Below are 241493 nucleotides of genomic sequence, written 5' to 3' on the forward strand. Positions count from 1 at the left end.
CTATACGTATATCTATTCCCCCCCCGGTCACCCTGGCCATCGGTGAGACCCCCCCGGGGCCCCCCCGGAACCCCCCCAGCCCCCCCAAACCCCCCCGCCTGACCCCCCCGGTCACCCTGGCCATCGGTGAGACCCCCCCCGGGCCCAGCTTACCCCCCCAGAGCCCCCCCGGAACCCCCCCCGCCCCACCGGTCACCCTGGCCATCGGTGAGACCCCCCGCCTGGCCCCCCCGGCCACCCCAAACCCCCCCGCCCTGACCCCCCCCGGTCACCCTGGCCATCGGTGAGACCCCCCTGGGCCCGGCTTACCCCCCCCCGGGCCCCCCCGGAACCCCCCCGCCCCACCGGTCACCCTGACCATCGGTGAGACCCCCCCCGGGCCCGGATTACCCCCCCGGCCCCCCCGCCTGGCCCCCCCGGTCACCCTGGCCATCGGTGAGACCCCCCCCAGGCCCGGCTTACCCCCCCCCCCGGGCCCATCCGGAACCCCCCCTGCCCCACCGGTCACCCTGGCCATCGGTGAGACCCCCCCCGGGCCCGGCTTACCCCCCCCCGGGCCCCCCCGGAACCCCCCCGCCCCACCGGTCACCCTGGCCATCGGTGAGACCCCCCCCGGCCGCGCCCGCCTGACCCCCCCCCCCCCCGAACCGTCCCATCCCCTCCACCTGCGGGATCGACCTGCCCTGCCCGTTCCTCGCCCACCCGCTACGCCCCTGCCTCCCCATCTTAACTGGCGGGCTCCGCGGGAGGGCTGTGCAATGGGGGGCCGCAGAGATGGGGGCGAGTCGGGGATGCACGGGGGGGGGGCTGTAGATGTCCTTGTTTTGGGGTGGGCTGCTGGAAAGGCTCCCGGTGCTGGGGTGGGGATGGTGGACCAGGCTGGTCGCGGGGGGTCGCGGGGGGTCCCCTGCAGGTGGTCAGGGCAGCGACTGACCCGGTTCCAGGTCGCCTGCGCTGTGCCGTGCTCTTGGGGCTATTGCTCCTGTTCCGCGAGGGCAGCTCCCCCATCACGACCCCCTCTGCCTCTGGCCGCACCCCTCTGAGCAGCCCCTTCGTCCTGAGGTGCGGAGTCAACGCCCTCTCGCCCGCTGGGTGGTTCCCCGTGCCAGCCACGAGGCAGGTTGGCACACAGTGTAATGGGTCACCTGCGCTATGTTTGCTGTACGGGTACTGCACCCGCGCCTGTGTCTAGGGCTTGGCACGTTCGCCCTGCTCACATGAAACCCAAGGTGGCAACTCCGAGCGAATTCCAGGGAGCCACAGTGTTAGAACAAAAAGAAAAGGAGTACTTGTGGCCGCCCGGAGACGGGAACAATCATGCTTCCCATGTCCGAGGGCCCCGGGATGTGCTTTTCTCCCGGCTGCAGCTCTGTCTGCAAACCACTGCCTGGTTCAAAGGGGAGCTGAAAAATACCAACAGGCCACAGGGTGGCTAAAGGAACCACCGAAAATATAGGAGGCAGAAGACTAGACAAAGCAACAGGGATTTTATTGTAGGGACCAGCCCTGCCCTGGTCGGGGTGGAACTGGCTGCTATAACAGGCCGTTTCCATCTCTCATCTCTGTGATTATCTGGTGTGTTGGCCCCATGTTTTGCTATATTTGCAGCAGTTTTGTTCCTCATAGAGTGTAAGCTCTCTGGAGCAGGGACCTTTTCTGCTTATGTGTTTGTCCTGTGCCTGCCGTAAGTGGGCCCCACTCTGATTGCGCCCAATGATTGCGACTATACTAAATAATGACACTAATTGCTCTCTATAACCTCTCATCTGAAAGCGTTTAGGGATCATGCCTGGGTGGATTTGATTTAAATCACGAGTCAGGAAGACTCTATTTAATCATGGATTTCTACATAAAAGTGCATTCTGGTTGGTTGTTATACCCTTCATACATATTCCTCACAACTCAGAGACAGACGCAGGTTTCATTTTTAGAAGGTACACGCTATACATTTTTTAAGTGATTTATTCTGAAAACTTTTCAGATGAGTTTTACAGCTATATCCGAAAATGAATTATTGTTTGGTTATTTCATTTACCAAAGGTAATTGAAGCAGATAGTTCACCTCCCAATGACTTCATAAATATCTCCAATTCAAGAGGTTAATCATTAATAGTTGGAGGATTTTCTTGCCGACAGATATTTAAATTGTTTTATTTAACTAAAACAACAGCATTATGTATTCTGGATTTTTTTCTTCAACAGCAAATTGACAATATATTAACAAAACAAGCATATGCATTTCTGAATTGACATTAAAGTTTTTTAAAATCAGGTTTGTTTTTGTTAAAACTGTTTTTAACTAAAATAATTAAATGAAATATTTAAAAAAATAAATAAATTGGCTCTGTCAGCCAGGTCAACATGAATATTAACTTAAACTATTGTCTTATGCAGCTAACTCAGTCGTCTTCACCTTCTTTTTCCTGTTTGTTCATAATCTGGAAAAATAAAACTAGCTTCCCTGCTTTTTCAGGTCCCAAACGATTTCTCAATTTGGAATGAATTAGTCCAAAGGAAGAAAGTATTCTTTCTACACTGGCAGAAGAAGCTACTGCTGTTACTGTTGAAGTGATAATCTCACTTTTTTTCTGAATCCAAGTGCTTAAGTGACTTCCAGCAGTTCACTAGTGTGACTTTCTTTAAAACATCATCAGCAAATATAAATTTCTTCAATGGTTCTTATTCCCAAATTGGATCTCTTTTACAGCCTGCTGCTATTATAGGTTTTTCCCTTCTAGTGAGAGAATGGTATGGTAGATCTCAAATCAATGAAGGCTACACTCAGAAAGACTTCAAGAATTCTGGAATATGCTGCTCAAACAGTTTCACTTTTGTTTCTACTGCTTGTCCCTCCCTTCTCGCATTTGTCTCCAGACTTCTTCTCCTTGTACAGATCTATTCTGCCCCCAACAATCTTCTATTCATTGAACTTTCTGAAACTTTGCACTTTTAGAGAGGTATAAGGGATTGACTCTGTGTACACAAATTTGCAGAGGGACAATAGGGTTGAGGTCTGTTAAAGTTATTTCTCACCTATATTTTATTTATTTATTTAAAAACATTTTTGCTGTTAACAAGCATGTTGTCTCTGGAGACATAAATACACAGTCTGAGAACTGCAAAACTAAGCATCTCTGATGGTATCATCTAGACTGAGCACAGAGTCCCATTGAGTAGATAGAAAGATTAACCTGAATAATCTACACAGAAGCCCCTGAAACCCCATAAGATCAGGTCCCTAATCCATGAACTATTGGAACTCATTTACAAAACTTTTGTAAAATATTACGTGAATATATTGTCTCATATTATAGAATTAGAATTTATAATCCCTATTCCGTGATGAGATATCTTTGAGCTATAATGTATCTTAAAATGACCTTTAGATAGGTTTTTTCTTCAAAAAGCATTTTATCAAAAAAATCCAATTTAAATTAAAAACATATGATTTTTTGGGGGATTTAAAAAAATAATAATTGATTTTTATCTACCCTGGATCATGCTTCCCCCATCATTGAAATGAATCCACCTCTGGAGTGGAAGGCAAGCAGCTGTTTAACAGTGCCCAATGACATCGCTCAACAGTTTAGATGGGGTCTGAAGAAACTGCAAGGTAGCTGTAACTATGATCATTGGTATTGATTGGCTGCAAATTGCAGGCACGCCTAGTCTATGCTTAAAATCCTATTTGGGTTGCTCTGTCCTTATTTCCCCACCTGCTTGTAAATTGTTCCACCCATCTGGTGCGTCTTGCCTTTAGGTTGTAAACTCTTAGGGCAGGGATTGTCATCTGTGCAGTACCTCACAACGGGCTGATCACTACCGACTTCAAGCCCATCAGGTCCAAGTCACCCCGCAGTAACGTTGTAGCTGTTTTTCCTGGGTGCGCAGCTCCAGCTTTTCAAATGAAGTCAACTGCCCAGCACCCGTGAAAACCAGGCCAATGTGACTCAAGTTGGGGAGCCAAAAATGGAGCCCCTCGAATTGGAGCCTGGCTCTGAAAGTCCAGGCCGCTGCATCTTGGAAACGGCTGCAAGGCTTCCAGTGCTTTTGGAGTTTGTGAATGTGAATCTGTGCAGCCAAAATCCACTTGAAATGACCAGTCTAATTTGCATGAGCACTTTCTGGCTGTGAGCTGCAGTGAGAGTCTGAGCCTGAAATAACCCCTTTGCTTCCCTTCTAGCCGCTGGCCTCTACTATCTGGCGGAGCTAATAGAAGAATACACTGTAGCTACTAGCAGAATAATCAAATACATGATCTGGGTAAGTCTCTGGCTGTTTGTGTTCATAACAGTCCTGCGGTGGCGGGGAGGTAGATTAGATGATCTTTGATGACCACTTAGACACGTACTAGCCCATGAACCTTTACTAGTACAAGTCTCCTCTCAGTTAGCCTGTGAAAGCCAGGCAGGAAAGTCAGTTAGCCTGTGAAAGCCGATGGCTCTTGGAAGCACCAGCCCACAAAACAAACTGTTCCCAGTGAGTGCCTAGAATGGGTAAGCAAAGAGGATCATGAATGTACAGAAACTCCTCACTTAACGTCCTCCCGCTTAACATTGTTTCGTTGTTACATTGCTGCTCAATTAGGGAACATGCTCGTTTAAAGTTGTGCAATGCTCCCTTATAACGTCGTTTGGCTGCCTGCTCTGTCCACTGCATGTAAGATTTTGTGGACGAGCAGCGACTTTACAAGGGAGCATTGCACAAGTTCCTCTTCTCCACCTCCTCCCCCTCCCTCCCAGCGCTTCCCCCATCGCTGTTTGGCGGCGCTTAGGACTTTCTGGGAAGGAGGGGTAGGATTGGGGAAGTGTCCCCACTCCTCCCCCTCCCTCCCAGAAAGTCCTAAGCCTGCCAAACAGCTGTTTGGTGGCAGGGAAGTGCTGGGAGGGAAGGGGAAGGAGTGGGGAAGCGCTGCGTCTCTGCTCCTCCCCCTCCCTCCCAGAAAGTCCTAAGCGTGAAGCACTGGGAGGGAGGGGGAGAAGTGGGAAACCACCATGTCTCCACTCCTCCCCCTCCTTCCCAAAAGTCCTAAGCCTGCCAAACAGCTGTTTGGCGGCGCTTAGGACTTTCTGGGGGCGGGGAAGGAGCAGGGATGTGGCGTGCTCCTGAGAGGAGGCGGAGTGGAGGTGGGAAGAGGTGGGCCTGGGGTGGAGCGAGGACGGGAAGAGGCGGGTGTGGAGCATTCTCGGCGCCTGTTCTTCTCCGGATAAGCTGCCACTGCTGCTGCGAAGGTGCTTCTTAGCGTCCTTGCCTGCAGCGGGCTGTGCCTGGGTGGGGTAAGCCAGGGGCACTTCCCAACCACAGTACATTACTGTACAGTATATAATGCCTTTTGTCTGCCCCGCAAAAATTTCTTTGGAACCTAACCCCCCGCATTTACATTCAATCTTATGGGAAAATTGGATTTGTTTAACATCGTTTCACTTAAAGTTGCATTTTTCAGGAACTCAACTGCAACGTTAAGTGAGGAGTTACTGTAAAAAACAAGGGGCGCTGGATGGTCAGGGATTTGCCTGCCACAAAACGTCAGCTTGCGGAACGGCCAGCTGTGGAGTGCAGCCAACCTCCTCATGGAGAGAACTGCACAACACTGCCTTCCTCTCTCCTCCTGGGGTTGCTGAGGTGGTTGGAAGGGAGGGGCCATGCTCCCTGCTTTCCAGGCTGCCTGTGGAGGGAACAGAAACTTGGGGACTCTCTGCATCAGGCTAGCCGTGGGGAGAAAATAGCAATGGCTCGTGGCAGCTCCCTGAGCAGACAGCCTCCAGCTCCACTCCTCCTGGAGAGATGGAGGGCATTAACACTCCCAAACCCCCTGCAAGACAGCTTTTATCCCCAGATGGGGAAACTGAGGCAAAGATACCAAGTGACTCATCCAAGTGTCACAAGGAGCTGGGATTAGAATTTGGTAATTCCTGGCTCCCAGTCCCATGATAGTGCCGCTAGGCTGGGATGGAAGGTACTAGGGTGGGTTGCAATGGATGTATGTGTTTTAAATGGTTAAGCAACCCAGTTGCTGAGCCTGTTTCAGACATCTCAGCAAAGGCTGAAGGAACTGGGTATGTTTGGTTTGGAAAAGAGACTACGGGGGGACATGACAGCAGTCTTCAAACATCTGAAAGGCTGCCGTAAAAAAGATGGAGAAAAGTTGTTCTCTCTTGCCACAGATGGCTGGACAAGAGGCGATGGGTTCAAACTACAGCACAGCAGATTCAGATTAAATCTCAGGACAAACTTCCCAACTGTAAGAGCAGTAGGACAATGGAACAGATGCCTAGGGGGGTTGTGGAAGCTCCTTCACTGGAGGCTGGAGCCATCTGTCTGGGATGGGTCAGACACAACAAATCCTGCATCTTGCCAGGGGCTAGGCTAGATGACCCTTGTGGTCCCTTCTGACCCTGTGGTTGTATGATTCTATGAAAAATCACACCTCTTATACAGCCCTTTTCATCCGTAGATCTCAAAGCACTTTACAAAGGAGGTCAGTCATTAGCCCCATTTTACAGATGGGGAATCTGAGTCACAGAGTGGGCAAAGGACTTGCCTAAAGTCACCCATAGACCAGCGGCAGAGTCAGAACTAGAACACAGGTCTCCTGAGGTCCCGATCCTGTGCTCTATCCATTAGACCATGCTGCTCAGCAGATGCTGCCTTACAGATGAGTGGCGGAGGGCTTCTGCCTCCTGCCTCCAGGGAAGGTGCTTCTGAGGCACTGTGCCCCTAGAGAAACTCCCTTTGCTTGGCTGATCCCCTGGGGCAGGACTGAAAGGGACCTCTGAGTCCATGCATTCTGACCTCTTAAGTGGAGGAGCAGAGCCTGCATGTCAGAGGGGAGAGGGGCGATTTAGAGAGCCGCTCCAAAAGGCCTTCAAGGTGGGGATCAGTGAGGGCGGGAACATCACAAGTCCCCTCGGCAGTGTAAGATCACTGATACTTGCAGCAGTAAAAACTTAGTGTGATCTGAAGATGCCGTGAGACATACTGGAGACAGATTCATAGTCCAATAGGGTTTAAGGCCAGAACGGACCATTAGCTCTGGCCTGATCTGTAAGTAATAGGCCATCAAATGTCACCCAGATATCCACAGGCATGCTGTAGAGCAACCACAGGTCTCACCGCTGTCTCTGGGCCTGGCCTCGGATGAACTGAGCACTTGCAACTCCCCCTGCTTGCCGGGGGGGGTGGGCGGGGGGGCACAGAGCCTGTTGGTGTACGTGATAGAGAGGCTGGATTAACTGTGGGCTGGGGTGTTTCTCTCTTTCAGTTCTCTACAGCGGTGCTCATAGGCCTGTACCTCTTTGAACGCTTTCCTGGCTTCATGGTGGGTGTGGGCCTCTTCACCAACCTGGTCTATTTCGGCCTGCTGCAGACGTTCCCTTTCATCATGCTGACATCGCCAAACTTCATACTGTCGTGTGGTGAGTTGCTGCCTTTGGGGAGCAGGGGGATTGCACCTCAGTCCATTCATCTCAGTGTGCCGCTGGGGTTTGCCGCAGAGGGGACAGGCATTTGAGAGGGCAGCGGGAGACCACCTCAAGAGCTTCTGCCACCTCCACCACAGGTTCAGCTGTGACTCTGGGCCAGCTAGTCCCAGACGTTTGAGTCTCTTGCAACATCCTGCGGCATTAGCAAGTACGGCACTAATCGAGTGTGTTGAACTTGGTTCATCACCGAGCATCTGGGGATTATGAAGCACAGGCAGAGGTGGATAGCCAGTGGCAAAGCCGGGAACAGAACACAGATCTACTGGCTTTCAGTCCTGTGTCTTACCCTCAAGTCCCATCTCTTTCAGTCCTGTGTCTTACCCTCAAGTCCCATCTCTTTCAGTCCCGTGTCTTACCCTCAGTGGGCAGTGGCCGTCAAAAAAACGAACAGAATGTTGGGAATCATTAAGAAAGGGATAGAGAATAAGACAGAAAATATCATCTTGCCTCTATATAAATCCATGGTACACCCACATCTGGAACACTGTGTGCAGATCTGTCTGCCCCATCTCAAAAAAGATCTATTGGAATTGGAAAAGGTCAGAAAAGGGCAACAAAAATGATTGGGGGTATGGAACGGCTGCCGTATGAGGAGAGATTAATAAGACTGGGACTTTTCAGCTTGGAAAAGAGGCGACTAAGGTGGGAGATGATTGAGGTCTATATGTTCATGAGTGGTGTGGAGAAAGTAAATAAGGAAGTGTTGTTTACTCCTCATAACACAAGAACTAGGTGGTCACCAAATGAAATTAATAGGCATCAGGTTTAAAACACACAAAAGGAAGTGTTTCTTCACACAACGCACAATCTGCCTGTGGAACTCTTTGCCAGAGGATGTTGTGAAGGCCAAGACTATAACAGGGTTCAAAAAAGAACTAGATAAGTTCATGGAGGATAGGTCCATCAATGGCTATTATCCAGGATGGGCAGGGATGGTGTCCCTAGCCTCTGTTTGCCAGAAGCTGGGAATGGGCGACAGGGGAAGGATCACTTGATGATTCCCTGTTCTGTTCATTCCCTCTGGGGCACCTGGCATTGGCAGCTGACAGGAGACTGGGCTAGATGGACCTTTGGTCTGACCCAGTCTGGCCGTTCCTATGTTCAAGTTTGTTCTTCCTTCCTGGAGTAACTTGCCCAGAGTTACACAGTACTGCACTTATAGGAGATGCTGTTTTATACTTAAGGATCAAAATTCCTGGTGCTCATCAGGTGCTCTGTGGGAGGTATATTTGATAAAAGGCAAATATATTTTTAAAAGCAGACTGGAAAAGTTTTGGAAGAGAATGTGGACTAGGATAGTGCGCGTGCTTTTATAGCCGTGCCAGGAGAGACTGTATAAACCCCATCACTCCTGAATTTTTCCTACTCTGTAAAATACACCCCATGTGGTTGTTAGGGGCCGACGATAAAAAGGAAAGGAATATGGAGAAGTCTCTTAGGCCCGGGATTAGGATTCTATGTGGGAATTTAAAAGAAATCATTTGAGAGAATCGTACAGGAAAAGAAATGGCTCACTGAATTTAAATCAGGGGGTGTTAATGTTTAGATTTCAACATTCCTTGTGCTGTGGGCTACCCCAGCTTTATAGCCTCCTGGGATCTATTCCCAGCACTGCTACAGGCTTCCTGAGTGATCTTGGGCAAGTCCTTTGCCATCTGTTCCTCAGGCTCCCCATCTGGGCATGGGAACATTTCTTTGCCTCCTGGAGGGCTGGTTAGAAGATTCTTTGAGATGCTCAGGTGGAAGATGCTGTTGATGGGCCAAGTTGTATGATTAATAAGTGTCCTGCTAGCGCGGGAGAAAGCAAAACTGACCAGTTAGTTTCCTGTCCAGTCTGAGTGAAATACAAGGAAAGGGAAACAGGCAGCCTCACTGAGGAATGATAAATTCAGATGGTTAAAATGAATTTAGTCTAATAATCCAAGCTGTTAGTAATGCAGGTAAAGGATTTTTAACCTGACTTTGTTCTTGAACTAAAAAGAAAGTTAAGCAAATTCTCATTATTAATATTTATTATTTGCATTACTATTGCATCTAGGTATGGACTGGCCTGGTGTGGGTCACAGCTGAGAGTGCCAAATTCAGGACAGACTGATAAAGATAGGGCAGATGCACCCCAAACTGGTGGCGAATCTAACATTAGATTCACCAAACCAGTAACAAAATGAGCTTCTATATCACCATGCTGGTTAACAAGAAGCTAAAACACAGTCCCCTAGGCAATCCAGCCCTTATCCCCACCCAGACATCTGGTCTTTATGATGAGAGGTTATTGAAAACCAGATTCATTGTACGTAAAGTTCTTCCAATCCGAAAGGATCAGCCACTTCTCCTGGTCAATATCTAACTCAGATCTTACCCCAAAATCACACTGATGCCAATCCTTTTGTAACTAAAAACTAAAGGTTTAATAACATAAAAAGAAAAGAAGAGAGCTGTTAAATGGTTAAGAGTCATATACATTACAGGTGATTTCCAGTGTCTGTAACTCAGGATCATAGCGGTGATGTTCAATCTGCTGGCTTGTAATAAATCTCTCTGGTTCACCCAAGCAGGTAGAGGGTCATTCGGTCCTTTGTTCCAAGCTTCCCTAGAAAAATCACACTACAGAGATGGGAAACAGGCAGGAAAACAAAGCAGTGATTGCGCAGCTTCCAATTGCTAGCTCGGCTCATGTGCATGGGAAGTTACTGGCCAGTATGGAGCACAGGCTCACGTGGGCATGGAAAGTCACTGTAAAAGATGGAGTCTTAGATCACATGTCCTCCTCACGTGTCCTTACACGCTTTGCTGAATCAGAGGGGTAGCCATCGGCTCCACACTGAGGCATCCCCAGGAAGGGCTCTCTGAAGAGCTGAGGCCTTTCCATGACCGACCAACCACCGATGGCTAGTCTGAATGTAAATTGGGCTGGGGGTATCACCCACAAGCACAACATATGTCTGAGATACAAATACACAGCAAACATTCATAACGTCCGATGCAAAGATGATACATGCATATAAACAGGATCGTCATACTTAGCAGATTGCAGCTTTTCCATTGATACCTTACATGTTGTACTTGGTATCGGATTTATTGCCGTTGTGCAACAGTAGTGATACATTAGTGATTGTAATAGTAGTGTGCCCCTGGTTATCGTTCTGTCTACACAACATCACACTAGGAACCCCCAGTCATGGACCCAGGGCCCCATTGTGCCAGGTGCTGTACAGACACAACAAAAAGGCAGTCCTTGTCCTAGGGAGCTTACCACAACCTATAAGAGACATTAGACAGAGATGGGATTGGAAACAATGGGGCAGTGCTGAGCTGTGGTCTTAGCACATCAGCTCCCTGGTTTGACCCTTTACTTCATACACTGTGCTTCCTAGAAGCTATACAGGTATGAAGCTGCAGCTATGGTGTTGCCTTACTGCACTTGTCTGATATGCTGGGACAAGCTTCATCTAGGTAAGGTACTGCACTAGCTGGACCATTGGTGTCTTGGCAGCTGTGTAGTTTTAAATGATTTCAGTCGCACTGAATTATTTAAATGACTCCTGACATGACCTCTCGGAGTGCCTGTGTATGCTCTGGAGAGCTCTGTGTAGAGGACTTAAAAAAAACCCTTTAGTTCTAAATGATTTTTAGTGACGCTTTATGTGTCTAATGTGAGTCTGTTTGCTTCCTGAACAGGAGAGTAGCTCTCCACTGGCATGTCATCCGGAGCTTGGCATTCCCGGTGTCCTGCAAGCCAAACCACCTCGTGGTTGGATCCGCTCAGATCTCTGTGTGTGTGCAGGATGGGGTCGGGTCTGTTCTTGCCTAGGAGATATCCACGGGACTGTAGGAAGTGGCGTTGGTGCTCCAGAAGGTGGAGTTGCTACTCTCTCAGTTCTTGTGGCACCTTAGAGACTAACCAATTTATTTGAGCATGAGCTTTCGTGAGCTACAGCTCACTTCATCGGATGCACACCGTGGAAACTGCAGAAGACATTATATACACACAGAGACCATGAAACAATACCCCCTCCCACCCCACTGTCCTGCTGGTAATAGCTTATCTAAAGTGATCATCAAGTTGGGCCATTTCCAGCACAAATCCAGGTTTTCTCACCCTCCGCCCCCCCCCCCCACAAACTCACTCTCCTGCTGGTAGTAGCCCATCCAAAGTGACCACTCTCTTCACAATGTGTATGATAATCAAGGTGGGCCATTTCCTGCACAAATCCAGGTTCTCTCACTCCCTCACCCCCCTCCAAAAACCACACACACAAACTCACTCTCCTGCTGGTAATAGCTTATCCAAAGTGACCTACATTGTAGGGAGAGTGGTCACTTTGGATAAGCTATTACCAGCAGGAGAGATGTGATCACGAAAACTCATGCTCAAATAAATTGGTTAGTCTCTAAGGTGCCAGGAGTACTCCTTTTCTTTTTGTGAATACAGACTAACACGGCTGTTACTCTGAAATCTCTCAGTTCTGGAGCAGTGCTCAGGCGTGGCACTAGGGGGCGCTGTGCTGTTGGCAGTGCTCTCTTTTGAACAGGACATAAAACCAAGTTCTGACCCCGCTTCTTGCAAGAGCTAGAGGTGTTAAAGCCTCTTTCCTAGCCACCCTCCAACTTGGGCTGCTATCTGCCCCACTTAAAACTCCCCTTGTGCAGCAGCAGTAGTTGGACATGAGGTTCTTCGCTTCCTGTCTTCAACTGTTGTGTGGCCTAGAGCCTTATGGGCACTAGACTCCTCCTCCTGGCATTCCCCAACAGAGAAGTGTGCCTGTTGTCACATGCAATAAGGGCAAAGAACTCAGGAGTCCTAGCTCACTGCACTCCCTTTGTCATCAGAGAGATTTGTGTTGTGACGAGAGGGGTTATTCTGGCGGTAGTAAGATACTGACTTTGTGTTGGATCCGTTGCTGGGGGCAAAGTAAGGGTATGATTGTATTTCAGATGGCTTTTATACTGCCGTTTTCCAGGGCCCTACGGTGAGGGAAGGTGCCTCACTTCAGTGAGCCTGCAAAATAGACGGGGTGATGGGTATTGCTTTAAATCTGGCAATTCACTCTCTCCTTTCCTTTGGCAGTGCTGGTTATATTGAACCACTACTTAGCGTTCCAGTACTTTGCTGAAGAGTATTACCCATTCTCAGAGGTAAGAGAGAAGCATCCATTTGGGAGAAGCATCTCTTTAAGTCTCTTTATAGACTTTTGAGCTGAGTGGAGTGGAGTGGAGTGCTGGTGGGAGGAGAGGAGAAGATGAGGGAGTTCAGAGGTCACCTGCCAAAGAAAAATAGCTGTCCCCAATTTGGGGGCTTCCCCTCCTTAGTTAAAGATGCCCTGACAGTGTTTTCTCTCAGGACTTCTCCCAAGTATTTTTTTCTGCTTGTTTTTTCCATATCAAGAATGTCGAGTCTTCTCTTTCAGGTTTTTGCAAGAGGACTCTCTGGAGGATCCAAAAATGTGGATTTTGTGCTTTCTCAGCCTAAATAAAGGGGCGAGGTGTTGAATCCTTCACAGAGCCTTTCTCCCAAGTGTTTTGAGTCAAATAGGGGTTAACAAAAGACAAACCGAAGAGTTTTAAACAGTCAGAATAAAAATCCCTTCCCCTCTGGTGCAATCTGGTTTCACTATCTTGGTGTCTCCGGCACGAAACCTCCTGGTTCACCAGACATCCTAGAATATTCTGGGGTAGAGAAGACCTGAATTTAACCTAGTGGTTTCTACACAGCTAAATAAAGATGTGTGCATGCTAGTTATGGCCAGAGGGTTATTGTGGAGATCTAGTGGAGAGCCAGGCTCCATGTGGTTCTGAGCACCTCGGAGAGCTGTTACCTTCTCGTCTGGTCTGTCTTCAGCTTTCTCCATATTTGAAATGCCATTTTTGCCATCCTTGGATTTGACTACCAAGACGCTGCTAGTTTGTGGGCTTCTGCCCCAGGAGAAATGTCAGTCTGGAAACATAGTGGTTGGGTAACTGACGTTCCTGGATTGTTAGCTGCAGCAGTGAGTCTGTTGTGATTTGATGGTAGCTTGGTCTCTCACTGCCTCTCATATTTCACCTGCAGGTTCTTGCCTACTTCACGTTCTGCCTGTGGTTAATTCCCTTTGCATTTTTTGTGTCCTTGTCGGCTGGAGAGAACGTCCTGCCTTCTACGGTGCAGCCTGGAGGTGCGTGGCTTTGATGTTCTGGGAACCAGCAGGAGCACATGCTCAGCTCTTACAGCAGCAGTGTTTTACACTGCTCCCCCTCCCCCCGGCCCCAGAGGGCCTGGCTTGTGGAGACCACAGATCCCACTTGATCTGATGGGCTAGACAGTGGGGTGGAAGGCAGTTAAAACCGGGCCGGATGTATACTTAGAAAACCTGCTAAGGAGCGGCCTTGCAGTGCCAGCAGTCCTGCGTCTGGTCTTTGAGCACTAGTCTAGGGCTTGGGAGACCTGGGTTCACTTGTGTGTTCACAAACTTCCTGTGTGACCTTGTCCAGCCATTTAGCTTCTCTTGTGCCTGGGTGCCCCATCTGTAAAATGGGGATATTTCCCCGCCTCACGGGGGCGTTGTGAGGATAAATACACGAAAGACTGTGGAGCACTTTGAGATCTGCTGATGAAGAGCTCTGTAAGAGCCAGGTATTCTTATTCCATCTTCTGAAATGTAGCTGTATTAGATACCCCTGGGTATCTAACAAGTAGCTGTTGTTGCTTCCAGTTGGGCAAAACTTGGGCATCCAGCAGAAGCGATCTAAAGCCTTTAAAGGGGACTCTTCTTTTCCCAAGCCTGAATGCTGCTTCATAGAGCTAGTGGTGCAATATTTGGTGGTTTTGATCTTATTGGCCTGCGCTCCCTGTCTCCACAGATGACGTGGTATCGAACTACTTCACCAAGGGGAAGAGGGGTAAGCGCTCTGGCATCCTCATCATCTTCTCCTTCATCAAGGAGGCCATCCTGCCCAGTCGACAAAAGATGTATTGACCCCCCGCGGACGGCATGAACTGTGACAAAGCCGAAGGGAAGACCCCAGCTGGATGTGAACGGCAGCGCTGTCCCTGGGTCTCCAGTGAACCCCGCTCCTCCACTTCTCTCCAAGGGATTTTGTCAGGAATGTATAATCTGTGCAACGGCCAGAGGCAGCTGCCATGTCCAACATGTGCGCTTAATGCCTCAGGTAGTGCAAATGCAGGAGGTTGCCTTTTTATACCTCTCCGATTATCCCCTGGGACTTGCTGACAAGGAGGCGGTTCTGTTCAAATTGCGTTTAAGGAGGGCGGCAGCCTCCGCGAACCATGGATTGTGTTCAGAGACCATGATGTGAGGCAATGCCATCTGTTCTTATTTAAAGCCAAAAGCCGTTGTAGGATGCAGTTTGTCCGAGAGCAGGAGGAACACACGCAGTGTCTACCTGAGGTTTGCATACAGCCATGATTTCAGAAAATAACCGAACTCTTGAATTCCCAAACATTTCTGTCTGGAAACTTGCCAGGGATGGAGAATAGCAGGTGACGCAGCTCGCTCGCTCGTTACAAAATGCATATCCGTGATCCGGGCACAGAGGCCGAGACCACAGTGTGTCTGTGAGCCTGGCGAGCACTGATGCACTCTGCTCCTGCGGCTTTTAAAGGTGACTTGCCAGGGATAAAAATGGGACAGGTTCCTCTTTTGCTGCTTTATGATGGTGATTAAAGATGGCCTAAGGGGGTGTTTTATATCATTTTTTTTTCTGTTTGTTTTAACCTAAGACATTTCAACTTTTGTTTTCCCTGGGTTTGCTAGAAGTCTTGTTGGAGGCCTCAGAAGTGGCTTGTAGGCTTCCTCAACTTTTAATTTAAGGTTGTTGACTCTTTCACAAAAAGAGCTCTTCTCACTGTGTTAGCCAGTTGAGCTAAATTGGTGTTGACAAAACCAGAGAGCCCAGCGTTCAGAACTGTGAATAACAATCGCTTCACTTCTTCTTCCGGTTTCACTTGCTCGGCATCTCCAATGCCGTACAGTTCTCCAGCCATCCATAGAGTCTTCTGGTGGGGAAAAAAAGAGTTTGACAAACCCTGAATGTTCAATGAGAGCAAGGGGAAAAACTTGTAGGTGTTTTTCATGTATAATAAAGAAGCAAAACCAGGGCCCAACCCATTTTTGCCCCTTTGCTGGTCACCTTTAACCGTTCTGCCAGGAATAGAGATGTTTTCATTAAGGTGGTGCCACATTTGGAATTGGGAGTTCTGCCACCAGGCAGCGTCTACTCATCATTTGGAAAGGGTTTATGAAGATTCCAGGAGGCATGTATCTATCCTCTCGTGGGCCAGCTCTGGGTGAGGGCCACTGAGAGCTGTTGAAATCTATCCTGTGTATTGGGAAGAGCCTGGAAACCGCAGGCTTTGACTGTGGGATCCTATGATAATATCTGTCATTCTCATGCTTAATTTAATGGCAGTGTGATTTCTGTTCAAGTACCAATTCTCTCTTTTAATAAAGGTTCTAGATGCAGTTTGCCTTATGATCAAAGGAGCTGAAATTTGCTGTCTCCCTCTTGGCACTTCACCAAAACCATAATTTACTGGTTAAAGGGGAGGCTTTTCAAGCCGTGAAGCAGTCCCATGCTCCTAGTTTTAAGAGGGCTACAGGTCATGTCTGTATGATTTGTATAGCACTAAATATGATCTATACAGCACTTGGCTAACCCTGCATCAAAGAGCTAAACATGTACAGCCCAGATTCTATAACACTTTAAAAAGCATGTTGAAGAACTGGAGAGGGTGCAGGGAAGAGCCACACATGATTCGAGGGCTGGAGAGAATGCCGCACGATAAGAGATTTAAGGAACACCTCCGTTGGGTGTATCAAAGAGATTGAGGAGACTTGGTTACAGTTATTTAGTACCGTAGCACCGAGGAGCACTAGCCGCAGCCCAGGACCCTGCCGTGTATCAGGACCCTGCCGTGTATCAGTACCTTCACGGGGAGAGAATACTGGGAACTAACAGGCTCTTTAATCTAGCAGAGAAAGACAGAACAAGAACCAATGCCTGGAAGTTAAAGCCTGACAAATTCCAGTGGGAAATAAGGTGCAAACTGGGGGAGGGAAAGTGATTAACTTTCAGTATAAACTCTCAGGGGAAGTGGTGCTCTTGATGGCTAAATCCAGCTTGGCGGGTTTTCTGGAAGATGCTTCAGCCAAGCACAAGTTATTAGGAGGTCAGATTAGGTGATCTAATGGTTCCTTCTGGCCTTAAAATCTGTTAACTGGATCCAAGCAGGTGAACTCACATGGTGTGTCCATTGACTTCAGCTGGGCTTATGTGGGCACAGGGTCTATCCACATGGATCCACCTGCAAAGCCTGGCCCTAAACAGCTAAAATGCAGGGGGAAAGGTGCTGAGGTTCTTAATTAATGCTGATCTAGACAGGTCTTGGGCTGACTTAACTATTGGTTTAGAAACTGATACAGTTTCATCAGCACAAGCCCTAAGGGTGGATGGATTTATACCACTATAAAGGTGCTGGTCTACTCACAAGAATCTGCTATACTGATAAACGCCGTTATTCTGCATCCATACTTGGGAGTTGCATTGATTCAATTGTTTCTGTCTCTTATCTGGTGATATGGTTAAATCTGCACAAAAGATGCATGAATTAGCCCTGCCACCCGAATGCAGAGCTTAAACACTGAAGAGCAAAATGAGGAAGCACCTCTACAGGACAGGGTGTGAAGAACTCCTGGGTTCTGACTTTGACTCTGGGGGCTTGAGCAAGGCATGTGCTCTTTGCCTCAGTTTACCCATCTCAAATTTGCAGACTGTTCTTTCATATTTATTCAATAACCTCCATGTTTAATTTGGATGAAGCTGCTGTAGGGATCTTATTGCAGAAGCTAGGTTCAGCTTGCAGTGAAGTACATGGTGGGGGAAAGATGGGACTCTGGTCTACTTTTTTGACAAGCAAAGAACTGGCTAGTGTGTTTGCCCAACTGTCCAGGCTACCCTGTGTGAGGACCTGGTTATATCATTACAGTTACCAGGATAGTCATGAGCATAGTCCTGTAGGATCTCCCTCTTTCCCCCTCCCCTCTGTGGGGCAGGGGCTGATATAACATATTTTGGGAGGCACAGTGGTGCTTGAATTTTATTCTCCACCTTGGCGTCCTGGAATAAATTGCCCAGGGAGGTTGTGGAATCTCTGTCGTTGGAGGTTTTAAAGAGCAGGTTGGACAAACCCCTGTCAAGGATGATCTATATCAGTGGTGGGTAACTTTACCCTGCAGGCTGCACGCAGCCCATCAGGGTAATCTGCTGGCGAGCTGTGAGATAGTTTGTTCACATTGACCACAGGCCTGGCCACCCGCAGCTCCCAGTGGTCACAGTTCGCTGTTCCTGGCCAATGGGAGCTGCGGGAAGTGGCGGCCAGAACGTCCCTGCATACCATAGTACTTCGTCCTGCCATGAGTGCAGGGGACTGGACTAGACCCCTCAAAGTCCCTTCCAGTCCTACAATCCTATGATTGTCCCCCTGATATCTGCCACTGTATTAAAAAACAAAACAAAACTGGATTAGGCAATTTTGCATATGACTATGTTTGACTCGAAGATTAACAGTTCCCAGACGTGAGTGGTAGGCTTCAGAGTTAACACTGCAGCTTCCAGCTCTGCTTCACACTGTTTGCCACCTCTGGCAGGCAGTACTGCGTCAGGTCGCAGCTGGCAACCAGAAGGGCTAGAGACTATGTTTGAAAATGAAACCTGAAGGCAGAAATGCAGAGAAAGCAGGGCCCAGGTCTGCGTGGGTGCTCTCTAATCCCTGGGCACAATGGGTACTCCCAAGGAAGGCAGCCTAGACTTTGCCTGCCACATTTGCAGTTCAATTCAGCCTGATCTTTTACCCCCTGCTGGGGACTGCATCTGAGCATATCTTTTTATGGCAGTTTGCCTTCCTGGAGGGAGGGAAAGCTTAGCCAGGGCCCATGCCCCGCTGCCAACGTGGTGCCAAGAAGCAGAGAGAGCATGTGGGTCTTGGGCTCTGTAGGAGAGCTCAGAATTTGTTGGGCAGCAAATCGCTGGCACTCTCTGGCCTGTCTTCTCCATCAAGTTCCGTTCTGTGGTGGAATTACTGGTCTGGTGGAAGAAGTGAGGTTCTGGAGACATCAGCCCAGTAATACCAAAACGCCCTGAATTGGGTTGTGTTAGTGAGCAAGGACACAAGGCCTTAGCACAGAAGAGCAGTAGGTTTAATGCACTTCCTAGTTTAAAGGGCAAGGCTGATGTCTTTGAGCTAGTTTTTCCTGGCTAGTTCTCTTATGATCATAAGGCACGTCAGGTGTTAGTGATGCCGACTCTTTATCTGCTCCAGCTCAGCAAGTCACATAGCTGGGTTATGCCAATCGAAGTCATTCTAAGCGGAATATTAAAAAGTCAAGAGTCAGAAAAAGGCAGCATGGAAGTGGGGGGAGGGTATCCGCATAAGGGCTGATCCATTGAGGTGCTGAGCACCCTCCGCTCTTCACTGGCGTCAGTGGGAGTTGGAAGGTGCTGAGCGCCTTGCAGGATGAAGCCCTGGTTTTGCAGATGGAAGTTCTAACTGCTGTCGTTGATTGCAGAGAGGTGAGCCTTTAGCATAGCTCTGAGTGCTGGGTCCAGAGTTTCCCGCAAGCTCACAGCCATTTCGTCCGTCCACCTGTGCTCCAGGCTTGGGCGGCGCTTCCTTGTCACATCGAAGATGTGTGTGGGTTTAAATTCTTGCGGCATCTTTAATCTGAGGGGCCGAGCGTGGGGATACAGGCTTTTCTCGATCACTTCATAGGGCAGGTTGGGGACGGGGGAGAGTCTGCCTTTGTAAGCCATGTTGATCACCGGCTGTCCGCGCGAGTCCTTGGAGAGAAACAAGAAGGAGCTGAAGTCATGATCCCCACAGGCCTCGGGGTTGGTGCCCAGCCGGACTGTTGTAGGTCGGAATATGTCTGTCACCTGAGGGGAGGATGGATTGACGCTGGCATTCCAAGCTCTCTGTGATTTCCCAGTGCGGGGCTGAGCAGTGGCAGATAAACGAGGTTCCCCTTTAATCTTAGCCCTCCGCTTGGTGTGCATGCTGGTTTTTTTTTCTCCAGGAGGTATTTTAGCCACTTCCTTCTTGGGGACAGCATCCAGCTTCGCTCTGTCCTCCGGAAAATGCCACCGTTTAGCAGAGTCAGGCAACCCCTGTTGCTGCTTCGTTGCAAGCCAGTTAGAGAATGCCACTGCATTCAACAAGTCCTGCTCCCTCTGCAACAAACACACACACAACCAAGTCAGGCCTGGGTCATTAGATCGAACGTTTGTCACCCAGGCCAGGCCATACTCGCTTAAAACGTGTTAAGGAGCCAGAAAGCCTGGCAGGTGTTTTCTAAATGTGATTTGGTGGGGCGGGAGGGGCGAGGGTGGTCTTTCCTCTGAATCACTGCTGAATGACCCGCTACTGGACACTATGCTGCTACAGTGCCTTTTTCCTTGGACGGAACGTTAATTCAGTGTCCTGGGTTCTGGCTACATTCCAGCTCACGTTAATATTTTGCCTACCTACAAGTTCCCCCTCTGGTTTCCTGGGGGCACAGTGCTCAATTCCTATCCTGCACTCTCGGGTCGGAAGCAGCTTCTGCGTTCCACCCTCGGGGCGCTTCGTTGCAGGGGGGCGAACTGAGTAGTGAGTCTAAAAAGGCAAGTTCAGCCCAGGTGAAAGGAGGCAAATATCTCAGCAGTATCTGGTCTAAGGGCTTCCCTGCACCAATGAGGCGAGAACAAGTCCTGATCTGGAGGATTTTAACAACAGGGGAGTCACGCTCATGAACAGACCTGAGCAGTCCAGAGAAAGGACTGGGCTGTCACTAGGTGCAGGGCTGGGCTGTGGGCTTTGTGATTTGCTGATTCGTATTTATATTTTCACAGGTTTTTAATGTCTCAGAACTAGGTCCAAAGTGCCATGAGACAAGGTACCCCATGCTATTCAAACCGAAGTTCATGGCTTGGGTCTTTCTCCTGTCTGGTGGAAATACCATGAGGAGATGAGATCTTAGCATTATTGTGGTCCCTCAAACAGCTTAAAACATTAAAAAGCCATTGACAATATAAACATAACCCCTATTTCTTATATAGATCAAAGCGCTGCATCATTTTTCATGTATTTATCCTCACAACCCTAAGCAGGATTATCCCCTGATGGAGAACTGAGGCAGAGGGGGGGCTAAGTGACTTGTCCAAGGTCACACAGGAAGTTCATGGCAGAGCAGGAAATTGAACCCTGGTCTCCTACGTCCAGGTCTGTGCCCTGCCACTGGGCCATCCTCTCTGTGGAAACACAGCATCTGACCCGAACGCTACCATTCTGCAGCCCTGCTCGCAATGCATGCTCTTGCTGATGGTATTCTTGTAGAATCATAGACAGGTAGGGCTGGAAGGGGTCATTAAGTCCAGCCCCTGTGTGCTGAGCCAGGGCCAAGTAAACCTAGATCATCCCTGACCGGTGTTTGTCCTACCTATTCTTCCAAACCTCCAGTGACAGGGATTCCACAAGCTCCCTTGGAAGCCTGTTCCAGAGCTGACCTCCCCGAAGAGTTAGAAAGCTTTTCCTGCAACCTAACCAAAGTCTCCCTTGCTGCAGATGAAGCCCATGACTTCTTGTCCTACCTTCAGTGGCCATGGAGAACCATTGATCCCCGTCCGCTTTGTAACAGCTCTGAACGTGACGACTGTTACGCGGTTCCCCCCGTTCCTCCCACTCTTTGTTTCTCAAGCCTCTACCTGCTCAGTCTTTTTAACCTTTCCCCATCAGTCAGGGTTTTGAAACCTTTCTCTCATTTTTCTTGCTCTCCTCTGGACTCCCTCCAATTTATCCACCTCTTTCCTCAAGCATGACACCCAGAACTGGACACGCTGCTCCAAGTGAGGCCTCACCAGTGCCGAGTAGAGTGGGACAATTACCTCCTATGGCTTACATACAATATTCCTGTGAACACCCCCAGAATGACATTAGCCTTTTTTGCAACTGCATCACACCGCTGGCTGGCTCATATTCAATTTACGATCCACTCTAACCTCCAGACCCTTGTCGGCAGCGCTGCCTCCTAGCCCATTATTCCCCAGTTTGCAGTTGTGCATTTGATTTTTCCTTCCCAAATCAATTCCTCTGTGCTTGTCTTCACTGAATTTCAGCATGTTGATTTCAGTCCAATTTTCTAATTTGTCCAGGTCGTTTTGAACTCTAATCCTGTCCTCCAAAGTGCTTGCAACCTTCCCATCTTGGTGTTATCCACAAATTTTATAAGCATACTCGCCACTCAATTAACCAAGTCATTAATGAAATTATGCCACTAAATATGCCTTCTAGTGTGACAGCGAACCATTGATAACTACTCTTTGAGTCGGTCTTTCAACCAGTTATGCACCCACCTTACAGTAATTTAATCTAGACCACATTTCCCTTGTTTGCATATGAGACTATCATGTGGGACTGTGTGAAAAGTCTTACTAAAATCAAGCTATATCACATCTACTGCTTCTCCCATCCCCTAGGCCAGTAACCCCGTCAAAGGAGGAAATTAGGGTTGTTTGGCATGATTTGTTCTTGACAAATCCCTATTGGCTATTCCTTATAACCCTATTATCTGCTAGGTGTGTACAGAATGAATGTTTAATAATTTGTTTAGAATTGTTCCAGGTATTGAATTTAGACTGACTGGTCTACAGTCCCTCTGGGTCTTCTTTGTTCCCACTTTTAATAAGTACTATGTTTGCCCTTGTCCAGTTCTCTGGGTCTTCACCTGTCCTCTATGAGTTCTCAAAGGTCATTGCTAATGATTCTGAGATTGCTTCGGTTAGTTCCTTAAGTACCCTAGGACAAATTTCTTCAGGCCCTGCTGACTTTCATACATCTAATTTATCTAAATATTCTTTAACCTCTTCTTTCCCTGTTTTGACTTGGGTTCCTTCCCCCTTGTTAGTCAACACAATTAATATTATCTGGTCACCATTTACCCTTTTAGTGAAGACTCAAGCAAAACAAGCATTAAACACCTCTGCCTTCTTGATATCATCAACTAGTTCTGCTGCCCCACTAAGGAGAAATCTAGGGCCAGCAGAGTTAAGGACAATCAGTACGTTTTAAAAATATACTAGGAACAAAAAGAATCCTGACAATGGAACTGGTGGACAGGGTAGAGTTATCAATAATAATGCAGAAAAGGCAGAAGCCATTCAATAAATATTTCTGTTCTGTGTTTGGAGGGAAAACATATGGTGTAGTCTCATCATATGGCGATGTTAATACTCTTTCCACTCCATCTGGAGGATGTTAAACAGGAGCTACTCAAGCTAGACACTTTTAAATCAGCAGGTCCAGATAACTTGCATCCAAGAGTTTTAAAAGAGCTGGTTGGTGAGCTTGCCAGACCGTTAATGTAGATTTTCAGTAAGTATTGGAGCACAGGGGAAGACTGGAAGAAAGTGAATGTTGTGCCCATATTTAGAAAGAGTAAATGGGACTACTCAAGTAATTTTAGGCCTGTCAGCCTGACCTCAATCCTGAGCAAGATAATGGAGTGGCCGATACAGGACTTGATTAATAAAGAATTCAAGGAGAGTAATGTAATTAATGCAACTCAGCATGGGTTTATAGAATACAGATCCTATCTAACTAACTTGATTCTCTTTATGAGATTACAAGTTGTTTGATAAAAGTAACAGTGCTGATATACTAGACTTAGACTTCTGTAAAACCTTTGACTTGACACTGCATGCCATTTTGATTAAAAAACCATAATTCTATAAAATTAACATGGCACACGTTAAATGGATTAAAAACTGGCTAAGTGGCAGATCTCAAAATGTAACTGTAAATGGGGAATTATCATTGAGTGGGGCCATATGCTATTTAACATTTTTATCAATGACTTGGAAGAAAACATGAAATCATCATATTAATAAAGTTTGCAGATGATACAAATTGAGGGAGTGGTAAATAGAGAGGACAGATCACTGATTTAGTGCGATCTGGATCATTTGGTAAACTGGGCGCAAGCAAACAAAACACATTTTCATGCAGCTAAATGTAAGCGTATATATCTAGGACCAAAGAATGTAGGCCATATTTACAGGATGAGGGACTGTAACCTGGGAAGCAGTGACACTGAAAAAGATTTGGGGGTTGCGGTGGATTCTCCATCACTGACCATGTCTAAATCAAGATGGGATGTTTTTCTAAAAAGCTCTGCTCTAGGAATTATTTTGGGGAAGTTCTCTGACTTGTGTTACATAGTAGGTCTGACTAGGTCTGTCTACCACAGTGGTACCTTCTGGCCTTGGAATCTATGACTCTATAATGGGAGGACCTACGCTTTGTGCTGGGTGCTGTACAGGGTAAATGACAGTCCTGAGAAGCTGCAGAAAAGCTAGACAGACTTCTGCAGCCATGGTGGAACAGGCCTGTTAGGTCACTGAGTCCATCAGCTTCCTGACAGGCCCAGCATCCCCTCGACAGAAGATCTCTCTGATATTAAGCTGACTGGACAGATTTAGACAGTATATTCCTATAATCAGGCTAGCCTGTAGTCAGCAAACAGCAGCTGCAGCTTTGCTCATGGGTTGTGGCCCCTGAGGCATGATTCACTCATAACGCAATTAAGCCCACAACTAACTTTCATCCTCAGATCTGACTCTCGGCTAGGCCAGGTGACATCTGTCTGCAGATTGATTTGGCATGGTTTCTTACAGCGCAGGGGCAGCCAAAGTGCAGCTCTCCCCTGACCGCTATGGAGAGCTGACGGGGAATTTTTTGACTCCATGTTTTTTTCATTGGAAAGGGCCCCTTGGCTGACACCAAACCTGTGTGTGGAAATAGCGGTTGGCTGTTCTGGGGTGGGTTTGGCGCGTGGCACACAGCTCCCCTCTTGCATTACTGCTCACACCCTAGGGCTTCAAGGAGTCCTGGGCTAGTGGATGGGACGGAGTGGGTGCTTCTGCGTAACAGGGACTGAGGCATCCCGGCTGAATGCCGCAGGCTACGTCCTCCCTCCGGAGGCGGAGTGCACCACCTGGGGCCTCAGGAGAAGCCCACCCGGCGAGCGAGGGGCGTGCACGCTCTCTCGGTAGCTCTCATCAAGCTCGCACAAGGAGCGGTGGTGGAGAGACAGCTCAGTCGCGCTGAGCACGAACCCACCTGGGGGGACTGAGCACGGCTACCCTGCTGTTCCGCTCGCGGCGGCAGGGAAATCATGCCCCTAGCTGCAGGGCAGATGTAGCCTCGGATACATAGGAACACCTAGACAAGCATATCTGCACAGCTCTCATGTGCCTTCTGGCCCTCGGGCATAAGATTCAGGGGGGAGCAGGCAACGCTGTTTCTGTGAGTCTTTGGCGTGTGTAATGAACAAGGGGGAAGAATTATTCCGGTCGTGAACGGGTAAAATGAGGAGCAGTGGAATGAGATCAGGAAAGGGGAAACTTAAACTGAGTAACAGGAAATGGTTCCAGATGATGAGATTTGTTAGGCAGCAGAAGGGCAGGAAAAACACTTATAAATGGACATGGTAAAACAGGGAACAACCCTACCCTGGCTGTGACCTAAGAAGTCTCTTCCAGCTCAGGCCTGGTCTACACTACACTGTTAGGTTGACATACGGCAGCTTATGTGGACGTAACTCCGAAAGCGTCTGCACTAAAATGTCGCTCCCACTGATTTAACTCGCACACTACACCACCTTAATAACTCCACCTCCGTGAGAGGCGTAGCGCTTAGGTCGATGTAGTTAGATCGACGCAGCGTCCGTGTAGACACTGGGTTGCTTACAGCGGCTGTTGCTGCCTTTCAGAAGACATCCCACAATGCCCCACACTGAGTTCAATCGGTGCAAGCGCTCCTGGTGAGGACACGCACCGCTGACACCAGGAGCGTAGTGTGGACGTGCAAAAGGAACTTCATTACTGTGGTGGCTGTACGCCGACATAACTGAGATAGGCTTCATTTTGCAGTGTAGACTTGCCCTCAGATTCAGTGGGCTTGGGCACAGTTTGCCAAGGGGTAGGGGCCTCGCAGTTGAGTGCTTTAAAACCTGGAGCACTGGAGAAGTTCTCACAGGGACCAGTGCTGCTGAGGGGCTGAACTAGCTGGGCATTAATCATCTTTTCCACCCCTAACTGCCTTATAGGTTGCTAGTTGGCAACAAGGCCAGCAAAAGACCTTTTATTCGAACTAGAAACCAAAACCAGTCAGGAAAGCCCCTGGCTCTTCTGGTGCTACAGCCGTGGTGATCTTACCTTCTCTATCTTCAGGAAGTTTTGTTCCGAGTGCTGACATTCACTTTTGATTTGATTCAGCTTGTGCATTTCACGAGCAAAATTGCGCTTGCCTGTTTTCCACATGGCATCATTCAGGTACCTGGAGAATCACAGACCAGTCAGCTTGACTTCAGCACCCAGAAAGCTAATGGAGCAAATAATCAAGCAATCAATTTGCAAAGACTTAGAAGACAATAAGGTGATAAGTAACAGTCAGCATGGGTTTGTCAAGAACAAAATGTGTCAAACTAACCTGATAGCTTTCTTTGACAGGGTAACAAGCCTTATGGATGGGGGGAAGTGGTAGATGTGGTATATCTTCACTTTAGTAAGGCTTTTGATACTGTCTCACATGACCTTGTCATAAACAACCAAAGCTAGATGGAGCTACTATAAGGTGGGTGCATAACTGGTTGGAAAACAGTTCCCAGAGAGTAGTTATCAGTGGTTCACAGACAAGCTGGAAGGGCATAAGGAGTGGGCCAATTTATTAAGTGATCCATCCCTTGTCACCCAGTCCCAGCTTCTGACATTCAGAGGTTTAGGGACACCCAGTGCATGGGGTTGCATCCCTGACCATCTTGGCTAATAGACATTGATGGACCTGTCCTCAATGAATTTATCTAATTCATATTTGAACCCAGTTATACTTTTGGCCTTCACATCATCCCCTGGCAATGAGTTCCACAGGTTAATGGCACATTGCATGAAGAAGTACTTTTTGTTTGTCTTAATCCTGCTGCCTGTTAATTTCATTGGATGATCCCTAGTTCTCATGTTATGTGCAGGGGTAAATAAAACTTTCCTATTCACTTTCCCCAGAACATTCATGATTGTATAGACCTCTGTCATCTCCCCCTTTAGTCATCTCTCTTCTAAAATGAGCAGTCCCAGTCTTATTAATCTCGCCACATATGGAAATTGTTGCATATCCCTCATCATTTTTATTGCCCTTCTCTGTATAATTCTAATAGACCAAATATATCTTTTTTGAGATGGAGCAACCAGAACTGCATGCAATATTCGAAATACCATGGATTTATACAGTGGCATTATGATAGTTTCTGGTTTACTATCTATCCCTTTCCTAATGGTTTCTAACATTGTTCGCTTTTTTGACTGCTGCACATTGAGTGGATGTTTTCAGAGAACTATCCACCATGACGCCAAGATCTCTTTCTTGAGTGGTAACAGCTAATTTAGACCCCATCATTTTGAATGTATAGCTGGAATTATTCTTTCCAATGTGCATCACTTTGCACTTATCAACACTGAATTTTATCTGCCATTTTGTTGCCCAGTCACCTAGTTTAGTGAGATCCCTTTGTAACCCTTCATGGTCAGTCTTGGACTTAACTATCTTGAGTATGTTTTTATTGTCTGCAAATATCCCCAAACATTTCACTCCACCATTCACAGATGACCTTCTGTTATGCAACTGATTTGTCTGCTCTTGAATTGGTGACTTCAGACTGGTTTTACTATAACTGGAGCGAGAGCTGGCAAAACTGGACCAGCAGGAAGCGGGGCAGGTCAGGATGAAACATACACGGGCAGAGCCAAGCGAAGGCCCCACACGGGAGCAATAGGAGCTACTGCAGATCTGACATATTGTTCACTGAAATTGCTGCAGGGGGCAGCTTGCACAGCACACGTCTGTGATAGGGGGACTCTGCATTGCATGCATGGGGTTTAGTGTCCACACAGAGCGTAATCCCCCAGCACGGATATAGACAGCCGTGTAGACCACGTGCCATGGCTCAGGTGAATAGAGTAAAGACAGGTCTGAAAGGGTGTGGGGATGTACCTAAGTGCAGACCCTACACGGCTCTCTGCGGCCCAGTCCATGCCTGCATGTTTACACTGCTATAGTCAGCCTTGCCCCTGCGGCAGGGAAAGACTCTGGCAATCTCCGGCCGCAGGGAAAGGCTGAGCTGGGAGCTGCTGAAGCCTTTCCCCACTGCATCCCCCCTGCCAGAGCCTTTCACTGCCAGGTGCAGCTACACACTGCAGGGCGGCTGCAGCCTGCATTTCGCTGTGCCAGGTAGCTACACTACGTGACACTGCCGTTGGGTCTGAGTGCAGATGTAGCCTCTGTGGGGCTCTAGCCAGTGGTTTTACTCCATTGTCACCACCAGATTTCCCCCAGTTTTAAAGTACTAGTGAGCATGATTCTGTGGCATGGAGAGCTGCGGGGGGGACTGTTGATTTCCCCGACAGATGTGTTTATTTCCCCACTGCTAGTTATCAGTTCATATCATTAAACCCACAGCTGGTTGCACCTTAGCTATTTTTTAAAGGTTTTTAAGGCCCGGCGTGACTGATTTAGTTGGGGATTGGTCCTGCTTTGAGCAGGGGGTGGGACTAGATGGCCTCCTGAGGTCCCTTCCAACCCCGATCTTCTCTGATTCTATTAACCAGTATTGTAGCTGGCAACTCTGAACCAGTCATCATTTGGTGTGCAACGCTTACCTAGCGCAGCTCCTGTGGGCCCATATCCTGCAGAGGTCAATGGGCTGCTGCCCCTCTGCGTCCTTGGCGTGGACATCAGCTCCAGCCTCAACCAGTTCAATGATGCAGTCGAGGCGTCCTTCACTGGCTGCCTTGTGAAGTGGCGACGTTCCGCCCTGGTTCTGACTGAAAAACAGACTGTCATTCCGAATTCTAGTCCAGATTTCCGAGAGACTGCCCCTGAGTTCTTCAGAGAGTATCTCCTTCCATTTGGCATTACAGAACAAACCAGTTATGGTGGTCGGAGATGAAAGACGACTACAGGTCCCCTCCAGTCCATGCCCTCCGCCACTACAGGATCATGTTCTATTGGTTTCTGGAGCTTTGTTTGGCCTAGATTTCAAGGTCCCCAGTGATGGGCTTCCACCACTTCTTTTGGAAGACTCTTCCCCAGCCTCTGAAGACAAGAAAATCCTCAACCCCCTTATTTTTTTGAACAGAGCTTGGGTAGGGAGAATTTTGGCCAGGCCAGCAAGTGAATCTCTTCTAATTACAACCAAACTCTTTGCAAGTTGGTGGCTCCAAGTCTCAACTCAGTCCAGGTGGATGGCTGGGTCAGGACTTTGGTCATGAGGCAGGGTGCCTTTCAGGCAGAGGCTCTGGTTTTAATGCGGGTCACATTGTTAGTGACTGGAAATCACTTTTTGGGTGGCCTGTGTGACATGGGTGGATGGGATGGGAAGTGACTGAATGTTCCTAGCGGAGAGAAGTCCCCACCAGAATAGGCCTCCCCAGGGGCAGACGCAGCAGAGAGACCAAAGGAAGAATGGATCATGGAGACAACTTTTCGTTCATCCCTTCAGGTCAGGATTGAGATACCTTATGTTGGAGTGGTGGAAATTTACACTACAGCTTTCTGTGCTATGCCTATTCTGAGAATCAACACAGGACTTCAGCCTCCAGGTTCTGCCAAGCCAGTATCTTTAAAGTGCCGTAAAGTCACACAAATTAAAAGGGAAAAAAACCATTAAGATGAGGTAAAAAGTTATGAAGTCTCAAGCCATCACTCACACATTGATGTCTGCCCCCTTTCCAATGAGGTACTGCAAACACTCCAGTGCCCTGGGGCCACTCTCCTTGTTCATCACCAGGTGAATGGGTGTCCATCCTGTCAGACTGGCCAAGTTCACATCAACCTCAAACTTTTCGACTATCAGTTTCAGGCACTCCAGCCGGCCGTATAGAGCTGCTAGATGGATGGCTGAGAAGCCCTAACAGGGAGGAGGAGGCAAAGGACAGTTCTAAATGTTTCTTGTCAGACTGTCCGCTAACTAATCCACTCTAATGGGGACGCTTTTCATACCAGAGAAGTGTGGGCTAGTGTTCTGAGAATAAAAGCTCCTCCTGGAGTCTAATTTTGGCTCCGATAGTAACGCCTTCTGTGACATTGGGAGAGTCACATTGCCTTTCTGTGACACAGTTTTCCCCTCTGCAAAATGGGGCTAAACCTTCTTGGTGTGGTCGGGTATGTTTTTTATTTATTTATTTTGAGGACTAGTGATTGGAAGTGATTGAGAATGGAGGGTTACAACAGAAACGGGATCTGAAATGTAACAAGTGTCTGTACCCCAATGTTTTATCGACATACAAGATGGAGTGTGTGTGTGTGTGCGTGTGTACATCTTTATACTTTGCAATGGCCACACACATACAGGGATAAGACTTTCAACACTGACACACACATCTTGACCACCTGCACCAAACTGCTTCTAATTGTGAAGATGTAGAAGGTTATTATAATTACTCAGGACAACCACTAGAGGGCGTGATGATCACATGTACTGGGCCAAGGTGTACATGATCTGTGTAGAGGCATAATTTCATTACAGGTGTGACACTACATATGGGGTATTAACCCTAGAAATCAGTAGTTTACAAATATAGTCCTAAAATAACCCAATTTTCCTCTTGCTTTTGAAGCACCCAGAAATGTTGCCAAGTTTGGGGGACAGGTGTGTGGAGAAAACACACATTCAGAAAAGACGTCAGTTTACTAAAGAATTAAAGGTAGATACTCAGCATGAAACTATACGTTGTTTAAAATGCCTGTCTTTTCAGGTGTTACTTTACATACCTTAGCTGACTGAAACTGAAAGAACTACAAAATAAAAATCCGGATTTACTTTTCATCTTTCTGAGCCAGTGAAAGTAGACCCATCAGTTCCGCTTGTGTCCAGTCAATTTCACTTCACTGCCTATTTGTTTACTTGCAGGACACACTGCAGGGACAGGTTTAAATATCCCTCACTGTATTTGTTTGTTTCCTGAAACATTTCTATTCTCCATAGGTTTTTTTAAACCCACCCACTCCCCCTCATTTGCATTACCACAAGCTCATGTCCCAGTTTCACTATCAGGCCCGTGTGGGGGAGAACACTGCCCTCACGTGGATCCCCACTTGGGCTTCAGGCAGGTGTAGAGATCCATCTGCGTGGATCCAGTTGCAGGATTGGGGACCGAAGGGTCTGGTCCTGAGTGAAACAGAGCCCCTGCACTTCCCACTGATTTCAATGGGAATTGCAGGTGCCTAGCATTTCTCAGGATCAGGCCCCACGCTGACAGTGTCTTTTAAAAAGTTTGACATGCAGCCAGCTAGGCGGGGGGATGGGTGTTGATTCCTGAGCATGACCCTGAAAGGCATGATCCTGATCTTCTGAAGGCGATTGGAATCTTTCCAATATCTTCAGCAGAAGCAGGGGCAGGCCCTACCAAACTACCTCTGTCCTCTCATGATAGGGCCCAGTCCCGTACGGTCTGAACACCGGCCAGTCAATGGACATTGAGGATACTCGGCATCTCAGAGGAAGCACTTGGCCGGCTCAGGCCCTTTAATGAAGCAGTCATTTTTTGGTCTGGTTTCTGCTGACAAGCAAAGATCCCAAGAGTGAAGCGGAATTGTTTTATTTGTCACCAGAGGCTCAGTACAAACACAGCCTTGGGCTGAGTGCAGTTTATTCACGCTATAATGTCACAATTGCCCCTGTGCTGTAAAAGCCCTAATTTTCACAGTGGGAACATTTGGTGGCAAAGGAGGAAGCACTTAATAGGACTGTGCTCTCAGCTAAATGACTCTGCATTTATTCTGCATGAGAGCGGATCAGAAAGGCTGCTAACTCCCAGCTCCTTCCATTCAGCACTGCTGTCAGTGAGGCTCATTCCTAAGCAAGCCTGTGACCTGTAGATCAAGCTCCAAGCAGTTTGCTTCGAAGAGTCACGCTCAGATAGCCAGGTCTCTCAATGAAATTACGTTACACACTAGGGGCCTGATCCGAAGCCCAGGGAAGTCAATGCAAAGCTTTCCAGTGACTTCAGTGGGCTTTCGATCAGGCCCTGGCTAGACCCATTGCTAGAAGTGCAGTGTCTGAATTGTACACTGCAAGCAAGCCTGGCATGAAACAAACCAGAGAATCTTTCTGGCTAATTCAATGTGACTGCCGTGAAGCCTAGAACTCCTTCAGTTACGTTCTCCTTTGCAGGCAGCAGCACGGGGGGAAGAATACTTCCCACAGCAAGAAGGTTCAATTGTTCTTTGGGAAAAAAGACCACAGCACTTTCATATGGAAACACCCCGCTATTAAATCTTATTGTCCATCTCAAGGGGCAGTATCGTGCCATTGATTTTCAAGCACAAATCCCACTGAAATCCATAAAAAGAAAAGGAGGGCTTGTGGCACCTTAGAGACTAACCCATTTATTTGAGCATGAGCTTTCGTGAGCTACAGCTCACTTCATCGGATGCATACTGTGGAAAGTGTAGAAGATCTTTTTATACACACAAAGCATGAAAAAATGGGTGTTTACCACTACAAAAGGTTTTTTCTCCCCCCACCCCACTCTCCTGCTGGTAATAGCTTATCTAAAGTGATCACTCTCCTTACAATGTGTATGATAATCAAGTTGGGCCATTTCCAGCACAAATCCAGGTTTTCTCACCCCCCCAACTCCCCCCCCCCACACACAAACCCACTCTCCTGTTGGTAATAGCTTATCTAAAGTGATCACTTTATCAACAGGAGAGTGGGTTTGTGTAGGTTGGTGAGAAAACCTTTTGTAGTGGTAAAAACCCATGCTCAAATAAATTGGTTAGTCTCTAAGGTGACACAAGTACTCCTTTTCTTTTTGCGAATACAGACTAACACGGCTGTTACTCTGAAAACTGAAATCCATGTTAAACTCATGGCAAACTGGACAATGCTGGATTGTTCCTTACAGTTTATTCTCTAGTATTTCTCATCTAATCTAGTGTTTAGAGCAGGGATAGTCAATAGGTGGACCACGGCCCAAATCCAGACCACCAGACACTTTTGAATGAACCCCGAAATCTTTGTATTTACTTATTATCATCATCATTGTTATTTTTAAAATATTATTGACTCTGGAGTCTGGACCTTGACTATATCTTTTGACCAAGAAATGTGAGCCTTGAAAAAAAAAAAATTGACTATCGCTGGTTTATGTCTCAAATGCTGAGGCTTCTCTTGGGAGATTTCATTCAATGTCTACAGGTCTGACTGTTAGGAAGTCCTCCCCGATGGGTAAATTTAGGCTGGCTTTCTCAATGCCATTCCGTCACTCCTATTTAGAGCCCCTGAGTTACCTAAACAATTCCTCTGCCTCTTTGGTAATTACACCCTTCAAATATGGACCCACAGTTATGTTCCCCGCTGAGCTGTCTCTTAGCTGCCCTATACAGTCAGTTATTTACATTTCCTCGATCCATCTAGCCCATTAATCATCGAGGTTGCTTTTTCTCTTAATTCCCTACAATTTACATAACATTTTTTCTGGCAATAAAGAGCCCAGAGCTGAATGCGGCATTCTATGAGCTGGCCATCTCCCTTCAGCTGGCTAGAAGAGTCTATCACCTCCCTACTCTCTGCCCTGCTGACTGTGTAAACATAGTAGAAAAGAATTCATCTGCACAGATAGAGAATTTCTGAGCCGGTATGGCAGGGTTCAGGTTGGCAGGCTCTGGAGGAATACAATTTTCAAATTTGGATAACTACCATTAGACACCAAGGGACAGATTTTTAAAGGTATTTAGGTGCCTTTCAAAGGTGCACGGTAGGATTTTCAAAAGCACCAAGACACCTAAGCGTCCCTCTGCCATGTACATTGGTCAAACTGGACAGTCTCTACATAAAAAAATATATGGACACAAATCAGACGTCAAGAATTATAACATTCAAAAACCAGTCGGAGAACACTTCAACCTCCCTGGACGCTCAATTACAAACCTAAAAGTGGCAATTCTTCAACAAAAAAACTTCAAAAACAGACTCCAACGAGAGACTGCTGAATTGGAATTAATTTGCAAACTGGATACAATTAATTTAGGCTTGAATAAAGACTGGGAGTGGATGGGTCATTACATAAAGTAAAACTATTTCCCCATGTTTATCCCCCACCCCCACCCCCACCCCCACCCCCCATTGTTCCTCAGATGTTCTTGTCGACTGCTGGAAATGGCCAACCTAGATTATCACTACAAAAGGTCCCCTATTCCCCCTCCCCCCTCCCCCGTTCTCCTGCTGGTAATACCTCACCTTAAGTGATCACTCTGATTACAGTGTGTATGGTAACACCCATTGTTTCATGTTCTCTGTGTATATAAATCTCCCCACTGTATTTTCCACTGAATGCATCTGATGCAGTGAGCTGTAGCTCACGAAAGCTTATGCTCAAAGAAATTTGTGAGTGCCTGAAGTAAAGGTGCCACAAGTCCTCCTTTTCTTTTTGCGAATACAGACTAACACGGCTGCTCCTCTGAGATCTAAGTCTCACTGAGTCTCATGGGCATGAGGCACCGAGGGGCTTTAGAAAACCCCATGCAGCACCCATCTCCATCTGGAGGTGCCTAAATACCTTTAAAAACCTGGCCCTGATTTTTCCGAGGTGCTGAGCACCCAGATGCCACTGAATAAATTCCCATTAGATAACAGGTCCTTGATGTAACTGGAAGCAGGATAAAAGATGAGACTGAGGCCTGGGTGGCTCACAGCAAGTGTCTTAAAATGTTTCAAAGGGCAGATCAGAGACTTAACAGAGACTATTTTGAGAATACCACCCCTCTCACTCATCGCTGTACGGACCATCTCCGCTCCTACCGGATCCCATAACATCCCTGTAGCAGCTATATAGCAGTCGTTCACATGGGAAAACAAAGGATTTTATGCATTTTTGAACCATCTTAAAGAAAATGAACCACTGGAAGCAAGGGGCTTCAGTGGGAATGCTTTGCTTTGCTAGATCAGAGCCCCAGTGAGCAGCCAACTCTCTGCGGCATACAAGTGGAGAACCCTTGATTCGGAGGATTAGTACACAGAGCCTATCGCCTCCAGGTTGCTAGTTCAAAGCTGAAAGCTCTCTTTTGAAGTGTGCCTGGTGGCCTTGTAATAACGGTGATGGAGCTTACACACAGGTGGTAGAATCAGGAGACCTTGGTTCTAGTCCCAACTCTGCTGCTGACTTACTAGACTCACTTGGGCAAGATACTTCACCTGATTGTGCCTCATTTTCCCATCTGTAAAATGTGGATAATTATTCTAATCTTTATAAAGGGGTTTGAGATCACTGGGTTATAAACACTGTTTTTAGTTATATCTTCCAAGTGCTGTGCAAACGTTAATTGCAACAACTCTGTGAGGTAGGTATGCATTATTCCAATTCTACAGACGGAGGAACTGAGATACAAAGAAGGCAAATGTTTTGTCTAGGATCACAGAGAGTATTAATGGGGAAATAGAAATCAGGAGTTTCCGGCTCTCCTTCCCATGCTTAGTCCCCTATGCCACACTGCAATGAGTTTGGGTCTCAGACCAGTTGCTAAGAGACAAGTGTCCAGCTCACAAAACCAGCATCACAATTGTCCATCACAATGGGCCCCAGGTTGTCACTCCTAGCAGAGAAGCCAAGGACTGAATGGGCCAGGGGAGTCTGAACTCCTTTCTCCCCAGTTTCCTGGTTTTCTTTCACCAATATTACATTCACTTAACAAATGGGATTTACATTGATATCGGCTTGGGTAGGTGACTCAGCTTTTTGCAGACATTCCTGGAGCCAGTGCAGGTTTCCCACGGTGGCTGCCATATGCTCATACTTTCCTCCATTCAACTTCTTACAGACTCTGGTCGATTTGGGAGTGCCTCTAAAGGAAAACACAGACACATCACTCCGTCTGTCCCATAGTCTTCTTCACTTCTGCCCAAGGCCTCGAGTTGTAGTCACTGAGCTAAGCGGGGACTATGTTGCAGCCTGGTTTAATGAGTAGGGGCAGGTCATCATCCTTTATACGTTCCATGTCAATCTCCACACAAGCTGGCTTCGGCCCTCCAGTTCCTGTGGCCAGCAAGGTCAGCTATCCTCCATATTGGATGCAAACAAAACAACCGAGGTTTTCTTCTAACCTCAAAGTGCCCTGCGTCAATTACATTGAATTTAAAAGGTGCCAAGTGACTAGAAATCAATAATTTTTAAAAATAACCAAGTGGAGGGGCACATTGTCTCCTCCCCAGTGAAAAACCACAGCTCTGGGCTCCAGTGATTCTCCAGTTACTTGGGATTCACACTCTGATTGCCACAGCTTCCAGAGACCCTGGGGGAAAACCACCTGGGGCTCTATTAACTTTTTGGGACCTCTTCCAGGGAGCTAAAGGGCAGATGCTGATGTGCTTCCACTTGGCCCCTTTCCCCTGAGGGGACCTTTTATCTGGAGAGTGGAGGGGGGAATGCAGCCGTCTCGGAAAGGCAGCAGCTGATCTAACAATGTACAACAACGCTACCCGATTTGGGGCAGGAAGGGAAGACCCCGCATAGATATCGACAGGGCTCTGCACTGTGAAGCCAAAAGACTTGAGGTCTTTCCCTGCTGCACACCTGTGTGGTCTGAAGGGAAATGAACGGTACGTTGTCACCCGACACAGCCCATACTGAACGGCTGAAGCTCCACAGGAGTGGGCTTAGCTGACCTGACTGTTGGGTCTTGTCTTTTAGGTTTTAAGCTCCTTGGCGGAGGGCCTGTCATTTGCTATCTGTGCAGCACCCAGCGCCCGGGGCCAGACATGACTGAGGGGTGTGTGAGCCCAATATAAATAACGACATGAAAAAATACAGTGGTTTGGCGTCGCCCGACCCCCCGACACCTGACGCACAGAGGGTGAAATGTCTCACAGCTGGAATGGCTATTTTTGGGAAGTGGGTGGCGGGCAAACTTTATTCGGGACCTATGTGATATGTCAACACACAAACCCCGCAGACGCACTTCCACAGCCACAGTCCCCAGACCCACCCACAGAATAAGCCCACATATCTCAGACCCATCCACCAGCTCTGACACACATCCAGCCCTCTTGCCATCCATCCCTGACTCACTGAAAACCCCAGCTTCCTCACAGTGCCTGTCCCCCAGCTCCCCAACCAACCCCCACCGCACGCAACCCCCCCATCCGCTCCCGTCCCAAACACAACCCCCAACTCCCCCCATTCCCAACTCCCCCCAACCCACAGCTGCTCCCCAACTCACCCCCCAGCTGCCCCCAGCTCACACCCCCAGCCGCTCCCCAACTCACTCCCCCAGCCGCCCCCAACTCACACACCCAAACCCACAGCCACTACCCAACTCACACCCCCAGCTGCCCCCCCAGCTCACACCCCCAACTGCCCCATCCCCAACCTACAATCCCTCAGTCACCCCATCCCCAACCCACACCCCCAAACTCAGCCACTAACCAACTCACACCACCAACCGCCCCCCATCAAACACCTCCCAACTCTCTAGCCACCTTTATCCCCAACATACAATCCCCCAGTCACCCCATCCCCAAATCACATCCACAAACACACATCCACTAACCAACCCCCACCCACCCCCATCCCCAACACTCCCCAAACCCCCCAGCCACCCCCACCCCAACTCACCCCCCACACCCATACCCCCAGCTGACCTTTACCCCTACTCATGATCCCTGAATCCCCCAGCCGTCTCCCCAACTCACACCCCCAGTCCCCCAGCTACCCCAATCCCCAAACACACAACTCCCAACCCCCCAGCCACCCCATCTCCAACTCACCCCCTCAATCCCCCCAACTGCCCTCAACCCCCTACTCAGGACCCCCCCAATCCCACTTCCACCCCATCCTCAACTCAACCCTGCACTCCCCACTTGCCCCACATGAAAACTCACCCCCAACCCCGTATTTATGATGCTGCCAATCTCAACTCACCCCACAAACCCACAGCCACCCCCCAACCCACACCCCCTAGCTGCCCTCAACCCCTCCTCTCAACCCTCCAGCCCCACAGCCTCCCCCAACACCCCACCCCCAAGCCCACCAGTTGCCAGGTGTCCAGTTTTTGACTGGAATGCCCAGTCGAAAAGGGACCCTGACGGCTCCGCTGACCGGGCAGTTAAAAGTCCAGTTGGCGATGGAGGCAGGCTCCCTACCCGGCTCCGCGTGACTCCCGGAAACCTACTGGCGCCACCCTCCGGCTCCTAGGCACAGGGGTGGCCATGGGGGCTCTGCACTCTGCCCCCACCCCCAGCTCAGCTCAGCTGCTCCCATTGGCCAGGAACCACAGCCAATGAGAGCTGAGGGGGCGGTGCCTGTGGGCGCAGGCAGCGTGCAGAGCCATGTGGCTGCCCCTGTGCCTAGGAGCCAGAGGGAGATGCCCTCACCCCCTCCGGTGCCCAACCCCCTGCCCAAGCCTCCTTCTGCACCCCAAACCTCTCATCCCCAGTCTCACCCCAGAGGCCGCACCCCAAGCTGGAGCCCTCACCCCATCCTGCACCCCAACCCTCTGCCCCAGCCCCGATTCCCATCCCACACCCTGAACCCCTCATTTCTGCCCCCCACGAGCCACACCCCTAGCCGTAGCCCTCACCCCCCCCCCCCTTGGGCCCCAACCCGCTGCCTCAGCCTGGAGCCCTCTCTGTACCCCAAACCCTTCATCTCCGGCCCCACCCCAGTGCCTGCACCCCAATCCAGAGCCCTCACCCTGCCTTGCACCCCAACCCTCTGCCCCAGTCCGGTGAAAATGAGCTAGTGAGCAAGGATGGGGGAGAGCGAGCGACGGAGGGAGGGCGTGAATGGGGGGCGTGGCCTCATAGAAGGGGGCGTGGCCGGGGGGGCGGGACGAGGGTGTTTGGTTTTCTGCTAATAGACAATTGGCCCCCCTAAACCTCCCCGCCCCGCTCACTGCCCCCACGCCCCCGCCCTTGCCGCCATGGCAACAGCACCACGCTCCACAGGAGTGCTGCCCGCTGCTCCCCCAAACCCGGGGCGCTCCCCGGCACTGACCTGAGGGCGGCGTGAGTCCCGTGCGCAGGGCCGCCCGGAGGATTCGGGGGGGGGGGGGGGCTGGGGCAAAGCAATTTCAGGGGCCCTTTAATTAACGAAGGGGCTTTTTAATTTTCACTCACCCAGCAGCGCTCCGGGTTTTCGGCGGCAAGACCCGGAGCGAGGGAAGGCCCCGCGGCCGAAGGGCTGCCGAAAACCCGGCGCGCCGCCCCGTCTGTGAACGCGCCGCCCGGTGAGGGAAAGCACCTCAGCGGGTGGCAGGTTTTTTGTGCTCGCCCCCCCCCCCACTATATAGTTGCAATACTATATTCTCGTGGGGGCCCCTGTGGGGCCCAGGGCAAATTGCCCCACTTGCCCCCCACTCTGGGCAGCCCTGCCAGTGCGCCATGGCCGGGGGCCGCCCCGCGGTTAAAGGGGCTGGGGGCTGCGCCCTGTTTGGCTGACGGTAACAGTCCAGCAGCCCCGCCCTGATGCAGGCCACACTCTCCCCCCAAACCCCGCCTATCCCTTGGGGGGGCCGGTCTGTGGGGGGTCCACACTCCCCCCCGGCCCCCTCCTCTCCCTTGGGTGCTGGTCTGTGGGGTCCACATTCTCCCAGGCCCCCTCCTCTCCCTTGGGTGCTGGTCTGTGGGGGTCCACACTCCCTGTGGCCCCCTCCTCTGCCATGTGGGGGGCCAGGCCGTGGGGGTCCGCACTCCCCGCGGTCCCCTCCTCTCCCATGGGGGCCAGTCTGTGGGGGTCCACATACCCTGGGGCCCCCTCCTCCGCCATGGGGGCCGGTCTGTGGGGGTTCACACTCCCCATGGCCCCCTCCTCTGCCATGGGGGGCTGGTCTGTGGGGGTCCACACTCCCCACGGCCCCCTCCTCTGCCACGTGGGGGGCTGGTCCATGGGTGGCCGTGCTCCCCACTGGGCTTGTGACCATACAGTCTAAGTGCATTGGGATCCTTGCTCTCATGCTAGTGCAGAGGGACAGGAAATTGTATAGCCCTCGGGGCAGGATCATTGCTCTTGGTTGGGATGTTCCACAGTTTGGGGCAGTGTCCTCAACCTTTCCAGACCACTGTACCCCGTTTCAGGAGTCTGAGCACCCCCAAATTTCACCTCACTTAAAAGCGACTTGCTTAACAAAATCAGACATAAACATACCAAAGTGTCCCAGCCCACCAGTACTGAAAAATTGCTGACTTTCTCATTTTTACCATCGAATTATAAAATACATCACTTGGAATATAAATCTTGTACTTACAGGTCAGTGTATCCTATATAGAGCAGGATAAACAAGTCATTGTATGAAATTTTAGTTTGTACTGACCGCGCTAATGCTGTTTATGTAGCCTGTGGTAAAACTAGGCAAATCTCTGGAGGCGATGATGTAGCCCTTGGAAGACCCCCGCATCGCCCCAGGGGTACCCGTAACCCTGGTTGAGACCCACTGGCTTCGGGTAAGGCTCATGTGGGCCAGTCTGGTTTAAGGTCTGGAGTAGCATGGCCCATGCTCTTTGCATTGCCCATGCTCCTGCGCGCTTGCTCTAAGGAGAGCTTCGGCTGGCAGATTTTTCTTATCTGCTTTCAAAACCCACCAGCTTTCACTGACCCAAAGACCCATTCCTGGATTCCAAGGCCAGAAGGGACCTGTGATGTTGCACTCTGTATGATTTTATGAAAATATGCTGATGAGTATGAGTATGATGTAACTGGAATATGCTTCATGCAAAAGGTCTCTTGTAAGGTATCATTACAAAGCTTATAATCTACTAAGTGTGGTCATCCTATTTGTGTAAATGTATCACACTTGTATCTGAAACTAGAAATATGAAATATAACTCTGCGGGCCTATTGTAATTATGCAAAGTGTGGGCCATTAATGGTGGTTGGGAATCTTGATGGCTCCCATCAACGAGGACAACAGACTGTGGATGGCTCTGTTTGTAGACAAGCCTTCTGTGAGACAGGTAGGAAGGAATGCCGGCTTGGAGTCTCACAGGAAATGTGACCATGTCACCTGGTACTGAAATCCATCTTAAACCCAGTGCTTTTCCATTTAGAAGGGGTGGAGAGACCCAGAGAGACAAAAGATTCCCGTCTTGTGCCAAAGCCATATAAGTGGGTGGAACAGAACAAAGTGGGAGGCCATCATGAGGAATCCCCTAGCTACCAACTGAGCTGGAACAAGGGCTGTACTAGGGGAAAGGATTGTTCCCAGACTAGGAAGGTGTCCAGTCTGTGAAAGAAACTTATTGAAACATCGCTGAGGGTGAGATTTTATCTGTATTCAGTTTTATTAGTGTACTAGACTTAGACTTGTGTGTTTTATTTTATTTTGCTTGGTAATTCACTTTTTTCTGTCTGTTACTACTTGGAACCACTTAAATCCTACTTTCTGTATTTAATAAAATCACTTTTTACTGATTAATTAACCCAGAGTATGTATTAATATCTGGGGGGAGGGGGGCAAACAGCGGTGCATATCTCTCTATCAGTGTTATAGAGGGCGAACAATTTATGAGTTTACCCTGTATAAGCTTTATAGAGGGTACTTGTATAAGCTTTATACAGGATAAAACAAATTTATTTGGGGTTTAGACCCCATTGAGAGTTGGGCATCTGAGTGTTAAAGACAGGAACACTTCTTAAGCTGCTTTCAGTTAAGTATGCAGCTTTGGGGCCCGTGGTTCAGACCCTGGGTCTATGTTGGAGCAGACTGGCGTGTCTGGCTCAACAAGACAGGGTGCTGGAGTCCCAGGCTGGCAGGGAAAGCAGGGGCAGAAGTAGTCTTTGGCACATCAGTTGGCAGCCCCAAGGGGGTTTCTGTGATCCAATCTTTCACAGGACCATTGTGATAATCTAGTCTGACCTCCTGTGTAACACCTGTCAGAGACCTGCCCCACAATAATTCTTAGAGTAGATGTTTTAGTAAAACATCCAATCTTGATTTAAAAATTGTCAGTGTTGGAGAATCCCTGGTAAATTATTGCAATGGTTAATTACTCTCACCTTTAAAAATTTACCCCTTATTTCCAGTCTCAATTTGTCTAGCCTCAACTTCCAGCCATTGGAGCGTGTTATAAATTTATCTGCTTGATTGAAGAGCCCATTATTAAATATTTGTTTCCTCTGTAGGTACTTACAGGAAGTGATCATGTCACCCCGCCCCCCCGAACTGTCTCTGTGTTAAGGTAAATAGAGTGAGCTCTTTGAGTCGATTGTAGCCTATAGTTATAGGTATTTTCTCGGTGAGGCATCGGTGGAAGCTAAGGCAGTAATGGAATGAGCCTACAAGCCTCAAGGCCTGTAAGAGGATAGTTAAGCTAAATTAAGGCCAAAAAAGCCTCAGCAGAAGTAATTAACCAAGAGTAACCCTCGACCATAAGCTATGAGGAGACAGAACGCTGTAACGACTAAACTGCTGATAGGTAACTGAGATGCTAGTTTATAGCAGCTTTTGATATTTTTAGTCTGGGATATCGGACTACAAGATTGCCATGGTAACTAATTGATATACATGCTAATAAGCTGAAAGTAAAAGGATTAAACTGTATGGGGGAAGGGCACCCCAGCATTAGTAGGATGATGAACTACAAATAAAGGGGTTGAAACCCCTAGTGAATATGCATGAGGCATACTGGCACCAATCTGTATCCCAGCCTGTGCGCCTTGGACGATGCCAAAATGATGCCTACCAGTGATGATGGTGACTATGAAGGGGAAGGAGAGGGGGAGGAGGGTGATAATGACAAACATTTTAGGTTGTTTTGCAAGGAACGGTGTGAGTATATGGATATTCAGCTCTACATTCTGTAGTCTGGCTGTCTACCTTGCTGGATGAGAGTGTCTGTGACCTTGCTAACTGTATTAAGACGTACTATTATAAATATCGTGTGATTTCCTACGTGTGAGTGTTGCAACCATGCACAGTGGGGTTCCCAAATGAACAGTAATTTTAATAATACTGTGCCTAATTTTGAGACAAGAACCTGTCAAACCTCAGAGTGTTAACCAGGAATTCTTAATCAATAGATCCAGCAACTCTATCACTATAAGGCTAGTTTTCTAATCCTTTAATCATTCTCATGGCTATTCTCTGAACCCTCTCCAATTTATCACCATCCTTCTTGAATTATGGGCACCAGAACTGGACTGGGCTCTTTCATGGTAGTCATGTTGATTTTCTCTAGTGGTTTGAAGCATTCTGGTGTATTTTGCTAAGTGTAGTGACATGAAACTTCTCACAAGCGGATGGTCTGAGGGCCCCCTCCTTCGACACCTCTCAAAGAGTGGGAGATATACACATCTTTCATGTCTTTAGAACATACAAATACATAGTCTAGCATATGCCATTGTTTTGACCTGGGATGCATCCTCGTTGCCTTACATTTGTTGGCCTGTTGGAAGACTGTGTTGGTAATAGTGATATTGAACTGGACAGAAGTAGTTGACTATTGGAGTTTGACCTTCCAATGCCTTAACGTCCTAGTACCCAGCTCCCCGTGTCAGAATCATCTCTCACAGGAGCATTAAAGTCTCCAAGGACAATGAGTTTGTCCTGGTATGGCACCCCTTTGATGACCTTGCTGAGATCTTTATCAAATGCCTCCTTGATCTCGGCTGTATGAGTCATTGTTGGCTCATAGGCGCTGACGATGGTGGTATACTAGTCTCTGGACACGTTTTTGCGGAGCACCATAAATCGGTCGGCTTATGTGGCGCACTGTAAGCCAATCATTGACTCCCTTGGGGAGTGAGTCAAGCTTCCAGGCAATGTCAGACCATATGGGGAACCCTACCCCTGGCTATCTTAGGTCCTCCTTGCCCTTGCCAATCCAGTAAGTGAAGTAAATTAAGTCTGCTCCTCCTCCTCAAGGTGGGACCCATCACAGTGTCCTGTGTAAACATTTAAATATTAATGTCCTTCTTCCCACTCACCAGTACTGTTTCTAAACAATGCATTGAACAGGCTGTGGAAGCATCAACCGCAACAAAACACATTTTCCTTTCCCAGCAACCAAACATGCCTACCTAGGACTGGAAGGGACCTCCTGGGCCATAGAGTCTCTGTTATCACAAACAATCCTGTCAAATCATCCTGTATAAGAACTGGTTTGGAATTAGAATCCTCCTACCCCATAGTGCCAGGCTTACATCCTGTCTTCATTTGAATCCCACCCGGCGCTCCACTTCTATGAGGGCCAGAAATATTAGCCCATATCAGTATTACAGCATCACCACATCCCGGAAACAAAACGAGAGCTCTCCTAGGTTACCCCTGCTCTGCCCCTCTCTGTGCATCCTGTCTGTCTGCAGCTCCAATGGGCCTGCTTCTCCTCTCACAGTGCTGTGAATTCAGAGCAACCCCTTGAGATCCCCATTCTCCCTTGCTCCTTCCACTCTGCCTCCATGATTTCCTCTCTCTATTCCCCACCGCTATTCCTCTCCATTCTCTGGGTCCACCTCCCCTCGGCCTCCTCTTCTCTTTGAAACTCAACTCAGAATCCACAACTTCTACATTGCCTACAACCTCTGAGCTTTCCTTCAGGTCCTCTCCTTGCTACCAACCCTTCCTGCCTCCCCTGTCTAACCCCAACACACCCCGCTGCCTGTCACGAGAGAGCTGTACTCAATTTAATAACCTTGCATCTTGCATGCCAAGCGTCCAACATCTTGCAATACCCAGAGCAGGCAAATCTTACCAGAGGCACACATCAGCCATTCTCTTCCTACCGCTAGCTTACAAGAAGCAGAAGCCTGCACAAGGCTCCAGCCTTTCACAAATGGGGCCCTTGGGAGGAGGCGTTCCCACAGCTGTTGGATCCACTCCACTTTGGTTTGTTAGAGGTGATAGTGAAGGTTCTTGAGCTGCCAGGCCTCAATATTAATTTGTTTCAAATTTAAATACCCTCCCACTGAGATGTGCCGTGAGGTTCTCCGGCCAAGCAGCCCTCAGAATTGTTTCAACATGGCATGCACTGGTGGAAAACGTCAGGCCTGAAATGCTCCCAAGACCTATACAATTTGTGGGGCTTAGTCATTTTTTTCTGTGTTGACGTGACCCTACTCATTAATTGCTTTGATGTTCAGGTGCTATCACAAACTCATTCAGGTCAATGTATGCCTAGTGCCTGTCCTTGGACAGCTGAATCAAGTTATGTCATTCCTTAACACACTGAGGGGTCTTTCATGGCCCAAAATGAGATCCTCCCATTCCAGATTCAGCAGAGAAGGTTATTGCCTACCTTCTGGTGGATACACCTGCTTGCTGTACTAGAGGGTATGAACGCTCAAAGCCCTCACAGAAGAAGTGTGTTTTCAGGGGCTGGGGTGATGGGTGTGTTTGAATGATGAGAGGAAGGGAGGTACAGGGAGCATGGAAAGGGGGCAAAGACAAGAGCCAAACATTTCAGAAGGGAGGCATGAGAAGCAAGAACCAAGACAGGAGCAGACATGGGACAACTCCTGAGTGTGAGGCTGAGGGGTGTGAACTTGATGGGGAAGCCAGGAAAGGGACCCAGAGCAGAGATTAACTTGAGCAGAGCAGTGGGAGAAGACAGTTTCTTGTCTGCATTGTTTTATAGGCTGCAGGAAAGTGAGATGGGAGGCAAGGGGGCTGAAGTGACCCAGGTGAAATAGGACTCCGGGATGACTTCCAGGCCATGATGGTTTAGGACGCAGTGGGACCACCCCTGAAACTTTAGGGATGTCTCGCAATGTACCTTTTTATTCACGGTCTAACAAGAGATCTCTGTGATGCTGGCAGACCAGATGCCAGCTCATGCCAAGGCCCCTAGGCCTCACTGAACACTGACAAATGCACAGCTTGAAGCCAGTCTGACTCACCTATGGGTTAGTATTGTTAAAATAGGTTTTAGATTTGTAAAAAAAAATGTGTTTAGACTTTATGAAATGCTTGTAGGATGCTGCATGTATTAATCTGACTTATAACAGCTGTACCCCATGTTGTAAGGCAATACATAAGTATTTGCTCTGTAACTATAAATGCGTTTGCTCTAAAACTGTTACCCCCCCCAGTCAGTACAGAGGCGTTACCAAGGGTGAAATACTGGTTTACCACAAGAGGCGTCATCTTCTGCCCAACGAAAGAAGGCCCAGGGACCAGACAAGCCATTGTGGAACATCAGTGGACAAAAGACTCCATTGATTGCTCCCTCAGCACCCATGAGGAAGAGACGTGCACAAGCACTTGTCCCATCACCTTGAACTCTGGGGGAAGAGAATAAAAATCCTGGACAAGAAAGAACTGTATCTCTATGCTGCTTGAACTCTGACGGGTGAATATTTCTAAGCATAAGCGAGGGATCCCCAACTGTTTGGCCTAGGATGGCCCTAAAGGACATATAGAGCTTGAATATTACAGCTGCTTCTATTACCTTTTGGAGTCTAAGATTGTAACACGTTTGTGTGTATATGTTTATCTGCTTTAGCCTTGTACATAACTCTCTTTTCTTAGTTAATAATTTTTTAATTAATTATAGGATTGGCTACAAGCACTGTCTTTGGCATAGGATCTGAGGTGCAATTGATCTGGGGTAAGTGACTGGTCCTTTTGGACTGGGAGTAATCTGAATATCATTGTGATTTTTGGTGTAAGGGATCATCTATCACAAAGGTAAGCTTGCCCGGGTGGCAAGATAGACCGGCATGCCCAAGGAGACTGTCTGTGACTCTATGTTAAGGCTGTCATAATCCTTGAGGAGTTCAGACTGGATACTTGGTTGGTGAAATATGAACACAGAACTCTGAGCCAGCTTGGGGTTTGTGCCCTGCTTCTTCACAATCTGCTCTGAGGTGGGTACTCACACTTGCGAGCCACTCTAGGCAGCTTGACAAGCTCCTCAACATGTGAAGTGCCGTGTGATCTGAGCTTAGTACATCCAAATTCAATTTTTGTCTCTTTAGCCCTTTTCTCTAACAGGTTGTCTAATTAAAAGGTACAGAGATCAAATTTCAAATGTGGGGCTTCTTAGAAGGACACTCAGATCCTCAGATCCCTGATCAATGGCTCCATGTCTAGTTGGCAGCCGGTATCAAGTAGAGTGCCCCAAGGGTCGGTCCTGGGGCCGGTTTTGTTCAATATCTTCATAAATGATCTGGAGGATGGTGTGGATTGCACTCTCAGCAAATTTGCGGATGATACTAAACTAGGAGGAGTGGTAGATACGCTGGAGGGCAGGGATAGGATACAGAGGGACCTAGACAAATTGGAGGATTGGGCCAAAAGAAATCTGATGAGGTTCAATAAGGATAAGTGCAGGGTCCTGCACTTAGGATGGAAGAATCCCATGCACCGCTACAGACTAGGGACCGAAAGGCTCGGCAGCAGTTCTGCGGAAAAGGACTTAGGGGTGACAGTGGACGAGAAGCTGGATATGAGTCAGCAGTGTGCCCTTGTTGCCAAGAAGGCCAATGGCATTTTGGGATGTATAAGTAGGGGCACAGCCAGCAGATCGAGGGACGTGATCGTTCCCCTCTATTCGACGTTGGTGAGGCCTCATCTGGAGTACTGTGTCCAGTTTTGGGCCCCGCACTACAAGAAGGATGTGGATAAATTGGAGGGAGTCCAGCGAAGGGCAACAAAAATGATTAGGGGTCTGGAACACATGACTTATGAGGAGAGGCTGAGGGAACTGGGATTGTTTAGTCTTCAGAAGAGAAGAATGAGGGGGGATTTGATAGCTGCTTTCAACTACCTGAGAGGTGGTTCCAAAGAGGATGGATCTAGACTGTTCTTAGTGGTAGTGGATGACAGAACAAGGAGTAATGGTCTCAAGTTGCAGTGGGGGAGGTTTAGATTGGATATTAGGAAAAACTTTTTCACTAGGAGGGTGGTGAAACACTGGAATGCGTTACCTAGGGAGGTGGTGGAATCTCCTTCCTTAGAAGTTTTTAAGGTCAGGCTTGACAAAGCCCTGGCTGGGATGATTTAATTGGGGATTGGTCCTGCTTTGAGCAGGGGGTTGGACTAGATGACCTCCTGTGGTCCCTTCTAACCCTGATATTCTATGATCCCCCAAGATGCTCAGCTCAGCAGCTAAACAAGTAAATGCCCATTCATCAAATCCACCATCCAGGCACTTTCACTGCAACTTAGGGCTGATTTGAGCATGACAGATAGATGTCCTGCTAAGGTCCCCAGTGAAATTCTCTTCTAAAGGACTGATCTGGAGCTCCCAACTCCACTTCTGATCATTAGATCTAGAGATGTGCCAGAGCGCTAATGCATGGCTCCAGATCTGAGCTTCTCCAAATTTTGAAGGTGCCTGTTACCAAGGTTTTATTGTGAACCACATGATATTTTGGCGCAATCTGTGTGTGGATGCATCAAAACAATTTGCTTCCCACATTAACCTTCTGCATAGAAAGAAAAACAAATTGCCACCTTGCCAGTGGGGAGGATAAAGACAGGACACCTTGCCAGGGCTGAATGTTGTTATTGATGGATCTGTTATTGTCACAGCAGCTCAGTTAGAAAAGAATGGACTCGAACGGATGCTCCCATAAGCTGCAGCCTTCTTATCTGCAGCCCATCAGTCCTCAGGAAGAGTGTGAAATTACGTTTGGCCGTTGAAAGAGGAGCTAGCTAATGGGATAATCTGATCCACAGGGATGGATGATCTTTACAAACCACTGTCAACAAAACCACGTTCCACTGGCCAATGACAATGTATCTCTCAGCAACCACCGAGGCAAGTGGAGCAAGCTAGTATGTGCAAGCAAGCAGGCTGTGCATCTGGCTGCACTTTGCGCTAACAAGCCCAATTCGAGAATTGCATCCTCAGGCCGAGCTCATGCTCTGAATGTTTGCGTGACTGAAAGATACGCGGGTGGGGCAGGTACTGCAAGGAGCATCGGCAGGGTGCGAGACCAGGCGGCCATGCAGTGTATTGTGGTGCAGCCTGAAAGAGATGCAGGTTTAGAACGTTAGAACAAAAACATGATAGTCTAGTTGCAATGTGGTCGTGCCTGGTGGCTGAGATTGGGACCCCCCTGTACTGTACCAACATGTCATAAGAAACAGACCCTGCCCCAAAAACCTTGGAATTACAGACAAAGGAAGGACTTTTATCCCCATTTTATGGATGGGAAATTGAGGCACAGAGAGACCCACGCACTCAATGCCAGAGCCTAGCACTCCAGAGTCCCACGCTAGAGCCTTACCCACACACCCACCCTCCCTTTCAGAGATGTAGCTTATTCACAGTAACTTCACCAAACTCCCAACTAAAGTCCCAACTAAATCCCCTGGACGAAACTCTGGCCTCAGTGGCACAATTCCCACTGACTTCGCTAGGGCCGGGATTCCACCCCCCTGCGGACACCAGCAGCAGTCTGTGGCAGGGATACCCATGGAGTCCCAGACGGCAGCCTACAGCTTCCCTCTAGTCTGTAATGGTAGGGGAAAGGCAAGGCTGAGCGATAGCAGGCTGTCACTCTGCAGTGTGTGCTAGTCAACACTCAGGGCTGATACAGAGCCAAAGAAAAGTCCTGGGGCCTGATCCTGGCCCATTGAAGCCCAGGAGAGCATTGGCATTGCCTTCAGCAGGCAGAGGGTCAGGACTCGGGGTGGCAGCCTTTCCCCCCACAACCAAAGAGATGTGACCACAACATCATCTTGACTCACGATCTTCTGCTGTAGCAACCAACCCTTGTCCGCTCATGACCCCTCCTTCTCCCCTTTGTATGATGTCATCCTTTTTGGTGTCATAGCCAATAAATGGCCAAATTCAGGAGCACTAGCATCTCCCAACACCTATCATGAGGTTGTGGGGGCTTAGCCCTTTCTGGATTGTATCCACAGCCTGTGATCTGCGCCCACTGGAGTCTGTGGCAAAGCTCTCACTGAATTCCATGGGAGCTGATGGTTAGACTGGAAGCATTTGGGGGCAGAGCTCTGCCATGCTCCTGGAGCCTGGGGTGCTGCAGACAGCCCTACCTGGCCTCCCTGTCTTTGGATTCCCCAGTGCTTTGCAGCCCCATTATCGAGGCCAGCTGCCCTTCCCCCACACAGAAACAGTCATGGTTTGGTGTAACAGGCACATGCTAGCCTCTGGGGAAAATACTGAAACAAACCAGAACGAAATGCACAGACAATGACCATTGTAACAAACTTGTGCAGCATGTCTGGCATCTCCCACCTTGAGTGGCTGGTCTACCTGGAGGATAATTGCCTACTACTGCTGCCTGCTAGTGGAGTTACTCCTTTAGCTCAAGTGGGAGGTGTCTGTGCTTTAGCACTGAAGGTCCCAGATCCAACCCTTCCTAATGCCCCAATGAGGTAGGTTGTCATGGATGTTTCTTACAGGATGGCTGGTTTTCAGGTAGACTCTCTCTGTGCCGGCTTGTCCTCTGCTTCATTCAGGAGAGCCATTCGCCTGCTATTCTGAAGGTGCACTGATCTTGCTCTTAACTGGACAACAGCTGCATTCTCCTCTGAGCATGGGCTGGACACAGCTTTGCAAATTTCACTGTCACCTTAGAAAATAAGAAAGCCACATAGACATTGTGTGACAAGACCGTGATTCACAGAATGCTGCTATTCTGACCGGGTGCTGGAACAAGTTGTATAGTCGGGGTTCTGAGAGCCATTGAACCAAAACGGTAAACCCTGTATATAATGGAAACCCCTTCAAGCCCGAGGCTGCTGCAGCACCCCCCTTCACTCCTAGCTCCAGCACTTATGTATTCTGAGATTCCACAGCTGTCAAACCTGCCCCCGCAACAGTGGCTAAAATCAACAGCCACTCAAATATCAATATCTTGGCCTGATTTGTTCTGCTGAATCATCCCTGTTAGGACAGACTGACCACAGAAATAGGACTTGACTCATCCCTCATCTGAAACTTACAGTGTTAAGCAAACCTAACAAATAATGAACTGATGAGAATATTCTGCATCAGTAGATCTCCAAGCACTATATAAAGGTTGGTCAGTATCATCCCATTTTATGGATGGACAAAGAGATGCAAAGCGACATGCCCAGGACTGCCCAGCATGTAAGTGGCAGAGCTGCAAATAGAACCCAGGAGTCCTGTCTCCCAACCCTATGCTCAGTGTACTACTGTTTCTGCAACCAATAGAGTCTTCTATAAAACACAAAGCTTTTCAGGGATTTTGAAGCTGGGCTAGCTCAAAGGGAATGGCCCAAAGGGTAGATCTACACAGCATTTAAACACCTGCAGCTGGCCCGGGGCAGCTGACTCAGGCTCCTGGGGGTTCAGGCTGTGAAGCTGTACAAATGCTGTGTAGACATTTGAGCTCTGGGAAGCCCCTTGAGGGGTCCCAGAGCCTGGGCTCCAGCCTGAGCCAAAATGTCTACACCACAATTAAAGAGCCCCTTAGCTTGAGCCAGCTGACATGGGCTGGCTGCCGGGTTTAATTGCTGTGTAGACATTACCCATAGAGCCCTACAATGTGGCTTCTGTCAACTACCTCTCAAACAGCAAGGTGTGGCCTGCCCCAACCCTGGCTGCCAGCATGCAGTGCTCCACTAAGCAGAAGGCTGCTCTGGCCGTGAAAGCATGCTGGGACCTGGTATTGCGGCAGGACGGCTTCCTGAATAGGATCGGAGAGACCCGAGGAGGAGTCACTGCACCTTGATTCTGCACCTCTTTTCTGAGCTCTGCCTGCAGCGGCAAGGGCTGGGCGGGAGTGGAGGAGTCCAGCATCTTGCGCCGTCTCTGCAGGATGGACTGCAGCTGGGCGTCGTTGATCTTTCGGCTGTGTTTACGCCAGCTCTGTTTTCTGACCGGCCTTTTCATTGTGCCCTGACAAGAGGAACCGGTGCACGTCAGTGGGCGGCTCAGAAAGTGAGAAGCACAGTTCCCACCCACCCAGGGGCTGCGCGCGCAGGCCTTTCAGCTCACTCTCAGAGATGCTCTGGGGCTGAGCCCCCAGTTGCCTAAAGGGGCAAATCAGAAATGCCTGTTTCAGGTTTGTGGCAGAGAGGGGACTTGAACCTGTGTCGTGCCCCACATCCTAGGCGAGTTTTCTAACCACTAAGTTAAAGGTTGTGTCTACATGTGTGTGTGGGGGCTGCGTGACTGCCTCCTCCTTCTCTGGCTGTTTTGGGAATGGCTGAAACCATTTATGTCAAATTTGTGACTAGCTTCCAGTCACCCGAAGCTACATTTTTCTTCGAATTAACTATTTGTCCGAAAAAAATGTCCCCTGCTCAGACCTCAACCCCTTGAGCTGATGGAGAAGCTCCACTGGGGGTCATGTCTACACTACAATCTTAAGTTGACCTAGGTCAACGTACAGCCTAATTACTCTGGTGGCCAATGTCCACATTACCCTCCTTCTGGTGGTGGTGCGTGTCCTCACCAGGAGCACGTCCACCGACTTAGGAGAGGAAGTGTGGGGGGCTGAGTGCCAGGGCTCTCTGCTCCATGCAGATCCCCTCTAGGAGCCCAGCAGCCGCCTGGGGCTTCTCGCAGCTGGTGGAGAAATCCGCCCCCGCAGTCTGGTCAGCTGCTGTATCCCCAGCGGGAGCCTGCACCCTGGGCATCAGCAGGGTTCCCAGCAGGGAGCCCAGGTGGCAGCCTGGCTTGGAGAAGAGACCCAGCAGCAGCCCAGCTGGGGAGCCAAGAGCTGGCTTTCTTATCAATTTTGGAGCCATGAAATTGTCAAGACAGCTAATAGTGATATAAGTAACGCAGAGTCTACACAGACACTGCGTCACCCTAACTACACCAGCATAAGCCCTACACTGCTCCTCGAGGTGGAGTTACTATGGGCTTGGCTACACTTGCGAGTTAGAGCGCATTAAAGCAGCCCTGGGCGCCCTAACTCCTAACGTGTCCACACTGGCAAGGCACGTGGAGTGCCTGGACTCTGCAGCTGGAGCGCTCCTGGTAATCCACCTCCACGAGAAGCATAATGCTTGCTGCACCCCAGCTGAAACGCTCGGGCGTCAGTGTGGACGAGGTGTTGCATTACTGTGCTCTGATCGGCCTCCGGAAACGTCCCATAATCCCCTGAAGTCAAGTGGCCACTCTTCTCATGATTTTGGAATCGCCGCAGGCATGCGGATATGCCCTTTCAAAGCTCCGTTCTGACAGCCGGCTGCTTATCTGCTCCAGGACAAAGCAACCATCGCTGTGGGATGTTGCTGCTGTGAGTGTGAGAGAGAGGCGGAGGGAGGAAGGGGGTCTGCTGCTGTCTGAACTTACAAGACAGCATGCTGACACTCTCAGCCCCCCAAAACACACCGTCTCTCCCCGCACATACACACAACACACCCCCTGTCACACTCCACTCCCCCCAATCTGAAAAGCACGCTGCAGCCACTTGCCCACTGGGATAGCTACCACAATGCCCTGTTCTTAGTGGCATTGCAAGAGCGGTTAATGTGGCCATGCCAGGGCGCTTGCAGCTGACAGTGTAAACACACAGCGGCGTTTTCCCTGCTGCGCTCTACATCTGCGAGTGTTGCCAAGCCCTGTGTCGGTGCAGTGGGGCACTTACATTGGCGGCAGCAAGGGCAGACACTGCCTAGACACGGACGCAGTTAGATTGACATAAGCTGCTTTATGTCGACCTAACTCTGTAGTGTAGACCAACTTAGCAGTAGCAGGCTATTATCCAGCCGCAAGAGAGGTAAGCGACACACGTAACTGTGAGAGGCATTCAAGCCAGAAAACACCCCCACATACCACTCTCCACACGCCTAGTGAGACAGGTTCACAGAGTGTCGTGAAGGTCAAGACCCAGTGGGCAGCACCACAGACTCTGCTGTCAACCTGATTCTGTGGATTTTCCAAACCCAGAAAAATGAAGTGGTGGCAAAATTGTCAAGCTTGCTTTCTTTCCCCGCTCCCAACATGCGAGCAGGGCAGAGATCAGGCAGTCAACAGCTGGATGTTTCAGGTCCTCCCAGCATGAGCTGTTCAATATCCAGTCAGACATCGTACAGGGGAAATGCGGAACCTTCCAAAGCGGAGAGCAGGTTTTATTTTTAATTTAAATTTTTTTTTAAAAAAAGGAGAGTGGGGGGGAATTGAAACTCACATCAAGAGTTTCCAAGGGCCAAAAAAAAAAAAAAAAAAAAAAAATGTTCATTTACAACAGAAAAAGCCTCCCCAATTTGCAAAATTTTGAAACTTTCACATGCTGGGAGCACAGCTCCAAGGCCCTGCGGTGAGCAGCCGAGGTAGGAGGGTCAAGGCACGTGAGTCAAGTTAAAGATCAGGCTCCCTGCACGGAGTGAGCGGATTATAAGGACCCAGAGGAAAACGGGGCAGGAAAGGGGTGTGAAGGAGGAGGTGCTTAAGCCTGATACGCATCCTGCTACTCAGCTATGGAAGGGCTCTGTCCTGGAGTAGCTTGATGAAGGCACGTTCCTGCAGGACAGGGGACTCCCCTGCACGCCCCACCTTGCTCAGCTTTCTGCACCTGTCGTGAGCAGGACCACGCCTGGGTGGAAATGTACAGGGTTCTCCCAGGCACCGGTGCCTTTCTGCACAGCAATGCTTACCAGGATCCCTTGCAGCTCCATCACGGTGCTCTTGCGTTTGCTGGCTGCTGTTGAGTGATCCTGAGAGGGGAGATCCCTTGAGAGAGGATTCTGCTGTCCCTCCTCAGAGCTTTACCCCCACACCCCAGCACAGACACACCCGGTGCTCATATCCCAGTGGCCCGGGGTCCTTGGCCTTTCTCCTGAGGCTGCCAAACAAGCCGGCCAACAAGGGCTGGGTGTAGACTGGCATTCAGTGACATTAACCCCCCTCCCCTGGGAAACCACCCATTCACCTCACATTGGGCATTTATGAGCTGGTAAAGAGCCTTGGCATCTATCTGCCCCATGCCAGAGTCAGACTGGTGTGCGAGAAGGGAAGGGCTCCACAGCCCATTCCCCAGGGCTGGCTGGATCTGGGGCCCTACAGAGGAAAGGCCCTGTCCAATCCTCCTATTTCCCTCCTGGAGCCAGCCAACTGCCCGTCGAACCCACGGCTGAATTGGAACCCCGGCAAAAGGCCCAATATCCCACTCCTGGACTCCCCTGCCGGAGCCAGGCCCATGAAATCGGTTTTCTACATCCCACGACGCTGGCTATTACAAGTGCCATTGATAATGGGTCTGCACTCCCAGGTGGATGTCAGGGACCAAAGCCTCCCTTCCTACACCCTGGTGCCACCGTTTACCTGGGACAATGCAGCCCTGTCCTTCTTTGCTGGTCTCAGGGCAACCCCGCTCTTGATCCTGGCCATCATTTCCTCCACTGCTTGAGCTTTTACGTCATCGGTAGCAGGTTTGCCTGCAGCCATAGGAAGAATGAAGCTTATTATTCATATTTCCGCAGTACCTGGGAGCCCCAGTCAGGACCCAGGCTCCCGGTGTGCTAGGCACTGTACAAACACGGAACAAAAAGATGGTCCCTGCCCCAAACAGCTGACAAACTAAGTATAAGACAAGAGACGACAAACGGAGACAGACATGGGGAGCACAAGGAAACCGTGGGACAGCACTGGTCAGCATGACAGGTAGTGGTCTCTGCACTTCAGCGGCCTGGGCCCTGGCCATCGTCCAGTGTTTTGTAGACATCATGGCAAAGGAGAGTTCTGACAGTGGATGGCGAGGTGACTTTATGGAGGTTTATGGGGAGTGCATCCCAAGAGTGTGAAGAGTGAAGGATCAAGAAAAATAAAACAGAGCCCATGTTTAAATCTCCCTCTATGTCCAACAGCAATGGAGGTGGTTCAGAGCCCCACTAGGTCTGCGATCCTGTGGAGAGGCACGGACTGGCCACATGACATCACAGGAACCAAAGGGACAATGGATGAAACTGGGAGGTGGCGGTAGCAAAGGAAATATTTGTTCACAGTGTGTAATTAACACGTGGAACTCACTGCCACAGGATGCTGTTGAGGTCAAGAACTTAGTAAAATTCAAAGAGGGGGTTGGACGGTTCCTTGGATAACAAAGTTTGGAAGGGATCTTAAACCTTATATTTCAGGACTTGTGGCAATCTGTTAGAGACCAGGATGAGACCTAGTGTGTGTGGGGGGAAGGCAAGCAGATTATCCCACATCTGTACGGTGGGGTTTTTGCACCTTCCTCTGAAGCATTTGGTGCTGGCCCAGTCAGAGACAGGATCCTGAGCGAGACGGGCCATAGAGCTGATCCACTCTGGCAGTTCCAGTGTAACGCTTTGTCCTTCTAGCATGTCTCTCATCTGAGGATCTCCAAGCACGCCACACACACCAGCCTCACAACCCTCCGCCAGAATGACGCAGGTATCATCAACCCTCTTTTACCTCGGGGAAGCCGAGAGTGGGAGAAACTTGTCCAAGGACACACAGCGAGCCAGTGGCAGACCTCCTGGATGTGTGCTTCAAGCACAAGCCCAGCCACTCTCCTGTATAGCTGCATATTCTGGTAGCATCCTCTGCACTTGAGCAGGGAAACTTGAAGAATCCCTTCCACACTGGTTTAATCCCCCCGTGGATCTGTATCTATCTCTGGGACTTATCTGCCCCTCCCCCAAGTATCTGAGCACCTCACAATCTTAATGTACTTATTCTCAAAGCCCATATTACAGGTAGGAAAACTAAGGCACAAAGAGACTCAGGCCCAATGGTTAAAATCAATGAGAGTGAGGTGCCTAAACACCTTGGAGGATCTGGGCCTCCGTGACATGGCCAAGGCCACAGATGGACTCAAACCTGAGTCTCAGGCTAGCACTGTAACCACTAGACCACCTTGCCCATTCAGCAGCTGTGACCATCTGGGCCCTGTTCAATACATTCACTGCAGCACCCAAGCACCACGGAAATGCCGCCCAGCCAGTAACGCGCCGTAGCCCTGCAGCAGCGGGCTGGTTTCAGCCAAGAGTCCCATGGCCCTCCAGAGAGACAGACGGGATGATACACTGCCTCCACCCCATCCCCTCCCCCTCAATGCGGAGAGGTCAGCGCCCAGGGGAAGGAGAGCACTTGAGTGCGCCGTGGCCCCATGCCACCGGAGTGCCAGGGGATTTGGCTTTAGTGCCGTGAGGGATGCCTCTCGAGTCGGAGTCGGGTGGCTGTCAGGGCTGGCTTACTGGGTTTCTGTTGCCGCGTCCCCTTCCTTTGTTTGATCATCAAAAGGGGACTGAAAAGGAGAGAGACGTATCAATGCATTGTCATGGATAGCACTCAGGGCCCCACCTGGCCCCACTTCTCTGCTCTCTGCCTCCAGCCCGACCCCACCATTCTCTCCCAGACTGCCACACCCTCAATGCCCCCCCAGCTCCCTGGAGCCCCCACAATGCTCCCCTTGCCCCAGATCTCTGCACCCCACCTCCCAGACAGCTGATGCCCCCACCAGAACTCCACCCTTTGCCCTCTCACCCAGTAACTCCATGTCTCCCCTGTCGGCAGGCACAGAATCGGGCAGGGTGAGGAGCATGAATGTATAGGGAAGCAGTGTGGGACCCGAGGCTGGGAGAGCAGTAGACAGGGCAGGGAGCTGATGTAAATTGCATTTAATGCTGGTTACAGCCCCAGAGGAAGACCCCCCACAGCGACCTGTAGCAGGGCAGACTCCCCCACTACTCCTTGCTGACGTACGAGGGGTCTGGGGGTCCCTGGATCAACCAACGGGGAGACTCGTCTCTGTGGTCCGTTCTATCCTTGGACTACGCACTGAGCCAGGCAGCATGAAGGGAAAAGGCTGCATGATTCATGCCCCTCCTGTGGCTCCAATGGGCTGGCTGGGCTCTGCTGCCTGCTCCGGACACTGCAACCCGGCGCACGGGGTCACCGCAGGGCTCAGGTTTGGCCCAGTCGCCCCTCCGCCATGATGATGCAGGCTGGCCGGGCCAAACCGGAGTGAGTGGCGCTGCGACCCCATGCGCCGGGTTGCAATGCCACCGCACTAATTTGGCCTGGCTGGTCCTCGGCAGGGCGGCTGGGCCAAACCTGCAGCACCCGGAGGTCGCAAGGCCCGGAGGGGGGAGTCACGCCCAGCGAGCCCTGCAGGACAGGAGCCGCTGCTATGGGGTGCATAGGGTACTTATTTAGCACTTTACATGAACATGTATGCTGTATGTCATGGGTAAGAAGTATTTACTAACCCAGATGGCTTCTGCACTAAAGCTGTGGACTGGCTCATGAAAGGCCATTGAGGGCTACCTATGGGTCCTGAAAGGCTGAGAACCGCTGGTCTGCAGAAACCATGGGCACGGGCATACGCAAGGCACGGACTAGGAGTGTGCCATGTCCCCGTCTGGTGGCTGGGCTCTGACCGACAGCCAGCTGCTGAGGCCCCGCGAGAGGAGCGACTCCCTCAGGGCCAGCGGTCTCTGTAGGGGAAGGTCTGGGTGTGGGTGGCACTTACTCCACGGGGGCGGAAGATGCTGGCGGTGGCAGAGGAGGTGGAGGTGGCGGGGGTGGGGGCGGAGCCACTTCTGGCGAATCAGGTTCAGAAGGCGGGGCTTCAGCCGTCTCCAATTTCTCTTCTAGTAACGTCACTGAAACGGAATGCAGCCAGGAATAGGTTCAGAGCTCCTGGGGCCACAGACACCGGGCTAGAAGGACCCTCGGTCTGACCCAGTAGGGCCGTTCTTATGTCTCCCTCCCAGCCCCCCCGAGATGCTGGCCCGTGGAGAACTGGCCTTGGACAGCTGGCTGGTCACACGGTGCTGGCTCCTCCCTTCTGTTTCCAGCTGCTAATTAGCATTAAGAAATACACCACGTCAGTTCAGGGCCGAGAGTGAGGGCTGGACAGAGGCTATGTGATTGTACATGAGAAGGGAGGCAGGGGGGCGGTGGAATAGCGGGTGGGGAAGCAGGGCTGGGTGATGGGGGAAAACAGGAGGGGAGGCAGGACCTGGTGATGGGACGGGAGGTGAGGCTGTGGGGGGTCGAGCTAGTAAAGAGATCAGCCTAAGTCAAACCCTCCCCCACGCCAATTGGATCCGCTTGCCCCCAAAGCTCGGAGAGGTTTGAAATCCAGCTCCAGTGCTGGGGTCTCATCCGCACGAGGGGCTGAAGCCCCAGCTCTGGGCTCCGCACAGCCTTAGACGTGGGGGCCGGTCTGAGGCTCTGAACCGCACCGCTGGAGTCTAGCAGCTGTAACATCCCCTTTAATACCAGGCCCACTCACGAGAGGGTGGAGAGACCCTTGGCACGGATGGCTCTCAGACAGACAGCCCGCTCACCAGGAGTGTCCATCAGATCCCAGCTGGGCCTGCCTAGCCCCTGGGCCCGCCTTGGGGGCCCAGAGCAGGGAGCGAGGGCTGGGTGCTCATCGCCAGGTGGAGGGGCCAGCACAGGAACAGTGAGGAGAGCACGTACCTTTCCCCTCCAACTCCATGTTCCTCTCCTCCGCCTGGTGCAGCTGCTTCCCCAGCTCCAGCTTCTCTGCTTCGGCTGCAGCCAGGGCCGCTCGCACTGCGCCCAGCTCCTCCTGGCTCTCCCCTAGCTGCTCTTCCAGACCCTTCACCTGAAGGCAGAAGAGAAGAGGCGTGCAGGGGGCAGGAGAGTTTGGAAGAGGTGGCCTCGTCCCAGCCCAGGAGGCCCCCAGTCATTCACCTGAGAGACACATGGTGCTCCCCGGCCATCCACCCAGGGAGCCACTCCAGCACCAGGGCGTGTGCCTGCGGCCAAGGCCTGGCTGCTTGGAGAGAGGTCACTTAGGACACCCGTGGGCTGCCTGCGACATACAATATTACATGGTCCATCTGTCTGTGTGGTTTGCTCTAGGACCACATGGGGCGGGGTGGGGGGTGGGACACTCAAGCAAGAGTGACCTAGGCATATGCAGGAGTGGGGCCCTTAGCCCAGATCGCCCCATTTAGCAGGACATATGGGACCACTCCAGCGTCATTCACTTGGCAGTTTTCCCTGCAACCAGGCTGAGCTCGAGAGTCCGGCTTGGCCCAGGGGTGCCAGCTTGTGAGCCCAGGGAGGATCCGAGTGGGAAAGACTGGACCAAAGAACTTTGCAGGGTGTGGGGGATAAACAGCCAGTCTCCAGTCGCCATGGCAGAGGGGGAGGCAGGGACTGCTGGGGAGTAGGCTGAACCCCAATGCCCACAGCTGAGGGTGTCCGGGATAAGCTAGGCCTCCCTGGGTATGTCTATGCTGCACACTAAGCCGGGCTCTGACTCAGGTTTGAGCCCAAGCCCCACTTCTGTCCACACACACATCAGTCTGATTTGGGCCAGCGAGCACTCAGGACCCAGGTTCTAGGACCTTGCTAGGGGGGTGGGTCAGAGCCCAAGTCCTGCTGTGACTTGGATCCAGGCCCTGTCATTTTGCAGTGTGGACGCAGCTCAAGCCGCAGCCCTGAGTCAGGAGGCCTGTGCAGTGCAGTGTGGATGCGTTAGCACGGCTGTGAGGCCTGGGTCTGGCCATGGTACACCCAGGTTTACAATGCAGGGTGGACGTTCAGCAACGCCGAGTCGCAAGCCCGTGTCCCCATGCCTGGATTTACCATGCAGTGCAGACATCCCCCCGCGTCTCTCGATGACAGAGACGTGGGCTAACCCTTCTGCTGGGCCGTGTCCTTACTGCGGCTATTCGGCAGCACTTGGGGGAAGAGGCTGTCGGGTCTCCGTATTCCCTGCTGGTGGCAGCTCCCAAAGGGCAGACTCACAGGGCAGGAGCCCTGGGACCCGGCCTGAGCGTGGGAGAAGGGCAGGATTCCACCCTGGGGCAGGTGGAGGCCCGGGGCCCAACCCTGGGGGGAGCACTCAGAGAGAAGGGTTTGAAGTGCAGCTAGCCCTGAACCTTGACAATCCAATTCCCCGAGCCCCGGAGCTCAGGGCTCCAGAAGAGAAGAGGGAGGGGCTGACAACCAGTCCTACTCCTGGGTGCCGGGACCTCCCAAGCTGCAGCAGGATACTCCTGATGGCCTAGGCCTTTCAGAGAGCAGCTGGGGTCTCCAGGGAGGGGGCAGCTCATGGCCCAACACCCCCCCATGCCATCACCACTATGGAGCAGAAGGCAGCTGGGTCTCATGGGCCCATACAAAGGTCCCTGCTGCTCTATAGGGAGGGGCCATGGGCGGCACTCCCTGGAGAGCCCCACAGCTCAGTAAGCAGATACTGGAGGGGAGGGGGTTGATGATCCAGGCGAATGCCAGGGTTAGCCCAGGCCGTCCCTGGTTACAGATACAGTCCCTGACTTTTTTCTGCTGCTCCTGCTTGGCTTCCTCCAGCATCCCAGTCAGGCTAGCCACCTCCTCCAGGGCCTGGAGCAGCTGGGCGTTGGGTCCCACGTTCTGGAGCAGGATCATGCTCTGCCTGTTGGCTTCCTTCTGCTTCACCAGCATCTGCGCCCAAGAGATTGGGGAGGATTCAATGGAGGGCTCGTGGGCACCGTATCCGCCGCTGAACTCAGCCCGCTGGCAGCATGACCCAGCCGCCCTTTAACGCCGGCTTTGAAGCAGCAAAGCCGCTGGTCCCACGGCCCCACCCGGCTCTGCTCCCCAGAGGCATCCAGTGTCACAGCTGGGCGACGCAGCACGTGACGCGACTCTCTGCTGCTTTTGGAACAGAGCAGTCACCAGGCTCTGTTCCCCGCTCTGCCACTGACCAGCCGGGTGACCCTGGGCAAGTCTCTTCTCTCTGGGGCTTGCTCTGCATCTGTTAAATGCTTGGAGAGTAACGCGTGGAATGTGTTCAGCCTTGTGGCCCATTCAAGGCAATAGGAGGCTTCCACTAACTTCAGTGTGCCCTGGGCCAGGCACTTGGAGAGGCAGGAATTTGTATTTTTACTCCTGTTCGCCCTGCCGGGCCAGCCTGGCTGTGGGGCAGGGAGCCAGGGCCTGTCTCCATCAGAGGCACCCCATACCCACGAGGTATCCAAGGCAGGCAGTGCGGGAGCTGCAGCTGCCAACAGGAGAAGCAGGCCAGGCCGGTGTCCAGCGAAGGGAAGGTGTTTAAGGAGAGCAGCAGGGTCACCGTGGCTGGGGTGTGGGACAGGCCTGGGGCACCGTGGGAGGAAGTGGGCAGCTCTTGGCTTGGCTTCAGGGACAGCCCTAGGCAGAGCGGAGCAGAGACGTCAGCATCGCCCCTCTGTCCTGCTCAGGTGTTCTGCCCCGGCCCATTAAGACCCACCGCTGCTAGCAGGGGAGAGAGGAAGGCAGAGCTGAGGAGCGTTACCCCAGGGCCAAGCAGCTCTTCCCATGCACAGACCATCCACTGTCCCCTGACCTCCTGGGCCCTGGCACTCCCCAGTGACCCTCCTGATTCCTAGCATCAGGCCCAGCGTTTGCTGGTCCTCGCAGCACCCCTGGATGGGAGATCGCCGCCCCCGCGCCACCCTGTACCTCGTGGGCAAAGGTCTCTGCATGCTGCCTCAGGTCCTGCTCCAGCTCCAGCTGCTGCACGGCCTCGCTGTACTCCTGAGCGGCCATCTGGGACACTGCCCGGGGGAGAAGAGCCGTCAGCCAGCCTCTCCCCACGTGCGTCCCCAGGGCACCAGCCATGGCACCGACTACCCAATCTCCAGCTCCGTGCCACACCGGGGGCAAATTCAACCCTTGGTTTCGACAGGGGCTGCACCCGCATGGGCTGGGGCAGCGATAAGGGTCTGATCCTGCCCTCCTCCCTCGGGACAAATTCCACCGATGCCAATGGGAGGTTTGCCCGAGTAAGAACTGCAGGATCAGTAATACACCAGCAGCTCTTAGACCTGGTCCAACTGCCCGGCCCTCACTGGATTGACAGTGACTTGCTCCAAGGCTCTACCCCACAGTAAGCACCCTCCTCCCCTTTGACCAGTGCCCCCGCACCCCTCCAGCCATGGCCAGGCCAATTCCAAGGGTGTGTCCCTTGCGTGGCTGCAATAAACACAATGCGGGGTGAACGTAACAGGGAGCGATAGCTCAGACCAGCTCAGTTGATGCCCCTCAGCCCTGATCTGCAGCCCCCCACTGCTGCAGGGCTGCCAGCTCTCATGCTTGCACCCCGATTCTCAGGATATTTGGGGGAGGGTGTGCAGCCCCAGCTCCTGGAGTCAGGTGAGACTATCAGCTATCAGAACTAGCATGGGTATGTCTACCTGAGCTGGAGAGTACACCTCCAGCTGCCATGTAGCCATTGCTTGAGTCTCTCTATGCCTGACCAATGGGGTAACAACACTGCCCTACCTCTCAGGGGCCGTGGGAAGAAGATAAACACATGAAAGATGGGGAGGAGGGACAGTAATGGGGGCCAGATAACTCCCATAGGTGGGTTCCTTGATGGGCTCAGACAGGAGTTCTAGCAACGGATTTTCCTCAGGTGCTCGATGGGACGTGTGGTTCACAGTCACAAAGGTGCTTTGGAGCACAACCGCTAAACATCTAGGTACTCATCAAAATAAACTCTTTGATCCCACCCCTCCGCCCCCCAAGTTCCAGCCGAGCTCTGGGAATGAACCAGCCGGGGAACGGGAAACGAGGAGCAAGCAGAAGGGACAGGATGCAGAAAGGGAAAAAAAACCATGGGAGCAGGTTCCCAGGAAATTCCACCCACAGAGGCAGAGATACAGCTGGGATGGACCTGGCCCAAGCTGTGCTCAATGACCTGGGCTTGGAAAAGCGGGAGGCGGGGCGGGGGGAATATATCTGTGAAACATTTCGAACATTCGGAACTGGATTTCCATTCCACAAGTTTCCAGAAGGCCCAGTTCCCACTTACCAGGAGGGCTTTTTCCCCTTGAGAAAACCTTGTACTGAAAATATTCATTTTTGAAAATGTTCTGAGTCACATTTTGTGTGTGTGTGTGTGTGTGTGTGTGTGTGTGTGTGTGTGTGTGTGTGTGTTTCTTATTTATCTGATTTTTCTCCTCCCCCCCTTTGCCATGGAAAAAAGGGAAAATGCTAAACTGAAAAACAAAGGAAAAAACAAACAAACAAAAAAGGGCTAAAGTTTTCATTCGGAGGTTTCACTGGACAACACTTTTCAGAGTGGCAGGCAGGCCAGTGTTTCACTGGAAACACGGCACCGGAGAAGTTTGGAGAGTTCTGCCATGACCGTGCGGTGGACTCACCTCTCTTGTACTTCTTCAGGGCCTTGTGACTCCTGTCCATCGCGGCCTGCAGGGACCCCCTCTCTGCTCGCTCCTCTTCCACCTGCAGTGGGACACCGGGTGTTTGTAGCCGGTTCTTTATTTGCACCAAACTCAGCCCCACTGACTTCAGTGGCCCGTTGGCTTGAGCCGATCCCGGGCTTGATCCAACCCCTGCACCTATGGGGGGGGGGGCAGTGTTCACCCCAGGGAGGGCAGGGGGCTGTGCACAGAGAAGCCTTTGGATCTGGCAGGCTTCCCGCTCCCTCCCTCCGACGTCCAGCAAATCCACGCCCAAGCAGCAGCAAAGAGCTGCAAGGACAGTCAGGCACCGGGAAGGCCTGTAACTGCACTAGGGGGTCTCCAGCTTCCTAAGGCAAGTTGAAGGCTGAGAGTGGCACCAAGCGAGCTCTGGACTGGGCTCCGGGGAGCTGAGTTTATACTGGAGCTCAGGTAGGGTCTGTGTGAAACCCTCTGCCGTTAGCGGTGATACTGAAGCCATCAGTCCGCCCCTAGGAGAAAAGTTCTCGCTGTGAACGGCTTCTGCTGTTGGGTTGTGCTGTCCAAAGCCAGTGGCTTAGACTGGGCAACTGCCAGCACCAAGGGCCCTTCAGCCAGCTCGACCGGGCCTATGGGGAACAGCCCTGGCGGAGGGGGGTCCCCAGCAGGTATGGAGCCAGCGTAGGTGGCATGCTGCGGGCATTCCAGGGGTGAGCCGGAGCTCAGCTGCAGTCTGGCAATTCCCAAATGCAGCAGCAGCAGGGGTCAGCAAGGGGAGCAGTGGTCTTAGCACAGCAGTCGCCGAGCTCAGCGAGCATCACGGCCGAGCAGAGCGTCAAGGAGGGGCCGGCATCAGCACCGTACCTGCTCCCCGAGGTCTCTGATCTGGCTCTGCAGCTCCTGCACTTGGATGGTGAGTTCCTTCTTCTCCCCCAGCAGCCTGGAAACCTTTTCCTGCAAATCTGGAGCCAGAGGAAGGGAAATAAAACGAGGCGCCTTCTCTCTCCCTGCTTCGTGCAACAGATCCTGGTCCTATGGCAGCCAGGCCTGAGTGGAGGGCCACATCCGCTCTGTGTCTACAGGCCTCCCTCTCTGTCTAGGGCACGGTGTGTGCTTCAGACTGATAGCTCTCCTAGACTGCTTGTCATCCACCGCTCTCATAGCATCTCCTCAAGGTGGGTCACTAGCACCCTCCCCATTGGACAGATGGGAAACTGAGGCACAGAGCGGGGAGGTGACTTGCCTGAGCTCACTGAGCACCCAGGTCCCTGCTCTATCCACTAGAGAATGCTGCCTCTAAAGCAAAGTCGTCTTAGCTGTCTCTGAACTTTGTGAAGGGAGAGGACGTGTGGGGTCAGACAGGGCTTAAGGGGGCAGGGCTGTGAGGGGAAGAGAGCGGCATATGAACGATGCCCAGTAGGGAGCTAGGCCTTTGGCTCCTCCAAGCATTTCCATGCCACAGAATGAAGTTGTTCCGGGGGAAAGGTGCCACCCTGGCAGCTCTGGAAACTGCAGGCCATGCCCAGCAGGCAATGGAAACCACAACCATGGACGGACAACCATCGCGGACCTGGAGAAAACCCCCCTCGGACAGGAAGGGAAGTCAGTGTCCATGGCCTAGGCTGTCCTCAGCCTCTTTAAGCAGTGCCCCAGCACCAGGGAGGGTTTTGGGATGTGGCTGCCTGTCTGCTAGGAGCTGGAATGAGACCCACCAACTCAGCGCACGTAAGCCACCTAATAGCCAGCAGCTGCTTATAGCTCCTACCTTCCTGGGGTTGGATTTCAGCCTGGTCTTTCTTGGTACCTTGTACCCTATTCTGTCTGTGGCGGGCACATTCAGTGCCCCCCGCCTGGGGTCAGACTGGCATGGACGCCCTTAGCCCAACCGCATCCCCAGCTGTGGTTTTCAGTCACCTCTACCCTTGGAATTTCACCCCTTGGGTTCCTTGAAGTGCACCAATGGAGTCTGATTTAGCAACTGGGCCACTGGCGTCAGGGCCCAGTGCACAAGTCCCCCTGCATGTCGTAAACAATTTTATGTAAGTCAGCAAAAGCTGGAGACACAGAGCCTGGGTCAAACTGGATTGTTCACATTGAAAAAGCTGGACTTAGGGGTCTGCTGAGCTCCAGGTAAACTCATAAGAACGGCAAGACTGGATCAAACCAAAGGTTCATCTAACTCAGTCTCCTGTCTTCCAACAGTGGCCAGTGCCAGGTGCCCCAGAGGGAATGAACAGAACAGGTCATCATCAAGTGATCCTTCCCCTGTTGCCCATTCCCAGCCTCTGGCAAACAGAGGCTAGGGTCACCATCCCTGCCCATCCTGGCTAATAGTCATTGATGGACCTATCGGCCATGAACTTATCTAATTCTTTTTTGAACCTTGTTATAATCTTGGCCTTCATAACATCCTCTGGCGAGGAGTTCCACCGGTTGACTGTGCATTGCATGAAGAACTCACAGGTTGGTATGGCAACAAGCTGAATAATCCCCAAGCTGGTGAAACATGTGCCTAGCTGAAATCTGACGTGTTTCGATTGATTCCTGTTAGTGGGGTGAGGCTGTGTCCCTCCCGGGCCATTGTTCATCACGGGTGGGGGGGTCACTCGGGTGGAAGCAAGGGGACATGGACTGGAAGGAGCCAGCTTTGTCATCATGGCTTCCACCTCCACCATCTCCCAGGATGCACCACGACACCACTGGGCTTTCATTGTCCTGGTCCTGCAAGGCCTCCTGTCCAGATCGGGCCAGAGAGAGGGAATCAGACGTGATCGCCTCCTCCGCCGGCTTTGGCTAAATCCTCAACAGCTCCTGGGATGGTAGACGAGGTTCCTGCTCTCATCCCCTTCTTCATGTGTCATCTCTTATTCCTTCTCTTTCCTCACACTCTCCAGTTGCCTTTGACCAATAAGGGTCTGGCTGAGCCACTCAGGCAGTCCCACCCTGCGATCCGAGAGGTGGCTAAAAGCAACCCCTTCCACAGCCCAATGTTGCTAACAGTTTGCCAGGTCTTGAGTGGCTGATAAGGCCACGTGTCAGGGCTGTGTGTTCTCTAGTCGGGAACGTCAGCACCAGAGAGAGATGTGGCATCTTCTCTCTGTGCTGTTCTTTCCCTTCCCCTTTTGCGTGTCTTTTGTTTAAGGAAAACAGGAGCGATTCCAATAGCAGTTACAACAAAACACTCCAGGTCATCTCAACTAAACTTTGCTTTTATCCCCGCAACAAGGACAGTGTAACAAAATGGGTCCTCCTGGAGCACTCCCTCCTGGCTGGAGATAGCCCCGCAGGACCTCGCCTACATTTCCCCCCCATCATAAAATTCCTCAAAGTCCATATTTGCTCTTTAATTCAAGAATGTCCTTGCTACAGGCTAGTTTATTAACACAAATGCTTCAAACTAACCCCTCAAAAGTCAAAGTTTGGAGTCCATCACCATAATACCAAGCCGGGCTCTTCTTCCGCGTCCCTCTTCAGCTGGAGTGGTGGGTTCTCAGACGGCCCCTCCCCAAATCCAAAGCCCAAATGAAACGCACAGAGTAAACAGCATCCACCCACCCAGGGCTTAACAAAAATGCAAAGTAACCAAGCTCTGCCCACTCTGGGTTATGTTCTTAGCCCCTCCTGGGCTCTTTCCAACCATTGGATTATTCCCTTATTGGACCTTCTGTCTCCCTGGGTTCAAAGACATCAGCAGGCAGATCTCCCTCTGCTGATCTCTTGGCCCTGAGCTTTCCCAGCTCTCTCCACCCAGCTGCTCCCCATAACTCCTCTCTGGGGGCACCTAGCTTGCCTGCTCTCTGGCCTTTCTGCCAGCCCCCATCTACTCCTTCCTGTCTCCTTTCCCAGCTGCCGCCTGACCCTTTATATAGGCCAGGTGTCTTCTCTCCAGTCCCATTAGAAAGCAATTAACCAGGCACTGGTGGACTGGGTCTGCTCCCTCTTCATGGGGCCAGTCCGTCTGTGCCATAGAAAAGGCTGTCAAACCGGATGTTCCCGCTATAAAAACCTCTCTAGACAGGGAATAAGGGAAATTGTTACAATGATAATCTTACACGAGACTTTACATTTCAAAGGCTTTAACTGTTGTCCTCTCTCTTTCTGTGACTTCAGTAAAAGGGTAAAAAGGAGTCACCAGCCATAACATGACACTAAAATCCAAACCTGACTGAAGGGTTGATTGTTATAAAAGTGAACATGGGTGTCATAAACTTATCCTGTGTCGGGCCCGAGACACCCCCTTCTTCCCCTCCCCCCACTTCTCAACACAACAGCACCAGGGTCTGGCCCATGCCAAGGTCTCCTCGGCCAGTGGTTCTCAGCCAGGGTGTGCATCCCCCCAGAGGTACGCAGAGCTCTTCCGGGGGGGACATCAACTCATTTAGAGATTTGCCTAGTTGTACAACGGGCTACATAAAAAGCACGAGCGAAGTCAGTACAAACTAAAATTTCATACAATGCCTTGTTTATCCTGCTCTATATACGATACACTGACCTGTAAGTACAAGATTTATATTCCAAGTGATGTATGTTATAACTATATGGTAAAAATGAGAAAGTAAAAGCAATTTTTCCGTACTAGTGTGGCTGGGACACTTGTATTTTTAGGTCTGATTTTGTAAGCAAGTCATTTTTAAGTGAGGTGAAATTTGGGGGTATGCAAGACAAATCAGCCTCCTGAATGGGGGTACAGTTATCTGGAAAGATTGAGAGCCACTGTCCTAGGCACTACGGGAATACAAACAATAAATTATAACAATAATAGGCTTCTGAATTGGCATCTGGGTATTTCAACAGCAAAGTGAAAGACCTTATATTAGCGTCCAAGTTTAAAAACTGGATTCAGTTTAATTAAGTCCTGGAAAACCCCTCACACCACTCCTTAGGCAAGGATCTCCAGCTGTCAGCGCTGTTATGTCCAAAGTCAGGTAAACCATGACGTTTCTGCTCTGCCCCACAGCCCTAGCTAAATGCCCAAACCCCATCCCAGCACTGGCTCAGTGTAAACACCTGGACTGGATTCCCAGGGGAGAGCCTCTTCTCTGGTTGTTCCCAAGCCTCGGTCTGGGACCCTGGGGCGGATGCGTGCAACTCACCTTTGATCTGCTGCAGGTACGGATATGCTGGATCTCGACTTGGGTCCGCGGGGGAGTCTACTTCAGTGGCCAGACTCAGCACATCCTCAGGAAGCTGGTTCAACATGGGCAACAGTGCCACGCTGATCCGCTTCAGCTTTTTGTTCTCCCTGTTCACCTACACACCGGGGTGCAAGAACAGACAAGAGCCCTTTGTACTGAAGCAGAGTGCAGGGAGGCTGCAGGAAATAGAACTCAGAGTATCTTTTACAACCAGAGGAAATGGGAACATAGGCCGGACTGGATCAGAACCAAGGACCATCTAACCCAGGAATCTGTCTCTGACAGTGGCCAGCACCAGCTGCTTCACAGGAAAGGAAAGTTTCCTCTTAGCACATTATAGTTAGTGTCCCCTCATACCCTAAAACCCCCTTCTGAAACCCATGGTTATATTTTTAGGGTTTATTATGACAACTCTGGATGTTCTCTTTATCCACATAGCTGACCAGTCCCCTTCTGAATCCTGCTAAGCTCTTGGCCTCAATAATTTCTTGTGGCAATGAGTTCCACAAGCCAACTGTGCATTTTGTGACAACATAGTTCCCCCTCTCACTTTTGAACTGGCTGCATTTCAATTCCAACAGTTTTTCTCTCATCTGTGTCCCTTTATCCCAGCCCCAGGTGTCAGATGCTGTTTGGCTTTTCCCTGCTTGCACTGCAGACAGCGATAATAATTGCATCATAAAGTACAGCTAGTTGTAAAATTCCCCCAAGGAAAACCCATGAAAATTAAGAAAATTTCATTTTCTTGATGAGGATTTTAATTAACTTTTCAGCAGAAATTTGAATTCCAGAAAGATCTCAGCCAAAGGAAAGTATGTAGATTGGGCAATGCTGCCACAGTGCCTCATGGGAGCTGTAGTCCAGGCGCCTCATGCTCACATTTGCCTCTATCGGCCAGGCTCCCTGGTCAGACTACATCTCCCATAATACAACATAATCTCCCCTCTCCAGGAGTCCCAGGACATGGTGCATCATGGGAGACGTAGTCCAGCTGAGGAGTCCAGCCTATGGGCAAGAATGACCGCATGAGGTACTTGAGCTACAACTCCCATGGGGCGCCATGGCAACATTTCCAAATAAATTGGTGGGGGTGCTTGGTTTTTCAGCAAAAAATTTCTCTGTTTTCCACTCTTTTCAAGCCATTTCATGTTGTGGAAACGCCCGTTTTCCACCAAAGAGCAGTTTAGCTGGACAGTTTCCAAGCAGCCCCAGCACTGGGTCTGACAGCCCCGGGAGGCGGGCTGGTCCTCACCTGGGCTGCGTAGACTTCGGCTTGTTTGCGACACGATATTTCAATTTCATACTCCACCTCCAGCGCCGAGAGCTCGGCCAGCAGCCTCTGGGATGCTGTGAATGAGAAGGGGAAGCTGGCAGAGGCGGGATTCAAGCACCCAGCTCCACCCCCAACACAGGGCTCCTAACAGAGCGCTCCATCCACACAGCCTGCCTCCGGCTCTAGTCCCATCACAGCCGCCCCATGCTCCTTCATGGAATTTGCCCAGTTCATAAGAAGATAAGAACTGGCCAGACTGGGACAGACCAAAGGTCCATCTAGCCCAGTCTCCTGTCTTCCAACAGTGGCCAGGGCCAGGTGCCCCAGAGGGAATGAACGGAACAGGGAATCAAGTGATCCATCCCCTTTTCATCAGTCCGTTCATCAGGCCACCACTCCAGTGGCAAATGGGTGGACCCTGCAGATGGCAACCACATGCTACATCCCCTCCAACTGCTCACTACATTTCCCCAGGCCACTTCACCGCAGCCCCAGCACCTTCTTCACCCTCACCTCAGGGCCTCAGCATATCAGTTCTGGCAGCCAGTCAGGAGCTCCCTCTGGCTCCCCCAGTCCCCGCCAGCAACTGCTCTGTCCATGGTGATAGATTCCATCCATCCGCTAGGAATCCAGTCCTCCCTCCTTGACCTCCAGGCCATGACTGACTAACTCTGGTCCAGCAGCTTCTTTTATGTGAGACCGCTGGGCCCTGATTGGTTGCTCCCTGCAGCCCTTCCCTGATTGGTTGCACCCAACGCACTCTGAGGACTCACCTTCATGGCTCACTCCTAGGGTTAACCCCTTCTACACCTATGTGGGGTAGACACCCCACCACAGTGCCTCAACAAGCTGCCTTGTTACCAGAATTGTTACTAGTTTATCCCCCTCCCCGGGCATCACTTTATAAGGGCCTTGCTGTGGTAACCACTGCTTGGTGAGGCCATGGCAGGATTGTAGCCCTTAAGGCCGGTTCAGAACTTGGTGACATATATTTGGAATTGTTGAGATGTTAAAAGTTTCAGCATTAGCTTTGATGTTGTGTGAGACCTGAGAAAAAGAGAATTTCCATTCAGATATCAAGAAGAGAGACGTTCAAGCAATAAGGAAGGCAAAATAACACCAGCACTGGCGGTTTTGAAGAAAGATGGGAAAAGAATGTGGCAATTTCAGACATCTGGTGCTGCCTCCAGAAATGGTTAACAGGCAGTGCTGGGAGTAACATAGTATATTGTTGCTTCTTATATTTGCTTCTTTCAGCTAAAGTAACCATTTGGGCTAATGAAGGCTCCTGTGACTTGAAAAATCTGTCACGAAATGCGTCTCTACACGGCTCATCACAAGAGCACATGACAGGTGACGTTTACCTTGAAATGCTTAAAGCAGGAAAGCACTTGTATGGATGTGCTGCTTAGTGGCAAAGGTGTCCTGCTGCCTTGGAGCATAACCAGAAAGTCAGGAAGAACAGAGAGATTTTGAAGCAAGTAGCTGATATTTCAGTGGTTTTATCTTGTCAAGAACTTGCATTATGTGGCCAATGTGAGACGGAGGAATCTGTCAGCTAGGGTAAGTTCAAGGTACATTTGGTTATTGCTTTTCGTCACGAAAAGGGATTGAAGGCTTATTGGCAGAAAAATGAATTTGTTTTTTCCAGCCTAAGAAAGACAATTCAGAATTAATTGATCGAATGCATGGCTGAAGAAATAACACCCTATATTGACCAGGAGATTGAAGAGCGCAGCTTGTTCACTTGCGAGGTAGACAAAACACCCGAGCTGTCTCACTTAAACCAGCTTTCACTTGTGTTGCACCACACAGACAAGAAGAGGCAAACACAAGAGAGGCTCATGGGTTTTAAGGCTGTCCGCTCAGATCGAAATGCAGTTGATTTGAAGCAGGTTGCGGATTCAGGGATATTAGAACACGCCGACAAAACTTGTGTCTCCGTCGTGTGATGGGGCTGGAGTGCTGGCCGGTGAGCTGGGGGGTCTGAAAGCCCTGATTAAGAAGAAAAGGTTCCTCAGGCATTGTTTGTGCACTGTTTTGTGCACAGATGAAGTCTAGTTCTCCAGTAAGGGGCACAGCGTATGAAAGAAACCTGTGGCTTTTTTGAAACCTTGCAAGGCTTCTCCACAATTTTTACATGCTCCAGGAACCACAGTGAACTGCTGGACCAAACTGTCGCAGAAGGACCTTCCCTGGGTGCAGTTCAACAGCAGAGTCTACATGCCATTGTCTTGGAAAGTGAGACACCGGGCAAGGTGTTTCAGGAGCTGTTCAGTGCCTGTGGCTGGGATGGAGAATCTCAGCGACACACTATAGGGTGCCTTGGAAAATTAAACAACTTTGTTTCTTTTCTTGGCATACTCCTACAGTAACATCTTCAGCATCACCGACATTCTCTATGATCAGACAAGGCGGGGGAGGGAATATCGTTAATTGCACCAACTTCTGTTGGTGAGAGAGACAAGCTATCGAGCTACGCCGAGCTCTTCCTCGGGTCTGGGAAATGTATGTAGCTGTGATGCTCTGAGTACAAGGTTGCACCGGCTCGAGTGACGTTATTGCATGCTTTGTCTCAAATAGAGAAAGGCAGACTGAGCTTCGCTATCAATGAGATAAGCTTCCGTCTCTCTTATTGGATGTATAACTGTCCATTTCTGGCCACGCCAGGACAAACTGCCTTGTTTGTTTTGAAATTTTTGAATTAATGATTTTTTTTATACCGTATTTGTGTCTTTATAGCGAATATTCCACTAAACAATACATGATTTTGAGGTTCTGATTTGCTAATAAATTATACGTGCACTTTTTTTAGTGCTAATGTTGCTTTTTTTTAATTGATGGGGTATATTAGAGTGACCATAGCAACCGCAGTCTGTTATTTGAATGCACACTCCATTTAAGCAGAGGCATGTACAGTAGCTGAGCACGGTCAATTTATGTTTAGGACTTTAGCCTAAGCCGATATTTAAATTAATATGAAAATGTTGTGGGACTTTTAAACTATTTTTGTTTACTTGGAATTGCTCTTTTTTTTTCTCTGTAAAGAGGTTAATTGGGGATGGCTCACTCAACGATTCCCTGTTCTGTTCATTCCCTCTGGGGCACCTGGCATTGGCCACTGAAGGAAGACAGGAGACTGGCCTAGGTGAACCATTGATCTGACCCAGTCTGGCCATTCTTATGATTCTTTTCTGTGTATTGAAAAATCGTCTTATAATAATAGCTATCCAATTATAAATTGGGTGGGGGTGGAAATGACTATTTTGTGAGGTGTGCCTCGTCTGTCAAAAATGTCCCAGGCCACCACTGGACCCCAGGTCTGTAGAATCCTAATGCAGCACCCTACCCACTAGCCATCCCGGAGCATCTCTAGCTGTTTTGCTAGCCAGGTGGAAAATATCTTCAGCATCCCAGTAGCTGAGCAAAAAAGGCCAGCCAATCAGTGGAGCAAAACCAGCCAGCCAATCAGAGCCGAGCCAAAAAAATAAGGTGAGTGCTATGCCCCCACCACCACCCCAGGAAGTTGGTACCCAGGGAAAATGCCCTGCTTGCCTGCCCCTAGAACCAGCCCAGATCCTTCCTGGCCTGGTATCCTGCAGCCGAATGCCAGTGCAGCTGTGTCTTACACTTGGCAGTTACAGATGGGCCCAAAGCAAAATGCGCCCAATCTCTGGGGCATGTCCAGAGCTTGACCTGCCGCTTGCGGCTTGGTCTGGTTCTGCTCACCAGTGTGAGTGTGTGTGATTGGGGCTCCAGACCCTAGGGCCGCCCCGAGAACAATCCTGCTGTCCTCACCAGCTAGTCACTGCCCCGCACTCCCCACCAACAACTGATTCAATCCCTGTCTCTACCACTGCCTTTTCACTCCATACATCGCTCAACATGCCGGGAGGTGACCAGGACCCCGGGTCTCCGACGTGAGCTACAAAGCAGCTTTGTCAGCTGCTGCCGATAGTGGGTTTATCGCCCTCCCCGTGGTCCCAGTCACCGGGGGCAGCATCCCTCACTCACGCACAAGAAGTCAGCTCGTGACATGTATGGTGCCTGCTTATTTTATCTATCTCTGGGAGTGAGCAGGACGATGGGGGATCCCTACTGGCCGGGGAGGGCTGTTTGCCCACCCAGGGGGAGGTACCAGCATGACCACGGATGCTTTCTCCTTTAAAATAAGGGTGGTTGATATCCATATGCTCCTGCGAAGAGGGGATGGGCGTTGGGCTGAGCTCTCCCCCAGCTGTCCAGGTAAGGACCCGTCTGCAGCTCCTGGTTATTCAAGAAGAGGGTGCGGGAGGTCAGAGCAAAGGTGGGTGAGGTCGGAAAGCCACTGGGGACACTCAGTATTGTGCAATGAGCCATTCCAGAGTAGAGAAAGGGGGTGATGGAGCAGCACAGATCCCACGTATCTGGGCAGGGAACCTGATTAGAACATAGTCCAGCTCCTAGCACCATGGGGTTGCTTGTCTGTGCAGCCGTAGGGGGCACGTGTTCACAGCTCAGCAGATGGGCCCCTCCCCTCCCTGTGATGCAGAAGGGCCCCTGATTCTGTAGCCGCAGAGTGCACAGAGTGGGCCGTGCATTGCTCCCAAAGGGCAGGGTGGGAGGAGGCTGGCTGGCTGGTCCATTAATGTATGTCTACACTGACGCCAGGGGTGTCATTTTCAGCTTGAGCAGACATACCCAGGCTAGTTCTGATTGAGTTAGAGTGCTAAAAATAGCCACGTCGATGGGGCGGCGTGAGCAGTGGGACGGGTTAGCCACCCCAAGTATGATCCCGGTTATTTTTAGCATATGAGCTTGAACAAAGGTAGCGCCCATATGTCAGCCTGAGCTGGAAATGACAGCTCCGGCACTGGAGTAGACGTACCCTGGGATTGCCAGCTCTACGGGGCTGGGCCCTTGATGTCAGGGTGTTTGTGCAGTGCCTGGCACAATGGGGCCCCCTCTCCTGGTTGGCCCGGTGTCCTTGCTGTAATAAACTTGAGTCATAATAGTGAGCAGCAGGAGGAATGGAATGGCTCCGCCAGCCAGGCAAACAGCGCCTTTTCCCAGGTGTCCCCCGTGGCCACAAGGAACTGCAGGCAGAAAGTCAGATTTCATGGTCATCCTCAGGGCAGATACACTGAGCAGTCAGTACATACCGTGGCTTTAATCCACAGCTTGTCTGGTAGGAGGAAAAAATGGATTCGCCAGACCAGGATTTTGCTCATTCCAGGCTGCCCAATGAGAGGAACAGGTCTGGACAGCATGGGGGTTAGAATCTCCCGTGACCTGGCTTAACCAGTACTCTGTCCATGGTACAACAGCACAAGAGGCCTCGACTGAGTTCAGAGCCCTGTTGTGCTGGGTGTGGTACAGACACGTAGCTGAGGAAAGCTAACGCACAGAGAGGGGATATGACTTGTTTAAAGGCACCCAGCGGGTCGGTGGCAGAGCTAGGGAGAGAACCAGGTCTCCTGGTGCCCAGCTTGCTGCCCTATTGCCTGCACAGGTGGGAGGATGGCTTTAGGAGACCAGGCCCCACTATCTACCTCCCAGCCTCCATATCCTGCCATCTTTAATGAGCCTGGAGACTACACGCCTCATAAATGTCCTCGTCTCGCTCCCATGAATTTTGGGGGGAAGGAGAGGAAGAAGAGGGAGGCCAAGGAACAGGACTCACCTTGCTCAAACTCAGACAGCTTCTCTTTAGCTTCATCCCTCTCCTGGAGGAGGGCCTCATGCTGCAGGCAAAAGCAAGGAGACAACACTTCATTTACACATCCTTTTGTCCCAAAGGATCCCAAAGCACTTCACCCACCACTCAAAAGCAGCCACCTTTGGGGTGATGCATGGCACCTTTGTTTAACACCAGGCCATGGTTTGGGGACAGGAAGCAAAGGATCCTATATCCAATAAAAACTGCAGGGGATTTGAGGAAGGAAACGTAGTCACCTGTGTTAGGATTTGGTCAAGGCTAGTGGGCTACCTGCTGCTCTGGGGCTTAGTCATTTTCACTGACCTTGACTAATCAGGATGTTGGTTTTGTGTTTCGTCCAATGCCCCCCATGGCACAGGGCCATGAGAGAGGGACTATTGCCCCATAATCAGTCCCCTTGGCTGTACCGTCTCTGTGCCAGGCTGGGTTAGTTATTTTGGTCCTGGTGGAGGGCTTTGTGAGTGGAAGGGAGGCCTCTGGGGGAGATGTAGACGTCTTTCAGAGCACAAAATTCTATTCAGTGATGAAAAAAGAACGGTCAGCTGTCGCTGTTGTGACTGGGAGCAGCAAGAGATGAATTCCTACTTCTTCCAGCCCAGGAAAAAGAGCACAAAGATCTGTCCGAGCCACTAGCGATGTTGAAAAAGAAGTTGAAGTCAAATCTTCATCCATTCGTCGTATGATATTCCACTCTGTGTTCAAATTCTCTGTTCTGTCCTGAGCACACGGCAGCCCCGTTGCTGGCAGTGCCTCACTCCACTCAGCTGTCGATGTTTTATAGGACAGGGATCCGTAAAAGCTACTTAGAGGGTGAGTAGAATCTAGAAGTCACTGTTGTCGATTTTTAAGAATCAAGTCTGTGGACTTTTCCAGTTGTCTTAACAAACACTTCTTGTCCTCTTCACTTAAGGATTCGATATAAATGCCTTCATTAGTCAACTTCTGGACTGAAGTCTTTGCTTCTTCCAGTACGTTTTCAGTGGATAGCTCTCTGATTGATCCAAATGTAGCTTCTCTTGCTGGACAAAGATCTGCTACTGTTGTAGCAGATGCCTGGACGGCATTGTTTAATGACCCAAGTGGTTTCAAGAATAGACTTGCAAGAGAGAGAATGGCAATAGTCTTCTCTGAACGTAGTAGCAAAAGTAATCCACCAGCCTCACTACTTAGATCCATCCCATCTTGGTAGATACTTTCCAAAGCCAGTAATAATGGCTGGAGTAATTTTAAGACAACAGCCAAGGATTGCTCACGAGAAAGCCAGAGGGTTTTCCCAGGTTGGACTAATTTGAACTTCAGTCCCAGTGTATCTTCTATATTTTCCAAGATAGTCTTTTTGGACTCTTGCTGAAAAAAGAATAGAAGGAAGACATTCCATTTATAGCTTTTGTAACGTCTTTTGAAGAGTCTGCAGCTCGTACTAGCGCTAGTTGGAGTAGATGGCCTCTGCAGGGTGGATAGGAGAGACCAGGGTTACACTTTTCTCTGAGCAACGCTTGTGCTCCACCACGTCTTCCAGAGAAGTCTGCAGCTCCATCAATTGCACAAGCAGCCATCTCTTTGGGATCCAGTTGACAAGCATTTAACTCTTCTAAGACGTGGGTTGTCACAGATGCAGCCGATGTGTCTTCTATAACTTGAACATCTAGAAATGCATCTACTGGCCTACCCCTGACATCAAGATAACGTACACAGTGACTTAATGCTTGATGCCCATTTGCAACGGTGCATTCATCAGCCAGGTATGCACACTTTTCGAATGTGGTGAGAGAGCTCTTCACTTTTTCAGCTGCTGAGTCTTTCACTGTTTCACCGCATGCGTCCAGCCAGTCAGCTGAGTTCTTTGCAGAAAGGCAGCGAGCATTTGCTGGTCGTCTTCGGAACCAGCGTTCAACTTCAGGGTGAACAAGCGACCATGCCCTTCGCACCGGCCTCCGGTCTGCAGCGTGCGGCGTCTCGTACTGAAATAGACAGGACGAGGCCGCGGCCACATGTGTTCGCATGAACGGCATTGTGTCTCCAGCATTCTTAACAGCCTCCTGAGCACGCACCGGCGTTGTCCTGGGTCAGCGGGGACGCGGCGTTCGGAGGCGCTTTCGCGTGAGGTCACCTCCCAGGTGGGCGGCAAGAAGGCGCCTCGCTCGTTCCTCCAGCTGCTCCCGGTTCGCTCTGGCCACTGCTGTTCATTGTGGCACCGTTCACTCCTTCGCTCTGTTGGAGCAATGGTCTCAAGTTGCCGTGGGGGAGGTCTAGGTTGGATAGTAGGAAAAACTTTTCCACTAGGAGGGTGGTGAAGCCCTGGAATGCGTTGCCTAGGGAGGTGGTAGAATCTCCTTCCTTAGAAGTTTTTAAGGTCAGGCTTGACAAAGCCCTGGCTGGGATGATTTAGTCGGGGATTGGTCCTGCTTTGAGCAGGGGGTTGGACTAGATGACCGCCTGAGGTCCCTTCCAACCCTGATATTCTATGATTCTATGATTCTGTTGCCAATGGCCCTGCGCCATCACCTTCTGCTGCCACCTGCCACTGTGACCTCTGCCAGTGGGTCTCTTGAGATTCCACCAGCTCTCAGTGATTTCAGCTGAGCTCTCAGTGGGGGAACCTCGCTGCTGGTGCAGACTGGGCCGTCTCTGCCACAGAAACACTGTCCCACCGCAGGTCTAAGCTCTTAGACCTGATTTCAGCTATAGTAGTGGTCACTTAACAGAACAAAAGACTCTCTATGGAGCCTAATCAGCTCTGTCTTTAAACCGTGGAGCGGGGCAGGTCAAATCGTACTTGTGACTCAGGCAGACCATCAAGCAAAACACCTGTCCCCACCCTCCCTCCCTCTCGATGCCCTCAGTCAGCAGAGGCTACGTCCAGTTCTACTGCCCTTTACTCCTGCAATAAGAACAACCACATTTCATCCCCCCTCATACCCCGCATCCAAGTGATTTGTAACCCAACCCCAGCCCAAATCTATCACTTGGGCAACGCAGCTCTGTTTGCTGGATACCTGGGTAGATTAGGTGTGAATGTAAATACAATCTGGTCCTGGAACCTTTCCCCCCAGCCCCAGCTCATCACTAGCTGTTAGGGAGAGCTCCTTTCGACTTTGCTTACAAATCATCATCTGAAATTGTGAGGTTGGCCAACATCACCGAAATGAAGGCAGTGGCGTGGTCATAAAAACAACAGCTGTGTAAGGAAGCTGGTCTCTGTTCATACTTTTCAAATCTATTACACCTCTTCAGATACACGTATTTTATCATACACTGTGTATGCTTTTAAAGTGTGTATTAATGTTTCAATTTCAATTCAAATGTCCAAACAATCAGTAAACTGGCAACACTGCATGTAACGAGTTCCCCAAACTGCGTGGTGTGGGGGAGAGGGAAAGGGGGGGGAATTCAGGGTGGGTGTAGGGAAATCCCTGCTTGGGGAATAAAAACAAAACAGAAGACAACTCTGTACCGTAGCCACTTCTTCATCCTCCGATGACTCGCTGTCAGATTCCAGGATGGCTGCAGGGAACAGAAAGCACACAGCAGGAAGTTACCACACTCAGCAAGAAGCATGAAACCTTTGCAGGAGTGCTCAGCATTCAAGCTGTGGGTCATCACGTCTTACCTGCCTGCAGCGCCTTCAGCCGAAGCATTTCCATGTGTGTTCCAACCCCCCGGGAGGGACCCTGCACCCTCAAATACCCCAACATCTATGGGAGTCGAGAGTGCCTTGTGCCTTCTAGGGCCGCGTCCCGGGTCTAAGTTACCTGCTCCAGAAAAGCAGCCACCACTGGTAGCTTCATGCATTTACACCACAGTATTGCCAACTCCTGCGATTGTACTGCAAGTTTCATGTGAATTAGTATTCTTCTTCAAGCCCCAGCTCCTGGAGTCATGTGAGGATGTGAGAATCCACCGTTTGTTGTTTTTTAAAAAAGTCTCTTGATTTTTAAGCCATGCGATCCTGGCCGAGCAGGTGCCAGCTCATGCCAAGGCCCCTAGGTCTCAACTGAACACAGACATAGCTGGAAACCAGTCTGGCTTAGCTGTGTGTTACTATTGTTTAGATAGGTATTAGAATGATAAGAATGAGTTTGGTGTTCAGACTTTATGGAATGCTTGTCAGTAGCTGCCCACATTAATCTCACCTATAATACCTGTAGCCCATGTGATAAGGTAATATTTAAGTATTTGCTCTGTAACTGCAAATCACCAGACAGGAGAGGAGCATTAACGAGCGTGAAATACTAGGGGCCAACAGGAGGTGTGATCTCCTGTCCCTCAAAGGAGGCCCATCAACGCCAGACGAGCTATTATGAAACATCAGGGGATGAAAGTCTTTGTTGTTTGCTCTCCACCCCACGGAGAGGAGAAGTGCAAGTGAATTCCGCGCAACAGCTGAATTTGCAACTGGAAGCAGAAGCAGGGAAGCAATAAAAAGCCCTGACAAGGAGGAACTGTATCTTTCATGCTGCTTGGATGCTGAGGGGCAAGGATTACTAAGCATAAGCAAAAGATCCCCAGTGTTTGGCCTGGGTTAGCCCCAAAAGACACACAGAGCTTGCTTATTATAGAAACGTCTATGACTTTTTGAAACTTAAGATTGGAACTCATTTGTGTATCTGTGTTTACCTGCTTTAACTTTGTAAATAACTCTAATTTCTTTTTCCCGCTAAACTAATCTTTAGACAGTTTATTGTAGGATTGGCTACAAGCGTTGTCTTTGGTGTGAGCTCTAAGGTGCAACTGACCTGAGGTAAGTGACTGGTCCTTTGGGAGTGGGAGTAACCTGGATATTGTTGTGATCTTTGGTGTAAGGGACCATCTGTCACAAAGGCAGGCTCACCTGGTTGGCAAGAGAGATCTGAGCACCCAAAAGGACTGTCTGTGATTCCATATTCAGGCTGTTATAGCATCTGAGAAGTTTACACTTGATAATTGGTTAGTGAAATTCAACGATAAAACTCACAACCAGTTTGGGGTTTGTGCCCTGCTTCTTTGCAGCCTGCCCTGAGGCTGGTCCTCACACCCCTGAGTCCCTGCAGGACAGCTTGCCAAGCCAATCTCATGAGCATTTAGGGGCCTGACTCAGGACTGTGGCATGGTTGGGGCTGGCGATGCTGATTGCTTTGCATCGCTTTCCCCACCTTTCCCCATTGCAAGGATTTCACCCCATCGCTCAAACAGGCATGCAAGGAAGTGAAGCCCTGGGAGCCATGCTGGCCACTGGAAGCAGCTGGGAGCCCAAGAAAGAAGGGTCCATGTACGGTGTTATCTGGGCTTAGCAGGAAACTATCCGACATGGGCTGGAGGAGTGCCCGGGGGAGACAGACCGCGTGTGACCTTTCCATCTCTTAACATCTCTGATTGATGCAACGCAGGAAGCTGGGGGCACCGGTGGTGGTGTTTGGAATGGGGATTGCAGCAGCCGAGGCCCCCAGGGATAGAATTCTGGGGTGAACCCCCATTCACAAAAAACTCTCCCCCACTCTATGAGAAAGAGCAGACCCACTGACTCTGACCAGACCTGGAGAGGGTGAAAAGTGCTCCCATTCATAGGCCACTCCTGCCTACCCAGGCCATATGTGTAGGAGCAAAGAATGTGGGTCCCACTTACAAGACGGGGGACTGCATCCTGGAGTGCAGTGATTCTGAAAAGGACTTAGGGGCCATGGCAGACGACCCCTGGAACATGGCCTCCCAGGGGCATGCCGTAGCTAAGAGGGAGGACACAATCACTGGATGCATAAGCAGAGGAATATCAAGTAGGAGTAGGGAGGTGGCATTGCCTCAATATATAGTATTAGTGAGACCGTTACTGGAACACTGTGTCCCGTTCTGGTTATCTCCACTTCTAAAAGGTTACTGAAAAATTGGAAAGCAGCTTTCGGAACATTACTGGGTAGCCCGGATATGCTGGATTCCCAGTGTCCTCCTGTTCAGACTATAAAGTACAAATCCTGGGCCATTCAAGGCTGCCATGTTGCTTCATACCACAGCCAGGCCAAACTTCAGAGCAAGAGCAGAGACAGAGCTCTGATCCTCCAAGACCCCAACTATCTGGGTGAAATGGCAATCTCCACTAGCTACTAGCAGTATAGGGCCCATGACACACAGTGAAGCAGTTCAGCTTCCATCCTGCAGAGGGCAGTGGTATGCACACACCAGCAAGGTCATTACAGTTGTATAACATAGAATCATAGAACTGGAAGGGACCTCGAGAGGTCATCTAGTCCAGTCCCCTGCACTCATAGAAGGACTAAATATTATCTAGACCATCCCTGACAGGTGTTTGTCCAACCTGCTCTTAAAAATCTCTAATGATGGAGATTCTACAACCTCCCTAGGCAATTTATTTCAGTGCTTGTCCACCCTGACAGTTAGGAATTTTTTCCTAATGTCCAACCTAAACCTCCCTTGCCGCAATTTAAGCCCATTGCTTCTTGTCCTCTCCTCAGAGGTTAAGAAGAATAACTTCTCTCTCCCTCCTCCTTGTAATAACCTTTTATGTACTTGAAAACTGTTCTCATGTCCCCTCTCAGTCTTCTCTTCTCCAGACTAAAAAACCCATTTTTTCAATCTTCCTCGGTCATGTTTTCTAGACCTTTCATCATTTTTGTTGCTCTTCTCTGGACTTTCTCCACATCTTTCCTGAAATGTGGCGCCCAGAACTGGACACAGTACTCCAGCTAAGGCCTAAGCAGCGTGAAGTAGAGCGGAAAAATTACTTCTCGTGTCTTGCTTACAACACTCCAGCTAATACAGCCCAGAACGATGTTTGCTTTTTTTGCAACAGTGTTACACAGTTGACTCATATTTAGCTTGTGATCCACTATGACCCCCAGATCCCTTTCGGCATTACTCCTTCCTAGGCCGTCATTTCCCATTGTGTATGAGTGCAACTGATTGTTCCTTCCTAAGTGGAGAACTTTGCATTTGTCCTTATTGTCTGGATTCTACAGGTATGGTCACTTTAGCAATGCAGACAGACCTAGATGGATGGGTCAGACTCCTCCAGCCTCATCCCTTCGCCTGACATCAATGAGACTGCAGTGGGGTTATGATCCCCTTACAACCAGCAGCTCCTGCACTGGACCAGACCAGTAGCCAGCCCAATCTGCCAGGGGCCAATGCCAGATGTCTCTAGGAAGAGAGACATTTCCAGTAGACCGCTCCTTGGCTCAGCTGATGATCAGCTGATACCCTGGAGCATGGGATCACCCTTGTAACTTGCAAGTGCAACTGTACATGTGTATTCTCATTACCAAACACTCTCATCCTTTTCTAAGAACCTGCTCAGCTGTTCGCAGCTCATGTTATCCCATGCACTCGGAGGTGGGGGGGCCTTACCTGGCAGTTGGTAATCCATTCTGACCCGAGCTGACGGAGCTGTGTCTCCACGCTGGTGCTGCCTGTTGCCTCTGATGCGAGTTGACTGGTCTCCTTCCCCGTTTGCACAGAGGCTGGGCGGTTTCCATTCCTCAGCCACACGGGAACCGAAACCATCCCTCTTCCTGTGAGCTGGCAGCTGCAGTGTTGCATGCAGCCGGGGGAGCCTTAGCAACCGTATCAAGGAAGGGACCCAGCAGCTGTGACAGGACAGGGCTGTTCACCAGCAATTTGCAGGAACGATGAGGGTCTAAAGGGGCCCTGAACCTTGTGATCTCATTGGCACTGGTGCAAAGGGGGCACAAAATACTATGGGAGAGATTCTGTCTTATACAAGGGCCTTGTCTGCATGGGGAAGCTAGTCCAGTGTAAGGCAGGGAGTGAATTTAAACGGCTAGAGCAACGAGGAGTCCTTGTGGCACCTCAGAGACTCACACATCTAACGAACAAACCCCTCTGTAAACTGCTAGCTCGTCCAGAGTGAGACCATCCACCCGCGCGGCTACTGTGGAATAATTTACCTGGCAATAGCTACTCGGGTCAACTGCGCAGACAAGCCCCTCGACCGCTTACGCCTCTAGCCTTAAAGTGGCTTTCAAGTGAATACACCTGCTTTACGGCCCCTTTAATCTGCCAGTGCACTGGGATGGGGCCTTTGTATAAATGAGACCCGGGCCCTACCAATCTGATCGGATAGCGTTTTACACCAATACCAAATGGGGGTAAAGGGGCTGGACAACAAATAATAAATGACCATAATAATGAATCAGGCCCCAAATGGCTCCGAGTTAGTCCCTTAGCCAGCCCCTCATCATTCCCCACGATACTTTCTCCAAAGCTTTGCTCGATCTAAATGTAAACGTCCCAAGCACTGGGGTTTTCTTCACCTCCTTGGGACAACTCCTCAACAGCCCGGAGCACCTCACTGTCGGGAATGTTGCCTGACATTCAGCCTACATGCCCCTTCCTTAATCCCACCTCAGTGCTCCTCATTAAACCTGCTCTGTGCCACCCCAGGACACCTGTTTCCCTCCAGGGGGGTTTACACATTTCAAATACCTGTAGCCGGCAGTTACGTCCCCTCCCTGAGCCAAGCTGAGCAGATCTAGGTCTTGCCTTAGGAGCTGATCCCTTACCATTTTTGTGGCCCTTCTCTGAATGCTTTCTGGGGAGGAGGTGCCCAGAATAATATTCCAGGCAGCAGAGCTGTATCTAGAGGGGCTATTCCCTCCCTTGTCCATGATGCCCTGTGGAGGCAGCCCATCATTGCATGGGCCTTTTTTCCTGCAGTCTCATGGTGGAATCTTCCCATGAAACTCAGCACGGAGATTTGAACCAGCTGTCCTTCCTGCTGCCAGCGCCGTCATCATCTCTCTCCCCCCGCCCCATACTTCTAACTCCTAAAATACCTATTTCCTCTTGACTTGCCTCTTTGGGCATCTCCCGCAAGAGAACAACTTTGGAGGAAAGTCTGTGTTTTTTCAAGCAAGGAGTTTCAGAGATATAGGGGGTTGGAGGGGGAACACACAATGCAGTTGAAAACGGATAGAAGTTTTTCACACAGTGAGTAACTAGCCTGTGGAACTCCCTGCCACATGATGATATTGCGGCCAAGGAATTAACAAAGTTCAAAGGAAGACTGGACATTTCTATGGATAACAAGACCATCCAGAGTTAGAATAGTTAATGCTAACTAAAATAACGGTAGAGATATGAAACCTCCTGCTTCAGGGCTTAAGCCAATATCTGATTATTACAGAACAGGATGAGTCCTCTGTGGGGTCAGATTATCCCACATCTACTGCTGTGGGGTTCTTCCTCTGCGGCATCTGGGTCTGATCCAGTCTGGCAATTCCTAGGAGAGTTTAGAAACCATTAGGGCTTCTCTTACTCGCCGAAAGTATCTTCCATCCGTCTGACAATTCACATTCAAGTGATTGGCTACAGTTTTGTTTAACCCATTTGATGGCTACAGCAGCCCCTGGCCAGCTTTATCATATTCTTTATAGTTCAGTAGCACCTGGAGGCTCCAGCCAAGATCAGGACCCTGTTACGCCAGGCGCTGCACAGACCCAAGGACAGTCCAGAGCTGACAAGCCCTCACTGGGTTTATGGACCCTGAAAGGTCCCTGTAGAGTATATCAAGCTGACAGCGGCCCTTGGTTGGAGGCAGCCGGCCATACCCCTCACTGTTTGTACTGTCGCTTGCAGCGCCTGGGGCTGCCAGCGCCAGGAAGAGCTCAAGCAGCGCCAAGGTGGCTCCTTTCTTCTGCAGCTACTCCCCCCTTCCCTCCCTAACCGTGGAAATCCTCCGAACTCAGAGTTCATGCTAGTTAATCAGCAGGGGATGCAGTAACATAGGACTCCCGGGGGCGCACGGTGCATTTGGAGAGCTAGGATTTCCAGGGAACAGGAATTGGGGTAAGTGGAATTCACATTGAATCTAGTTGTAACAGCGATCACATCTCTCCCTCTGCCCCCTCTGGCTGGTGGCACAATCACTCCTCTCTCAGGATCAAACTCATCCGTGGGGCAACTGTGCTGACTTTAGTGAGTTACATCAAGGATAAATGTGGCCCTCAGTTGGTACATCTCCAGGGGGTTCTTCATACCAGGCAGCCTCCCACCTGTGGTTTTCTTGAGCCAAGCTGGTTCCCCACGTCTAAGGCTCTTGACTAGAATAGGGGAGCCAGCGCTGGAATACCTCCAGGGACCTTTACATCAGATGAAAGGAACTAAAAAGAAACACTTTGTCATGTAACAGCCAGTTAGCCTGTGGAACTCACTGCCACGGGATGTCATTGAAACCTAGAATTTAGCAAGATTCAAAAAGGGATTGGATTTTGCATATAACGAATAGCCAGTTGTAACAGCTAATGCAAACTCATTTCGCAGGGTTATAAAACCTCCTGCTTCAGGGCGTAAGCCAGTTTCTAACATTAGGGATCAGGACAGGAAACTTCCATGGCGTGGGGCAGATTATCCCTCAGCTGCTACTGCCGGGCTCTTACACCTTCCTCTGCAAGCCCTGACGCTAGCCACTGGCACGGGGGTTACTCGGATTAGCGCCACTCTGCTGCTTCCTATGTTGCTGGTTTTGTGGAAGTGAAGGTCAGTGCTCAATACCTGCTAAGCTACTGATAGCGATGTGCTCTGCAAAACTCCACATTATGCGTTTGATACGTGGGCCAATCGCTCTCCCATGGAAAAGCTTTGGTGTCAGAGCCCAGGACTGGGGCAGGAATCAGGACTAGGAGCCCGTGGTCAGAGGCAGGGCCAGAGCAAAGGGTCGCAGCCGGAGTCAGGAATCGGGGCAGACGGCCAGAGCCAGGTTAACTACAGGGAAACAAGGCGGGGCAGGGTTGGAACAGGGCAGGCACAGGCTCTGGGCGAGTGCTTTGAGCAGCCACTGACCTACCGCTGCTGGGCTCAAGAGCCGGTCTGCTGCCTCTTCCTACCAGGCGGGAGGTGAACCCGTCAGGCAGCCGACGCCAGGCCAGCTGTGCTCGTCAGGTAGCCCGGAGGCTGGCTCTGCCGCAGGCCCTGGCGATGGGCACCTCACTCATTAGTGCTGGGCTTGATTTCATCAGAAGTCCACAGCAGGCGAGCGGCCTGCGGAGACCATGCTCCATCCAGCCCCTGAGCCGGCTCCCCTGGAAGTAGTCTGTGTGCCGATGCCTCCCTGCATCAGGTTATAGGTGCTGAGTTATTTGCAGAGCATAAAGTCTTAGGCCAACCCGTCAGGAGCTGTACGGTGCCCGCGTCCTCCTCCGGGCCAGGTGGCGTGGGCTTCTCCGCCACTCAGCTCCCAGGCCCACAGGCCCCCCGAATCGCAGCAGCCCAGACAGCATCTGCAAGCCCTGCATGGACCGACAGTGATCTCAGAAGCATCCCAGTCTAAGCACTGAACTGTCCTTGGGCTGGGACACATCGTGTGGTGCTGCAAGGGCAGGTGGGCCAGGGAGTATCTGGTCCCGGCTGTGTCTGGGGAGAGGCCAGCAGTGGGAAATTTGCTGATGGTTTTGTGCTGAAGAAGTCCAGTGTTTATAGGAAAGTCTCCCCCACTCAGATCCAGGGCCCTGCAAAGTTCTCTTGGTGGAAGGGGCTCGGGTCTGAGATGTTCCCTCATGTACTGCTCACACCGCCAGCTTCCCACGGGAGCAGGACTCCACATGGAAAGGGCCCACACAGTGGCATGTTGCCTCAGGCAATGATCCTATCACCCATCGGCAGTAGGTGTTCTCCCCCCACGTGCCACACCATGCTTCTCTAACACCACAGCATTCGTTCCTTTGCCCAGGAACCGGCCAGTGCGCCAGGTCAGGGTGGACACAATTGGCCAGGGCATCCCCAAGTTCAAGTGTGACTCCAGAGCAGCCAGCGCCAGCAGCTTTTGGAGCCCGGTTTCCTCTCCTTCGCTTCTGCTGTCACTCGGCAGGACTCTAGAGAGCAGGACAGGCTGGTGCGGCCTTGTTCCGACCCACTCCCGCTGCCAGGCCGTGGCTCTGCCCAGCAATTGCTGAGGCATCATGGCCTTCAGGCTAGGACCTGATGTGGTTAACCCTGGGCGGACGCGCTGCGGTCAGTTGGAAAGTGGTGTTGTGGGGTTAGCTGGTGAGAGCTGACCACCCGGGCGGGACGGCGCTTTTTGAAGACCCCCTAATGGCTGGGGGCCTCTCACGTCCCACAATTAAAGAGCCAGAGACGGATTTTTCCCCCTCGCATTTTTTTTACTGAAGGTTAATTATCCGCTCACCGTTGCGGGTCCTGGCCCATGGTCCATTGTAAATAGCGATGTCTAGTCAGGCCTGGAGCCGGTGAGGCCAGGGGGAGCGAACCGGGATTCCTGGCCTGGGGCACGGGGTGGGAAGCGATCTCGTTCCATGAGGAGGACACCTGGCAGGACTGTGCGGTACAACGGGCTGCTTTGCTACGGCTTAAGGCCAAGTGGGGACAGGGGCTGTGGCCACGTGGGGAAGACTGGAGCCAGAAGCGCAGGGAGGAAAGCCCAGGAGGGAGGGACCCAGGCACCCCAGGGCAGGGATGGGAGGCACTCTAGGGCTCTTTTTGGGTATTGATTTGGACCTCGTTGCCCGAAAAGACCTTTGGTTTCCAATAAAAACAACCCCCCAGAGGAAGTGGAATTTTGAGGGGTGTTCTCCCTCCTTCTCTAATGTGGGATCCCCCCTCTTTTAACCCATTCCCTTCCCCAAAGAGCCCAGGCTGCTCCAGCCACCAGGCAGCCTGGGGGGGCAGTAAAACGACTATCCCAGATGGGAGTGGGGGGCGCTTGGCCTGCCTGGGTTTGGGGGGAGCAGCGCAATCAGCCTGCTGCCCTGACACACACCTCACCCCAGGTTCTGTGGGAGAAAGGCTTGGATCTCTGCCTCTGGCAAGAGAGGGCTGGATGGGGGCAGGGAACCGACACACGGGGGGTTGGGGGCGGATGGATAGTGGTGAAGAGGCATCAGTGCTGGGCTTAATCTGCTTCAGGGAAGGGGCTGCAAAGGTGGGACTGGTCTGGCCAATGCGCTCTCCTAGCCCTGCCTTCCTGGCGAAACATAAGCCAGAGGGATGCAGCCCAGAGCTCCCTCCATCCCATCATCCCCAGTGCCTCCTCCCCACTGCCCTGGCTAGCTACGGATCAGAGGCTGCGGTGTGAAGCAGAGGGTCTCCAGGAGTTGGCAGAGCTTCCTTTGCACCACTCAGCCTCCTGCCGTCCCCGAGCAGAGGGAGCACCGCTGGGCAGGCAGCTAAGTTCCCAGCCTCTCTATCTCCGCGGCCGCTCCTGGGAGAGGGGACCTGGGACATGGCTTTGTTGTTAGCATAGGGACTGGTCATCTCACAGGGCCTCTGTTCCCCAGCAGCAGCTGCTGCTCTGTGCACTTGCTGTGGCTGATGTGACGAGGCAGACAAACCCTGCCCCAGACAGGAAGGGGTTAAAGAGGGAATCTTTCATTTGCCGCATTTTTTGGCTTTGGCTTAAGGGACCCTGTCACCCCACAAAGGGTTGAAGGCTTTCCAGTCGCTGGGCCAGAGGACCAGTCACCTTTACAGCCAGAGCAGGCCGAAAATTGCCGTGGGGAAACTGAGGCAGAGCTGTAGCATCACTACCTCCAGCCACAAGGGGGCGCGCTGGGACAGCACCTCTGGGACAGCATCACAGAAGCATGACAGAGCACAGAGCACACTAGCTGCCGGCTGTGTAAATATCACGCAGCCCCCCCCAGCCGCAGAGCCACCCGGGAACTGCCTGGGAAAGTGCCATCTCAGCAGTACTAGGGGCTGTTCCGTTCCATAAATATACCCGCCGAGGGGCCCAAAGGGGGTGACAGGAGCTGGTAACTAGGCTCCGAGCGAGGGGCTGGCCCGGAGCGGAGCAGGTGGTTACAGGGCGGTGTCGTGGTGCTGCGGGCCTGGTGCTTTGGCCTCCCGTGGGTAGTACTCGGCCAGGATGCTCTCGGGGATCCGCTTTAGCAGCTCCTTCGGGAAGATGCGGAGCAGCTGCCAGCCGATGTCCAGCGATTCGAAGATGGTTCTGTTCTCGTAGGGGCCTGGCGAGCGGGACAGAGGCGCGTTGGGAGACAGTGGAGACGGGCTGCAGACACCTGGGGCCCAAGGGTGGACACCTACACCACGCCCCCGGTGTCTGCACCCCAGCACCCTACGCTGGTCTGGAGAACGGCTAGAGATACGTGAACCCCAGGACAGTCTAAAGGGCTAAAGAGCCTCACACCCCACCAAATCCTAGAAAATGGCCAGGGACACCCATGGCCCAGGAGAGACTTGAGAACAGGCAGGGCTCCTGGGAGGGGCTGGAGAACGTCAAGGAGACCCTGGGAGAGGCTGGAGAACGGTCAGGGGCCCCCAGAAGGGGCTGGAGAACAGCCAGAGGGCCCCAGGAGAGACTGGAGAATGGCCAGGAGGCCTTGGGGCGGGCTGGAGAATGGGATTCTGGAGACTAGGGCTACAAAGTTTTTTGTGATAGGAGCTTTCAGCCCCTTCTGTCCTGAACTGGCTGTAGGCTGTGCCCTCAAAGCCCGACGTTGGCTCCACAGAGGGTACTTAGCACCACTCGTTTGCTGGCTCTCTGCGGAATGAGGGCACCGGGCCACCCACAACGCCTGCCTGCGAGCCGCTAGCCTGTCCTCTGTAGCGAACAGAGTGGCTTGCTTCAGCCGTGCCCTTCCCCGCCCTGCTGCAGACGTGTGGGCGCTGCGGGCCCACTGGGCGCGTGGATCTGGACGCTGGGCTCCTTACCCTGGGCGATGAACTGCTTCTCAAACTTCTGCAGGAACTCCAGGTACAGCAGGTCGTCTGCCGACAGCGCCTCCTCCCCGACCACAGCCTTCATGGCCTGCACGTCCTTGCCTATGGCGTAGCAGGCGTACTGGGGGTGCGACCGAAAGGATGGGCCGGTGAATGGGGTGCTGGAGACCTTGCAACAGGGGCGCGTGGGGAGAAATCCACTGAAGCCTGTGTGGTGCCCAGATACTACGGAGCTGGGCACCACGTAAGATAGATTATCCCCCAGGCAGGGCTGTTATCTTCAATTTGCATGTAAAGGAACCGAGGCAGAGAGTAGGTGACCGGTCCCAGGACACAGGGAGTCTGGGGCAGAGCAGGGAATTGATCTGAGTGTCCCAAGCTATCACCCTAACCACTGGGCCATGCTTCCTCTGGGGACGTCAGCACACTTAGCCCGGTTTACACCACTGGTGTAAGTGAGGGCAGCCTCCAGCTCTCCGTATGAAGGGGAAGGAGAGAGGGGTAGGGATGGAGAATCCCTCAGCAGGTGGGACTGACGTAGCAAATTATTCCTACCCCCGAAATTATTCCTACCATTGCAGCACTTACCAGCTGGTTGGACACGTCACCATGGTCTTTCCGGGTCATGCCCTCCCCGATGGCCGACTTCATCAGGCGGGACAGGGAGGGCAGCACGTTTATCGGGGGGTAGATCTGTGGCGGCAGAAAGCACACGAACACAACAGCCTTAGCATGCCCTGCGTGGAAGGCGTGTTAAGTGCCAGAGGGACACCCACTAGTGAACCCCCACAAGAAACCTCAGCAGGAGATGGGGATTGTGAGCCCCGTTTTACACACAGCGGCTAAGCGATTGGCCCAGGCTCACAGGAGCGGCCAGTGGCCCAGCTGGCATTAGACCGGTGGAGTTCCTGGCACCCAGGTCTGTGCCCTGGGCAGTAGATCTCGCCTGTCTGTATTATGTGCCCCCTCACTAGCCAGTCAGCACCCCAAATTCCCCAAAGCCACGGCTCCGTGAGCCCCTGCGGTTCCAGACTTGGGGTCATCTCCTTTGGCAGTGGCTTTCCCTCGCTGTGATCAGAGCCTGAGCCCTCTGCTCCACCGCGAGACACGGAGAGGGAAGGAAGGGCTCTCGGATTCAGGGGGTGGCGAACCTGTCTGTTATGGAGCTGTCTGTCCACATAGACCTGCCCCTCCGTGATGAAGCCCGTCAAGTCGGGGATGGGGTGGGTGATGTCTGGGAAGGAAAAGACAGAGCCAATGGTAGCCTGGGAGGTCTGCAAACCAGCCAAGGGCCTTGGGCCAAATGAGCCCCCTCCGCAATGACCCCACCCTCTGACAGCTGGCATGGGACTTCACCTGGCCCAGGATGCCAGCCTATGCCCGGCCTGAGGAGCCAAAGGAATGGCTCATCATACAGAGGGAATTGCCATGGGCAGACCCTCACCCGCTCCCCCCAGAAGAGGGCAGACCCATCCTCCCCTAACGAGTCTCCGCCTGGAGCAGAGGGAGCGCTCCACTTTCTGACAGCTCCCCCAGGGCGCTCCCCCATGCCACATTCGGGGACCATCCCCTCCCTCCCATGGGATGCTGATGGCTGGGGAGGGGGGTGCAGGCCGCAGCCTGCGTGATTCTGGCAGGCGAACAGGGGAACTTGTGGGACCTCAGGTAAGGAATTGGGAGGCAGGGACGGAGGTCATGCATGGGCGGCAGCTTCCCTCTTTCCATTTCCTGCTTCTCATGCGCCCAAGGGCCAGACGCTGCAAGGAGAGAAACAGCCGCAGTCTGGGTCCCCCAAAGGGCCCTGGGAGACCCGTGTGCGGCGTGCAGGAGCCAGTGAGCGGTGCTGCCCCCTGGTGGCTGGGCCACAGAGAGGATAAAGGATCTACCACTGCTAGCTGAAGAGAAGGGTGGCGTCCATTAGCCCACAGCTGGTGTGTTGGGTGCTGAAGGAGGCCAGTTCTAGCCCTGCTCCCTGGGGGCCCAGCTGATTCCGACACCCCCACCTCTCTGCAGGGATCAAAACCAGCGTGGGGGAGAGCGTGGTTGGGTGTGGGCACACCAGCTTGCTGGGATCCCCCCCCAAACCCCGTCCCCATCGGGTGTACGGGCACAGCCGCCTGCTGAGATCCCTCCCCCCACCAGGTGTGGGTCATGGCCACCGGTTGGGATCCTGGCTGCTAATGCAGCATCAGCAAATCTCCGAGCAACGTGCTGATGCCCCCAGCAACCTCTGTGCCCTGACTGCCGTGGGGGCCATGGGCTGGCCCGCCGTGCGCCCTTTGCCCCACGCTGCTCACCGTCGTTGGGCATGGTTAGAATGGGGATCTGCGTGATGGAGCCGTTCCTCCCCTCCACGCGCCCGGCGCGCTCATAGATGGTGGCCAGGTCGGTGTACATGTAGCCAGGGAAGCCCCTGCGGCCTGGCACCTCCTCCCTGGCTGCCGACACCTAAGGGGAAGAGCCAAGAGTGAGAGTTACTGCTGCAGGAGAGCTGCCATGGGGCCCACCCTCCTGGGATCCTCCAAGGGGCCCCGTGGGGAGGACCTGTCCCAGTTTTGGCCCCACCACCACACTTTGGGTTTGTGATACGGAGCCGGATGCTCCCCCTGCCCGGCTGTCCTGTAGCTGCAGCGCCCCCCTCTGGTGGATCCCGGCTGAGGGAGCAGCGCCCCTCCTGTGCGATTCCGCCCCCAGGGCTGGTGAGCCTGCCCCCTCCAGCTCTCTGCCCAGTGGCACACTCCTGCTACACCTCGGATTGCATACCTGCCCCGCCTTTGGGTTCCCCCTGCGCTTAGTTCATCCCAGTTTCTTTCCACCCTCTCCCTTCTTCGGAGGGGACAACCCCTGCTGCCCTCCTCCCACTGCGATCCAGTGGGCTGGCCCCTTCCCCCAGCACCGGGTTCGCTCAGAACAGGGCAGAGCCCAGTGCTGGCCATTGTGTTTCTCCACGGCCAGCTCAGCCTGCGCTGGTCACCGTGAGCCCCCGCCAGCGCTCGCTGGGGCTGGGTGCATGTGAATCGCTGGGTGCTCTGTTTTACAGGGTCAGATGAACGGCTCTGGGGTGAGAAGATGCCCTGGCAAAATAAAACCCAGCCCTTGAAGCTCAGCTCTGCCCCCGGGGAAGGGACACTGCCCTCACAGTGGAAACGGACGTTTCAAAGGACAGCAGGTCGCACCTTTGCCAGAAAGCTGCACTCTGCCCGAGCTTTGAAAAGCCTCCAGTCCCATCCATTCAGCGTGAGGATCCTGGTTGTGGGGCCCATGGAGCCCGCTGACCCGGAGCCACGGTGTAACCCACATGCATGCCATTCCATTGGTGGGATGCCCCCTGGCAGGGTCACTGTGTGGGGACTGAACCCAGGGCCTCTGGTTGTAAAAGGATGGGGCCCGACTGCTTAAGCTATATGGCAAATTCCACCTTTTCTGTATGTTTATAATCTTCTTACTATAAGTTCCATTCTATGCATCCGATGAAGTGGGCTGTAGCCCTCGAAAGCTCATGCTCTAATAAATTTGTTAGTCTCTAAGGTGCCACAAGTCCTCCTCTTCTTTTTGCAGATAAACCCTGCTGATTCTGCATCTCACTCTGCCCCTCCTGCAGCCACATAGTAAAACTCCCCCAGGCTCTCCCCACCTGCAGCATCCTTCTCACCGGCCTCGACAAACGCTATCTTGTCCTGCTCAGGCCCATTCGGTGTCTGAGGCAAAGATCAGTCTCCCGGCCTGTCGCTTTGAGCCCCCCCTTCCGCTTTGCTCCCCAGGCCCATTCGCATCACACACAAACTGCTTGTCTTCGCTTTTGAGGCTCCACTACCTCTCCTTTGCCATCATGCTGTCAGCGCTCAGCTCCGACGGGCGCACGACACCATCACCCGCCCCTCAAGTCCTCACCCCGGCCCCTTTGCGTTTCCCCCCGGCCGCCCCCCGTGCTTGGGAGGAGCTCCCCAGGAACACCCGCAGAGCGACCTGTTCTCCTTCAAACCCCGCCTGAAAACTCCCCTTTGCCACGATGCCTCCAAAAAACCTTGGCACTGCCTAGGACCCTTCGCTGCCAGCCAGGTGGTTTGCTCAGATTAGTGATCTCAAGGTTCAGGGCTCGAGGGGGGACACCCGACGGGAAACACAAATGTGGCCCCAGGACAGAGGCAAGCGTGAACTGGAGTCACTTTCCCCTTCCCCAACCCTCTGCAATGCACGTTACCCTGCGGCCATTGGATGCCGGGTGCAGCTGGGGGGTGAGGCCCAAGGAGCCAGAAGGAAGGAGCGTAGTGAGGAAAGCGAGTCCCAGAAGGTTGTGGGAGAGAGTTGGCCACGTTCACCCCAACCTGCCAGCCCCCTGGGGCGTACGTGACACCAGCCGAGCCTCCCGTGCATGCCAGGAGGTGGATGGGAGTGGCTCTAAGGGAGTGGACGGGAGCCTGACGCAGGCAAGGGAACGGGATCACGTCACCCCTGAAGTTTCCCGTTTGGGCCAGAGTCTCCACAGCATTTGTCTCCCATTTAGGAGGCCAAAGGAAGCAACTGGGTTTGATGAGGGCCTCAGCTCCCGGCAGCTCCCACTGCTTGTTCACCTGCTTCAGTGGGAGCTGCTGTGGGCTGATCGCCTGGGGACAATCTGGCCCTCCCCGGGCAGTGGGACCCAGTCCGGCCCGTTCACAGGTGCCTCCAGCTCTTGGGAAGGCTGTGGCCTGAGTCCAGCTGCGGCGTCAGGGTGGGAAGCATTGCCGTACTGACCTCCCGCAGGGCCTCGGCGTAGGAGCTCATGTCGGTCAGGATCACCAGGACATGCTTCTCGCACTGGTAGGCCAGGAACTCGGCGGTGGTCAGCGCCAGGCGTGGGGTGATGATGCGCTCGATCCTGCGGGAGGAGATGGCCGTTAGCGGAGGCTGGTCTCGGACAGCTTCCTGCAGTGTCCCCTCAAAGCACGTACTCCGCAGCCATGCCGTTCCCCCGAGAGACCAGGTTACAAGGGGGCCAATCCCCGCTGGGCATCAGATGGCCCCGCTCCCGCTGACCTCGGAGTTCCCCATTCTCCAATGGCAAGCACCCCAACCCCGCGGATAGCATCGGCACACACCCACGGGGAGCTGGAACGTCCCGGCTGCACCCCTGGGCCATGCAGATCGAGCCCAGAACCTCCTGTCCCCCAAAACCAGCCCCTCCCAACTGAGCTAGGAGACAACGCTCCCCTTGCTGGGAGCAGCAGCTGGCCTAGGATGTGTGGGGGAGCAGTTCTGAGTCTATCTAGCAGGGTGCAGCCGTCTGCACACACCAGCCCTTACGTTACACTCTCAGTTTGAACTGGGCCATCCCCTGGCCTGTGCACAGACATAGCAGGGGAACCTGCTCTGGGGTGAGCCATCCCTTGGACGCTTTCCCTCTCCTCCACTGGCCACCAAGCCGGATTGCAGAGTGTCCTGACCGCCCTACCCAGCAAAGGGCCGGGGGGCATTGTGAAAGGGCTTGAAATCTGCAAGGGGCTGGGCAGCATCCACTCGAGCTGAAGTCAAGGGGAGCTGAGGTTGCTCCGCGCCTTGCAGGATTGGGCCCAAGGCTCTGCTCCTGCTCCCACTGGAGTCAATGCTAGATTGGCCCCTGAGCAGGACTGTGCCCCCGGCAGGAGGGGAGGCACCTTCTAGTTGTCAGTGGTTTCCTCCTGATGCAGGAGGAGGGCTGCCCAATGTGTAGCATCCACGTGGCATGCACCCAATGGAAAAGGAGTGTGAGCACCGCCCAAAGAGACGAGCTCCTCCCCAGAGTGGCATTTGGGCCCGTAATGCAATGGGGGATTGGGCCTATTGACCTCTGTAGAATTACTCCAGAGATAACTAGGCCCAGTGGATCTGACCCTCCTCTCACTTACACCGGAGCAATTCCATCGACTTCCACAGAGTTACTCCAGCTTTACACCACCGTGAGGGAGATCAGAGCCAAGACAAGAATGTCTGTAGCCTCCCAGGTCGCAGGTTTATTAATTGTTTGTATTACCATAGGGCCCAGGCGCCCCTGCCATAGACCAGAACCCTGTTGTGCTTGGCGCTGTATGGTTTAATTGCTATTCGGTGTATTACGGTAGTGCCCAGGAGTCCCAGCCATAGACAGAACCCCGTTGCGCTAGGTGCTGTACAGTTTTATTGCTATTAGGTGTATTACGATAGTGCCCAGGAGCCTAGCCATGGACTGCACCCTGGTGCGCTAGGCGCTGCACACGTGCAGAACAAAAGGCAAGGGGCCGGGCGTGATATGGTTAATGGGTCCTGATCTGGCGCAGTTCCCTTGATGACAGGCAGGGGCTGCACTCACGTGGGGTCATTGGCGAGGTTCAGGAAGAGGCACACGTTCTCCATGGAGCCGTTCTCCTCGAAGTCCGACTTGAAGAACCGGGCGGTTTCCATGTTCACCTGCCAATCACATCCAGCATGGGGTGGGGCTGAGCAACACAACAGTCCCCATTGTACAGATGGGGAAACTGAGGCCAGGGGAGGGCACTGACTCGCCCACAGTCCCACAGGGAGTCAGTGGCAGAGCGGGGACTAGAACCCAGGTGTCCTGAGTCCCAGTCTCCGGTTCCCACCCCAGCCTCTTCAGTGTAACTTGGCTCTTTTAACTTCTTTAAAGTTCTTTTAAGTTCTTAAAGGGCCCGGGAGCAGAGCAGGTTGCAAGGACACAGCTGTCCACCAGGGGGGAGCACAGTGCTGCTGATCTCGACCACCTGGCTCTTTACAGGGGGATTCTCCCTGTACCCCGGCCCAGCCCGAGGGGGCTGGGAGGCGGTTCCAGGGCTTAGCAAGTTTCCCCACCAACCACTCGCTCTGCCTCGCCCTTCCAGCTGCCTCCAAGGAGCAGTTCCCTGGGACCAAAGCAGAACGTCGGATCCTCCCACGCTCGTGCTAATCCCCCAGTGCCTGGGCTGTCCCTGAACCCGCTGGCTTGGGCTCAGCCCCAAACTCTGGTCTGCAGGGATGCCCCTGCCCGAGGGCCCTGGTTCATCCCAACGCTCAGCCCCGGGGCCGTTCTGAAACCCAGACTCAGCCCCAAGCCTGAGCTCCCCAGATTTGTCCCCGAACCCAGCCCCAGCACCATGACTCTGACCCCCAGGTCCCGAGGCAAGGTCTGGACACCTTGCTCTGGGTTTGAGCCAAAGCCCTAGTCCAGGCTGCGCTCAGAACCTTGCTGCACGGGGCTGCAAGGGGCTCAGCTGGTGTCTCGGCAATCTCCAGCCCTCCGCCCCGGGACCTGCTGCCTGAGGCAAGGCCCTGCACGGAGCTGGGAGGCCTGCGCTGCCCCCGCCAGCAGCCTCCCCAGCTCCTGGCCGGACTCACCCCCATGGCTGCGAAGACGATGGCGAAGTTCTCTTCATGATAGTCCATCACATCCTTGGACTTTTTCACCAGGCCGGCCTGTCTACAGATCTGAGCGGCGATCTGCGGAGGGGAGAGACGCAGGGCTCAGACCCAGAGACGGGCACCTCAGCCCGGCCTCAGAGCCCGACGCCCGAGCCGCCAGCTCACTTGGGCTCTGGGTCCAGTTCTGCGGCCTGAGCCCCGTCTCAGATCCGGGGGGAGGAGGGGGGGTGCGTGCGAACTGCACGCTGGGGTAACTTCACTGAAGCCAACGCGTGACGCCGGTGAAGAATTTAGCTGACGGAGACTGGAGCTTGGTCAAACCACAGCAAATGCGGAGCCAGGGGGAACATGGGAACTGCCTCTGGGAGTATTTGAGGGATGTAACAGAAGAGGACCGAGTCACGGGATGTTGCTAAGCAGAGGAAAATGGAGGCTGAATCCTAATCTCCTCCCAACCACTGCCGTTCTCCATCACCGTGCATCCTGCCTGTCACTCAGGTGCAGAACCTGGGCCCCCTCTTTGGCTCGGCCGTCTCTCTGGGTCCCCCCTTCCAGCTACGTCTAACCCTGGCTGGTTCTTCCTGTGCCCCGTCTCTATGATGCGGCCGTTCCTGTCCCTCCGCTCAGCCAGAACTCCCATCACCGGGCGCCTTTTGATTGCTGCAACAGCCTTCTCGCTGGCCTGGCAACGGCAGCCGGCCCTGCTCAGCTCCACGCAGAGGCAAAGGGGGTTTGCCTAGCCTGGCACTGTGACCATGTCACCCCTCCCTTTGCCTCCCTCCACTGCCTCCCCCTTCTCTAGCTCAAACACCAGCTACTTGTTTTCACCGTCAAGGCCCCACATGGCCAATCCCCACCCTCCCTATCACCTCTCGCTCACTACTGAGATGTCGACGCTCGTCTCCAAACGGCCCTTGATGCCCATCACCAGCACTCACTTGCTATCTTTTCAGACAAGCCCCTTGGTGCTTCCTCCCCTGCTGCCCCATGTGCTGGGGAGGAGTTCCCCGTAAACAGCCCCGAACACCTCACCATCCTCCTTCTCTCCCCCGGCCCTGAAACTCTCCTTTGCAGCGATGCCTACAAAAAACAGGACGATGGCTCCGCTGCTGGTGCCTCTGAGGACAGGACAAGAGGCAATGGGCTTAAATTGCAGCCAGGGCGGTTTAGGTTGGCCATTAGGAAAAACTTCCTGAATGTCAGGGTGGTGAAGCACTGGGTTAAATTGCCCAGGGAGGTTGTGGAATCTCCATCATTGGGGATTTTTAAGAGCAGGTCAGACAAACACCTGTCAGGGAGGGTCTAGATAATACTTAGTCCTGCCTTGAGTGCAGGGGATGGGACTAGATGACCTCTCGAGGGCCTTTCCAGTCCTACGATTCTATGATTGTATGCCACCATCTCTCTGTATCTGTCTGCTGTCTCTTGTCTTACACTGTGAGCTCTTCGGGGCAGGGACTGTGTTTCTCCAGCACCTGGCGCAGCGAGGGCCTGGCCCGTGACGAGGGTTTGCAGGCAGTACAAATAATAAATAACAGCAATAATAAAAATAATAATTATCCACAGGCCTGTGGGTGTCATGTGTCCTTCCCTGTGCCTGATCCACAAAGGGGACGAGTCACTGCCCCCTGCCTTCCCCTTCACCCCCCCATCCACCATCACTGCCCCCTGCCTTCCTCTCCACCCCCTGCATCCACCATCACTGCCCCCTGCCTTCCCCCCACTCCCATCCTCCATATTCCCTAGTGAGATCTAGTAAGCCGCAGAAGAGGGATAGATGGGTGGGCTATTGAAACCGATGCTGGATGAAGCCCTGGAGAATGGAGGCCCCTAGAAGAGTATATTAACGTGGCCTGTCCCATCTCTAAAGCCTTGCTCCCTGTATTTAAACAGGTGTTACCAAAAAGGCAGGAACTCCAGCTAGAAACGCAGCTGAAAAGCTTTGGGAGCTGGTGCTGCAGAAGATGAGAGCCCTGCTCAGACCTGGCTGTGCTGTCTTCCCAACACTCCCTACCAGGTGGAACTGCGCTCCCCACCAAGCCGGCCCGGCTGACCTGACCTCGTTCAGGCCAGGGCTCAGGGTGCTGCTTACCCATGAGATAGCCGGCAGCTTCGCCGATGCCCTACCCTGGGTTAATAATAATCATTCTATTAACAGGGTGGGACCTTGCTGGGAACTGGTTGGTGTGTGAGGGGAAGGCAGGGGGCAGTGATGGAGAATGAGGGAAAGCAGTGGACGTGTTATTCCTTGACTTTAGCAAAGCTTTTGACACGGTCTCCCACAGTATTCTTGCCAGCAAGTTAAAGAAGTATGGGCTGGATGAATGGACTATAAGGTGGATAGAAAGATGGCTAGATCGTTGGGCTCAACGGGTAGTGATCAATGGCTCCATGTCTAGTTGGCAGCCGGTATCAAGCGGAGTGCCCCGAGGGTCGGTCCTGGGGCCGGTTTTGTGCAATATCTTCATTAATGATCTGGAGGATGGCGTGGATTGCACCCTCAGCACGTTTGCAGAGGACACTAAACTGGGAGGAGAGGTAGATACGCTGGAGGGTAGGGATAGGATACAGAGGGCCCTAGACAAATTAGAGGATTGGGCCAAAAGAAATCTGATGAGGTTCAACAAGGACAAGTGCAGAGTCCTGCACTAAGGACGGAAGAACCCCATGAACCGCTACAGACTAGGGACCAAATGGTTCGGCAGCAGTTCTGCAGAAAAGGATCTAGGGGTTACAGTGGACGAGCAGCTGGATATGAGTCAGCAGTGTGCCCTTGTTGCCAAGAAGGCTAAGGGCATTTTAGGATGTATAAGTAGGGGCATTGCCAACAGATCGAGGGACGTGATCGTTCCCCTCTATTCGACATTGGTGAGGCCACATCTGGAGTACTGTGTCCAGTTTGGGGCCCCACGCTACAAGGAGGATGTGGAAAAATTGAAAAGCATCCAGTGGAGGGCAACGAAAATAATTAGGGGACTGGAACACATGACTTATGAGGAGAGGCTGAGGGAACTGGGATTGTTTAGTCTGCAGAAGAGAAGAATGAGGGGGGATTTGATAGCTGCTTTCAACTACCTGAAAGGGGGTTCCAAAGAGGATGGATCTAGACTGTTCCCAGTGGTAGCAGATGACAGAACGAGGAGTAGTGGTCTCAAGTTGCAGTGGGGGAGGTTTAGGTTGGATAGTAGGAAAAACGTTTTCACACGGAGGGTGGTGAAGTCGGTTACCTAGGGAGGTGGTTGAATCTCCTTCCTTAGAAGTTTTTAAGGTCAGGCTTGACAAAGCCCTGACTGGGATTATTTAGTTGGGGATTGGTCCTGCTTTGAGCAGGGTGTTGGACTAGATGACCTCCTGAGGTCCCTTCCAACCCTGATAGTCTATATTCTAGGATGGGCGAAGAGGGGCAGTGACGGTGGGTGAGGAAGGACCTATAACTCGCCCTGTGATGAGAGTCCATGCTCTAACCTGATCCTTCCTGTAAGTACCTACCATGGGCATCCGCTCCCCTAACAGCCTTTAAATCCACTTCAAAATCACGGCAGGACCAGTTGGAGGCCTGGCTCTAACACAGGCACCCAGGCCTACCCGCGCCCCTTGGTCCCCCAAAAAGAGGGGCCGAGGAGGAGGCTATTTCCCTGCCCTCCTTTATCAGCCGGCTGTGCTCCTGGATCCCTCCCCACCTCTGGCTTGTGCTGCCGCAGCATCCATTGCACTGGACCCTGACTTTATTATATTAACTTTCGTCTGTCACTCCCGATCTGTCAGGCCGGGTTTTCCGTCCGATTGCCTCACTGTCTTGCTCTCTGGTGTGGCATGCGCTGCTGTTGTCAGAGGAGGAAGCGGATTGATTGCCTCTTGGGCCGCGGATCTCCGTTTCGTTGCCAAAGCGGCTGCACCTGTTGCATTTATAGATCGACCGGATATTTCGAGTTCATCAAAGTTCACGACCGAGCGGTTATGATCAGGGCTGATGCAGCTTGGCGTTGCGGCGCAAACTTCACTTGGCGTTTCTAGCTCAGCCCGGCTTCGCCGCTCACCGGCTTTCATGGTCTTGCTTGGTTCAGCACACAGGGCTGAGGAGTCAGCCCAGCCGCCACCCTGCCCTTCCAAACCCGGGGCTGGATTTGAGAGATTGGCCGATGAGTCCGGGCACCGGCGCCGGAGGTGCAGAGAGATACAAACAAAAATAACCACATCTTCCATCTTCCATGCGGACTCGCATAGATCCCAAGGCCAGAAGGGATGATCGTGATCATCTAGTCTGACCTCCTGTTTAGCCCAGGCCAGAGACCTGCCCCCCAGTAATCCCTAGAGCCGAGCTTTTAGACAAACCTTCTATCTTGATTTAAAATTTGTCAGCGACGGATAGTTCACCATGACACCTGGTAAATTGTTCCAATGGTTAATGACTCTCACTGCTAAAAATGCACACCTTATTTCCTGTCTGAATTTGCCTAGCTTCAGCTTCCAGCCACTGGATCATATCAGACCTTTGTTGGCGAGACTGAAGAGACAATTATCAAATATTTGTTCCCCATGTAGGTACTTATAGACTGTGATCAAGTCACCTTTAACCTTCTCTTTGTTCCATTAAATAGATTGAGCTCCTTGGGCCCATCACGAGAAGGCAGGTTTTCTAATCCTTTCTTCATTCTCGTGACTCTTCTTTGAACCCTCTCCAATTCATCAACATCCTTCTTGAACTGTGGGCACCAGATCTGGACCCAGCATTCCAGCAGTGGTTACATTAGTGCCAAATACAGAGGTCAAATAACCTCTTTCACTCGAGATTCCCCTGTTTCTGCATCCCAGGATCACATTAGCCCCTTTGGCCTCAGCATCACACAGGGAGCTCCTGTTCAGCTGATTATCCACCACGATCCCCAAATCTTGTTCAGAGTCCCTGCTTCCCAGGATAGAGTCCCCCATCATGTAAGTACAGCCTAAATTATTTGCTCCTAGAGGTATATATTTGTATGAACCAGGGGTCACCCAATTAAATTAACAGTCAACAGGTTTAAAAGCAATGTAAGGACGTACATCTTCACACAATGCACAGTCACCTCGCGGAACTCCTTGCCAGGGGATGTTGTGAAGGCCAAGGCTATAACTGGGCTCAAAAAGAATTAGATAAATTCCTGGAGGATAGGTCTAATGAAAGGCAGTTCCTTTTACCCAAGAGTTGACAATCTAGACAGACAGGAGAGACAAGGGTGGAAGGGGAAGCCACTTGCTGGACGTCACCCAGCAGGTCGGAGCTGGGCCTAGAACCGAGGTCTCCTGAGTGCCAGGCCAGCGCCCTGCCTGCAGAACCAGAATGGCTGGCTGGTAGAAAGTGTTGCACTCCCAGGCTGTCGCCCTGACAAGGTGCCACACAGAACAGGCACCGCACTGGGCAGAGCCAGGGCAGGCTTCTCACCCGCACGGCTCTGCCTGGGTGTCCCGGCTCCGACTCAGGGGGACCTTCTCTAAGGTCTGGTTCGCTCTTCAGGGCTCACCCAGTTTTTGGCATCCCTGCTGAGGCTGCCAGAGGGGTGGGGGATTCCGTGGTGCTGGGGGGTTCTTGGGCCGGCCTGCTGGCAAAGGAGGCCTTGAGGTGCACCTCACCCGGACACCGCACAGCCAGTCAATGAGGGACAGCTGTTGGGAACAGCGAACTGGGCTAGCTAGGAACAGGGGAATCAAACTCCGGCCACCATTACCAATCTCCCGGGCCAGGCACCCCTCCCTGCAGGAAACGTCCATGGTTACCGGGGGCCCAGTGGTCCCAGCGCTTGCAATGCCACGAGAGCCCAACTTCCAGCCCCTCTGATGTTAGCATAAAGCAGCGATGCATCCACCCTCGCCCCATGTGCCCTGGCCGCCCCTGCTGCAGAAGGGGACGGGGAGGGATGGGCAGAGAGGTGAGGGCCTACCTCGTTGTGGGGGAGCCCGGCGGCAGAGAAGATGGGGATTTTCTGCCCCCTGGCGATGCTGTTCATGACGTCGATGGGCGAGATGCCAGTCTGGATCATCTCCTCGGGGTATATGCGACCATGAGGGTTGATAGGCTGACCTGAAACAAGAAGGCAGGAAGCGGTTGTTGCAGGGGTGCTCATGGACCTGGTTTGTTATTGTCGGGTCACTTAAAAGACCTGGATGGTTTCGTGGGGATAGGGAAATGAACGGTTAGATATGAAAAATACAAAAACCTCACACAGAGGGGGAAAATAGTCTAAACAGGGAGAGAGAGAGAAGAGCCCAGAAAGATGGGTGTCGTTCTGGGCCTGCTGACCTGGGCAATGCCCCTTTAAAATCTATAGGGCAGGGGTTGCATGGGGGTGATCAGGTGACTGAGCAGTCATCTCAGGTGTGCAGGAATCCAGATTCTTGTGGGGCAGCCTGCGTGTTATTACACAGGCATCACTTAGACACCCGTGTGTGAAAATGTGCCCCCTGGAGGTTGACATTGCTCCCCCTCAGACACATCCATGCAAATGTAACCACAGCTGGCAGAACACAGGTTCGGAGCTCCCCAGTGGCTGGGCCATATAGAAGTTTATGAGTCTGCTACCGCCTCTGAACTAACAGACTGGGCCCTTTAGATCAAGCAGTAGAGGCTTGTTCTTTTAGATCCAGGTTCAGTCCCCAGAGATGACCCACACAGTGGTGTCATTTCGACTGGGGGCCCATTGGGGGCTGTTCCACTGTGGGTTATGCTAGTGAAGTCAGTGGGAGCTGCAAGCACATAGCTGAGGGCAGTAAAGAGCTGGTTGTTGTTAGAGGGACATCGGCACAGTACAAATACATTGGCCAAGCCGTGTAGACCTCACTCAGCTTCACAGAGGGAGCTTTTGCCTGAATAAAAGCTACGTAAGGGCTTCTGGATCTAACACCACCTTAGATTACGACAGCTGAAAGTAATGGAGAAACCTGACATACTGTTATGTTGAAATGTGCCAATGGTCACGGTCAGGGAGTCTATGCCCTGGTCTACACCAGGAAATTAGGTCGATGTAACTACACTTAGAGGTGTGAAAAATCCACACCCTAGAGCGACGTGGTTACACCAACCTACCCCCTGTTGTAGACAGCGCTAGGTCGACGAGAGAACTCTCCTGTGGACCTAGCTACCGTCTCTCAGGGAGGTGGAGCACCCGCCAGTGGGAGACCCTCTCCCATTGGCATCGGTAGCAGCTTCCCTGAAGGGCTACAGCAGCGCAGCTGCTGCATTTAAGCGCAGACAAGCCCCTAGATCCAAAGACAATCACGTACCTTTTTAAAGCCTGTGGTGCCGGGCTCTCCTTCTGACTCAATGGACGGAACAATCAAGCCCCTTTATATGTAGTAAAAACAGCTGCAACCGTGCAAGGCAACAGGCCGCATGGCAACATAGAGCTAACCCAGTTAGCTTCAAAGAGGTTTCGCTGATTGCAAAGGCAGAGGCTGGATATTCATAGAATCATAGGACTGGAAGGAACCTCGAGTGGTCTTCTAGTTCAGTCCCCTGCACTCAGGGCAGGACGAAGGATTATCTAGAGTCAGACCATCCCTGACAGGTGTTTGTCTAACTTGCTCTTTAAAACCTCCAATGACTGAGATTCCACAACCTCCCTAGGCTGACTCTTTGATGAACTATTGATTGCGGGCTGTGGGTGCTGGAGACAGAGGGAGGAGCTGTGAGTGTCATGCAGAGAGGAAACAGAGGGACAAAGCTTCTTGGGCACAGAGCTGGCTGGAGGGGCAGACTTGGGGATTTCTGAGCAGGGGACCTGTTCCTGTTTGTTCCCACAGTGCTCTAAGAAGCAGGACTCTGCGTTCATTTTTTGTAAACAAACAACCCTTCACCGAAGAATATACCTGAGTCCAAGCTTCAATTTCTCATCGTCACTGAAACAGCCCAGGAGGACCCCGGATGTTGGCTAATCCCTGGGACTAAAGAGGCGACAGTATTCTTTGGAGCCTCATCTAACTCACACTGGCCAGGAAGATCTCCCCACTGACTTCAGTTCCCTTCTTACCCTTCACTTGGCTTGGGCACTTAAAACAGCTTGGTCCATTTCATTGGTCCTTCTTGTCAGTCCCTAGTCAATTTCACCTGCAGAGTCTCATGCACAATCCCAGTGCTGCAATGTTTGTATTGCAAACACCAAAGAACAATGGTTATTTGTTCACAAAAATAACTGTTCACATTAGAATTTATTACTTATTAACAAAAAAACCTTGGTAACTTGGTCAAATTCAAGCCCAGCAGCCTCTTGCTAACGTGATCTGAAACCTTTAGTGCTGGCTCACGTGGTCCAGGGACTAGGGCCTGGCCCTTGGTAGCCAGGAGACCTGGGTTCTTTGGATCTGCCACTGACTTGCTCTGTAATCTTGGTCGAGTCATTGCCCGTCTCTGTCTCAGTTTCCCCACCTGTAAAATTGGGATCTGCCTGCCCCCCTTTGCAAAGTGCAAACATAAGAACAGCCAGACTGGGCCAGATCAAAGGTCCATCTAGACCAGTATCCTATCTTCTGACACCAGCTGATGCCAGGTGCCCCAGAGGGAATGAACAGAACAGGGCAATTATTGAGTGATCCGTCCCCTGTCGTCCACTCCCAGCTTCTGGCAGTCAGAGGTTTAGGGACACCAGAGCATTGGGTTGCATCCCTGCCCATCTAATGTCTAATAGCCATTGACGAACTTATCCTCCTTGGCCTCTCTGCTATGGCTGACAGCAAAAGGGCTGTCATCCCAACACACAGGAAGACATGGTCTCTGCCCCTTAGATCATGCGCTCAACATCTCTTGCCATCTTAATTTCTTGTAATGGGCTTACCATTAATATCGAGAAAATCCTCGGCCATAACAGCTGGGCCTTTGTCGATGGGTTTTGCAGAACCGTTAAAAACCCGACCTGCAAAGGGAAATAAACGTTATTTAACATTTTCACCAATGGTCTCGAGGATAACAAAAAGAAAAGGAGTACTTGTGGCACCTTAGAGACTAACCCATTTATTTGAGCATAAGCTTTCGTGAGCTACAGCTCACTTCATCAGATGCATTCCAATGAAGTGAGCTGTAGCTCACGAAAGCTTATGCTCAAATAAATTGGTTAGTCTCTAAGATGCCACAAGTACTCCATTTCTTTTTGAGGATAACAAAGCCATCACTGACAGAGTTTGCAGATGACACAAAGATTCGGGAAGTGGTAAATAATGCAGAGGACAGGTCAGTAATACAGAGAGAGCCGGACTGCTTGGTAACCTTGGCACAAGCTTGCCGGGGACACCCCCTCGGCCCTCTTGGGCTATGCACCCTTCATCGGAGAACTGCGCAGGTTCCAGCTCTTGTTTCCTAGGCTCAGAAAAGCATTGAAACTTCAAGCTGCAGACCCAGCTAGTACACTTAACGTGGCTCCCATCCCCAGGGGGACTTGCCCAGGGTCACACCAGAAGACCATAGCAGAGCAAAGAATCAAAGCGAGGTTTTCAGAGTCCCTAGCCCGCATCCTAACCACTGAGCCATCCTCCCTCTCACCCAGAGCCTGGGCTCTCCCCAGGGCTGGCTGAAAATGGAAGCCATTTTGCATGCAACACCTGCCCATCCTATGGACAGCGGTCAGCTGGTTGCTCAATGCCTGACCCACAACCCATTGAAATCAATGGGGGTCTTTCCTCCTATGTCGAAGGGCCCTAATGACCCAGGTGCTTTGTCTTACTTGAGGTTTCCTTCAGCAGCTCACCCCTCCTCCCGCCTCTGCTTTTGCTTCGGTGATAAATTAAACAGCTGTGTGTCTAAGACAAATCGAGGCGCAGTGAATACCAAGGTTACTGACCTTTCATGGTCAGTGGCTCCCTCTTCCCAGCCCCATCTCAGTATTGATCTTTATCTGCTGTGACAAGGACAATGCTTTCCCTGGCCCTCTTAAAGGGCCGGAAGAGAGTCCTATAGGGCAACTGCTGGTGTACGGGGGAGAAAGGGCTGAAGTGGGGGGAGCAGTAACGCAGAGCTATCGATTCCCCAGTGCGGCAGGGGCTGATAACAGCTCTCTAATGGGGCTTCAGCTTGGGAGCGCCGGGAGAGTGTGCTCAGGAGAAAGAGGCGCAGAGTGCGAACGTTCACTCGCTACCTCGGGAGAGCACCTGGGGTTTAACCCCTGCATGCTGCGGGCACCTCGGGGCTGATGGGGCTTAGCTAGAGCGCCTCGTTCACTGGTCTAGAACTTAACGAGGGTCATGGAAGCCCAGGGGAAGGATGAGGAGGGTCACCCAACCTGACCCCTTGCTGGACTCCTCCCTGCGCACCAACATGTAGCCCCCAGCAAGATGGTTCTCCCCCCGCCAATCCAGGTCTCCCTCCCCTCCCTTGAATCTCTTCAGTCAAGCTGCTCCCACCACCATCTGCACCTTCTGGGAGGCTAAGCTTTTCCTGCCTTAGCCACAGCTCCTTGCCCCTTGGGTAGCTGTCTCTGGGGAGTGTACCCCTGCACCATGTCGTTTCCCTGGCGGTGTGCATCCAAGGGGACAGCACAGGCCGTGGTCGTGTCTCAGTCTACACAGAGCCCTTCCTTCCCTAGAGTCCACAGCCTGAGCCCCCTGCCTCATCCCCCGGCCTTTGTGTCCCTTCTTTGTCCGGTCTCTCATTTTCCTCTCTCCTTCCTGGACTCTCAGGATGAGTGAGGCCCTGTCCTGAGGCACTGACCTTGGCCCGGATCCTGGACTCTGCTGAGGCTGCCCTGCTCTGGTAGCGCAAAGCCACTGGAAACTTGGATCATCCAGTTCCCTGAGGACTTCCCCTCCGTATGGGAATCTCTGGGTGGCCAACGGCCAGTGCAGTGGCTGCTACACTGTTTCCCCTCCTGTCCCCCCACCCAGAATATGGGGGAGTGGCTTGGACACAGGGGGCATGTCTAGGATATCTCTTCATCAGATTGTCTATTGGAAGGGGGCCACTGGCAGCTGGAATAAGCTAGAGCAGCCTCGCAGCCAGGGGCTGGGTTTGGCACTCACTTACTGCAGGATCACGGAGCCACTCACGTTGCTTAATACCCCCCCAACCCTGACATGTGCCTAATCCAGCTCAGCCTTTCCAGAGAATCCAGACCCGAGAGCCCCAAATGGGCTGGCTCTGAGCTTCAGAGCAGCCCTGTAATGACCTTGGATTTACGTACAATTCCCCTGATCAGTATGTCCCAGCAGAGCAGATTAGGGCTGAACCGGGTCCGTGTGGACCGCCTGGAGAGGTACACTGCCTGGACATACTTCACACTCTTTGCAGCACTCACAGGGACACCATCAGGATAAAAATAGTGGCCTACATTTTCAAAAGGGGCTAAGGGTTCTGGGTGCCCAGCTCCATGCACCTCAAAGAGGCCTGATTAGCAGAAAGGGCCACGCGCCCATCCACTGGAAATCAGGGTCCTTTAAGGTGTCTCAACCTGGGCACCCAAAAGTTGAAGTCACTTTTGAAAATGGAGGTCAATACACAGCAGTAAAAGACACTTTCCTGTGTTACTAATAACAACCTGAGTCATCAATCCAGAAAGATATTTGGACAAATCACATTCACCTTTCAGCAAGGAGGCTGCTTGGCCGCTTTTTATCCTTCACTTCCGGTGAACAATGAAACCCACTTTCACTTTCTCTGTCTGATCACTTTCACGTCCTGATTTTCAGGTCTTGGCCCAAGGCTGTTGCACTTGGGTCTATCACATGGCAGGGGAAGGTTTGCATTTTTTAAACGAACCCCTCTCTCATTGAAAATGGTCGAGCTAATCCTTACTCCTGCCGTGAGTGCAGGGGATGGGACTCGATGGCCTCTCGAGGGCCCTTCCAGGCCTACGATTCTAGGATTCTATGAAAACCCTTGTAGCTCAGGCGATACGGGCTGGTGTTTATGGAACAGAATTAATGCAACTGTTTCAAATGAAAGAAAAACATGGCCAGTCATCAGTAGCAATGCTGCAGTTAACACCGAGAGGCACTAAATGGAGCTCGGGGGCCCACTGTGCTAGGCACTGTACATACAGAGGCAGATTAAGATTTATTGGGGTCCTGGGCACAAACAACATTTGGGCCAATCACACTCCCCTCACCACGGAGACCCGTCCCCTGCTCCTTCTTTTCCTAGGGTTGCCAACTTTCTAATTGCACAAAATAGAACACCCCTGCCCCGCCCCTTCTCTGAGTCCCCGCCCCCGCTCGCTCCATCCCCCCTCCCTGTCTCTTGCTCTCCCCCACCCTCACTCACTTTCACTGGGCTGGGGCAGGGAGTTGGAGTGTGGGAGGGGGTGAGGGCTCTGGCTGGGGGTGCGAGCTCTGGGGTGGGGCTGGGGATGAGGGGTTTGGGAGGGGGCTCCGGGCTGGGGCAGAAGGTTGGGGTACAGGGGAGGTGGTGCTGGCTTCGGGTGGGGGTGTGGACTCTGAGGTGGGGCAGGGGATGAGGGTTTGGCGTGTGGGAGGGGACTCTGGGCTGGGCAAGGGGGTTGGGGGGCGGGGTCCCAGCGGCGCTTACCGCAGTTCCCGGAAGTGGCCGCCAGGTCGCTGCAGCCCCTAGACACATAGGCGGCCAGGGAGGCTCTGTGCACTGCCCTCGTGCCCACAGGCACCGCCCCAGCAGCTCCCATTGGTCACGGTTCCCGGCCAATGGAAACTGCGGAGCCAGCCCTCAGGGTGGGGGCAGTGCACGGAGCCTCCCTAGCCGCCCATGCACCTAGGGGCCGCAAGTACCTGGCAGCCACTTCCGGGAGCCGTGTAGAGCTAGGGCAGGCAGGGAGCCTGCCTTAGCCTTGGGCCCGCACTGCACCACCAGCCGGAGCTGCCAGGGTCCCTTTTCGACTGGGCGGATGCCTGGCAGCCCTACCTCTTCCCCCTGAGGTCCCACCCCTGGCCAGGCTGGAAGCTGGAGCTGAGCCCTGGGAAGAGCCACCCAGGGAGCCTGGGCTGCTGTGGGAAGCCCCGGACCTTCCACCTGCCATGGGCGGCGCACCCCAGGGGGCAGGGGCTGCTCTTGGGCACCCCGAACGGCTCTGGCTTCCAGCCTGGTCCGGGGGCAGGGCCTTGAGGGGCAAAGGAGGAGTGGGGGCGGGGCCTTGGGGGAAGAGGAGGAGCAGGGGCAGGGCCCCAAGGGAGGAGGTGGAGCAGGGGACGGGGCCGCAGTTCTGGCACCAGTCGCCCCGCCACTTCTACACAGGTTCCAATGCTCCTGCGAGGAACCCCAAATTGGCTGGGACCCCAGGCACGGGCCCCGTGTGTTAATCCGCCACTCTGTCATAGAATCATAGAATATAAGGGTTGGAAGGGACCCCAGAAGGTCATCTAGTCCAACCCCCTGCTCAAAGCAGGACCAATTCCCAGTTAAATCATCCCAGCCAGGGCTTTGTCAAGCCTGACCTTAAAAACCTCTAAGGAAGGAGATTCTACCACCTCCCTAGGTAACGCATTCCAGTGTTTCACCACCCTCTTAGTGAAAAAGTTTTTCCTAATATCCAATCTAAACCTCCCCCACTGCAGCTTGAGACCATTACTCCTCGTTCTGTCATCTGCTACCATTGAGAACAGTCTAGAGCCATCCTCTTTGGAACCCCCTTTCAGGTAGTTGAAAGCAGCTATCAAATCCCCCCTCATTCTTCTCTTCTGCAGGCTAAACAATCCCAGCTCCCTCAGCCTCTCCTCATAACTCATGTGTTCCAGACCCCTAATTATTTTCGTTGCCCTCCACTGGATGCTTTTCAATTTTTCCACATCCTCCTTGTAGCGTGGGGCCCAAAACTGGACACAGTACTCCAGATGAGGCCTCACCAATGTCGAATAGAGGGGAACGATCACGTCCCTCGATCTGCTCGCTATGCCCCTACTTATACATCCCAAAATGCCATTGGCCTTCTTGGCAACAAGGGCACACTGCTGACTCATATCCAGCTTCTCATCCACTGTCACCCCTAGGTCCTTTTCCGCAGAACTGCTGCCTAGCCATTCGGTCCCTAGTCTGTAGCTGTGCATTGGATTCTTCCGTCCTAAGTGCAGGACCCTGCACTTATCCTTATTGAACCTCATCAGATTTCTTTTGGCCCAATCCTCCAATTTGTCTAGGTCCTTCTGTATCCTATCCCTCCCCTCCAGCGTATCTACCACTCCTCCCACTGTCCATACCATAGGTGCTGGAAGTAGGGGTGCTGCCACACCCCCTGGCTTGAAGTGGTTTCCATTATATACAGCATTTACAGATTGGCTCTCGGCACCCCCCGCTATACAAATTGTTCCAGCACCTCTGGTCCATACACGTTCTATGAGACAGTCTCTGCTCTGAAAAGTTGACATCTAGACAAGAAGAGAGAGGATTATTATGCCCAGTTTACAGATGGGGGGCTGAGGCATAGAAAAATTTTACCAGAGGTCACCCAGATAGTCTGTGACAAACCGGGAAGTTGAATTCACAGTTCCTGAGTCCCAGCCCAGTGTATTAACCATAAGACCAAGGGGGGCCTGGACTAACTCTAGGTACAGTCATGAAACATGCATAATAACCACAAGGCCAAATCTGCCCAGAATGCCCGTCTGCAATTGCACAGATTCTAAGGCCCGAAGGCACCACTGTTTTAGTCTGACCTCCTGCAGAGCACAGGCCCGAGAACTAATTCCTGTTTGAACCAGAGCAGAGCATTTAGAAAAAAAATCCCACCTGGATTTAAAAATTGACAGTGATGGAGAATCCACCACGGCCCTTGGGAAGTTGATCCAGTGGTTAATTAACCTCAATGTTAAATCTCTGCACCTTATTTCCAGTCTGAATTTGTCTAGCTTCAATTTCCAGCCAATGGATCATGTTAGACCTTCCGCTGCTAGACTGAAGAGCCCATTTGCGAATTCTGTTCCCCCTGTAGGTACTTACGGACTGTGACCAAGTCACCCTTTCACCTTCTCTTTGTTAAACTAAATAGATTGAGCTCCTTGAATCTATCGCTATAAAGCAGGTTTTCTAATCCTCTAATCATTCTCGTGGCTCTTCTCTGAGCCCTCCCCAATATATCAACATTGTTCTTGAATTGTGGGCACCAGAACCGGACACAGGATTCCAGAAGCGGTCGCACCAGTGCCAAATACAGAGGTGAAATAACCTCCCCACTCCTACTCAATAATTCTGTTTAGTCATCCAAGGTTTGCATTAGCTCTTTTGGCACTGGGTGCTCATGTTCAGTTGATTAGCTAGCATGATCCCCAAGTCTATTTCAGAGTCACTGCTGGCCGGGATAGAGTCCCCCAGCCTGGAAGCACGGACCATCAAGTGCTAGAAAACGAATGGAAGGGAACACACCTGTATAAGGAGTTGGAGTGACTTAATAGCTCCCCCCGCCCCATCTCTATATTCTATGGATGGGACCCTAAATAAGGCAAAAACAGCTTTTCCTCATGGCACTGTGGGAATTCAGCTCCCAGCCGGAACCCCTAAGAGCAGAATAATTGGCCAAAAAAAAAATCACATTGTGAGGGAGATAAAAGTAATTTTTAGACCCATGCAAACAGCCCAGTTCTCACTGTGCACCTTCATAGAATATCAGGGTTGGAAGGAACCTCAGGAGATCATCTAGTCTAACCCCCTGCTCAAAGGAAGACTAATCCCCGGTTTTTGCCCTAGATCCCTAAATGGCCCCCTCAAGGATTGAACTCACAACCCTGGATTTAGCAGGCCAATGCTCAAACCACTGAGCTATCCCTCCCTGCTTGCCTTGTCTGGCTTCCTATGGGGCAGCCCCAGTGTGCATGGTTCTGGCCTGCGTCATGCCAATTTGGCCAGTGGGCTGCTGAAGGTATCCCCAATATGTTGGTGTTGGCTGGTGGCCTAGCCATGAACACGCACAGCAGACCTCAGTGCACCTCCAGGGGAAGGCTTTGCCCATCAGGCTAGGAAGGCGCTGGCCTGGGGTGGCCACCGCACATGGGCTTAGATGACTTTGGTGTCAGCTCTTGATCCTGCGAGTCCCTAAGTGGTGTGCAGCAGGGAGTAGGTGTGGGCATCAATTAGGTTAAGCAGTGGGTGTAGCCTGCTGCAAGGAGCAGCAGGAAGCCTCCTGCACTCCTGTTCACGTCTTCACAAGGGACAAGTCAGGGGTGGAGAATGGGGGTGTCGGATCCCCACCATGCTAAGGAGATACTTAGCTGCACATTCCAGTGTCACAGCAAGGCAGGGTCAGGTTTCCCCACCTACCCAGGACCTTCTGTGCACCAAAGCTCTGCACCTGGGCTGGGCACGATTAACTCTTTAGCGTCTCACTCTTTTCCCCTTCTTCCCACCTCACCAAAACCAAACCAAACCAAACCAAAGCCCAAACTCCCAGCTAGTATGAAAATATGACCTCCCCTCTGTGTCTCTGGGTAGCAGACACATCCTGGAAAGTGGCAAATATCCCAGCGCTGCCCCAGTGGGCAGGGAGAGGGGAGACAGAAGGTCTCCTAAAGTTTTCCAGCGAGATGAGAACAGATCCCTTAAGGAACCATCCACTGTCCAGTGATCACGTTACCCCAAGTTGCTGCACTGAAACCTGCCCCCTGCGTGGTGCTTTGCCCTTGACCATTGCCCTTTGAATACAGGTCAGTGGCCAGTTTTCCTATTGCAAGTCGACAGGAGAGTAAGATTGCATGAGACACTCTAGCAAATACTTAACTGATGTCCAGACAATGACACATCACATCTACTGAGTTCCCGACCCCTACTGATTTTGTCCCTGGGATTGGGTCTGCCCAGATCCATTCTTTACAACTCCCCAGTGCTGTTCTCACTGCTCACGCCTCCATCGTTAGCCTCCAGGCGGTTACAGTATTGTTTTCCTCTTCACGTTTATTTTATTCCGTTACTAAGGATCAAAGTTAGATTCGCTGGACTGTCATTGCTCGGGCTCCTCTCTTGTGTAGCCAGTTTCATGCCAGTGAAAGGTGCTGCACTGGCAGAAGTTCTCGGGTTAGCCACAGACTGTGTACAGCAACGTACGCTTCCCCCCCACGGACCCTGTCCTACCCTAAAAAAGGCCCCGTCTACACTGGAGCTGGAGGTGTAAACTGCAACTCGGGCAGACGTACACGCAGCAAGGCCTCCCCAGCACAGACAGCGGCTCAGGGACACCCCTTCCGAGCTCCTAGGTATGCATTCAGGCAGCTAGCTCGAGGCTCTGTGGCCACACTTCTACGTTAGTAGGCTAGCTCAAGCTGGGTGGGAGGTGGGAATCACCTCTCCCAGCTGCAGTGTAGATGTCTCCAAAGAGGCCTGTGGCCAAGGGGATAGAGAACTGCAGTGGGAATCAGGTAGCTTTGGGCAAATTCCCCTTCCTGTACCTCTGTTTCCCTACCTTTATTTCTATTACGAGCTCTTTGGGGCAGAAGCGGTCTCTTACTATATTTATATACAGCGCCTTGCACAATGGGGCCCGGATCTCACCTAGATTCACTGCTGCTGGTTCATTCACAGGAAAGGAGTTCAGGTTCTATATTTATTGCATCCTTGGTCACTCCTCTGAGAGAAAGGGGCCAATTATTTCCAACAAGGATGGTGCTATTTTATATATTTTTAAGATGCAGCCACCTATCATCCAGTAGGAACTAGACTGAGACCCAACAAACTCATTTGAAATAGGAGACAGGCCAATCATCAGATGGGTACCACCTTTAACTCACTTCCAAACCTAGACCAGATTTGAACTGGCCTGGAAACAAGAGGCCCTGTAGCCCACCACCACTAAACCTTCCTGCCCTTTGCAGTCGTTAAACAATTTTACTGCCTTGTCTTCCTGCCTTGCCATTATTATTATTGCTGATTTCAATCCCTCCCTTCGCCTACTAGTGGGGCTGAGCTTTGTCTAGCGTTCCTGATCTATTCGCTCGAGACCAGCCGGAAGCAAAGCCCCAATTCCAACCCTGGGGAGCATCAGATTGCACTCTGCAGCTGGGCTGAACCAAACCCCAGGATCCAAACATCCCCAAACTTTGGTGGTTTAGAATCTGAATTTGAATAGGGATTTTTTAGCTGGGCTCTCTCTTTCTAATGCACCAGACACCTCCTCAATGTGAGATCAGATCCCAGCTCGTCACCTTGGGCCCACATGTGCCATCGGCAGAAGCCTGTTGGCAGTATTAATTCATTCTTGAGTTTTGTTGCCTTCCACTTTCCCCCAGCAGCCTCTATGGACGGTGTGACCTTCCCCACGTCTCCTCCCCCTCCCTTCTCCTATTCCATTACTGCTTTTACCCTCTGCTTGTGGGGCCGGTCCTGTATGGCACACACTGGCCTCTTCAGGAGCCTTTGGAATTTCCCTTTTCAGACTCACTGAGGGGTTCCCGTATCAAAAGTCACCCAGCAGCTGTTCAGCGGAGGCCAGGAGGCATTTCCAACAGCTCCAGGGGAATCGGACCAGCCTTTCAATCCATTTCCCAAAGCACTTGCTACTAGGGTGACCAGAGAGCAAGTGTGAAAAATCGGGACACTTTTTTCGGGACGGGAGCATAGCTGCATATACAAGACAAAGCCCGTAATATTGGGATGCTCCCGAAGGTATCAGGATGTCTGGTCCCCCTATCTGCAGCCCCTATCTCAGGGCAGGTGAAATAATGATAAATATTGACCAAAGGAAAGTGACTCTCTGTGCAGACAAATCAAACGTTGCAAATGTAAAATCAGCAGCAGGCTACAGGCTCTGGCAGCCCCTTGTTGCTGGCGCAGTAACTCGTTGCTGTTTATTTTTGCCACTGAGATCCGTGGATTGAGATGAATTCGTTCTCAGCTTGCTCTTATGGACCTACCTAGCATGTCCTCGGAAACAGGTGTGCGGAGGATGTCCCCGGTAAACTCGCAGGATGTCTTCTTGGCGTCGATCCCAGATGTTCCTTCAAACACCTGCACAGACCCGGGGACAGGAACCGAATTAGTGGCAATTAGTGGGGATTAACGGCAAATGGCTGGAGAGGGCCAGGCGGGTTCAAATGAACTGAGGGGAAGGGAATCTAGAAGATAATGTTATGTGATCTGCACTGTTTAAAAAGATGCACCAGACAGAGAGGGCGAGGGAGCCTGGGATGGAAGGAAGGAAAGAAACTTTGGTATTAAGAAAACTTTCCACTTTTAGGACCTGATTGAAAGCCTGTCCACGGGAGTTTTCCCATTTACTTCAACGGGCTTGGGCTCAAACCCTTACTCCATAATGTAACTAGGTGCTGAGTGGATGTGTCTCAGCATGCCAGCTCTCTCACTTGGCGTAGATGTGGAGCCTGTCCAATTGCCAGTGTATGGCCTCAATGCAGCAGCGCATGGATCTGGGGACCTGGAGCTCGCCTGGCCGGAGAGCACTAGATGCCACCCATCGGCATGGCTACGCCTCCATTTAAACCTACCATCTCCCTCATGTCTTACAGTGTAAAACCTCCGGGCTGCCGGACCACCCCAGTGAGATTTCTGTCCCTTTTCTGTACACTCACAGACGCGGCTGGCCTGGAGAACGATGGGGCTGTCGAACAGAGATGACTCTGTAATGCTGGTACATAATCAGTACTACGGTCGATTTTAAGTAGTGGCTGGTGATCTCGGCCAGCACGAGGGATTGAAGTGGGGCCCTCTAGAACTAAATACACAAATCTCTATGACATGGGCGAAAGAACCCACCTCTCCAGCTGCGATCCTGTGACAGATTCATCTCCTCCGTGGATCAAGTGCAGAGGGGGACAGGTCACACACACTGACCAGTGGGTCACTGCTCCAGAAGGAGCCTGATCCGTAGCTACTGGTGTAGCTGATACCAGTGACGCTGGTCTGATTTACACCAGCTCGGGACCTGCCCCCTAGATGTCCCTATGTAGACTCAAAAGCAGGTCACCTGTACATCCCCGCTCAGCGACCCTTCCTTCACCAAAGGACAGGGTAGCGCTCTGCTTGTTCTCCTCTGGGCGCACAGCTCTGTGCTAGCCACGAAGCACCCTGTGTCCTTTGCTTTCTAGCTGCTGCTATAATTCTTCTCTCTCCCAAGCTAAGCAGTGTAGGACCAGATCAGCACTTGGATGAGAGACCCTGAGGCAAAAATCCATGTGCTGTAGGCAGTGCAGTGTGTGTCTCAATGGCTGGCGCTCTTGAGCCAAGGCTAAACTGGAGCCACTTTTCAGATTTGACTCTGGGGGGCTCAAGCCCTTGCAAGCTATGAAAGTCCTCAGCCAGGGATCTGCTGGTTGCGTCTGTGTGTGAAGAGCCAGGCTTACTCTCAGCACCGCGTGAGCGCGGACCACAGCTCCCCAGCCCAAGTACAACACAAACCGAGTACAACACAAACCGAGTACCGTACAACACCGAGTACCGAGTACAACACAAACCGAGCCCTAGCAATCCGACAGGAAGCCAGCCCCTGTCGTGATTTGAGACACAGGAAATGGAAGTTGGCATCAGAATATCCTGCTCCTCTCTGCATTAAATATTCAGTGCCCCGGTCACCAGTGAACTTTGAATCCTCAGCGCTGCACTACAGACCTTTGCCATGTGAACAAATGAAGAAACATCAGCTGAGAAGTCGACCACCTGCTAGGGGAGAAAATGGCACATGTGTTGCTCGCATGTAACAAGCTGTATTTCCTGCGTCTCAAGAGTTATCATCAGACCAGCTATCCTGCTGGGAAGTTCAGTAGTGTATATGAGACGCACACAGGCCCAGATTCTGCAACGAACTCACCATGGGTGAAAGGGTTCGCTTGAGCAGAGCCAACTTCAGGATCAGGGCCATATTTATTTATCACGCACATATATTATATAAACATTACACACTGGTATTTACATGCAATTTCTTTAGCTAAGAGATCACTGCAATTTTCCATTCAAACTCCTGCCATATGAGAAATAGTTCTTTTAAAATTGCTTTAAAATATAGATTTGCTCAAAGAAGGCAGATCTAAAGATCCCAGCAATTCCAAAATGAACCAGGGAGAGGCTGGAATAAAGAAAGCATAAAACAGTCTCATTAATGCAGTGGAGGTAACAGTCGGGTGGTTTAAGGGCTGTGTTTTCTCCCAGCTTGCTAACGAGATCCTACCAGAGCAGCATGCTCTAGCAGAGAAGGGAATCCAAAGGCACTTTGATTGGTATAATATTTGCCACCATTTGTATTAATTAACCTCCCGACCGCTGCTTTAATTAGAGCCGTGTGGCCCCTTGGAAAGGACTGGACTGTGAAAGAATGTGGCACATTCAAGCAGGCTCATTCATACATCTGCAGCTGCGGCAGCAGGGAAGAAAGGAAAAGGCTGCCCTACCCCAGTGCATGTGTGTGGGTCAGGCCCTTCCTAAGCCGCTTCTGCAAAAGACTCAGGTTTTTGGAGGCTGACTCCCTAATAGGATTAGAAGGGCATTGCAAAGGTCTCTGCGGCATTGGAGGAGTGAAGTTTCGCAGCTCGCCGGCAGAGGTCCCAGGCAGGTCAACTGGGTAGCTACCTTGTTTCATTAGGCTGAGCTCAAGGCGTTAATGATTCGAGAGGGACAAGCCGGGAGGGAAGCGGGCTGATTGGAAAGGACAGGGAGTTAGATTACAAAAGGTCAGGACGCTTTCAGAGAAAACTGTGACTTTTATTTTGGACGGACCCTGGTGCCCCCATGGAGACCCACAGAAATCACCCACATGGATCCCGGTGCAGGATCAGGGCCACAGGGCGAGACTTTTTGCGCCAGTTGTTGCGAGGGTGAGGGGTAAACTGGTGATTGTCAATGCACAGAGTTTGCTGTCTGGGCGGAGGGGTGGGGGGCATGGGACCTGAGAATGGCATTTCCAGGGACCTCCAGTAGGGGTCACTGGAGAGGGAAAAGCTCCAGCAGGGCCAGGGCCAAAGGCGCATTTTAGGGGGCAATGAGCTGACGCAGCAGGAACTGGGGAACAAACCAGCTGTGCCCATGGAATTAAAGGCTGTAGCCTAGGCCATGCACACAACAGGGGCAAAGTCTGTTTGCAGGAGGCAACTCTAATTCCGGCATTTCCTAACTTTTGAGTGCTTGACTTCGCCACCTTAATGCTGCGTTTTAATGTAGTTTTTCGTGTGTATTTCCTGGATTTTTGAAAAAAAAACAAACTGAGAAAACAGGAGTGCCAACTTGTGGAACCAGGCGGGTACCCACAAGGGTCACCGGAAGGGTGCAAACCGTTAGTTCCATAGCACAGGCCTCTGCCCCAGAGCAACTGACAGCACTAGTAGGTTGTCATCCCCAACATGAGCCAACCAGTAGATGGGGATGAGATACACACTTTGCCAGTGGGTTTCACTGCTATTGGCTGGCAGCAGAGGGATACTGAGACTCAGGAATCCTGGGTTCTAGTCTAGGGTCCGAGGGGAGCATGTACTCTAGTGGTTACACAGCCCCTGCCCTGCCTGGCCTGACTCTTCATGCTCCCGACCCTTCCACCCCCCATCTCAAGTCCTCATTCCTGTCCCAATATCCCCCAGCTCCCTGGCCCCCTTGGCTCCACATCCCCACCCTCACTGGTTCCATGGCCCAGCAGCACACCCCAGCTCTTTGTCCCAATCAACCCAGTACCCCACACCCACCCCTACCCCCTTTGCTTCTTGTCCCAGTTCCCTCAAACCCTCAGCTTCTCTTCTCCATGCTGCCCACATGGATCTTTGTCCCAGTCTCACCCACCACCTGTCTGGCCCCTTGTCCAACCTGCCCTCCCTCCACTGCCCCAAGACTCCTCTCCAAGCAGGCTGAGTCCTCTTCTCCCTGCTGCCTGTGTGCCAGCAGGGGGGTGGCCTTTGGGAGCACAGGAGACAAGTCCCTGCTCCAGAGCGTGAAGGGGCTACAGCTTCTCAACAAAATGCTTAAGAGTTTTATTAACATGGGCAAAACAAGGGATTTTTCCTTAGACTTGTTCTGAGAAACGGCTGAACCATTTTTGCTGGGGGAAAAAAAACTTCAGCTGGAGGCAGACACTCAGCAGGGAAAATTCCAGCCCGAACGGTTAAAGTTTGGCAAAGTTATAAGCCGCTGACAACGGGGTGTTATAACAGGAAGTGTTAACTCAGAGGCTCTGCTACTGCGCTGCATACAGTCCTGTAACCCTCCCCGTCCCCCTGGTGCCGGCCTGCTTGTACACTAAGAGCCAGTTGTAAGGGTGGTTTTGTGAGTGTGATGGGGCTGCCTCATCACAAGGAGCTGGAATCAGACCCCCCACCCAACTCCTTTCTGACAGAGATGCCAAACAGCCAGAGACACATCGATTCCAAGGGCAGACGGGACCACCGTGATCATCTAGTCCAGGGGTCGGCAACCTTTCAGAAGAGGTGTGCCGAGTCCTCATTTATTCACTTTAATTTAAGGTTTCGTGTGCCAGTGATACATTTTAACATTTTTAGAAGATCTCTCTCTCTCTAAGTCTATATATTACATAACTAAACTATTGTCGTATGTAAAGTAAACAAGGAGGAGGGGCAGGCACGCTTCATTTAAAATTAAATTAAAATGCTGATCTTACGCCGCCGGCCCGCGCAGCCCACTGCCAGCCTGGGGTTTCGTTCACCTAGGCTGGCAGCGGGCTGAGCGGGGCCTGCGGCCGGGACCTGGGCTGGCAAGGGACTGGCAGCCAGAACCCCAGACTGGCAGTGGGCTGAGCGGGGCCTGCGGCCGGGACCCCAGCTGACAAGTGGCCGGCAGCCAGAACCCCAGACCGGCAGTGGGCTGAGCGGGGCCGGCAGCCAGAACCCCAGACCGGCAGTGGGCTGAGCGGGGCCGGCAGCCAGGACCCCAGACCGGCAGTGGGCTGAGCGGGGCCGGCAGCCAGAACCCCAGACCGGCAGTGGGCTGAGTGGGGCCGGCAGCCAGAACCCCAGACCGGCAGTGGGCTGAGCGGGGCCGGCAGCCAGAACCCCAGACCGGCAGTGGGCTGAGCGGGGCCGGCAGCCAGAACCCCAGACCGGCAGTGGGCTGAGCGGGGCCGGCAGCCAGAACCCCAGACCGGCAGTGGGCTGAGCGGGGCCGACAGCCGGGACCCCAGACCGGCAGTGGGCTGAGCGGGGCCGGCAGCCAGGACCCCAGACCGGCAGTGGGCTGAGCGGGGCCGGCAGCCAGAACCCCAGACCGGCAGTGGGCTGAGCGGGGCCGGCAGCCAGAACCCCAGACCGGCAGTGGGCTGAGCGGGGCCGGCAGCCAGAACCCCAGACCGGCAGTGGGCTGAGCGGGGCCGGCAGCCAGAACCCCAGACCGGCAGTGGGCTGAGCGGGGCCGACAGCCGGGACCCCAGACCGGCAGTGGGCTGAGCGGGGCCGGCAGCCGGAACCCCAGACCGGCAGTGGGCTGAGCGGGGCCGGCAGCCAGAACCCCAGACCGGCAGTGGGCTGAGCGGGGCCGACAGCCGGGACCCCAGACCGGCAGTGGGCTGAGCGGGGCCGACAGCCGGGACCCCAGACCGGCAGTGGGCTGAGCGGGGCCGACAGCCGGGACCCCAGACCGGCAGTGGGCTGAGCGGGGCCGACAGCCAGGACCCCAGACCGGCAGTGGGCTGAGTGGCTCAGCCGGCTGCCACTCAGCCCGCTGCCAGTCTGGGATCCCGGCCCTGCCCACATAGAGTGGGTACCTACCTTCTCCCTGGTTCTGGCCCATTCTCTTCCTCTCTCTCTGCACTGAGCTGAGGGTGGGAGTGCACTGACCACAGGGCTGGGGGTGAAGAAGCAGGCTGGGGGTTGGGGTGCAGAGTCTGGCCAGGAGCTAGAATGAGGGAGGGGGCTCAGCCACTCTTGTGCCACTGTGGGTACAGAGCCTGATTTCCCCAAAGACACTCGCAATCCAATCTCTGCAGCAGGTGCTCTTATGGCCCTGTCCCGAGCATGTGTGTGAGAGGAGAGGAGAACTGAGGGTAGGTCTACACGTCAATGGAAAACCCAGGGCTGGCCCGTGCCAGTTGGCTCGGGCTTGTGGGGCTGTTTCATTGCAGTAAAGATGTCTGGGATCAGCCTGGAGCCCGGGCTCTAGGACCCTGCAAGGTGGGATAGTCTCAGAGCTCGGGCTCCAGCCTGAGCCCAGATGTCTACACTGCAATGAAACAGCCCTGCATTCCGAGCACCGGGAGCCAGAGTCAGCTGGCCCGGGCCAGCTGCGGGTGACTAGTGGCTGTGTAGACACACCATGACCAGGTAAGTCCCCTGCACTCTCACAAGCTCATTGGAGCAGGGGTGGTTTTTCACTATGGGTTTGCGCAGCGCCCAGCACAATGGGGCCCTGATCTAGGTTATGGCCTAGAGGTGCTACCATAATACAGATAAATTGGTATCCTTCTCAGTTTCCTGAGCCATCCAGTCACTCTGACAATGTGCTTTGCAAAGAATGAAACTCATATGGAACCGAACTGGAAAAAGGAACCCACAGAGAATACAATACAGGTGCTCAGCAGCAGAATGGGCCGAGTGAGTTGTAGTTGTGGTGTATTGAAAACTGTGTTAAAACGATAAGCTACCACAGTGAGTCTCAGGGATTTTCGTGGTCTGTTTGCAAGGAGGCATGCAATCCGAGTTATCAACAAAGAGCCAGCCTAGAGCAAGGTGGGTAAATCCTGCCTTAGGGAGCAGCCTGCTTTGTCTCTATCTGGTTTTGGCTCTTGCGTGTCAAGGTTCTGGGTTTGAAGAACCAAAGTCGTGTTACATCGCAAGCTTCCAGCAAGAGGATTTCCTGGTTTTAGCTACCCCCTGTGTGTATGCCGTGAACATAGTGACACACTGCATGCTGTGCACTCACCTGCACGATAGCTTTAGACCCCACCACTTCCAGGACCTGCCCGCTCCTGTTGGTGCCATTGGGAAGGGTGAAGTTGACAATCTCGGCATACTGGGCGAACTGCGCAGAGAGAAGCAAGGCCGGGGTTAATGTCCGAGCTGCCGCTGTCCTGTGGGAAGCAATCCTGCCCTGGCTGACTTTTCACACCACAACCAGACTCCAGCGAGCTCCCCACATTGGTACAACTGTTGTGTGATGCCTGGCTCCCTCCCTAGCTCAGTGGGAATGTCAATCGGAGAGCCTGGGCCTGAGTGTAACCCCTTGGGCTAGCATCCCCGGCCCACACTTCCAGCTGAACGATCAGAAATATTTCTGTGTGTTCCTTTGGCAGCAGGAGCACCGCCTGGGTGCTCGCTGCTTCGGAGCACGGCCCACACCATGCCTACCTCCCATTCCTTGGTCCACACTTTCAAGGGGCTCCTCGGCTTCCCCATTGCCCCTTCGTGCTCATTTCTTCCTGCTCTCTTCTCCGCCCCCTGACCAAACTTCCTGCACCTTTGCATCCTTCCCCTGTGCCCCTTTATGCTTCCTGCCATGCAGCCCCTAGGCCTGGAGCTCCCTCCTGCCCCGCCTGGACAAATGTCTCTCTTCATTCCAAACCTTTCTTCACACTCACACCTCACATTAATCACTTCTACAGATAAGGCACCAGACTGGGACTCAGCAGATCTGGGGTCTATTCCCAGCTCTTCCACTGACCTACTACGGGACCTTGGGCAAGTCCCTTCATTTCCCTGTGCCTCAGTTTCCCACCTGTAAAGTGGGGATAACAACACTCCCTTGTCTATTTAGAGTGTGAGCTTCCCCACCTAACTGGGGTGCTGCAAGGATAAATTCATGAGAATTTGTGAGGGGCTCAGACACTGGGGCAATGAGCACTGCTGGGCAGCCCGTAGACAAATAACTGGTCAGTCGTAGTTATTGGCTGATTGCTATTTAACATTTGAGTATGGCACTCCTGCCACAAAGCCTGTCAGCGGGAAGCCATCAAAACCATGGCTGCAATAGATGAGGAGCCCAGATGGGACCATTGCGATCAGCCAGTCTGACCTTCAGCATGACACAGGCCAGAGAATTTCACCCGGTGATATCGGCATGCAGCCCTAGAGCTTGTCATTGAATTGCTGGCATAGCCTCCAAGACCTTAGCCACTTGGTTCCGAAGCACTCAGCTCAACTCTGAACTCATCCCTGCGGTCTCTTTATTGGTATATGGTCAAACTACACTTGAGCTGCCAAGCCTCAGGCAGAGGGGGTGGGTACAGGGCAGCAAAGTTACCCAGCAAACCTCTTCCTTTCTATCCATTTGCACATCACCGTGTGTTTACTGTATACTGCATGACACGTTGCTTGGTCACTTTGTAGGAACCAATCTCTGTACAGCATGGTCTGGCCACGCACTCTCCATGCACGACCTGCTCTTTACCTCCTCTTACGTTCCAGGCTTATCTTACCCACTGGTATCTTGTCCATTGTCAGTGGCTCCCTGATCATAGCTAGTACAGACATTTTGTTCTCAGCCTGGTGCTCCATTTACTTCCCTCATCCAGTTTCCCAAGAAATGAGGCCTCCCTCATGTCCAATTACTCATCAAGCCAGGCCTACATGAACCAGAGCAGATCTTTTATGCAGACACCCAGTCCTGCTGGGGAAATGCCCAGCAACGGAGAAGCTACAGCTGTCCCAATGGTGTGTTAATTAGGTTGCTGCCCCCTCTTGTATGGCTAAATATGGGGAGTCCAGAGTTGTCAACGCAATGATAAGAATGTCCCTGCATATACACACTATGCTTGTGAGCGGGGATTGAACCTGGTACCTTCGGCACCAAAAATGCAGGCGGCAGCAACGTGGGCTGAAGGCTTATACTAGTTCTACGGGGAAATGTAACATGCGAGCCACCATTTATATAGCTGTGTTGTTAGACACGCTCATCCCAAGTGTCTGGAATAATGGGAGTTCAAGTCTTGTCTGAAGTGCCATTTTGTGCTGAACCGAGCCCATAGGCGTATGCAGAGGGACCGTCAGCATCAGACATCCATACTCTTGTGCCTTGCACTAACTGGGGCACTGTCCGAGCGGTAAAGCTGTTCTTGCCCATGGGACTGGCCCGATGTCAGCATCCTAAGCAAGGGTCACCAGTGTTTCAGCAGCAGTAAGGAGGAGGAAACGGAGCGCAGTTAGGAACCAATTCCTCTTGACCATTAGTGAGAATTGGGCCCCAAACTCCCCTTTGGGCCTTTGAAAACTGACCCCAACGTTCGCTCCTGCACAAACCCAAATGATTTAATTGCTGGCAGATTTAAACAACTTTTCTCTTGCCTTTAAGGCCAGCTCCCACTTAGAGCCGGGGGCCATTTGTGGCAACTGGTGTAGATTAAGTTGGCCTGGAGTTCCATCCGTGCCAGCCCGGAGAAAAATGCCCGGCATAAGACGTCCAAACAGCTAAAGCTAGCAGGGAAATTGGCTCAGAATCACGGTCTGCGCTTGGACCTTCAGTCAATGCCAGGCTGGTGAAAACCACCACATCTGAAAGCCTCTCCTTCTCCACAAAGCAGGGAGAGGATGAGGGCGGGTGCAAAGGGCAAGCTGCCCCCCCCCCCCACTGCCCTGCCCTCCCATAACCCCCATTTTGAGCAAGGGAGTAATTCCCCTTCTGGCTACAGCTACATCCCCCGGACTAACACCCATGCAGTTACACCAGGGAAGGATACGTACCATGGTCGCTCTCTACTGACCTGGCTTGGATTCGAACCAAGGGTCACGTCTACATAGCACATGCAGATTGCAGTGCGGGTAGGCTTTAATCTAACGAACCCAGGTAATGATCATAGTAGAGACGTGGCGGCTCAGATGTCAGCGTGGGCCAGCTGCCGCAGTACAAGGCTGCTGGGGACCTGGGTACGTACTCAGGTTGCTAGTCGGCTGTCATATCTTCACTACTGTTGTTACCCGTGCTAGCTAGATTAAAACTAGCACAGATGGGCCTATATCCCATTACGGCACCCCCCAGCCCCCCTTTTGCTTTCTAAGCTCTGGCACTGTCCCACTGTCCTTCCCTAAAGTTGCCAAATTGTGTAAATTCCAAGGGACGGGCATTTTGCCAAACCTCCAGCAGCCCTGCTCCATTTCCCTTCCTTGCACGCACCGGCGACTGGCCTGCTGGCTTAGCCTCAGCCAGGACTGTACAGTTTCCCTGGCTACTGGGCATCTACGCCTGTGAACTTTGGACTTTAAATCTCCAGTAAAAACCTTCTTTTAAAATAAACAAACACGTGGCCCAGCTCTTTAACTGATCTTATTCATTTCCATCCTGCACATGTCAGAACGAAAGGTACTATCGCCATGATCCATGATGTTGCAACTGATCAACAAAGCATTTATTTATTACCAGGCATAACCCTTCCTCGGGATCCAGGGGCAGCTACGTATGGAATGCAGCTTTCCTGGCTTTAGCGTTGGCCGCTTTTAACTCGGGAGCTGCCTTATTGCCACTGAAGAGAGCCTGGACAGCAGGGTTCCAATAACAGTGAACTCACTCAGACAGGTGGGTTCGATCCCTGATCTCTAGACAAGCACTGAGATCGGTGACAAACACAGAACTCTGAACACCCAGCCCCGTGCCCGAGCCAGAAGATCATGCCCCCATCACTGAGCAAACCGGAAGCAAACCGGGGCCTGGTGTGAGGGGACGCACAACTCCAGCCCATCCATGTCCATGGAGCTTATAGCCGGGCTGAATCTGCTCTGAAAATGCAGGATGACACACATCAGTGTCCACTAGAGGTCGCTTTGTCAAATCAAGCGACCGTGTTTCCCCCGTCTACTAAAACCTCCGGGTGGCAGTAGCTACAGCCAACAGAGCTAGTCAGTTTGCACAAGGGATGGAACGGCCTGTGTCCACTGGTGTCAATGGGGAGGAATTTCTTTCAAAGACCACGGTGTCATGCCAGAGTTTCACTGCGGAGTCTGGCCTTGGGGAGATACAGGCATTTTACATAATGGGGATCACAGCCATATAAATCTCCCCACTGTACTTTCCACTACACGCATCCAATGGAGTGAGCTGGAGCTCACAAAAGCTCATGCTCAAAGAAATTGGTGAGTCTCTAAGGTGCCACAAGTCCTCCTGTTCTTTTTGCGAACACAGACTAACATGGCTGCTGCTCTGAAAACGGCCACAGAGGTGTAGGTGAATACCTACATACACAGTGAGAAGGCAATTATATAAGAAAAGAAATCTAGCTGCCTTTGCAGGGTGGCCTGTTAGGGGGAACACCACTATTTACTTCTCTCCATTCTGAAAACAGACCATTTATTCTTACCCTTTGTTTCCTACCTTTTAACCAGTTTCTGACTGATTCAAGAAGGCCAACAGCATATTGGGCAGTATTAGTAGGAGCATTGCCAGCCGATCGAGGGAAGTGATTATTCCCCTCTGTTCGGCACTGGTGAAGCCACAACTGGAGTACTGTGTCCAGTTTTGGGCCCCCCACTAGAGAAAGGATGTGGACAAATTGGAGAGAGTCCAGTGGAAGGCAACGAAAATGATCAGGGGGCTGGGGAACATGACTTACGAGGAGAGGCTGAGGAACTGGGGTTATTTAGTCTGCAGAAGAGAAGAGTGAGGGGGGATTTGATAGCAGCCTTCAATTACCTGAAAGGGGGTTCCAAAGAGGATGGATCTAGACTGTTCTCAGTGGTGGCAGATGACAGAACAAGGAGCCATGGTCTCAAGTGGCAGTGGGGGAGGTCTAGGTTGGATATTAGGAAACACGATTTCACTAGGAGGGTGGTGAAGCACTGGAATGCGTTACCTAGGGAGGTGGTGGAATCTCCATCCTCAGAGGTTTTTAAGGCCCGGCTTGACAAAGCCCTGGCTGGGATGATTTAGTTGGTGTTGGTCCTGCTTTGAGCAGGGGGTTGGCCTTGATCAGCGGTTTTCAAACTGTGGGTCGCGACCCAGGACTGGGTACAGTCAGGCACTGGGTCGCGGTGGCTCTGGTCAGCACCGCCGACCAGGCCGTTAAAAGTCCCAGGCCGTTAAAAGTCCCATCGACGATGCTGCCCGGCTAAGGCAGCTAGTGCCTACCTGTTCTGACACCGCGCTGTACCCCAGAAGTGGCCAGCAGCAGGTCTGGCTCCTAGGTGGGGAGGAACATGTGGCTACACGGTGCCCCTCCCCAAGCACCGGCTTCGCTGGGGGGGGCGATGCCTGCAGGCAAGAGCTGGGCAGAGCCACTTCCACACCTCCACCTGGGAGCCAGGCTGCTGCTGGCTGCTTCTGGGGCGCAGCGCGGTCCACGGTGCCAGGACAGGCAGGAAGCCTTCCTTAGCACCCCCGCTGCACCGCTGACCAGGAGCCGCCTGAGGTAACCCTGTGCCCCAACTCTGCATCCCAACCCCGTGTCCCAATCCCCTGCCCCTGCCCTGAGCCCCCTCCCAAACCCAGAGCCCCTTCCTGCACCCCAAACCCCTCATCCCCGGCCCTACCCCAGAGCCTGCACCCCCAGCCCAGAGCCCTGACGCCCTCCCCACCCCAACCCCCTGCCCCAGCCCTGAGCCCCCCCAAACCCAGAGCCCCCTCCTGCATCCCAAACTCCTCATCTCTGTCCCCACCCCAGAGCCTGTACCCCCAGCCCAGAGCCAGGCCCTCCTCCCACACCCTAGCCCCCTGCCCCAGCCCAGAGCCCCTCCCACACCCTGAACCACTCATTCCCAGCCCCCCCTGCAGCCCTCACCCCAACCCTCTGCCCCAGCCCTGAGGCCCTCCCACACCCCAAACCCCTCATCCCCAGCTCCCTTGGGTCACGAGCATCAACAATTTTCTTCAACTGGGTCACCAGAAAAAGAGTTTGAAAACCACTGGACTAGATGACCTCCTGAAGTCTCTTCCAATCCTAATCTTCTATGATTCTATGAAAGAACCTTCCTTCTTGGCCCATGACTACTTACTTTGCTTAAGAGCCTTTGGTGAGGGACCTTGTTAAAGACTTTCTGAAAATCTAACTACACTGTATCCACTGGATCACCCTTGTACACGTTTGTTGGCTCCTCAAAGATTCCCCAACAAATCATGTTCATCTCTGTGCCTGATAATTCTGTTGTTTACTATAGTTTCAACTAGTTTTCCCGATACCGAAGTCAGGCTTACTGGCCTGTAATTTCCGGGGTCACCTCTGGAGCCTTTTTTAAAAATTGGCATCCCATTAGCTATCCTCCCGTCATCTGGTATGGAAGCTGATTTAAATGACGGGTTACATACCAGAGTTAGTAGTTCTGCAATTTCACATTTGAGTTCCTTCAGAACTCTTGGGTGAATCCCATCTGGTCCTGGTGACTTATTTGTGTTTAGTTTATCAATTTGTTCCAAAACCTCCTCTAATGACACCTCAATCTGGGACCGTTCCTCAGCTTTAGGTGACCGTTCAGTCACCTAAAAAGAATGGCTCAGGTTTGGGAATCTCCCTCACATCCTCAACCACAAAGACCAATGCAAACAATTCATTTAGTTTTTCTGCAGTCTCCTTATCGTCCTTGGGTGCTCCTTTAGCATCTCGATCATCCAGTGGCCCCACTGATTGTTTGGCAGGCTTCCTGCTTCTGATGTACTTAACATGTTATTTTTTTTTTGCTGTTACTTTTTGAGTCTTTGGCTAGTTGCTCTTCAAATTCTTTTTTGGCCTTCTTAATTATATTTTTACCTTTCACTTGCCAGAGTTTATGCTCCTTTGTATTTTCCTCTGTAGGATTTAACTTCTAATTCTTAAAGGATGCCTTTTTGCCCCTAACTGCTTCTTTTACTTTGTTGTTTAGCTATGATGGCAGTTTTTTGGTCCTTTTACTATGTTTTTTAATTTGGGGTATATTTAATTTGAGCCTCTATTATGGTGTTTTTAAAAAGTTTCCATTCAGCTTACAGGGATTTCACTTTCTGCTCAAGAAACTCCCTGAAAAAGCACAAGAACAAATCTGCACAGACACACCCCTAGAACCCCGACCAGGGGTATTCTATCTGCTACCCAAGATCCATAAACCTGGAAATCCTGGACGTCCCATCATCTCAGGCATTGGCACCCTGACAGCAGGATTGTCTGGCTATGTAGACTCCCTCCTCAGGCCCTAAGCTACCAGCACTCCCAGCTATCTTCGAGACACCACTAACTTCCTGAGGAAACTACAATCCATCGGTGATCTTCCTGAAAACACCATCCTGGCCACTGTGGATGTAAAAGCCCTCTACGCCAACATTCCACACAAAGATGGACTACAAGCCGTCAGGAACACTATTCCCGATAATGTCACGGCAAACCTGGTGGCTGAACTTTGTGACTGTGTCCTCACCCATAACTATTTCACATTTGGGGACAATGTATACCTTCAAATCAGTGGCACTGCTATGGTTACCCGCATGGCCCCACAGTATGCCAACATTTTTATGGCTGACTTAGAACAACGCTTCCTCAGCTCTCGTCCCCTAACGCCCCTACTCTACTTGCGCTATATTGATGACATTTTCATCATCTGGACCCATGGAAAAGAAACCCTTGAGGAATTCCACCATGATTTCAACAATTTCCATCCCACCCTCAACCTCAGCCTGGTCCAGTCCACACAAGAGATCCACTTCCTGGATACTACAATGCTAATAAACGATGGTCACATAAACACCACCCTATACCGGAAACCTACTGACCGCTATACTTACCTACATGCCTCCAGCTTTCATCCAGACCACACCACACAATCCATTGTCTAAAGCCAAGCTCTACAGTACAACCGCATTTGCTCCAACCCCTCAGACAGAGACAAACACCTACAAGATCTCTATCAAGCATTCTTACAACTACAATACCCACCTGCTGAAGTGAAGAAACAGATTGACAGAGCCAGAAGAGTACCCAGAAGTCACCTACTCCAGGACAGGCCCAACTAAGAAAGTAACAGAACACCAGTAGCTGTCACCTTCAGCCCCCAATGAAAACCTCTCCAGCGCATCATCAAGGATCTACAACCAATCCTGAAGGACGACCCATCACTCTCAAAGATCTTGGGAGACAGGCCAGTCCTCGCTTACAGACAACCTGTAGCAAATACTCACCAGCAATCACACACATCACACAACAAAAACACTAACCCAGGAACCTATCCTTGCAACAAAGCCCATTGCCAACTCTGTCCACATATCTATTCAAGGGACACCATCATAGGGCCTAATCACATCAGCCACACTATCAGAGGTTCATTCACCTGCACATCTGCCATCATGTGCCAGCAATGCCCCTCTGCCATGTACACTGGCCAAAGCGGACAGTCTCTACGCAAAAGAATAAATGGACACAAATCAGATGTCAAGAAGTATAACATTCAAAAACCAGTCGGAGAACACTTCAACCTTCCTAGACACTCAATTACAGACCTAAAAGTCGCAATTCTTCAACAAAAAAACCCTTCAAAAACAGACTCCAATGGGAAACAGCAGAACTGGAATTAATCTGCAAACTGGACACCATTAAATTAGGCTTGAATAAAGACTGGGAGTGGATGGGTCATTACACTAACTAAAAACTATTTCCCCAGGCTAATTTTCCCCCTACTGTTACTCACACCTTCTTGTCAACTGTTTGAAATGGGCCATCCTGATTATCACTACAGAAGTTTTTTTTCTCCTGCTGATAATAGCCCACCTTAATCGATTGGTCTCGTTAAGAGTTGGTATGGCAACCCCCATTGTTTCATGTTCTCTGTATATATATATCTTCCTACTGTATTTTCCACCGCATGCATCTGATGAAGTGGGCTTTAGCCCATGAAAGCTTATGCTCAAATAAATTGGTTAGTCTCTAAGGTGCCACAAGTCCTCCTCGTACTTTTCGGACTGTACCTTTTAATTTCTGTTTAACTAGCTTCCTCATTTTTGTGTAGTTCCCCTTTCTGAAATTAAAAGCTACTTTGGTGGGCTTCTTTGGTGCCTCCCCCTCCAGGATGTTAAATTTAATTATATCATGGTCGCTATTATCAAACAGTTCAGTTGTATTCACCATGTGAACCAGATCCTATGCTCCACTTAGGACTAAATCAAGAATTGCCTCGCCCTTTGTGGGTTCCAGGACTAGCTGCTCCAAGAAGCCGTCATTTATGGTGTCAAGAAACTTTATCTCTGCATCCCGTCCTGACGTGAGATGTATCCAGTTAATATGGGGATAGTTGAAATCCCCCATTACTATTGAGTTTTCTATTTTTATAGCCTCTCTAATCTCCCTGAGCATTTCACAGTAACCATTACCATCTGGTCAGGCAGTCGGCAGTATATCCTACCGTGATATTCTTATTATTCAAGCACTAAATTTCTATCCATGGAGATTCTATGGTACAGTTTGGTTCATTTAAAATTTTTACTACATTTGACTATGTTTTCTTTCCCATACAGTGCTACTCCCCCACCCTCACGACCTGCTCTGTCCTTCCAGTGTTACCATGTCCCATGGATTATCATCATTCCACCAAGTTTCTGTGATGCCGGTTATATCCATATCCTCATTTAATACCAGGCACTTAAGTTCTCCCATCTTAATATTTAGACTTCTAGCATTTGTACATAAGCACTTATAAAATGTGTCACCTTTTAGCTGTCTACCAACACCCCCCATTTGCTTAGCATAGGATTTAGCCAAACACAAACTAAACATGATTTTGCATGTACAGTATTTGTGCCACATACCATGGTTACTTTCCAGCGTGGCTGCATCACATCATCCAGCCCGTGGGGAGAGCTCTAAGCAGGCAGCATGTGCCAAGGAGGGAAGGGGACAGAATACAGGGAGGGCTCCAAAAGGACTGTACCGCTCCCTTGTTCTCTGCCCAGCCCAACAGGGGTTTCGGCTGTGCCAGGACAGGCCGTCCCTCCTCCCCTTGATGAATGTTAATTGAGACCCAGGGCCCACCTAGACCCCTCCTCCATGCAGGCTCCCACCCCTCTGGTCACAGGCCACCTGCAGCAGGTGCTACTGGGCAACCCGTACCACAAACCAGCTGTTCCGATGCTGGGCGCAAGGCTCTGCTCCAGGGGGCGGGGGGAGGGAGGGCACTGCAGGGCTCCCCCTTGATCCGTCCACGCCGAATCGGCTCCAGTTGCAAGATCCATGACCCCCGCGCCCTGCAGCTCCCTTCCCCAGAAGCTCCCTTGGGATCTCAGGCCCACGTCCTCCAAGACATTTACGCACCGCCACCCCGTGGGAGTTTGGCATCTAAAAACCTTGGAGGACCAGTGCCTGAGAGACAGCCTAGCCCTTCTCCCTCTCCAGTGTCATCTCTGGGAATAGGGAGCTTCAGGGCACACTAGGCCCCCAGAGATGCCCTGTTCTCCTCCTCCCCTCTCTGCACCTGGACAGGGTCCGGTTCAGCCACTCGGGGGCCCTGGGCATGACGCAAGGACTCCAGGGCCTCTGCTTCCCTCTTAAAGTGGTGGTGGCAAGGGGGCCCACCCCTTCCCAGAGAGCCGCCCTTTCCCCCAGGAGCATCAGGGACAACAGCTGGGGTTCATTCCCCCTGCCCCGCCCACCCTCAGGGGAACAGGAGCAGAGGTAGCAGGGTGCCTGCCCGGGACTTACCCCAACAGTAAGGGGTGTAAGTGTTCGGGTGAGTGCCCCAGGCCCACTGTGCTGCCTGCAGGCTCAACTGCTGGGCTGAACAGTGGGTCTTGGGGTTAACCCTTTGCCCCTTGTGATGTATAGGGCAATTTCCCCCTCTCAGAGCTATTGGTGCAGGCTCTCAGCAGACTCAGGCAGATGCAGTTGCTGCATTGGTTACCCTTAGGTCATATTTTCAAGCTTTCCTTTGCACCCATGGTTCACGTGACTCCAGGAGCCGGCACCCTTGTTACAGGCTTGTAATGCCTCGGCCTTAATCCACCATACATCTGTGCTTTCCCCCATCTTTCTGCCAGCAGCAACACCTGTGCCACCCAGCTGTCATCTGTGGGATTGACCGGGGGGGCAGCGGGGGCGGTGGGATCACTGACTGGAGCAAAGCAGATAATCCTAATGCACAAGAAGGAGAATCCAGCAAACCCCATCCCTCCTCCCTGGGCCCAGCCCAGCTACCCAGCACAGATGTAGATCAGAATTGGAGTCACTGTCCCTCCCCTTCCCACTCCTACACACATGGTCTGACTCCCACTGGGGCAGAAAGACCAGCAACCCAGTGGATCTGGCCCACCTGAGCCGCCCCTGGAATCACTAGTGGCAAAGAATCAGCATAGCACCTCTGTCTGCGCCATACCCCCCGGGCAGCCCCAGGCATAGGGGGCACGGCTGCGGGAATGGGGGCATGGGCTGAGTGGCTCTGTGCTCCGGCTAAGCCCAGCGGCTGGAAGTGGGGAATCAGGGAGCTGCAGACCTGCTACAAGCCCCCTTGGCTCCCTCTTGCTCACTGAACACGGTTCAAATCAGGCCCCCTCTTATGGCCCTTTACACCCAGGGGAGACACGTGATTCTGTGAGGGGAGGCTGGGGGAGATGACATGGGGGGAACCAGACCCTTTCCCCCCACACACAGCAGCCTGGCCCTCTGCCGGGGGCCCGAGAGGGTCAGGTTCATTCTTGTGCACTCCCTGCTCCCTGCACGGGGGGCAAACCCCTTGCTCCAGGAGATTGCGCTGCTGGCCCTCCTCGGCCAGCTGGACAAGCTAAGTGGGAGGCTCCCCATGCAGGGTCCTGGGCCGACGGGCTGGGTAGTCAGGGGAAGCGGTAACGAGGAGGCCAATCGCGAGGCCCTAGGGAGGCATCTGTTCATTATGGGCACAAACCCTGGAGGCAGCTTCTCTCCCACTTTGCGTCAGAGGGGAAATGCCACACAGGGGGCCCGATCCTGATCCCGGTGAGCTCAGTGGCAGCCCCCACCCCCCTTGGAATGGGATCGGGGCCGTGGAGAGCAAACCAGCTCTTCCTGAATGGTTCAGGGTTTCAAGAGCAGGAAAACCTCTCCCTGTCCGAGGTCTGGGGCTCTCTGCACGAGGCTGCGGCTGGGTGGCTGCGATGTCTTTGTGGCAGCGAATGGTGCTGAGCCAGGCACTGCCTGTGGGGCCGGGAGAGAAGGGGCATGTTGAGAAGGCATCAGGGCTCAGCAGAGCTAAACCCAGCCCCGTCCTCCCACCCTAGCCCCCGAGTGGGGTTTGGCTTGTGGGCGCCCCTCTGCCCCCGAACCCTGGGCTGGGGCTTTCAGTCATTCCAAGGAGGGCTGTAGAAGGGACGGGCCAGTTCCGGGCCTTACCGGCCTCGAGGGCACAGAGAGATGCCTCCCCTGGGTAACTCGAATACATCTCCCAGCACCCCCGGCACTTGGCTTAGACTCATATCCTACGGTACCACTAAGGAGGGACCAGAGGAAGAAAACGGGGCCACTCAAGGGAGAGGCGGGGGCCAAGTGGGGTTGACAAGGGCTGTGTGTGAGCAAGGGGGAGAGCCCAAAGCAGAGGTGGGGAGAAAACATAGGGCTAATGCCCAGTCGTTTGACATAGGATAAAGTACCAATGAATGCATGCCTGTTACCTTCACATTGTCCAGCACCACGAGCGGCCCGTTGACACCGCACACGGTCCGGTACGCTGCAGAGCAAAGAGCACGGCATTAGAAACGGACTCAGAACAGGGCTGGTTCCCAGGATCCGGTAAGACAGGGACAGCCCCAGGAACATCAGTGCAGCATCCACTCTATCGAAGGGTCAAAGCTGCAAATCTTAGGAACTGCCAGAGTAGATTGAACCTTGGGTCACTGGTCCAGTCTCCTGCCGCTGCCAGTCGCCAGTGCCAGAAGCAGGGTGTAAGAACCCCACAGCAGGCAGAAGTGGGATAATCTGCCCCCTGTTAAGGTCTCAGCCTACTTCCTATGAATAGTATTTACACTGTGGTAGTGCCCAGCAGCCCCAGTCATGGGCTGGGACCGCACTGTGCTGGGTGCTGTACAAACACAGAAGAAAAAGACAGTCTCTGCCCCCCCAAAGAACTGACAATGTAAATTAGAGATTAGTTCAAACCCTTAAACACAAGGGTTTATATCCCTTCCAAAATCTGTGTGAGTGTTAACTATGAAACAATTCTGGCAAGTCTAGTTGTCTAGCTTCTAAGTCCTTAACTGCATCTGGTGGCAATGAGTTCCACGGGCAACTTATACACGATGTGAAAAAAATATTCCCTTTCATCAATTTTGAATCTACCATCTTTCAATTTCACTGAATGCCTCCCAGTCCTTGTGGTATGCGAATAAAAGCCCTTGATCGGTCTTCTCTAGCCGGTTGATACTGTCTGGGGAACAGCTGGGAGGGGAAGCAGGGGTCTCTGCAGCCTTAGAGCCGGCCAAAGGGGCCTCCTGTAGTCAGTGCCACTGGCATTCCCATCCCCAAGACGGGGTGGGGGGGACTTTTTAGCACTGCATGGGCCGAAGGGTCTGAGCCAGAGTCCTGACTGCAGCGAGGCGGCTGCCGGTCTCCTCTCTGAAACACAGCGGGAGGGGCAGACGTACCACCTGCAACATTTCTCGGGGGACACCCCCCACCTTGAGATGTTATTGAAGTTTAAGTAAGAGGGGAGCCATTCTCTTATTTAACTGTCTGACTGTGTAACCCCACGACTGGTTTCACGGCTAAATCCTAAAGCCAGGATCAGGGTCTAGGACCTGGAATTATGTTCCTGCACGCAGCCCACGGAGGTGCCCCGAACCCAGCCCCCTGTGAAAAGGCTGGTGCATGACATGTGTAGGCACCTGACATACGTGTGTGGGTGACAGAGAGCGAGCGCAAACTGCACTCTACTGGATAGAGTGAGAACGGGCCAGCTGTGTGTCATAGGCTCTGTACTGCCTGCGGAGGTTCTCCTTGAGCTCAAGCATGCAGGGGCCATGCTTTTGGAGCAGGGAGATTTATCCCCATGGCTGTGGTGTGCGGTTTAGCGATACCTGGGACGTTGCTAGGTGAGCAGGGATTTGTTCTGGGAGGAGAGATGGCTGCTTTCCTGTTAAAATCCCCACGCTGGGTCTGTTGTTGTATTAATTAGACTCTGCACCCCTTTCCCCCAGTGAACGAAAGCTAGCGCCAGAGAGCTCCTTCGGCAAAGAACCGCAGGGTGCGCCCATCCCCTTCCCTAGCTTCACGCGCACAGCCACCAGACCCAGAAATTCCTCCAGCAACGAGAGCCGCATTTGCACTGATCTCTTCCTGAATGCGCTCTCTCCCCTGCCCCCAGCCCGCGCCTTGCAGCGTCAAGTCTATTAGCCCTGACATGTATCGCCACCGTTTCTGTAAAGGTCACGACCTGCCCAGTAGGCCTTGCACATCTGGGAGCCCCGGGCCCAGGCTGCCCCCGCGGCGAAGGGGGGATGGGATCCCCTACCTTGCTATTTGCCAGATTTCAGACCCCTTCACCCAAAACCAACCCCGGCTGCAACCGAAAATCCAGGCATTGAACTCGCAAACGCTGCTGGAAGAGAAGCGAAGGCGAAACCTACCTCAGCCTCTCCCCCATCCCCAGGCCTGCCTGGAGTGTAATTAACGAGGGCATACGGCCCCACCCCCCCAGCCAGCTGCAGGGCTGTGTCCCATGGCAGGGCTCTGGTGACATCATACACCGTGACAGTGGCGAGACTGGGCGACAAGTGAGTTTAGCACTTCAGAAATGTCACTGTGCTTTTGTTGGAAGCTGTGAAAAGCGGCTCTCACTCTCTCTCTCTCTCAAAAAGAAATGGCACCTTCTTACTCAGCTGCTCCCTGGGCTCCTCGATGTCAGAGCCGCTGGCGCTTTGGTGGCTCGTTCCTCCTGCTGGAGCTAACTCGGTGAAAGACAGAAGGAGCTGCACTTGTGCCTCACCAGCAGGATTGTGTACCCAGCAGTCACGCCTGGGCAACCCCAGAACGGCGAGTGGAGGTGCACAGGTGTGGGCAGGAAGGCAATGGGGCTGCACAGGATGGAGGGGCGGAGTGTAGCCTGTGGAATCTTTATTCCTGGTGGCGACCTGGGAGATGGAATGACACCAGCTTGACTCTCAGATCCCAAGGAGCAGCTTGTGGGTCTGGCCGTTAGAAGAAAACCAAACATTATTTGTATTATCACGGTGCCTGGAGCCTTAGTCATGGCCCGGGACCCCACTGCACTAGGTGCTGTACAGACCCACAGCAAAAAGATGGTACCTGCTCCCAAGAGCTAACAGGCTAAGTATAAGACAAGAGACAACAGATGGATGCAGACAGATGGAGGGCTACGTGTGAACAATGAGAATGCTGGTCAGCATGCTAGGGAAAGGTCTGGGCAGCCCGGCCAGGGGGAAGGTTGCAGGGCCAGCTGTTAGAAAAAAAAAATAAAATCCATCTTTCTACTTGTAAATGAAACACATATGATCTGGCTTCATTGGGACAATCAGCACTGAGCCCCGCACTGCCATTTATACAGAGCAGACCCACCGTTTCAACCGAGCGTAGCACGGAGCCCAAGTGGGCATCTAAAAAAAGAGCCCAAACCTAGCATAGCAGTTGAAATCTGGGCTTGGAGTTTGCAATGGGGGCCCATGTGGAGGTTGATAGACAGGCTGCAAGGAGGTCAGTGGTTCTCTGCAAGGCCTTTGCCCCAGTTTTGTTTCCCAGGGTTTATAGTCTCAGAGCTTCCCTGGGAATCTCAGGTTCTTTTGAGCCCAAAGCTCCGGATGCAGCTCAGCCCAAAGGACTGAGGAAATCTCAAGTCTCCCAAGGTTTTGGCTGGAGATGGCCCCAGACTGTCACCCCAGAGCTCTGGGAAAGTTCAGGTCCCGATCCTATCTTTGCAGCTGGCCTCTCTAATGCAATGGGCCAGGACAGATCCCCTGATCCAGACGCCCCTGGATTGGGAGGGAGGTTGGCTCTGAAGCTGAATTTTGTGCCCTGCTTCCCTCTGTAGTCTGGACATGAAGCAAGAAATCGGCCCCTGGTTCTAAGCTGGGCTACTTCAGCTTGTCAAAACCCTCATGGAATGAGGGGGGTTTCAGGCGGATATGGCTAGGTTGCCAGACATTTTCTTTGGCTCTTGTTGCTGATTTGCACTCCCAGGAGAGGAAGGGTGACCTTGCCATTAAGGTGCTAGCCGGGGACTCAGGAGATCTAGTTTCCATTTGTGTTTCTACCACAGACTTTCTGCCGTGACCTCGGGCAAGTCACTTGATCATGCCGTGCCTCAGTTTCCCCATCTGTAAAATGGGAATAATAATCCTTCCTGTCTCCCACCTTGTCTGTTCAGGCTGCAAGAGCTTCAGGGCAAGGACTGTCTCTTGTACCTAGCATATTGGAGCCTCAAGGTGCTAAAGTAACGTTCCCACAGAGCGGTGCTCTCCCTTTCTCTCTACCACTGCCCTCACTTCCCCTGGTGTACATTGGTCGTAACTCTGCTGATGCCAGTGGAGGGACAGCCAGGCGTAAAGCTAGGGTGAGAGGCGTGTCAAACCCCAGGGTGCTTTCTAGCCCCGTCCTGAGCAGCAAGCAATGGCAAGGTGATGGAAAAACCTGCCCCTGAGCGATCTACACCAAGCCCCACTGGGCTCTTCTGTGCCGGCCATGTAATGGTCTCGAGGAGCCTTACAAACATTCCTTGAACCTTACAACACCTCCCTGCATCAGCGTGCACACACACACTCTACCCTTCGGTTGCAGGCCAGCATGAATCCAGAGGCTGCCAGGGTTTTGGCTACCTGACACGGGCCATCTATTTAGACCTGGGCCCTGCATGATTGCTGAGCTGGTGCTGCCTTGTAGCAGACCATGGACTCAGCGGTGCGGCGTCTCCTGCTGGTTTTAGGAATTAGCTCAACTCCAGAGCATCCTCTGCTGGCTTGCCTGCCTCAGGCTCCCTGTCCCTCCGGGACCCCGGTGCCCCTTTACCCTAGGGGCTCTGCCCCCACAGCAGTCCCCACACTCTGGGTCTCCCCTCCCAGGGGAACCCCCAACCGTCTATGCTAACCTCACCTCAGTGGCTACTGCCAGTCATCATCTAGCCCTGCTCACTGGAGCAGACTGCAGTCTGTAATGGCCGCTCATCATGGGCAAGGGGGTTGGACCAGCTGCCTTTGCCTATTCCCAGGCTGCTCCTCTGCAGCCCCAGTACCTCGGTCAGCCTTCAACAAGGCCTCAGCCTGGGGTTTTACCAGGCTGGAGCTCCCCAGCTCCCTTCATCCTTCCACTGCACTGCACTGCACTGCACTAGGTACCTTGCTCCCAGGCAGCCAGGCCCTTCCCACTCCAGGGCTAGGGTAAGACTCCTTCAGCTCCTGGCCCCCAGCCCTCTTATCAGGGCCAGCCGGGCCCTGACTGAGCTGGCCACACCTGTAGCCAGCTACTCCCTCAGCTGCTCTCACTCCTTATCCCAGCCACAGCCCTCTCCCGGGCTGCTTTTAACCCTTGTTCTACTGGAGTGCCCCAATACATGCCTCCATACACGGAAGCATGTTCTCGCTGGCAGGGAGAGCGCACACTTTGACCTTAGCCTGCTTCCAAGCTGGGGCTTGATGTCTCCTGCTTCTGAAAACTGCATCATTCAAGGTGGTTACCTGGGCAGGTGGCGTCGCTGGCAGCCCTGCAGGTGGCAGCCAAACCGGTGTCCAGCATGGCAGGAATATTGGTTTGCCTTTAAATAGCTTGCGAGCCCTCTACTGGCTCTCACTGGGTTCCACATTTTAGAAAGCAGCCAGAGATGCAGTGTGTCTATGTAGCTAGGCCTTCTCCATTGTGTAAGTCCAGCAAACATGGCTATTTGGACCCCACCATGGCTGCATTACTGGTAGTGCTCTGTAAAGAGCAAAAGACACAACATTTGTCTTGTGAATGGCACACCTCATGCGTGGGGACATAAACCGATCCTCAGCTGGGGTCCGGAGACAAGGGCCCCATCCAAACCCCGTCTAGGCCAACGGGAGTCTTTCCAATGGCTCCAGGGGCGATTGGACCAGGCCTTCATTTCCTATTGCACAGGAGGGGTTATGCCTTCCTCTCAAGCGTTCGCTCCAGGCGTTCTCAGGGACAGACCAGCTGACCAGATGGAGGGTTTGGCCATTCTGGTAACATCTCTTTTAAAACGTATGCTTGCTCTGGCAGCTCTGCTCCAGGCCCCTGACCTGGGCTCATGCCCCAACATTTATCGTCTCCACAGCAAGCAGGATACCCATGTAAGTACGCGCAGGACTCAGACCTTTCCTCCAGCCCGTCCCTCCCACGCAACTGTCTGAGCGGCCACTTTCCCTTTCAAGTCTAGTCCCGCCAGATCTCAAACCCAGACTGATCAGTCCCACGCTGTTTTCTGTCCATCGCCATCACTGGCTCCGTCCTCTCACGCCCCTTTGGGTGACTCCACTTGGGAACAAGCTGCGGTCTGGGCGACACGACCCAGCTTCCATGTGTTACCTTCAAGATGTGGTTCATGTTGGGTGATATTATGACCACTTGACCTTTGAGCCACTTGGATGTATCCTAGAGGTTCCTGGCCCTCTTCCCAGAAGGAAATCCAGGGCAGCGGCTGAGCAGAACTTGGCTTGGCATCAGTGTCTGGTTTTTATTTTTTTTGCTATGTTACTATTTGGCATCAAATGAGGGAAGGATCCTGAAGTGCCTGGCTGGCAGAGCTGGGATCCTGCCATGCTCTTCCCAACGTCTGAGCAGTGACAGTATTGTGTTTTCTGCTCTTAAGTTTTCTGTACAGATGGTTTGACTTTTTCAGGTGTGCAAAGGCATGTTTCCTAACCACCCTCCTGTTTATCCCTGTCTATCCCCTATCAGTTCCTCCATCCCCATACAAATCCATCTAGATAAGAACATCAGAATGGCCAGACTGGGTCAGAGCAATGGCCAATCTAGCCCAGTATCCTGTCTTCCAACTGTGGCCAATGCCGGGGCTTTGGAAGGAATGAACAGAACAAGGCAATTATCAAGTGATCTATGCCCTGTTATCCAGTCCCAGCATCTGGCAGTCAGAGGCTTAGGGACACCAGAGCATGGGTTGCATATTTTTATACTATTCCTATGCTCACCACAGTGTCATAACACCTTATGGTACTTTGCTCCTTCTAGTCAAGGATCTCAAAGCACTGTCTTTCGTATTTCCCTTATTCCTGGCGTTTATTGGCTTCTCAGACTCTGCAAAGGAGTGAGGGATCTAATGGGGCGATGGAGACAGACCTGCCCTCTCAATCTTCATCCTGCCCCCGAGCCTTTGATGCTCGTTGACAATGGAGATCTGCTCTGCTGCTGCCTCTCATGGGCCGGTTCTGTGCTTAAATTCGCTCTCCACAGCGCTTCCGTGTCATGGCCACAGGAGCCTTAGTGACGCACGGATGGACAGATGGGGCTGCCAGTCCCACTCGTGGGCCCCTTTTATCAACAAGGGATTCATTTTGATGAGCAGCAAAAGCTGATGCTGAATGGAAATGAAAGTGGGGCTCAAGGTAGGGAGACCGCCGAGTTCGCACAGGACAGCAGGCTCACAGTGTCCCCTTCACAGAAAGGATCAGCAGGTTTGTAATGACTACAAGAACTCAGCATCTTGATTTGACACCTCCTCCTACAGAAAACATCTCCAGCAGCTAGCAGCACAGAGGGGCATTATCTCAGGACTGACTGAGTGAAGGGTTGCGGGGCTAGATGGACCATTGGCCTGACTCAGTTGGGCCATGCTTATGTTCTTACATGATTTTGTGTCAGAGACAAGGTGGGCGATGGAATATCTTCTGTCGGCCCCAAAAAAGCTACACAGAGCTCTGCTTCAGGCTTATGCCAACAGAAGTTTCTGCCTGGTTTCTGTCATATCCTGGGACCAACACGGCTACAACAACACTGCAAAACGCTACGGAAGATTTCTTGCAGCATTTAGGTTTTTCCTGGGGTGGGGACAAATCTCCCCTCCAAGTACTGACCTGGTTAGATTCCACTCCGCTGGGGAATCTGACACAGTCCCAGCATAACGTACAATTCATCCAGTTTATAAAGATGTTTTAAAAAACACATGAATAATTGTTAATGCTTTTTGTCTTTCAAGCACTCTGTGAACTGACTGATCCTCGCAACACCTCTGTGGGGTAGTTAAATACCACAGTCCGCATGTCAGGTTCTCTGCCTTGCCCATGATCACGGAAGGCATTAGAGGCAAAGCCAGGAGCAGAACACAGGGACTTCGCTTCTGTCAGCTGTGAGTACGTGCAATTTCCCCTGAAGTCCATGGGAATCGTGCTCCAGATAAAGCAGTTCCAGGTCTGATTTTACACTATAGAGGCACCTAGAAACTACATCTGCACCGTAAGAGACAGTCCGTGCCCTTCGGTGTTTGCAGTCTAAATAACCAAGACAAAGGGATTAGATTTAGCTGCAATTGGGGGATGGAGACCTCCGACAATGAGAGATTTATTGACTTGCCCCAGGTCACACGCATGTTTGTGGAAGAATTAGCTAGCAAACCTGATCTTCTGAGTACATAGCTAGCACCTTCGGCCAATCTCCCTGGACTCCCCTTTCTTGCTACCCCATCTCTGTTCTCACATAGCCAGTGGTGTCTTTGCTGCCCCCCCTTCGCTGTCGATAGCTCCAGCCCACACTCCCGCATACCCTCTTTGAGGGAGATGCTCATATTCCCTTAATTCCTTCCATTTTTACAATTAGCCATCTCTCTGTTACTCAATTACCTCACAAGTCTGCCCAGCAAACCGGCCTCCCATTCTGCAGCCTGGGGGGGTTTGGGTGTTGCGGGGGCTGCTTCCCCCAGTCACTGGTCTCCCCTCCTTTGTCTCTTTTATTCCCAAAGTGACTATTCTTCCTATTATTTCACTCCCCACTTTTTTACAAATATCCTTTGCTGCTCTGGCCGCTTCCCTTCCCCAGGGAGGTTTTGTTGGGGCCTTTTCTTCTCTCCTTGCCTTTCCTAGCCCAGCCCGTTGTTTAGAAACCACCCACATGATACAGTAGTCGATGGAGCAGCCGGCCGGTTCAGTCCCTTCCTGTCTGTAAAAGCAGCCCCGGCTCCTAGCCATCTGGCGCAAACTGGCCGCCGTGACCCCATTCAGGAAACTCATTGGCTCCCGGGCAGCCGCAGGACTGGGCATCTCCTTCCAGCGGCGGTGTACGAGGGCTTGGGAAGAGGCCACTCCAACAGCAGCTACTCTCCCATTGGGGCACAAGGACACTCTGCCCATGGCTGGCAGCAGCATTCCCTTTCCAACCCTACAGCTTGAGATCATCAGGCCATTATATACCAGTTCCCACTTCCTATTCCTCATACGTGCTTCCTGGCTGGCTCCCTAGCTGCCCAGCCAGCTTCTCCATATGCATGTTCCATTGCCCCAAGCTTTGCTTTGGTTCCCCTTGCATCTTTGGTCTCTTCTGCCTGTGGACCTACCTGGCCCCCATCGCTGGTGTGCACAAATATAGCTTCCCACCTTCACCGTGGCTCAGGACATCATGAGAACAGCAGGCCTGTTTTCAAGTCCACTTCACTGGCTCCCAGTCAGCACCTGATGCCAGCTGAAGCCTTTTGTCTTAATCTTCAATGCAATTCATGGATCAAGCCCCAGCTAGAGCAAAGACCAAATTTCAGTCTGTGCAGCCCCACGACAGCCCAGGATGGAGCTTGTGAGAGCAGGGGGCAAAGCGCTCTCTGTCGAGGGACTCCAGCTCCGGGACCATTGTCTGGAGGAGATCAGGCAAATTGCCACCTTTAGGAAATGCTGCAAAACCTTCCTCTTTGGAAAGACTTCTGCTCCGTAAGAATGACACTCCCAACGCTGACACCCCTTCAGCCCAATAAACCCCGCCAGCCATCCAACACATCCCAAAGGAAAGTAACGTCTTAAAGCAAAATTAGCAGCCCCTCCATTCCACGCAGGGTGATGGCCCTGAAAAGAGAGAAGAGCCCGAGATTCCATGAAATCCGGTAGGGATGTTGCTACTGTTGTGGATTTTACGTGCAAGATGCTCAGACAGAATGGGAATGGATGCCAGGATAAAACCCTTAGATAGACCTGGATCTTGAGGAGGGATGGGGAGGAGAAATGGTTTAAAGGATCAGTTCAGAGGGGGCGTTCCAGGCGTATGTGCCGTGTGGATGAAAGCACATGAAAATGTCGGTGGAAGAGGCAGACAAACAGCGGATGCAGGATGGTGGGAGGGGACAGGATAATCAGCTGGACAAGCGAATAAGCAGAGGGGGTAAGTGTGTCTTAGGGTGTGTCTACCTAGCAGCTAGGATGGTGCTGCCCAGTGCAGGTAGCCAATGCCCAGGTACAAACCCACTTGACCCTCGGGGTACATAGTTGGCTGGCTAGTCTGAGCCGCTGCTGTGGCCAGACTTCTATTTGTAATGCACTAGCTCATGTTCCCAGCTGCTGTGTAGCCGTACCCATAGAAATAAGGACAAAAAGCTTGGACATAGAGTTAGTCAAAAAGTGTATTTTCAAGAAACACCAAAATTGTTCTTTTTCTTCTAAAGTTTGTTGATAAATTTTTCCGATTTTCACCAAAAAGCCAACTACAAACTTTGTTCGGTTTGCAGAGGTTGAAAACAAAAACAAATTGCCGAGCGACGAAACGGTTTGAGCCTTTCAGCCACCAAAGTGATATTTTGATGAACAGATCCATTTGTGGGACATGTCCCAGTTAATCAAAACAACCATTTTTCGCAGCAAAAAGCTTTAATAAAAAATTATCAGCCAGCTTGGCGTCAACGCAGTGGCTTGTCTGAAATTACACTCGCTTGTGCTATGTAACCTGGTCCTTACTGTGCTGAATTCAAGCCTCTCTGAGCCATCGTTGCTTTTCTCTAGGTTATTCTCCGTTATGGTCTCTGATGAAAAGCAGATGAAGAAGGGATTCTCCTCTGCTTGGGCCTACTCTCTTTTATCCACCTGTTGCATAGTCTCAAAATTCTAGATTGCGAACATTGTGCTTTTGTCTGTACTGTGCAAGGGGGCCCGGATCTGCGCGCAAATGGAGTGACCTTGTTGCAAAGAGGAAATAACAGCACCAGGCAAAAGGAAAAATGGACCTTGATCATGCCATGGTGAAAATCCATCGATGGGAGCAACAGTAAATGAGTGACAGGAAGAAGAGGGGAGGAAGAGAGAGAGAAGACAGAAAACACAGAAAGAGGAAGATGGAAATATATTTAAAGAGACTGAAACAGAATGAGTGATGAAAGGAAAGAGAGAGAGAGAGAGAGACCCTCTCCCCCACCGGAAAACACCAATTCAAATAATTAAGGGGTTGAACTGTTATGAAGAAAAGCCCGGCACTCCTCCGAGGAGCGGCTGGCTGGGTGGGCTGTGATTTTTATTGAGATGGGGGAGTGAGGGGAGAGGGGGAAAAGAAGCTGTTGGACGTGATTGCCAATTCCGCACAAGGAGGGGAGGGGAACAAATCAAAAAGAAAGTCTTTCAACCTGGCCTTTCCACACACCCATCCCCAAATTCACAGCTCCTGTCACATGTAATCTCCATTAGCCCTGACAATCATGCACTATTAACTCCCCTTGGGGCAGGAGGGGGGAGGGGAAGCCAAGTGAGGGGGGTGGGGGGCGAAGTAGCAGAGGAAATTGACCATGCTGACAAAGAGGACAACTGGCCCAACTACACCAAAGCACTAATTGTTTCCAATCATCCATCCTCTCCCCACTCCCGTCCTCGCCCCCCTTTCCCTGGCATCTCTAGGGTGGGTCCTCTTTTCAGTTGGGGGGCAGGGGAGGCTGTACAGGAGTTTAGGGCTCTGGTACAAAGTGCTCATTTCTCTTCCAATGGATGGGCCGAGTGGCTGGCTGCCAACAAATCTCAGCCTCCAGGCGCAGCTTGGGACTGGCTGCCCGGGTCACGAGGAAGTGTGCCTGCTCCCCAAAGGGACGGTGGAAACTGTTTAAGCCGGAAGATAAATGGCAGAAGATTGAGGAATCGGGGTTCCAGCTGTTGGTGCGTGACTCTTGTGTGAGCCTGGGCATATGTAGAGAGCTGCCGTTCCCAGGCATCCATGCCAAAGGGAACCTGGTCATGGAAATGTCACAGGGAGCGAATCATACAGAGTCAAACCAAACAGCCATTTGGGAGTGGAACCAACAGCGCTGGTTTGGGAGGGTCCCTGGGCAAGCGTGTGCACAAATGGAAACTCCCTGCTCTGCCTCGGACTTGACCTGCAAGGACCCCTTTGAGGGTAGGGATGGGCCCATCTGGCTTTGCATGGATGCACACTGTGTCCCCCAAAGGGTCCCTCAGAATTTGGCCTACGTACCCCTTAAAAAAGCTCATGAGCCCTGATGAATCTGGGCGGGGGGAGAGTGGGGCTAGCGACTTACTTTCCTTTTTACACGAAAGCCGAGACTCTCACATTATCACGTGACTCCAGCAGCTGGGGCTTTAGGAAAAACACCAAATATTGCACGATTCACACTAAAACCATAAGGACTAGCAAGAGGGATAACGGCCAAAAAAACCTGCCCACCCAATTTTCATAACTTTCCACGACACAGACAGATTTCTCATTTCCAATTATGCTCCCACTAGCTTTGTTACTGTGTCAGTATTTACTCTGCAGTACTCAGACGCAGGTGCCATGAGACGCAAGGAGCCAGAAGGGAGTGCACACACTGTTCAGGAGAGGGGTTGATCCAAGCTCGAATCCTGGCTCTGATGCGGATACGCAGGGCCCGAGTCTCATTTACACTAGGGCCTTGGTACATTTAAAGGGGAAGCACAGTGTGTGTCAGGGGCCCCATTTATTCTGCCAAAGCCGTGTAAAAAGGTCTCCGTGTCAATGGGAAGCAGGCCCAATATGGGCTTTTGGGCTCACTTGCCGAAGCTCTCCATTTTGCCACCTATAAAATAGGGACGATAAGGGATCTGCTTCGCTGGGCTGAGTAATGTTTGCAAACGTAAAGCATAGGACCAGTACCTGACGGTCACTGGGCTCCTCTATGAACAGCAGAAGTCACTCAAATAAGGCAGCAATGGTCATGGGAATAAATCTCAGACCTCCCTGCTCTGAAAACCCAGTTTCCTTCTACTTGAGCAACAAAGACAGCCGCCATTAGCAGTACGGGTCCCATGACAACCGTTTCCATCCTGCCGAGGGCAGCGGTGCGCATAGGCCCCGGCTGGCTCATCCCAGGGCTGACATTTCTTATTTCTCTTTCCCGGTGCTGGTGTTTAAGTAACATTTGAAAACCTTGAGAAGGTGACGGGAGTGGCTCGCAGCGGAAAAACCTGTGTCCTAAGGGAGGTTGCAAACCACATCGACTGCTCTGACTGTGCATCCCTCGCACACCCAAGCTGCCCACTGCCCTGCAGTCTTCACCCAGCACTGTGGGCAAAGTTTCCATAAAGCTAGCACCTCAATCCACATGTAGGCACCAGACACTTGGGGTACGTCTACACTGCACAAAAACACCCGTGGCAGCGAGGCTCAGAGCCAGGTCAACTGACTCGGGCTCACGCTCTAGGGCTAAAAATAGCAGTGTAGACATTCCCGCTCAGGCTGTGAAACCTGGAGGCTATTTTTAGCCTTGTAACACAAGCCTGAGTCAGTTGATCCGTCCCCAAGACCTGCTGCGGGGATTTTTTTGCTGTGTAGACGTACCTCTGGGCTCTATCCCCAGTTTTGCCACTGACTGTCTGAGTGCCCTTGGGCAAGCCACTTCTGTCTCGCCGTGCCTCGGTTTCTCCCGCTGTGCACTGTGGAGAATGATACCGACCACCCTGTGTGAAGCACTGTGAATTCTATGGAGCAACAATGATACCCCAGTGCGGCCAACACCTTAAATGCCAAAATGTAGCAGTTTTCAGCCCAGCAGCCAAATTCGGCAAGGAGCTGAGCACCCTTAGCGAACAGAGTTAAGGCCACTCAGTATCTCGCAGGATCAGACCCTCAAACCAGGGCCGTAACGCTGGACAATCCATTGAGACACGTCTCCTGCTCCACAGCTGATATGTGCGCCGTGCCCACCCTCCCCTTTCCCGAGGCCCGCGCTTGCTGCAAACTTTTCCGACGCTCCCTCACTGACCAGCTTTCGCTCTTATGCAACCTGCCCATTGTGCGATGTGTCAGTTTGTGCAGCGCTGTCAAACACATTGGCCTATCCAAGCCGACCGGACCCTGTGAAAGGCCCAGCAGGGGGTCACACACTATGCCACTAATTAGGGCCTGCAGTGGAGGGTTCCCAGACACACCTGCACGGTCATGTGACGGAGGCCCCCTGAATGGCAGGCTCGCCCAAGCGTGAACCCAATGAGCTAGCCTGGAAAATATGCTGGACTCGTTGTCGCGTTTTCTGTCAGACAAAACAGACTTGGGCCCTCGGCCGGGGGTGGGGGAGAAGGACCCTATCCCGGTGAAATCGAGCTCTGGCGGCACCCAGGGTGCCGGCTTTGACGGGCTCCATGGAAGAGACAACTTGGTGTCACCGGATCCCGCTTTAGAAACAGGTGTTTAATGAAACCTGGGAAACTCCCCCCCCCCGGCCAAAATCAGCCCCCCTGAAAGACCACTTTTCCTGCCCAGGGTGTGACAATATTGCTCAACATGCGGGGTAGTCAGCTGGGGATGTTCCAGGCAAAGCCGGCCTGGCCCAGGACCTGCCTGAGGAGCAGGCCCGTCTTAGCCAGGGGCCTCGTTGATGGTGGCCAGCACTGGCTGCTTTGGAAAGAAGTCCTTAGATTGTGCTCTGTGGGACAGGAGAGTTTGTACAGCACCTAGCGTAACAGGCTCCCAGGCCCTGGACACTGTGGTTAGACAAATAATAAATAGCATTAGGAGGAGTGGAGGGCAAACAGCCTAACTAATGTTTAGATGGAGTTTGATAAGTTTATGAATGGGATGGTATGACGGGGTTGCCTGCGATAGCAGGGGTCTGCGTTTGAGGACCCAGGAAGGCTCTTCCAGTCCTATGTTCCTATGAAGTGCAAGAAACCTGCCTTTATATAGCATCCTGAAGGCCCCCACAGCCCTTTACAAACCAGAATCACTCCGCCTGCCTCTGAAATGCAGCCACTTCTGGGGACTGGAACACAGCAGCTATTTAATAGCTCACAGCAGCACAACACAACAGTTTAGGACATGATGGGAATATGAATACAGTGTTCAGTATGACAGGGGTTATTTTAGGCCAGCAGGATGTATTTTCCCAAACTGGAATTTCGCCAGGACACTGGGATCCACCCTGCTGTCTTTGCAAAAGGATCTTCAGGCTACAAGTGGTGATGATCAAATGCACAGTACTCCACTTAGGAAGGAACAATCAATCGCACACATACAAACTGGGAAATGACTGCCTAGGAAGGAGTACTGAGGAAAGGGATCTGGGGGTCATAATGGATCACAAGCTAAATATGAGTCAACGGTGTAACGCTGTTGCAAAAAAAAGCGAACATCATGCTGGGATGAATTAGCAGGAGTGTTGTAAGCAAGACACAAGACGTAATTCTTCCGCTCTACTCCGCACTGATTAGGCCTCAACTGGAGTACTGTGTCCCGTTCTGGGTACCACATTTCAGAAAAGATGTGGACAAATTGGAGAAAGTCCAGAGAAGAGCAACAAAAATGATTAAAGGTCTAGAAAACATGACTTAGGAGGGAAGATTGAAAAAACTGGGTTTGTTTAGTCTGGAGGAGAGAAGACTGAGAGGGGACATGATAACAGTTTTCAAGTACATACAAATTTGTTACAAGGAGGAGGGTGAAAAATTGTTCCGATTAACCTCTGAAGATGGGACAAGAAGCAATGGGCTTAAATTGCAGCAAGGGTAGTTTAGGTTGGACATTAGGAAAAACTTCCTAACTGTCAGGGTGGTTAAGCACTGGAATAAATTGCCCAGGCAAGTTGTGGAATCTCTGTCATTGAAGGTTTTTAAGAACAAGTTAGACAAACACCTGTCAGGGATGGTCTAGATAATATTTAGTCCTGCCATGAGTGCAGGGTTCTGGACTAGATGACCTCTCGAGGGCCCTTCCAGTTCTACGATTCTATTATCTCAGTTTTACACAGTACCCCCGGAACTGTGCTGGGGCCACCAATCCTGAACTGACGGAGACAAGAACACACCCTATTGAAAGATGTGCCTGGATACCATGGGGAATGGCACACTCGAAGGAGATAACATAGATCCTCCCCATCTGCTGCAGCATCCTGGAGTTTCTTTGGAGATTTCCAAGCAGTTACCAGGCCAGTCCTGCTAGGTTAAATCCACAGTCTAGTGAATGCAAAGCATTTGATGGTCTCTGTCTATTGTGCACCCTCACTGCTGTATCTGAGGGCCTGAGAGGGGTGGAAGCTGGAGTGGCCAAAGTAGAATCTGCTACTCAAATGCAGCCAACGTTGTTCTACAGAGCCCACAACGGCCCTCACATTCCATGAGGCGGAGGAGTCCTTTGGAAGCTACAGGTGTGATAAAACCCTTAACCACAGGAATGCTGGCTGGGAAGAGACTGGACACTGGCCGACGTCACAACCCATGTCATGGCTCAGCATCGCTATCCACCGACACTCACAGCAAATACAATACAACTGCTTCCGGTGTTCTTCCTGCTCGGTAGCCAGGCGGGCACGTTCTACTTCTGCCCCTAGAGGAGCACTGTCCACAGCAGTCCTGATGTCCTCACGAAATAGAGCTCTTTGCTTTTATTGGGACATTTTGGGGGTTTCTCTTGTCGGACTGACCACCGGGGTGGTTATGTTTAGAGCTGATTGGAAAATTTAGTGGAAACGGTTTTGACGGAAAAAAATGATTTTGACAAAACTGAATTTTTTTTTTACAAACTCATCTCTCTATTTCAGCCAAATTACCCAGGGGCTATTTTTTTTTAAAAAAAAAACACTGAATTAAAATGTGACCATTTTCCTAAAATAAAATGTTCTGAAATGGAAGTTTGGGGGATTTTCTGTTATACAGGATGGAAGTTATCTGACACTTTCTGCTTCTAACTTGCACTCCCACTTGCCAAGGGCACTTGGTTACTGTTCGACATTTTATCAGAGAAGTTCTTCAATGTCCTAGTATGTACCGGTTTTGTAAAATGCCCAGTATATCCTTTGAAGAATCCAAGGATAATTTTATGGCAACTTTCAAATTTGTTTTCATTTAGAAGTGTTTGAAGCACAACCAGGTTTTGTTTCTCATTCAAACTTTTTTTGCCATTTTTTTCTGATTTAAAAAATATTGAAAACATTTATCAAGACAGTTATTAAAAGTTATTTACCAAAAACCAGGGTTTGCTAAACCATCTCGGCAATGTGTGTGTGTTTGTTCATTTTTTGAAATAAAAAAGGCACAACACTTTGATCAAAAATGTTCCTTTCTTGCAAATTTTCATGGAATTTTTTATTTAAAAAAGACCATCTTTTACAAAACCAAACCAACTCGGATCCCTGTTTATTTAAAAAGTTTTGACTTGCTCTAACTTCAAGGTTAATTGTCCGTGGTGCAAGAAGGTTGGCATCAAATGCCAAGCTGTTGGCACTCAGATTTTTATCCTTCTGCCCATAAGTATCGGATACAATAAATCATTCTGAAATGTGTTGCAATACTCTCAAAATGCTAAATACAGATATCTTGACTTTGCTTGGGCTTCAAAATCAAGTCCTTTGTTATTTTTTGATAATCCACCTGACTGGGCCTAATAAGGGCTTGTATTAATGTATCAAAGATAATGGATTAAGTGAAGTATTTGTGGATCATTGTAGGCCTGGCTTGGCATGCGGAGCTGGATATGGGAGAGGCCTCATTTCTCAGGAGACCAGATTAGGGAGGTAAAGGGATCAGCGGGCTGGGAACAGAATATCGGTACTAGCTATGATAAGGGGGAGCACCCAGCAAACCATGTTCGATGGACAAGCTAAGCCCGGAACATAAGATGAGTTAAAGAGGAAGTCCTGCATGGACAGTGCGTGGCCAGAGCGTGCTGTACGGGGATTGATTGCTACAAAGTGACCAAGTCAAGCCCAAAACGTGTGGTGCAACGTATAGTCAGTGCAGTGTAATGTGTAAATGTCTGTAAAGGAAGAGGTTTGCTGTGTAACTTTGGGCGTGTGGTACGCCCTATACCCGCCCCCTACGCTCGAGTCTGATCAGCTGAGCATAGTTGTGTGGTACAGCACATAGAGGAACCTGAGGGATGAGGCTGGACCAGGACTGAATTCTTGGGGAACCGAGTGGAAGAGGTCTTGGGGGAGCTCCAACAACCAATAGCTGTTATTAACTCATTCAGAATGGCACGGCAAGCTAACTACAATTTGCAATGTGCTATTAACTGCTGCTTGAGGAGTTGTGCAATAGCTTCACTGAACAAAACAAGGCTTAACAGTCCACACAGGAAATCTCCTCCGTTTAACTGAAGTCCACATGGGCCAACTTGAACCCGCTGGCACTGAACCAGGGGCTTTATTTTCTTGGCACCTCTCAGCTGGCACAGCCATGACTGCAGTATAAACAGTGGTGAGCCGTCAGATCCTGGGCTGCTCGTGTCCCGTACTCTCTCTGCAGCCCTTTCAAATATCTGCGCTCTTGACTGAGAGTTTTTCCTCCCTCCCAAATTTTACACTCCTTTCGTGGGCAATCAGGAAGCTCGTGTGGTATCAGTAGGTTTTTTGCATTCTGTTTCACATGTTTATTGTACGTACGTGGCTGGTACATCAGCCAACCCACAGACACATGCAGCCCACTTTTGTGCAATCATTGGGCCTCTGGTCATTCCTCAATGAAGCCTTCAGGAGGGAAAAGCTTGGGAGCCCTTTGCTGTTCCTCTGCCTAGGTGTGGTTCCAATCCCATGTTCACAGTGGGTCCTCCTAGGTGTTTTTGGCCAAACAGAAGTTCCTGGGCTCACTGCAGAGGGAACTGGAGGGAATTCTCAGGCCTGTGCTGTACAAGAGGTCAGACTAGATGATCTAGGGCCTCCTGGGCCTACACTTCATACATCTCTGAACCACTGAATACACCCCATTCTCAGTTTAAGCGTAACGCTAATGCACCGAGGCTGCAGCGGGCAAGTGCGGAGTCTAACGGAGAATGCTAGAGGGAGCTGTGGAAAGGAGTGAGGTATAGTGCTGCTTCCCCCATGCACAAATGCCTGCCTTGACGGGGGAGGGATACTGTATGCAAGCAATAGCCCTCGACTGCTGACTTCTTGGCTGTGTTACATGCCCGGCCGTTTCTCCTGAGATCCCCGGGAGGTATTAGCAGCTGTTTCGAAGCACCACCAATCCATTAGCAGGAGTGAGTGGAAGAAGCACTTATCACCTTCTGGCCTTTGGCTTGCTCTAGCTTGGAAAAAAACTGCCACCAGCACGTGGAGCCTCCAGCTGCCGATTTGCAGGGTCGGGGTTAGCAGTGCCCGGGCCAGGAGTAACCCCCAGCTCCAACCATTGCCGGGGGCTAACCAACAGGTCCAATGGTCAGAGTCCACTAGGCCCTGCGAACCCAAAGAGACTCAGAGATTCCACGGCCAGAAGGGACCATTGTGATTGTCTAGTCTGATCTCCTGCATAGCACAGGCCAGAGACCTGCCCCACAATAATCCCTAGAGCCGAGCTTTTAGAAAACCAGCCAACCTTGATTCAAAAATTGTCACTGATGGAGAATCCACCACGACCCTTGGTAAATTGTTCCAGTTGTTAATTACTTTCCCCGTCGAAAATGCCACCTTATTTCCAGTCTGAAATTGTCTAGCTTCAACTTCCAGTCATTGGATCGTGTTTAACCTTCCTCTGCTAGATTGAAGAGACTGTTACCAAATATTTGTTCCCCATGTAGGTGCTTATAGACCGTGATCAAGTCACCCCTTAACTTCTTTTTTGCTAAACTAAACAGATGGACCTCCCTGAGTCTATCACAACAAGGCAGTTTTCTGATCCTTAAAGAGGTCTCGTGCCTCTTCTCTGACCCCTCTCCAATTTATCCTCATCCTTCTTGAACTGTGGACACCAGAACTGGACCCAGCATTCCAGCACCAGTCGCACCCGTGCCAAACGACTGACGGGCTATCCAGGGATGCTGCTGGCCTCACCCGGAAAACCTGCATTAATTCAGCTCACCCACCGACATGCAATCGGAAACTGTCTTTAGGTATAAACTTGGCTGAACTTGACAAGTAAACAGTCACCAGCAGCAGCTGTGGTGTGAGAGATTTCCAGCAGCGCGTCGGCTCACTGGCAATAGCCACCGTGGTTTCTGAGAGGTGGCAGGCTGCGCTTCCCTGATTCCCTGGCCGCATGCTAAGAGACTGGCACTGTGTGCTGGCCAAGGGCCACACTTCTTAGTGAGGCCACAGCAGGCTCTGTGATGCCACTGTCCTGTTACCCGAGCAGAGCCGAGATCCCTCTGCAAGGCACAAGCTGATCCGTCTGCATGCACCTGGAGTGCCTGGCACGGCTCGCCAGCTAGGGCGTGGAGCAACACTGCTGGGCTGGGAGCGAGCGTTCAGCAGCCCAGGGGACGGCTGTGGGTTTGATCCGCATGACTGGTGCCGATGGGGATTGTGCCATTGACTTCAATGGCAGCAGGAGCAGGCTCTGTGTCACCATCCAACACGGCTCCCAGCCCCACTGTGAGCTCTTCTCCCCAGCCCAGCCTCTCTGACCTGAATCTGACCCCCAACCCCCTCCGCTCTCCTGACCCCCAATCCCCTCTGGCTCCCCTGACCCCCAACCTTTCTGGTCTTCTATCCACCACCTCCTGTACTCCCTCTGATCTCACACCCTCTCCCTCCGCCCTCCAGCCCCCTGGCCTGCTATCCCCCTACTCCCTTACTCATGACGGTTCCCTGCTGGTCCAAGCTAGAGTCAGAGTTTAAGGCCCGAAGGGGCAACCAGAGCACCCAGTCAGACCTCCTACATAGCACGGGCCCACCCGGCACCCGCACACGAAACCCAGCAACTGAAATGAGTCCGAAGTATTACCGCCTGCAGGAGACTGGCCGAGTATGTGCCCCAGGCAGGGAGTAGGAAGGACTGAGGCACACCAGTGCCCGAGGCCGCCACGATAGCAGAGAAATGGTTACATGAGCTAGACCCAGATAATCCTGGCAAGTGATCCGCACCCACACACTGCAGAGGAAGGGGACCCCCCCCCCCCGGCCCAGGTCCCTGCCAATCTGAGCAAGGGGGAAATTCCTTCCTGACCGCACACACGGTGATCAGCTAGACGCTGAGCATGTGAGTAAGAGCTGAGCGAGAGAGACATGCCACCATCCCTGAGCACAGCCCTCCCCGTCCTGTGTCCCATGTCTCGCTGTGGCCATCCCTGATGGTTTGGAGGAAGGAGACAAATCAAAACAAAACCCAGAATACCCTGGGGTGGGGAGGAGAACACATCTTCCTGATCCCTGCAGATGACTAGCTGGGCCCTGAAGCATGAGATTTTAGGAACTTAAGATATAAGGTGGAAGGGACCCCACTCCCAGGGCTCTAGAGCCTTCCCCCCAAAAAACCTCCTAGTCACCTCCTCATCCCTCTCCCCCATTCCCCTCTCACTCCAGCTTTGCTTGTTCTCTCCCCTTCATATAACTCCCTGATCAGTCATTTCACTTACACACACTTTCCCTCAGCCGTCCATCTGGGACGTTTCCCCTTCCCCTGTCTCTCTACCATGTCCCAGCACACCTTTAGCCGGCAATTGCCTTTCTTGCTGGGCAGCGTTTGTGTTGCAATGCCTGAAGAGAAAGGAATGGGGTCAGACAGGGAATCGCTGCCCTACCGCCAGCCCTGCTGGGCTTTCCAGTCCATGCAAAGGGCTGTAATAAACAGGCTCTGAGCTACCACCAGCAGCTGCTCAGAGCACAACAGTTCAGTTGCTGAATCTGTCACCAGACTGAGGTACAACCTGTAACAAGTCATTTGCCTGGATTTCATGTGGTTTCAAGTGAAACGTTAGGACAAACACACACCAAGACCCCATATGGAGCAGGTGTTCAATTCTTCCTCCTGGTCGCTCTCGGTTTAATTGACCACAGACTGTCTTGGGGCTCAGGCAAAGAAATGAAAATATCTTATGTTTCTAGAATGCCCTTCGCTCCCCAAAGCTCTTTGCAAACTAAAACCATCACTGTGATGCAGCCCCCTCTGGGGTGGAATGTGGCAGCTGTTTAACAGGTAGCACAACAGTTTTGGGTGGAAAGCGTAGAAAACTGAAATCGCAAGGAGCATGTGGGCTGACAGAATGTCATTCCCTAGCCAAGCATTTGGGCAGGGCTTTGGGATCACATTCGCCACCTTGCAAAAGGTGTTCAGAGGTACCAAGCTTATCGGAAAGGGCAGCAGCTCCAGCAGAATAGCGCCCCCAGACACAGTACTTCAGCTGATAGAATAGTACCTACGGCATCAACAACCCCACTCACCTGCTAGCGCCGTGTGGCGGAGGTTTCCTATCCAGGTACCAAGCTGGCCTGAGTCACCTCCCTGAGCTTGGGAAAACTGCCTTGGTCACGAACCGAAGCTGGATGCCTCCAGGCAGACTAGGTCCCCATCCGACCACCATGGTCGGTTTGTGTTGGGTTCCAATTAACAGGCCGAATCTCTCCCTGGGGTAAACTGAGCGGGAGTCGGCAGAGTTGTATGTAGCTCTTTGCATTTCACAACTGGTGTAACTAACCGCGGCTGTCTTCTTTCTGCCTCCCCAGGGAACTGGGAGCTGGCCATTGCTGCCAGGAGCAGTGCCAAGGCAGGGGCACAGCCAGGCACCAGTGGAAAGGGGGGAGCGAAATTTGGGAGGGAGGGAGGAAAAATGCTCAGTCAAGAGCGCAAATAGCTGACCAGGCTGCAGAGACTAGGGAACATGAGCAGGATCTGACGGCTCACCACTGTTTATACTGCAGTCATGGCTGTGCCAGCTGAGAGGTGCCAAGAAAATGAAGCCCCTGGTTCAGTGCCAGCTGGTCTTCTTGCCACCCGTCCCCTACGGGCTGGCTAAGCCCCCCCCTGTGGAACTGATGGCAAAGCTCACACTGGGGGACCAGAGCTATAGCGGACAAGGCAACTTTGCTACAGTTACGGGGTAATTTCCGCTGAAGACACCCACTCCCCCTGAACCCTGAGACACCCCCCCCTTCGCCCAGTGCCCTCAGTCTCTGCTCTCCCTGCCCCCTCTCCTCCAGCCTCGGCTGTGCAGTGAGAAAGTGGCCCCTTTATGAGCAGGCCTGGAATCGGAAAGACACATTCAGATGCAGTTCCAAGCCCTTGACCCCGCAGAGCACATCCCTGTTAAGAACAGCGTGCGCCTTCACGCCTGGCAGACGGGAGGTCACGGAGGTTAGAAGCATGCTGCTGGGGGTACCAGGCGGATTGGCCCTGCCGAGCATCTGCAGCGGCCTCTCCGGAGCTAAACTTTCGGGGCACTGCAGGGCGGGTTGTGGAGGGAGCTGCTCATTGGAGGTGCCTTTAATGGCTGGGAGACCTTCAGCTGAGCCAGATGGAGGAGGAGGAGAAAGCAAGTGTCTTATGGTGATCTCTAGCTCCATCGCGGGAGGGAGGGTCTGCACCAGGTTCCCAAAGGCAGAAGCCGGGGGGGCAACCAACTAACCAGATTGAACATGGAGCTTGACGAGTAAATGGGTGACATCAAGGGCTTGCCTGCGATGGCAATGTTTGGCCTCGGTGGCCCAGGAGGCCCCTGTCAGTCCTGCGTCCCTGGTCTAGTGAAAAGATCCTCTCCTTATGGGTGCAGCGAGGCTCAGAGGGATCCCAAAGTGACTTTCAAATGGCTTATAGAACAACTTAACCAACGTCAGAAATGCAGCCACTTCTGGGGCGAGACACAGCAGCCCCATGGCCACAGCACACAACAGTTTAGGAAGCAAAGGAGACTCCTCTATTCAGCTGAAGCCACAAGGGAAATCCAGAGAGGGAGAGTGTAACTCCAGAATCTGGCCAAGGGAGCGAGGCTCCCAGCCCTGCCCCCGGGGGAGAGCCAGGGGATCCTCCGTGGGCAGGACCTTGGTTTGCCTTCTCAATCACAACCAAAAGACAGGCCCTCCAGCAGCACAGTGCCCCCTAGCAGGGGGCAGAGACTCAGAGGAAGGAGCCACCCATGCCACGTCACCCACTCCATCTCCGGCAGCTGCTGCCTTTTCCTTGGAGAGCTCTCAGCCAAAGCCCTGCCCCTGCCCAGCCCGTCAGCCCAGAGGGGAGGCAAATCAGCAGGCTCGGGTCTGTGTTCAGCACCCGCTGTCACTGACACACTAACTCCAGGGAAGCCTGGACTCCCAGCAGTGCAGCAGGGGCTCCCCTGGCAGCTGGTGGCCAGGATACCAGCCATATTGTAAAGCGTCAACCGAGAGGCAGTGTTCCCTAGTGGCTACAGCCTCGGACTCAGGAAACCTGGATTTTAGTCCTGGCTGTGCCACTGACCTGCTGTCTGACCGCTGGCAAGTCCCCGCCTCTCTCTGGGCCTCAGTTTCCCCTCTCCCCTGCTGCCTGTTCAGACCGTCAGCTCTTCAGGGCAGGGACTGACTGCTGCCTCTGTGCACAGCCGAGGCTGGAGGAGAGGGGGCAGGGAGAGCAGAGACTGAGGGCACTGGGCGAAGGGGGGGGGTGTCTCAGGGTTCAGGGGGAGTGGGTGTCTTCAGCGGAAATTACCCCGTAACTGTAGCAAAGGCAGGGCCTAACCCAGTGGGGCCCTGGTCCTAGTCGGGGCCTGTCGCTGCTCCTATGATACAAACAAGAACTCAGCAGTGGCAAGTTACTATTGAACTAGTGTCGGGGGAGCAGCCCGGAGGTCCAGACGGTCGGCCAGGAGAGGCATCCAAAAATTACTTTTTCTGAAGCTTTGGCTGAACGGTCAGAAACTTTTCAGCTTAGAAAATGGGCAGGAAATTCCACTGGGCTACACTCAGCGCCTCTCGCTCAGGTCCTCTGCCATCCACCCTCAGCCACAGCTCCCAGTGAAGCCAGCGAGTGAACCAGACCCCCGCATGCGAACAGCCTTGAGCGCTGGATCCAGATTGGGATTGGGAGCTAAGGCGTGATTAGGGAGCGAGCCAGGTGCTGCAGCCCTGGGCGCTCAGCCGCCACTAAACGCCAGAGGTGCGCACAAGACCAAGCGAGCCCCTCCTACCAACCTCAGTGACGGTGGTGAGGCCTCTCTCTCTTTCATGCTGTATGGCTAGCACTCCCCTACTGGCAGCTGTTTGCGGGGGGGAACCAGCCCTAGGGACAACCAGATGGAGAGTGTGGGAACCCCCCAGTCCTGATAACCTGCCCCAGGAAACAAAAAGCTCTATGCAAGCAGCATGCATGGCCAACATGCCAACACGTCTGCTCTTGTTGCCAAGAAGGCTAACAGCATTTTGGGCTGTATAAGTAGGGGCATAGCCAGCAGATCGAGGGACGTGATCGTTCCCCTCTATTCGGCACTGGTGAGGCCTCATCTGGAGTACTGTGTCCAGTTTTGGGCCCCACACGACAAGAAGGATGTGGAAAAATTGGAGAGAGTCCAGCGGTGGGCAAGAAAAATGATTAGGGGAGTGGAACACATGATTTACGAGGAGAGGCTGAGGGAACTGGGATTGTTTAGTCTACAGAAGAGAAGAATGAGGGGGGATTTGAAAGGGGGTTCCAAAGAGGATGGATCTAGACTGTTCTCAGTGGTAGCAGATGACAGGACAAGGAGTAATGGTCTCAAGTTGCAGTGGGGGAGGTTTAGGTTGGATATTAGGAAAAACTTTCACTAGGAGGGTGGTGAAGCCCTGGAATGCATTACCTAGGGAGGCGGTGGACTCTCCTTCCTTAGAAGTTTTTAAGGTCAGGCTTGACAAAGCCCTGGCTGGAATGATTTAGTTGGGGATTGGTCCTGCTTTGAGCAGGGGGTTGGACTAGATGACCTCCCAAGGTCCCTTCCAACCCTGATATTCTATGATTCTGTTGCCGGCATCCAGTGCCGAGAGGCTGAACAACAGCTTGAGTGGTTCGTTACCCGGTGTGCTACACCCAATAATCACAACGGGGTGGAGAAGCAGAAAAGTTTATTTGCAGCTGCAAAAAGGTACAGGGAGAATAAAATCTCAAATCCTGCACAACAGAGCAGGAAGTTACACAGGCTTTTATACATCCTTTCTCCCAGCATACTTATCCAATAGCAAGCTGCCCCAAGTATCCATATAGCTAGCCAATCCAGTTCCCAGCTAGTTCCCTGATTCTCTGTATCATTTGTTAAACTATACATAAAGCTGCTTTATTCAGCATTGTTCTTCCATATCTCCCCTGTTTGGCCTTGCTTAGTTTCAGGCAGTCTGACTCTGCAACATACTGTTGCAGATTCTCAGCATAACTGCTGTGTGTGCCTCCAGGCGGGGGGGCCAAGGACACTTGGGCCTAGCACGCAGAGCTGCTGCGAGTGCCTCCAGGCAGGAGGGGCGGGGGGGGGGGGGCAAGGACACCGGGGCCTAGTGCGAGGGGGCTTCATCGACACTCGTGGTCTTCCATCCCCTCGAGTTACCTAGTGGCCATTCCTCAGTGTTCCCAACAACTCCCCCCTTTGAGAACACTCAACAGCCTTGGCTCTGAGTTTTCTCACTTGGGCTACTTATTTCTTTACAATATGACTTTGCATAAGCACTTTGTGATAGCCCTGAAGAGAACGACTTATTAACTTTTGCAAAAGGGCCCTGACACATGATACCGCACAGCATAATACCAGTAATACAAGCAATACAGGAAAGAGAAATTTCAATAGCAGGCTAAATAAACCACCAAGCCAAGATGACAAACTCCAACCTGAAAACAAGGTTTGCAACCAATCGTTCTCTGGGGCAGTATAGGCAACCTGTGCTCCGGCTCGGGCATGGGCCTCAGCCTGTACCACCTTTTTATAGATTTCATAACTGCTATCATTTACATATACACAACATCGGGGCCCGATGAGGGCACAAACCCCTGCTTGGGATGCCAAGAGATAGTCCAAAGCCAGCCTGTTTTGGAGGGAAAACGTCCTGAGCTGCTGTACTCCACCCCGTTGTGATTATTGGGTGTAGCACACCGGGTAACGAACCACTCAAGCTGTTGTTCAGCATTGTTCTTCCATATCTCCCCTGTTTGGCCTTGCTTAGTTTCAGGCAGTCTGACTCTGCAACATACTGTTGCAGATTCTCAGCATAACTGCTGGTTTCAGAGTAACAGCCGTGTTAGTCTGTATTCGCAAAAAGAAAAGGAGGACTTGTGGCACCTTAGAGACTAACCAATTTATTTGAGCATGAGCTTTCGTGATGAAGTGAGCTGTAGCTCACGAAAGCTCATGCTCAAATAAATTGGTTAGTCTCTAAGGTGCCACAAGTACTCCTTTTCTTTTAGCATAACTGCTGTGAGTGCCTCCAGGCGGGGGGGCCAAGGACACTTGGGCCTAGTACGCAGAGCTGCTGCGAGTGCCTCCAGGCAGGAGGGGGGGCCAAGGACACCTGGGCCTAGTGCGAGGGGGCTTCATCGACACTCGTGGTCTTCCATCCCCTCGAGTTACCTAGTGGCCATGCCCCAGTGTTCCCAACAATTCTATGAACACGCATGACGAGGGACAGAAAATCTCTTCTGGGGTGCAGCCCTGAATGCTGCAGGACCTCATATTGGTTGGCGTGAAAGGATTCGATTTTTTGGGGATGCAAACGTCAATTTCATCGTATGCACACAAACCGGTGAAAAAAGGTCTCCACTGATAATCGTGGACATTTGTAGCGAGGTAAAGCAAGAAAATGCTCCTTGGGAACTTATTCGAGTTCGATTTGAGGATATTTACTCTGTATATTTGGACATGGGATATTGACAATTTGTGTTTTAATGGTTATAAATCTTTAAAATCTCAGCATCTCCTCTCATTAAATAATTACTCTGACCCCCCCGCTCCATCTCCCACATCTGAGAAAACGAACATCGATCAAAATAGGGGAAAAATGCTTCTAAATGAACCTCAGTATTACTCAACGACATTATAACAGAATAAAAATCGCATTCTGCTAAGCCTAAATAAAGCCCGTGTTGCATCCTGAAGGGAGGAGGGGCTGGTGGTGAAAACCTGGGATGGAGGACACCTCGGTCCCAGGGGCAGACCCAGCACGGGAGTCCCGGGTCCCGTCGGGCAAGGTCTGGGATTTTAGTGGATGACAAATTGTACTTGTTTTAGTTTTTCTACAAAAAATCCTGAAGATTGACTTTTCCTCATTGTTTGATCTCCCTTCTCCTTTGCTCAGGGGAAAAATGGAAAAAGGGGCAGGGAGAAAAAAAATGGGGAGGGGGGGAACTAAACCAGTTGCTAAAAAAATCAGGGTTTTTTTTAACCCTCCATCCCCCCCCTTTTTTTTAATGAGAATTTTCTCCAAAATTTGTCATGACAAACATAAAAGGAGGGGAGCCATTTTCCCCCAAGAAAAGTTGCCCAGTTTCCCCCTCCCCTGTGGAGCCTGAAGTTAACCAGCAGCAGCCTGGCCCTCGCCCTCTGCTGCAAACTGGCTCTGGGCTTGGTCTGACGTCCCTTTTGCCTCCTGGCTTTGAGCCTCCCTTCCCCCTGCGACTGCCCAGGGCAAGGCAAAGCCCTCCTGGCTGGACTGGGCGAGGAGGGGAACCCTGCCTGCTGAGCCCGGCCCCCGCTGTTGACAGCAAACACCAGCTGCTCCGCGGGACCAGTTCAGCTCCGTGTGAGGCAGAGCCTGACCGGGGCGTTCTGGTTTCCCTTGAACTGGACAAGGAGATCGCGGCACACAGGGCAAGGGGGGCAGTCAGGCAAAGGGAAGCGTGTTTCAGGCCTTCCTGATCTCAGAGCAGCTGTACAGAACAGCAGCCGCAGCATCCTTCCCCCTCCCTGGCTCCTTCCCCCCACGAATCCGATACCACCTGACAAGCACCCAACACGTCCCGGAGACAGGGGCTGATTAGTATCTAACCCTACTGTACAGCGGGAGAAACTGAGGCATGGAGCACTCCAGAGCACCAGCTACCACGCTGATTAGTGTGCGATGGCTAGCCAGCTAGCTTCCAGGTATTCATTATTGCTATTGCACCTAGGGCCTCAGTCACACACCAGGCCCCCTGGGCTCAGCACTGTACAAACACAGACAGTCCGGGCCCTGAGGCGTTTACAGTCTAAGACAAGAGACAGCAGCTGGCGAAGGACAGACTGAGGAGGGGACAGGGGGCCCAAGGTACTGATGAGCCGATACGTGCCTGCCTGGAAAGCTGCTATCACAGTGCACACCCGCTGTTTAGCCGTAGGCAAAGAGAGCCTGTGTCTCCTCTCACTTCCACGGGTGTAAATCAGGAGTAACAATGGACTCACCCGAGCACAGAGCTGGTGGAAGTGCAAAGAGAATCAGGCCCAGCTGGTCTTTTTACGAGCACACTCGGGCCTGCGAAACATGCACCCACCGGTTTTGGCACCTGCACTGAATTACTGGGGCAGATTCGGCCCCTCTGCTCTGTGCCCACAACCCAGGGGGCTGGGTGGATAAAGTCTTTGCCCCTGGCTCATGCCACAGGTGGCAAGCAACTGAGGCTCCGGACTGGGACTGAGGAATTGAAGGCTCCCCCACGCTGCTCTGGCAGGGAGGGACCAGCTCTAGGGATGAGCAGGCCGGTCTGCTCCAGAGGCCCTTTCTTCACAGATTGCCAACAAGGGGCCGTTAGTGCAAGGGGCACACCTGGACAGAGCCTCCCTCCCCTCCAGACTCAGTGCTCAAAGTCCACTCAGGAGCCATCACCTGTCTGGACTGATGGGCTGAGTTGGAACAGGTGCCTTAGAGGGGGAAAAGGCTCTGTAGCCCACCCTCACGCTAGCCAGGTCCCTGCAGATTCCTTCCCAGGTGACTGGTACCCCTGCATCCCTCGCCACTCGGCATTTCACAGCAGCAGAGCACACAACTCAGATCCTCCTGTTCCAAAAGCCACGTCTGTGGAGCACCTCCGGTAGCTGTGTGCAGTGCAGGGCCCATGACACACGCTTGAGCAGTTCTGATTCCATCCAGTGGAGGGTGGGGGTGCCGCATACACACAAGCCCGTCCATGGGATGCACGCAAGCAGCAGGGGCTGCTGTCTGAGTGGTTGGGGGGAGACTGCTTTTGTTTAAAGACTTCAGGTCATCTGTTGCTTCTGCTCAGGAAGAAGCCGTGACCTGGGAGCTGTGGACATTTGGTGTCACAGTGCCCGGTCCAGGGCTGAGTATTACTCTGAGAAGCTGTCACGCTGGGCTGACGTCAGGCAGCCCGGAGCTGCTGGGACCTCTTCCGGGAGTTCTCCTTGGGCAAGGTTAGCCGGGAGCAATTGCAGGGCAGGGGACTTGAGGCGCTGACTGTGTGGGTGGGACACAGGCACGCAGGTCTGCACACAGAGACAGCCACGCACACCCAGACCTGCAGTCTGCATGTGTCCAGAGGCAGAGAGGAAGACAGGCAAGTAAACACACACACACACACACACAACTAAATACACAAACAGAACCTGATCTCTCTCTCTCTCTCTCTCTCTCTCTCTCTCTCTCTCTCTCTCTCACCCACCCACAACACCTCAGGAGGGGGGGCAATGGTGGAGACTGCTGAGTACTTTGCCAAGTGACTTCTATACACAATTTGGGAGGAGAGAGACTCCTTTGCCATCTAAAGTTTCTCACTGAGCAATCCACTTTCTGGGCCTGATTCTGTTCTCATGTAGACTGGTGTAGATCTGGAGTCACTCCATCGGCTTTGCTGGAGTCACTCCACATTTATGCTGGCGTCGCTGAGAACAGAACCTGGCCCAGTGCCCTTCTCTTTGGGGTAAATGTCACTCTTTTACTTCAGTATGAAACAGCCTCCCAGATCCCGAGCCTCAGTGTGAACACCAGGAGTTATATGAAGCCAAGGGGTAGGTGACTCAGCCCCATTGCCACAGGGAAATGGTGCCCTGGCACCATGGCAGGGTCACTTCCTCTCAGCCATTCTGGGCTGAGGGTGCAGCTAATACAAGGAGGAGGCAGAAGACAGAGACTAAAAAGGTCCCTATCCTAGAGGGAATTAAGGACTCCAATCCAACAGGCCCCATGTACACCCCAGGGGGGAAGGGTGACCCCCTGAGCTTGCGATACAGATGCCCTCAGTTGCCAGGGTTTGCGGAAGGATCCTTCCGTGACTTCCCAGAAACGTGTACCGGGCTCAGCACTTCACCTGAGGTGCTCCAGCCATTCAGAAAGGACAGGTGGGGAAACTGAGGCACAGAGCAGGGACGTGACTTGTCCAGGGCCATAGAGCAGGGGAAAGAACCCAGGCGTCCAGCTCCCGCACCCAGCTGCCTGCTCTAAACACTAGATAACCAGTCGGATAGCCAGGGACAGCTCTGGCTTCACAGTCAAGGCTGAAACCACACAGGCCTTGGGGGGGGGCCTCAATGCAAAGAGCTCAAGTCCCCATAGCTTTCCCCCCTCCTTGCTAACCCCCCATACACAGCCCCTGGCTGGGTGCTAGCGGGGCTAACATTATGGGGGTGGGGGGTGAGAACTGCTGCGGGAGGGGGAGCGTTCTCGCCAGTCCCCTCCCAGCACAGCCCCCCCCGATGGTACTCACTCAGCCTGGGGTTGGTGACATAATTCCTGGTGACGGCGTGGGCATGCTCCTGGGCCCCTGCCAGCGCTGCTGGGTGCCTGCCGAGCCTCACCTCTACCTTGGCAGTCATCGCTGGGCACAGCTGGGGCGGGAGGGAGCTGGGGGTTTTTATAGCAGAGGGTTACGCTCTCCTGCTCATCCCTCCCAGGCCCACACCGGTCAGATCTGCCCTTTCCCGGCTGCTTCGCTCTGCCCCGCTGGCCCTGGCGTGGGTTAGACCTGCCCACACGGGCCCCTGTTGACTGTAAACTAGGGCACCCTCAACACCTGGCTGGGAGCCCCAGACCCCGTGTGCAGGTGAAGGTCACCTGAGAGCTCCCACCTGGGGGTGGCTGAGTGAGGCCGCAGCTCAGGGCTCTGCACTGAGCTGTGTGTGTCAGGAGAGTTGGTGGTTGTGTGTGTGGCAGGGGGTTGTGTACCTGTGTGCTGGGGGAGTAGGTGGTGGTTGTGTGTGGCAGAGGTGTGTGTAGCCGTGTGTCGGGGGAGCAGGTGGTGGTGTGTGTGGCAGGGGGTTGTGTAGATGTGTCTCAGGGGAGTAGGTGGTTGTGTGTGTGGCAGGGGGTTGTATAGCTGTGTACCGGGGGAGTAGATGGTGGTGTGTGTGGCAGGGGTTGTGTAGCTGTGTGTCTGGGGAGTAGGTGGTTTGTGTGTCGCAAAGGGTTGTGTAGCTGTGTGCTGGGGGAGTATATGGTGATTGTGTATGGCAGGGAGGTTGTGTAGCTTTTTGCCAGGGAGTAGGTGCTGTTTGTGCAGCAGGGGGTTGTATAGCTGTGTTTTGGGGAGCAGGTGGTGGTTCTGTGTGGCAGGGAGTTGTGCAGCTGTGTGTCAGGGGAGTAGGTCGTTGTGTGTGTGGCGAGGGGTGTGCAGTTGTGTGTCAGGGGAGTAGGTGGTGGTTTCATGTGTGTCAGGGATGTGTACAGCTGTGTGGCAGGGGAGTAGGTGGTGGTTGTTGGATAGCTGTGTGCTGGGGAGTAGGTGTGTGTGTGTGGTAGGGGGTTGTGTAGATGTGTGCATGGGGAGTAGGTGTTGGTTCTGTGTGGCAGGGGGTTGTGTACTTGTGTGCTGGGGGGAGTAGGTGGTAGTTGTGTGTGGCGGGGGGGTTGTGTAGATGTGTGCAGAGGGGAGTAGGTGGTTGTGTGTGTAGCAGGGGGTTGTGTATCTGTGTGTCTGGGGAGTAGGTGGTCGTTGTGTGTGTGGCAGTGGGTTGTGTAGCTGAGTGTTGGTGGAGTAGGTGGTTTGTGAGTCGCAGAGGGTTGTGTAGCTGTGTGCTGGGGGAGTATATGGTGGTTGAGTATGGCAGGGGAGTTGTGTAGCTTTTTGCCAGGGAGTAGGTATTGTTTGTGTGTGGCAGAGGGTTGTGTAGCTGTGTGTTGGGGGAGGAGGTGGTGGTTTCTTGTGTGTCGGGTGTGTGTAGCTGTGTGGCGGGGGAGTAGGTGGTGGTTGTGTGTGGCAGGCGATTGTGTAGCTGTGGTCAGTGAGTAGGTGTTGGTTGTGTGTAGTGTGGGGTTGTGTATCTGTGTCCTGGAGGAGTAGGAAGTTTTTGTGTGTGGGTGGAGTGAGAGTTGTGAAACTGTGTGTGTTTGGAGGAGAAGACAAGTGTGCATATGTGTGTGTGTAGGAGGTTTTGTAATTTGTGTGCATGCAGGGAGAAGGGTGTATAATTGTGTGTGCTTGTATAAGTGGTTTTGTGTGTGTGTGTAGGGGAAGATTGTGTAACAGTGTGGGTGGGAAGATGGTTGTGTGTGTGTGCGCACACATAAGTGAAAGATTGTGTAACAGTGTGGGCGAGAAGGTGATTGTGTGTGTGTGAGTGTAAAACTGTGTGTGGATGGCAGCATGGTCAGTCTTTGTGGAGCTTTCAGCACGGCCCAGCAATCTGAGCACCGGCCTGCGAGCCAGGAATAACCCATTCTGCCACTGCCTCCCTCTGTGGCCTTGGTCCAGTCACTTAGGGCTCAGTGAGTCCCTGCCCCTGGCGGGCACAGTGGGGCGGATACAATGGGCATGTGCCCTGTGCCAGGTCCCAGTGCAGTCCCAGTGGTTGGGCTGCCCTGAGGGCAAGGCGGGTATGAGACCGAACTGGACTGGAGAGAGGATTGATGAGAACATAAGAAGGGCCAGACTGGGTCAGAGCAAAGGCCCATCTAGCCCAGTCTCCTGTCTTCCGACAGTGGCCAGGGCCAGGTGCCCCGGAGGGAATGAACAGACCAGGGCAATTAGCGAGTGATCCATCACATCGTCCTGGCCCAGCTTTTGGGCTGGGGCAGGTGGAGAGACAGCAGCACCTTCTCCAGCTTTAATTTCTACGGCTGGAGGAAAGCGTTGTGAGAGACCCTGCGTGTGTCTGCGTGTGTGTCACTGTGTGGATGTGAGGGGACGCGTGTTATGCATTTTATTTCCCTAGGACGGTCTCTCTGCCACAACAGGGCCTTGCAGACTCCGTCTCTTATACACACCCCCTACTCTGGCCCCACATCTCATCTGCCAACCTGGGTTGGCTATTGTCCGCTCACTCGCAAACGCCGGCTGTACGCATTGGTTTGTTAGTGCAGGGTTGCACATGAGCACTGGGTTGCTCCGGTGTGGCGGGTTGACAGCATTTATCAGATTTTAATCGTCAAAAGTTGATATTTCGCTGAGCTGGTTTATAGGGAGGGGGAGGGGACATTGGGGACATTGTTTCCATTTTTTCCCCTTAAAAAAAGTCGAAGTGGGCAATGTTGCTGGCGTCCTGACGTTCAAACTGTGGGACTGGTTCACAGCGATCGCTTGCTCTGCACACTTGGAAAGCAAGGAGGAAAAGGCAGGGGGGCATCATGACATCACTTTTATTAACCATCAGAAACCACGTTGTTCATTAAAGTTTTACATACAGTACTTATTTTTTTCTTTTTCAAATTGTACAAGTTACGATAAATTTCCAGGATTTATCTCTGGTGTTCGAGACTGTTAGGACTTTGTGTGTGTGTGACAGACAGAGAGAGAGAGGGTGGTAGGGTTACAGGGTTATTTCCTGAATGGTTGGGGTTGCAGATTTCAGATTTGATGGTGATTCTTTGACTTGTTAAAGCAGACGTCTGAACATTTCTGGAGGGGACGCTAGCGACTTCGGAAGGGTCTCTGTGTGCAGCAAGGAATAAGCAGCAGTACCAGCTGAGGGTCAGGATTTGAGCCAGGTAAAGATAGGAATTATTCTCTCCCTCCAGCCAGGAGTTTTAGGAAAAATATTTGCCATTTTGTTCCAGGTCCATTAGTGGCTTTCCTTCCCCAGTATATTACTTTCTGCAAAATCGTCTCCAAAGTATGGATGGTTTGTTGGCAGGGTTTTGGGGGGCTGGTTCGTTTGGTTTTTTTACATCCGAACTTGTGACATTTCAAATGCTCACAAAGCCTAATTTTGTCACAACATTTTGAAATTTCAAAAGTTTGGAGGCTCTCTTGCAAGAAAACCGGCCCCTGTTTGGGGTGAAAGTTGGCCCTTTCTTCCTCGAAATTCACAAGGACAAAAAACAGCTCTCAAAGTGCAATGTGTTAGTCACCAGATCGGACCATTTCCCCCAAATTAGAACAAGACACGAGAAACCTTGCAAAGTTGTCAAACGTCCTCATGAATATTTCCCAGGCCCTTATTCAGGGTTTGGAACAAAGGGACTGCTGTATTGGAGACGACTGTCCAGTCCTGGATCTTGTCTCAGATAGGGGCCAGCACCAGAGAAATGTGTATGAAACCTGCAGCAGGCAGATATGGGATAATCTGCCCAAAAGAGAAGGTTCTGCTTTCCAATGCCCCTCTGTGAGAGGATCCTGGCCCTAAAGCACGAGGATTCTATTTCTGCCAAGTTTGGGGCCTCCAGGCAAATATGAAATTCTTCGTATTTTAATTACAGGATCTGTGCACAAATTTTGCCGCACGCGGCTGTGTCAAAATTCAAAAGGTCGGAAATACTCCTCGCCAGGAATAAACCATGAAATGCACTTGAACATTAAAAGGAAACGGTTTGCTAGCATAAGGCCCCGATTCTAGATGTTGGTTTTCCAGACAAACAGATTGCAAACAGAGCTGGAGGGAAAAAGAAAAAGAAAAAAAAAATTGCAAAAAAGTGTTTTGGGGGGCGTGTCTCGTTTTTTCCTGTCGAAACACCATATGTCAACCAAAAACGTAATAAAAAATGCTGAGCTTTGCAAACCTGCCCCCAGCACCAGAGCTTGAAGAAAAACATAGGAGGCAAAGTGTGCAAATGCTGCTGTGATTTTTTGTTGGTGCAAGTCAACCAAAAAGCCCAGTGAAAAGTCAGATTTGGGGAACTGTAAACCAGCAATAGTAACAAACCCTGATAAGAATAGAGAGATGTGGTCTAAGCAAAGGACCGGTGCCCAAATCCTCAAAGGGCGTAAGGTGCACCTTTGAGGTTCTGGGGCTGGGACAGAGAAGCTCCTTATTCTGGGCTCTGCCAATAATGTCTATGACTTTGGGCAACTCACAGGCCGTTCACTGTGCCTCTGTTTCCCCATATGTGAAAAAGTGATAGTGATACTTTCCTACCTCCCAAAAGTGCCAATTCACTAATATTTGCAAAGTGCTCAGACAGTGACATGCACGATAAATATTATTTCATAGATATTGATCTTTTTAAAAAATGAGTGAAACCTCTTTATAAAAACATTTATTTTAAATATTTCCCTTCAAAATAGGGGGAGGAGTTTAACACACTGGCTAAGGGTAAGAGACTGGTCCATATAGAGGAAAACAAGTTACTCCTGGGAGCAGCTGTGGAGCTGGTCACTGAGTTAAAGCAGTATAGATCTGTGCTTTTAGTCCCTCATTCAGCAAAGCACTAAATCACATGCTTAACTTTAAGCATGTGTATAAGTACTCTTCCTGAACTGGGGCCTGGGGTTTGAAAGACGAATGGTTGACCCCACTAATGACCCTATAGGGGTTTACAAACAGCAGTTAACGGGCATGGGTAGGAATTAATTTAGGCCAGAGATTCCTTATATGAAAAGCACCACAGAACCCTTGGCATGAACTGTACAGGGCTTTGCTTTTACCTAGAGCAGGTGGGGAAAACGCCAATCAGTTGCGGCCAGCCAAGTAACTGAGCTGTAAATATTTTCTATGAACCACTTCTGGGTTTTGACCAAAAAAATGGAACCAAAAGCCGAGGGAGCGTGGATTGAAATAATTGGTTTCTGGAAAAACTGTTCTGTTGTTGAAAAGCCAAAATTTTTACTGCACTTTTGTTGCAGGAAAACCGGGACCCATGCGAAAATTTTCCATGAAAACAGGCCCTTTGGTGGGAAAGCCAGTTTTGCAAAAGGTATTTCGACCAGTGCTGCATTGATTACCTCTCCAGGAAGCCCTTAGGGTTTTGATTTATACACTCCAGGATGAGAAATTACCTTTCCACCATGTGGGGGATTTAACCCTGTAGCTTTACAGTTACAACCTAGAGTCTAGCCTAGGTTCACCCACTAAGTGACACAGGAAGGTGTCTCCACTCTCCAGTGCTTATTATTCCCCACCTGATTCCTGAGGGGCAGCATTTCTGGCACAGTGGACACGGCACAATACTATGAAATGGCAAGTTTGCTACCCTCCCTCCCCGCCCCATCCTGGGCCCGTGGCAGCTGCTGTGCGGTAACTCAGAAGTGCCCCCGCAGTCCCAGCCCAAACACTGTAACAAACCCTGAAAGTGCCATGGCCCCATTCTGCTAAACACAGAGAACGGAGCAGGGGAAGGGGGATGCAGATAGAGGATGGGGAGGGGATGGCGAAGGGGGGGCAAATGAAGATAAAAAGAGGTGATGGAGAGAGGGAACGGGATAGCTGGGAAGGGACAAGGGGATCAAATCAGACAGAGCCCATGTTAGTGTGTAGCTCAAGGGGCTCCTCCCATCCCAATTGCCACAGGGTGTCATCAATCTTGGTACTGAGGATATCACCTCAGCCCCCATTGCAACCTGTGTCACCGCCCCGCCCCACCATGACCTCTCTCTCCCACCCGGCGGGCAGCAGCCCTCCATGCACAATCACTGACTGGATCGCAGGGGAAAGCCACCCACCCCCAAACATCCAGGGCAGATCCTGTCCATGGTGACAGTGGCGTCACTTCCCTGAAACCAACAAGGCATTTGCAGCTGGGATCTCAGTGGGCACTGGACAGGGTGCCAGGCAGGTGAGGTCAACTGGCACCTTGCTAAGGATTCCCTGGGTAGAATGCGAGCGTGTGGGTATCATCCGTCCCTCTAAGGGTTAATCTTTGCACACCCCTGCCACACACCCCCATCGGCTCCCACGACTCGGCATATATTGCACAAGGCTCCGTCTGGGTGAGCGAGTCGACATGGGTGTCATGAGATAAAGTGGCATGGGCTCCGCCCAGCGGGCTACGCAGTGGGATGTGCCCTAGACTCCAAAGTCCGCTCCCTCCTCATCACCCCAATGCAGGGGCACCCTGAGCACTAGCAGGAGTGCTGGGTTTGGGTGCTGTGGAAGGGGGGTGGCTGGATCCGACCAGGCCAAAATAGCAACAGATCTGGCTCGATCCATTCCTGCTTCCCAAAGCCGGGCCTTTAATGCGGGAGTGGGACAAAGGAGGCGCTCGACTATGCTCCTAAAGGTCACGGGTTCGAGTCACACCTCTCGAGTTCACCCAGCTGCGCAACGGCTGCCCGATCACACAGGGGAGAGCCGCCAAAGGTGGCTTGCCTGCTGGCCACATCATGCCCTTGCGTCCCGCTGGCTGTGAAACTGACGTGCCTGAACTGCATCAGCCCCGCCAGCCATCGGCTCCGGGGGCCTTGACTTTGACAAAGGCGGAGTGGCTGGTTGATTTCGCTTGCCAGATACCCCAGAATGGGCTGGATTAGCAGGCTCTGGCCTCAGCCCCTGTGCTGCTGGCAGTGCAAATGCAGGCCCCGCCTACGGCCCTGATCCTGTGGGGTGCTGACCAAACACCGCTGCTGAGGACGGCAGATTTCGACGGGGTTCAAAGCCGTGCTCCTTCCCAAGAATCTTCTGCGCTTCAGTCCTCCGCAAAGCCAGGTTTCCTGGCTGGAGGCAGGCGGGGGACCCTCCTGGCCCCAAACCCATCTGCAACCTCACGGCAAAAGAGCCTTCACCGGGACACTCAGCAACTTCCTGCTGAGCTCTGAGCCTGAGAGGTGGTGGGACGTGGGAGAGAGGGATGAGGCGGGGGGACCCCTTAGAGATAGCAAGGCCAGGCCAGGCCAAATGCCATGCTGAGCAGCAGACAGCAATCCAAGCACAATACGCCACCGGCCAAAGCCTGGCCTCATGGAAGCCATTGGTCTCAATGGGGGGAGCTCAGGGTGGGTAAAGTTGTCAGGATCGGGCCCTAGTTTACAATGGTGGGGGTGGCACCTGTGACTTGTCAATGGCCAGTTGAAGGCCGGTGGGGCCCAACCCTGCCATCAAAGCCACAGATGCCAAGGCCAGATGGGACCATGGGACCATCTAGTCTGACCTCCTGCATAGCCCAGGCTGGAGACCTGCCCCGAAATAATCCCTAGAGCTGAGCTGTTAGGAAAACATTCCGCCTTGATTTAAAACTTGTCAGTGCTGGAGAATCCACCATGGCCCTTGGTAAATTGTTCCAATGGTTAATTCCCCTCCATTACAAAATTTACACCTTATTCGAATCTGAATTTGTCTAGCTTCAACTCCCGGCCATTGGATCCTGTGAGATCTTCCTCTGCTAGACTGAAGAGCCCATTATTAAATATTTGTTCCCCACGTAGGTACTAAAAGATGGTCATCAAGTCACCCCTGAGCCTTCTCTTGGTTAAGCTAAATAGATTGAGCTCCTTGAGTCTATCGCAAGAAGGCAGGTTTTCTAATCTTTTCATCATTCTCATGGCTCTTCTCTGAACCCTCTCCAATTTATCCACACCCTTCTTGAATTGTGGGCACCAGAACTGGGCCCAGAATCCCAGCCACAGTCACACCAGTGCCAGATAAAGAGGTAAAATCACCTCTCTGCTCCCACTCGAGATTCCTCTGGTTATGCACCCCAGGACCCCGTTAGCCCTTTTGGCCACACTGGGAATTCGTGTTCAGCTGATTAGCCACCACAACCCCCCAAATCTCTTTTAGAGCCGGTGGGACTTCAGCCGCTTGCAGGATCAGGACCTAGGTTTGCAAGGGAGCCAAGAGGGCAGGAGGAAATCCTGAAGCCCTTCCAAGTCGATTTGCATGAGGAAGCCTGTTGACATCCAAAAGGCTGCTTGCAGGAGCAGACGTGTGGATGCCAGGATCAGGCCCTCCGTCTGTGCCCGATTCTGAGAGGTACTGATGCTGAGCGCCCACAACCCCATCGGTGCTGCAGGAAGCTGCAAGTGCTAGGCAGGTGCTCAGCAGCCCAGCCCAGCTCCCACTGGTGTCGATGGAAGTTTGGCCCAAGTCAGAACTGCAGGATTGGGCCCATTGCTAATAATGCACTTGTGCTCTCACAGCCATTCTTCCCTCCTACACAGCCCACACATCCTGGATTCACCTGCTTTCTGCCTTTTTATGTATCTATTTCCCTATTCCCAGGACACGGCTGGACAGACAGACAGGAGTCCTGGCCAGCCTCGACTCCAATCAGTCATGCCCATCAGCAGGACATCACACCCCCCTGGGTGTCTGTGGCAAAGCGGTAGAATCATAGAATCATAGAATATCAGGGTTGGAAGGGACCCTGAAGGTCATCTAGTCCAACCCCCTGCTCGAAGCAGGACCAATTCCCAGTTAAATCATCCCAGCCAGGGCTTTGTCAAGCCTGACCTTAAAAACCTCTAAGGATGGAGATTCCACCACCTCCCTAGGTAACGCATTCCAGTGCTTCACCACCCTCCTAGTGAAAAAGTTTTTCCTAATATCCAACCTAAACCTCCCCCCCTGCAACTTGAGTCGCTTATTGCACCAGTTGCCTCGGCAAGGAGACAAGGCGGGAGCAAGGCCATGGTGGGGGGTTAAATTAGAAGTGGGAGGAGGGAAACAGGGTGGCTTTGGCTCTGCCCAGGGTTCACTGGGCCTCACAGAACCAGATCAAGGGTGGTTCGAATCTGGGTTTTGTCTGATCTGAACTCCCACTGCCCGGGGCGCCAGGAGAAACGCTTCTGAGTCTGCAAAAAGAACAGGAGTACATGTGACACCTCTGCTCAGAAATGGGCCAGAACCAAAGTGCCAGATTGCAATGAGCCTCAGGGCGCTTTTGAAACCCTTTCGTAAAGGCCTGCGCCCCGTGCCCGCTCAATTGAGGGCTGAACCGAAACCTGGGTCTGAATTCGAGAGGGTTCAAAAGCTGGATCTGGATCCCAATTTTATCTCTTGATCCCACCTGTAACTTCCAGTTACTGGGGTACTATTCCGCCAATTTCTCTTCTCTCTGAAAACCCTTTACCCGTCGTCACAGTAACCCCATGCAAGCTAGAACTGAGAGGGGTGAGACAGGGAAAAGAGTTCGAGTTTTGCTTTTCAGTTTGGTTGCTTCGTGCATTTGATACCAATTTCTGTACAGTCGTTTTCAGGCTGTCCCTGTCCAGGCACTTAGTCAGTTGCGCCTGTTGTTTGCCTCCCTCTTTCAGAGGTTTCCAGAACAACAAGAACAGGAGACTGAAATGGCCAGCGGCACATGGGGTCAATGTCGGGCCTGAAACAATGTTGAACGAGAAACACTCGACCCTGTTCAACCCAAGCCTTGCTGCGGGGGAACTTGGCTTTCTGTCCCTGCAGGGAGTCCCATAGGAAATGCCCAATTTCAATGGTTTGAGCGTTTCGTTGACCCCCCCCCCCCAATAACTAAAAAGGCTAGCTTTCTGCACCCAAAACCATTGTCAGCCAAAACCTGGAACGTTTTCATCTGGGTCAAAAATGTTCATGGGTGGACGGAGGAAAATTCCCAAGTTGCTTTGAACTCGGGTTGTTTGGAACTGACAAACTTTCCACAGGTGAAAAGAACAGGAGGACTTGTGGCACCTTAGAGACTTAGAGACTAAGGTGCCACATGTCCTCCTTTTCCTTTTGCGGATACAGACTAACACGGCTGCTACTCGGACACCTTTCCACAGGTGGCATCTCTTTAAGGCAAGGACCAGCCTCAATCTTCTGACACCATCTGAGTGATCTTAAGGGTATTAGAAAAGGTCTTGCTAAAGGCTTAGGTCCAGATATTCCAAGGTATTTAGGTGCCTAACTCCCATTGGCACCAAAATACCTTTGACGGTCTGGGCCTTAATGACTCACCCGCATGCTGTCACTGTTGGTTGACATGGAAATGTTTGGGTCTTGGGCTCTTTTCCCATGTCCCTAGTAGAAAAGCCGTAAAAACATGAGTCACGTTAGTTAACATCCCTGCATAGCCGTGTTTTCTAGCAGCCACATTGTCCAGGCTGGCAGCCGTCCTGGGAGCTGTGTTTATTATCCTGCTTGGCAAGTGGGCATGGACATTGGGGTGTTGGTGTGATACATAAATCGGTGACTATCCATAGATCGTTTGTTAAGCAGCTGTGTACAGTCTGTAGGGCTCCCCATTAATTTCCCATCTGGGCAAGCTGTCAGTGCTGTATATACCCTGTCAAAAGCCAACGGCCGCTGCTCCAAACACCAGACACCCCTTTTGGGGCTGGGGGGGGACGCAATGATTTCAGTCAGGTCCATCCTTAAAGCTGCTGCTCTGGAACCTGTCTTTGCACCGCTGCAGAAGAGCTGCCAGAGGCCCCCAGGCCCGGCATGTGCGCGGCGCTGGAGAAAGGTGAGAGGGGCTGGGATCCGGGCAAGGGGCTCTCTGAGTCCCACTCTTCTCTGTGCCAAAAGTGCTTGTGTGGGGGGGAAAGGGGGACTGAAAGCACCAACGCCAGCCTGTATGTACAGTCCTCATTATGCTTGAGGTGCCTGCTTCCTCCTTCAACCACACCCCCGCTATGTTGATGGGATTAACAAACCAAGGGAGGGTAGTGCTGACCCCATGTGCAACAGGGACAGATTAAGGCAAGATCAAAGAGACTAGACTCTGAGCCTCCCCCTCCTGCTAGGGGCTCCCCAAACTCCCCCAAGCCACCTAAACAAAGGAGCACAAAGTTCTTTACAGATGGGGAAACTGAGGCACAGAATGGGGACTTGCCCAGAGGCAGATCCAGGAATAGCACCCAGGAGCCCTGACTCCCATGTCTCTGCTCTAACCACGAGATCACACTGCCTCTCTAATCAACACACAGGAGCGGGGATCTGCTCTTCCCAAGTCACACCCCGCCCCTGAATATTGTAACATCACAACCCCCCATTATAAAATCCAGGATTGGCTTTAGCTGCCTGGCACTTCCTGTCCCACTTGGCCTCCATCCAGGTCTGGCTCCACATCCAGGGTACTGGGTAATTTCTGGAGCCTGCAATCAAACAGATCAGACAGCGACCGCGCGGTCTCACTCCGTGGCGCTTTGCTCGGGTGCGAGGATCATTGGCAAACAAAGGCAGAATAAAACACATGGTGCCAGCAAAGCTTCCCCCGACCCTCACTCCCCACCCTGGCTCTGATGGCAAGAGACAGAGCATCTGTGTATAAATACTACCTGGCTGGCACCCTGAAGTGGGGTGCATTTGACCCCCGAGCAATCTGAGATGGGGCGAGGCCCACCAGCTGTGCTTTCCCCTGCATCTCCCCGGGGAACCCCAGTGAGTCGGGCACATCAGGCAGGGTGTATATGGGACACACAGTCACACGCAAGTCACCTGGGCATTTGTTCGCTGGCCTTTGAGAGTCCACAGGCAAAAGACCAGCCCCAGGTGGGAAACATGGCGTGGGGAACGATTTTGACCCTGGGTTTTAGTTAAAGGCTCGGCTTCTTGCTGGGGATCGGACTGTCTCTCCTCTCCGCCCGCGTGTAAGGCTCAAAGGCAGAGGTCCCCAGCCCGTAGCCGCTGGGTAGCTCATGCAGGCTTCCCAGGAGCGGGCCGCTGAAACAGAGCGCGGTGGCAGGGAGCCGGGGTGAGGAAGAGGAGGATGCTAGAGACGGGACCTGCAGGCGGAAGGCTCCAGTCCCCGGAGGGCTGTTTCCACTCCTGCTCAGCCCGGGTGAGGTGGTGCCGGAGGGAGCCCGGCTGGCTCCGTTCCCGGCAGGGCTCCCGATGGGATTCGAGTTCGGAGAGAGCAAGTTGGAAGGGGCCGGCACGGACAAAAGTCTCCCTTGTTCCAGGAGCCGGAGGATGTTACACGTGGCGAAGGATTCGGAGGTGGAGGACGAGCGTTTCTCAGAGTCCCTGCTCTGGTCCTTCTTCTGCTTGGTGCGCCGGTTCTGGAACCAGACTTTCACCTGGGCGGGGGGGGGGGGGGGGTGGGAGGCAGACAGAGTGCAGCCGAAGTGGAAAAGAGAGCCAAACAGGGTGATGGAGGCGAGAGGGGAGAGGCGGGATGGGGATAGAGCACGCAACGGGAAGCAGGGAAAGAAGAAAGAGCAAGAAAGGCAGAAGGAAGAGAGGGAAGGAGGGAGAGAAAAGGAGGGAATGGGAAAGGAGAGAGAAAGACACAGCCACAATGTGTTAAACATCCTAGAGCAAATGGATTCACCCACCCAGTCACCTTCCCAGGAGCCAGAGCGACAATGGGGTGTCTCCAGCCACCAGGGGACAGCGAAATCTGGAGCGACAGACCTTCCCTGGCAAATGCTGTGTCCCTTCCGGGGAGAAGATGCCCTGGCTACATGGAGCCCATGGCTCAAGGGAGGGACGTAGCAGATGGAGGGATAAATGGATACAGCAGATCTACTCTCCCCAGGCTGCGTTTGGGCTCCCCATTGGGCTGTGTCCATCGTCCCTTTAGACCCAAGCTCTCTGGGGGAGGGATCCCATGAGCCGCTCCGCACATTTACCCAGAGTGCAATGCAATGGCCTGATAGAAAGAGCGAGAGAGAGCGATGGGGTCAAACCAGACCTCGGAGCAGCCCCAAGCTCTGGTGGATCTGCTTCCAGATCTGGAACTGACCCCTGTAGCTGACCATGTGCCCTGTCACAGGCCATGCCAAGGGACATGGCAGATTCTCCATCAGGGACTGTCCAAATCAAGATTGTCGTCTCTTTCTAAGACACACTCTAGCTCAACCACAAGATATGGGCTTGAGGAAGGAATCCGGGTGTGGCATTCACTGGCCTGTGTTCAGCAGGTCATAACAGCATCTGCTGACCTTAAAATCTATGAACCAGATCCCCGGTTTGGACTTGGCTGGACTCTGGGGACGTGGAAGCTCTCAGCACATCACCTCCTCTCAGTGAAATAAGGAGCGGGGCTGAGTTAAGGCTCAGTGGGCTACAGATACACCAAAAACAGAGGCTCTTCCTCCAACCCCTGGATGACACTTGCCCTTGGAAATCCCAAGTCTCTGTTTTCCCTCCCAAACCAGGCAGCCCAGCCACCCCAGAGTAACCAGCACCTCCTGCCGCTCTGCTTCTGACCTGTGGCCGACCCTCGGCCTGCTCTGAGCTCCCCGCCTAGACGCCAAAGGGCCGAGGACCCACTTGACTGTGCCCCTGAAAGAGAAGCGCGACAGAGCGAGAGGGGGGTACTGAGATGCCAGGAAGAGAGATGAGATGGAAAGCCAGACAGATAAGGGAGGGGTCTGTATAGGGAGATAGATGAGATGGAAGAGGCAGGGGTATGTGTGGGGACAGACGGATGGATGGACGGACGGACGGATGGATGAATGGACAGTCAAACTGTAGACCTCAACTGCGTGTTTAAATTCTAGCACTGAGAGCAGTGAGCGTCTCACTCACCCATGTCATTGAGGAATTGCGCCAGCAGTGACTCGCGTCCTCATAACCTGCAGCCCTCACGCACCCATTGACAGCACAGACCTGCTGCGCTGAGCTGCCGGACCATGGGCAAGGAGCCAGTCTTGGACCCTCCCCCAAGGTAATAGCGCGGCAAGTGGCTTAGCAGGCTTGGAGAAAGGCTGGGAGATTTATATGGCAGGAATAGCATCTGCAGTGACACCTGCTAAGGCAGGGGCTCCAGATCCTCATGCTCCTGGGCACCAGACCAGCTGAGGTCAGGAGGGAAAACCCTCTCCCATGATATAGCACAGTCTGATGCATGCTGGGGCCTGTAACTTCTATCAAAGCAGCATGCATTGGCCACTGTTAGGCAAATCCTGTATACGATACCCTCTGGGCTGAACGGCGCCAGGCTGTGGACAGAGGCTATAACTGCTGGGACAGGACCTCATGAACCGCACTGTGGAGGTCCAAAGCTCACCTGAAGGGCCAGCAGGTGGGTGAAGGGCACCCACCTGCTGCCCCTCCTTAGGACCGCCTAATGGCCAGTTTGGAGCTGCACTGAGATCTCTGGGAGAAAAGCGCCTCCTTCTGGCGCCAGCGGCATAATCCCTGGGATCAGGGAGGGGCTAGGGGGGTGGAGAGGGCACGGCAACCTGGGGAGGGGGAAATTCCCCTCGATTCATTGGGATCGGCCCTGGTTCCTGAGTGCCCTTGCCCACAAAGCAAGAGCTTCTTGGAGAATTTCCTTCTCGGAGCAGGGCAGGACCCTCCCCATTTCTAAGCAGCACTGGGGATAAATGGGGGTGGGAACGGGGGGCTCAGGAGACAAACTGAATAGGCCCCAGATACTGAGCCCCTTCTGGCCCCCCAGGCTTGGTTCCTCTGAGTCGGGGCAAGGAGATACTTTGGTTGGGCTGTGGGGGAGGGCGCATCATGCCCCACACTCTGTCCTTCCTGGGGATAACTAGTGGGTTTCATTTCCCAGGGCTCTCAATCCTGCCCCTCTCGCCAGCGTGAAACCCACAGGGAGCCCAGTCCTGCAAGTTCCTGAGTGTCCGGATACACTCCTGTTGAATTCAGTGGGAGCCCAGCACTGCTTGGGGCTGGACAAACTTACAGATAAGGAAGCAAGGGGGTAATTAAAGATCTAAGCAGCTCATTCCTTGCGCCTGGCGATTTACATTCACTGCTCCCATTAATAGCAGGGTGAGTGGATTTAGATCGAAGAAGTGATTTAAATCACCCATTTTAACCCTGATTTAAATCAGCAAACAGGAAACCTTTGTTTCTATTGATCTTTGCATTTGTGCTTTTTAGTTATTTTCCTAAAACCAGGTTTATTCATTGGTTGGTAACCATTAAAACACGACGATTTTAATGAAATAGAGCTTTTATACTGAACGTGGTGCTTCTTTTTGCAAACCAGGAGGATACACCATATCTTGCTATATTTATTAAAGCAGTTATATAACTTAACTTACATGGACTTAGCGTCTTTTTTAAAAAAAAAAAAAAAACCTGTTTTTATCCACCCTGATTAATAGGCCAGAGGCAGGGCATGGCCAGGGCTCACAGTAGAGTATGTGGTGGAAGGGAAGTGGTTTCTTCCCAAGCCATGTGTCTGGCTCAGTCATCTCTTTTCCTTCTGTTAGGAGGCAGATTCAGAGGCATGTATCTACATAAGAAGGGCCAGACTGGGTCAGACCAAAGGTCCATCTAGCCCAGAATCCTGTCTCCCGACAGTGGACAGTGCCAGGTGCCCCAGAGGGAATGAACAGAACAGGGAATCAGCAAGTGATCCGTCCCCTGTCGCCCATTCCCAGCTTCTGGCAAACAGAGGCTAGGGACACCATCCCTGCCCAGCCTGGTTATCCGTTCTTTGAACTGGCTAGATGGTGGTTGATGTCCCCTCTATCAAAGAGGGGAAAAAGCCCTGTAGACAACAGGACTGAAAGGGATGCAACCAGAAGCTGGGGTGCCCAAGCTTGCATCAAATGTCACTGTTTAAAAAGGTCTTGTACATTTCAGTGTATAAATACAAAGTTTCCGCGCTCTTTTCTCCGGCAGGGCCAGCCTGGCTCACACAACCCCACAGTAACAAAAGGGCTTGGCTGAGCTAACCCTTCAGTAACGAAGCGACAGCCTTCCATGTGTTCTGACTCTGGATAACCTTCCAGTAGCACGCTGGGTGTGTCTACCCTGCAGCCGCGGGCGAGCTTCCAAGCCCAGGTGGACAGACCCGTGCTCGCTGGCCTGGGGCTAGCGTCAGCACAAGGCTGGCTGTCCGAGTACAAGCCCGCCTGGTCCCCCGGGTCACAGAATCCTAGAAGATCAGGGCTGGAAGGGACCTCAGAGGGCATCTAAGCCAACCCCCTGCTCAAAGCAGGACCAAGCCCCAATTTTTGCCCCAGATCCCTAAATGGCCCCCTCAAGGATTGAACTCACAACCCTGGGTTTTGCAGGCCAATGCTCAAACCACTGAGCGGTCCCTCCCCCCAATGCTCAGGTGGCTAGTCCATGCCACTGCCCGTGCCACAATGTTTTAGCACGCTAGGTGGGGCGGAGCTAGTCCTCGTCTGTCTCCCCAGATCGGGAGGCACGCTCCCCGCTGCAGTGTAGATCATCCCTCCTTCTGCCCGTTGTTGTGTGTAAACCTTTCAGCCTCAAGCCAGGACCCTGCAACCACCAGCTTGGCGTCACGAGGAAACCCGACCTAAACTGTGCACTTCCCAAGCAGCGCGGCTGAGCTCACCCTACCTTAACAAAGCGGCGCTCTTCAGCAAACTCTTCAACATGTGGCTATTCCTGGCACAGTCCAGGAGCTCATGGGGTGTAGCCAGACTGCAGCTGGCAGGGGGCGATGGGTCTGCCCAAGCAAAGCCCAGGTTTACTACCCAGGGCTGTGTGCAGACTTTGCCTTTGGGTTTTGCACTGAGCACTGCTCTGAGTTTTCAGTGCAAGGCACACTCTGTCAAGTTTCACCTCCTTTTGTGTCAAGCTACAAACACCTCTTGGGTTTGATGCCAACCCCATCCGCTGGTTCCAGGTTTCCCTGCAAGGTTCACAAGCCTCAGAGAATCCCTTACTGAACTGGGGTCTGAGGTTTGAGATTGCTAACACGGGAAACCGAGGCACAGAGAGAGCCTAAGGCCAGATTTGTAAAAGTACTAGGGCATTGCTGCACACAGCGTCACAACGCCTAACCAATTTAAGAGCTTAAAGCTCATTTTTTAAAGTGATTTAAGCCCTTAGGAATCTAAATGGACTGATTGTCAATGAGATTTGAGCTCCTAAATCTCCTTTACAAATCTAGGCCTGAATGACTTACCAAGGAGGCTGTGGTAGAGGTAGGAATTGAACTCACACCTGCAAAGCTGCAGGCTAGCATGCTAACCACTGGCCTGCCCTTTCCCTATGCTCCTACTTTTGTGGTGTTCACCAAACCAGTTTCACTGTGATATAGGGCTTGTAAATCAGTTTGTTGTCAAGGACAATACAAAGGCAAATGCCCTGTTTGTCTAGCTAAGGGGAAGCTCCATACTGGGCACAGAAGGATCGGCGTTCTATCACTGTAAAGTCCAGAGAGGCCAAGGTGTATACACAGCATAGAGATACCTGTGAAGTCCTCTGGGCCAGGGATTTGTAACACTATAAATAGATTCTTGATTACATGAATGATGTGGGTCAATCAGATCTGAGAAGGATCGGAAGGCACTCCAGGAAAGGTTCACAAAGCCAGGGGAATGGGCAAGCCAGTAGCAGCTGAGATTCTGTATCGACAGGAGCAAAGCAATCCACACAGAACTGACCAGCTGTGTCGCTGGGTTCTAAATTAACTGGAACCCCCGAGGGGAAACACCTGCCTATCGTTGCAAACAGTTCAATGGAGACCTCTGAACAATGTACAAGGTCGCTAAAAAATAACTTGGGAATGATAGGATGGATTCAGAAGAAGATAGTGGGTAACAGCGTAGTTATTATAATGTCAACAGTACTGTCAAAATGACATGGGAAGAAGCTAAGGCTGCAGCAGGAGACCAAAGATGGAAGGCAGTGGGGAAGGGTCTATGCTCCATATGGACAGAGAGACAGAAGAGAGAGAGGATTGTCAAAACTGTGATCAGTGGACAGACAACGCACAAAGAGGGCTCCATTAGACAAGCGGTTTGCTATGAATAATTCACTCACCCCTACAAATTAATAGGATATAAAAAGAATGAGCTATTTAGGGGAAGACTTACAAAAGAGATCCGGAGTCAGAACATCAAGCTCTTGGTACCCACAAGTGGGGTCAGGTTTTAAAAGTGCTCAGAGTCAGCACCCATCATGCACTGGGCCTGTTGACCTGGTTTGACCATCTGGCCACTTCTTTTGGTCCCGTTTTTTGATTAAACGTTTTTTCACAGGAAACAATGCTGTCTCGTCAAAGCAGAAATGTTTCATGGGAAGATCTCAAAATTAACAACGTTTTTGATGGGAAGGTTTCTGAGGTTCAGGGTGAACTCTCTGGTCACCTCCAGAGAGAGAGAGAAAACTGAACCTTTTTGATCCCAACCCAAGACATTTTGACACAATTCTGTTTCGTTGAAATGTCTGAAAGGTTTCGGTTTCATTCCAGCGCAGAACAAAATCAAATCTCTAAACCTCGAAAGTTGTCATGAAACAGAGTCGTCATTCTCTGGGAACTCTAGTGGTGGGAGCCGTGATCTTTTGAAAGCAAAGCCCCATGTGGATAAAAATAATATCTGGCATATGAGTTAGAGTAAAAACTTTACAGGATGTCAGCCCTCATGCCTCAGATAATGCCCCATCTTCTGAAGAGCTAGTGTTAGGGTTAGAGCTGGTAGAAGATTTCCATCAACATTTTTTTTGACATGGATATTTCTGTGGGAAAAAATGTCCATTTTTGTCAAAAATTTGCTGAAAACACCAAATAGACTTTTTTTCCCGATTTTTGGCTACTGAAAATCAAAACTTTTCTGTTTTAACCCCCAAATGCTCCATTTTCAATGGCAATGATTCTCAGCATTTTGGGTTTTTCAATGAAAACCTGCCAAATTTCAGAGATAATTTTTGACGGAAACAAACGTAACAATTGGTTTGGGTTTTGGTTTCATGGGACTTGGATGTTTTTCAAAAAGCTCGTCTCTAGGGATTATTGTGGGGAAGTTCTCTGGCCTGTGTTGTACAGGAGGTCAGACTCGATAACTCCAATCTATGACTCCATGAATATTTCACAGGGGAAAAAATCATTTCCCAGTCAACTCTAGCTCGTAAGAAACTTCCCCCATCAGCATATGACTTCATAACTGTCCAGAATGAAAGGGCTTCATCTCAGCTGGCTGGTGCTGGTCAGTGCTGGAGGCAGATTACTGAACTAGATGGACCCCTGATCTGATCTGGTGCGGAAATGTCTATGTTTCAATCAAGCAGAACCCACTTCTGATCTCCTAGATTGCTCCGAGCCTTGAGCAGCCTCTATGGGCTTCAAATGAAACTTCCCAAATAAAGAACATATGTCCCTCTCGGAATCAGCGCTTCATCCCTCACCAAAGGCTCTCATTGCATCCCCAAACACAGCACATACTCAGGTATGACACTTGTCCCTGACTTTATAATCTTTGTTCCATCAACATCAGCTCAGACTAATCCCTACAGAACTCAGACCCTGCAACCACCCTGTAGCAATTCTTTAAAAAGGGATATTGTTCTGAATCAACTATAACCCTCGAGCAAAAGCCCATGGAAAATTCCAGCTCAGACTTTGCCATGCACAAGGTCTGGGCTGGTAAATGGTGCTTACATGCCAAGGTGATTGGAGATGCGGAAATAGATTTTTTCACACAAATATTTAAGTCACGGCTACACAGAGGTCTAGATCTGCAAGATATTGGGCAGAGAGCCGTGTGTGTGGAAGGCCCTGGGTCCATGCGACGGGTGGATGGATGGTTCAGTAGAAGAGGAAGGATGGTCCATTGGTTAGGATACTAGTTTGGCTCTTGGGAGACCTAGTTGAATTCCCGGCTCCACCGTAGACTTTCTGCATGACCTTGGGCAAGTCACTTAGTCTCAGTTTTCTCCTCTGTACAATGGGGATAATTGCACGGTGGGGCTGCAGTGAGGATCAGTACATTAAAGAGTGGGAGCTGCTCAGATACGATGATAAGGGGGCCAGATAAGTTTAGATACACTGCTTCAAGAATCTCATTTCTCCTGAACCCGTGTATAACTACAGAGCCAGCGGAATGCACAGCGAGCTCTACGTGACTTTGCATAGAGTAAACAGCTCGCTAACATCTGGCACTTTCTCAAAAAGAATCAGCTGTTCGGAAGAGGAATAAAAGGTTTCCTGAAAAGCGAATAATTCCAGTGCACTCAGTGCCGTTGAGATGAGAGAAACATTTGCCCAGCATCAGGTCAGATTTGTCATTAATGCTACTGAAAAGAAAAATTCTGTTTCCAAGGCATGTCTTGCCATTAAAGGTACACGCTTAAAAGACACAGAGATACAAATCTCCTTCTTGTTACGTGTTCAGAGGGGTGGACAGTGCAAAGCATTCATGGCAGAGCTGTAGCCGTTAAGGTAGGGACTGGAATACGGCACAGTGTTTTTCCAAGGAAGACGTAGCACACCGTAGCTAAGGAAATGGTATGGAATTCAAAGGCAAAACTTGTTTCATAGTCAAGCTCTAAAATATCCATATAAAGACAACAAACTCTGACAATTGCTTTTAAAAATCGTACCTCTTTGGGGGAACTGGGCCAATAATTTTCTACAAAGTAAATGCACATAAACCACCTGGAAACCTGCTTACTTATGCAGTTAGTTAAAAAGATGTTTACTGGTAACTGCCAATGGAAAGTGTAGACATAGCCAGGAGAATTCTTGGATGTCAGAGAACACTTAGGATTTAGGGAAGAAGAACACGATTTTAAAGTCTGCATTCTGATCCTGGTTAAACTTCAACGAAGCATCTCTAGATTTGCACCCAAACAGACAAACCAGTAACTCTAACCCACCAAGAAAAAAATCCAGCAGGTGCAGTAAGAGTTGAATTTAGTAATACAAAGGAGAGCTACTGAAAAGGTAAAACCCATATATTGGTGTAATTCTACAGCTGCAGATGAAAAGCCAAATCCAGTCTGGATGTGCATTTCTCCATGCAATTTAAATAAAATATGCCTGTTATCTGAGGCAAGCCATGGAAGCCGGGTCTGGTGCTTAAGGCACTGAATGGGGAATCGGGAGTGTTCAGCTGCCAGGTCTTCCACTTGGAAGTCAGCTCCCCATCTGTGAAACAGGGATTGTAGCTCCCTTTGCCTGTCATGTCTGCTGAGAATATATGCTCTGCGGGGTGGGAACTGCTCCTTGCTGAGTATCTATTAATATCTACCTGGGGAACAAGTATGTAACAACGGGCTCTTCAATCTAGCAGAGAAAGGTCTGACATGATCCAATGGCTGGAAGCCGAAGCTGGACAAATTCAGACTGGATATAAAGGGGTACATTTTTAACAGTGAGAGTAATTAACCATTGGAACAATTTACCCAGGGCTGTGGCGGATTCTCCATCACTGGCAATTTTAAAATCAAGACAGGCTGTTTTTCGAAAAGCTCTGCACTAGGAATGAATTCAGGGCAGTTCTCCGGCCTGTGTTATACAGGAGGTCAGTCTAAATGATCACAGTGGTCCCTTCTGGCCTTGGCTTCTATGAATCTGTACAGGGCCTGGCACAGTGGGCCTCTGATCCCCCTTGCTGCTTCCAAGTGTTGCTGTAATATAAAAAATAATACTGATACCATCAGGTAAGATCTCAGAAGCAAAAGCGTTCCCAGTTCCCGCTGTGGGACGAGTGCTGTGGCATGCAAAGTTAGACAACTCGTGTTCCGAGTCAGGGGCCTGAGATAATGCCCCATTTGGCCATTCTGGCCATATCTGCAGCTGGGGTGACACAACTCCTTTGCCTTGCGGGGAGTTGGACTGATTGACCCCTGCTGAGGATCGGGCCCATCTAAGTTGGAGTGAATCCTATCCCATGCAAAGCACCAAGCTGGAAGAGACCCTACCTGTAGGCCCACACTCAGTGTGGTCATGGGCAGCCTCTCCTCTGCTACCAGACTGTTCTCCTGTAGCAAATTTCCAAAGGCACAGGGGGAAGTTAATTGCCCCCCTGACAATGACTTTCACTGAATACCGCCCCCCAGCTCTGTTCTATCGCCCTGTTCCTGAAGCCACTTGGGGGGAAGCACTGAGACAACACTGTCCCAGAGGTTGACAATACCTAGGTGTCACCCGTCTCTGTATTTTGCTCACTTCTGAGGCCAGGACCACTCTCACCCAGCTGTCTCAGGGCTTAGCCCCAGGGCTCCATGTGGGCTTGTACCACCCACTCTGAAGTTCCTGGGGCCACAGCCTCACTGCTCTGTGGCCCAAGCGAGCTGGATTAAAGCTAGCTCAGGTATGTCTGCTCAAGCTGCATGCATGCCCAGTGACCGCACTCTAGAACGACCTGCATTCTGGACGGGAGCTGAGCGGAGCCAGCTCCATTGATGATCAAGAGGCGTGGTTGAAAGGTCTGCTCTGCAATCTGCAGAGATTTGCAAGGGATGACGAACTCTTTGACAAACCTCGACCCTAAACCGACGGACAGGCAATATGCTCCCCCAGGGGACGGCAGGGGGTTGACCCTGTCTGGCACTGGGCAGACCGATATCAGCAGACAAGCCGCGATTGTCGGCCTATCACTTTGAAAACCGTATGATTGCACTCGGCCCGTTGCATTGCCTACAGGTGCATCTCATGAAGGACATGGGTCCCTGGAGGTCGGCCACTGAAGTCTGTCTGGGGATCCCTAAGCCAGGCAGGCAGGAACGAGCGAAAGGGAGACTATGGTCACTGTGTTCAACTCTCGTAAGTTCGATCAGAAGAGGTATGTATGGGAGTGTTCAAATGCCAAAGCCACAGCTGGGGATAGGCGTGGCACAGGGGCATCCAGGCCACGCCCCCTTGGCGCTGGCTCCACCCCTTTCCCCTGTTCCACTGACAGCAAGACAGGGCGCAATAGTCTCTATGCTGTCGGAGGGTCCCCTCACATGGAGTGATCCTCTCTGGTCCAGATGGGCTACCTCTACAGCCAGCTGCCAGGGACTTGACACAAAGCAGCTGCACTGCATCTGAGAGTCTGGCCCACGTGCAATAGAAATCAGGTAAAATTGTTCCCCATCCTCTCTAGGTGTTGCCATAAAACAACAATATAAATAATAGTATGGGGAGACAGCATGGACACAGCAATAAACAGGAACTCAGGAAACCTGGGTTCTATTTCCAACTAAGCAACTGAGCTGCTGGATGACCTAGGGCCAGTCACTTTCCCGCTCTGTGCCTCAGTTTCCCCTCCCAGACTTTGTCTGTCTGGTTCATTTTGTCTGTGAGCTCTTCAGGGCAGGGACGGTCTCTCATTAGGTGTTTGTACAAAGCCTGGCACAATGAGGCCTTGATCTTTCCCCACCGCACAGGGGCGTTGTGAGGATAAATACATTAAAGATTGTGAGGTCCTCAGATATTACCAGAATGGGGTCAGATAAGTATCTAAGACAGACAGATAGATGGAGCTCAGTTGGGGCCCCCAGGCACTAATGTAATATAAATAATTAATAATAATAGTACACATAGCAGACACCCTGAGCAAGTGTAATAAGTAGATCAATATTAGCTGAAAGTGATACTGATTAATATGAATTTCATATACTGAGACCCAGTTTTGCATAGCTGGGAACACTGTGGGGGGAGAGGTCCAGAGGACTGGGAAAACAGCCAATGTGACAATATTTAAAAGGATAAATGGGGATGACTCTGTTAAATATAGGCCAGTTAGCCTGATATCAATCTCAGACAGAAATGTGGAATGGCTGATATCAGACTCACATAAGAACATGAGAACAGCCAGACTGGGTCAGACCAAGGGTCCATCTAGCCCAGTGTCCTGTCTTCCGACAGTGGCCAGTGCCAGGTGCCCCAGAGGGAATGAACAGAACAGGGAATCAGCAAGTGATCCATCCCCCGTCGCCCATTGCCAGCTTCTGGCAAACAGAGGGTAGAGACACCATCCCTGCCCATCCTGGCTAAAAGCCATTGATGGATCTATCCTCCATGAACTTATCTAGTTCTTTTTTGAACCCTCACACAATAAAGAATTAAAGGATGGTCACATCATTCATGCTAACCAACATGGTGTTGTGGAAAATAGGTCTTGTCAAAAAACTTCATATTGTTCTTTGATAAGATGATAAGTTTGGTTGAGAAAAGTAACTGCGTTGACCTTATAGACAGATTTCTGTAGGGGCCCCAATAATTTAGTTTAGTCCCAAATAATTAAAATATTAGCACTATGCACAATTAATGCCTCCCATATTAAATGGATTAAAAACCGTCTAACTGATAGATCTCAAGAAGTAATTGTAACTGGGGAATATCATCCAGTGGGGACGTTTCTACTGGGGCCCTACAGGGATCAGTTCCTAGCCCACTGTTATTCAATATCTTTAACAATGATCCGGAAAAAATATAAAATCATTGCTGGTCAAGTTTGCAAATGACACACAGATGAGTGAAGTGGAAAATAATGATGAGGACAGGTCACTTATACAGAGCAATCTGGATCATACAGTATGATGGGAACAAACAGCATCTATTTGAATATGGCCAAATGCAAGGTCACATATCTAACAGCAAAGAATGTAGGTCACACTTACAGGATGGGGGACTCTATCCTGGACAGCAATGACTCTGAAAAGGTCATAGAGGTCATAGTAGATAATCAACTGAACATGAGCTCCCAATGCGGTGCTGTGATTAAGAAAGTTGACATGATCCTTGGATACATAAGCAAGGGAATATTGAGAAGGAGTAGGGAGGTGGTATTATCTATGTATATGGCCACTACTGGGTGTTGTGTTCAGTTCTGTTGTCCCCACTTCAAAAGGGACACTGACTGGTTGCAAATGGTTCAGAAAAGATCTACAAGAATGATTCGAGGTCTGGAAAACCTGCCTTACAGTGAGAGACGTCAGAAGCTCCATCTATTTAGTGTATCCAAAGGTTAAGAGGCGACTTGACTACAGTCTATGGCACCAACATGGGAAAGAAATTTCTGATTGTAGAGGGCTCTTTAATTTAGCAGACTAAGCCAGAATGAGACCCAAGGGCTGGAAGCTGAAGCTAGATTAATTGAAATTAGAAATAAGGTGCAGAGTTTTAACACTGGGGGTGATTAAGCACTGGAACCATGGACCTTGGAATATGGTGGAGTCTCCATCTCTTCAAGATTAGATATTTTTCTAAAAGGTATGCTCTAGCTCAGCCAGACTTATGGCCTGTGTTTGAGGCTTCTGTCACTCAGGATTTATTAATTTCGTTTTTCAGGGTTTATTTTTAGCAATGTTTGAGTTTTATGTAGATGTCAGGGCTCTCTCTTTGTATATGCTGTACTAACTAATGCATATTATACACACTGCTCATTACAAAAGTATATACGCTAATGAGTAATCTCTTTATAACGTTCCCTTGTGCGTTTTAACATAGTACTCTTTCAAACAGCACTATATTAAAGCACACTAGGGAACCTCTAATGTGCACCAGAAGGGTCTACACAGACCAATTAATGAGCAACATTTTAGTGTGCTTTAGAAATCACACCCCTGGAATCTGCATTACTGCTCCATGTAGACAAGCCCTTAGATACCAAAACCATCTGAGGTGCTTTTCCGCTGCTTTTTGGATAAACACTGAATTGTTATTTTATTTTATTTTATATTGGGGATGTTTTAATAGTGTTCATGGGTTAAACTCTAAAATCAGAAGCCCTACCCATGTTATACAGGAGGTCAGACTAGATAATTACAATGGTCCTTTATGGTCTTAAAATCTCTGGAACTCTGAAATACATGACCCTCATGTAGGTATTAACAAATGCAAGCAAAGGGCAAGAGATATTTTGCTCCAGTCTGGACTGCGTGCTTAGATAACAGACTCTTCGCTCATTGTGGTATGTCATCGCTTCTGAAGAATACAGCCAATAAAAGAGCCAAGCAAGGGTCATGGAGATCCTAGACAGACCATGGCAAAGACAGGACTTGTTTGACTTTACTGCTAGTTTGTTACTACTCTGATTTCATGGCGGTTTCAAAGTGAACAAATACAAGGATGTGGAATGGCAGCTGCCAACATCAAATCTCAGTATGTGGGAGGTTATATCACTCAGGTTCTGATCACTGACAAAGGACCTCAACTCTGACGAGTGAGCTTTCAGGAATTTGCTAAAACTTAGCCATGTCAGTCATCACCTCTTTGCCAAAATACTCACCGAGTAACTGGATGGCCCAGAAAGCCATTCAGACAAGGTGAGATCTCTTAATGCTAAACCTGGTGACCAACAGAAATATTCTAGTGGAAGGATTGGCTTCCCCAACAGAGATACTAATGAGCAGATAAACAAGCACTTTGCGTCCCACAAGAGTTATTCAAATCCACGCAAATCTAACTTACAAATGCAAGGGAAGAAGCATGGCCCAATGGATACAGCAGTGGATGGGGCGATGGGGAACCTGGTTCCCAGCTCTGAAACTGACCCACAGTGTGACCTTGAACGAGTTACTGTTGTGATAACTGAACCTACAAATTTACCATAATTGCGAGTTTAACTGTAAAAAGTGAGTGAAAGTTTATAAGCTGTCACAACCTATAACAACAAACGTTGATGGGAAAGGGTATGAAAAAGAGACAGAAAAGACTAAATCAGTCCCCCAAAAAAGGCCTCCTAACTGGTTATAATTCAAGGACTGGGTCAAGATCATGCCTGGTAAACAAGAACAGTGTAGAACCAGAAACCAGTGAACCAAAATGGGTGTGTTGGAAACTAGACCTAACCGGTGGACAAAATAACGAGGGGCCAGGCTATTCCACGCACCGCTCCCTTTGTGGGGTCCTTAAAGAAAGAGATTTTGAGGAGAAAAAATGACTACTGGCAAGAGCTTTGCCATCATGGCTGCCACCCCCAACACCTCCTGGGACTCTGGGCCTTTGTCCTCCTGATCCTAAGACATACCCTGACCAGGCCAGGCCAGGCCAGAGAGAGGGACCCAGATGACATCACCACCTCTACCAGCTCCAGCTGAAACCCAGCCACCACCTGGGATGAAACGGGGTCCGACTTTAACAACAGCAGCTCCAGCCTGTCTCAACTCACTTCTCTTTCCCCCCGAGAAAGACAGCAATCGCCATCTTTGGTGCCATCTAAGAGAGTATCAAAGAGGGGAAGTTTCCTTCTCAAAACTCTCTCCAGCTAACGGGAGAGGGAACAAGGAACTACTTTAAATTTCAAAGGCTTTACCTGCTTCCCCTTCTTTTTCTGTGTCTTCAGTAAAAGGTTAAGGATTTTTAATGGTGCCGTGGTACTAAGCAGCCTAAAGTCTTTGTATGCCAAACCCCAGACCTTCTTTAAAACGAATATTGGACAGTGACTGGTTATGTTAACTCCTTTAGCTGATATGTTCCACCTAAATTAACACAACTTCACTTCACCTCTGTTTCTTCTCCCACCCCCCTTCTAGCTGGACTCTGAGCTGCCTGCAGCAGAGACTCCATTTGTCTCGCACAGTGGGGCAGCTGATCTCACAATGGGGCCCTGACCTATGCCACCCCAATACAAATAACAAAATAGCAACCACCGGAAGAAAGGCAAGGGAGGTAACCATGTTTCCATGACAGACCTCGCCCACCTGAGGACCGATGATAACAGCCAGAAGCCAGCAAGACTTAGGACAGTCATCAAAATACCGAGGAGCACCTGAGACGTCCCAGTTACCTCTCGCTGCAGAATCCATCCCCCCTGCTCTTCTAGCCCTGCCATAATTTGTTTCCCCGCCCCCAACCCCTGTTGTATTTTGTCATTAATTAAAACTTAGAGCTTCTCAGACCAAGGGTGGTTTTCCCTGTTGTCTCTGTGCAGCACCAATGGGGCCTTGAGCCCCAAGTGCCGGCCCCCAAACAACACCATGGTAACAATAACAGATGATGGGCAGCCTGGTGATGGTGGCAAGGATAAAGATAAGATGACTGATGATTCTCTGGTCTGTTCATTCCCTCGGGGGCACCTGGCCCCGGCCACTGTCGGAGGACAGGACTCTGGGCGAGATGGACCCTTGCTCTGCCCCAGCCTGGCTGTTATGTTCCTATGACGGCGACTGGCACTTCTCTGGCCCAAAATGAGATGCATTTTTTAATATTCTGCCCACTCTCAATAAAGAAGAAGAAGTCATAGTTATGGTCACTGAGAGCTAACAGCAATGGGCGGCTGGAGCCGGGAGTCCTGTTATTAGGGTTGTTAGGACTGGTTGAGGGAATGCGTTTGGGGGCACACTGCATTCCCCCTGACCGGGAGCCCCAGGCAGACTCCCAACTTCCTTCCCTTCCCCTCCCCACCTCGCCCTACCATCACCTGGGGACACAGCAGAGAGGGTCGCCTTCTGGGGAGCTTCGTTTGAATTTCGATGCCGTGGAGTTAAGTGGCTCCATTATATTTTACTGTTGCGGGGAGGGTGTGTTGGGGGGGGGGGAATCGCTGTGAAAAGGGGCTTGTTGGAGTTAGCAGCTTAATTAGGCATCGTTGGAGAGGGGAAATAAAGGCTGAATGGATAATTATTTCCCATTTTTACTGCCAGTGAAAAGCCCTTCCCTGCACTCCCCCATCCCCTGGTTCTGCTTCTAACAGATATTTCCATTGATTGCTCTAGGGGGTGAGGGGGGAAATCCAATAAAAAATCAAGGGAAAGAGAGGGGCCAGGAGAGATCAGAAATTAAAACCGCAAGCGCCAGCCATCACTACTTCTGAAGAGAAGCACGCAGGAGCGATGTAAATTGTGTTGGTCCCCAGCTCGAGAGAAAGGCAGTGCTAATACCACATGCCCCTATGCAGCATTTGCAGTAATAGGGATGTTCAGATTTCCAGTTACTGGCCTCTGAAAGCTTGTTTTTGTGAGATGTCGAATGGCTTGCTCAGAAAACCCAGCTGGGGGTTCGTCACTGGCTATTAGAAAGGAGCCACCTGCTGGAGTCTCATATTTAAAGCTATACCTCAAATATAATATATAACCTCTCAAATATAGCATCAGGGAGGTTAAAATAACCCAAACTCATTGCTGGCTGCTTTCATCAAAGCTCAGAGGCACCGGAAATGAGGGATATGCTTTGTCCTTTGAAAGGAGAGAATGAGAGCTCGGAGGTTCTGCTTACAGGGCACCTGTCCCTAGATCTAGAGGACACTTGATTTTATTATCGTTTATAAAATAGGAGCACCTCAAGTCCCCAGATAAAATCCAGACCCCTTTGTGGTGGCCACTGTGCATACACCCAATGAGAGACAACCCCTGAGAGATTGGCAAGACAAGGCAGAATTATTATCCCTCTTCTACTGACCAGGCACAGATAGATTTAGAACCCAATTCAGAAAAAAAATCACTTTTTATTATTGTAGCATTTAAGTCCCACTGAAGTTATTGGCAAAAAGAAAAGGAGGACTTGTGGCACCTTAGAGACTAACCAATTTATTTGAGCATGAGCTTTCGTGAGCTACAGCTCACTTCATCGGATGCTGTAGCTCACGAAAGCTCATGCTCAAATAAATTGGTTAGTCTCTAAGGTGCCACAAGTCCTCCTTTTCTTTTTGCGAATACAGACTAACACGGCTGTTCCTCTGAAACCTGAAGTTATTGGGACTGTCCTGAACTGAGACCTTAAGTAACTCATCCAAGGTCACGCAGGGAGTCTGTAGCAGAGCTGGGACATGAAGCAGGTCCTGGTCTAATCCCCTATCCATCAGGCCATCTTTCCTATTCTTTTACCACTCATTCATTCCAAGACCTAGAACCACAGTTTGGTCCCTAAGAAAATCACGGCAGTGTCATGGGCCTCTGCACATACGGGTCTCGTTCTCAGCGTGGCTCAAAGCACAAGGCAGCATCATCATGTCCGAGCAGCAATTCCGCGGGGACATGGCAACCGGTTTTGTGTGAGCACCGCCCCTGCCTAGAAGAAACACTACAAGCTGCACCAAGCCAGAGACTAGCTTACGCAGATGCCAGCTTCTGCCTCCCCTCTGAGGCCGTGGCTGCTTTTGTTCCAAGCAGCAACTGCTGCTGGGAAAATCTCAGGATTGGGCTAATTTACAATTTCCACACCATCCATGAAAGTGCAATTGTCACAGGGCCCTAACCATAACTGCCCCATTTCATCACCACAACCCACTGCCCTCTCGTCTCCTTGTGTTAGCCTGGAGTCATTTGTCTAGGATCATAGAATCTTAGAATCATAGAAACATAGACATTGACAACAACTGCTGCTCTAATGAATACACTGAGTATTTATCTTATTTTCTTCTTGAAAGTGTCAAAGTGTCACACTGTTTCATTACAACACAAATAGGAGATACCCTGGTCTAGAACATAAAATATTTAAATCTGTGTTAAGCAGCAGCTGCCCATAACAATTTTAAAGTATAATAAAACAATATAAAATTAACAGAATACTTTGACTATCATATTCTGTCATAATATGTCAGCAATGTCACAATATAACGTGACGTGTCATATTATGTACTACTCCTGACATGTCATGAAATAATGTAGAAATAATAAAAATAATATCAAAATGAAAAAAAATTGAAACACAAGTCTCATTTTGAAACAAAATTGCTTTTTTTTTTTGTTTGTTTCAAAACGAACAATTGGAAACAGATTTTTCTTGGAATTTCTGTTGGGGAAATTTCCCTCTCCCTCCTCAGTGAAAACATCTCTGGATACATCGCTGGCAAGGTGGGGTGACAGCGGGGTGGGCAAGCCAAGTCCTGCTCCTCTGGGAAAGTGCTGGAGAAGCTAATGGGCTGTCTCTCGTCATGGCAGACAGTGTGGGCTGGTAACATCCTGGGCTGGCATCAGGGCCTCCCATGCAGAGGGTGGCTCCAGCTTTGCTTCTGACACCGACTCGAGGCAGTTCAATAAACACGCAGACTCTAATTTTTACAAGTGTTCGGTGCCGAAGAGAGCAGAGAGCTGGCAGCTATAGAAGCTGGCTCCCCAAGACAGGACAAAACCCAGGGAGTATCAGCACGAGCCACCCCCACGCTGTTCCACCAATGAGCCCCACATCTGGGCAGGTGTTGGAAGGGAGCTCAGCCTCCCAGCTGCGAAAGTCAGTGCAGGGGCTTGTCGGGGCTTGTACTGGCTGTGCTGGGGGGTGTTGGAAACACCGATCCTATCCCAACCAGACAGAGGCCTCTCCCCCACCCACCAGCTCATCCAACACAGGCCACAGCGAACGGCATCATACGGTAACCATGTTCATGCAGAATCAGCTCATCCCATACTTAGCCAACTTCCTTGGGGCGTTCATGCCTACAGCCTTAGTCTGGGCTGGATGGAAGTGAGGGGGAAAGCAGACACTTCACCAGCTGGAGAGCCTTTTCCTGGTGACAAAGACAACTTAATCAGTTGGCAAGAGCAAACAGGGTGCGGAGGAACATGTGGGGAGCAAGCAGTGATGCCAGCCCCATGCAGGGAGGGAGGAAGGGCTCGGGCACAGGGCAAGAGCGAGCAGCAAGGCCAGCTCCAGCCTTTGGAAAATATGGTCACCCTATCTAGTATGTGCATCGGTGCTCATCCAAGTTCTGTCTGCAGCCCCCCCTGGGGAGGGGGCATTGGGCAAGTGGCTTGGGCCAGCCCAATGCTGCGGGGATCAGGTGAGTGGCTCGGGCCAGCCCCAGGGGGGCAAGGAGGGGAGGCTCGGGCCAGCCCCACACACTGTCCTGTTTTCCCTTTGGGAAATATGGTCACCCTGCGACTGCACCCAAACCAGTGCTGCAATGGAGTAGCGGGCCTGGTGGAAGCCTTGTCTTTCATCCGCGGCCTATGGCTGTGGTCCAATTTTGTCGGGGGTGCTGAGGGTGCCTGGGAACCCCCATTCGCTCCTCTCCTGATGTGACAGAACAATCAGGGGAATCTATTTGAGGGCTCCAAACGCATCCCGCTCCAGGAGCAAGGCACAGGATTGTAGCTCCCCTTCGGTCCAGCTTCTGCAGGGTCACGGACCTGACCTGGGAGCTAGGCTGCAGCCAGTGCACTAACATACATGCTTGCTAGTCATCAAGAGAGAATGGGAGAAAGAGAACTGCCAGGAGAGAGAGAGCAGGAGAAAAGCTAGCCAAGTGGCAGGCAAGCCAGGGGAGTAACCAGTTAGACAGTGGGAGCTTAGGGCAAAGTGACAGTCTGGAGACAGAGACAGGCTGCCAACAAGAGGGAGGAAAAACATCATATGGACCCAAATCCAACTCCCGGCTCCCAAAATCCCCCTCAGACTCTGGGCAAGTTTGGATCCAAATTCCTTGGTGCCCCCATCTCTCCCTAACGAGCTGAGCTGAAATCTGGGAGCCCAACTTTGGAAACATTAGGGGCCATATCCAAGCTTTGTGGTCTTTGAACAAAATCAATTTTAGTTACAAAACCCCTCCCCAAAAATGTTCAGATGTAAAAAAGGGCCAGATTCCCATCATGGTGAGATTGGGGAACGCCAGACTAACATCCCCGAAATCAGCGGAACAAATTCCATCCTCGGGGTCAGTCTGGAGCAACTACACCATCTCTAATGGATTACAATGGCAAGATTAACTAATGCCCATGCCTTTGAGAGGGGAGTTTCCATCCATTTGAAAGAAAGAAAGAAAGAAAGAAAGAAAGAAAGAAAGAAAGAAAGAAAGAAAGAAAGAAAGAAGACTTTAAGCAATTTCAAGTGTCACACGAAAGCAAAAATAGTCTAGATGATCAGATTCTCAGCTGGTGTAGATCAGTGAAGCTCCATTAAGTTCAGTGAGCTATGCCAAGTGACATCAGTTGAGGACCTGCTCTAGAGTTTATCTTAACACGGTTACAATAGCCTTTCACACACCACCATTGTGCTTGTATATTACACCCCCCTGGTTCAGTCAGAAGGTAAGCTTTCACATGTGTCTGATCTTGCCGTATGCTGAACATTTACACGCCAAGTGTTTCCTCCAAGACATCCCCGTAGTGTCTCCCTTTGGGCCAGACTGGCATGGCGATTTGTATCAGCTGAGGATCCGCCCTCTCTCAATATATTTGGTATCATCCGATCTCCATTAAATGCCTTTTGCCTAGGCTGGCATTATCAGGAATGGGGCATGTTTCTATCTCCCCATCACAACCTGCACACCAAACCGGACTGAACTTCTTTTGCACCCATCTCCTCCCTCCTCGTCCTATGTGACAGGCGTGTGATCCCTGCTTGTTAAGCCTTCTTTGCATGTCTTCCCCCTCCTGACAGTGACGGTTTCCTAAATGTCTAGGCCTTCAGTGTCTGTCTGAATTTTGCATCCTGACGGGAAGGTTACCCCTCATGGCGCCCGCCCACGCTGGAACTGACAATACGGCAGTTCACCTTGGCCACTGCTTTGTGAAGTGCCCAAGGCTGGGAGCAGCCAGCTCCGCAGCCCAGGCTGATGGGCAGAGCTGGGGAGGGTTTTTTGACGATTATTATTTAACAGGCTGCCCTGCGAATGACCTCGGAGGTTTAAAGCTCTCAGTGCCACGTGCTTGTCAGTCACTCCCTGCATCTGGGCTATTCATAGCTTCCCTCCGAGGCCTTTTTCCCTACCCGCTCCAGGATTAGCTCCTCCTGACAATCAGCTGACAACGGTTGTGGGGAGGGCGAAGGCTTGATCCATGCCTGCAGCTGCCACCTTTTAGCCCCATCACTGTTTGCCCTCTTCCCTCCCTGCCCCTCCATTCAGGGCTTGCTCTGTTGGGTTGGGTAGTGCTCTCAGTCCCCATAGATTTCAGTCGGAGTTGAGGGGGGCAGGACGTACTGCAGGATCGGGCTCTTAAGGCTGCATAAATGACCCAACATTTCTGCAAGGCTGCAGCAGGGTCAGGAAGTTTTATAACCCGAGGGCTGCAGTGACTCAGAAGTTAGCTCAGGGCCAACAGCCCAGGCCCTGGTGGCCAACTTCCCGGGAACCCCAGAGTCCAGCTTGGCTAGCAGTGCAGAAGGAACTCCAGGGGGAGGGGGGAGTGATGGTGACAGGAGGTCCTCAAAGGATCTAGGGTACGAAGGCTGAGCCGCAGTTCGTGGTCTGGAAATCACACAACAGCCGTCGCTTTAATGAGCAGAGAGGAATAAGTGTTCTGACCAGATCTGAGCACTGGGCTTTTGCTTTGCAGCTATCTTTGCTCATGAGATTTCTGGTCCTTCCTGTTTGCTATTTCAGCCAGAATCTGGACGCCAGGAACCAGTGGGAGAGCAGGAGAAACAAGGAGGGCAAATCCCATTATCCAAAATATTTGGAGCCACAGACAAGGTTCAGTTCAGCGGTTGACTCAAGGGCCGGGAAGAGTTTGGGACAAGGGACAAACTGAAATCATTTACCTGAACCTCTCAGAACTTTGTGGATCCCCGATGGGACCCAGCCCTGGTTTTACAGAACCACTACTCCATCCAACACGCTTCTGCAAAATCAATCTCCCTTTTGATGTAGTTCTCCTACCCAAACTGGCCCCTCCTGCCCTTCCTCAGCAGTCAGGTAAGCAGGTGGCTAGGAGAACTTTTTAAAATTGAAACAAGACTCCCCTGTTGTCTGTTTGTGGTTGTGCTCCCAGAGAGAGAGGACAGGGCAGAGCTATTCTGTGAAAAGCTTGGGCCAGGTATGAAAAATCATCAGTATCATACCAAGAAACTACTCATCTAAAACCCCAGCTATGGAAGTAGATCAGGAAATGTCTAGGAAGACGTGATTAGGTTTATCTCTTTTTATTTCTTTATGGCTTGTGGACTCTGCTGTGCTAATCCCAGGTGCTTTTGTGTTGCTGGTAACCTTTAAGCGGGAGCTCAAGAAAGCGATTCTTAATGCTTAATCCTTGTGGGTGTTGTTTTTTTAAAATCTAGCAAATGCCTAAATTCCCAGATGTATTTTCTTTCTCTTTTTTTTATTAATAAAATTTACCTTTTTTAAGAATGGAATTGGAGGTTAAGAGGTGTGTACATGTTGTTTAATTAGCTGATGGCAACAGCTGATTTCCTTTGTTTTCTTTCTCAGCTCTTCCCCGGAGGGGGGTGAAAGGGCTTGAGGGTACCCCAGAGGGAGAAATTCCCAAGTGCGCCTTCCTGGGTTCTCAAAGGGGCTCTGCACTTGGGTGGTGGCAGCATCTACCCATCCAAGATCAGAGAAAAGCTGTAACCTTGGGAGTTTAATACCAGCCTGGAGTGGCCAGTATTAATTTTTAGAATCCTTGCGGGCCCCCATCTTCTGCACTCAAAGTGCCAGAGTGGGGAATCAGCCTTGACAGCATAACTCTGCCCTGTCCCCTCTCTCCGGGAACACAACCACAGACAGATAGAAGGGGAGTCTTGTTTCAATTTTAAAATGTTCTAGCCCTCCCATTGGCTCTGTTGGCCAGGTGCCTACTCACTTCCTTTTACCTATCCATAGCAGTGAGACTTTTTAACCCTTTACAGGTAGAGCAATTAAAGAACAGCTACTAATAGGGATTTTATAGCTACTAGTTGGCTGGGTGTCCATAAAAGGGAGCTACCCTCCCCCTTAATTTATCACAGAAAGGTTGCAGCGTAACCGTACTTTATTCCTTAGAATGCAGCACAACAACACACAAGAACCCCAAAACAGAGAGAAACAAAGCAGGCTGCTCCCTATAACCTAGTGACACAACTCACCCCACTTTAGTCTAGATGGGCTGACTACACACTGACAGATGCTAGGCTCAATCACCACCTAGACTGCAACCAAGACCAGGAAAAAAAACCCTGAAATTTAAATTGACAGCCTACAATTTTAACAGAGTTTTCAATACTCCACAGATACAATTTGTGCTCGCAATTATCTTCAGGCACAGCACCTGATCTGTGAGCACTGTGAGGACAAGCAGCCCAAATTTCAGGCTCAAAAGCAGAGGCCGGAAATCTGTCCCTACATCTCTTTTGCCCTTTGATTTTGATATAGTTTCTGTTCCCCAGGAGAACATGAGATGCAGCAGGAGCCTGACAGGGAGGAGTCTCCTGAGAATGAGACAAATTTCTCTAAACAAAACACACTAGCAGCCACTAGTGGTGATGGGGCCTGGAGAGTGTGCGGGGAAGATTAAAACAAGTACTTGGCCATCTATCTCCTTGGTGGCCCAAGCAAGTGGCATCATGGAGAAGAGGGGCAGAAATGCCCTGCTAAATTCTATTTAGCAGGCTTGGGAAATGGCGGGGGCACCTCTAGAAGCTTCTCAGAGGCTTTCCTGAAAGCTGCATGTGATTTTAATTCTCCATCAGCACCACGGAGGATTCAATCTCGTCTTTCTCTCCCACAAGAGGCATTTGACTTTTAAACCATTCCCCGCAGCCGGCTTCATTTTGCTGCACGTATCCTGCTGGAGACATGGGGGCCACTTCCTGCTCTCAGTTACGTCAGTGTAAATCTGGAGGAACCCAAGGGAAGTCAGTGGGCTCCCTCTGAATTGACACCAGCGTAGCTGGAAGCAGGATGCGCCTCAGACAAATATATTCTGGGTAGCGCTGGCTGGATAGGGAGGGGAAAGCATGTGGTTTGTACTAGATTTTTGGTTTTTGCACAAGAGAGAACAGGCAAAAAGATTTAGGAAGAATAAAAGAATTACAGTAGAACCCCAGAATTACAAACTGACTGGTCAACCACACACCTCATTTGGAACTGCAAGTACACAATCAGGCAGCAGCAGACACACACAAACACACACACACAAAAGCAAATACAGTACAGTTCTGTGTTAAGTGTAAACTATTAAAAAAATAAAGAGAAAGTTAAAAAAAAAGATTTGACAAGGTAAAGAAATTGTTTCTGTGTCTGTTACATTTAAATTAAGATGGTTAAAAGCAGCATTTTGCTTCTGCATAGTAAGGTTTCAAAGCTGTATTAAGTCAATGTTCAGCTGTAAACTTTTGAAAGAACCAGAACGTTTTGTTCAGAGTTACAAACAAGCTCCATTCCGGAGGGGTTTGTAACTCTGAGGTTCTGCTGTACATACAAACTGGGGGGCTGGGTTCTTGAGGTGCTATGGGCCTTCAGCACCCATTGGGAACCAAAGATGCTCAGCACCTTGCGGGATTGGGCCCCAGAAGAGGAAGTATCCAATATCCACGGCTGCCTTTCTGGATTCCTAGTAACTCTACAAAGACAGAAATACAGAGCGAGGACTGTCCAGGAGGGAGAGGGAAGGCTTCAAGCATTAGACCCAACACAGGTCCTAACTTGTACTAACAGCCTGTTGTAAGTGAGGGGAAGGGATGTTTGACAAGCATCTCAGGGCTCTGGAACATCAACAGGCTCCTGGCTTCCAACAGGGCAGGAAGAAGCTGAGGGCCATACACAAAAATGCCAGAGTATTTTGGGTGTGTGCCCAATTGCAAGCAAGCAAGAATCTAGCATTGCAGCCCCCCTGCGTATCTGTGCAGAGAGCTCTCCCCAAGTCACCCTAACCGCTTTTCATTCCAGCATCACCCACTTGCCTTTGTCGCACTGCAGCTCCTGTAAAAGGAGCTAAATCTTAGGGAGAAGGCAGATTTCCCCGAGAGAGAAGGGAAGAGCAGGAAAGCAGCGTAGCGTACTGGGGTCAAAGCCCCCCACAGCTAGTCTAATAACAGCCCAACACACTTTGGTGGTCCCGGGAACCCGTCACTCCCCAGTAACCAATGGGAAAGCAGAGTTGGACAATTCCTCCCTGAGAACCCTGACTATTGTATTTAGCCTCTCTGTTTAAATCCTGGGGACGAACTGAGACCCGCACAGCTCTCACAGGCCCTGATCCTGCAAAGCACTCCCGCATAAGTATGTGCCAAAAGCTAAGTATTTGCTTACGTGCCTTGCTGAATCAGGGCCAAAGGGCACTGAAATGGGAGGCCCTGGGCCACAATGACCAAAGCCAGAAAATTCACATATGAGAAGCTGACTCACCTAGCTCTTTACTCCTGATGTGATAGATAGATAGATAGATAGATAGATAGATAGATAGATAGATAGATAGATAGATAGATAGATAGATAGATCTTCCAGCCAAGGACTTTACCTCCTTATACGTTTGTAATGGGCTTATCCCAATGGGGCAGCAATCCTGAACGAAGTCTTTAAACGTTGCCCTAATATAAGTAAATAGCATTAATGACACTAGATCAGTGATGAGAAACCTGCCTTGCAGACACTGTGGTCACTGGGGCTCTAGGAACCTCCTGCTTCCCGCCAAGCTTTTGCCTGCAATGTGATTGAAATGTATCATTTCTTTCCTCTGCAGTTTGGTGGAAATCTATAACATGCACATTGTCTACCCCGAACACACCACAACAGCACATTTGGAACTTTAACCTGGCCCCCATTGGGAGCATATGTATCTCTGATCTGAATAGAGAAGTCTATTCCTTTCTAAAGGAACAGAGAAAAACTAATGTCCCCAGTCAACACATTCTGGGGTTTGGCTGTAGGGAGCGCCCAAAATTTGCAGATCCAAACCTCAGGAGCACCTGATCCTCGTGGTCAGAGATAAGGTACATATTGTGCAGAACCTTAGCCACAAAGTTTGGATCAGGACCTGGATCTGAACTTTCCCAAAGATGTTTGGATTGGACTTTTTTTGGTTCATAGGCATCTTTAGTAAAAACCCCAAACAGTGTGCAAATTTATCTGAGTTTTTGGCCCAAATAAATAAGTAAATAGTTTTCATTTAAAACACATACAAAAATTGTGAATTTGCAAAATTTCTCTTAGGAAAAATTTCCACTTTCTGACCATCTCCCATTGTGCTGTGTCTAGTCCAATGGGGCTTGGATCTCAGTTAGGTTCTCTAGCTGCTACTGTTAATTCATAAATTAATAATAGCAATGATAATAATATGGATCTATGGGTTTGGTTTGACTCTATCTCTAGTCTTTCACATTCTGATGGTCCACTGTGAAATGTGGTTTTTATCCACTGAAAGTTTCAACTTTTTTCGAAAAACCAAAAGTTTTTTGCTCGAAACCAGAAGTTTTCAGCTTTTGGCCAAAAGGTTTTGGGTTTTTTGATTTTTCACCAAAAAGTGAATGTTTAGCAGAAAGTAGAAACTTTTCACAACAAAAATTATTACTCAAAACCCCAATTTTTCATTGAAAACCAGTTCCACCAGCCTTAGCTGTAACACCCAGAATTAATTTGGGATTCTTGGACAATCACGTAAAGCAGACAGGCTGCAGGAAATTTGCACCCTATAATCCTAAATTACTGACCAAATTTCCTGGTGATACTACAGAGATTAAAAAATTTATTTGGGCATAAGCTTTCATGGGCTAAAACCCACTTCATCAGATGCATGGAGTGAAAAATACAGTAAGCAGTATATATATTACAGCACATGAAAAGATGGGAGTTGCCTTCCCAAATGGGGGGTCAGTGCTAACGAGGCCAATTCAATTAAGGTGGAAGTGGCCTATTCTCAACAGCTGACAAGAAGGGGCGAATATTAACAGAGGGAAAATTACCTTTGCAGTGCTAACGAGGCCAACGCAATCAAGGTGGACGTCACCCATTCCCAACAGTTGACAAGTAGGTGTGAGTATCAGCAGAAGGAAAATTACTTATTGTAATATTTATTTATTTAAGCCCCGCAGTCTCCTGGGTGCTTTACAGAGCAAATAAAAAGATCTGATCCTGGCAACTAAGAGTTGACAATCTGGGAACCCGATCCTGCAAAGATTTACCCACGTGAGTCGATTTATTCACGTGAGTAAGTTTACACAGGATGGGGCAGGAAAGAGAGGAAAAAAAACGAGGTGCGAGTGAGTGCCAGGGTTACGCAATGGGGCTGCCCAGTGTCTCAGTTTGTTACAGTACGTGGGTGCCTTGTGGGACAAGCACTTAGTGCTACTAAACGTGCTAATCATCAAGTTTTATGGAAACCTTCTCAGCAGAAGCAAAAACATGAACATAAAGGGTCTATTTCTGATCTCATTCCAGGTTCGCGCTGTTGTAACTCCACTGACTTCAGTGCAGATACTCCCAGTGAGATCAGAATCCGGCTCCGTGTTATCACATTTTCAACAGGTTTCAGAGTAGCAGCCGTGTTAGTCTGTATCAGCAAAAAGAACAGGACTCGTGGCACCTTAGAGACTAACAAATTTATTTGGGCATTAGCTTTCGTGGGCTAAAACCCACTTCATCAGATGCATGCAGTGGAAAATACAGTAGGTAGATATATATATATAGAGAACATGAAAAAATGGGGGTTGCCATACCAACTCTACAGAGACTAATCAGTTAAAGTGGGCTATTATCAGCAGGATAAAAAAAAACTTTTGTAGTGATAATCAGGATGGCCCATTTCAAACAGTTGACAAGAAGGTGTGAGTAACAGTAGGGGGAAAATTAGCATGGGGAAATAGTTTTTAGTTTGTGTAATGACCCATCCACTCCCAGTCTTTATTCAAGCCTAATTGAATGGTGTCCAGTTTGCAGATTAATTCCAGTTCTGCAGTTTCTCGTTGGAGTCTGGTTTTAAAGGTTTTTTGTTGCAGAATTGTGACATTTAGGTCTGTAATCGAGAGTCCAGGAAGCTTGAAGTGTTCTCCGACTGGTTTTTGAATGTTATAATTCTTGATGTCTGATTTGTGTCTATTTATTCTTTTGCGTAGAGACTGTCCGGTTTGGCCAGTGTACATGGCAGAGGGGCATTGCTGGCACATGATGGCATATAGCACATTGGTGGATGTGCAGGTGAACAAGCCCCCGTTGTTGTTGCTGATGTGATTAGCCCACCTTAATTGATTACTTTCACTAGAGTTGGTATGGCAACCCCCATTTTTTCATGTTCTCTGTATATATATATCTATATCTTCCTACTGTATTTTCCACTCCATGCATCTGATGAAGTGGGTTTTAGCCTACGAGAGCTTATGCCCAAATAAATTTGTTAGTCTCTAAGGTGCCACAAGTCCTCCTCGTTCTTTTCACATTTTCAACTGGATTCTTCTGCAGAAATGACATGGTTAAGAGAACTGTACCGACACTTTGGCCTTAGATTATTATTGTTCCTGTCCTTAAAAACTCATTTGGTTCCTCACCTGCATCTTCCCACAGAGATGTCACACAGCTAGGAGATTTCTTTTAAAAAGAGGTTCTGTTTTTAGAAATAACCCAACCCCCTGATCTATGCACCCCACAACTTGGTGGTATTCGAAAGCCAAACCCGAACATTACGCTTGTGCTATGAGCCCTTCTATAGAGTTAATCAATCCAAGCAAAACACATGGGCTTGTTGATTGGCTCAGTTCAGCAACTGCCCATTGGGTAATCGTAAATATGGCCACAGCCAAGCATTGCAGTGGTTTAAAATTACACCCAAGAAGGGAAGAAGGTTCCTATTGGAGATTTATTAAAGACAACACTTCTCATCTAAGTGCTCCTACCTTTGTGGAGGACAGATGGACTGGCAAGTTAGATTACTGGATAGATTCTGTACCATCAAGAACCACCCAACGTTCGCTACCTGCGTAACGACATGATCGTCTTTTCATCACCCTCATGCGTTCTCCCTAATGTTTGTCACTCATTTTGCATCTTGTTTAGAATTAGCCTTTAAGGCCCGGATCCTTGAAGAGATTTAGGCCCCTGACTCCCATTGATTTCAAAGGCAGTTTGGCACCTAAACCTCTGTGAGGATCTGGGCATATGTTCTTTGGCTCGTCCCATGTGTTTGTACAACACCTAGCACAAGGGAGCCGCAATCCGGCTAGGAGCCTTGGGGCAGCACTGTAATATGAACACATAGAATCAGAGAATATCAGGGTTGGAAGGGACCTCAGGAGGTCATCTAGTCCAACCCCCTGCTCAAAGCAGGACCAATCCCCAATTTTTGCCCCAGATCCCTAAATGGTCCCCTCAAGGATTGAACTCACATCCCTGGGTTTAGCAGGCCAATGCTCAAACCACTGAGCTATCCCTCCCCGCATATTTATGATGACACACAGACAGACAGATGGACGGACAGAGCACTAAAGGCTGTTTAGCTATAGCACCCTGCTCTGTCACTTTCCTCTGTTGCACTGGGCTGGGGTATTCAATGCAGTGTATGGGTACTCAGCTCCCCACTCCCACTGGGAGTTAAGAGGGCGGTTTCCAAAGACACAAGGGGCAATGAGGTACCCAGTCCCCACTGTAAGCCAATGGGAGTTGGGCACTTAACTCCCCTGAGTGCCTTTGAAAACCTCCGACCCAGTTCCTTAGGCTCCTGTGCTGACCCCAGACAATCATACTCTCCTGTTGTTTTGCTGCCCTTTCCACATTGTAGCTCTCGTGTGTATTGTCGTGGGTTCTCTGTGCGACGGGAGGACACCGAGCGCGGTTGCAGGCCAGCGTTTCATCATCTGGCTTGGTGGAGATTGTTAATTGTTAATGACTAGATGCGAGATTAATTTTTAATGGCAGCGTCTTAATTGTGGTGCTATAAATAGACCCCTTGCGTCTGTTTCTGGATTAGCAGCCTTGACAGGCGCACTTTGAATCACATAGAGGTTTTCCGGGGCCCCGTCCTCTATTCCTTACCGTGGCGAGTACTTCTGGCTCATGCCAATGTGGGACAGCTCAGGTGAGTCATGAGTACTCATGAGAGCACCAGTTCTTTGGGCTCTAAGGTTCGGATTGACTCCTATATGAAAAAAACCCCACAGAGCAGCCAGGAATCTCCCAAGAGTTTCCACTCCAGCATGTCATCCCAGCTGGGTGAGGCAGGGTGGGGCATGCCCTGAGGAGGACGAGATTGGGGAGCAGACCCATCCCCCTGGATGGAGTACCCCAAGATCCGTGGGGATATCCCATGCACCCCAAGAAATCTGCAGAGGAGGGACGAGGTATTTGCACTGCTCCTCAAGCACCCAATGGGACTGCAGGATAGCAGCAGCCTGGGGGGTCTATGAATCTAGGTGACGGTGGGAGCCACTGCAGCTGCTTGGCAAGATTTCTTCTCACCACTGTTCGTGATGCGTTTGGACTGGACGCCCAGAGCTTGAGATGGACGTGTCTAATAACGGATGCCAGCCCGTGCATCAGACAGATCTAAGAGTCTGCATGGCATGAACGGGACTGAGATCCAGCACCTCATTTCAAGCAGGGAATAAGCACACAGCAACGGGCACCAGACTGGGATTTGATTGAACTCATGACTTAGAAAGACCAGGCCACAGAACCCCAGGAGCCAACCACGCCCCTGCTTTCTTGCCTGAGGATTTGCGGGAATTATCCGCCTTCAAACAAACCTCTGTGACATCTCCACCTCCATGTCTTTGCACTAGTATCACACTTCCATCTCTCAGTGATGCTAAACAGGGGTCATTTGCACCTAATCTCTGAGAGTATGTTGCCTAGGAAAGTCCTGCTCTGATGCCAGGAATACAAGGCCAAATTCTATCCTCATTTACACTAGTGTAAATCTGGAGAGACTCAATCGAGTCACTTGGGATTGACATAGGTGTAATTTAGAATCTGGCCCTCGCTCTAACAGATTAAATCCAGCCTATTGCATCTGGAGCTGTATGAAAAAATTCTCACTGCTGATGAAACTGGCTTAAAGTAGAAGGAGGACTTGTGACATGTTAGAGGCTAACAAATTTATTTGAGCATAAGCTTTCGTGAGCTACAGCTCACTTCATCAGATGATAAATTGGTGAGTCTCTAAGGTGCCACAAGTCCTCCTTTTCTTTTTGTGAATACAGACTAACACGGCTGCTACTCTGAAACCTGGCTTAAATAAAAAGTCATTTCCATGGATTAGTAGAATAGCCAGACAGCTGTGGCCCCCCGTCCAGAATGGCTCATGAAAGAGCAGACAGCAAGGGAAGCAGTTTTATTTGCCAGAAAGAACAGGTGAATTTTCCAGTGGAAACAGAGAAACAGGATGATTTAGTTGGGGATTGGTCCTGCTTTGAGCAGGGGGTTGGACTAGATGACCTCCTGAGGTCCCTTTCAACCCTGATATTCTCTGATTCTCTGATTCTATGAAACCAAAATAAATTCACACTTCCCTTCTTGCCCCCGGGGTTGGTGTTCGGATTTCACCATTTCCTGTGTGAGGGTGAGTAAATTTTATTTTTCTCTAGTGAAATTTGGTCCTGGATCAAACTGACAAGTACTCAGCAAAGAAATATGCTGAAGCGTTTAGAGAGGCAGCTTGGCCTAGTGGATAGGGTAGTCAAGTGACCTGGGTTCTAGTCACAGCTGTTCTACTGTGTGACCTTCAGCTACTCACTTCCCCTCTGTTTCTCTCCATCTCCTACTGATTTTATGCCCTTTGGGGGCAAAGAGTCTCTCTTCCTGTGCACTGGTGGAGTGCAGAGCAGAGTGGGGTCTGGTCTTGGCTGAGGCCCCTAGGGGTGAGCACCACTGTCCCCTATTCATCTGATTGGAGTCTCAGCTTTAAAACCCAGCAATGATGCCTCAGTGTCAACATTCATCCGATGAAGTGAGCTGTAGCTCACGAAAGCTTCTGCTCAAATAAATTGGTTAGTCTCTAAGGTGCTACGAGTCCTCCTTTTCTTTTTGCGAATACAGACTAACACGGCTGCTACTCTGAAACCTGTCATTATGCAAGGCACTGCATTTAGCCATATGGAGTGGAAATCTATCAACTTCACGAAAAAACTCATACAGATACAGACAGATTTCATGGCCTGTGTGTATATAAATCTCCTCACTGTATTTTCCATTTTATGCATCCGATGAAGTGAGCTGTAGCTCACGAAAGCTTATGCTGAAATAAATTTGTTAGTCTCTAAGGTGCCACAAGTCCTCCTGTTCTTTTTGCGAATACAGACTAACAGGGCTGCTACTCTGAAACCTGTCATTTAATCACTGATCATTTTTCTTGGCTTAGATGGGAGAGTGAAGCCCAAGGGTCTGGGAATTAGGAATGGCCGAAGGGAAGGAAATGCAGCGAAAAGAGCAGAAAGGATTCACAAAAACCGAGCCGATGGAGAGATGCAGAGAAAGAGTTTAGAGAAGGAAGAGACAGCCATGGCTTGAAGACAGGGAGATTTTCTCACCGAGTGAAGAATGCAATAACGAGGCACGCAACAGTTAATAAATAACTAGACATTTAGTTACTACATAAAAGCCGTGTCCGCCCCTTGATCTTGACACAAGCCTTCTACTGATGCCAACAGGCATTTCTCGGGGCACTGAGAGGAATATGTCACCCTCAACTTATCCCCCAGCCTATGGGCTATGCCCAGTCCTAGCTTTCAGCTCGTTCCTTAGAATGAGACTGACGCCCCGACCCTAGAACGAGTTGGAAAATATTCGTCTCAAGGGTTATTCAGCGGCAAATGAGGTTTCCATCTACATTTGAACATTTTCAAAACGTGTGTCCATTTCAGCTGAATTGTGTTTCAAGACACCGCCTTCCGCCTGGCCAGAACACAGTGCTCCAATAATGCCGAAACGGCCCGTGTCGACGGCTGCGGAATGGAACGGGTTCGGTTTCCTTTTGAAACGACTTTTTGGAAAGAAATTCTTTTTTTGCAATTTTTTACGTACAAAAGAGGTCAAAACTGGAACAAAATGTTGCCATTTTAGCAGAACGAAACATTTTCACGAACCCAAAACAAACTGGGGTGGGAGGGGGATTTTGTTCCATGTGAAATGTCATTTTTTCATTTGGGCCCATATCGAAATGGGAAAAAAGATGTGAAAATGCAACATTTCCCAGGAAATGGAAAACCCAGCGTGTGTCAGCTCTAATAGATACCCAGCGACAGCATGTACTCCCCTCAAAGTGGATGGGAATCTTTCCACTATCTTCAATGGCATTGGGTTGGAGACATGGAGAAACAGGCCCTTCCTCATACACACAGACGGTCCGGATCACAGCCTTTCGGTTGTCAGTTGCCGGGAAAAGTAACTTTTTTTTCAGATTTTTTTTCCCAAAACCCTGCAAGATTCCAAGGAAAATGCTCACCATCTCCCCTCAGGTTTAGCCTGTTTCGACACAAATGCCATTTTCTGGACAGAATTATTTTGTCAGTTCTACAATTGTACCTTTCCCACCCACAACAAACACTCTTGTCAGCAACCATGCAAGCTAGAACATTTTGCCCTTAACCCTACCACGGTTGTGCTCATTCTGGTCTCTTTTTTGCCCCTTAGGACACAAACCTACCCTACAAATCCATGATCACACAAACAACCAGCTGAAGGCAATCATTCCCCTCAGCTCCTGTAAGGCCTCGTCTTGCAGGCTGACTTAAGTGAGGCAGTCAGCAACTTTCAGGATCAAACCTTACGACTGTGTGTCGGCCAACTCTCCAAGTGCCATTAGACAGAAAGATAAAGAGTCTCCGCACATTCACTTCCTAGGCACAGATCATCTTATCTCAGCATGCACATGGAAAAGGTGAAGTTTGGCACCATGATGAATTATCACACTTGCTATCAGAGAGGAAATTAGGCAAAAAACCAATGTTCTGGTGAGCTCCCCTTCAGTACATCACCTGCCAGCTACACAGGTACAGTGCCCTCTCCAAATATGAGCTGCCCAGAGCCATACGATAGATTCGAGGCTTTCTAAAGTCCTTAGAGAAAGTCTTTGCTTGCAGCAGTAACACCTCTTACAGGGCAGAGTTAAGGTTGTTTGGGGATCATAGCTGAGACTTACCCTACTTCCAAAAGTCTGAGTTTCTTGTAAGTTTAACCTTAGCTATGAATTTCCTAGCCTGTTAATGGGCATGTTTGGTAACAATAGCATCCTTACAATGAGTCTTACTTTTCTGTTACTAGTATGGACTTTTAACTTTACCTTCAAGGTTTTCTCTGGGAATGGCTTTATCAGTCCCAGGTGCATGATGGGTACCTGTCAGATTCCCAGCAGTATTTCTTCTCCTCCCAAAATGGTTCCATTCCTAATGGGAACCTCAGACTCTTAGGAGGAGCTTCCCCAGAAAGTGGGGCAAGAATTTTTTGGACACCAACCCAGCCAGGCCATGGAGCAAATCGGCGGGAGCCCTAACACCCCAGCACTAGGAGCCGCCGGAGAGCTGTGCTGCAGGGTGCAGAGGGACATCCTGAGTGGTCCCCTGGGGTCTTGCCCCCATGCAAAGTGGACAGGAATAGCCACCAGAGCCCTTGTTTCTTACCTGTGTTTCTGATAGGTTGAGCTGCCTTGCTAGCTCCGTCCTCTCCCTGCCGACGACATATTGACACCGCTGAAATTCCAGCTCCAGCCTGTACAGCTGCTCGGCTGTGAAAGAGGTTCGGGTCCTCTTGGGCCGGTCCAGATCCAGCCCTTTGGGGAGAACAATCTCCCGGATGGTCCCTTTGGCATCTGTAAGTCAGCACAAGGAGAGCAGTGTGAAGAGAAGGCTCCTGGTTCTCAACGGCCAGGGTGGGGCTCAGCAAGGGCGCAGCAAGAGAGCCGTTTGAGTCTCTGCCCCGTTCCCACTGGCTGTGCATAGCAAGAGCTTCGGAGCATCCTGCCCAGACTCTCTGTCCGGAGACTCAGCCCTTAAAAACCCAGTCCCCCAGACCCCAAACGGCAGAGCTAAGGAGACGGACAGTCCTGGGTATGGTCCCTTCTGACCTTAAAGTCTATGAGCTATTAAAAAAATACCAATTTTTTTTTTTTTGGGGGGGGGGATTGAAAAAAATAAATGCTTTTAAATCCAGCCCAGTTGCCTTTCTGGAAGATGCTTCAGTCAAACACTTTACTGGGCTCCATGCAAAGATAAGTGTGTGAAATTCTCTGGCCTGTTACACAGGAGGCTAATCTTGTGATCCCTTCTGGCTTTACAATCTACAAATCTAGGGGGCGGGGGGCAAATCAGAATTTCCCATTAAAATTATTTGATTTTTGGATGAAAAACTTAAGCTGGAAGCAGAAAAATGTTCATCTTTTTTAAAGTGTTTTTGGTCAAAAAATTTGTGATTTTTGAAACCAGAATTTTTTGTATGAAATAAAGAAAATATTTCAAACAAACTGCTTTTCTTTTTAAGACCAAAAGCATTTAGCTTCTGGTTTCCACTTCTCACAGGAAAACTGGAACATTTTGTCTGAAATGAATATTTTTCGCACAAATGTTCATTTTTGTCCAAAACCCATTTTGGATTGAAAATATGTTCTGCCAAAAAACTGCCCACCAGTCCTAGTTGTGGGGTTTGTTTTCATAGAATCATAGAATATCAGGGTTGGAAGGGACCCCAGAAGGTCATCTAGTCCTACCCCCTGCTCGAAGCAGGACCAATTCCCAGTTAAATCATCCCAGCCAGGGCTTTGTCAAGCCTGACCTTAAAAACCTCTAAGGAAGGAGATTCTACCACCTCCCTAGGTAACGCATTCCAGTGTTTCACCACCCTCTTAGTGAAAAAGTTTTTCCTAATATCCAATCTAAACCTCCCCCACTGCAACTTGTTTTCTTAGCTGCCTGTCTGGGGCCTCGGTCTGCAAGATGTTGCACACTTGTTAGGATGTACCTGAGAACCCTGTGGTACCACTGAAAGCAATGGGTGGGGAAAGCAGCCAGCACCTTGCTGGATTGGACCTGAGGTGAGTTTAGGTCACAGGAGAGACCTAACCCAGGTCAGGAAAGAACAATGGCCATTATCCATGTCTGTATCAGAGACTCCACCCCGCACTTGGAACCCTCTCATGGGTTTAGTTCAGACACCGTGTCATGATATAGGGAATAAGTCATAGTCTGTCTTACAAAGTAGACATTTATTAGAGAACAGCTATAAAATATAGACTCTGACACACCGGCTTCAACCCAGCTCAGTTTCCAGCTTTGCTTCCCTTGTTCAGCAGGGACCACACCCTGTCTGGAATTCTATACCAGGGGCTCTCAACCTGCAGGATTGTGAGCAGGTTTCAGGGATTTGTAACCACCCTGGCCTTCCCATGTGGTGCTAAATCGGAGCTAGCTAGATCCCAGCACTCTGGGCATGGAAGAGTGGGAGATCAGCAGCAAGGTAAAATAGATCTCACTTAAAAACCTGGGTGATCTTGTAACCTTCCATGTGCAGAGTCTGTGGAAGTTCTCAGCATGACGGGTTTGTGAGGCCAGGGCCAATGTTAGCTAAAGTCATCCTTACAAAAAAAACCCTCACAAAAGGTAAAATTCCCCCCTGTGCAAAAGGCTGGTGTGTAACACGTAACACTTACAAGGCACGTAAGGGCATATGTGGGACATATGCGATGCATAGCCCTTGCACTGGTCCTCTGTATAGGGGGAAATTTTCCCCTAAGAGATATCTGTGATCAGCTCCAAAATTGTGATACAACAGTAAAGCCCTCAGCAGCTAGGGGTAAATGTCCTAGTCAATCTCCCTTTTCCATGGACTGATGGAGAAAGCACAAAGCTCAAGTCTCATTGGATTATATGTTCATTATTCACAGGGTGCCAAAAAAAGTGCATGGCGCTGGAAAGACTTATAAGGAGTGGAGAGTGGAAAATACCCAGACAATTTTCCTGAAAATATTCCCTCAAATCATAAAGGGCACTGGGCCCGTGTTCACTCCCCTTCCGTGTCTGCTTTCCTCACATATTCAACTCAGTGTATTTCCTGGTAAGACCATTCCTGGGAATGGCCAATGCTAAGCAAACACCAACAAAGATTGATAGACGGGAAAATTTAAACTGGAGATCATCAACATTCATGCTAGAAACCTGGCTCTAAAACTACACTCATCCAACCAGGAAGCAGGAACAATGTGACTCGGAATCCAGATACCTTGGAGGCCCCCAAATACCAGAGAGAGAAAGAGGGGACTTGCCTCTAAAGATCAAGCTAAGAATTTGCTCTCTGAAGCACCTAGTGCATGGAGGTGGGGAGAAGAGAACTGTAAGTTAAAGAGATAGAGAGAGATATTAGACAGATAGAGATCTGTGGATGGGGGTGAGAGATCTAGAGATCTATGTGACCGATCAACTCAAGCTCCAATTTTAAGCTCTGAATTATTGAGCGCTTACTGATAAGCTGCTCTCACGTGACCTGCAGCCCAAGAATTAGTCACAGAAATTACCTGGTGAACAAAAAACATATTGTAACCTAAAAAGAGTCCCAAGCTGCTAGGGGACAGTTGTGAAAGAGGCTCAGGTCCCCGAATATTGGAATACCCGAATATGAAGGCCTCTCCCAGCTCTCCCGTGGAGACACGGCCCCTTCCCCAGCATGTTTGCCATCTAGCAGAGGCACGCACAAACCAGGCCCAATTTCTCCGCGGCTGGTGTCACACGGCTGGTGGAGTCTGGGCCCAGGATTTGTGCTGCCGGCTGTTGGGAGATACCCATGGTGCAGGGGAATAAACCCTTGGACAGTATTGGGATGTCAAAGCAGCTTCTATACCACCCTCCCTCCTTCCTGCTGGCACAGAAGGGGTGGCCGGGGCCTTCTGCAGCTCCCTGGATGCCATGTTGGCTCCTTTGTCGATGTAACTGGGACACTGACATGGCACAGAGCCGGACTCGGGTGAGGGGAGAGCATCTCTGAATCTCCTGCAAATTTACTCTTATTCATTATGATGAGCCCGGAGATTAGGCTCTGGTTTCATCCCTCTTTGCTCCCATCAGTTATGGAGCTCAGCCCTGAGCCCTGGCCTTTGAACGCGTTGCTTGCTAATTCTGGTTGGGCCAGGAAGGGAGGAGATTGTAAAGCCAGCAAGGGAGGGCAGAGGAAGGGGACAGGGGCTCAGGGTGCAGACATTCGGGGAGGGGAGTGTGATGAGGTCGGGCTTGGAGCTGCAGCTGGAGGTGAGGCATGGGAATGTGGAAGGAAGAGAGCAGGGCAGGCAGGCTTGGAAGTGGAGTGGGGCTGAGGCAAGCATGGCTAGGCTAGGAATGGGGCTCGGGAGGCTGGTTATGGGGGGACTGTGATGGGCGCAGCGAAGTGGCCATCGAAGGGGGCAGGGTTCTGTCAACGACTGTGGCAAATCTTCTAAACTCTTCTCTCCCAGTGTCTGAGGCTGCAACAAACTCCTTCCAGGGGAACAGGTGTTACTGTCTTCGGTAGGTAGGGTGACCAGACGTGCAGCTATTAGGGGCTTTTTCTGATATCCGCCACTGTTACCACCGCCACCACTCCAGGAAAAAATGTCTCCCGACTTTTCACGTTTGCTATCTGCCCGCCCCATCCGTGGGTCCTTGACTGTCCTCTAACTTGCAAGAAACAAGCAGCCCAAGCTTCCAACACATGGCGGCGAGTCCTCGCTTTCTGCATGAAGCCCTCATTTCCGCCATCAGTTGCCATGCCCACGCAGAGCCCAGCCTCATGGCCAGTGTTACAAAAACCCACAGTCCACTTACAGCACTGCAGGGGGGGACGGTGATGCTGTCTCCAGCTATGGGGCGGGGCACTGGCTACCTAAACAGGAAGTAACTAAGAGAGGGGGTGGAGCGTAGCCCCACCCCATAATACTCTTCTGAGTAACCCAGTTAACCCCTGGGTGGCCATTTTACTACAATAGGGTGGGAGGGATTGAGACTGGCTGACAGGTTAGAAATGGGCCAGGCCTGTGCAGATCATCTTTGGGGAGCCACCGGTCCGCCTCCTCCTGTCCCCCAGCCCAGCTGGAGCAGGAACTGCATCAGACCCCGGTGACCAGTGCCTGAACGATCGCCCATGGGGAAAGTGGTTTTAGGGATAACTCTAGCTGTCTCCAGAATCTTCTCCCTGCTCCAAAGCCCTTGTATGCCGAGATGGCTCTAACACACTGTTTCTCAAACTTTTTGATACCGGGGACCAGCTTGCTGCCTTCCTAACCTGTGTCAGGGAGACCTCAGGGACCGGCGCCGGTCCACAGGCCGTCCATTGGGACACACCGATCTAATGCCCGAAACAGCGAGGGGGGGGCAAATACTGTTATGGGGGGAAATCCAGCTGCACCTGCAAAAATTCCCTACACACACGCACACTATATGTCACACTATTTGTGTTTAGTAGCTACAGTGTAGAGCACACATACACAGATATAGGTAACACACACTCGTGTGTGTATGTATATATATACACATACACACACACAATGAGTGCGTGTTGCCTATATCTGTGTATGTGTGCTCTACACTGTAGCTACTAAACACAAATAGTTATACCATATCTAGATATATCACAATACATATCAACATATCGAGAAACACAATATATATATATATATATATATATCAGAGCAATAAGGTGGGGGAGGTGATATCTTTTTTTGGACCAACTTCTGTCGGTGAGAGAGCCGAGGTCCTGAAGAAGAGCGCTGTGTAAGCTCGAAAGCTTGGCTTTCTCACCAACAGGAGTTGGTTCAATAAATCAGCGTCTTTCAACCTTTCCAGACTACTGTACCCCTGTCAGGAAGCTGATTGGTCTTGCACACCCAAAGTTTCACCTCCCTTAAAAACGACTTGCTTACAAAATCAGACATAAAAATAACAAAGTGTCCCAGCCCACCAGTACTGAAAACTTGCGGACTTTCTCATTTTTACCATATGTTATAAAATAAATCTCTTGGAATATAAACCTTATACTTACAGGTCAGTGTCTAGTATATAGAGCAGGATAAAACAAGTCATCGTATGAAATTTTAGTTTGTTCTGACTTCGCCGGTGCTGTTTATGTGGCCTGTTGTAAACCCAAGCAAATCTCTAGAGGAGTTCCTGTCCCCCCAGGAAGACCTTTGCCTGCCCCCAGGAGTGCACCTACCCCCCGGTTGAGACCCACTGCAAAGATATTACATCGCCCACCTTGCCTCCCTAATAGCCTGGGACCAACACCATCACAACATTGCACACCTATTTATACGCTACAAACCAGGGATTCTCAAACTGGCAGTCAGGACCCCTCAGGGGGTTGCAAGGTTCTCACATGGGGGGGTCGCCAGCTGTCAGCCTCCACCCCAAACCCCGCTTTGCTTCCAGCATTTATAATGGTGTTAAATATATAAAAAGATGGTTTTAATGTATAAGGGGGGGGTCGCACATATTTTTAAGATATTTAAATATATACATATGCCTAGGGGATACATCACATACTGATGATGGGTGTGGGTGCATAGGGACCTAGGTCTAGACACCTACACACATGACATCATAGCTTCCCTGCGGGTTCCCTCCCACACATTTGTAGCTCTTACAAAGGTTTATATATTTGTGTGTGTGTGTGTGTACACTCACACAAACATATACACACTGTGTGTGTGTGTGTTACAGCGTATGCATTAGGAATAGATAAGATATCTACTGTATCTTAAATATACATGCATATTGCACCATGTCAGGATATAACCCTCTACCGCAGTACAGACACCAGCTGAGGCAGGCTTCGGGGAAATCGGGCCCTGTCTTTTTTCTTTCCTTTCCTGGCCTGCAGAACCAACGTGCTGAGTTGATTTCTCCCCTGGGGACAGACCAATATGGGATGGATCTAAGCCACCACCAGTAGATCAGGATGTCAGATGCCTGATGCGGATGTTGCAAACCTCTGTGGTTATCATGTCTCGCCCACCAAAGATATTAAGGGGGTTTGTTTCTTGATTGTTTGTAGTGGGCTTTCTTTGGGTTGGTTGGTTGCTTGCTTTGTGAAATGCTTCTTTCCCTGATGCACCAAGCACCGCGCGGACTCTCCCACAGGAGGAGGGGAGAGGTAAGGGTGTGTCTGGGTTGGAGGAAGCAGTGGGGTGACTGTGGATGATCGCTCGTAAAGACCTCGGCGCCTCTCTAGGTACCCTCAGTCCCTCCCCTTCCACGCGTGTCTACACACAAATACACCCAGGCACTGAGCGTAGCCTCCTCTCTCCCGCTAACCGCCCCCTGGCTCCAGCCCAGAAGAATCGACTCTGCGGGTGCACGGTCTAGCTTCCCCCGCCCGCACCCCCAAAAGCAGCTGTCTCTTTAACGGCCCGAGCCAAGCGCCGCTCCTTTAACAGCAGACAGGCCGCCCATTGTCCGGCTGCCGGGTCTCGCTCCCCATTCATGCCAGAACCGAGCGTCTTCACAGCTCTTCGGCGAAGGGCGCACGGAACCCCCGGGCCAGCTGTGTGCGGGAGAGGGGACTGGAGGGGGGGGGGGGCGATGGCTCTCAAAGTGCCCCGCCCTCCGTTGCTACGATTAAGCATATTTTCTTTAAACAAAAAACAAAAAAAAACCACCAGGCACCTTCCAACTTTCCCGAAGGCGGATCGTGCTAACGAGTCCACACACACCCACCACAACAGAGAACAAACAAGAGGGTTTGAACCGGACCAGTCCCTCTCACAGCGGCTAGGGCCAGGCCTCCCTCGCTTGTTTCAAGCCCGGTCCGATCGCGGCAAAAGCTCCGGACTCTTCCCTTCTCCTCGATGCCCGGCGATGGGGTGGCAGAGGGGAAACCCCGCCGCTTTGAGGAACTCCCCGGCGGCGCGTCGAAGGCTGCAGAGCCCAGACGTATTTCAAGAGGGAAGCAGTCAAGTTGCGCGCCGCCTTCACAAGGGAGCGCGCAAAGGGCTCCTCAGATGCGGTTTGTCTGCTCTGTGCCGTTCACACACACACTACGTCTGGACGTGGCCATACATTCACCCGCGCGTTGCTCTGTCTCGACAGATACAGATATGAACCCCCCCGCCCCCCCCCCCGGGGTGTGCGGTGTACCCGCGCGCACAGCGACCGTCGGCGATTGTCTAGGCACAGAAACGCGCCCTGTGGATTCATGCAAGTAACAACCCTTTCCCCGAATCCTATTTCCTATTTTGCATCTAATGTGAACGCGCGCCCCCTCCCTCTCTCCCCCCCCCCCCCACGGCTTATCACACCTGTTCTTGTAAAGAGTGCCATTTAAAGGCGATCTAGTCAAAGGAAAGCAAAAACCTGCCTTTGTTAGCCTGGTTCGATTCGATTTGATTTTTTGTATTGGCTTGAGGCGCAGTCAGAGAGAAAACAGAGAGACCCGTTTTCCAACCCACGTTTCTCTTCTGCAAAGCCCCAAGCCAAGCCCCTTCCTAGAAAGGGGGGGGGGGGCGTTTCCTTCTCAAAACCCGGCTACATTCGCGCTGCTTTTTGGCCCTTCTGACCTAAACCACAAGCAGCTTTGCTGCATGTAGAAAGCTCGGCGCGCCGGATTCCCTCCGGGCGCCAGGCGCGGGCGGCGCAGCGCGGCTAGCGCCCGGATCTACATTCAGACTTGAACACGTTTGAGGGCGACTCTTCTCTTTCTTTCCCCATTTTCCCTCGATTTCGCCTAGCCAGCCCCTGCCCAAACCGCTTTCTACCAACACCCTGGCGCGCGCAAAGTATTGACTGGTTGGGTTTTAAATGAAAGCTGCGAGGCCTGAAAATGGCAATGTTTAAAATACTGTATGGAGAGACTCCTGGGGGGGCTGGGAATTTTTTAAAGAGGAAAACATACAATCTGACGTTTTCCTACCTGTGAGAAGCCACGTACGGTCCCTTGTTTGTAAGACAACCTGTCAGTCCCCTCAAGTCATCGTTGTTGACAGCTTATCCCCCCGAAAAGTGACGGGAGTTTATAAAGGATGGTCTCTGTGGCTGGGGGGATCCGCTGTTGCTAAGCCCATTGATCGCAGATAAATTACATTTTAAAATCTAAACGGGCAGGAAGCTCAAAACTCCTTTGCAGGTGAGTTGCACAGACGTGTGTAACATTTCCTGCACAAGATACTATGGGAAATATCCTTAGTCACGCTATGTACCATGTATATCTCATGCAGATACGGATCTTCAGAGAAGGGATCTTCCTCTGATTCCCCTTCGCCCTTCTATTTTTAAACCAACAATCTAGGCGATCCGAAAAATTAAGACAATTCGCTCTTCTCTTTGTTCAAAGGGTATCAAGCTAAGGGGGTTTAAACGGGATTTCCCCGTTTAGCAGCGCTCCTGAGATAACTACAGAAAACTTGTTCAAACAATCGTCTTTCCGACAAGCTGCCATCTCTTTTGACAAGTAAATTATTATTTTATAAATACTGGGTGGAACAAAGTCACGGGGTTGGGGTTTTTTTAAGTGCATTCAAATAAAGTCAAATCATTCCAAAGGACAATACATATAAAAGTCGCACGATTCGGTCCGTCTCCTTTACCCCCTCCAGCCCCAAGTTACACGTCAACTTCTTCCTGGTCTGAGAAAAATATTTACTCCACCGCTCAATGAACAAAACCCCGAGCAGTTCCAGGAGCAATGGCCCATCCCATGCTACTCACCCACCACTGCGATAAATACAGAGCCCCCTAAAGCCAGACCCTCGCCAGCTGCCCAGGGCAGAATTTATTTGTATTTGACCAGGTGTGTTCCCGGTGTTGGATTGTTAGGGGGCATGGTGCGGTTCTCATCAAATGTTGGGGGGATTTTTATTTTGTTTTTTTTACCTGGCCATAGTTACTGTCTGATCAGCTGCTACTTTGGCCTGGAGGTTGTTGGTCTCTTTTCCTTTTGGGGAGGACGATCTGGAAGGGCTGCGGGAGGGGCGGGGGCAACATTTAAAATATTATTGTGCAGCTATTTCCCGACTTAAGGCTTCTGCCACCATTTTGTTACCGCAGTGGGGAAGGCTGCAAAATGGTGGAGCCCTGCCCTGCCCTAACATCTTACAGAGGAAGGTTTAGGCCCGCCACCGGAGTTGGGGCCAGGCACCCAAGGGCCCTCCGGCAGAGCAGGGTTTGGCTGGGTGGCTTTTCTCTTGCTCTGGAAGAGGGAGGCCCCAGCCTGATTCCCCTCTGGTGCAGAACAGCCCTCCCAAGCTGCAAGAGCCTTTCCCAGCCTAAACCCCAGGGGTGGGGGGCCCGGCCTGCCAGGCACACGGCCCAGTGCGGTCCCTGCCTCCTTGGTGAGCGGCTTAGCGCGGGGGTGTCAATCAAGGCCAGGAGAAGGGGGGGGAAGATAGACACACTTTCTGTCCCCCTGCTGACCCCAGCTTCCCCCGGGGTAGCCGGCGGGCTGGAACCAGCTTTCCGACCCCGGCCCGGCCCGAGCGCGCACCCCCGCGCATTGCAAACTCCCCCGCGACTCGCTCGCTCGCTCGGCGTCCGCAGGGCAAAGCCCGGTGCACCCGGCTTATCCGGCTGCTGGGAGCGCCCAGGCCGACGGCCCCTTCCCCTGCCCTGCAGCTGCCGGGGTGCCAAAGCTTCTCCGGTCTGTGTTCCAAGGAGGGTAAGAGATACAGGGTCCCGCTCACCCTCCCGCCATTTGCCCCCATTAAACTCTGCTGCCCCCCATCCCAAGATGGCATGGCACCCAGAGACCCCTCCCCAATCACTCCCGAGTGCCCCCATCCGCGCAGGAGGAACCGGGCCTGGGGAGGGGGCGAATAACTAACCACCCTCGTGGCCTTCCCTAACAATCTGGAAGGGCTGCATAGATGTTCATGTGTTAAACTTGACCCCCCACACACACACAACCCCTTACTGATCCCCGGTTTGGGCACGGGGAAACTGAGGCACGGGATGGCCTGCATTCTCATGGTTACATAATGACAGCAAAGGGACCGGGGCTAGGCGCCCCTGACTTCTAACCCACCCCACCTCCTCTCCTTTCAGAGCTAGAGAGAGAACCCAGGAGTCCCGCGCTGGGCCGGCTACAGCCAAGCACCAAAGCGCTGACCGCCTAAAAGGCCCTAGGAAGTAGGGCACCATCCCTCCACCAAAGACAGAAAGGCAGCGAGAGACAGGGAGTATCTGCCCCCGCCCCAGTAGCGAATACTTGGGGGGAAACAGGGAAAGGCAGGACTGAGATGCCGCCCCCTCTTGCTCACCACCTCCAGCCACTGACATAGAAAGATTCCGGGTCCCCAAGTCACTATGTTACCGGGTGAAGTTACACAATGGTCGCCAGAGAATGTGTGACTGTAACTAGCCACAGAGAGCTGTGTGTACATGTAATGTACATGTAATGTACGTACACACCAGCATAGACAGGTAGAATCCTGCATCTCTGGAGTGGATCTAGACACGGGTCTCTGCGCATACGTACACACACCTCATATTTGCGGACACACACGTCAGTTTCTGTGCATACACACACTAAATAAACACGTGGCAACATATGGCTAAACATATTTAGTTACTTCGCATACATGCACCGCAGACACCGTTATGGCGACGGATATTTTGCTTCTGTGTGTATATTCACTGGTTGCGCACACGGTTGGCAATATATGTCGATAAATACGTTTCGTTTCGTTGTATCCCCGCACTGCGAACACATTCAGCCATGTCTGGGGATGAGTATTCCGTTTCTGTGTCTACATCCCCACTTAGCAATATGTGGCGGTGTATATTTTGCGTCTGGATACACATACACACGGCATAGACATTTAGAAATACATAGCGGCGTCGAGTTGGCTTTTCGTGTCTCTCTCCATTACATACGCCGTTGGCAATAGGTGTTTATACACATGTGTGTTTCGTTTCTGTGTATCCGGGCTCGACGCACACCTTTAGCAGTAGACGGCCACGTGTGTTTTATTTCTTGGTATATATTCGCTAAATACACACTGGGCAATATATGGGGATACATGTATCTAGTTTCTGTGGCTACGTGAGCTACGTACACATCTAGAAATAATGTGTTTCGGTGTGTACACTCACTGCATTCACGTTTGGCGATACACGCCGGCTTGTCAGAATCCGAATTTAATTGTGTGACGGTTCTCACAGATAAAATCGAGGTTTATTTGTAAGCATTGTTTTAATTTGTGTCCATTTAAATTTTCACAGTTGCGGGGGAAATTACGGGCCCGGTCAGACAATTATTTAACGACGGGAAATGTTGAGATTCAAATAGTGAAAGATTTATAACCATTAAAACACAAATTGTCAATATCGCCTGCCAACATGTGCAAAGTAAATAGGCTTCACTCAAACTCTAATAGGTGCTCAAGCAGCGTGTGCCTTACTTTGCCTCGCTGTAATTTATTATTATTATTGATGGAAATATTTATTCTTTGGTTTGAAGGTCTACGGTGAAATTGGACCTTTACTGACATTTGCTGACAACAATTCCTCCTTCCAAGCCTCAGACGTGGTGCGCCAGATATGCCGTGTCTGTCTATAAATCCACCCAGAGCAATGGGTGGTGACAGGTCTCTAGATTCAGACACGCATCTCTTCAGATACACACGCGTCTTTTATACTTTACTGCCTATGTTGTATACCCCCCCCCACAAACACTATGTGGCCACAAACACACACGCCCATATTTACAAACATTTCCACCTGCATCTGGTTCTCTCTCTCCACGCACGCCTAGGACTGTCATATATGTGTACGCCGGGGTGTTTCTCCGTGTGGAGCCAGCGAGCGAGCTAGGTTAGGAGGGTTACAGTCGGCGCACATGCTGGGCTGGCAAAGATGCCCAGTGGATACAGAGGTTCAGATAATCCAGAACGTCGCAGATACGGGTACGCCTCACGGAAAGAAATCTAAAGCTGCAAAAACCCAAACTTCCCGTCGTGCCGGTAGCGGGTTGTGCACCGGTCTTAGCCGGTGTTTTTATCGGAGACATTTCAAGCACACGACCTGATCTAAAAGGAGAATCTGCCTTACGAGCGGATCTTGCTGAAATGGGCAGTGTCTCCGCAGGACAGATACTATTGTCAAAGGGGCCGCTGCTTTGATGTCACCCCACAAGGTACAATCCAAAGCCGAGAGAAGAATTAGAATCGCCCGAGGCCTGTTCTAGCGGGACCCGCAATCGTTCTGGGTACGGACAAGTGTCTGAATCTCTGCTCTGCTTTCCGAGACTGCTCTGGGTGAAGGGGGAATGTGGCCCTGTTCACCCGGCTTTGGCTATCTGTCTAATCTATCTATCCCCATATACTCTATCTACCTATCTATCACCACACACCCCCTCTATCTATCTATCTATCTATCTATCTATCTATCTATCTATCTATCTATCTATCTACGCCCATACACCCCCTCTATCTATCTATCTATCTATCTATCTATCTATCTATCTACGCCCTTACACCCCCTCTATCTATCTATCTATCTATCTATCTATCTATCTATCTATCTATCTATCTATCTATCTATCTACGCCCATACACCCCCTCTATCTATCTATCTATCTATCTATCTATCTATCTATCTATCTACGCCCATACACCCCCTCTATCTATCTATCTATCTATCTATCTATCTATCTATCTATCTATCTATCTATCCCCACCGACCCCATCTATCTATCTATGCCCATACCCCCTCTATCTATCTATCGATCGATCGATCTAATCTAACACTTCAACAAACAAGCACCAAAAACAGGGTAGCCTGATGTCCTTTTTAAAAATCGATTTCTCTAGAACGAAGCGGAGGGGCCCCTATATGTCCGAGGGGGTCTTAAAATGCAAGACAAGGCAGTGCTTGGAATCTGTTTATAATTCTGCCTGGAGGATTGGAAAGAGCAAATTTTTAAAAAGTATATTTGAAGGAAAATAAAAAAATCCCAAAGGAGGGGAGCTGGGCTGGCATATTTCTGACTATACAGCGAAAGAGGAGGGCGGATGTTTCGAATTTCTTGTCTGCCCAGAATTTCCCTTTCCTGCACGCAAGGCTCCCTCCAAAGCTGTGAACCCTGCTGCCATCTTAATTTAAAAAACAGGGACACAAGAAACTAGAGGCTTTCAAAGCCAAATCTGATGGCAGAGGAGGGTTGCCCTCCATAACCGGACCGGCTGCTTTCTAGCCAGTCCGCTATTGTTATTTTGAATAAACAGTCACGGAGAAAGGGACTGAACTAGCTCGGGCGGCTGGATCCTCAGCTTTTACACCCCTCGCCCTCCTTTCACACACAGAAATCTCCCGGGTCTCGGGGCCCGAGCTCGGGGCTTTCTCTGCTCAAGCCTCTCGGCGCCGACAGGCGTCGATTGAACACATGGTTGGAAGGGTCCCGGGGGTGCATTTATTTATTTATCTATTTATTTCCGTGGAGCAAGGGCTGTTCACAAACCCTCTTAACTCGATGATGCTTCCGTGACGCCTTTTCCCTGCGACAAATGTTTAAAACCCAAAGCAGCCCCCTGGGATTCTTTCCCCCTCCTCCCCCCCCACCCCGTGTGTTTATTTCGGGGAGAGGGGTCCCCTGCCCCCACCAGAGCTGAATGCATCGCAGAGACCGACCGTTTAAAAGAGAAGAAGATAAAAACGAAGGACTGGGGCAGAAAGGCTCGGGGGGGGGCGACCCCCCCTTTTCCGCACCCCTCCGCACACTGGCGGGCGAAGCCCTCTCCCGAATACACGCGGTCTCCCAGATCTCTCAGTGGAGCCCCACGGGAGCTGGGAGGGAGGAAGAGGGATGCCGGGCGGCGCAGGGAAAGAGGCAGCTGACAAGCAGCCCCCCCACACACACACACACCCCGGGTCACCACCATCCCTTTTGCTTTGGTCCTTCGTGGGCAAGGGAGGCCACCGGAAAGGGACCGGGGGGGGCGCAGCCTCGCTCGCCCGGGCCCAGTTCGCCTGACATGTACCAAAGCCACACGCCGCTTTCCCCTTCCGGGCTGCTGTCTGCCGGGGGGGGGGGGGGATGCCGGGGGGGGCGCTGGGATGGGGAGGGAGAGGACAGGCCCCGGGGCAGGGAACGGGGAGGGTTGGGGGTTATTATGGGGCGTGTTATTATGGGGGGGGGGGGATCGGTGCTGTTCCGGGGGAAAGGGAGCGAGGCTCGAGGCGCTTTATATGGGGCGGGGGTGGAGATGGAATTGCCGGTGAGGGTTGGATTGGAGGCCCGGATAGGATGGGTTACCGGGGGTAGGCAGGGGTGCAGAGAGTGGGGTATAGGGGATGGGATACAGAGCATGGGGAGGTGCAGGGGATGGGGTACAGGGAATGGGATGAGGTGCAGGGGTTGGGATGTGGTTCAGGGGGTGGGGGTACAGGGAATGGAAGGGGTATAGGAGATGGAAATACAGGGGCAAGATGGGGGTACAGGAGATGGGGTTGCAGGGTGTGGGATGGGTTGCAGGGGATGGGGGTACAAGGGTCGCAGGGGATGGGGTACAAGGGGTGCAGCGAATAGGTTGCAGGGGATGGGGGTACAGGAGATGGGGTTGCAGGGGATGGGAGTATAGGGGATGGGGTGCAGTGGATGAGTTGCAGGGGATGGGGGTATAGGAGATGGCGTTGCAGGGAATGGGATGGGGTACAGGAGATGGGGTACAGGAGATGCGCCCTAAGGGTTGGGCTGGGGGCAGGGGCTGGGGCCGCGCTCCCCTTTTACCTCGCACCAGGATCCGGCGGCAGTAATCCGCTTCTCCTCCCCCGGACTGGCTGTCGCTCTCCGGGACGCACTCCTGGGACGAGCCGGGGCTGGCAGCCGAGGTCCCCGGGACTTCCTTGAGTCCGTGTGCGCCGTCGCCTCCCCGCAGCGCGCTCTCCAGCTCCCCGCGGGCGCCGCTCTTCCCCCGGGCTCGCTCCGGGGTGCCCGGCTCCCCCAGCAGCAGGGGGCTTCTGCCGGCCTGAGCCCCGCCATCGCTCATGCCTGTGGCCGCCTCGGAGGGATCAAACATCAAGAGACAGAGAGCGGGGCGCTGGGGGGGGAAGGGGGCAGCTCTCCTTCTGCCCCCCAAAACCAGGCGGGGATCAGCGCCCTGGCGCCGGCCGGCGGCAGCCCCGGGGTGCAGCTAAGGAGCCCTCCCCCAGGGTGAGCACCATGGTCGGGAGGACCCAGCGAGGTCCCCCCGCTCCCCTTCTTGCTCTCTCTCGCCCTACTCACGGAGACTTCCCTCCCGGGCTGCGGGGCAGCCTCGTTCCATTTAAACAGCCCCTTCCCCGGCCCCCCTGCTGCTCCCCCCCCCAGGGGAAAAATACCCCCACGACCAAATTTCAATGGAGGAGTCAAGAAATGCCCGTGCCCGCCGGGCGCCTGGGGCGGGGGGGGGGGGGGGGGAAGAGTTAAAAACTTTGAGAGTCCTGGTCCTTTCTCACGTACCCCCCTCTCCTCCCCCCTCCCCCCAGCACCCCTCTTCCTGGCAAACTTCAAGAGCAGCCCCTGCCTCCTGCGCGGACCGCTCCTTCCGCGTCTCCTTTCGCTCCTGTCTCTCTCTGATGAGCAAAAAAGCGAGGAGCAGGCAAGCCAGCCAGTGTCTCGCCAAGCCCTGCCTTCACAGCTCCGCCAGCGAGGCGGGCCGGACTTTCACAGCTCATTCGCGTGCACAGAGATCGATCCTGCCTTGGGAATGTGGGTGGATTTGGGGGGGGGGGGAAGGGGAGGGAGTGAAAGGGTGAGGGAAGGGGGGGGTGATTAATTAAAATAGCCCAGGATATTTTTCAGACGCCCCCTCCTCTTCTCCATCTCTCATCCCCCGGCCGATAAATCCGAGAACAGCCAATCATCGGCGCTAATCGAAGGGGTGAGGAAGTCCTCCTGGACCCGCGGCTCGCAGCGGCCTGAATGAGCCGGGAAAGCAGGAGAGCGAGCCGGGCGAGGGATGGGAGTAAAGAAGCAGTTTGAAATTGACTGCTTGCCACACACGTAATTTCCTGCTGCAGACTCCCTCGCTATTGATTGGCAAACAAAGAGCCCCTGTGCTTTGCCCCCATCGGCAGGCGAACCCCCTTCGGCTCCTGGCCGCGGGAGCTGGGCAGGGCCCGGCTATAAAACACCAGGGCGAGCCGGGCATTTTCAAGGTGTTATTTTGGGGGGAAGAGGAACAAAAGGCCCCGGCCTGGTCAATTACTGACCCGGGTGCTTACCGCGCCGCTAGCCCCCGCTGGAGACAGGCGCTCAGTCCAGGGGGAGGCGGGGAGAGCCCTGGCGAGCCTGGGGTCCCAGATTTCTGAACAATGCCTGGAGCAGCTTTCCTAACCGCTGAGCAGCACTCAAAGTAACACTTACCCTGGGCTGGGCGGATGCTTGGTGGGGGCTGCTTTGGAAAACAGACCCCGCTCCTTAGTGTTATAAGCACCATTTGGTTTTTTTTTTCCAAAGATATGTGACCGGGGTATTACTTGTTTGCTTGATTGACTATTAGACTGTTAGAGAATTGCTCCTCCGCCCCCCCAGGCAGAGTACCTTCTGCCCTCATCGCTGATCCAAGCGGGCACTAGATTGCCCCGCTCCTAAGCGGGGGTCTTTTCGGTAAATGTTGTGATTGAGACCGTCTGGTGCGGACAAGTCAGAGCGATTCCCGGAGTTGTCAGTGCCCCTCTTCAGATCTGGTCACTGAGTGCTCCAGAAAACCCCGGCTCTAGGCAGGGCCACGTTCGCCTCTCCTTAGAGCTCAGTTCTCCATTCCGGGGGTTACCGGTGCCTTTATGATTGAACGTAGAGGTGGGGGCGATTCCCTTCCGGGAACGGCCAGCGCAGCCCGGGAGTTCGGAAAACACACGGGAGGGTTTTTTATTTGCAATCGCTGATGTGCATTGCCCAGACACAATGGCTTTCTGCCTCTGCTCCTGATGGAAGTTCGACCCTCAGTCTATCCCTGGGCCACCCCTGTTTCCACGCCGGCGAGCTCTTCCCGGGGTCGGGGGAGGAATGGCAGAGATGGCCATTATATTGCAGCCCCTCTGAGCTTTTCGCTCCTTACGGCGCTATGCTAAATTCAGAGTTTCCCAGCCTCCCTTCACTTTCTGCATAGTCCCACTGACTTCTCGGAGATATTCCAGCAACTCGTACAAACGACCAAGTGATTCAGAAAGGGGGGCCTGAAATTGACCACCAGACCTTGAATCGTTCTGATCGGGGGCCTGATTCATTCCTCTCACCCTGCAATAATTCCGAAACTTTGCCATAACGGGACTTTCGATGGTTCAAAAATGTCCCTCCATTCAATCACTTCGCTTCCTTCTCGCTCATTGACACTTGGGCTCCCCAGCGCCCGAGGTTTAAAGTTTATAGAGACCGGAGGGGAAAGAATGTGGAAATTATTTCTCACAACGAGCAGATTTTATTCGAAACAAAATAGGGCTCCCAGGCTGCCTCTTCCCTTGCACACTGTACCCCACACAGCACATCTTTGCGGCTCGATGCAAAACAAATCAGTTCCCAAATATTGACTGTCCAACTTCCCCTGAACTGCCTGTCCCCCCCGCCCCCGGAGGTCGGGTTTGAAGGTCAGCTAGGTTGGTGCAAAACTGGCATAATCTCTTTGATTTACACCGCTATAACTGATCGCAGAATCCGTTTTATGGCTGGGCTCCTTGCAATAAATTGTTCGTTACAGCCATTTCAGAGGCTCGGTAAAAAGAAAAGCCCGGACCTTTTAAATGGTTTTGAGTGAACGATTTTTGTAAAGAAAGACCTAGGCGTGTTGGCATTTTAAGATGCTGCAAAATACAGTGGAAAATCGGAAGCAATTGTTTTCTTTAAACTCACCCTCCTTGGGTTGGGTTTTTTTTTCTTTTCTTTTTTTCTTTCTTTACATAATCAAGTAAACTTTAAATAAAAGACGAGACCGGGCAAATGAACCGCGCCATTTAATTTGGGAAAGCCTCAAAATCCAAGTGATTTCGGTAACAATTCCTCTGGATAAAACAAACAAACCTGCCTTTAATCCAATTGGCAACTCACTGACAGCCCTTCTCGCGCAATCCCCGAGCGAGGAACTTTTGGGGGGGGTTACAAAGAAATTTCCGCCGCGTTTCTTTGAAACTTCACAGATGGCGGATTTTGCTCAACTGGTGTCAGCACCATAATTTACCACGCAAAAGAACAATCTGTCTGATTTGGCTATTTTTTGTGGGGGAGGGCGGCGTGTACGATGGGGTGGGCATGGGTTTGACTGGAATACAGACAGAGCTATCATTGACATCCGAGCTGTATAATGACCCACGTTAAATCCTGGGGTAGATTTTTTGTGGGACTCACCCGGATAAATAAGATCCTCTGATCTTATATATATATATATATATATGTTCCTATTCGGATTCTGTGCGCGGGGAGATGAGGCCTTAAAATGTGAGAACTAGGGAGTGCGGTTAGGTTTCCACTTGAGTTCTGCCTGGAAAATTACTGCAGGATCGGGCCCCGGGAGCTGCACAGTTATTTACAAAATAAGCCGTGTTCCCCAACTCCCACCCCCCTGAGGGAAAAAAAAATCTAGGGACACTGGAAGATCTCTAGGTTGGGAGCTTGAAGCTGGTAGAACTAGTTCCACTCCCCGCTCCTACCCAGAGAGTCCCTCCGGGGAGCTTCCCTCCTGCGTCGGTTCTGAGGTTCTGTACAGCCAGCCAACCCCAGGGAACGGGGCGCAGAATAAAGTGAAGGGGGGTGGGCTGTTGGGCTCTTACTGGGGGTTTTCTGGCGAAAGGGTGTTTCCCCAGAGGAGATTCTCAGCCCAGCGTGCAAAGCCCGAAGCAGCGAGTCCCCGCCGCCGCCCCCTTCTCCCTTCCGGATCCATCTGCTAGTTCTGGGGCGGTTTTGCATGATTCGGGGCTGGTTTATTTCAGGTCACACCAGAATGACTGCAAATAATAATTGGCAACACTCCATCCCCGCCCCGCTTCTGTATCCCAGTCTCAGCCTGCAGATAGTCCCTGCGCCCGGGAGCCATTCCGGTTTCTGATGGGGGGACTGAAGGAGAGCAGCTCCTGGGATCTGCATTGAATGATCTGACAATTTCCTTACAGCCCCCCTCCCTCCCCGTTTCTGATCATTTTCATCTCATCATGTACCAAGGCGAGGAGTGAGTTTGTAATCGGTCGAAGTTCTGGACCTGATGATATGTACAAATCCAGAGATCATGCCTAAACTATACACGTATATATATATATATATAAAAGCAAGGTGAACATAGATTAAATTAAACTTTTTCGGCTGGGAGGGTGATTTAAAAATAACAGGGAGGAAGAAATGTCGAAGGGCAAATTGGGATGAATCTTGTGAACACCGCGATGCTGAGGCGAAGGTACATTGACATGTTGCCGCTCTTTGCAGAGACACGAGTTCTTGCCCCTCAGAACAGGCCCCCGCAGAAATCAAAGGAGCAGAGAATGATCTTAAAAACAAACACACAAACACACACACACGGGCCTGGGATGACTCTCACTGATCTGAGAAAGTGGCTTTAAAGCCTCTGTTCGTTAACAGGACAGGTAAGTGGGGAAATCAAACTCAGTTTCCAGTTTTCAGAGTAGCAGCCGTGTTATTCCCTACGCCCCTGGGTTTGGACCTGGCGTTTGCTCAGTGAGCTGGCCTTGGTTCTGCAATTCCTCGAGTCTGGGTTCCATGATCTCTTTCACCTGTTTATTTCTACCTGAACGGGTTAGGAGCTAGGACATGGTGCATCTTAAAGGGGGAGGAATGTCTATTCTATTCTGATTTTTAAGTCTGGGAACTTTGAAGAAGGTCTCAGTAAATCCCATAGCAACATTTAAAGGCCACCTGGGTCGATCTGCGGTGAAGATCCAGAGGAGGAAGGGACCGCTAGTCCGGGGCCCTGCAAAGAGAAAAGAGACCCGGAGAAGTTTCGAATTCAAAGGTGCATTCCAGCACCCGTCCTGCTTTACGGAGTTTATGAAATACCCGGTGTTGAGCTGGCACCTGGTGTGTCAACAAAATAAATCAGTGACTCAAGATTAGACACCGAAATCTGCTCAAACAACTGCTGAGGGGCAGCGCCGGGGGGGGGGGGGGGGAGCGATGGACCTGAAAGTCCCACCTGAGATTTCTGGGAGTGATCCATCTCCCATTTGCTCTTTGCCATTTTCCGAAGGTGTCTCCGCCACCAGAGACTTCTCGTGGCTCGACCTACAAGGCGCCTCGTTTCTATGCCTGTCATTTAAAAATGCTGAATAATGGTGGGGGGATAAAGATCAGGATCAAAGTCTGGAGAGATTTAAATAAAAATTCTTTCCGTTCTTGGATAAGTCTAGTACCAGGAGATCTGGGGGGAAGCGGGGCGGGAATTGGGGGGGGGGGGGGACAGTTTCGAAATTTTACCTCGCAGGCCCTTCCACCAAATCCTGGAAACTTCTGACCCCACTGTGGAAAAAATGCATCCCTTAAACAGAGTAAATTCTTTCCGGGTCTGAGCCAGACAATCATATCGGTCAGCAAAATTAAGGCCTGTGTGTGCATTCTATTAATTAATTATTAAGTATTGATTATTATTATTTATTATTGTTGTACTTGTTACTCCGATATAAACGCAGGGCCCGATCCCAGCACTCTTTACTCAGGCAAAAGTTCAGTTGAGTGAGGAAGGAAGGATAGTCCCCTCCCCAAAACGCCTACACCCCACCTTGCTGATCAATCCTCAACTGTCACCGGTGTGACACTTCATGCACCTAAACTTGTCACTTCTCTGGCGAGTGTGTTGGGGTGGGTTGCGTGTGTGTGTGTTGGGGGGACAGATTGTGTGTGTGGAGGGGGGGATATCAACTGCAAACAAACTAACAGGAAACCGCACCCAGCATGGCGGGAGGGGAGTGTCTCTGGACCTAGCTGCGGATTCCCAAAGGCCACCTGTAGATTTCAAATCGACGACAAGAAGCAAATCCGGCCCGAATGAAGCCCGGGCGGTCTGCAGAGGATCCAGCCCTGCCCCGCCAGTGCACTGGAAGGGAAGGGGAGGGCGGGGGTATAACGCCAGAGGGCTGGGGAACAACAAGTGGTAAAGAAGCCAAAAGAAAGTCCCCTCCCCCCACCGCCCTTTCCGGGTGACTTTTGGTTTATCTTTCCAAACGAAATGCAGAACGTCTGATGGGGGATACTTGCCTCCCCCCCCCCCCCAGCTGCTGCTGCAGGATTAAGAGGGGAAGCGGGGCGGGGGTGTCCATTCCTGGAGAGATCTGGAGGTGAACTGTGCTCAGGGATGTGAAAAGGGCAAGGGGCCTGTAGTTCCCAAGGAAGGGAGGGGAGCGGGGTGGGGGGACTCAGGAGGGCTGTAGGGGTCTGGGCTAGTGCGTCCTGCCTGGAAACCACCCGCCCTCGCCGAAGAAAGACGCGTCCAGAGGCTTTTCCGGATTGACGCTTCAGCCTCGGCGAGGGGGCCCCATTGACCTGGGCCCAGACCCTCCAACGTGAGACATTCCTCGGCCCACGAGCCCAATCCGCACGTTTCAGTGCCCCGTCACAATGTACAGATCTATCTACCCCCCTCCCACCCCCCCAGTCGGAGAAACGTAGATTAAACCACCCGCCAGACCAGGAGTGGCTGGGGTGGGAGGAAATTAATCAAACTCACTTTGCTCGGATTATAAAACGCTGTGAAAAGTAACTGCAGGAGTGAGCCGGAGAGATTCATAGGGTCTTAGGCCAGGCGGGACCCCTGTGATCCTCCCGTCTGCCCTGCATCGCACAGCCCAGCCAATCTGCTCGGAACAGTGCCTGGCTGGACGAGAGCAGGTCTGTTATTAACACCCTCCAACCACCTACTCTTGGTTTTAAAATGGCCGGTGATGGAGATTTCACCGGGACCCTTGGTGCGTTGTTCCGCGGCTAATTCCCCACCTGGGTAACAATGGCCACTTCGTTTACAGTCCGAATTTGTCCAGCTTCAGCTTCCCGCGGTTGGATTCACCCAATCCTGGCTGCGTAAAGTCATCACACGGCGAATCGCAGACTCCTGGGCTTAGAGGGGACCGTAGGGGTCACCTAGTCTAGCCCCCCCCCCATGCTCTCCTCTGCGGTGCGAAGTCACCCACCCCTTCGGCACACTGCTAGCCACCTATCCCCGTCCATGCCACCTATCCCCGTCCATCCTTACGCATCCCTCGCCTCGCTGCCAAGCTCCCTGCGGAGGGGGGACGGTTCCATCTGGACGGGGCGGTGGTCGACCAGGTGGAGGAGTAGGGGTGAGCGCGGGCAGTCTGCCAGGGCCCGGCTGGGGGCACAGAGCGAGACAGGAGAGCAAAGACAGAGGGTTGCCGGCGCTGCTGAGCTGCAGAAGGGAGAAGTTTGTGCCTTGGCACTTGTTCTTTGGTGTGTGAGCGGGACGGGCCTGTCTGGTGTGGGGATGTCGAGTGTGGGGATGCGCTGTGCATGGGTAGGCTTTGTGTGTGGGTTTCTGTGGTATGCACATGGTGTGTGCATATCTATGTATGTTTTCTGTGCGTAGGTTGTGTGTCTGTGTCCTGTATATGTACGGTCTGTGCCTGTCCGTTTTGTGAGTGGTTATTTGTATGTGCGGTGTATGTTGTGTCCATGTATGTAGGTTTTTTGTTGTGTGTGCTTGTAGCTGTTGTATTGTGTTCTCTGTGTGTGGTGCAGGTTGTGTGTGCGCACGGATGTACGTGTACGTTTGGTGTGTGTTGTGCAGGTTGTGTGTGCATGTGGGGATTTTGTGTGTGTTGTGCAGATTGTCCGTGTGGGTGCGGTTTTGGTCTCCTAAACCACAAACCTCGTGCAAACGGGCCAAAGTTCCTCCTTCCCTTCCCAGCGGCTTTGCTGGGGCTCTGTGGGCCAGGTCCTGCAGAGATCAGGGGCAGACACCGGAAGAGAAAAGTAACTGGAGCCTGGGCAATCTCTCCCAAAGACAGCAGCTCCAGGGGGCTTGCCACAAGGACCTGCTCCATAAACAACGCCTCTCCTCCATCCACCCCTGCTGCGACAGGATCCCCCTTTGCACAGCGTCCCGAGGGGGGCTCACCAGTGCTTTCTCACCATACTCTGGCTGCCAGGGGCGGAAGCGACGGGCAGCATCCCATCTGCAAGTCCAGGATGGAGCTGCAGACATCTCAACGTCGCCCTGTGTATCAGGTTATTTCCCTGCAGAGCCAAAGGCCCCCCCCCCCCCCCCCCCGTGAATGGCCGATCATTTATTACACAGGTGCACAAACCAGGCAAGATCCAGCCGCTGTTTGAAATCATATTACCCGCTTCCGCCCCACACCGTTCACAGCCCCACCACGCTAGGGGCGTTGGGGGCTGGCTGGACGGCAGGGTGAAACTGACAAAGGACAGTCCCCCCTCTTTGCTACGTGACACTCTGGGCGAAGCTCCCCATACCTAGGGTTGGATTTGAAACCCGTCACCGCTGCTACAAAAAAACCCCACCCCACATTGTTCAATAAATCAGCCACTCTGGGGTAGTTTGATTCAAGTGCCAGGTGCCAGTGGGAAATATTTTCATCACCAGGGGAACTTACTCAATTGTCAGTGGTTCTCAGGGAGGCATTTGTTAGGCAAGGATGGGGAAGGAATCTTTCTTGGGCTGTGCACGGGCATTTTCTGTCTCCTCTGGCTACTGCTGCGGATGGGTGAGAAATTACTTTAAAAAAAAAACCTCGTGTGGTCAGGGGAAAAAATGGGGGAGGGGAAATAAAATCTTAAAGTTGTCGCCTTTGGTTTAAAGTAAAATCCTTCTGGGGGTGGGACCACGGGAGCTCCTCGGGGCAGAGTTTACACTCCTATAACTTCGGTCGGGATCAGATGCATCTTTTAGTTTACAAGAAAAATCCAGGCTCACAAATATAGACGAAGACACTTTGCAAACTCAAAGCAGGGAGGAGGGGGAAATTCCACCCGAAGACTGAAAAGGAAACAAACCAACAAGCAAACCCAGGATCCACGGCCATACAGACAATGAAACCCAGCAGTCTGGAATTGATTGCCGTCTGGGGGGTTTCGGTAGCTCTCTGGACAAGCACTGCTCCTCTGACAGTCCTCAATTTTTCCTACCTGCCCAGGGTTTTGGATAGCACCTCTTGGAACCTCGCTTGCTGAGGGTCTCGTCAATTCCAGAATCTGCCTTGTTAGGACAGAACGGAAAGGCGCATTTCGGGCTGAATTCCTTCTCCTTTCCGGTGCATGCCCCGCCGGTCATTTTGCTTAGTAAACTCACTCCTTACTCAGCTATACGATATCACGGGTGGGGGTGGGGTAGGGGTGTTTGTGGATGTGCCTTGCGTTGAATGTCTTTGTCCTAAAAACAATTTTAAATCTTTTGGTCAATATCACCAATCTCCCAAAGAAGATCCAAGAGCCCAAATCTGCGATCCTTAGGCATAATTCCCATTATTGGAGGATTGCCCTATCTATCTATCTATCTATCTATCTATCTATCTATCTATCTATCTATCTATCTATCTATCTATCTATCTATCTATCTATCTATCTATCTATCATTATGGCCTCTCTGACTCAACTTTCAACCCTCATTTAACCTCCTCTCCCCCATTTAAACATGAATAAGTAAATCCGCGAAGAAGATTCATTTGAGGAGTATGTTCCTTCCCTGACCCTACCCGCAATTCAGCGATGGGTGTTGTTAATGCAATTTTGAATGCACCCTATCAATATTTTGGGGAAATAAAGTCGTTGTTGACACACATCGCAGACTGCAACAATCTGGCTCTGCTTCAAAGAGTCTGTTCTTCCAGGTGCCTTTCTAGACCCTGGCTAACACAAGCCCTTTCTGTTTCCTCTGTTGAATACAATCACTGAGTGTGTTTACCAATATTCCCCCTCTTTCCCCGAAGCCTCCTGTGACTGGGACAGAATAGCCCCTGGGGAAAATAATTGGCCCTCTCTTTGGGCAATAGGAAAAAAACGGAAAATCTGAAAAGCCAAAAAGTTGAGATGCTTTTGAGAAATCAGAGCATTTGAATTCCGAATGAACACGAGAAAAAGAAACAATAAATCGGATGTTGAGGATACTGGAAACACAATAGATGTTAACCCTGCTGTACGTTTGAGATTACAGGGTGTGTGTGTGTGTGAGGGGGTACTCAGGCACCAGAATCTGCTTCTCATCCCGATTCTATTTTTAATAGATTTCTTTCTTTCTTTCTTTCTTTCTTTCTTTCTTTCTTTCTTTCTTTCTTTCTTTCTTTCTTTCTTTCTTTCTTTTTAAAAATCAACATGTAAAAAAGGGACAAGACGAATCTGTCATTCTCACGTTTGGGGTTTTTTTTTTAAATGTTTCTCAGTTTCGGGTGATCCTAAAGGATGGTTTACAAGGATATTTTAATTTTTTTAAAAATCCTGGCTCTTTATTGGCTCTCCTAAAACTAAAATAATGTGATTTTTTCTCCTGAAAACGACATAACAAAGGATTCACTGATTTAAACAAAACAAATAAACAAAAGGCGAGGACAAGATAAGATCTCTTGTAAACATGGTCAGAAGAAAGGGATGGAATGAACCTGTGTTTGTGAGGAAAGGAGTGGAAATTTCAAAAGGAATCTACCATTCAATAAATATTAAATACCAAAGTCTCTACCTAGATTCTTGTTACTATCACGCACTCCCCAAGTAAACAGCTTAATACTCTTCATTTGCTACAATTTCACAAATCAGAGACGAGTGTTAGATTTTAATCCATCCATTTAACCAACATCTTCCTTAAAATGCTTTTTGGTTAAAAATTCTAACTTTCAAATAAATCGATTTAAAGGGAAACGGTGGCCGATCGGGACTCGCTTCGGGATTGCTTTTAGATTAGGAAAAAGAAAAGGAGGACTTGTGGCACCGTAGAGACTAACCAATTTATTTGAGCATAATTGGTTAGTCTCTAAGGCGCCACAAGTCCTCCTTTTCTTTTTGCGAATACAGACTAACACGCTGTTACTCTGAAACCTTTTAGATTAGGGTTTCGTTATAAGGCAAGGAGTTGGTTTTCAAAAGCTCCTTCCTCTCCCCTCCATATACTCTCTTCTCAGATCCACCGGACACCTTCAATTGCCTTTAAGTGAGAACACTTGAAATATTAATGGCGATTTTCATTCTTAAACGAGTTTATCCTCGAAGAACGGTCGTTTTAACACGAGTATTAAAAGGCGTGACACAAGCAGACATTACTCCTACAGTCGCTGCTCCGATTTTTGCTACGTTGAGAAATGTGAGATCCCCCCCCCCCCCGCCAGAATCAAATGGAAAGTGGAAATTCTAAAGAAGTCGCCGAAATAAAAATACTTTAAACAGCAACGAAACCAAGCGGAACACAAGCAAACAAAGCTAGTTGTTGCAAAATATGCCAGTAGGGGATGTTTTGCGGGAAAGCTTGGTGGATGGATGTAAGAAGCCGGGGCATATGTTAGGGCCAGCAGCGTCAATCCGCTGAATAAACAGCCAGGTGGAAAGTTACACAATTTTTGAGAGTCAATTCAGCTGTAGAGCTAAACTTGGAAATGTTTTCTGTCTCTGTAGAGTCAGATGATAAAGAGAGAGAAAAGTCAACGGCGAAGGAAAGCGATCTCTCCCACCCTCTGTCTGATTAAATGATAAATACGGGGGAGGACAGACAGAGGGAATACAGATACCCTGTATAACTACTTAGTCTGTGTAAGAGGGTTCAGAATATTAGATCTGTCATTTCATAGTTCCGAATGCTCTGCGTGGACTTCTGCTCGCATCCGGATGATATTTCGCTTGTCTGTTTCAAAGCAGGATGTCTGATGCTCTTTGTCAGAGAGGCTACTTATAAACCTGCAGCCTGGTCAGAAGATATATTCCCCCCTCCTCCGAGTCTAAACAGGAGGAATGGAGATCCCCCAACGATCCTCTCCAGGTTCTTAACATCCTTATCATGGAGTAATAACACTAGCCAATTCCAAACTCAAGTGACGGTCAAGTGTATGACACCAGGGGAAGAAAGGACGATTCCAAAGAGAGGAGAAAGCCTGCTTCAGTTCATTTGAGCATAAGCTTTCCTGAGATACAGCTCACTTCATCGGAAAGCTCATGCTCAAATAAATGGGTTAGTCTCTAAGGTGCCACAAGTCCTCCTTTTCTTTTTGCGAATACAGACTAACACGGCTGTTCCTCTGAAACCTGCTTTAGTTCAGTCAGTTTTAGCAAGCTATAAAGTCAAGGTTTTCTACCAGCAATTTGAATGCTTTT

At 51.2% G+C, this 241493-nt stretch overlaps 5 protein-coding genes across 12 annotated transcripts; 1 reads left to right on the forward strand and 4 right to left on the reverse strand.

The window, feature by feature from the left end:
- Positions 1–4183: 4183 nt before the first annotated feature.
- On the forward strand, positions 4184–15958 carry TEX261 (testis expressed 261; the record flags this gene model as incomplete). The annotated part of the gene is given in 5 exon segments (XM_075128171.1): positions 4184–4263; positions 7262–7415; positions 12550–12617; positions 13531–13633; positions 14319–15958. Coding segments are annotated over 5 exon segments (521 nt in total), but the record flags the coding sequence as incomplete, so codon positions are not given.
- Positions 15959–18922: 2964 nt separating this feature from the next.
- Positions 18923–43173, reverse strand: ANKRD53 (ankyrin repeat domain 53). The gene is made up of 5 exons (XM_075128233.1): positions 43063–43173; positions 29268–29467; positions 28218–28382; positions 25725–25845; positions 18923–19703 (listed from the first exon to the last, which is right to left on the reverse strand). The coding sequence occupies exons 1-5, from the start codon at positions 43171–43173 to the stop codon at positions 19020–19022; spliced, it is 1281 nt and encodes a 426-aa protein (XP_074984334.1). The 3' UTR covers positions 18923–19019.
- A 4809-nt stretch (positions 43174–47982) lies between these two features.
- On the reverse strand, positions 47983–83573 carry LOC125635151 (shootin-1). Of its 5 annotated transcripts, XM_048846453.2 has the most exons (17): positions 82988–83566; positions 79107–79156; positions 75617–75677; positions 69934–70028; positions 68640–68796; positions 64411–64508; positions 63529–63610; positions 61823–61917; positions 60677–60823; positions 58844–58991; positions 57885–58017; positions 56608–56657; positions 54710–54822; positions 54043–54102; positions 51160–51331; positions 49868–50039; positions 47983–48463 (listed from the first exon to the last, which is right to left on the reverse strand). In XM_048846453.2, the coding sequence occupies exons 1-16, from the start codon at positions 83004–83006 to the stop codon at positions 49882–49884; spliced, it is 1638 nt and encodes a 545-aa protein (XP_048702410.2). In that variant the 5' UTR covers positions 83007–83566; the 3' UTR covers positions 47983–48463; positions 49868–49881. The 5 variants fall into 5 exon arrangements, 4 of the variants coding, with proteins under 4 accessions (XP_048702410.2, XP_048702409.2, XP_048702411.2 ...); XR_007356160.2 differs by lacking the exon at positions 69934–70028 and having other exon boundaries at positions 51173–51331; positions 82988–83573; XM_048846452.2 differs by lacking the exon at positions 69934–70028 and having other exon boundaries at positions 82988–83567.
- A 4162-nt stretch (positions 83574–87735) lies between these two features.
- Positions 87736–167016, reverse strand: ATP6V1B1 (ATPase H+ transporting V1 subunit B1). 3 transcript variants are annotated; one of them, XM_048846455.2, is made up of 14 exons: positions 166884–167016; positions 135918–135973; positions 123336–123434; positions 116393–116486; positions 106444–106521; positions 103558–103697; positions 97619–97720; positions 96600–96697; positions 95030–95153; positions 92593–92743; positions 91447–91529; positions 90884–90988; positions 90287–90416; positions 87736–89580 (listed from the first exon to the last, which is right to left on the reverse strand). In XM_048846455.2, the coding sequence occupies exons 1-14, from the start codon at positions 166990–166992 to the stop codon at positions 89414–89416; spliced, it is 1536 nt and encodes a 511-aa protein (XP_048702412.1). In that variant the 5' UTR covers positions 166993–167016; the 3' UTR covers positions 87736–89413. The 3 variants fall into 3 exon arrangements, with proteins under 3 accessions (XP_048702412.1, XP_074984274.1, XP_074984275.1); XM_075128173.1 differs by lacking the exons at positions 135918–135973; positions 166884–167016 and adding an exon at positions 126109–126374; XM_075128174.1 differs by lacking the exons at positions 135918–135973; positions 166884–167016 and adding an exon at positions 126089–126108.
- A 2715-nt stretch (positions 167017–169731) lies between these two features.
- On the reverse strand, positions 169732–229538 carry VAX2 (ventral anterior homeobox 2). 2 transcript variants are annotated; one of them, XM_048846458.2, is made up of 3 exons: positions 228987–229538; positions 213938–214125; positions 169732–179237 (listed from the first exon to the last, which is right to left on the reverse strand). In XM_048846458.2, the coding sequence occupies exons 1-3, from the start codon at positions 229273–229275 to the stop codon at positions 178755–178757; spliced, it is 960 nt and encodes a 319-aa protein (XP_048702415.1). In that variant the 5' UTR covers positions 229276–229538; the 3' UTR covers positions 169732–178754. The 2 variants fall into 2 exon arrangements, with proteins under 2 accessions (XP_048702415.1, XP_074984276.1); XM_075128175.1 differs by lacking the exon at positions 169732–179237 and adding an exon at positions 211938–212736.
- Positions 229539–241493: the final 11955 nt, after the last annotated feature.

The sequence above is a fragment of the Caretta caretta genome, chromosome 4 (genome assembly GCF_965140235.1).
Source record: "Caretta caretta isolate rCarCar2 chromosome 4, rCarCar1.hap1, whole genome shotgun sequence".
Lineage (NCBI taxonomy): Eukaryota > Metazoa > Chordata > Testudines > Cheloniidae > Caretta > Caretta caretta.

Excerpts from the sequence above, each read along its gene's own strand:
- ANKRD53 (XM_075128233.1), bottom strand. The coding sequence starts at position 43,173 with ATGACTCATACAGCCGAGATCAAGGAGGCATTTGATAAAGATCTCAGC. Across the intron at positions 28,383-29,267 it reads AAGGGGGCAGACATCAATGT|TCAGAACCAGGGCGGAACGT; the intron begins GTGAGTGATGGC and ends TCTGTTTTTCAG. Across the intron at positions 19,704-25,724 it reads ACTTCCTGAAGATAGAGAAG|AGGGAGCAGGACTTGTTGAA; the intron begins GTAAGATCACCA and ends TGTTTGTTGCAG.
- LOC125635151 (XM_048846452.2), bottom strand. The coding sequence starts at position 83,179 with ATGCAACACTGCAGCTGCCAGCTCACAGGAAGAGGGATGGTTTCGGTT. Across the intron at positions 75,678-79,106 it reads AGGATGAAGAAGTGGCTACG|CATGAGGCCCTCCTCCAGGA; the intron begins GTACAGAGTTGT and ends TTTTGCCTGCAG. Across the intron at positions 68,797-75,616 it reads GCTGTCTGAGTTTGAGCAAG|GTGAACAGGGAGAACAAAAA; the intron begins GTGAGTCCTGTT and ends CCCGGTGTGTAG.
- ATP6V1B1 (XM_048846455.2), bottom strand. The coding sequence starts at position 166,992 with ATGACTGCCAAGGTAGAGGTGAGGCTCGGCAGGCACCCAGCAGCGCTG. Across the intron at positions 106,522-116,392 it reads TGTTTCCGAGGACATGCTAG|GTCGGGTTTTTAACGGTTCT; the intron begins GTAGGTCCATAA and ends TTCCCTTTGCAG. Across the intron at positions 90,417-90,883 it reads GTGACGTGTCCAACCAGCTG|TACGCCTGCTACGCCATAGG; the intron begins GTAAGTGCTGCA and ends TCGCACCCCCAG.
- VAX2 (XM_048846458.2), bottom strand. The coding sequence starts at position 229,275 with ATGTTTGATCCCTCCGAGGCGGCCACAGGCATGAGCGATGGCGGGGCT. Across the intron at positions 214,126-228,986 it reads CCGCCGGATCCTGGTGCGAG|ATGCCAAAGGGACCATCCGG; the intron begins GTAAAAGGGGAG and ends GCTGACTTACAG. Across the intron at positions 179,238-213,937 it reads TCAACCTATCAGAAACACAG|GTGAAAGTCTGGTTCCAGAA; the intron begins GTAAGAAACAAG and ends CCCCCCGCCCAG.